This window comes from Colletes gigas, unplaced genomic scaffold (assembly GCF_013123115.1).
Source record: "Colletes gigas isolate AHSC1104 unplaced genomic scaffold, ASM1312311v1 Colletes_gigas_Sc00064, whole genome shotgun sequence".
Classification (NCBI taxonomy): Eukaryota; Metazoa; Arthropoda; class Insecta; order Hymenoptera; family Colletidae; genus Colletes; species Colletes gigas.
In genome coordinates, this window is record NW_025106693.1 from 62,436 (window position 1) to 350,793 (window position 288,358).

Here is a 288,358-nt window from a genome sequence, read left to right on the forward strand (position 1 = left end):
AACGATTTGCAATTTTTTAATTTTCTCGAATAATTTCACACCTTCTCTATTTTTTTTCTCGAAAGTGGGCAGGATTTCGTGGGTATGTCTAATGACAAAAACTGATTGTAATTGACCCCCGCAACCGAAAATAATTTTTCCACAACGATTTGCAATTTTTTTTCTCCGTTGAAAAATTTAGGCACCTAATTGGATTTTCAGTAAGGAATTTTTTTCTCGAAAGTGCGTACGATTTCGGAGGTATGTGTAATGATAAAAAATGATTGTAATTGATCCCCGCAACCGAAAATAATTTTTTTAAAACGATTTGAAAAATTTTTTTTCGCCGAAAAATTTCAGCACCTACTCGATTTATTTTCTCGAAAGTAGATAGGATTTCGGAGGTATGTGTACTCACCGAAAATGATTGTAGTTGACCCCCGCAACCGAAAATAATTTTTCCAGAACGATTTGAAATTTTTGAATTTAATTGTTAATAACTTTTTAACGAAGCTTCCATCAACAAATTAGTATTCTTGATTTTCGTCTTATTTTGGCCTCTACTATCGCTCATTAAAATTTTTGCTAGAGGTGGCCGAACACCCTGTATATATTAGGTCGTCCCATAAGTTCGTGCCGTTCAATATTCTGAAATTGATGAGGATAAAATTTGTAATCTAATAAAAAACAAAGAAAAAATGTTGCATGTAAATGGTATTATTAGGTCGTCCCATATGTTCGTGCCGAGTTTTCTACTGCAACTTGAAGTAATATTTTAAACATGTAAGGAAGGCATCCTTAGTCTGTTTGAATGTGGCGCGTGAGTAGTATGTCGCGATCTCCATACGTGGCTCTAGAGTGACGAGTCGAGGGAGATGTGCCACGAGGGTAAATGCGACATTTATTTGAAAGAGTGATTAGTGTACAAGAAGGGTGTGAATAAGAACATTGAATGTTGTTTTATAATGTATTATTTATCGGTAGGTTGGTGGTGTAAAATAAGTAGAAGTGTTCTCTGTAAAAACAAAGACTTTTATTAAATTCAACGCAATGCAATATGGCTACTTAATGAATTGACAGTCAATTCTACCTGTAAAAACAAAGAAACAACATTCAATGTTCTTATTCACACCCTTCTTGTACACTAATCACTCTTTCAAATAAATGTCGCATTTACCCTCGTGGCACATCTCCCTCGATTCGCCACTCTAGCGCCACGTATGGAGATCGCGACATACTACTCACGCGCCACATTCAAACAGACTAAGGATGCCTTCCTTACAAACATATGATGGAATTTTATGAAAAATAGTAAATCTCTTCTCGTTCAACAACTCCTTCCCCTTCTTTTGGCAAAGCTATTGTATCGTCGCTCCAAAACTTGCTGGATATTTTATTCAAATTTAGTTTAACGCTTTTCATTAAAACGTTGACATTTTCAAATTGTTCATCCACTAATAAGCCTGGAGATTGTTATATATTATATCTTATAAGATTCGGTTTTATTATATGCTAACAGAAATATTTACGCAATCATTCTCTACCATAATTAAAAGAATTTTGTTCCATAAGCTAGTGTGGATTCCAAACTTCGGACTTTGACACAATATCTATTTGTTTCAAATTTCTATGAATTGTTGATGTTACTATGTTTGAAATTTCAGAAATCACCTCAACTGACAAATTTTCTTTGTTTTTTATTAGATTACAAATTTTATCCTCATCAATTTCAGAATATTGAACGGCACGAACTTATGGGACGACCTAATATGTATGTATGGTGAAAAGTGTGGTAGTTGAGGAGCTGAAAGAGGCGTAAAATGTAGAAAGGAACGTGGAAGTAAAAAGTGTTAAAGAGTACTAGAAGAATTCAAACAGAAAGGAGAATATTACTTAAAATTGTTTATGTATTAATCAAGTTTATTGAATTTAATAAAGTATTATTTATGTTAAAAGATAATTCCGGGATCTGAAACTTATTTGAACCACGTGCTAACGCAACACTCGCAACTACAATTCCATCACGTGACGAAGACAAAAACGAAACATAGAGGAACAGAGTAGAATAGAACAAGACTGAGAGGCATTGGCATAACCGTACACACAAAATACTAGCCATGAATAGAACAAAAGTGTATCTCTCTCGTGGTTATGGAGGCCCTACTACTATGTAGCATGACGTCAGAGCGGGCCTCTATGGTGGGAATAAGGCCGCGCGTAGACCTTCTCCCCTTGCCCTTGCGCCGTTTAGTTTGTTGGTGCCCAGCCAACAAAGTCATCTCTGGATAGTAGTTAATTATGTGGCGCTGCTCGCTTTGTTGCAGTTAGGAATGAGAATCGTAGGAGGACAGAAAAGGAAATGAGGGGTCGCGTTTCGTCCGGGCCTGATAGTGGACTCATCAGTAAGGCTTTCCAGCAGGCCCTGAAAAAATGTTTATGCATTTATGGGAAATTTTAATCCTCAAAAAACTACAGAATGCATTTAATATGCAAAGATATAAGAAATACTTAAAGTAAGATACGAATTATTATATTTAGGGGTTGAAACAGCCCTCTGCGAAGCTTCCGTTTCATTAATTTTATTAATAAAAATGTGAATCTGCATAAAGATCCGCGGTCTACTAATTACGACTAAAATGCTGAATAATTATGTTTATTAAACAATATTTTTTCAATAAGTATGTTAAATGTATTCTCCAAAGTTTACAAAACGACAATAACAAATAAACAAAAAAAATATTCATATTGTTTATGTAAATATCAAGAAAAATCAACATAATGACAGAAATGAACGTATAATAAGTATTCGTACAGTTCTGTTGCCATTATCAAGTATATAAGTCATTTAAACATCTGTAACAAAAGCAACAAATAATTGTAAAATTAATATTTATAATTAGTATTTTGTAGGGATTCTCTTTGATTTTTATTATTGCGGCTAATCTTCTAGGTATTAAATTGTGGCGTTGCTTCCCATGCTAGCCACCAGAGGGACCGCGCTCTCACAAGCGCTCGACCGATCTCTCGGTTGGTATATACAGGGTGTCCCGTAATGAGTGTAAGAACCGGAAATGGGAGGTAGCTGACACGATTCTGAATAACAATTTCCTTTGTAAAAATGTCGGATGGTGCTTCGTTTTTGAATTATTTGTGCGTACCGAAACATTCCTCGAATGCGAAGTGTTAATAGAGAAATAATTGAAATTCGACTTACCCATTCACCTGCACGTTGACCTGCTGCGCTGACAATAGGGCCCGGTCAGTGCACCGCTGTCGATCGCGGCAAGGTCGAAGACTCCGACGAAAATCAGCTGATGGAATGGCCCGGTCACTGCACTCACTTCTCACCCCGAAAAACATTTCACAGCACTGTCACTGGCACTTTTCACCTTCACAGGTATGTGCGTTCCGTTGCACCATTCTTCGATTGTTGTTCCTTCCTGGGTTGATGACGGTGCCTGGATGTTGCTCCCTCCTGAATTGTTACTCCTTCCTGAATTGTTGTTCCTCCCTGAATTGTTGCTTCTTCGATCGTTACTCCCTCCAGGATTGCTGCTCCTACTAAAAAGAAAAAAAAACGTCCTGAAAGAGGCCTGTTGCAGCGTAACAGTAAATTCATAAAGCCAGCGGATATAGAGTCACGCCTTTCATGAACAATCAAGGTTTTTGCTTATAACCTAGTGTCCCTAAGGCGGCTATTTAATTAGTAAATTCACTTAAAACCTGCATGGCCCTCCAAATCCAGTCGCTCTATGACTTTACTACCTGCAATAATATCGATGACCGGTGCCAGATGTTTTATGACCAGACTCAGGTACCGCGCGAAACATCTGGGCACCAAACGTTGACCCGGGTCCGTAGCTTCCTCGCGGAAAAACCAGGGCCCGCAAAAATGATTAAAAATCACCGTTACATGCCGCCTCCCACCGACCAACTTCGCCGCCAAACAGATTGGCCGGCGTATTTGCAACGGAAAACCAATCAGCGACTGATACTTCCTCCCATGGTCTTGGGTACGCCCATGGCGAGGTTAGCTCTTTAGGCGACCATGGCCCAGAGGGCAGATTGAGTCAAAAAATCAAACATGCAACACCGTGATGGACACCGAACACGAACCAGCAGACCGAAGACTTCATCTGCCGGATATCTATTATAATATTGGAGCCTCCAAGCGTATCCCCCTAAACAGTCTCACAAAATTAAGTTGGCGTGGGACATTGTGCTACTGCACAAAACAGGGCCGATAGGAAGTTAAAATTATTTTAGTAATATTTACTTTGTATTTGTTATTACATACTTCATGTTACATAATTATTAATTCTTTAGCTTCTTGATTTAAATTTCTAATTCTCTTTGTACGTGATTTTATCCGTATATTAGATATACAGGGTGTCCTCGCTAAAGTGTGACAGTCGCGATACTTCAATAACTATTGATGATACGAAAAAATTGTTTATACGAAAATTGCAGGATAAAATAGGATCTTTATTTTTGCATAAACAAAAATTTTATTTATGTTATTAATTTCTAAGATACGATGGTGAAGTTTCGTTTTTTAAATGGAACTATATATTTTTTTTTGGATCATGCGATAGTGTTTTTCAAGGCGAATTCATTAACCTGCAATTTATTTACCCGATTTTTATTAGTTTTCAAGATATAACGCTTGGAAATTTACTGATTTTCGGCGGAGACTTCTCAGTTTGAGTGGCAAGTCATAAAAGCGGTCCTATTGTTACGCTAATTGATTCCGCCTGTTGAAACCGATAGCGAGGGTCTACGCTCGGAACGGTAGGCCCGAAGAGTCAGTAACATGGAAAGTATTGACCATCCAAATTATTAACGACTCCATCCTCGATGCGGAAAACTTGGACCGTGATGGACAATACTTTCCATGTTTCTTACTTTTCGGGCCCGCCGTTCGGAACTAGACCCTTGCTATCGATTTCAACAGGCGGAGTCGAACAGCGCAACAATAGAACCGCCTTTATGACTTGCCACTCAAGCCGAGACGTCTCCACCAAAAATCAGTAAATTTCCAAGTGTTATATCTTGAAAACTAATAAAAATCGGGTGAATAAATTGCAGGTTAATGAATTTGTCTTGAAAAACACTATAGCATGATCAAAAAAAAATATATAGTTCCATTTAAAAAACGAAACTTCACCATCGTATCTTTGAAATTAATAACATAAATAAAATTTTCATTTACGCCATAATAAAGATCCTATTTTATCCTGCATTTGTCATATAAACGATTTTTTTGTATCATCAATAGTTATTGAAGTATCGCGACTGTCACACTTTAGCGGGGACACCCTGTATAAGGATCGGACGTTAAGAGTAGTCTAAGCAATATGTATATCTTCATTTGCTAACGTTCGTGAACATTTTCGGGTATTTTTATATCTAAGTGCTTTAAAATCTTTATGTCGGGCTTCTTGAGCTTCCGCAGAAAGCTGCCCAATTGGCAATAGTGCCCTTTGTATTATTTCTGCCCCATTTATTAATAATTTATGTACCGAAGCCGGCATATAATACCAACCATAACATTGTATATAATGTTTTGCTGTATCTTTTGCGTATTGTTCGAATTTTTCAATGTGTATTTTGTAAGGAGATGAAATGACCTGTAGTAAAGAATGGAATTTTTTTAAATTTGCTTACAATAATTGTGGCTTTTTAAAATTTATTTGATACTAAAGGCAAGTATATACTTGCAGAATACGTCATATAATTAGCTATAAAGTTTCAATATCTATTTATTAGAAAGAGTATTACCTGTAATATAATGTGACATTTTTTAATTAATTCTACGTCAATTCCTGTAATTTCAGCTTTAACTTGAGAATTTGAAAAAAAACGACGAGCTGCGTTGCCATCGTTTGTTGAACCCCAGCCTTGCTTCACATAACCTATATACAAACCCATCCTTTCTTTAAATTGGTTTTGTACATACTGCTTCTTTTTTGCCCTTTCTATTTTCATGTCTGCATTCAATGCGGTCCATTTTTTAAATGAAAACAAAAAATGAATACAAAAAAAATGCTCCTAATATCTCACTACGCACGCTTAGGGGTCATTCCATGCGAAGTCGGACACCTTTCGGAGTACTATGTCGGATTTTGTTCTAATTTGAATATGTTGTAGTCTTTAGTGATATATAAACGTATCTCGAAGGATTTTTAAAAATTTTAAAAATTGTTGATTTTACATCTGTTTGAAATATAGAGCTCACTTTTTTCAATAAATAATAGCTGCTAAAGTAAAGAAGTTATAAAAATGAAATTTTAGGTACTTGTAGCAGACCCATGGGAGTATCAAATAAAAATTATTTCAATTAAAAAAAAATTTTTTTAACTATTTATTTTGCAATTGTTTACAACAAATGTCATTTTTTTATAGCGGGGAAATATTTAAAAATTTGAAAAAAATTGGGCATATAGTCCTGTTTGTTCCCTTCACGGACCAAGTTTTAAAAATACGGACACTGTAAAATTGGCCTTATAAAAATTAATTGAATGGAACGCTGCGTCGCGCCGTGGCACGCTGGCTCGACCGGCCAAGTCACGCGTGCCTGCAACAGCCAAGCGGCTATACCTGCTATTGTTACACATAGAGTGTCAGACTGCTGGAAGGTGTAACAGTTATTGGACACTCATTCTTTGTAAATGACACTTACAAGGAACCATCGCGAACGGTCCGGCTTCGATTTTGATGAAACTTTGTACACTTATAAAGCAGCCAAAAATAATCGACACGTATTTTTTTTTAGCTGCGGTAACTCGAGTTTAAGGGGTGAAACCACCCCTTGAAGTTTTGGCTCGAAACGGCTATCTCGAAAACGGAAAGACATACAAAGAAATTGTTAATGGGCGAGGTTGATGGTTTCTTATGTACAATAACATGGTGTTAAAAAATTTAAAAAAATACAATTTGTTTATAATAAAAAAAAATTTATTAACTTAATTTTTCATTCTATTGAAATTTTCATAATGACAAAAAATGACGAGCATTTTATTCCAAATCCATTGGTATGCGATTTTTTAAAATTGCCTCCTACAGTTTTGCAGATTTTGATGATTTACATCTTGCGCGCACATCCATTATGGTAGTAGCCGTTCTAACTTTGATTTTAATGAAGCACTGTAGGCTTGCACTACTTCTAGAGGACAAAATCGGGAAAAATACAAGAATACCAATTTGTTGATTGAGCCTTCGTTAAAAAGTTATTAATAAATTAAATTAAAAAATTTCAAATCCTCCAGGAAAAAATTATTTTCGGTTGCGGGGGCCAATTACAATCATTTTTGGTCAATACATATACCCACGAAATCCTACGCACTTTCGAGAAAAAAATTCCTAATCGAAAATGTAATTTATGGCCAGAAATGTTGTCCGAAAATTTCATCCGGATCTTTAAAATGTCATAACTTCTGAACGGATTGAAGTATTTTAATTTTCAAAAATGCAAACGACGCGTATTTTAATCAAGAATACGTAGAAATCGCAAAAATATGCAAAAAGTGTGAGTAAAATTGACAAAAATGTATTTATTCAAACAACGACGACACTATACAAAAGATACGAACGATAAAACCCACTGATAAAATCGAGTACGATTTTTCCTCTTTGTTCTCTCGGTTAGACACGTGTTCCAGCTCACATTTGTTTTGACACTCTCTCTCTCTCGATCCTTGATTCGTACTGCCTGTTAGGCACAACGTTCGGTCGCTCACGCTCTCGACCATGAAACACATATTCTCTAGATACATCGCCATGCTCACTTACAAAAATAAACACTAGGCCACGACATACAAATAAAGTTCACTTTCTTATCTATGATAACCATATTACCACAAAAAGTTGATCCTTGACCCCGCAAAATGAGAAAAACCCCATAAAAATGGTCCAATCTTCAAACAGCCATAATTCCTACAATAGTGAATATATTTCAATGAAACTTTTTTCTGAAGTAGAGCTCATAGCTACCTACAAAAAAGTATTGGCCAACTTTTTTGTAGGGCGTCAAACAAAATTATTAAAAATGAAAAACGAATTTTTAAGAAAAATCGACAGGTGCCTAAATTTTTCAGCGAAAAAAAAATTTCAAATCGTTCTAAAAAAATTATTTTCAGTTGCGGGAGTCAATTTCAATCATTTTTGGTCAATATACTCGTATATACCCCCGAAATCCTACGCACTTTTGAGAAAAAAATTCGAGAATGTGTGAAATTTTTCAACAAAATTAAAAAATTTCAAACCATTCTGAAAAAATTATTTTCGGTTGCAGGTGTCGATTACAATGATTTTTGGTCATTACACATTCCCCCGAAATCTTGGGAATTTCGGAGAAAAAAATTCAGTACGGGCGGAACTTTAAACGTTAATAATTTCTTAACGAAGCCTCCATCAACAAATTGGTATTCTTGTATTTTTCCCGATTTTGTCCTCTAGAAGTAGTGCAAGCCTACAGTGCTTCATTAAAATCAAAGTTAGAACGGCTACTACCATAATGGATGTGCGCGCAAGATGTAAATCATCAAAATCTGCAAAACTGTAGGAGGCAATTTTAAAAAATCGCATACCAATGGATTTGGAATAAAATGCTCGTCATTTTTTGTCATTATGAAAATTTCAATAGAATGAAAAATTAAGTTAATAAATTTTTTTTTATTATAAACAAATTGTATTTTTTTAAATTTTTTAACACCATGTTATTGTACATAAGAAACCATCAACCTCGCCCATTAACAATTTTTTTGTATGTCTTTCCGTTTTCGAGATAGCCGTTTCGAGCCAAAACTTCAAGGGGTGGTTTCACCCCTTAAACTCGAGTTACCGCAGCTAAAAAAGAATACGTGTCGATTATTTTTGGCTGCTTTATAAGTGTACAAGGTTTCATCAAAATCGAAGCCGGACCGTTCGCGATGGTTCCTTGTTAGCATTATACACATTTAAGTTGTCAATGTTCAAAGGAAACCACGAGAAGGTGATGAGTATTCTTCCATCGGGAGGCGTTATAGGATATGATGGGATCTAATGGGATTTGGTTCGGTTAAGGAATAATGGTTAGATTGTACCAATAATCATCTACCGGATTAAATTGTTTGTTATAAAATTACTTACCACATACAGCTACAACTGTTGATTTTTCACTGTCTGAATACATTCGGGCAGTTAAATGCGTTACTTCTTTAGTTGGTGTAATTGAGAGAAAATTGCGTGTTCCACAGATTGTTGTAGCCAGTCCACGCCTTTCCCGCAAGAATTCCGAATGTTTCTTATATTCTTCTGTTGAGCTGAATTCCAAATGTATATTTTTAATATTGGCAGTTGCCCAATCAAATAATTTTTGTGGTGTCGTTATCTGGTCTTCCAACGGTCTCTGTAAACTAGCTCGAGCAGCTAGGCGTTTTAAAGAACCACCAATACCATCGCATGCATTTTTGCCATGCGATGTTGCAAAGTAATGCCATTCGGCGTTGATTCCAAAGTCTTCAAAATGGAAATTGATATTTAATAAATTATATTTATTTTTGTACTGTGATGATGCTCCGTCAGAAAAATATTTGATTTTCTTGATAGTTGTGCCATGTGTTTCCTTCAAAAATTCCACTAATTTCTTCTGGTATAAATGGACTGCAGTGCTGTCATGTTGGAGACAATCCGAAATAATTACAAAGTTTTCATGGTTTAAACAAATGTCCACCTGATAATATGCAATGAATGTGTGTATTGTCGCCTGTTTGTTGGACCAATGATAATTTTGGATTTCGTCTTGGATAACGAAGGAATAATTTTCCGCAAAATCGCCGACGACAACAAATTCATCAGGTCCTACATTTTCTTTAGAATATTTAAAAAAGCTGCTTTGACTTCTTGCAATAAAATCGTGAATTCGCAACTTTGGTAATCGGATTTCTAATTCATCTACAAACTGTGTTGCTGTTAAAAATATACATTTTGAATTCAACTCAAAAGAAGAATATAAGGAACATTCGGAATTCTTGCTGGAAAGACGTGGACTGGCTACAACAATCTGTGGAACACGCAATTTTCACTCAATTACACCAACTAAAGAAGTAACGCATTTAACTGCCCGAATGTATTCAGACAGTGAAAAATCAACAGTTGTAGCTGTTATGAGGTAAATAATTTTATAACAAACAATTTAATCCGGTAGATAATCATTGGTACAATCTAACCATTATTTCTTAACCAGAACCTAATCTCATCACATCCCATCATATCCTATCCCACTAGAACATTGAACATCCTATCCCATTGAATATTGACAACTTAAATGTGTATAATGCTAAGTGTCATTGACAAAGAGTGAGTGTCCAATAACTGTTACATTTTCCAGCAGTCCAACACCCTATGTATAACAATAGCAGGTATAGTCGCTTGGCGGTTACAGGCACCGCGCGACTTGGCCGGTCGAGCCAGCGTGCCACGACGCGACGCAGCGTTCCATTTAATTAATTTTTATAAGGCCAATTTTAAAGTGTCCGTATTTTTAAAACTTGGTCCGTGAAGGGAACAAACAGGACTATATGCCCAATTTTTTTCAGATTTTTAAATATTTCCCCGCTATAAAAAATGACATTTGTTGTAAACAATTGCAAAATAAATAGTCAAAAAATTTTTTTTTAATTCAAACAATTTTTATTTGATATTCCCATGGGTCTGCTACAAGTACCTAAAATTTCATTTTTATAACTTCTTTACTTTAGCAGCTATTATTTATTGAAAAAAGTGAGCTCTATATTTCAAACAGATGTAAAATCAACAATTTTAAAAATTTTTTAAAATCCTTCGAGATACGTTTATATATCACTAAAGACTACAACATATTCAAAGTAGAACAAAATCCGACGTGGTACTCCGAAAGGTGTCCGACTCCGCATGGAGTGACCCTTAGACGATTCTCTTTCAACTGAATGCTAGAGAACCGTCGAATATATCGTGACATTCGAATGTGTATCGTAACGTAATCATTGTATACAAAGTATTGCAGATTACGGCGATAGATTCGAACCGCAGCTACATGGGAGTATACGAGGGCGGTCCGATAAGTACTTAGCCTACAAAAGAAAAACAAAAATTTTGGAAAAGTGGCGATTTATTTTTCTACATAGTCTCCTTTCAGCTCGATACACTTGACCCAGCGATGCTCCAACTTCTTTAACCCGTCTGAAAAATACGTTTTCTGGAGGTCTGCAAAGTAGGCCTCCGTGGCGGCGATAACCTCCTCATTCGACTCAAATTTCTGCCCGGCAAGTCACTTTTTCAAGTTTGGAAACAAAAAGAAGTCGCACGGGGCCAAATCTGGAGAATACGGCGGATGAGGCAGCAGTTCGTAGCCTAATTCGACCAATTTGGCCTTGGCGACAGCGGAGGTGTGAGCCAGTGCGTTGTCATGGTGGAAGAGCACTTTTTTCTTCACCAAATGGGGCCGTTTTTCCTGCAATTCGGCGTCAAATCGGCCCAATAATCCGGCATAGTAGAGCCCTGTGATCGTTTTGCCCTTGTCCAGGTAGTCGATGTAGATCACACCTTTTGAATCCCAAAAAACGGTGGCCATTACCTTTCCGGCCGATAGGACAATCTTCGCCTTCTTCGGAGCACGTTCGCCGGGTGAAGTCCACTGTTTCGACTGTTCCTTGGTCTCTGGTGTGTACCACTGGATCCATGTTTCATCGACGGTCACGAAACGACGCAGAAACTCCTTCGGATTGCGCCTAAACAGCATCAAACACTGCTCTGAAGTGGTCTCACGGTTGCGCTTGTTGTCCGGAGTAAGCAAACGCGGCACCCAACGCGCCGACAGCTTTCTCATGCCCAATATTTCATGCAGGATATGACCCACGCGGTCTTTTGAGATGCCTACTGTCTCAGCTATCTCGCGCACCTTCAATCGTCGGTCTGCCAATACGAGATCGTGAATTTTTTTCACGTTATCCTCCGTTGTAGCCGTTTTCGGGGCACCTGGACGTGGCTCTTCAAAAACTGACGTGCGACCACGTTGAAACTCGTTAAACCAATTTTTGACGGTCGCCATCGAAGGAGAAGAGTCACCGTACACAGCATCCAAGCGCTCTTTGATTTCACTGCGCGATTTCCCTTCCAAAAACAAGAATCGAATCACCGACCGATATTGCTCTTTTTCCATTTTTCTAAAATACGCGGACACACGCGGTCAAAACAAAACTACGAGTCCGATTCGGCTGAAATTTTGACAGTAACTGTCTACATGAATGTACTATACGATAGTAAATTTCTCTTGCCATCGTGGCGACCATCGGGTGGTGAGGCTAAGTACTTATCGGACCGCCCTCCTACGTAGAACTATACGAACGGACTGAACATTGACAACTTTAGATGTCAATAATTTGAGAAGTGGGACAAGGGGGGAAATAATTCTTATGTAATTATATAAAAGAAGATATACTAAAAATATTGTAATTTGTTTTAAAGCGGAATTCTGTGGAATTAAAAAGATATGCTCTATTAATGTAGAAAATTTTGTAAACTTTTCATACTATATTCAACATTATTTCTTTAATAGAATACGTGCATGAATTGCTATTAAAAAACAAGACTTCTCAACACGAAAGACTGCTTTTTAATTTAAAAAAAAAGGAAAGTGATAATACTAAGAATCATTGGAACATTTTGAAGAAAAAAACAAGATTCTTTAGGTAGAAGAGGTTATCTTAAACGTACACAAGTTTAAGTGATTGTTTTAGTGAAAATATGTATTAAATTTTATTAATTATTTCATTTTTAAGGCGAAGATCTAAGAAGTGAAATACATGCAGTAGATATCGATAGTGTTAAGTTGATGTTTTGGCAAAATGTCACTAAATCTTCCAATCCGGACCACTGTGCGTCGTGGCACGCAGCTATTAGACCGTCGCTCGCCAAAGTAATTTTGAGCGACTAGTTTTGTTTGACCTTTCGGCGATGAGATTTTACTGTGATTTTCCCGAAATGATGTTCGAACAACGAGTGGTTCACAAACGATTGAACCTTTCGATTTTTGCGTTATGATAATCGAACAACGAATGGTTCACGAGACGATTGAACTTTCTAAGCTGCGATTTCTTCGGAGATCGAATGACGTGTGTTTCCGAAACGATGGAACTGCAGATTTTGAAACGTTGACTTCGATCTTTCAGCGACGAGTGTCGAAGTGTCCGGAGCCCGTTTCCTCCTCGGCTCGAACCCCCTCTGAAACGCAATTGCGGGGGGTTTGTCAACCGATTCGAGTTGACTTTTTCCGTTTATCGATTAGCCATCGACTTGGGGGAGGAGGATCGATTTTCCTGCCCCGTTGGCCAGGAAACTCCTCCCTCACCCGATCGTGGTGGAGGAAGAGTCCCAGATCACCCTGGACGAGGGCGACCGAGGTTTCCTCCCCAAGTCGAAGGCCCCGTTAATTTTGCCGAGGAAAAAAACGGGACTCAGGATTACGCGTAGCTGCACGTGCGTTGCAGCCGTTTTGTGGCTGCATTGTTCTACGAGTTGGCGATGGTCGTTGTAGAGGACAATACAGCCCTTTGTCGGTCAACTCGGACCTTGAGCTTTCGAATTGCTAAAGAGCTTTAACGATTTACGATGAAATTTGCCAGATGCGGAATGTTCGAAGACTTTTTCGACAAAGTCAAGTTTCCGCATCTGGCACCATAAACGAGCGGGAAAAAACTCGAGCTGACCGGACGGAACACAGGCATACGATCCGTTGACATATACTGTAAACTCAAGCTTTCGTTTCGCAAAGCATCTCTTATAAAATGAAACTTAATATCGATGTGCTTTGTCCTCGCATTCCTTGACAACAATTGCACTCCCTTATTATCGGTGTAAATTACAATAGTATCCAAACGACTTACATTTAATTCTTCGAGAAACTTAGATATATACAATGCATGTTTAACAGCTTCCGCGATTGCCACATGTTCCGCTTCCGTGGAGGACATGGCAACTATTCGTTGCTTCTGTGATTTCCGGCTGATTGGGCCCATCGACATATTAAATATTAGGTCGTCCCATAAGTTCGTGCCGTTCAATATTCTGAAATTGATGAGGATAAAATTTGTAATTTAATAAAAAACAAAGAAAATTTGTCAGTTGAGGTGATTTCTGAAATTTCAAACATACCCTAGTAGCACAAAATATTGTATACACATTCATATAATATTAAAAAGAGATTCAATCTTTTTTTAATATTCAAATATACATACAATATTTATTTTATATTAAGTAACAAATATTTTTTTTTAAATATGCAGGAAATATCTATTTCATGTTACGAGAAAAATATGTTTTTCTGAATATTAAATGAATCTTTATTCCATATTAGAAATAGAATATTTTTTCCTAATATACAGATAATATTTATTTCATATTGATACAATCGATAACCGGTCAATACCGGAATCGCGAGCCGCGAGCCGTCGGTGGGGAGAGCCCCCTCCTCTGAGGTGTGAGTCCACGAACAACGCGGAATTCGGCAGTCGCGATTAGAAAGATTAACGAGTGTGATCTCGATCCATAATTGTCTTGTATTCCTTTAATTTACAATAAACTAATTTGTAATATTGTAACAATATCAGAAGTGGGATATACATAAGCCCGTGTGCCCGATCTGAAATATAAGACTTGATGAGAAAGAAATCGCTAAGAATATTATTGAGAACACGTGGTTTCAAAAACGCGATCGAGTGCCGGTGAAGGAAGGCTGAGGACATTGATGGAAAATTGCGACTCGTGTGTGTCGACGGAGCACAAATGTGAGAATTAGTTGTTGAGGGAGCAACTAATTAAGGAATCGAAGAAAAATTGTTGGTCGTGCGCCATTATCGTACGTATGAATACCAGGAGCAAGGTAACGGAAGATTCGACTTTCGAACGGTTAGAGGTAAGCGGCAGAAAGAAGGAGAGACAAGGACGGAAGGAAACACAAAATTGGAGCGAAAAAGAACGTGAACAAACAATTGAAGGTGAGAGCACAAGTGGTTTCAGTGAAAGAGAAACTACTTCCGACAACGAAACAAGCGTTACAAGTAACGAAAGCCGAAGTACAACTGTGAGTATTACAAATCGAATTGCCAATATGAATGATCAAAACGACGCGCGTAATCTGAAAGATGTGCATGAGATTTTACCTACCTTTGATCCCGTGAACTCCGCGATAGATATAAATGCATGGATTAATAAAATAGAAGAATATGCGTTACTATATGGATGGAATGATGTATCGAAGCGTCATTGGGCATTATCAAAATTGACCGGGGTTGCGAAGAAATGGAGGGATAGTCTACCTGCACAAGGTGACACACCGCGTACGTGGGATCAATGGAAGGAATTGTTAAGAGAAGCATTTCCATGCGATGAAAGTTGTGTGAAGAAGCGGTTAGAAGCGCAAAATTATACCAGAAAATCGAATCAGGATATCACCGAATATTATTATGAAAAATTGGCAAAATGCAACCAAGCGGGAATGACTAACGCTGAATCGGTGGAATGGATAGTCCACGGGTTAAATGACCTGCGATTCCGTGATTATTTGGGACAATTGTACCAATACGACAAACCGAGTAAATTATTGCCTACTTTAAAAGGTGCTACGCATTTGTTACAGGACCAAATAGCACACTTTAAAGGCGAAAGGAGACGATATAACAACACAGGCACACCGACAAGGACAACATGCTTTAACTGTAGAAGAGAAGGACATGCAGCCAAACAGTGTGACAAGCCGAAAGGAAATCGCTGTTTTCGTTGTAACGAGGTAGGACATTATGCCAAATATTGCAAGACTCTCCCAATTTCTAGACCGTACGTAAACAAAGAGCAATCACCGAAAGAAAAGGATAGTGTTTTACATATACAGCCAGGTCAGAAACACGCCAAATATTTTAAAGACGCATACGTTAATGGTAACCACATAAGATGTTATGTCGATTTGGGTAGCTCCTGTATCGCCCTGCGCGAAGACGTTGCGAGGAAGATTGGTTTGACTTATCTAGAAGGCAGTTTTGGCCAACTTACAGGTTATGGTGATGGAACAGTTACCCCAGTTGGGACGGTAACAGCTAAACTTTCAATTGATAACGTGGAAGCGAAGGTTCAAATTCATGTGGTGCCAGAAAAATGTCAGGCGATTCCACTGATTGTAGGTCATCCATTTACGGAGCAAGAACATGTGGAAATTATTAGTAGACCGAACAATTTGATTATTAAAGAGGTAGACAACGCAATGAAAGATATTGAGGTAGAGGGAAAGAGTAAAACCCCATTGTGGACGTCTGAGGCGATGGTTATTCCAAACAACTATTTGGGTTATATTGCGGCGCACACAGAAATACATAGCCAGGATATTTGCGTAGAAGGGGGCGTGAGAAGTGATGGACAACTGATTCCAAGATGCTTGATATCGACAGATTCGAATGGAAAATCAATTGTTCCTGTATTAAATATTTCGGGAGTCGATCTACATATCGACAAGGGAACGACACTTTCGCGCGCAGAATTGGTGGACAAATATAAGTCAACGAACCGAGATATTAATTCTGAACCAATCAAACGGGAGGAAATCAACACTGAATTGTCCAAGGAAGATACTGAAAATGTCGTGAGTATATTGAACGATTTTAAAGACCTAATTGCACGAAACATTCGACAGGTTGGCTGTACAGATATGGCAGAAATGAAAATTTCGCTTATGGATACTACTCCGATAGCCCATCGACCATATAGAGTCTCACTGTATGAGCGACGACAAATAAACGACATTGTGGATGGATTGAAACAAGCAGACGTCATCGAGGACAGTGATTCGCCATTCTCGAGTCCGGTATTGTTAGTACGAAAGAAGACCGGCGACGTGAGGATGTGTGTTGATTATCGAGCATTGAATCGTCAGACTGTTAAACAACTACATCCGATTCCCCATATTGACGATAATTTAGACGGTTTGCAAGGTATGAATTATTTTACAAGCTTGGATCTTAGTACTGGATATTATCAAGTTCCAATGGCAGAAGACTCTAAAAAGTACACTGCGTTTAGTACTATGGACGGGCATTACCAATTTAAGCGAATGCCATTTGGTTTGTGTAATGCTCCAGCGGTATTTCAACGTCTGATAAATTCTTTAATTAGTAAATTAGGTTATGCGATCGCGATGGCATATTTGGATGACATTATAATATCATCAAAAACCATTGAAGATGGTATGTCTAAATTAATAGTAGTGCTAAAGGCTCTACGTCAGGCCAATCTAACCTTAAGACTAGACAAATGTTATTTCCTGATGAAAAAAATCGAGTATTTAGGTTTTGAAATTAGTAGAGAAGGTATTTCACCCGGAAAAAGAAAGTTACAAAGCGTATTACAGTATCCAGTCCCTCGCGATGCTAAGGGCGTTAGGAGCTTTATTGGATTGGCGAGTTATTTTAGGAGATTTGTGAGGCGTTTTGCTATAATTGCTAAACCGCTTACTGAGTTGTTGAGGAAGGATGTTATGTTTAGTTGGGGAAGGGCACAAGAAGATGCGATACGCGAATTAAAGGCACGATTATGTAGTTCACCGATTCTAAAGATGTATAATCCGAAGGCCCGTACAGAAGTGCATACGGATGCGTGCACTGATGGCGTAGGAGGCGTGTTGTTGCAGGAAGATGAGGAGAAACTCTTGCATCCAGTTTCATATCTTAGTAGAAAAACAACGAAAGAAGAGTCTAATTATCACTCTTACGAACTAGAAGCGCTAGCGATTGTAACTACTCTTGAACGATTTCGTGTATATCTCCTAGGAATTCACTTTACTATTAAGACAGATTGTAATAGTTTGAAATTGTTAGCGTCAAAAAAACATATGTCTCCGAGAGTAGGTAGATGGTTTGTGAGACTAAGCGAATACAACTACACGATAGAATATCATCGCAGTGAGAGTAACCATGTAGCGGACGCATTGAGTCGGAATCCGGTCGAGAATGCGAAAGAAACCGATTTGATAGGCTTACCAGTCTTGGGTATAAATATAATAACGGATTGGGTTGCAGCAATGCAGCGAGCGGATAAAGAAATAATGGAAATTCGCGACAAATTAGAACAAGGAGACCAGAAAACACACGAAAAGTATACTATGCGTAACGGTAGGGTCTATCGAATCACGAAGGGGAGATGGAGGTTGTACGTACCAGACGAATTGTGCTATGAAATTGTATCAGAGGCACACAAAAACCTATGTCACGTCGGTGTCGATAAGACGTTAGCAGCGGTAAAAGAGACATATTATTTTCCGCGGATGAGGGAATTCGTTACCAAATATATTAATCGTTGTATAAACTGTCTATACTATAAAACGACGACTGGGAAACCACCGGGTTTATTACACCCCTTGGACAAGGGCAACGAACCATTTGACGTAGTTCATGTTGATCACTTGGGGCCATTTATTGTGACAGAAAGGGGTAATAGATATATAATTGCGATTGTCTGTGGATTTTGTAAATATAGTATGCTTAAGGCAGTGTGTGATACTAGTACGGAGGAGACACTAATTTTTCTTAAAGAATTTGTGTCGCATTATGGGAAACCTAGGCGCATCATTACAGATAGGGGTACTGCCTTCACGTCAGGCGAATTTGAGCAATTTTGTCAAAACTCTGACATAAATCACGTGAAAATAGCTACCGCAACACCACGAGCGAACGGGCAAATAGAACGTTTAAACAGATTTATACTTACCTGTATAGCAACGACATGTAACGCCGACGGGAACGATTGGGATGTATATATAGCGAAAGTGCAGTGGTCTATTAACAACGTCGAACATAGTGTTACAAAGCAAACGCCGTACGAAATTGTTTTTAATAAAAAGGGTGTAGGTATAGATACTTGTCCGTTAACGCGCGAATTACTGGAATTAAACAAAACCGTCGATAGCGAAGAAAATCGAGAACCAGTACACGAGTTACTAAATACGAATCGCGAACGAATGAAGTTACGCTACGACAAACATCGCAAAGAAGCCCGAATATACGAAGTAGGCGAATTGGTGATGGTTAAAAGCGATACACCATCCACAGGACAAAGTAGGAAACTCGAACCAAAGTATAAAGGTCCATATGAGGTTGTAAAGGCATTAGGGAACGATAGATATTTAATTCAAGACATAGAGGGCGAACAGCAAAGCAATCGAATGTATAAGGCAATCATTGCCGTAGATAGATTAAAGGCAATTAATAGTTCATAAACCATGTTAGAAGTAAGCGAAAAGTAAAATTAAGATCACATAATTAATTATTATTATTCGTCGCCGAGGACGGCGTCGATGTCAGGAAGGGCCGAGTTGATACAATCGATAACCGGTCAATACCGGAATCGCGAGCCGCGAGCCGTCGGTGGGGAGAGCCCCCTCCTCTGAGGTGTGAGTCCACGAACAACGCGGAATTCGGCAGTCGCGATTAGAAAGATTAACGAGTGTGATCTCGATCCATAATTGTCTTGTATTCCTTTAATTTACAATAAACTAATTTGTAATATTGTAACAATATTATGAAAAAAATATTTTTTTCTTGTTATAAAATGAATCTTTATGTAATATTAGAAATAGAATATTTTTTCCTAATATACAGATAATATTTATTTCATATCATGGAAAATATATTTTTTCTCATTATAAAATGAATCTTTATGTAATATTTGAAGTAGAATATTTATTTTTAAATATTTAGGAAATATTTTATGTTTATCATGGATGAATATTTTGTTCCAGAATATGATGCGAAGTAAAATGTTTACTTTTAATTTACATTAATTCGTGTATGTCACTTAATCGACATGTGTTTATATTATAAGAACATTTAATGCAACAAATAAAGTTGTGTATGAAAAATAATCGTGTAGCTCTTACGTCTTACGTAATATGATTGAACTGTAAGATTAAACATTCTTTTAATTATTATTAAATTTTTGTATGTGTTAATAAAATAAATGAATTAACAAATAATCAAATATTATTTTGTTAATTGGATAAAATTTATTGTAGTATTATAAAATAAATTTAAATTATTAGAAAATGGTGAACTTGGATCTTGGAAAGAAAATTGTATTCGCAATTGTAGTACAGTTAACAAATATATTGTATGTGTTTCGATGCTTACCTACGATGGAACTACTTGAGGAAATATATATCTGTATGTCGTTAACATACTATTAATAATATGCGTCATTAAAAAAAAGTAGTTTGATTTTTAACTAAACAATTTTTTTAACAGAAGTTTATCTCTTCTAATAATTATATGATTTGATACGATATATACAGGGTGTTCGGCCACCTCTAGCAAAAATTTTAATGAGCGATAGTAGAGGCCAAAATAAGACGAAAATCAAGAATACCAATTTGTTGATGGAAGCTTCGTTAAAAAGTTATTAACGTTTAAAGTGCCGCCCTTATTGAATTTTTTTCTCGAAAATGCGCAAGATTTCGGGGGTATGTCTATTCACCAAAAATGACTGTAATTGAACCCTACAACCGAAAATAATTTTTCCACAACGATTTGCAATTTTTTAATTTTCTCGAATAATTTCACACCTTCTCTATTTTTTTTCTCGAAAGTGGGCAGGATTTCGTGGGCGTGTCTAATGACAAAAACTGATTGTAATTGACCCCCGCAACCGAAAATAATTTTTCCACAACGATTTGCAATTTTTTTTCTTCGTTGAAAAATTTAGGCACCCCTAATTGGATTTTCAGTAAGGAATTTTTTTCTCGAAAGTGCGTACAATTTCGGAGGCATGTGTAATGATAAAAAATGATTGTAATTGATCCCCGCAACCGAAAATAATTTTTTTAGAACGATTTGAAAAATTTTTTTTCGCCGAAAAATTTCAGCACCTACTCGATTTTTTTTCTCGGAAGTAGATAGGATTTCGGAGGTATGTGTACTCACCAAAAATGATTGTAGTTGACCCCCGCAACCGAAAATAATTTTTCCAGAACGATTTGAAATTTTTGAATTTAATTGTTAATAACTTTTTAACGAAGCTTCCATCAACAAATTAGTATTCTTGATTTTCATCTTATTTTGGCCTCTACTATCGCTCATTAAAATTTTTGCTAGAGGTGGCCGAACACCCTGTATATTTGAGCCTTTATAAGTCTAAAAAGTAATGAATGTAACAACGTAGGTTCGCATGGCTCAGCGAGGAAGCACATCACACAGTAAACGGTAGGTCCCGAGTTCTCAAATCTCGGCCCCAGCAGTATAAAAATTTCTGAATGTAACAAGGTTTTTTCGAAGACAAAGTACAATATTTCCTGAAGCAGTGTACAGAAAGTAGTTGATATGTATATAGAGATTAATTTTTTGTATAACTTTTTCTTAAATTTAAAGATTTTATTGAATGTTATTTAAATATCTATTTTATATTCTCCGAATATTTAGCTTATATGTTCTAAACATTCAATTTATATTTCTTGAACATGTATACAATATTACATCTAATATTTATCTAATATAAAAAAGTGTGGCTCAAAAAATATTATTCCAATATTCGAAAAAAATATATATCCAATATTTTTGTGCTACTAGGGTAGTAACATCAACAATTCATAGAAATTTGAAACAAATAGATATTGTGTCAAAATTCGAAGTTTGGAATCCACACTAGCTTATGGAACAAAATTCTCTTAATCGTGGAAGAGCCTGATTGCGTAAATATTTCTGTTAGCATATAATAAAACCGAATCTTATAAGATATAATATGTAACAATCTCCAGGCTTATTAGTGGATGAACAATTTGAAAATGTCAACGTTTTAATGAAAAGCGTTAAACTAAAATTGAATAAAATACTACTACCCTTAACCTAACCTCGACTCTTCCTACCAAGGTGACGAAAACTAACTGGTGGGAGGATTGGTCAAGCCAATCCTCAACGTCATCACCTTGGTAGGGCGTGTGGCGTCGCCTCCCATGCACGCCACCAGAGGGCTCGCGCTCTCACAAGCGCTCGACCGACTCCTCGGTTGCTATATATTAGGTTGGGGAAAAAGAAATCCATTATTTTGTCGGTAGATGTCTGTAGTGATCGATATCTCGTAAAGTATCGATCAAACAATTTTAGATTTATGCTCTTTGCAAGGTGACATTTCACACTAAAAAATTTCTTTTGTTGTTTTTTATTTGGTCTATCCAGTTGTGAGTTACAGGGTGTTAAAAATGGAAGTCAAGAAAAAGAAAATTCGGTACATTTTATAGTTTTTCGTTGATAAAGGCGAAAATGCAAGCCAGGCGGCTGAAATTGTAAATAGTGTTTATGGTCCCTATACTGTAACGGCTAATTACGTGCAATTTTGGTTTCGTCGATTCCGTTCAGGTATTTTTGATGCTAAAGATGCACCTCGCACAGGCAGGTCCGTCGTCGAAAATGTCGATAAAATTACAGAAATAATCGAAGTTGACTGACATGTTAGTAGTTGTAGCATCGCCCAGGAGCTAAAGATCGACCATAAAACAGTTTTAAACCATTTGCACAAAGCTGGATTCAAAATGAAGCTCGATGTTTGGGTGCTACACCAATTAACACCAAAAAACATGATGGATTGAATTTCCATCTGCGAAGCCTTAGTCAAACGGAATGAAATCGACCCATTTCTTAAACGGATGGTGACTGGGGATGAGAAATGGGTCACATACGACAATATTGTGCTAAAACGATCGTGGTCAAAGCGCGGTGAAGCAGCTCAAACGGTAGCCAAACCAGGACTAACGGCCAGGAAGGTTCTGCTATGCATTTGGTGGGACTGGAAAGGAATCATTTATTATGAGTTCCTTCCATATGGCCCAACACTAAATTCGAATCTCTACTGTCAACAACTGGACCGTTTGAAGCTAGCGATTGACCAGAAACGGCCAGAATTGGCCAACAGAAGAGGTGTTGTGTTCCAGCAGTACAACGCTAGGCCACACGCGTCTGTAGTGACTCGCCAGAAACTCCGGGTGCTTGGTTGAGAAGTTTTAATGCATCCACCATATAGTCCGGACCTGGCACCAAGTGATTACCATCTTTTTCTCGCATTGCAAAACTACCTGAGTGATAAGAAATTGGCATCAAGAGAATATTGTGAAAATCGGTTACTAGAGTTTTTCGCCAATAAGGACCAAGATTTCTATGAGAGAGGCATTATAAAGCTACCTTTAAAATGGCAATAAATTATAGAACAAAACGGCGCATATTTGACCCAAATCGGAAAATCCGAAACATGTTAAATAAAGTCTTGAAGTTCACGCAAAAAGAATGGATTTCTTTTTCCCCAACCTAATATATTACATATCCGGTGTACGATTTCATGTCAAGCTTACACCTTCCCCAATCAGCATCCACATGTGCCACTATCTTGGCGTCTGATTTCCTAAAAACAATACCACAATTTAGTGTTCTCTTAAGGTATCGTAATACTCTCTTAGCTGCCTGTCAGTGAGCCTCCGTACTAGAATCATTGAATTGGGCCAGGACGCTCATTGCTTGAGCAATATAAGGCCTGATGGCTACAGCCAAATACATTAGTGAACCAACCAATTCACGATAAGGCCTCCTCTGGGTTTCCACACCCTTATTGTTTTCCAATGTTGCTTCTTTATCCATTGGTGTTGTTGAGGGGTTGAGCAAAATGATTTGTTGAAAGACGGTTTCTAATATACTCAACTTCACACGTCAACGTTAATGACGAGTGAATTGTTGTGGGATACGGAAGGTAAACTTTAATCACAACCAGTGGAATTGGTAACAAGCAATAACTATTTCTTCTAAGTCGGATAGCCGAAATGTTTACAGTCTTGTGGTGTAGTGTTAAGTCTGATCTACATCCTCTTCTTTATGAATTTACTGTTACGCTGCAACACAGAATACAGTGTAATGGTTTTCTCGTCGGAACAGGTGTATATACTGGATTACAACCATTCATTTTAAATCTTTGTAACAAATCGGTAACATATTTTTCTTGCATCATGCTTATTCAATCGGCATCTTGTTTAATATTAATACCCAAGCAACACCCTATTTTTCCCAGATCTTTTATAAATCCTTGGCCAATTTAGTTTTTACGTTCTTGATCCACTTATAACCATCAGACACAATTATAATGTCATCTACATACACGGCTATATACAACATAGTATTTCCTCTTTGGCCACTGTATACGCATGGATCAGAAACCGTAGGACTTAATCCTAAATTCTTCAATTTTTCGGCTTGTTTGAGGCCACATAAAGCTTTATTCAAATAACATACAGGACGATTCCGAGACTTTATTTGCTCTAATATGCCTTTCGCCTTTTTCTGTATTATTTTCTCTTCTCTCGTATCCTCTGCTATTTCAGCTAGTCTCTCTACAAATTCTTCAGGTACGTCCACATAAATGTCTTCTTTTATTACATCTACTTCTTCCACTCTCATGTTTAATTTAACCGCCAAGGCTAAGAGTAACCTGATAGAATCCGGCCTCGCAACCGGTGCGAACGTATCTCCAAAATCAATTTCTACTACCTTTCTGACCTCCAGCTTCTTCGTAATGTCAAAGTATCATTTTTAATTAAACATCTTACCTCTGTTTTTATGGCTCTTCTCCATTGTTCTGGAGCATCTCCTTGCAGTGCATCTTTTACCGATATGTCAGCCATGTTAGCAGCTAACATAACCAAGTTGGCCTCTGCAATCTGACTACTTCCATCCTCTTCAGCCATTTCATCATTTTACATCGAATCTTGTGTATAATCTTCATTTTTTGTGTTCTTGTAATGAAATAGTTTTCTAGGACGACCGCTCATACCTGTCCTCACAATTTTTGGCCTCCCAGGTGCCCTTTGCAATCTATTGGTTACATTTCCTTCCTCTATACTTTCACCTATAGCCTTTACAACACTCGTCATGTCAGGGTCGACATTAGTATGTAAGATAAGGAATGTAAAATCTAATCTTTTATTAAGAATACACGAACAAAGGAATAAACATATAACCGTAACAATAATAAGAAACACACTGCAACATAAAACGCAACTTAACGTATAACTTTCTGTAACACAACGTATTCTATTCGTATCGTACGTTCTCCGTAAAGGTATGATTCCACTGAGGCAACACTATGCGACTTGTAACATGCCACATGTCGTTCGGTAACACTATGCGACCTGTAGCATGCTACTTGTCATTCAGTGCCATCTTATCATGCAGCTTCATATTTGGTAATAGTCTCAAGTAATCAAAAAAAGTAGAGAAAAAAACCAAGATGGTGGAGAAGGGAATTATTTGTTGGAGGTGAAGAATCTCAAAAAGAATTTTTCCGTAAGCTGGTTGCTGACGATGAAGGTTTATTTAAAAACTTTACACGAATGAGTAGAGAAGATTTTGAATATTTGCTGAAAAAAATCACGCCTTTTATAAAAAAGTCAGACACGAATTTTCGTAATGCAATACCAGCAGTTGTGAGATTGCTATTAACATTAAGATATTTAGCTACCGGTGACAGCTATACTTCACTTATGTATTTGTTCCGGATCTCTGAACCAAGTATATAAAAAATCATTCCGGAAGTATGTAAAGCATTGATCAATATTCTACAGGATTTTGTAAAGGTAAGTGCTAAAAATGATATTATTATATATAGAACAGTACCATTTTATTGTTTTGGCTTCATTTTATTATGTTTACATACAAAACGACGTAAGGGAATAATATATATAGTTATATATAATAATAGTACAGTATAATTTACTCATTATGAATATTATCCATATTTAAAATGCCTGAAAATGTTCGCGAAACCATATCTCCTTCTTGCTGTGTACTGTCGGCAAAGCTGCAAGCTAGCTGTGTATAACTATCTTTAGATAGCGTTTCAGAGTGTAGCGAAGAGGTAGAGGGTGACTGATATCTATTGTCATTGTCGTAATATGAATTTGGTGTATCATATTTTCCCAAAGCTGCATCGAATAATATATTATTGATAAAATGTTTTGCAACTATTTGTGCTTTCGACGTGATTTTTCGTAATTCATTTCTTACATATTCTCCATATGTTGCGCAATCATCCGTCAGAACAGCACGTTTTAAAATAGCGTATGCTTTTTTTTCGCGACTAGAGGGTGATACAAAGCATTCTTCTTTCTTTTTACTTTTTTTAAATGTTTTCTTTTTTTCATCGTCATTGTGTACTGTGCTCCCAGTAAAGTGTGATTCATCAAGTGTTCTTTTTGTACTTAAGGGGCCATTCTACCTTGTAGGCATGACAAATACGTGTTTCTTTGTGATTTTTTTTTGCGGGTTATTAAAGAGCGATTAATTCCGGATTTTGTAGATACATTTATTATATATTTAGCTATATTTACGAATTTTTGCAACGCATAATATCTATTGATTACGCTGTTTTTGTTGATCATCAAACAACAGTTTTTACGTGATATCTTGCGAACAAGTTATTCGAAATCCTAAAACCAACGATATTCTTAATATAGATGAGTGTGGTTATAGCATGAACTAGGATCTTTTCAAAAAAACAAAAAATGGCAAAATGGCAGCTATTTTACGAAAAAATACTGAATATTTTCATATATTTGGTTGCTTTTTTGTTAATAAAAGAAAAACTATTGCATATATCGCAATTATCCTAGTTCATGCTATAGGGAGACCAGTTCTGAAGATACTGTATAAATTTGATGTTGATATCTTGAATAGTTTTTTAGTTATCACGCACGCAGTGCCGAAAAATGTAGTTTCGAGAAAAACAGCTTTAAAGTTTCACGTCCAGTTGTTATACCTGCGCGCGGTACATTTCAGCAGGTTATAACTTCGTTAGTTTTTCAAATTTCAATTTAATATTTGGTAGATATATTTTCGAGACAACATACTAAAGGAAAATGCAAAAAAAAATATCGATTTTTTTAATCCCACAAGGTAGAAAGGCCCCTTAAATTATCTTCTACCTGCAAAAAAAGCTAAAGGAGTTTGAAAACTCTTAGAATTATCCACACTGTATTGGAGCTTGTGACGGAAAACACATAGTAATTCAAAGCCCAAAAACAGTGGCAGCATGTTTTTTAATTACAAAGGAACATTCAGCATTGTCCTGATGGCTATTGCAGACTCCAATTATTCCTTTCTATATGCTGATATTGGTTGCCAAGGCAGGATTTCAGACGGAGGAGTATTTCGAAATACGTAATTTTACCAAAAAACTAGCGACAAACAATTTAACCATTCCACCTGCTGAATCACTTCCAGATAGTGATAAATTATTGCCCTATGTAATAGTGACGGATGACGCATTCCCCTTGCAAGTTCATATATTATGAAACCTTTTTCTGGTTATTAGGAGAGAAGCTCTTCGAGAAGAATATACAATTACAGACATTCTCGTGCTCGTAGAGTAGTGGAAAACGCTTTTGGCTTATTAGCATCAGTGTTTCGTATTTTTAGAATACCACTTATGTTAAATGTGGAAAATGTCGAGATAATTACAAAAATGTGCATTTATCTCCACAATTTTTTAAGAAGAAACTCGACATCCAGATCTTTATATTCACCTCCAGGAAGTTTTGATATAGACAAGCAAGATGGACACGTCATTCCGGGATTATGGAGATCAGTAGTTCATGGTGATACTACTATGCAAGATTTGCAACATAGAGCACGGAGATCGACTGCAGACGCAAAAGAAGTGAGGGATGAATTCATGAAGTATTTTACATCAGATTAAGGACGTGTTCCGTGGCAAAATATTTATTGATATTGTAGGAATGGATGCATCGTGTGAATGTTTATTGATTGGTATGGTTGAGGAATGTTTCCAGTGAATTTATGCAGAGCGAACGCAGCGTGTTTTTGAAAAATTGGCCGAGGTGTGAAAGAAGAGTGTCTGGGACATGGCATTTGAGATTACCATGTGAACGGGAGCGTGTGGCCACACAGGGTTCGAGGCAAATTTGATCGAATGCGTGAGGTTCGTGAGTTTTCGTGAGAGTATACCGTGAGTTAGAGTTAAGTAGTTTTTGTTATATAATAAACAGTTATTGTTTTAAAAAAGCCTCCTATTCATTCATTCGTACCTCGATTCCCAACTACGAGGAATTTATTACAAATAATTCCTGCAGTTATATTCTTAAAAATATTAAATAAGATATACCTCAGAGTCTTCTCTATCACTAGAGGTTGACGTGGTTTGCCGTGGCACATCAATATCTAATAAAAACGTCAATGGTTCATACGCAAACCATTTTCCTTTTTTTTAATGATGAGCCACTCTTCTTTTCTTGCTGTAGCTTTTTTCTTTCACGGTGAAAAGCTGAACGTAAATTTTTAATTTTTTTTTCAATTCAAGTACACTGCACTCATACTTGCTCGCAAGTTGTCTAAGTTTATCATTCTTGACAATATTATCTTTATATAATTTGCTTTTGTTATTCCATAATTCCTCAGAATTATGATAATCTTCAATAAAGCAGTTGGTTTTTTCCATATTCCACTCCATGTCGTATGCTACAAGTCGCACCGATCGACTGGCTATTGGCATGTTCAATCTTGTCGATTGAAACAAAACAATATCAAGTAATCCCCGATTTTTCTTTATTTCGGAAAGGAAACAAATGAATGTGTAGCAAATACACATGTCAAGTGTCTACATAACGTTGATTTCATGTTGCATGCGTCGTAATCGCATGCGAAATGTTGCTTAAATGTTGCCTTAATAAAATTGTGTTTCGTCGCATGCGTCATTGCCTCATGCTACATGTTGCCTCAGTGGAATCACGCCTTAAGAGACTTAGCCGAAAAGATCGCTCTCTTCTCCCGGACGCGTGCTTTTATTCTCTCAATTCTCGAACACTTGCCGGTTACACTTCCGGTAAAGTTTCGAGAACGTTCTCGACGATTCATATCAATAACTCGTTACTATAGTACACGCACTCAAACATCCAATCATGCAATCATTCACGGTCGACACATTCATGTAATTCAATCATTCCAGAACGTTCTTGACGTTACGCATTTAATCCTTGTCAGTTCCTCATCCGGTGTCGTTTCCCGAATGTTCCTAACATTTGTAAACATACCGTCATTATGGCCATTGCACTCATACATTCAATTATTCAATCATTCAATCAGAGTCCACTCATTCAATTCACTCAGCTGTTCAATGCAATCGATACGAAGAACGCTCGTCTCCTACATAGTATGACTACTTTCACCCTGCATTTGTATTACATTTTTAATTTCCTCTTGCTTCCTCTTCTCATGAAGGGCTCGCTTTCCGTATTCCTCTTCTGTGCGTTCGATTACTCTGATATCCCTCGATACTATTACTTTCCTTTCTGCTGGTAGCCATACTCTGTATGCTTCGATCGTTCGCAGTAGCCTATAAAAATCCCTATTTTTGTCCTATCTTCAAACTTCTTCTTTCTTGGATCTTTATTTAAAACGTATGCCTTCGTTCCAAATATTCGTAAATGTGATAAAATCGGTAATCTTCCTGTCCATAGTTCGAATGGAGTTTTACCATTCAATGCTCTGGTCGGGCATCTATTTCTAATATAATTGGCAGTTGAAACTTCAGCTAAACCATTTTGTTGCGACGTATGCGGTACTGTTAGCCGCCTTTGAATTCCGTTTTCTTTTAGGAACTCGTCGTATCTTATATTCCAATACTCTCGACCGTTATCTGTTTGCAAGTACTTTATTTTCCTCTCGATCAACGTCTCGGCATATTTCTTAAATTCCTGGAACATCTGTAAAACTTCATCCTTTGAATTTAAAAAATATACTTGACACCATCTTGAATAATCGTCAATAAATGTTAATATGTATTTTGATCCACCTATTGATTCTGTTTTCACAGGTCCACATAAATCAGAATGTACTATTTCCAATAATCTTGTACTTCTTTTCGATTCTCTTGGAAAAGGTGTTGAAGTCAGCTTACCTTGTATGCATTTTTCACACGATGGCATAGTATTTTTCCCCTGAATTTTAATTCCTATTACCTTCTCCGTCCTTACCATATATGTTAAATCCTTTAAATTCAAATGTCCAAAACGTTCATGCCACAGTTTTAGGTTTGCATTTCCTTCCTGATATCTCACACTTCTAGCATGCTCTGTACATTCTTGTATGTAATATAAATTACCAACTCTATTTGCTTTGGCTTTTATTCTTCCATCTCTTCCCTTTACAACAGCTCCATGCTTGGTAAAGATTACTACATTATCCCTTTCTGTAATCTGTGCTACTGATGCTAAATTTACTCTTAAATCAGGCACATATAAGGCATCCTGAAATTCAATATCTTTAATATTATTATCTAGATATATTTGAATTTGTACATTTCCTTTGGCTTCAACATTTGCTGACATGTGACTAGCTAAATTCAATTTTTTATGCTTTGATGGGTGCAACGCAACAAATTTTCCTTTATCCTTGCACAAATGTTTGGTACAACCACTATCCAAACACCACTTATTGTGTTCTGGATCCATTGCAATTGCACATGCTTGTTCCATCTCTACATGGTTTACATAAAACATCTCTTGTATCGAACTTGCACTTGGTCTATTGGTAGCACCCCTTCTCGCACAACAGTTGATCGCTTTGTGCCCCAACTTACCACATTGAAAACATTTCATGGGCAATCTACTATTATTTATATTTCTGTCATACGTGCTATTGTTGGACTTATTGTACTTCCACCTTGTTCCCTTTCCTTGTTCTTGCTGGTTAGCTGCCATTGCACCAGGTTCATCATCGTGTCTCTGTTTTCTGGTTTCGAATTCCTCTAAAATCTTTATTTTTAATGTCTCCAGATCTGGCAGCTCATCACGCGATTCAATCGCTCATCTGAAGTTTTCATATGTCTCTGATAGGCTACTCAGCAACATTGCACTTTGCAGATCTTTATGAATCTCAATATTCATATCCCCAAGCTTATCTACCCCCCATTTCCGGTTCTTACACTCTTTACGGGACACCCTGTATATACCAACCGAGAGATCGGTCGAGCGCTTGTGAGAGCGAAGTCCCTCTAGTGGCGAGCATAGGAGGCGACGCCACAATTCAATACCTAGAAGATTAGTCGCAATAATTAAATTCAAAGAGAATCCCTACTAAATACTAATTATAAATATTAATTTTACAATTATTTATTGCTTTTATTACAGATGTTTAAATTACTTGTATACTTGATAATGGCAACAGAACTGTACGAATACTTATTACACGTTCATTTCTGTCATTATGTTGATTCTTCTTGATATTTACATAAACAATATGAATATTTTTTTTGTTTATTTGTTATTGTCGTTTTGTAGACTTTGGAGAATACATTTAACATACTTATTGAAAAAATATTGTCTAATAAACGTTATTATTCAGCATTTTAGTCGTAATTAGTAGACTGCGGATCTTTATGCAAATTCACATTTTTATTAATAAAATTAATGAAACGGAAGCTTCGCAGAGGGCTGTCTCAACCCCTAAATATAATAATTCGTATCATACTTTAAGTATTTCTTATATTTTTGCATATTAACACTAGAAAGACTGAAACTTAGTATATACCTATATTGCCCAAAAGCAGTCAAAATGACTGCATTGTGAAAGACTAACTAATGTGTAAAGAAATTTGTTTAAAATTAATTTTTAATATTATGTTATAATATTATGAATTTAGGGCGCAGAAATAAAATAAACAACTTGTTAGAATAAGTATCACTGCATAAAGATTCGAATAACAAGTACTACTTTAGCTTATTGAGAAACTGCAATTTATCAATAGGTCTGGGTTAGGTCTGGGTTAGGTCTCCGCCGCCTCTACGTGGAGGTGGTGCGGTCAATTGCCCTCTACGGGGCCCCAGTATGGGCCCCAGACCTGGATGCCAGCCGGCGCAGTACGGAGATGCCAGCCGGCGCAGTACGGAGATGCTGCGCCGCGTCAACCGTCGGCTGGCCATCCGGGTGATTAGAGGGTATCGCACCATCTCCCACGAGGCGGCGACTACCCTGGCGTGTCTTCCGCCCCTGGAGCTCCTCGCTTGGAGAAACCGGCAAGTGTACCGTCACTCCAGGGAGCTCCAGGAGGCTGGGAGACCGCCAGAGGAAAGGAGGCAAGCGGTCGAGGAGACGAGGCGCCATGCCCAACGGACCGTTGTATTTATGTGGTTCCAGCAAATGATTCCGGCTGGAGCCACGCAACGGTCCGTTGGTGCAGTCCTGCCACATTGGCAAGAGTGGCAGGATAAACCGGGTAGGCTGTCCTACAGGATGACACAGGTACTCACCGGGCATGGTTGCTTTGGTGAGTACCTGTGTCGAATCGGGAAGGAGGCGACGGCGGTGTGCCACCATTGTGGAGGACCCCAGGACACGGCGCAGCACACGCTGGAAGTCTGCCCAGCGTGGGTAGATGAGCGCCGTGTTCTGGAGCAGGAAGTGGGAAGAAATCTCTCGCTGGCTACCATAGTGGGAAAGATGGTGGCCAGCGAGAAAACCTGGCAAATGACGGCCTCCTTCTGTGAAGTTGTTATGTCACAGAAGGAGGCCGCCGAGCGGGAGCGCGAGCGGACCGCGCATCCCGCTCGGAGAGGGAGGGCTCGGAGAGGGGCCAGAGCGAGGCATCCTTCGCCTCCTGGCCCCCTCCGACGCCCTTGAGGTCTAGTGGGACCTCCAGAAGTGGGGCGGCCCGCCAGCACTCTCCTCCGACCACCACGTCGGTGGTCAGGAGATTGGCAGGCCGCCCCTGGGGGTTGCAGGTGCTCGGTGCAAGGGGCCCGAGCACCGAAGGCAGCCCCGGGGCTGCGGGCGTCGGGTGACCTGGCGTCCGTGGCGGAGAAATCAGGGGGGGAAGGACATGTCGTCCTTCCCCCCGGGATGAGCCTCGACAGGCAAGGCGCGGCGGGGGACTCTGTGATGTCTCACTAGAGTTCCCGGTCCCTCGCCGCAGCGCCGGAGGACGGTCACCGTGGGGTTTTAGCCGGTAAGAGTCCGGCACTACCCCGAGGCCCCCCCTACTTAGGGCCTCGGGGTGTCCATGAGGATTTCCCCACGTACAAAAAAAAAGGTTTATGTCTGGGTTAGGTCTGGGTTAGGTACGCCCAAATCGACAATTTATCATGTGTTGGTAATCGAAAAAAAATGAAAACTGTTATTTCAATACAGAGTCGAACTGGTCATATAAGAAATTTACTCGATTCAATAATAAGAGTCATTTGATTATTTAAAATTGCCCAAGCAGTCAAAATGACTGCTTTTGGGCGATATAGGTATAACACATATATATATACCGGAAATGAAGGAGGGGGGAGGTAACTACAATTATTAATAAACGCATTTATATGTTGTGCAGAAAGTCACAAAATTCTAAGAAATTGTGTCATTATATACATAATTGTTTTTCTAATTGAAATTAAAAAGCAGTCAAAATGACTTCCTTGGGCAATCTAGTGTTAAATGCATTCTGTAGTTTTTTGAGGATTAAAATTTCCCATAAATGCATAAACATCCGCAGTCTAGTAATTAGTCACTGTAGGAATACTTTTCACACTCACTGTATATCACGCACCTTTGCCTATAAACATACGATTAGTCGAAGTCAGCCAACATTTGTCCCTTTTGTGATAACATTATTCCAGTGAGGACGTGTTACGTAATGTGCGCGTCGATGAGATTTAGAATTAATCACCTGCGATGTTGGGGTCTTGAAAGCATCATGGACCGTAACTACATTCGTGTGTCAGTTAGTAGAGCACACTTTCTCGTTTAACAAATAATTGATACGTTTTCACATCTGAGTGAACTTTTACAAATTGTTCAGACTATACATTTGCACGATTGTATTATGATTCATCGTATATCTATAAATAATGTTTTTAAACAAAATGTTGTGATATGAATTGTATCAGTGCTGATTAGCTCTAGGGGCAGGTCAAGTTTAAAGATTTGTTGAATTTCTAAGTTCCAAAATTTCCTTTGTTAGTGACGAGCTGAGAATATATTGACAATTTTATAAGGACAGTTTTTATTATACAACATTGGACTGTTAATTTCATTTTCAACGATCAACATCCCCTACGATCTCATTTTAATTAAATTTAACTTTTATGTGGGAAAAAGATGTATAAAAATGTTTAAGTAGAATTGAAATAATCATATAGAGACATATATATCAGTGCTCTTTGTTAGACTTTTACGCGTGAATGAGGTATGAATGTTCTTAATCATCCTTTGAAAGTCGTTTTAATTTCTTTTTAACGACCAATGTGCTGGTCTTGATTGCATTTCTGCAGCATTTTATTTAATTATTGCACGTTTTTAAATTTAATATTTATTTTACAATTGTTAATTAAAATCAAGTAATAGCGGCTAATTAAAACTGCTTTTTAAGGACAAGACGAACAACGAATGTTGAACATTCTGCAATAAAAATATTATATAAAATAGGAATGCAAAAGTTCATATAGAATGACTACAATAGATTTCCGTTTGTGTTATTAAATGGAATAAAATATAACAGAAGATGATTCATTACTATATTATACTTGAAATTTTAAATGAAGTAAGGATCGTAATAAATTACATTTTGATCATTATTTCAGATCGTTATGAAATATACCTTGTGTTTTAAAAATGAAATTTATTAACCGTCCAGGTACTAAATGTTTCCAAATTTTTAGAAACAAAATGTTTCAAAATTGTGAAATTGAGTTGTTTTAATATGTATATCGTACACTTTACGGTTGCTTATTACCTAAAAGAAGATCAGAAACATATTCTAGCTGAAATCACACCTGCTTTGTTATTGCATTTTTCAAGTAACAAAGTTTTGCCACAATTAAGATTTTGTATTAGGCGAACATGACCACGGAACAGACTAGTCGAAGTCAAACATTGGTTTTATTTGTCGAGAAATCCTTGTTGCGGGTGTCGCGAAGTTTCGAGCGTAAAAAATTTCCACCAAAATCGAGATTTAGTACTGCGTGAACATGGTAATAAAAAGGGCGACATGAAATTTTCGGTTTTCACGGATTTCTGCCATTCGACCCTGTTACTACGAAAAAACACAGAATTTCCAGAGATTTTAAAGACGAGCTTGAAATTGTCTTGTATTTATTAATGTAAATTTAAACACATGTGCATTCGTGATTTATTTATAACTCTTAGTATATTCGTTTAGTCTAGATGACATTTTATTTAATCGTTCTTTATGTTTTGATGGAAAGTGTAGGCTATTTAATTTCTAAAAATATTAGCTATAATAATTATTTATTAATACAAAATTATCAATTATCGTGACGATAAAAAACCATGTTTCTAATGAAATAAATCTGATTCTTTATCAAATTTACTACAGTGAATAATAAAATAGAGAAAAAAAACGTATAATGGGTCGTTTAACAAAAAGTATGAGAATCACTGCTATACAAGGTGATTCTAAAAACTGATACAAGTCGTATTTCTTTTTTATACAACTAGCAGAAAATGGTGGAGAAAAAAGTTGAATGATTTAATGTCCAACTTTTTGTGACCCAGTTTTTTCCACAAGTGTGACAATGCACATTTTCTTACTTGAAACCGCACATTTTTTTCGTAGATAAATCGATTCTCTTTATCATTCTGCATTCTTGCGGGAGAAGTTGGGTCACAGAAAGTTAGACCTCCTTTAATCATTCAACTTTTTCCGCTACCATGTTCTTTCTGCAATCAAAATGGAGGCACGACGCCTCTGGAATACCAGTTTCTAGAAACAGCATACGAATTTATAAAAATGTATGTTGCAAGTTAGAAAACTCGGAATAGTTGAAATGTAAGTATTGAATTCAATATCAAGCAGATAATTATTTATTAGAAGTATTTATATACAATATATCAAATTTAAAAAATGATTGTAATAAAATATCGATTTGCTGTGTTATCTGATGATTTTTACTTATTTTTTGACAAATGCAAAAATTTTTCATTTTATTTCAAATAAGATGATTAGCTTCAATTATATCCAAACGATGGTTACGTAAATCCACTTTGAACATTGATTGTTGAAGGAAACTTCATGTTTACAGTGAGTGTAAAAAGTATTCGTACACTAGTCAATTTGAACAAAAACTTTGCAGAACTTTGTTCATGTTAGAGCACTCAGGGGCTCTAACTTGGTGGTTCCGGGCGAGGAAGAAGATAGGGTAGAGAGAATTGGTACAAGTTTTCAATTAACTTTTTTATTACAATATAAATCAAAAATGTCAATTACAAAAAAAACCTTAAACTAAAAGAAGATATATGAGACGACGGCTCTCCTTTCGGCCGCGTCTCCTCCTTCCTTTTCCTTTCTAAGGTCTTCTGTAACAAAAATTATATAAGAAGTATAATTATTTTGCGGACAAGTCACCGATTACGCGCTCGTCAGCTGATTGTCTCGCGCTCCAGCGACAGTCTGGTGTGCTTGGAGGGGAGAGCTAACTGGCAATTCAGCGCAATAGCTAGTGGACTGTATTACAGTATTTTCTCTATATAAGCTCGGAACTCGTCCACGATATAGGCAAATATCATATCCCCTCTACTTATCCCCACTGCGTACCGTTAGAACTAAGCACTCGCTGTATCGGCGAGTATGCCTTCCTATGGGCGGTTCCCCAAGATAGCGGCGCGTTTGACAGTCGGTCGTCGAACATTGTCATACGATACGGGCTCAAATTACTAAGGCAACACTAGTGCAATAATACAAATTTTTTATTTTTCGTTTTCTTGTTTTGAAACTTTTAACATGTCTGTGACAGTTTTCTGATTTAACTAAGATCAAGTACAACATAATTTTTATTATTGTTTTTCATAAATTATAATATACATTTGACCTTTCTTTAAAGTGTATCCTCATCTGAAAAAAGGAATTGTAATTTAATTGACCTATCATTTATTTGCCGAAATCGTGAGACAACTCAGAGTAAAATAAGTTGGTTAAACAGTTTAAATTCGCAAGTTATGTATATCTTTTCGGGTTATATCACTATTGCAGTAAACGATCGATACATACATATATGTACTGAAGTTATGACACGATTTAACTAGTACATATACAATATTAAATCAACAACGAAATTCATCTTTATTTTTGTTCTTCCTTTTTTCAAACTTCATCAACATATTCGTGACACTTTTCTGATTAAAATGACACCAAATACGATATACAATTTAGGTCCTATTTACTAACGCAATAAGAAATCAAAGGCATGCATCGCTCAAGTGACTCCACGTCGGCTGTATCGAAACACAGGCGATGTTTACTCGAGCCTATACAGAATCAGTATTTCATTCTGCGACCTCTACCAAGAGAGGTAGAAGTCAGAATTAGAACACCGATTTCGTATAGGCTCGCATAAACATCGCCTGTGTTTCGTTACAGCCGACCCGAAGCGAAGGAAGCGATAGCAAATTCGGCGATGCTCGGCCGCTCAGTCCCTCTTTGTCATATGCTCGCTGTTCTTTTCTATACTCGCCGCCTCCAGTAGGCGTCAACAAAGTATCAAGAATCGTTTCTCGTCCACGATATAGCCGAGCGTTGAGCCCCGAGAGCGTCGCTTCTATAGAGACAATACTGTATTTTGCTTTGGTCGGTGATAGTCGTTTTTTACGATATCACCGACGCGCACAACCGGGTAGACGAGGTTTTCCTCCGATCTACCGGGTTCGCTTCGCAATGCCACGGACGGGAAACCAAATGGAGGTTGTAAGGCTCCAAATGGCTATATCCCGCGAGCACGCTCACCGTGAGGGTGACGTTCGAACGCCACCCACGCAAGAGGACGTCTCGTCCAGGTACGGGTACCTCGTCGGCGGCTCCTCAGGAGCGACCTGCGGCCTGACCACGCAGCTACCTCGATAACGGTTCCTATCAATAGGAACCGCCCGGAAGCCTGCCGTGACTACCTCGACAGTGGCTCCTATGCAACGAGGAGCCTGGCCTGCGGCTCGCCGAATTAGGACGACGTCCTTTGCAATTCCTAACCACCCTACGGTCACAGCCCAGTGTGGTCGACTCACATCTGGTAGTGGGTGTAGCGGTGGAAGGCCGGTGCTTCGAACCCCTTTGCTCCAGTGGTCGCTTGTGCTCAACCTTGTCACCTCACGACTGGTTCACTGGAGCGGGTTCTCTAAAGCCCGGTGCACGGTGAGCACCGCGAAGTGATACCAATATCTGGGTATCCACCTTCCGGTTGCTCCTACGCCGTATAGCTCACACGGGTCGATGAAACCACAACTCCACCGGTCGATGCACTCTATGTGGTACACCAGACGGGCGATTCGAGTGGGTTCCTCGATCCCTTCGAACGGCGAACCACCACCAGGCGATAACCAGTATGTCGGTATCTCCGTTACAGTGGCTCAACCCGTATTCAATAGGAAGAGACTCAAAGTGATTAACACCGAATCCCTAACGTCGCAGTCGCGGCAACGAACTGCAACGTTCAATCACAATCCTGCGTCTACGATCGTGTCACGCGCGGCGTGCACAGCGATCGCTTCAACAACAGGCAGATTGTCCTTTTATTCGAGAAAATCTCAAGTCGCTATGACGAGATTTTCCTGAATAAATGAATGTCCGCAAACTTGATTCGATTACGAGGAGAGAGATCGTCTCATTCTCCTCGGAGCTTCGTACGAAAATGGGAGAGATCGTCACAGGATCTGCTCCTGATCGCCGACGGCTCACGAATGATCCGTAACGATCTGCAAGCATCGACGGCCACGGCTGGGCTCCGTCGCGCAAGCGCAGAGTCGCGTAGCGACGCATCGCGCTGCTGGGCCCGGGCGGCTACGCGCCGCATAGCCACGACGCGGCGCTGCCGCGTTTCGGCTGTCGATCTCGATTCGATAAATCGATTCTTCTCTCTCTCTCGGCGCTAACAACACGATTTCTGGAATTTGTTCTCAGAATCGAGAATTCCAGTGAAGCTAGCCAGCAAAAACACGAAAATGGCCGCGGTATACTAATCTGACGAAGAAAAAATTCTCCGTCAGCAGAACCTTCTAGAATTACGCGAATTCATGATAGATACGGGCATCGCGGCCGAGTTTTTACGTCTCGGACTCACACGATATTTAAACAGTTTATTACAAAAGAATGTTAACAAAAACGTGCATACATATTCTTAGAAATCTCTGGAACAAATGCCATTGACAACAAATTATTTATTTATATTTATTATGAAAATATTAACAAATTTCCAGAAATTGGCGTGAAATATACGTGTAATAAGTATTCGTACACTTCTAATTTTACAACAAAAACTATAAATTTTAGTACATAAACGTAACAAAAATCAGTCTATTTGCTATTTTAGTATCTAGTGGGATTTCCTTTAGATTGTATAATCGCTTTAAGCCTTTGCGGCATTGAATTTACTAAATTTTTGGTTATAGTACTAGAAATTTTGTTCCACTCCTCTAAAAGTGCATTTTTTTATCTCGTTCTGATCATTTCTGTGGACGACCACTTCGCGGAAGATTTTTTACATTTTGATCGTCAGGAAACCGTTTAACGATATTTGTTACGGTGAAACGACTTCTATTTACTATTTTAGCTATTGTAGAATATGAATTTCCCTCTTTTGATAATTTTAATACAATTTTTGTCTCTGAAATTGTTGTTTCTCGTGTTTTTCGATACATTGTTGTGATATTCACTTTATTACAGGCAAACTTAGTAAGAAATAACAAATGAATATCAAATTGAATCTAGGGACTTCCCTGGATACAACAGTCATGCCAATATCATAAATATTTACATAAGTGTTTCATGGAAATATTAAATTTAAAAGTGTGCCAATACTTTTGTTTCGTCGAAAACTGTCCTCTGTGTATTTGTTACTATTTTTTTATTATTGCAGGTCTACTTAATCGCTTTATTTCGCTAGATACTTAAAGTTCAAACCCCAAACTTATATTTTATACCAAAAATAAAGAAGACATTGTGCTTTATTCACAGCTACATAACATTTTATTTGAAAATACAGTCTGTGCCAATACTTTTGTTCGGCACTGTACATACAGTGAGTGTAAAAAGTATTCGTACACTAGTCAATTTGAACAAAAACTTTGCAGAACTTTGTTTATTACAAAAGAATGTTAACAAAAACGTGCATACATATTCTTAGAAATCTCTGGAACAAATGCCATTAACAACAAATTATTTATTTATATTTATCATGAAAATATTGTAGGGTGTGAACGATTTGTGGTGCGTGCGAACGATCGGTGTCATCCCGCGACGGGATGGCACCAGTATGTTTGTGGATTTGAGTGCCTGGGTCTTGAAAACTTTCGTGAGGTATGAATTGGTCATTGTTGCGTGCGTGCGGTCGGTGTCGTCTTGCGTCTGGACGGCGCCGGGATGTTTGGGAAATAGGGTGACTGCGTTTAGAAAATGTCGAGTGGCTGAAAGAATGCGAGGAAGAGTGTTTGGAACTGAGCGACTGAACCGTGAGAATGAAACGATTAGCAAGGCTTGTACGTGACTGCGTGAACCTGGACCATGGATGCGAGGATTTTGGGTGTGAGTAAAAAGGGATGATTGCGTGAGAAAGATAGAGCGACTGAGGGTGAATGCTATAAGTGCGTGAATGTTCGGCGGCGCGGCAGTTGATAGGCGACATTGGTTAAGCGAGAGACATAAGCGAGAGTGCGTTATAGCGAGAGTAGCGATTTGCGTATTGTTATTGTTCTGTTATTCTATTTTTAATAAATTGTTGTTATTTGTTTGACGAATCCTCGTCCAAACTTTATTTGCGAACGACCTCTCCCAGCCAACACACTGGTTTCCTACAATATTAACAAATTTCCAGAAATTGACCTAAAATATACGTGTAATAAGTATTCGTACAGTCTTTGATTCGTAACATTCCACATAGAACGATTACAAGATAATCCATGATATGTAAACATACTTAGCATCGGTATGTCTGGAGACGCTGTCGGTATAGGTAGTATCTTGAATTCAAACATTATCAACGAAATTATCAGTAAAATGGGACGAAAACGCAAGGAAACCTCTGAAGAAGAAAGGAAAATTGTTATAAATTTACATAATAAGTGTAAAACACTGAGTGAAATTTCTAAAGTTTTAAATAGACCGAGGTCCACGATTCAAGGAATCATTGACAGTTGTGGCGATCGAAAAACTGTAAAAAATAATCCAAGAAACGGACGTAAACGAATAATAAATGAGTATACCGGCCGATGGATAATTTGAAAAATAAAGATAATCGAAAATCCAAAGATAAGTGCGGTGAAAATCAAAGCTGAACTTAAAAATGATCTGGACATTAATGTATGCAGTAGCACAGTGAGTAATTTTTTACGGGATAGAGGATATCACGGCAGAGTAGCTCGTAAGAAATATTTCGTAAATGAAATTAATAGAAAGAAACGCGTGCAATTCGCGAAAGAGTACGTTAATGTTCCTATGGAGCACTGGAACCGTATTATATTTACCGATGAGAGTAAATTTAACATATTTGGGTCAGTTGGACGATGTACAGTATGGCGGAAAAAAAAATACCGAGTACGAATAAAGAAATTTGAAGGCGACCGTAAAGCATGGAGGAGGATCAGTCACAGTTTGGCAGTTAGGCTCTATGAGTGCGAGCGGGGTTGGATCCCTCCATTTTATCGATGGTATCATGGATCACAAAATGTACATCGATATTCTAAAAGAGCATCTTTAGGTTAGTGCAAATAAAATGCAGTCACAGGGCAATTATATATTTTTGCAAGATAATGATCCAAAGCATAATGCTTATAATACACGTCAGTGGATCCTATATAATATGCCGCAGCAATTAAAAATCCCTCCACAGTCTTCAGACGTAAATGTGATAGAGCACTTATGGAGTCATCTTGGAGAAAAAATTCGAGACCATCACATTTCTTCGAAACAAGATTGAAAAAATGCACTTTTAGAGGAATGGAACAAAATTTCTAGTACTATAACCAAAAATTTAGTAAATTCAGTGGCGCAAAGGCTTAAAGCGATTATACAATCTAAAGGAAATCCCAATAGATACTAAAATAGCAAATAGACTGATTTTTGTTACGTTTATGTACTAAAATTTATAGTTTTTGTTGTAAAATTAGAAGTGTACGAATACTTATTACACGTATATTTCACGCCAATTTCTGGAAATTTGTTAATATTTTCATAATAAATATAAATAAATAATTTGTTGTCAATGACATTTGTTCCAGAGATTTCTAAGAATATGTATGCACTAGTCAAATTGACTAGTGTACGAATACTTTTTACACTCACTGTATGTAAAATAACAGCAGCAGTTCCTAATGCCTCAAGCTGACGTTGGTTTAACGAAAACAATATTTTCTTTTTACCTGAACTTTATGTTGCGTCGCGAAACATGTCGTTTCATTCATAATGGCAATTTAGCGTTTGCATTGATGCTACAAGCCATTAGCTAAATGACTTTAGTGTCAATGCAAACCAAAGTATATAATAACCGCCATAAAGGGCCCGCTCCAGCGGCCTCGCGACCTGGTCCTGACCGTTGGGCCAGGGTATTTCCCAATACAGTATTGTCTCTATAGAAGCGACGCTCTCGGGGCTCAACGCTCGGCTATATCGTGGACGAGAAACGATTCTTGATACTTTGTTGACGCCTACTGGAGGCGGCGAGTATAGAAAAGAACAGCGAGCATATGACAAAGAGGGACTGAGCGGCCGAGCATCGCCGAATTTGCTATCGCTTCCTTCGCTTCGGGTCGGCTGTAACGAAACACAGGCGATGTTTATGCGAGCCTATACGAAATCGGTGTTCTAATTCTGACTTCTACCTCTCTTGGTAGAGGTCGCAGAATGAAATACTGATTCTGTATAGGCTCGCGTAAACATCGCCTGTGTTTCGATACAGCCGACGTGGAGTCACTTGAGCGATGCATGCCTTTGATTTCTTATTGCGTTAGTAAATAGGACCTAAATTGTATATCGTATTTGGTGTCATTTTAATCAGAAAAGTGTCACGAATATGTTGATGAAGTTTGAAAAAAGGAAGAACAAAAATAAAGATGAATTTCGTTGTTGATTTAATATTGTATATGTACTAGTTAAATCGTGTCATAACTTCAGTACATATATGTATGTATCGATCGTTTACTGCAATAGTGATATAACCCGAAAAGATATACATAACTTGCGAATTTAAACTGTTTAACCAACTTATTTTACTCTGAGTTGTCTCACGATTTCGGCAAATAAATGATAGGCCAATTAAATTACAATTCCTTTTTTCAGATGAGGATACACTTTAAAGAAAGGTCAAATGTATATTATAATTTATGAAAAACAATAATAAAAATTATGTTGTACTTGATCTTAGTTAAATCAGAAAACTGTCACAGACATGTTAAAAGTTTCAAAACAAGAAAACGAAAAATAAAAAATTTGTATTATTGCACTAGTGTTGCCTTAGTAATTTGAGCCCGTATCGTATGACAATGTTCGACGACCGACTGTCAAACGCGCCGCTATCTTGGGGAACCGCCCATAGGAAGGCATACTCGCCGATACAGCGAGTGCTTAGTTCTAACGGTACGCAGTGGGGATAAGTAGAGGGGATATGATATTTGCCTATATCGTGGACGAGTTCCGAGCTTATATAGAGAAAATACTGTACCTGGGACGCGCGGTCCACCCTCGCGTCACGAAATGCAAGAAGTACCAGCGCATCAATCCTGAACGAAAAAGGTTCTGATTGGATGCGGCTGACTTCTTGCATTAGGATATAAGGCGCGAAATGTAACATCATGAGAGAGAAGGTTACAAAATCGTCTAACATCATACACGCCGTACGAACGAGAGAGGGTCCACGTCCAACAGAAATACAGTCCACTACACAACCAACGCCTTGCATATCAACAGACGTGCAAGAAGAGCTCTGGACGTGCAACACATTGTACGAGCTCTCAACACTTTATTTAGAATTTCGATGAATTTTTGCCAATATGAAAACGTGTAAGAATTGCAAATTCAAACGTTTCATCTTAATAAATGATATTGAATATGTTATTTTTGCTAGAACAACGAGAAACTATAACCATAAATGTCTGGGTATTGTTTTAGTTTAAAACTTATTCTCATTGCTGCGATGAGACAATAGCAATTGGAGCGCAAGGATTTAACTCCTAACTGCGTGAAATCCAGAATCTTAATGAGCCCGGTATCCATGTTTCTTTCACCCGTGATTATTGTGCATTTGTACAAAAGCATAAAATTCTTTTGTTAGCGTTATAAAAGACAAAATTACAATTGAAATGGAGTAATACAGAATAAAATATATGTAGAAATTCTCGGGATTCGCATCGTCGAATCTTTAAATCCGAAATATAATTAAATTTAAGGGTCATTTAAATTGTTGGCAATATACAGGATGGGGCAGAAATTTTGTTGATTTTGAAATATTTTCGTTATTTTTAAAAACAGAAAAAATGATATGTAGATGCATAGAAGAGATGTCAAAGTTAAAACTTGTACATACATACATTGCAAACAAAGAAAATTGGTATATATTTACTTTAGTAGTTTTGTCTTAAATCTGTTTATTTTTTGGGGGGTTCTTTTAAAAAAGCGTGTACTTCAGTATTGAAAAGAATTATATTTTTATTCAATGATGAAATTTGTTGAAAGAACCCCCCCCAAAATAAACAAATTTGAGGCAAAACTACTAAAGTAAATATTTTAAACTTTATTCGTTCCAAAATGTACTTTCGAATACAATCATTGATAATTGGAGAGAAAAAGAATTTTTGTTATTTATTTCCTGAGCAACTAAGAAAGTTATGAGAGTTAAATTGTTTTGTGGAAAAGCAACAAGTTGGAATGTCATTAAATTGATATTATTAACGCGGAAAATCGAGTCAAAGCATAATTTATTTCGTATATAAAGTACATATGTACTTTGGTTTTTGAACGTTTTTTACTGGACGCGGCGGTATCAGCTGACATTATTAACTGCGAATATATCGATAATGTAACTTTCTCTCGTAAATATTTATAGCGTGTCACATGATAATTTTAGTCCGCCAGTTAATGAAATCATTTTAATTGGCAAATTAATTTACCCGTACCTAATAACATATTTATTATCGTTGAAATTATCCTAATTTCAGTATTTATGAACGCGTTCGAGGATATTCATTCCTATTTAGTGAAGTTACTTGTATTATTTAAAAATTCAATTTACATGTAAATTTTTAACTAAAAATATTGACAATTTTAATTACAGAAAATTAATCAAGTGTATTTGTCTACGATTATTCTATAACATAAAAATATTTAATAATTTTCGACATTTAAAGAAGTGGAAGAGTAGAAAAACTTTTTTATAAGTAATTTAATATTTTAAATATTTTCAGATTTTTTAATTTCATAGGTACGTTTAATATGATTAAAAACAAAGTTTCTAAAGTGATCTGAAGTATATTTGATTTAAAGTATATTTAAAATTTCTTTTATTTATATAATTTCAAATATAAATTTGTATAGATTATCTTTGATTATATTTTTGCTCTTAAATGTTGTTTCTATTGAAATATTCAGAGTCGCGTATTATTTTCTTTTCAGGATCAAGTTTATTTTTCTTCCTCGCTCGTTTTCCATTTTACCTTGGTAATCGATATTTTCCTACGATCAACAATGGCTTCGAAATTCCTGCATTATCCCATATTTCATATCAGTCAACGGTTTGTAGTCTTCTTTAATATGTATTACGCAACTCCGCATATATTATGAAGGTACTCCGAGTAAAGCGAGGAGCTTCGTTCGTAGCGACAGACAAAAATGAATTATTAATAAACACGTAAACCCTCAAAAGAATTTTTAAGGAATGAGACGACTTGTTGCATAATATTTATTTATATTTACCGAGTGCTTGTAGTCATAAATCTGTCGGAAAATTTTCAGGATCTTGAAGCAGCTCTCTTTTCAAAATCATTTCCATAAAGATATTACTTCACGCAACTCGCAATAAGACGTACACAAACTAATAAAGTGATAGAATTAATGTCAGAAAAGACACTAATTAGAAACGGTTTGAATACTTTAAGATTTCAAGAAATTAAAAAATAATTAATGAGAAATCAGCAACTTCATCTGTATACATAAAGTGGTTAATGAAATTAAATAATCGTGAGTGTCGCATTTATTCATAAAAAAAATTTGTTTTTGTATCTTGACACTTCTTATTAATAACTATTTTATTCTAAAGGTTTTTCATGGTAGCAATTTATAATGTAATTTTAGTTACGAAATGTACTTCATTATACTTTAAACGTAACAGTTTTTAATAATTTGTTACGCAATGGTTTCGAACCAATTATAATAAATTGTACCTTTTACAAGTTTAGATAATGTTAATTATTTAACTAGAAAAACAGCAATCGATCAAGGATTTTTGACAAAGATGATTAAGTTCTTTCGTAGAAAAAGCAATATTTTTAGCTTTCGTTTCAATAAATATGTACGTGGCAGTTGCAATGAGTAGAAAACTCGGTGATGTATAAAAATAAACGGTACATGACTCGAAAGAAAATTCTTAAATGGGGATAAACGTAGCATAAAAATGGGCCCTTAGGAACCGCATCAGGACATAAAAATAGAAAATACGACGAGAACATTGAGAGTTCGTTACAACGGTGGTCGGCTAAATGAATGGTTTAATCATCGTTCAGATATTGATTGGTAGTTGTAGGAGGAATGTAATGAAAAAAAGTTCCGAGAAAGCTAAATGATAAATTAAAGAATCTCTGGTTGGGGAATATCTTCGTTAACAATATACAGTGTGAGTAAAAAGTATTCGTACACTAGTCAATTTGAACAAAAACTTTGCAGAACTTTGTTTATTACAAAAGTATGTCAACAAAAACATGCATACATATTCTTAGAAATCTCTGGAACAAATGTCATTAACAACATATTATTTATTTATATTTATTATGAAAATATTAACAAATTTCCAGAAATTGAGGTGAAATATAAGTGTAATAAGTATTCGTACACTTCTAATTTTACAACAAAAACTATAAATTTTAGTACATAAATGTAACAAAAATCAGTCTATTTGCTATTTTAGTATCTAGTGGGATTTCCTTTAGATTCTATAATCGCTTTAAGCCTTTGCGGCATTGAATTTACTAAATTTTTGGTTATAGTACTAGAAATTTTGTTCCATTCCTCTAAAAGTGCATTTTTTCAATCTTGTTTCGAAGAAATGTGATGGTCTCGAATTTTTTCTTCACGATGACTCCATAAGTGCTCTATCACATTTACGTCTGAAGACTGTGGAGGGATTTTTAATTGCTGCGGCATATTATATAGGATCCACTGACGTGTATTATAAGCATTATGCTTTGGATCATTATCATGCAAAAATATATAATTGCCCTGTGACTGCATTTTATTTGCACTAACCTAAAGATGCTCTTTTAGAATATCGATGTACATTTTGTGATCCATGATACCATCGATAAAATGGAGGGATCCAACCCCGCTCGCACTCATAGAGCCTAACTGCCAAACTGTGACTGATCCTCCTCCATGCTTTACGGTCGCCTTCTAATTTCTTTTTTCGTACTCTGTATTTTTTTTCCGCCATACTGTACATCGTCCATCTGACCCAAATATGTTAAATTTACTCTCATCGGTAAATATAATACGGTTCCAGTGCTCCATAGGAACATTAACGTACTCTTTCGCGAATTGCACGCGTTTCTTTCTATTAATTTCATTTACGAAATATTTCTTACGAGCTACTCTACCGTGATATCCTCTATCCCGTAAAAAATTACGCACTGTGCTACTGCATACATTAATATTCAGATCATTATTAAGTTCAGCTGTGATTTTCACCGCACTTATCTTTGGATTTTCGATTATCTTTATTTTTCAAATTATCCATCGGCCGGTATACTCATTTATTATTCGTTTACGTCCGTTTCTTGGATTATTTTTTACAGTTTTTCGATCGCCACAACTGTCAATGATTCCTTGAATCGTGGACCTCGCTCTATTTAAAACTTTAGAAATTTCACTCAGTGTTTTACACTTATTATGTAAATTTATAACAATTTTCCTTTCTTCTTCAGAGGTTTCCTTGCGTTTTCGTCCCATTTTACTGATAATTTCGTTGATAATGTTTGAATTCAGGATACTACCTATACCGACAGCGTCTCCAGGCATACTGATGCTAAGTATGTTTACATATCATGGATTATCTTGTAATCGTTTTATGTGGAATGTTACGAATCAAAGACTGTACGAATACTTATTACGCGTATATTTTAGGTCAATTTCTGGAAATTTGTTAATATTTTTATAATAAATATAAATAAATAATTTGAATTTTTTGAATAATGAATAATTCGAGTTAGTTAGTTAGTTTGCAGTAAATTAGTTAGTTTGTCAGTTAGTTGGTGGGTTTGCAGTTAGTTAGTTAATTTGCAGTTAGTTTGTTACTTTGTCAGTTAGTTAGTTAATTTGCAGTTAGTTTGTTACTTTGTCAGTGAGTTAGATAGTCTGTAGTTAGTTAGTTCCCTTATCAGTTAGTTAGTTAGTTTGCTGTTAGTTAGTTAGTTTGTCAGTTAGTTAGTTAGTTTGACAGTTAGTTAGTTAGTTTGCAGTTAGTTAGTTGGTTTGCACTTAGTTAGTTAGTTTGTCAGTTAGTTAGTTAGTTTGCAGTTAGTTAGTTAGTTTGGCAGATAGTTAGTTAGTTTGTCAGTTAGTCAGTGAGTTTGTCAGTTAGTTAGAGAGTTTGCATTAAATCAGTCAGGTTGTCAGTTAGTTAGTTAGTTTGCAGGTAGTTTGTTAGTTGTTAATGACATTTGTTCCAGAGATTTCTAAGAATATGTATGTATGTTTTTGTTAACATACTTTTGTAATAAACAAAGTTCTGCAAAGTTTTTGTTCAAATTGACTAGTGTACGAATACTTTTTACACTCACTGTAATTACAAAATTACTGATAATTTATATTATTACTATTTAAGAAGAAACTGGAATCAAATGATAAGAACACGTAAGAATGTACTGTCCTCCGCTCACTTGAAGTCCCGCGAGACGGCACAGGGGCAAGGGGAGTCGGACCGCCCATTTATCTGTCTTGCTCACTTGCTCTCAGGCTGTCCACATGTGTGCGTAACTGCCGCGACGAATAGCGAGCTAGAGACCGATGTGTGCGTGGGAATACGTGTGCCCCTTCTACTTCTCCCGCATTCCTTCCGCGGGACTTCAAGTGAGCGGAGGACAGTACTACATAAATGGTTTAAAAAATCTTTGAGAAAAATCTCCTTTTAAAAAGAGTATAGAATTTGAGAGCTTAAAATTTACACTATGATTTTGACTAAATATTCACAATTAAAATTTCCAATAGTGAAACTTATAATTGAGGTTAAAATCGATGTGTCAACACAAGTAAATATTTAAGTTATCTAAAGGGCCTGGCGGGATATGCATATGAAAAATGCCCCCAAACAGATTAGTTTGATTTTTAGCTAGATATTACTTCTAGATATGTATATAACTTTCCTTAATTTTGAACCCGAAATATGCATTAATTTTTAAGTTATTTAACGATAAAGAATTTTACAAAATATTTTTTAATTGAAAAACTACCTGTCCAAAAATTCTGAAAAAATATATGTTGTACATACATCTGCCGCCCATCTAAAAAAAAATTGTTTTCTTTAATTTGTTTATTGCAAATGTTATAAAAAAGGTAATATTTATTTTAATCATTTTTTTAAGTGCTTTATCGTTTTGGTACCACAAACATATTTTGTACATATATGTATTAGACATTTCTGTGTAACATATATTTTTTTCAAGTCGATTGGTGTAGTAGAATGTATTCAAATATACTAAAAATGGGTGTAGCACGCGGAGCGCAAGGAGGCTGCATAGTCGCGCGGCGCGGCGTAACTCAGACTCGATCGCTACATAGCAATTAATTATGATATTAAGCAGAATAATAATATGCAATGTTATGAATCTCAAGTTGCGCTATGATCGTATGCGCATTACGCCAACACTGGCTGCGGATATCGTACATTAAACAATAGACAACAGCCTTCCATTCTTGCATTTGTTTGCCCAAACAAAAGTGAAAGCTATTTGATACGTAGTAGATGCTATTGAGCTGTACGTTTATTTTTATTAGTTATATATAATCTTGTTATATCTTGTTAGAAATATGTCAAACGCTGAGAAATGTGCTTCCTGCAATAAATATGTCATCAAAGTATCGCCGCGCAAAACGATCGTGACATCCCAAAAAATGGCGGAATTCTTGACGCAATATCTAAAATCTCAAATTGTGTTACATGATGTTTTATGCAACAATTGCCGAATAAAAGCATATAAAAATAAGAAAACCGACAGTGCTTGTGATAATAATAATGAAAATGATGTGATTGTGGAAAGCTCAGTCTCATCTTCATTTGATGATCCAGATTTTAATATTTCACTTATGGAATCAGCTAAAGATGACGTTATAAAGATTGAAGTCCCCATAAAAAGAACTGTTGCAACACACAAATATTGTTTTATTTGTAATGATACAAAAAATATTCATGTTATTCCGTTTGAAGCAAGATTACAAATATATATTAAGATAAAAATCTATGTTCCTAAAGGGAATCGATGTTGTCGAAAACATTTAATTAAAAATAAATTGTATAATGACGAATTGAAACATATATCCATTTATTCTCATTTTAGTTCCATTGAGCCTGTAGAATTACAACAATTATTAAATAGTTTAGCAATTACTTGTGATTCAACATTGTTTGACAAAATTGGTGATTTTAATATGCCAGAAGAACAATTATTCATATTTACTGGCTTAACGTGGGAGAATATTATAGAATTGAAGACAATGTTAATATCAATGAAGAATTCAGCATCTCGAAATGTTACACAGGCTATTATTATTTTTTTATTTAAATTACGAAGTGGTAACGCAAATGAAACAATTGCTTCTATTTTTCAGTTAGAACATAAACAATTAGTTTCAGATTATTCAAATGCAGTCATGAATGCGTTTGATAAAGATGTTCTTCCCTTAAAGTTTGGTTTAAAATCTGCGACTAGGGAATATCTAATTAATAATCACACTAGTAATGTAGCTAAATCGTTGTACGACATTGATAACAAATTACTATTAATTTGTGATGGCACTTACATACGACACCAAAAAAGTTCTAATAACGAGTATCAACGAAAGTCATTTTCTGGACAAAAAAAAGTGCCTCTGTGTAAACCATTTACCATATGTACAACAGATGGTTATATTGTAGACATTCTAGGCCCATATTACGCTACTCAAAATGATGCGTCAATAATGAAAGAAATAATGACCGAATCAAATGGATTATGTAATTTAATGAAAAAGGGGGATATTTTTATACTCGACCGTGGTTTCAGAGACGTTAAAAATATGTTAACTGAACAAGGTTATGGTGTACTAATGCCAGCTTTAAAAGGGAAACGACCTCAGTTGTCAACTATTGAATCAAATGATTCACGATTTGTAACAAAACTACGATGGGTGGTTGAAGCCATCCATGGAATACTTAAACAAAAATATCGCCTTCTGGACAGAAAATTAGACAATAAAATGTTACCTAAAATTGGGATTTATTGTAAAATTGCATCATTTTTACAAAATCGTTATGGCAAACGTTTAAACTCCGATGCGGGACGATTGGATATTATTGCCCAAATGAAAGAAAAAAAGAATCAAGAAAACTCATTGTCGGAAGAAATAGAAAAGCACGGATGGAGCAGAAAAAAATTAATATTTAGCGATATATCTACTTCAGATATTTTCGATTTTCCGGAAATGACGGAAAATGATTTACATATTTTATTCACAGGCTCATACCAATTCTCCCAAGCTATCTCGTATTTGGCAGAAATATTGAACGCGGATGGTTCAATTACTGCAAAATATGTCAAAGAAAGAAGTAATATTTTAAAATTATCTGTAAAATCTCGACATATAAACAAAAAAACATATCGCTGTTGTATAGAATATTTGCCAAATACTATAGGACATTCAGGAGTGACACGATATGCTTGCGAATGTGCAAGTGGCAAAAGAACAGTTGGTTGCTGTTCGCATGTAGCTGCATTAATTTATTATTTAGCTCATGGCAGATATTTATCAAAAATTCTCAAACCAGCTGAAATTTTGACGAATTTATTTACTAAAAATGAAATACATCCAATAATAAATGAAAATAGTGATATTGACGATTAAGTATTTTGTACTAATAAATAATAAAATTATTGCTTGCAACAATTAATTTTACTACGTGTGCTACTGCTTCTTACTACCATTCGTACAATTATTATTCTGCTTAATATCTTCATTAATTGCTAGTGTAGCGATCGAGTTTGAGTTACGCCGCGCCGCGCGACTATGGCAGCCTCCTTGCGCTCCGCGTGCTACACCCATTTTTAGTATACTTGAATACCTTCTACTACACAATCGACTTGAAAAAAATATATCTTACACAGAAATGTCTAATACATATATGTACAAAATATGTTTGTGGTACCAAAACGATAAAGCACTTAAAAAAATGATTAAAATAAATATTACCTTTTTTATAACATTTGCAATAAACAAATTAAAGAAAACAATTTTTTTTAGATGGGCGGCAGATGTATGTACAACATATATTTTTTTCAGAATTTTTGAACAGATAGTTTTTCAATTAAAAAATATTTTGTAAAATTCTTTATCGTTAAATAACTTAAAAATTAATGCATATTTCGGGTTCAAAATTAAGGAAAGTTATATACATATCTAGAAGTAATATCTAGCCAAAAATCAAACTAATCCGTTTGGGGGCATTTTTCATATGCATATCCCGCCAGGCCCTTTATTTCGTTTTTCTGCTTTGAAAACACTGTACGATGTATTAGGTCGTCCCATATGTTCGTGCCGAGTTTTCTACTGCAACTTGAAGTAATATTTTAAACATGTAAGGAAGGCATTCTTAGTCTGTTTGAATGTGGCGCGTGAGTAGTATGTCGCGATCTCCACACGTGGCGCTAGAGTGACGAGTCGAGGGAGATGTGCCACGAGGGTAAATGCGACATTTATTTGAAAGAGTGATTAGTGTACAAGAAGGGTGTGAATAAGAACATTGAATGTTGTTTTATAATGTATTATTTATCGGTAGGTTGGTGGTGTAAAATAAGTAGAAGTGTTCTCTGTAAAAACAAAGCCTTTTATTAAATTCAACGCAATGCAATATGACTACTTAATGAATTGACAGTCAATTCTACCTGTAAAAACAAAGAAACAACATTCAATGTTCTTATTCACACCCTTCTTGTACACTAATCACTCTTTCAAATAAATGTCGCATTTACCCTCGTGGCACATCTCCCTCGACTCGTCACTCTAGCGCCACGTATGGAGATCGCGACATACTACTCACGCGCCACATTCAAACAGATTAAGGATGCCTTCCTTACAAACATATGATGGAATTTTATGAAATATAGTAAACCTCTGCTCGTTCAACAACTCCTTCCCCTTCTTTTGGCAAAGCTATTGTATCGTCGCTCCAAAACTTGCTGGATATTTTATTCAAATTTAGTTTAACGCTTTTCATTAAAACGTTGACATTTTCAAATTGTTTATCCACTAATAAGCCTGGAGATTGTTATATATTATATCTTATAAGATTCGGTTTTATTATATGCTAATAGAAATATTTACGCAACCAGGCTCTACCACGATTAAGAAAATTTTGTTTCATAAGCTAGTGTGGATTCCAAACTTCGAACTTTGACACAATATCTATTTGTTTCAAATTTCTATGAATTGTTGATGTTACTATGTTTGAAATTTCAGAAATCACCTAAACTGACAAATTTTCTTTATTTTTTATTAGATTACAAATTTTATCCTCATCAATTTCAGAATATTGAACGGCACTAACTTATGGGACGACCTAATAGTTGCTTTTTGTACACAGATTTATCAACACTTTCTTCATTTCCTCCATCTTTGTTACTTTGCTTTCTACCGTACGACTAGAGCTACATTGTGTTTTACAGAAATAAATCTCAATTAGGAAACTTTGAAGATTTTATGTTATATAGAAAGAAGTATAACGAGGGGAGGAAAGTTAAAAGACTAATGATTCCGTCGAAGCCTTAACAAGAAAGAGTGCATCCAACATTTGAAGATATCGTAGATATCTCGTGACCATAAAAGCAAAAGAATAGAATAAACAAATTATTCCATTTTCTAGAAGAAATCACTTTTCGTTGATAATAACATTCAGGATAAAAACGGTTCTTCAAACATTTAATAACAGCTACACAAATCATAAGCAGCTGTTGCCGTTTCATTACTCATGCGATACTCAAAATATACAGTGTCTAAAGTACAGTTTGCCATGTAATCCTCACTTTGTAGAATTTCATGAAAAAGTGTTTCGTTTCGTAAGAAATTACAAGTTATGTACATAAACCATGGACGACCCTGTATCGATTCGAGAACAGAACTTTCTCACGGACTGTTTCCAGACAATGTCCCTTGCAGATGCTCAAAACTTTTTATAAAATTAAACAGTCTCTTAGAAAATTAATCCTTCGAACATCATAAAGTAAAGAATAAAGTCATAAGGCAAATCAAATTCATTTTTTCTTCTTTTAATTAGTTTCATGCTAAGTTCCAACATTTTTCTTTCTGCTTTTTAGTATATCTTTGGTTTCGAAAATACAACTTTGTACGTATTAAAATTCTGACATTACTAAGAACAGCAAAGAAATGGACATTTTCATTTTTAATGTTGATTAGATTAATCATCAGATAGTGTTCAGCCATTCTCGTAACATATGGTTACAAACCCGATTTGACATCACAATTAGGAACTTTTACAAACATAAATTAGTCAATCAAGAGAACGTGGATATCGATTTTATCCATTTATTCAATTTATTTAACGTCTTTAGTGGATAAAGTTTGTAATGTTGTACATGAAAGGTAAACATTCGTTTGCAGAAATTAGCATATAAATTGTTGACTTTAAACTTAACGTCAATCAACAGACCACATTCCTCTTCCTCTAACACAAGTTTTATTTTTATTTTGTACGAATTCCATTCAATGAAAAACTTTTATTTTCATAAGTCATTGTTTGTTTGTTTTTTCGAAACTTATAATGTTAGAACTGTTATTAAAAACGTGCATAAATGTTTCGACCGTAAGAATTATTACTGGAAATTAAATTTGTATAAAGATAATATAGCGAAGCCAGATTTTAACGAATAAAAAGCAGTAATGATAATGAAATTGTGCGGATTCGTATAGAATGACTAATTTTCATAACGAGCGTACCATACGTAATATGTACATACCGCATATTGACGAAATTGAAGAATTATCAAGTGAAATCGTTAAAGTAAATATTAATTACGATATTCATAAATAGAAAGTGTACCTAATTCAAATTGTGATTATTATTGTATAATATAGCGTTCAATAACAGAGAAAAATATTAAATATAATTAATCTTATAATTTAAAAACCATACATTCGATGTTAAACGTAATTTATATTTTAATGGAAGTTGGTACAAAATAATCATTTGAATAACTATTAACAAACTGCCTAACATTTACTTCAACCATATTTTTAAAATTATGCATAGTTAAATAGTTAAATGACAAAGAATTTTTTCCCAAGAGAAATGAAAGAGAAACAAGAAGAAGTCGAAATAAATAAAAAATATCATAATATGCAGTGTTATTTTATTAAATGTTAAAAATGATGTTTTTGGGTCTTTAAAGCTTAATTTATAATTTAAAAACCATACATTCGATGTTAAAAGTAATTTATATTTTAATGGAAGTTGGTACAAAATAATCATTTGAATAACTATTAACAAACTGCCTAACATTTACTTCAACCATTTTTTTTAAATTATGCATAGTTAAATAGTTATGACAAAGAATTTTTCTGAAGGGAAATGAAAGAAACAAGAAGAAGTCGAAATAAATAAAAAATATCATAATATGCAGTGTTATTTTATTAAATGTTCGAAATGCTGTTTCTGGGTCTTTAAAGCTTAATTTATAATTTAAAAACCATACATTCGATGTTAAACGTAATTTATATTTTAATGGAAGTTGGTACAAAATAATCATTTGAATAACTATTAACAAACTGCCTAACATTTACTTCAACCATATTTTTAAAATTATGCATAGTTAAATAGTTATGACAAAGAATTTTTTCTGAAGGGAAATGAAAGAGAAACAAGAAGAAGTCGAAATAAATAAAAAATATCATAATATGCAGTGTTACTTCATTAAATGTTAAAAATGATGTTTTTGGGTCTTTAAAGCTTAATTTAATTAAAAAGAAGAAAAGTGATGTTTCGGTTCTCTGGTTATATTGAATTTCATTGCAAATTATATTTGATAAAATGATGTAAACGTCGAAAAGTTGTGGGTAGCATCGAATGTAATAACGAATAACGAGAACGGGGCGACAAAAATTGCCGCAATTGACCAAATTGGATCGTTAGATCATTTATTACAGCACCCTTGTTTAGTTAATTTTGTACGAAAAAGGATTCATAGGGTTTCGTAGCGAGCTCTCATCGTTGAGGCTGCGCAGGTCAAATTAATCTTTTACTCGCAGCCCACATGCTGTTTCATGGTTCGTTAAACAAAAGAGACGTCGAAAAACTGAAGTTCCATATTACGCAAAATTTCCTTCTCGAAGGAAGAACATTTTCCTACTTTTTATTAATCTCAGTTGTTAGGAACACAATATTTTCGTAAGAATACAATGTAAAATTCTTTGCCTTTCACTGACAAGGGGCATTATCAGTATAGAACTCAGAAAAAATTAAATACTTGAGTATTTGTCTCGATAGATGCTTTGTTCGAAGAAAACACAAAGAAATTAAATAAATAGCTGAACCTTGTGACTAACAAGGAACCATCGCGAACGGTCCGGCTTCGATTTTGATGAAACTTTGTACACTTATAAAGCAGCCAAAAATAATCGACACGTATTTTTTTTTAGCTGCGGTAACTCGAGTTTAAGGGGTGAAACCACCCCTTGAAGTTTTGGCTCGAAACGGCTATCTCGAAAACGGAAAGACATACAAAAAAATTGTTAACAGGCGAGGTTGATGGTTTCTTATGTACAATAACATGGTGTTAAAAAATTTAAAAAAATACAATTTGTTTGTAACAAAAAAAATTTATTAACTTAATTTTCATTTTATTGAAATTTTCATAATGACAAAAAATGACGAGCATTTTATTCCAAATCCACTGGTATGCGATTTTTTAAAATTGCCTCCTACAGTTTTGCAGATTTTGATGATTTACATCTTGCGCGCACATCCATTATGGTAGTAGCCGTTCTAACTTTGATTTTAATGAAGCACTGTAGGCTTGCACTACTTCTAGAGGACAAAATCGGGAAAAATACAAGAATACCAATTTGTTGATTGAGCCTTCGTTAAAAAGTTATTAAAAAATTAAATTAAAAAATTTCAAATCCTCCAGGAAAAAATTATTTTCGGTTGCGGGGGCTAATTACAATCATTTTTGGTCAATACATATACCCACGAAATCCTACGCACTTTCGAGAAAAAAATTCCTAATCGAAAATGTAATTTATGGCCCGAAATGTTGTCCGAAAATTTCATGCGGATCTTTAAAATGTCATAACTTCTGAACGGATTGAAGTATTTTAATTTTCAAAAATGCAAACGACGCGTATTTTAATCAAGAATACGTAGAAATCGCAAAAATATGCAAAAAGTGTGAGTAAAATTGACAAAAATGTATTTATTCAAACAACGACGACACTATACAAAAGATACGAACGATAAAACCCACTGATAAAATCGAGTACGATTTTTCCTCTTTGTTCTCTCGGTTAGACACGTGTTCCTGCTCACATTTGTTTTGACACTCTCTCTCTCTCGATCCTTGATTCGTACTGCCTGTTAGGCACAACGTTCGGTCGCTCACGCTCTCGACCATGAAACACATATTCTCTAGATACATCGCCATGCTCACTTACAAAAATAAACACTAGGCCACGACATACAAATAAAGTTCACTTTCTTATCTATGATAACCATATTACCACAAAAAGTTGATCCTTGACCCCGCAAAATGAGAAAAAACCCCATAGAAATGGTCCAATCTTCAAACAGCCATAATTCCTACAATAGTGAATATATTTCAATGAAACTTTTTTCTGAAGTAGAGCTCATAGCTACCTACAAAAAAGTATTGGCCATCTTTTTGTAAGGCGTCAAACAAAATTATTAAAAATGAAAAACGAATTTTTAAGAAAAATCGACAGGCGAAAAAAAGAATTTTTCAGCGAAAAAAAGAAATTTCAAATCGTTCTAAAAAAATTATTTTCAGTTGCGGGAGTCAATTTCAATCATTTTTAGTCAATATATATACCCCCGAAATCCTACGCGCTTTTGAGAAAAAAATTCGAGAATGTGTGAAATTTTTCAACAAAATTAAAAAATTTCAAACCATTCTGAAAAAATTATTTTCAGTTGCAGGGGTCGATTACAATCATTTTTGGTCATTACACATTCCCCCGAAATCTTGGGCATTTCGGAGAAAAAAATTCAGTTCGGGCGGAACTTTAAACGTTAATAATTTCTTAACGAAGCCTCCATCAACAAATTGGTATTCTTGTATTTTTCTCGATTTTGTCTTCTAGAAGTAGTGCAAGCCTACAGTGCTTCATTAAAATCAAAGTTAGAACGGCTACTACCATAATGGATGTGCGCGCAAGATGTAAATCATCAAAATCTGCAAAACTGTAGGAGACAATTTTAAAAAATCGCATACCAATGGATTTGGAATAAAATGCTCGTCATTTTTCGTCATTATGAAAATTTCAATAAAATGAAAAATTATGTTAATAAATTTTGTTTGTTATAAACAAATTGTATTTTTTTAAATTTTTTAACACCATGTTATTGTACATAAGAAACCATCAACCTCGCCCATTAACAATTTTTTGTATGTCTTTCCGTTTTCGAGATAGCCGTTTCGAGCCAAAACTTCAAGGGGTGGTTTCACCCCTTAAACTCGAGTTACCGCAGCTAAAAAAAAATACGTGTCGATTATTTTTGACTGCTTTATAAGTGTACAAAGTTTCATCAAAATCGAAGCCGGACCGTTCGCGATGGTTCCTTGTAAGAAAAAAGAATTAACAAAGGATAACAAAGTAATGGGTTTTTCAGTAGCTATGTCCGAACTTTGACAGCATATTGCTGTGACGTTTCAAGTGGCAGCACTATCATTCTTTGACGCTTGTATTTTGTCATAGTTACCATTTTGCCATGGAGCGCTACACGATTGAGCAACGCGTCGAAATTGTTAAAATTTATTATAAAAATTCGTGTTCTGTTCGCCAAACTTTTCGCGAGCTACGAGATATTTACGGCCCAAATGATCGTCCAACCGAGCGATCAATTCAACGAATTATCGCGAAATTCCAGCAAAGCGGTTCGGTTGCTGATCGAGGAGTCCCTGTACGACGGAGAAACGCGCGGTCAAAGGAAAATATTGATGCTGTTGCTGAAAGTGTGGCTGAAGAACCAAATCTCTCGATTCCTCGTCGTGCACAAACAATTGCTCTTTCTGCGACCTCAACTAGGCGAATTTTACGAAAAGACTTGGGCATGCATCCGTATAAAATCCAATTAACAGAAGAATTGAAGCCCCAAGACCACCATGCTCGTCGTACGTTCGCTGATTGGGCTCTGGAGCAGTTGCAAACGGATCCAAAGTTTGGCGAAAAAATCATCTTCAGTGATGAAGCACATTTTTGGTTAAACGGCTTCGTGAACAAACAAAATTGCCGCATTTGGGGAGAGAGTAATCCACAGCAGTATCAAGAGTATCCATTGCATCCGGAAAAGCTTACTGTTTGGTGTGGATTTTGGTCAGGCGGCGTCATTGGGCCGTACATCTTCCGAAACGAGAATGGCCATACGGTGACTGTCAATGGCGAACTGTATCGTGCCATGATAACAGACTTTTTGTGGCCTCAATTAGATGACATGGGCCTGAACGACATGTGGTTCCAACAAGACGGCGCAACGTGTCACACATCGGGCGTTACATTAGATTTGTTGCAAGAAAAGTTTCCAGAACGCGTTATTTCCAGAAGAGGCGATGTGGAATGGCCGCCAAGATCATGCGATTTAACGCCCCTAGACTTTTTTCTTTGGGACTACGTTAAGTCGTTGATTTATGGTAATAAACCAACAACAATTGACCAACTGGAGAACAACGTCATTCAAACCATTGGTGAAATCCAGCCCGACTTATGCAACAGAGTCATACAAAATTGGATCTCTCGGCTCGAGTCCTGTAAACGAAGCCACGAAAGCCATTTGAATGATATCATTTTTAAAACATAATGGTATTGAATGTACTTTAATCCGCAATAAAGGTTTCCGTCATATGTCGTACACAACTCTTTTTATTCAATTTTAAAGTTCAGACACGCTTAATGAAAAACCCCTTACTAGTTTATATAGTAATAACTGTGGGAGGAATTAGGTTGACTAACGAATAAGCCCCTTTCTTATTTAACAATATAACGTATATATTTTAATACAATTCTCACCACGTGCGCATCACGCTCTCTACCATACAAGGGACTTCACGCGTCGCCCCTCTCGCGCACCAGCGCTGCCAACACCCATTCTCCTTCATACCACACTCACTCACCAGGCATACCACTCAATAAAAATAACCCCACAATAACTACACTGCGGATCTTTATGAAAATTCATATTTTTGTTAATAGAATTAATGAAATGGGATCTTTGTAGAGTGTTGTATCAAACCCTAAATATAATTCGTATCTTACATTAAGTATTTCCTATATTTTTGCATATTAACACTTTACCGACCGGTAGCGGTTGATTAATCGGCTATCGGTCGGTAAGCGTTGGTCGGTAAAGAAGTTGATTAATACGCTATCGGTCGGTAAGTGTTGGTCGGTAAAAAAGTCGATTATTAGGCTATCGGTCGGTAATGTGTTAAGTGCAAAATTCATTCTATAAAAATAGATAAAATCATATATAAATATAATCTTAATAAATTCATATTTTTATTAATAGAATTAATAAATAGGGATCTTTGTAGAGAGTTAAATCAATCCCTTAATATAATAATTCTTACATTAAGTATTTTTTATATTTTTGCATATTAAGTGCAAAATTCATTCTATGCAAATAGATAAAATCGTATATAAATATAATCTTAATAAATTCATATTTTTGTTAATAGAATTAATGAAATGGGATCTTTGTAGAGGGTTGTATCAACCCCTAAATATAATAATTCGTATCTTACATTAAGTATCTCTTATATTTTTGCATATTAAGTGCAAAATTCATTCTATGCAAATAGATAAAATCATATATAAATATAATCTTAATAAATTCATATTTTTGTTAGTAGAATTAATTAAATGGGAGCTTTGTAGAGGGTTGTCTCAATCCCTAAATATAATTCGTATCTTACATTAAGTATTTCCTATATTTTTGCATATTAACACTTTACCGACCGGTAGCGGTTGATTAATCGGCTATCGGTCGGTAAGCGTTGGTCGGTAAAAAAGTTGATTAATACGCTATCGGTCGGTAAGTGTTGGTCGGTAAAAAAGTCGATTAATAGGCTATCGGTCGGTAATGTGTTAAGTGCAAAATTCATTCTATAAAAATAGATAAAATTATATATAAATATAATCTTAATAAATTCATATTTTTGTTAATAGAATTAATTAAATGGAATCTTTGTAGAGGGTTATATCAATCCCTAAATATAATAATTAGTATCTTACATTAAGTATTTCTTATATTTTTGCATATTAAGGGCAAAATTCATTCCATGCAAATAGCTAAAATCATATATAAATATAATCTTAATAAATTCATATTTTTGTTAGTAGAATTAATTAAATGGGATCTTTGTAGAGTGTTGTATCAATCCCTAAATATAATTCGTATCTTACATTAAATATCTCTTATATTTTAGCATATTAAGTGCATTCTGCAGTTTTTTGAGGACTAAAATTTTCCATAAACGTATAAACATCCACAGTCTGGTGTGAACTTATGAGTTTCTGCGTGCAAATCAAACATAGAAATATTGCAAAGATTCTCAGTCCAAAGTCCTGAAATCAATTAAGGAGCATAGTGGAAATCATTATCATCAGTTTATTCGTTTAATTTTTATTTCAACTTTTTAATTATGTTTCAAGTTCTCAGTAACGGTTTGCAGACTACAACTCGTTTGTCTAATACTATTGTAAATAAATTACGTGTTATTGTGGTTATAAATATTCGATTCTCTCTCCGTGTATTTAAATTTGCACTTTTTACCACCGTAATGCCTTCGATCCATCTTCGACGTAGCTCGAATTCGCGAACCTTTCGAATTGCTATACACTTTTAGGCGTACAAATCGTTTTTTATTTTTTTGCCTGCAAACTGACGGTACTTTCGCGTCGTTCCACGACAACATCGGAATGGTACATTGCGACAATTTCAATTTCATCGCAATTTATCGAATCGACGTTTCCTCCTTTCAAAACGTGACAACGGCACTTCTACTTTCTACAGTTGGCTCCTTGCCTGCAGCCATTTCTTGCTCGCGATACTTGTGAATTGTACTCTTGCGGATTTCACACAAGACTGATGAATATTTATTCTACTTGGTAACTTGTATACTCGAGAATGCGTGCCAGATGCTTCGACGCTAAATTTACCGACGATTCATGTATATCCTACCATAAGCAGTCTTTAAAAAAACGTATGTTTCGCAATGTAGAATGCAGACAATAGCCAGTTTGATGGGTGACAAAAAATATATAATAGTTTCTTTTATTTAGAAATAAATATATTTTATTCCTTGTCGCTGCGTTTGTTACCAATTACTTACATTATTCGAAGAACAAGCTCCGTATGAAAACACGTCACTCCACATTTTAGGCTTATTTTTGTAGATTCACCCACTTTAATTTGTATAATTGGAGTAATACGCTGTGGCCGCACGATGGCGCTTTTTTTTTATCATTTTTAACCATTTTTTACCTTTTTAGCGTTTTTTTATTTTGACTCGTGAAGGGGAGTCTGAGGGTCAGGGGGTCAAGAGGTACAGTCGCCGCGGAATGTATGTTGACAGGGTTTGCTCGTCATCAAAGGCATGCCAAATATTCGGATGGCACTCTTCTAAATACGACCAGAGATGCCGCTAATAGAGGACATCAGGATAATATGAATGTTGAAATTCTTATGGCCGAATAGAGAGAACCATAAAAACGGCCCTTTTCAGGGCCACATGGTGTGCAAAATCCGATCGAGCAACCTTTTCGTGGTGCACACTGGGTAATGCTAATGTCGACGGTGTATCATGTTTGTACATTGAAAAAGAGAACCATTTTGTACCTTTTTGGCGTTTTTTTATTTTGACTCCTGAAGGGGAGTCTGAGGGTCAGGGAGTCAAGAGGTACAGTCGCCGCGAAATGTATGTTGACATGTTTCGGAAGTATGTATTTCTGACGAAAGGCCAAGTGTTTACATTTTTTTTCCAGGCTCTGAAGTTAATTATCACTTATTGTTTACTTCTACTAGCTCACTGTTCAGTTTAGTTTAGGAAACTGTAAATAACGGACGTATAGTTTTAAGTTTGCATAAAAGGCTCACGCGGAAAGTAAGTTGACACGCAATTTTGAGCTTATTTTGTTATAATATATTTGTACAATAGGTGTTAATTAATGATTTATTTGTTGTTTTCTCAATGTTGAACAATATCCTACATATAATACCACTATAAATTATAAACATTGCTTTATAGTGCCTAAAACTAGACAACTCACACCTGCAGAAAGGTCAGAAATATTTAACAGGAGAATAAGAGGAGATTCTTTAAGAAAAATTGCTGTTGATTTCAACATTTCTGCGGAAGGTGTAAGGAAAATAGTACATAGATTAGAACAGAATGGAACTACAGAAAATCAACCAAAATCTGGACGTCCTCGTACAAGAAGTGAAGAAAACCCCATTTATTTCGGCCAAACAGTTGAAATTTGATTTAAATCTACCGATTCAAGAAACACAAATTCGTGCATGCATAAAAGAAGCAGGATTCGCAGGACGAATATCAAGAAAACGACCATTCGTATCTAAAATTAATGCTAAAAAACGTTTAGCGTTCGCGAAACAGTTTAAAAATAAATCACCAGATTTCTGGAAGAAGGTTATATTCAGTGACGAATCAAAATTTGACTTTGATGTTGTAGTAGAAGCAAATATGTGTGGAGAAAGCAAGGTGAATGCTTTAAATCAACAGTGACAGGGGATAAGTATGCGTTTGGGGTTGTTTTTCTGCAAATGGTGTTGGCAATTTACACTTTATAGACGGGATATTAACAGGAGCAGGATATGTAAATGTTTTGCAACAGAATTTACAAGATTCGATACTAAAAATGAACATTCACGGTGATTATATCGTCCAGCAAGATAACGATCCCAAACATAAATGTAAACTAGCGACGAAATATTTCAATGAAAATGATATTCAATTGTTACCATAGCCTGCTCAAAGTCCCGATTTGAATTTAATGGAACATCCGTGGGATCACTTAGATCGAAATGTATGTGAGAAATTTCGGAATAATAAATCAGTTTTTAAACAAGCACTACCGAGTGCTTGGAACAGTATCGATGAAAATGTTATAAATAAATTGTTTGAAAGTATGCCTAGAAGACTTAAAGACGTCGTAAGAAACAAAGGGTATCAAACTTCATATTAATTATGTTGTTTTATTGTTAAGTATACACTCAATTACGAATCTTTCAATGCTGTCAACATACTTTCCGCAATCGATAAAAAAGTTATTTAATTTTTTCTGTCATTATTATAAACTTTATGTCCTCTTTGGTGCTACACATACTAGTTAGTATTATATTAAATAACATACCTAATATATATTTTCGATTAATTCCTAAATTATTGATTTGAAATAGAATATACAGGGTGTTCGGCCACCTCTAGCAAAAATTTTGATGAGCGATAGTAGAGGCCAAAATAAGAAGAAAATCAAGAATACTAATTTGTTGATGGAAGCTTCGTTAAAAAGTTATTAACAATTAAATTCAAAAATTTCAAATCGTTCTGGAGAAATTATTTTCGGTTGCGGGGGTCAACTACAATCATTTTGGTGAGTACACATACCTCCGAAATCCTATCTACTTTCGAGAAAAAAAATCGAGTAGGTGCTGAAATTTTTCGGCGAAAAAAAATTTTTCAAATCGTTTTAAAAAAATTATTTTCGGTTGCGGGGATCAATTATAATCATTTTTTATCATTACACATACCTCCGAAATCGTACGCACTTTCGAGAAAAAAATTCCTTACTGAAAATCCAATTAGGTGCCTAAATTTTTCAACGGAGAAAAAAAATTGCAAATCGTTGTGGAAAAATTATTTTCGGTTGCGGGGGTCAATTACAATCAGTTTTTGTCATTAGACATACCCACGAATTCCTGCCCACTTTCGAGAAAAAAAATAGAGAAGGTGTGAAATTATTCGAGAAAATTAAAAAATTGCAAATCGTTGTGGAAAAATTATTTTCGGTTGTAGGGTTCAATTACAGTCATTTTTGGCGAATAGACATACCCCCGAAATCTTGCGCATTTTCGAGAAAAAAATTCAGTAAGAGCGGCACTTTAAACGTTAATAACTTTTTAACGAAGCTTCCACCAACAAATTAGTATTCTTGATTTTTGTCTTATTTTGGCCTCTACTATCGCTCATTAAAATTTTTGCTAGAGGTGGCCGAACACCCTGTATACACTTTTGAGACGTGTCAACATACATTCCGCGGCGACTGTAATAATTAAGGGCCTACAGTACTACTATTGAGTTTTAAGGGGTCAAATAAATGGACAGTGTACAGCAGTGCTTCTTACACTCAAATATGCTGAAATGTGGTAGTCTAGAATAAGGCACACTATTATTGACTTTTGATCCCCCGTATCTCGGAAACTGTTCAATTTACGAGCTTGGGCCCATTGGAACTTTTCATCAAGACATAATGAACTACATCATATCAAAAGTTCAGCTAATTTAACCCGGGGTCCATTTTCCATAAGATCTGTGCGGGGTCCTTTATGCGTTACTAAAGATATTAAATTTTACGTAAAAGAAACTAAATCTTTAATTGTGGCGCGCATATGGCCGCACGATGGCGCTTTAAGTTGGAGTATTGGTCGACCGTAGTGGAACTCCCAAGTAAAAGCTCGCCACGCGGTCGCGGGGAATTCCCGTGCTTGAGTATTACTATCGAAACAGTTTTATCAATTTCGCTGTACACACATACACCGAAGTAATTTAGGCAATAAGAGTCCAGCAGAAAATTTCGTTTGAACAATCGGTGCATTTGCCACCAATTATGTGCTTCCTGATTGCACATATTACACTTTATTTGAAAAAGAAGCTCAGTACGAAAACACGTTACTCCATACTTTAGACTAATTTTTATAGATTCACCCTAATTCACCTTAAGATTCACCTTAATTTGTATAATTGGAAGAAGTAATTTAGAAAATGAGAGTCCAGCAGAAAATTTCGTTTGAATAAACGGAGTTCTACTGTACGTTGAAGACAAAGTAAGGAGCCAGAGATAGAAAGGGGGCAAGCAACGCACAGAAACGATGACTTTTTTAGGGGGGGTTACTTCGACCGAGAAACTCTATTCCGGTGTATAAAACGCGGCCACCAGCACTGTACCGAAGAAGTCTCAGTGAAGATGCGTGGAGAGGCAATCGGGATATTAAATAAACGACCACCGTTTTATTATCCGGCGCAAGAAAGTCAGATGAAGGAAGGGCGAGAAGGGGAAGATTGCTCGTTCCGCGTCTACATTGTCATCAGTTTCGTGTCCCATTTCATGGCCAGTGCACGAGGAAGACGGCCAGTGGGAAAAGCGGAACAATAAGCACGAGTGGCAGACGAAGACCTAGCGACTTATTAATCAACCTTTAGAGATCGCCCGCTGAAAGAACAAGACCCGGACGGGGTTGGGGGAAGGGTAAAGAGTGCTCCGTAAGATCGTCCAACTTCCTACGATATTTCTGTAGCTTATTAATGATCTTTCGGTCGAAGAAAGGGAATCAGAAGCAAACGTGCCCTTTATTTTTCCTTTTCATTAAATGGTAGTTAATAATTTAACCGTGATAAGGCCATGGAATCTTCATGTTCATATAATAGGTAGAAATGTGCTAAATATATGTACAAAAGTTTATTTATTCTGCAGTAAGTTACAATACTTTTTTTCAAATTTTCAATTCTAAAACTGTGTCTTCGATTGAAGTTTTTAAAAGGTCGTTGTAAAGAAGAGACTTTAACCTTCAAATTCATATAGTTTCAGACGGGTCCAATATTTTTTAAACTTTTGGAGATCGGTTGAGTTTTAAATATATTTTAGATGGTAAAATCATTTTCACTTTTTTACTCGCTTCTTACAAGGAACCATCGCGAACGGTCCGGCTTCGATTTTGATGAAACTTTGTACACTTATAAAGCAGCCAAAAATAATCGACACGTATTTTTTTTAGCTGCGGTAACTCGAGTTTAAGGGGTGAAACCACCCCTTGAAGTTTTGGCTCGAAACGGCTATCTCGAAAACGGAGACATACAAAAAAATTGTTAATGGGCGAGGTTGATGGTTTCTTATGTACAATAACATGGTGTTAAAAAATTTAAAAAAATACAATTTGTTTATAACAAAAAAAAATTTATTAACTTAATTTTTCATTTTATTGAAATTTTCATAATAACAAAAAATGACGAGCATTTTATTCCAAATCCATTGGTATGCGATTTTTTAAAATTGCCTCCTACAGTTTTGCAGATTTTGATGATTTACATCTTGAGCGCACATCCATTATGGTAGTAGCCGTTCTAACTTTGATTTTAATGAAGCACTGTAGGCTTGCACTACTTCTAGAAGACAAAATCGAGAAAAATACAAGAATACCAATTTGTTGATGGAGGCTTCGTTAAGAAATTATTAACGTTTAAAGTTCCGCCCGAACTGAATTTTTTTCTCCGAAATGCCGAAGATTTCGGGGGAATGTGTAATGACCAAAAATGATTGTAATCGACCCCTGCAACTGAAAATAATTTTTTCAGAATGGTTTGAAATTTTTTAATTTTGTTGAAAAATTTCACACATTCTCGAATTTTTTTCTCAAAAGTGCGTAGGATTTCGGGGGTATATATATTGACTAAAAATGATTGAAATTGACTCCCGCAACTGAAAATAATTTTTTTAGAACGATTTGAAATTTCTTTTTTCGCTGAAAAATTCTTTTTTTCGCCTGTCGATTTTTCTTAAAAATTCGTTTTTCATTTTTAATAATTTTGTTTGACGCCTTACAAAAAAGATGGCCAATACTTTTTTGTAGGTAGCTATGGGCTCTACTTCAGAAAAAAGTTTCATTGAAATATATTCACTATTGTAGGAATTATGGCTGTTTGAAGATTGGACCATTTCTATGGGGTTTTTTCTCATTTTGCGGGGTCAAGGATCAACTTTTTGTGGTAATATGGTTATCATAGATAAGAAAGTGAACTTTATTTGTATGTCGTGGCCTAGTGTTTATTTTTGTAAGTGAGCATGGCGATGTATCTAGAGAATATGTGTTTCATGGTCGAGAGCGTGAGCGACCGAACGTTGTGCCTAACAGGCAGTACGAATCAAGGATCGAGAGAGAGAGAGTGTCAAAACAAATGTGAGCAGGAACACGTGTCTAACCGAGAGAACAAAGAGGAAAAATCGTACTCGATTTTATCAGTGGGTTTTATCGTTCGTATCTTTTGTATAGTGTCGTCGTTGTTTGAATAAATACATTTTTGTCAATTTTACTCACACTTTTTGCATATTTTTGCGATTTCTACGTATTCTTGATTAAAATACGCGTCGTTTGCATTTTTGAAAATTAAAATCCTTCAATCCGTTCAGAAGTTATGACATTTTAAAGATCCGCATGAAATTTTCGGACAACATTTCTGGCCATAAATTACATTTTCGATTAGGAATTTTTTTCTCGAAAGTGCGTAGGATTTCGTGGGTATATGTATTGACCAAAAATGATTGTAATTGGCCCCCGCAACCGAAAATAATTTTTTCCTGGAGGATTTGAAATTTTTTAATTTAATTTTTTAATAACTTTTTAACGAAGGCTCAATCAACAAATTGGTATTCTTGTATTTTTCCCGATTTTGTCCTCTAGAAGTAGTGCAAGCCTCCAGTGCTTCATTAAAATCAAAGTTAGAACTGCTACTACCATAATGGATGTGCGCGCAAGATGTAAATCATCAAAATCTGCAAAACTGTAGGAGGCAATTTTAAAAAATCGCATACCAATGGATTTGGAATACAATGCTCGTCATTTTTTGTCATTATGAAAATTTCAATAAAATGAAAAATTAAGTTAATAAATTTTTTTTGTTATAAACAAATTGTATTTTTTTAAATTTTTTAACACCATGTTATTGTACATAAGAAACCATCAACCTCGCCCATTAACAATTTTTTTGTATCTCTTTCCGTTTTCGAGATAGCCGTTTCGAGCCAAAACTTCAAGGGGTGGTTTCACCCCTTAAACTCGAGTTACCGCAGCTAAAAAAAAATACGTGTCGATTATTTTTGGTTGCTTTATAAGTGTACAAAGTTTCATCAAAATCGAAGCCGGACCGTTCGCGATGGTTCCTTGTTAGTGTAAAAGAATCGCCTGAAAAATATAACTTAGGAACGCGAAAGTAGAAAGTTCAACTCTCGATACAACCCTAGGAATATTATTGAGTAGCTGCTTTTCTTGGATCTACTTGGATTTGTAGCACAGTGTAACCTGCATCCCTTTACGTTACTCTGATAAAAATGGTATGGTAATGGAACTCATAGCAACTGATTAGGTTACCGTGCAACTAGTTTGCTGCACGTAGTGCGATGAAATTTTTTGAAATCACCATCGCGACGCTCGTTGGCGACTGTCCACGCGCGGGTCGAAGGAGATAGAAGGAAGTTAGTAGAAAGTGTAATGAGATTCCGCGAAATCCACCCTTCTGACACGTCTCTATCGTCCATTTCGCGTGCCGTTTCACGGTCGGTGTAATACGAAAACGGCCAGCCCGCCGGCGCGAGAAGAAACGAGACGGCATGCCAATTTACCGCACGACCCGCAGTTATAATCGAACGCGATGGAAATTTTATTCGCAATAAAATTTTATAATGCGAGTGCAGCGTGGTCGTCGTTTCGGTGGGAGGTACAATGACATCCTAAAGGAATCGTTCGAGAAATCCATAAACGTGTTGATAACGCTTCAAAGAAAATTGCCTTTCCTCTCGATAATTAAAGCTCTTTGCCTCTGAATAATTAGTGTCGTTCTTTTTGAAAATTGTGTGAGCCAGGTTGAAAAAGTTTGCGTTTCAATCAACTTAAAGATATTGGCGTAAAATTTTATTGTTCAATAATAATTAATAAATATTAATAAACGATTTTTATATTACTTTTAACAATAATACATTTTGAAAAATTCAGAGAATAGCAATTTTGAATTTATATTTTAAGTTGGCTTTTTTGTGATGTATTGTTTAATGTAAAGAATAATAATTAAAATAAAGACTTATAAAAGAATTTATGAATAAAGAAATATGAGAAGTAAGTTACTTTGTTAAGATAATTAATAAGAACAAACTTATTTATATTGTAATCCTATTTCTTCTTTACTCAGTAAACTCATATCACTATATCTTCTGTTATAGGTAAGTCTTGAAGATGTAATTTTAATAATTTGCTAAAATTCCTAGATCATTCCTAAACAAATAAAAAAATTCAAATTCTTTTATTCCAAACTTTTTTTCAAAGAGGTTTTGTAGAAAGTTTCGTGTGACTCATCCCTCTTAAACCTCAACCAGCATATTTTGAGTCAATTTATAATTTCTCTGTTTAATATTGTCTCTTCTATATTTGATGTTGCTCATTCTAGGGATTTGGTTGAGACAAAATCTTCTCGTTTCGTTTCATATAAAAGGAAGCCATTTTTTCCAGTAATTCCTTATTACGTTATAATAGTCTTGAGCAGTATATAAACGGTCCTTTTTCCTTAGTGTTGTTTCCACAAATTTTTAAATATTTTAATTATTATTATTTTGTTATTTTTTAATAACATTACAAAAAAAAATGGAAGAAATGAATTCGGCAACAGAAATTCGTGGATAATATCTTTTATGTTATAATCAGCTGATTGATCAATTCTTAGCCACATCCATGCAATATTTTGAATGTGTTTCAGGCAACAAGATGCTAGTTTCCTTTCACTCATACATGTAAACTTCGTCGTCATGAAAAGTATGAAAACCTTCGTTAAGAACATACATATTTCGCTTATTGTATCCAACAGAAACTGAAAACTTGAGATTTTCAATGGATTTAATCCATTTTTTCGAAAAAAAACATTCTTGCCATAACATTTTAGTTAAACTTCTTTTGATTAATTTATGAGGATATCGTATACCATTGAGAGTGTAACTATAAATATAAAAAGAGGATATCTATGTCTCACTAAAACTACCATCAACACATATTGAAAAGGATATCTATGTCTCACTAAAACTACCATCAATTCATATTATAAACTGTTTTCGTTGTTTCGATTTTCACAATTTGATTTCTTTTGAGTAATTTATGAGGATATCGTATACCATTGAGAGTGTAACTATAAATATAAAAAGAGGATATCTATGTCTCACTAAAACTACCATCAACACATATTGAAAAGGATATCTATGTCTCACTAAAACTACCATCAATTCATATTATAAACTGTTTTCGTTGTTTCGATTTTCACAATTTTAGTTCTTTTGATTAATTTATGAGGATATCGTATACCATTGAGTGTGTAACTATAAATATAAAAAGAGGATATCTATGTCTCGCTAAAACTATCATCAACTCATATTATAAACAATTTTCGTCGTTTCGATTTTCACAATTTGATTTCTTTTGAGTAATTTATGAGGATATCGTATACCATTGAGTGTGTAACTATAAATATAAAAAGAAGATATCTATGTCTCACTAAAACTACCATCAACACATATTGAAAAGGATATCTATGTCTCACTAAAACTACCATCAATTCATATTATAAACTGTTTTCGTTGTTTCGATTTTCACAATTTTAGTTCTTTTGATTAATTTATGAGGATATCGTATACCATTGAGTGTGTAACTATAAATATAAAAAGAGGATATCTATGTCTCGCTAAAACTATCATCAACTCATATTATAAACTATTTTCGTCGTTTCGATTTTCACAATTTGATTTCTTTTGAGTAATTTATGAGGATATCGTATACCATTGAGTGTGTAACTATAAATATAAAAAGAAGATATCTATGTCTCACTAAAACTACCATCAACACATATTGAAAAGGATATCTATGTCTCACTAAAACTACCATCAATTCATATTATAAACTGTTTTCGTTGTTTCGATTTTCACAATTTTAGTTCTTTTGATTAATTTATGAGGATATCGTATACCATTGAGTGTGTAACTATAAATATAAAAAGAGGATATCTATGTCTCGCTAAAACTATCATCAACTCATATTATAAACTATTTTCGTCGTTTCGATTTTCACAATTTGATTTCTTTTGAGTAATTTATGAGGATATCGTATACCATTGAGTGTGTAACTATAAATATAAAAAGAGGATATCTATGTCTCACTAAAACTACCATCAACACATATTGAAAAGGATATCTATGTCTCACTAAAACTACCATCAATTCATATTATAAACTGTTTTCGTTGTTTCGATTTTCACAATTTGATTTCTTTTGAGTAATTTATGAGGATATCGTATACCATTGAGAGTGTAACTATAAATATAAAAAGAGGATATCTATGTCTCACTAAAACTACCATCAACACATATTGAAAAGGATATCTATGTCTCACTAAAACTACCATCAATTCATATTATAAACTGTTTTCGTTGTTTCGATTTTCACAATTTTAGTTCTTTTGAGTAATTTATGAGGATATCGTATACCATTGAGTGTGTAACTATAAATATAAAAAGAGGATATCTATGTCTCGCTAAAACTATCATCAACTCATATTATAAACTATTTTCGTCGTTTCGATTTTCACAATTTGATTTCTTTTGAGTAATTTATGAGGATATCGTATACCATTGAGTGTGTAACTATAAATATAAAAAGAAGATATCTGTGTCTCACTAAAACTACCATCAACACATATTGAAAAGGATATCTATGTCTCACTAAAACTACCATCAATTCATATTATAAACTGTTTTCGTTGTTTCGATTTTCACAATTTTAGTTCTTTTGAGTAATTTATGAGGATATCGTATACCATTGAGTGTGTAACTATAAATATAAAAAGAGGATATCTATGTCTCGCTAAAACTATCATCAACTCATATTATAAACTATTTTCGTCGTTTCGATTTTCACAATTTGATTTCTTTTCATTAATTTATGAGGATATCGTATACCATTGAGTGTGTAACTATAAATATAAAAAGAGGATATCTATGTCTCACTAAAACTACCATCAACTCATATTGAAAAGGATATCTATGTCTCACTAAAACTACCATCAATTCATATTATAAACTGTTTTCGTTGTTTCGATTTTCACAATTTTAGTTCTTTTGAGTAATTTATGAGGATATCGTATACCATTGAGTGTGTAACTATAAATATAAAAAGAGGATATCTATGTCTCACTAAAACTACCATCAACTCATATTATAAACTGTTTTCGTCGTTTCGATTTTCACAATTTGATTTCTTTTGCTTAATTTATGAGGATATCGTACATCATTGAATATGTAACTATAAATATCAAAAGAGGATATCTATGTCTCACTAAAACTACCATCAACACATATTGAAAAGGATATCTATGTCTCACTAAAACTACCATCAATTCATATTATAAACTGTTTTCGTTGTTTCGATTTTCACAATTTTAGTTCTTTTGAGTAATTTATGAGGATATCGTATACCATTGAGTGTGTAACTATAAATATAAAAAGAGGATATCTATGTCTCGCTAAAACTATCATCAACTCATATTATAAACTATTTTCGTCGTTTCGATTTTCACAATTTGATTTCTTTTCATTAATTTATGAGGATATCGTACATCATTGAATATGTAACTATAAATATCAAAAGAGGATATCTATGTCTCACTAAAACTACCATCAACACATATTGAAAAGGATATCTATGTCTCGCTAAAACTACCATCAATTCATATTATAAACTGTTTTCGTTGTTTCGATTTTCACAATTTTAGTTCTTTTGATTAATTTATGAGGATATCGTATACCATTGAGTGTGTAACTATAAATATAAAAAGAGGATATCTATGTCTCGCTAAAACTACCATCAACTCATATTATAAACTATTTTCGACGTTTCGATTTTCACAATTTGATTTCTTTTGAGTAATTTATGAGGATATCGTATACCATTGAGTGTGTAACTATAAATATAAAAAGAGGATATCTATGTCTCACTAAAACTACCATCAACTCATATTGAAAAGGATATCTATGTCTCGCTAAAACTATCATCAACTCATATTATAAACTATTTTCGACGTTTCGATTTTCACAATTTGATTTCTTTTCATTAATTTATGAGGATATCGTACATCATTGAATATGTAACTATAAATATAAAAAGAGGATATCTCTATCCCACTAAAACTACCATTAACTCATATTATAAACTGTTTTCGTTGTTTAAATTTTCACACTTTGATTTCACTTACATAGAATATGGAAACACTTATAAATTTGAAAGAGTAAGTGTAAAATTGTGATTAAAACTTTACAATAATGTATCAAAGTATCTTTTTCGATTCGAATTGAGAGTACCAAATTTTCAGAATCGAAACGAATCTCTAGACTTTTCCGTCGACAATAACGAATATAAAGAATGAAAACGAATTTTATATGTGTTAACACTTTACCGACCGGTAGCGGTTGATTAATCGGCTGTCGGTCGGTAAACGTCGACCGATAAAACAGTTGATTAATAGGCTATCGGTCGGTAAACGTCGACCGATAAAACAGTCGATTAATAGGCTATCGGTCGGTAAAGTGTTAAATAAAGATGCGGTGGTGAAAAGGTTCTACTGATCTACGAACTGGTTTATTATAAATTGTTTTAACATTTGTACTTGGGTTTTCGCTCTAGGCTCACGTAAATTCTTCTTCTTTGCTACTGCACACATACATACACTAGATGGCGTTGTCTCACTCATGATCTTGTTCTCATGAAACGTGTTGAATGTAAATGTACCTTAATACTCAACAATATGGCAGGTGAATTACGGAAACCTGATAAAGTTATCGAAAAGTTTGAAATTCTGTGTCGTGCACGAGCGAAGGTTGGAAGAAAATTCTCTTCGCTTTAGTGGAAATTTATCTATTGCAGACGAATTTTGGATACGGTATCGCAAAACGAATTTTCGTTTATCTACGGCATTCGTGCGGAATCATGTGGACACAGTTACGAAGAAAATGCAACGTGATATCCGAGCGAATTTCGTGGAAATTTTGTCACGTCTCTATCGTCCGTTTCAGTTGTCGTATCGCGACTGAATGGCGGGGTTGACTACGGTCGTAACAATGAAACACCACGTGGAAGGACGAGATGGAAAATAATTCTAGGATCCCGGAATTAACGTGTCACAAACTATTCAAACGAGTATCGTCGGTCCCGCGCGCGAAAGTTTCTAATTAAACGTTAACAAATTTGACGAGTGTAGAATTTCTGGCTACGTTCGTTTCGTAGCAATGAAATATAGCTGAACGTCAATTATTGGAAATAACAGACACAACATTCTCGATTAATAAATTTTCTGGCTATCGAGCTACTGAAATGAGAACAGGGCAATAGGAGAATATGGAAATTAGTCTTACAATGTTTATTTAACGATGTTCATTTATTATGTAAAAAATACTCAATCTTATCTTATCAACCATCAATATTGTATACATTTATAATCAATTAATGTCTACTTTTAAAAATTGATTAATTTAATATACGAAACTGAGCTTACTTTTTATAGAAATCCTTTTCATTTACATTCGTGTGGAAATCGATTTTAACCCCTTCACTTACGTTTTAATTCCAAATAATGTTTTCAAACACATACTATTTAATTTTGTTTAAATTTGTTCGTACAAGGAATGGTCACCAAAAATAGATCTTTTTTACGAATACCTCGTGATTGTAAAAATGTGTTGATTTTAATTTAGAACACTTGATGACGAGTGACTGGCCTCGTAATTGTGAAACTCGACATCAAAAACTTGTAACAAGTCAGACAGGTTATTATATCGCAAGGAGTTAAATATAGATTCGGGGAGAAAGTATAGCCACGAAAAAGTCAAAATTAATGTGGTCTGATAGTAATATAAAATTTAATTTATTCAGGTTTAATACACCATAGAGCGAAATTACAGAGGTAGCGAAGAAGAGATGTTTTATAAAATTATTTCGAATAGTAACACAACAAGCGACCGACTGGCGAGCTTTTCTTGGGGGTTCCCCTACGGTCGACCAGTACTCCAACGTGCAGCGCCATCGTGCGGCCATATGCGCGCCACAATTAAAGATTTAGTTTCCTTTACGTAAAATTTAATATTTTTAGTAACGCATAAAGGATCCCACACAGATTTTATGGAGAATGGCCCCCGGGTTAAATTAGCTGAACTTTTGATATGATGTAGTTCATTATGTCTTGATGAAAAGTTCCAATGGGCCCAAGTTCGTAAATTGAACAGTTTCCGAGATACGGGGGATCAAAAGTCAATAATAACTGCGCCTTATTCTAGACTACCACGTTTGAGCATATTTGAGTGTAAGAAGCACTGCTGTACACTGTCCATTTATTTGACCCCTTAAAACTCAATAGTAGTACTGTGGGCCCTTAAATATTACAGTCGCCGCGGAATGTTGACACGTCACAAAAGCGTATATTTTCTATTTCAAATCAATAATTTAGGAATTAATCGAAAATATATATTAGGTATGTTATTTAATATAATACTAACTAGTATGTGTAGCACCAAAGAGGATATAAATTTTATAATAATGACAGAAAAAATTAAATAACTTCTTTATCGATCGCGGAAAGTATGTTGACAGCATTGAAAGATTCGTAATTGAGTGTATACTTAACAATAAAGCAACGTAATTAATATGAAGTTTGATGCCCTTTGTTTCTTACGACCTCTTTAAGTCTTCTAGGCATACTTTCAAACAATTTATTTATAACATTTTCATCGATACTGTTCCAAGCACTCGATAGTGCTTGTTTAAAAACTGATTTATTATTCCGAAATTTCTCACTTACATTTCGATCTAAGTGATCCCACGGATGTTCAATTAAATTCAAATCGGGGCTTTGAGCAGGCTATGGTAACAATAGAATATCATTTTCATTGAAATATTTCGTCGCTAGTTTACATTTATGTTTGGGATTGTTATCTTGCTGGACGATATAATCACCGTGAATGTTCATTTTTAGTATCGAATCTTGTAAATTCTGTTGCTAAACATTTACATATACTGCTCCTGTTAATATCCCGTCTATAAAGTGTAAATTGCCAACACCATTTGCAGAAAAAACAACCCCAAACGCATACTGATCCTCTGTCACTGTTGATTTAAAGCATTCACCTTGCTTTCTCCACACATATTTGCTTATACTACACATCGAAGTTCAAATTTTGATTCGTCACTGAATATAACCTTCTTCCAGAAATCTGGTGATTTATTTTTAAACTGTTTCGCGAACGCTAAACGTTTTTTAGCATTAATTTTAGATACGAATGGTCGTTTTCTTGATATTCGTCCTGCGAATCCTGCTTCTTTTATGCGTGCACGAATTTGTGTTTCTTGAATCGGTAGATTTAAATCAAATTTCAACTGTTTGGCCGAAATAAAGGGGTTTTTCTTCACTTTTCGTACGAGGACGTCCAGATTTTGGTTGATTTTCTGTAGTTCCATTCTGTTCTAATCTATGTACTATTTTCCTTACACCTTCCGCAGAAATGTTGAAATCAACCGCAATTTTTCTTAAAGAATCTCCTCTTATTCTCCTGTTAAATATTTGTGACCTTTCTGCAGGTGTGATTTGTGTAGTTTTAGGCGCTATAAAGCAATGTTTATAATTTAAAGTGGTATTATATGTAGGATATTGTTCATCATTGAGAAAACAACAAATAAATCATTAATTAACACCTATTGTACAAATATATTATAACAAAATAAGCTCAAAATTGCGTGTCAACTTACTTTCCGCGTGAGCCTTTTATGCAAACTTAAAACTATACGTCCGTTATTTACAGTTTCCTGAACTAAACTGAACAGTGAGCTAGTAGAAGTAAACAATAAGTGATAATTAACTTCAGAGCCTGGAAAAAAAATGTTAACACTTGGCCTTTCATCAAAAATACATACTTCCGAAACATGTCAACATACATTCCGCGGCGACTGTACCTCTTGACCCCCTGACTCTCAGTCTCCCTTTCAGGAGTCAAAATAAAAAAACGCCAAAAAGGTAAAGAATGGTTCTCTTTTTCAATGTACAAACATGAAGCACCGTCGACATTAGCATTACCCAGTGTGCACCACGAAGAGGTTACTCGATCGGATTTTGCACACCAAGTGGCCCTGAAAAGGGCCGTTTTTATGGTTCTCTCTATTCGACCATAAGAATTTCAACATTCATATTATCCTGATACCCTCTATTAGCGTCATCTCTGGTCGTATTTAGAAGAGTGCCTTCCGAATATTTGGCATGCCTTTGATGACGAGCAAATCCTAAAAACCTTAAAACACTTGCAATATGTGCTCATGTACCCAATGTTTTGACACCAGATTGACAGGTGCAGTAATAACCATTTATTACTTCCTCTTCCAGTTCCAGTTCATTTTTGGGAATGTGAGAAATAAGAACTTGATGTTTGGTACAATTCCGAAATTGTGAATAAACTTTTAGTCTTCTAAGGCTGTTATCTACCAACCAAGTGTCAATCTGTAATTCATCGTCATAATCTTTTTGCAGGAGAGGGTCAGGGGGTCAATGGATAATATTTAAGGGCCCACAGTACTAGTATTGAGTTTTAAGGGGCCAAATAAAAGGACAGTTTAAAAATCGCAAAAACAGTTTAAAAATAAATCACCAGATTTCTGGAAGAAGGTTATATTCAGTGACGAATCAAAATTTGAACATCGTTGTTGTAGTAGAAGCAAATATGTGTGGAGAAAGCAAGGTGAATGCTTCAAATCAACAGTGACAGGGGATCAGTATGCGTTTGGGGTTGTTTTTCTGCAAATGGTGTTGGCAATTTACACTTTATAGACGGGATATTAACAGGAGCAGTATATGTAAATGTTTTGCAACAGAATTTACAAGATTCGATACTAAAAATGAACATTCACGGTGATTATATCGTCCAGCAAGATAACGATCCCAAATATAAATGTAAACCAGCGACGAAATATTTCAATGAAAATGATATTCAATTGTTACCATAGCCTGCTCAAAGTCCCGATTTGAATTTAATTGAACATCCGTGGGATCACTTAGATCGAAATGTAAGTGAGAAATTTCGGAATAATAAATCAGTTTTTAAACAAGCACTATCGAGTGCTTGGAACAGTATCGATGAAAATGTTATAAATAAATTGTTTGAAAGTATGCCTAGAAGACTTAAAGAGGTCGTAAAAAACGAAGGGTATCAAACTTCATATTAATTACGTTGTTTTATTGTTAAGTATACACTCAATTACGAATCTTTCAATGCTGTCAATATACTTTCCGCAATCGATAAAAAAGTTATTTAATTTTTTCTGTCATTATTATAAACTTTATGTCCTCTTTGGTGCTACACATACTAGTTAGTATTATATTAAATAACATACCTAATATATATTTTCGATTAATTCCTAAATTATTGATTTGAAATAGAAAATATACACTTTTGAGACGTGCCAACATACATTCCGCGGCGACTGTAATATTTAAGGGCCCACAGTACTACTATTGAGTTTTAAGGGGTCAAATAAATGGACAGTGTGCAACAGTGCTTTTTACACTCAGATATGCTCAAACGTAGTAGTCTAGAATAATGCATACTATTATTGACTTTTGATTCCCCCGTATCTCGGAAACTGTTCAATTTACGAGCTTGGGTCCATTGGAACTTTTCATCAAGACATAATGAACTACATCATATCAAAAGTTCAGCTAATTTAACCCGGAGGCCATTTTCCATAAGATCTGTGCGGGGTCTTTTCGAAAGAGGCAACGTGAAAGCAATTTTCAAAACAGTCTTGTACACCGCAATAGAACGGATTAGTTGAAACGTGGGAGGCTATTGCGTTCCAAGCGACGTATACTTTTGATGTTTGTAGCCTTATTGCAGTCAGTAGTATCACAGGGAATGCGTCTTTATGCGTCGAGCAGAGAAACGTTGTTAATAAGCATACCATAAATTTCGATGCAGTTTGCACTCGAGAAAATTACCGGGTAGTTGGCATCGATATTGTTGAGACAAACCATCGAATGAAGTTATGCGCGTCGAATGAAAATTTCGCTGCAAGACATGTCATCCGTTGCAAACGCAAAAGTGCCATTTTGCACCGTATAGTGCTTTTACTGAGTTATGTAGTTGCATTTCTTAATTTGTGCAGTTAAAATTCTTTTAAAGATATTTTTTTATGTTTCTAACCGTTTTAGATCTGAGAATTTAACTGTTTCTTGCGAGCTCAAATACTCGGAGCTATTTAGCCAGTTCATCTAATTTCATCAATGTTCATCTAATTTAAGCGAGGCCAATTTCCATAAGATCTGTGCGGGGTCCTTTATGCGTTACTAAAGATATTAAATTTTACGTAAAAGAAACTAAATCTTTAAGTGTGGCGCGCATATGGCCGCACGATGGCGCTTTACATTAGAGTACTGGTCGACCGTAGGGAAACCCCCAAGAAAAGCTCGCCAGTCGGTCGCGGGGAATTCTCTTGCTTGTTGTGTTATTATTCGAAACAATTTTATAAAACATCTCTTCTTCGCTACCTCTGTAATTTCGCTCTATGGTGTATTAGACCTGAATAAATTACATTTTATATTACTATCGGACCACATTAATTTTGATTTTTTCGTGGCTATACTTTATCTCTGAATCCATATTTAACCCCTTGCCATATAATAAGGTGTCTGACTTGAAAAACACTACTTTACGATTGTGTTTGACACTTTTGAATTACTTTATATAATGTATACTTCAAATATATAGGAAATAAAGTGTACTAAATTACAGAAAAGGCAATGAAAATGTAATGTTAAATTTAAAAAATAAACAAGCGGTCTATTAAGTTTTCTTTTTAAAGAATAACAGAAGAGGTTTAAAAATTACCCCTAAAATCCCGGTGTTTTAAGAGGTTGCACCCTCTATTTTGAAAAACACTGTTTTACGATTGTGTTTGACACTTTTGAATTACTTTATATAATGTATACTTCAAGCATACAAGAAATAAAATGAACTAAATTACAAAAAAAGGCAATGAAAATGTAATGTTAAATTTAAAAAATAAACAAGCGTACTATTAGGTTTTCTTTTTTAAAAATAACAAAAGAGGTCTAAAAATTACCCCTTAAAAACTCTGCTCTAAACGATTGCACCCTCTACTTTGGAAAACATTCTTTTACAATTGTCCTTCAAGCATCCTAACTTATCGGTACAATAAATCATTACGTTTGTGACTTCTATTACCAATTCCATCTTGCCAGTAATTCGTTTCTTTTCATCCATCCTCATAAAAAGTGACGTTCAATTGAAACGTAATTCTTTTGAAGTAGGATACAAATTAATTTCCGCTGCCAACGTCGTATTTACCACTCTGATTAATCACCTTCGTCGCGGGAACATTGTCGTTTTCCTCCCTTCGCCCTCCACCCCCCCCTCCCCGAATTCACCGTGTCCGTTTATCTTGCGCGAAACAATTTTTTAAACTCACAGCCTCATTTGTTAGTCGCGGCGGCAACGATACGCCTCGAGAAACGAGGATAAAACTTAATTCATAGCCAGTACATAACCTCTTAGTCAGGATGAGCGCGAGGCTTCTAATTAATTTTCAAAAGATCTTCATCCCGCGCGGCCCTCCCCACCGTAAAATATTACGCAAATGTTTCATTTCGGACACGAGCCTCGGCTATAAACGTCAGACTCTCGTTGCAACTATTTCCCTCCCCCCTTTTCATTTTCAACGCGGTTCTTCTTTCGTACCTTCTCCGTCTTCTTCGTCCGCGGCAGCTCGATCCGTTGCTCTTATTTCCGCTTTCTGTGATCTTCTTTTTTATCGTTCGCGCCCAGCCTTCGTCTCTTCTTGTTACTTCCTTCCGTGCCTCGGGTTTCTTTACCCTGACACGTCTAACCTTTTTTGCGCCGGTGTTTTCGCTCCCTACGAAAATTATGAATCTTTTTAAGGCACTTTTCTTCTGGATTTTCGCGAAATCATAACACTGGCGTTTCTTTTCTCCTTTCTTTGCCCCGGGCCTGCGAATCCCCTGCTCGTCCGATATTTCTTAATCTTCCTTCATCCTCGCGAGCACATTCTTTCCGATCGTCTTATACACTTTCTCCGATTCCTTCCAGTCCGCTTGAGTGCATTTTCCTCGATTCTCTCCCTCGAAATAGCCGAATTATTTTATCTTCTCGCATATAAATCGAGGGATTTGCAGCAATATGATGGCAGCTCACTTTTCTCATATGTGTATATTTACTTTATTAAAATAAACGTGAACTTTTTGCGGTAGATAGCGTTCAGTTTAAACAGTGCTTGATTTTTAATTAAGTTTTGTTGATTTATTCAAATTATCCGTGAAACTGCCTCCACTTTTGAAACCCCCTCAATTGTTTTATTAAAACTTAATATGACTGATCTTCGTTCATTTCAATTTCAAATTAAGCGTCTGGCTAAATAGCTCCGAGTATTTGAGCTCGTAAGAAACAGTTAAATTCTCAGATCTAAAACGGTTAGAAACATAAAAAAATATCTTTAAAAGAATTTTAACTGCACAAATTAAGAAATGCAACTACATAACTCAGTAAAAGCACTATACGGTGCAAAATGGCACTTTTGCGTTTGCAACGGATGACACGTCTTGCAGCGAAATTTTCATTCGACGCGCATAACTTCATTCGATGGTTTGTCTCAACAATATCGATGCCAACTACCCGGTAATTTTCTCGAGTGCAAACTGCATCGAAATTTATGGTATGCTTATTAACAACGTTTCTCTGCTCGACGCATAAAGACGCATTCCCTGTGATACTACTGACTGCAATAAGGCTACAAACATCAAAAGTATACGTCGCTTGGAACGCAATAGCCTCCCACGTTTCAACTAATCCGTTCTATTGCGGTGTACAAGACTGTTTTGAAAATTGCTTTCACATTGCCTCTTTCGAAAAGACCCCGCACAGATCTTATGGAAAATGGCCTCCGGGTTAAATTAGCTGAACTTTTGATATGATGTAGTTCATTATGTCTTGATGAAAAGTACTAATGGCCACAAGCTCGTAAATTGAACAGTTTTCGAGATACGAGGGGATCAAAAGTCAATAATAACTGCGCCTTATTTTAGACAACCAAGTTTGAACATATTTGAATGCAAGAAGCACTGTTGTACACTGTCCATTTATTTGACCCCTTAAAACTCAATAGTAGTATTGTGGGTCCTTAAATATTACAGTCGCCGCGGAATGTATGTTGACACGTCTCAAAACTGTATATTTTCTATTTCAAATCAATAATTTAGGAATTAATCGAAAATATATACTAGGTATGTTATTTAATATAATACTAACTAGTATGTGTAGCACCAAAGAGGACATAAAGTTTATAATAATGACAGAAAAAATTAAATAACTTTTTTATCGATTGCGAAAAGTATGTTGACAGCATTGAATGATTCGTAATTGAGTGTATACTTAACAATAAAACAACATAATTAATATGAAGTTTGATACCCTTCGTTTTTTACGACTTCTTTAAGTCTTCTAGGCATACTTTCAAACAATTTATTTATAACATTTTCATCGATACTGTTCCAAGCACTCGGTAGTGCTTGTTTAAAAACTGATTTATTATTCCGAAATTTCTCACTTACATTTCGATCTAAGTGATCCCACGGATGTTCAATTAAATTCAAATCGGGTCTCTGAGCAGGCTATGGTAACAATTGAATATCATTTTCATTGATATATTTCATCGCTGGTTTACATTTATGTCTGGGATCGTTATCTTGCTGGACGATATAATCAGCGTGAATGTTCATTTTTAGTATCGAATCTTGTAAATTCTGTTGCAAAACATTTACATATTCTGCTCCTGTTAATATCCCGTCTATAAAGTGTAAATTGCCAACACCATTTGCAGAAAAACAACCCCAAACGCATACTGATCTCCTGTCACTGTTGATTTAAAGCATTCACCTTGCTTTCTCCACACATATTTGCTTCTACTACAACATCGAAGTTCAAATTTTGATTCGTCACTGAATATAACCTTCTGTTATTCTTTAAAAAGAAAACTTAATAGACCGCTTGTTTATTTTTTAAATTTAACATTACATTTTCATTGCCTCTTTTGTAATTTAGTTCACTTTATTTCCTATATGCTTAAAGTATACGTTATATTATATAAAGTAATTCAGAATTCATGAAATTCAGTATCCAAAAACGTATAATAATCATCGAAGCAAATGTCAAAACGACAAAATACTAGAGTTACTATAAGTCAAAATAATATGTTGGAGACATCTGCTTTGAACAGTCCACAAGAAAAATAAGTAATTTCAAAACATTGAATTATTACTGTATATTCGTAAAATATTGAATTTTTTGTCAGGAAGACGTTTACAAAAATTTATTCCATTTTTGAAAACGTGCTATTTCGTTTACACCATTTTATATGTTTTTTACTAAATACACCAACTTACAATAAACAATGACTTTTGTAATTAAGTATTATATTATTAAATGGAAATGATTATGAGTCAAATTTTGTCGTACATGTTGGTATTTATGTTGACACCTTAAAATTTTAGGTATTCTTACTTCTTAATACATCTGTCGTGTATTTCTCTTTTGTTTAAAATTTGGCTTTGCCTTTTGTTGTTTATTGACATCGACAATGCATCAGTATCGAAGCAGAGTTTGAATTGTTAACATTGCTCTAGATTTTCAAATCTAAGCCAGTTGACATGTATTCATTTTTAAATTTTGATTAGAATATTAGGTTTATAGTTAAGTTATTTTTATGGTTTTATATCTAAAGATGTTTATTATTATTATGATGTAAACTCGGCAAAACGGCAATTTCTCACAAAATGCCAAAAGTTAGAGGATCGAGTGCAACAGAATGGATTTAAAATTGTCGAGCAAATGGCGAATCTTCGAAAAAAATTGCTATGTACTTCAACATCTCAAGGGAAGATGTAAAAAAGATATTTAAAAAAATAAATATTACTGGAAGATCAGAAAATTGAACTAGAACTGGAAGAAGGAGAAAAACAACCATACGTCAAGATAAACAAATAGTTCGAGAAGTTAAAAAAAATCCATTTCTTAAGTGCCAGAGAATTAATAGAAAGTGTATGTTTGCCCATTAGAATTGCGCAAATAAAATCTCGTATAAATTGCTCAGAAATATTATAAAAAGCCAATTTCATTTTGGGAAACTGTTATTTTGAACGATGAATTTAAATTTGAAACGAAGTCAAGTAAAAGAGGACGATATGTATGAAGGAAAGTAGGAGATGCGTTTAAACCAATTCTTGCGACTTCAACCGTGAAACATGGAGGTTGCTTCATTATAATATGGAGCTGTTTTAATAACAATCGAATTGGAAATTTAGCAATAATTGAAACGATACTGACTGGCTTGAAGTGTGTTGAATTAGTACAGGAGAATTTGTATTCTTCCATGTATTTTGAAAGAAATAGGATAGAAAGAATTTTTTGAAACCAACAATGCTCCACTATGCTGACAAAATTAATTAGAAGTATACCAAGTGGCGTTTTATAAGTATATCAAACTTCATACTAAAAAAATTATAATTACATAAGATGTGCATTAAATTACAATGTTAATATACTTTCCGTCCTCAGTTATATTAAAAATTCTGCTTTTTTACATAATTTTGTATCTCTATAAGAATTAGTTTGCATTTTATGTATTTTCTTCTTTTTGTTAAACTTCAATAAACACATCTACACGATAAATAAGCGCTTACACTTATATCATTAACCTTATTTTTGATCATTTATAATAGAACGAACCTTATTTGTGAACATAAATTCCAACGCGAGTGTAGGTTTTTGTCCATCGTGACTCGATACCATAAAAAAATGTAGCGTTGGGAATTGGTTGGGTTGGGAAAAAAGTCTAACCCAAACCTTACTTAAACCTAACTATTCTACCTAGTAACTTGTAGACTCCCACTATGTTCGTGGAGCCGTTTTATTTAGTAAATAGAAAGTTCAATACTATTTACAAATACTTGAATTTATTTACAATTATATACATATGTGTTAACAGTTTAATTTTCAGTGTTCTTGTTTCGATTCTTATGGAGTTCTTGAGATGTTCTAACTGTTCGTGAAATGTTCTAACTTGGAGAGTCCTGTGCCCCACGAATATATACAGATTCCAAAATAGGTGGAGACATTGTGTATCCAATCAAGGCCCTGTCTATCCCTCGTGGGCCAGTTCTCAGGTATTCGAAATCCCGCCCACTAAGGGTGGTATAGGGACGGGTGTCCGCAGTCCCAAGAGGCAGGTATGGTCCCAAAGAACGGTGCTTAACGGGTTTATAATACGGCAATTTTCTTTGTACCATGAGGTACATGCCAAATAGCTAATTCAGTAATTTAAAATAACATTAACTAAGTGAGGGGTATGCTAATAACTGTTGGAATTCTCAATATAACTAATGGTGTAAATATTATGATGGAAATTTTACATGGCACTATGTTTGTAAGCAGTTACTGATACGGTATTTCACGAATCTGTTCAGTATTTACAGTCGCATTTTGATTATTACCTTGGCATCAGTGATTATTGAATACCTTATTACAAGTCCTTAAAATGAAGTTATATGAATTTTTGAACATATGCAATGATTATAACAAATTAGTCAATTTCTTAATTACACGAAAAGTGATCCGTGGTGCTATCAATTGCATTAAGTGTGGGAAAGAAATGAAACTTGATATTTTCATGTTATTCAAAATCTTATATTAAAAACCGAAATAAAAAACGTCTTAAAATACAGTGCAAATTAAAGATCAGTGCATACAAAAATTCTTGGTTTGAACAATCGCACCTTCCTGTTCAAAATGTCCGCCGTTATATTGGATACCATCTGATGCTAAGACCGCCGCGACAAGTTTTTCTTGAAAATGAACTTGATCTATCATCAAAAACAGTTGTCGACTGGGCAAGTTTTTGCCGAGAGTTATGCGATTTATGGATGGAAAAAGCCTCAGTCCAAGTCGGAGGTGAAAATGTAATAGTTGAAATTGACGAGGCAAAAATCGGAAAACGTAAATATAACAAAGGACGTCTTCTTACTGGACAGTGGATTTTTGGTGGCTTCGAACGAACGACCAAACGTTTATTTATCGAGTCAGTTCCAAATAGATCGTCCGAGACTTTACTTTGGGTAATTAAAAAATGGATTAAACCAGGTTCAATAATTATGTCAAATCGATGGAAAGTTTATAATTGCCTCAGTGAGGAAGGATATAAACGTTTAATTGTAAAGCACAAGATGAATTTCATCGATCCACATAATGGTGCACATACTCAGAACATTGAACGTTGTTGGCGTAAAACAGGAGCAAATATTCCACGATATGGGACCCGGAAAGAGCATTATGTCGGTTACATAGCTGAGTTTTTGTTTCGACGACCATATGATTTTAATACAAGAATACCTGCATTTTTTTATATAATGGCAGACATTTTTCCAATTTCTGTTAATAATAACGATAATAATAAAAAATAGTAAAGAATAAAGTTTAATATTTTATCTCCAACTCAACCAGAGGCTAATTCAGACATAAAATTATTTTTGCAAATATCTCAAAAACAAAGGGCGAGCGGCGGTAACATGTATAAAGGAAAAATCTTCATAACAGTGACCTTGACAACATATTTGAAGGTCATCGAAATTGGTGAGGAATCGCTAAAGTAAATGATTACCCAGAATTCTTCAAAAATATTAGAATTTTTCCGAAATATTATTTCAACGTTTCAAATTTCGCGCCAAGATTTTCACGAGAGTTTGAATCCCATGAAAGTTATCGACTATTTAATTTCGTTTAAATTTATTCGTACGTGCGATTTCGACGGAGAAGAACAGATTCGTTTTACGAATAACTCGCGTATGTGAAAACGTGTTGATTTTAATACACGAGACTTCGTAGACGAGCCATGCACACTATTGTAAATCTACATAAAGTTCTTTTATGCCAAATTTCGTAAATTGTAGATTTACAATAGTGTGCATGGGTATATAAAGTTCTTTATGCCTTTCGCTCGGTTACGAAATCTCGTATATTAAAATCAACACATAGATAGATTTACAATAGTGTGCATGAGAACGTTTACCTTTAAAGTACAATGAAAATGAAACACTGAATACGAAGAAATATTTGTTTCACTCAATTTTTTTTTAATATACTTCTGTTAAAAAAAAATTGCCAAGACAACTGCCAGCGAATTGCTACTATAATAAACAGGGTGTCCAAAAGGGTTGGAATCGAACTTATACAAACGTGTTACTAAGGTCAATTAGATTGAAAAATATTTATGATTTACTGTGGCAATTATAAGAAATGTTCCACAATTCCCTTTACAAGAATACAGGTTCACGTTCGTCGAATTAGTGATTGTCTAACTATTTCAAATATTCCATCTAGATTGGAAATGATAATAAATGTATTTTGAATACATTTCCAAAGTTAATCTTGTGTTTCTACCGTGTTTATATAAACTAACTCAAAATGGAAATGTATATTGCACGACGAAGTGTTTATTAGACATTAGAAAGACTAATAGTAGAGGTCTTGAGACCGTAGGTCAGGTCATGTAAATAATAATACTATTGAGAATTTATAGTACGTATACGATTCCATAAAACGAATTGAATTTTACTCGTAAATGTTTAAACGCTTATATCTTTTCAATAAAGCATTTTCGGACATAAATTTATATAAACTTTTTTCATTCATTTCACCTCCTATATAATCTATACTTCAAGCTTAGATATGTGTCGGTTATTATGAAAGTGGCTCAAGTCAGACATATCTCATTTCGAGATATTTAAATGTTAGTTTGATCATATTAAACAATTTTTTCCCATCCTAATAGAGATTGTATAAAAAATTAAATGTTCTGCTAAAGTGAAATTTATATAAGGTCAATAAATGTCATGAATAACTTATATGAAAATACGTGTTTTGAACAGTGAAATAACATACGCCACTTCCAAAATTAATAATACATCCTAGTTGTTGACCCACGATAACACATAATTAGAAACATTAAGAACTATTTTAAAAGACATTTATTTTTAGAATTGTATCTTTTATTTTATGACTGCAACTTTATAATTATTATTTCAGTGAATATTTATGTACTGCCTGCTTCAACTACAAAATTTTCTGTATTGCACACTGCAATAGCTTTAAAATATTCGTGATGAATTGGAGGAATGTGAAAGTATACTTTTTCTTTGTAAGTCTCGAAGTAACGAACAATGAAGCCAATTATAGATTATAAAATAATTTTGATCCTCTCCTTCTTAGCAAATGATTTAAAGCATGAAAGACTTCGTAAACGATCCATGCACACTATTGTAAATCTACATAAAGTTCTTTTATGCCAAATTTCGTAAATTGTAGATTTACAATAGTGTGCATGGGTACATAAAGTTCTTTATGCCAAATTTCGCTCGTTTACGAAATCTCGTATATTAAAATCAACACATAGATAGATTTACAATAGTGTGCATGAGAACGTTTACCTTTAAAGTACAATGAAATTGAAACACTGAATACGAAGAAATATTTGTTTCGCTCATTAGGATTTTAACATACTTCTGTTAAAAAAAATTGTATAACATGTATAAAGGAATAATCTTCATAACAGTAACCTTGACAATATATTTGAAGGTCATCGAAATTGGTGAGGAATCGCTAAAGTAAATAATTACCATAGAATTTCCACCTATTTTGAAATAAGTATGTAATCTCGGGGCAGAACATTGAACAGTTAGTTAGAATACGCACAATCAAACAAGGACATTTAAAGTAACATTAGAGCACTTCAAGTTACATCAGAACACTTGAGAGAACAGAACGCAGTTAACGCACGTGTATATATTTGTTAATAAGTTTAAAGTATTCGTAATTAGATATTGGACTTATCTATTACTAAATAACGTGCCTCCACGAATCTTGTGGGAGCCTACCTGTAGAGAAAATTGAATTTTTTGAAACCCTCGTGGCGAGTCCTCCCAGGACTCATCCTCCTTTCTCGTTCTCGTCTCGCGAGTGCACGCGATGGAACGTTAATCAGCCGATTAAACGCCAGGAGGTATTGCGAAACGAAGAAAGAAAAAACCGATGATAGTCCCGTGAGAGGGGAATCCTGGCCAGGAGAGGGAGACTAGGCGCCAGCGGAATGAGACGCGTGTTGGTTTTCTTGTCGTTCTCGCGGCAAGCCTAGTCGAATTTCTGTCCGTTCGTGCGAGCGAACAGTCGCGCTTCTGCGTTCGCATTCGTCGCGTCGTTATGTGTCTTCGTTATGTTGTATCGTTCGGGCAAACTTAATCGGAGATAAACGATAAGGGGGTGGAAATCACGATTCCCACGAATATCCTCTAACGTAGAACTCAATTTCTTTCTCAAATTCCGACGAATATTCGTACGAACAAGCTGTAATTGTTCCGTTGTAAAACGCGAAACGATTCGTTTTCATCGTAATTTCTCGTCCCGAGCGTGAATCGATGAGTCCGTAGCTTCGAAACGAGGCGTCCGGAATTCCCATTGTTGCCGCCAGAATTCGAAGCGCGACGTGCACGCGCGAAAGAGTGCTTCATCGACGTAAGTGAATGCAAAACGGGCGTTCCGCGCCGAGGGGGAGATCGGGAGGGAAGACGAAGTACGTAAACGTAAATCGAAGACTCGACCTTAGCCGTTGAACTCGGATGCGATTGGGCGCCAGAGAAGGATTGATTTTTCCCAATAGGGCGAATGAAACGAACGAGGAACTTTGGCGAGCGACGAGTTCCTTCATCGATCCTCGCGAGAAGAGAGTGATTGATTCCTAAAGACCAAATCAGGAAATAGTAATTAGAATTATCCAGGGATCTTGGGAATCGACAGAGGGGATAAATATAATTTTACGTTGTTTCATAGCTTCAGTCGTCGAGACAATTGCAACCCCTAAGATGCTATAGATTCTCGTTAAGTCGCTCGGCAGCGGAATCATAACTCAGGGGGAGGGAAAGTGCGCAAAGGGGTAATAAATTCGTGACGAGGGAAATCGTTCGAACGAGAATTACGTCCACAGGAAGAGAACTTGGATCTTGGATCAAGGAATTACGTAGGAGCAGCCGAGGGAGGAGACGATCGAGGAAAATCGAGCAGAAAAGCGCGAAGAAGTAATAAGTTAGGCGTTAATAGCAAATTGGAGGAAACGAATAGTTTTTTCCCGGGCGATTTTAATTGGCATTTGATCGATCAGCGTCTCGTTAATAAGCGATGGATGGAGAAAGGCAGGGGGGAGAAAAAAATATAACTGTCTTTGAAATGAATCGAGAGGATGATAATAATTTAGTGGACCGTTTGAAGGCGACAGAGTCGATCGAAGGAGAGGACGTAAGGTTTCCCTGAATCTCGCGGTCCTCCCACCGATAAGATTACTTTTCACGAAACGTGCCAGCTAATTTCGAGTAATAGCTCCTTTGTAATTGCCCAGACCCTCTCTAGAGATTATTGCCTGGATGCGGCTGCGTGCGTGCCCCGCGTTGCATTATGCAACGGAAGCAACGATTTAATCGACCAGAGACTGCTCGCTCTGAATCACTACAAGATTACCGCAGGGACCCGGTTAGACCCAACAAAGAAGCTTGGCAAACGTTGAAACGTTGTATAAACGATCGAAACACCCAATTCGAACCGAAAAGTTAGACTGTAGATCGCTAACTTGTGTTTAGACACGATCTCTTAGGATACGGAGAATCATCGTATGTCTCGATGCAATTGCGAGCGTACACCGTCGATGGAATGGGGGATATTTTGGTTGAGTTCTAATGAAACGATATAAAAATAGAAAAAGTAGAGCAGTTTCCGATCTCGCGTGGACCGGGAAGACAATTTTAGTTGCCGGTTCCTGGAGTGTTCGTGCGTCGAGGGAGATCGAATGAGTCAAGTTTAAACAACCGCTGAAGAATCCTCCAGCTGTCGTGCCGACGCCGTGCTCGTAGGTTCGTTGCCGTGATTCGTATCGATACTCGACCATTTTATCACGCTTCTAGTCGGGTGTCTGGCGCTCCTATACGAGAACAAACCTCGCGGCAAAAAATGGTGCAGTGAAAACCGCGAAAAGGAACCGAGATCCGTGTGCAATAACCTTGTACAAATATTTGAAGTTGTGGTCGGCGTGGTTTAGCGGGGAAAAATTGAAGTATCTATCGAGCGGTAAGTCCCCGTTTACGCGAAAGAGGAATATTTTTCATTCGGGAAGCTACGAGTATCAATTAGCTACTCCGATACAGCGGCGTGTGAAAGTTTCCAAACAGTTGACTTCACAGCTCTGCTTTCGAGGCGGAAATGTGTATTTTAAATTTTCACGTGCGATTCGAGCGTGGCGGGAAGGAAAGGAAAACGTTGTTTATTTGAACTAGTATTTACTTTATACGTTTCTATGTACGATTAACTATACTGTCACTACAACACGAGAAATAGATTTTTTATAAAAAGAGCAGTGGAAGAAAGATTTATCAATTTTTATGATTCACAGTAATTGAGACAATTTGGATAGAGAAGGCATCTAGAATCATTATGTAGGGCATCTAAATTCATTTTCAGCGTTTAGGTTTAACAGGTTGCTTGAAGGACACTTGTAAAAGAGTACTTCGTAAAATCGGGGGTAAAATAAAGGGTTATTTTTAAATATGCAATTTTTTAGACTTTTCTTGTTATTTTCTAAAACGAAAACCGTAAACTGCTCGTTTATTTTTTAAGATTACATTTTCATTGTCTCCATTATGTTGTATAATATTTTTCTAATTTAGTTCAGTTATTTCTTACGTGAGCCGGTTATTATGAAAGTAATGTCATGAAACCAACAAAATCGAGATTTTAATTTAATATTATGTCTTATCAACTATATTTAATTTTTATGAAAGAATTTTGGTCAAATTGCAATGAAATAAGCAATTATTATTATCTGCTACATTTTTATGTTTATTGTAACAGTGACGTAAGTCATTTTTTCCCTTATGAGCAGCAAAAGAAGTAAAATTGATGTAAAGACATAATTATCTCTACGAAACCAAAGAATATTATAAATTAATGGAAAAGTGCTATAAATCGTATGATACAATAAAATTTGTTATAAAACTTTAATGGATTTTAAGGAGAAATTTCATGCTTTAAATCATTTGCTAAGAAGGAGGGGACCAAATTATTTTATAACCTATAATTGGCTCCATTATTACTTCGAGACTTACAAAGGAAAGTATACTTTCACATTCCTCCAATTCATCACGAATATTTTGAAGCTATTGAAGTGTGCAATACAGAAAATTTTGTAGTTGAAGCAGACAGTACGTAAATATTCATTGAAATAATAATTATAAAGTTGCAGTCATAAAATAAAAAATACAATTTTAAAAATAAATTTTTTTTTCAAGTAGTTCTTAATGTTTCTAATTATGTGTTATCGTGGATCAACAACTAGGATGTATTATTAATTTTGGAAGTGGCGTATGTTATTTCACTTTTCAAAACACGTATTTTCATATAAGTTATTCATGAAATTTATTGACCTTATATAAATTTCACATTAGTAGAACATTTAATTTTTTATGCAATCTCCATTAGGATGGGGAAAAATTGTTTAATATGATCAAACTAACATTTAAATATCTCGAAATGAGATATGTCTAACTTGAGCCACTTTCATAATAACCGACACATATCTAAGCTTGAAGTATAGATTATATAGGAGGTCAAATGGATGAAAAAAGTTTATATAAATTTATGTTCGAAAATGCTTTATTGAAAAGATATAAAAATTTAAACATTTACGAGTAAAATTCAATTCGTTTTATAGAATCGTATACGTATTATAAATTCTCAATAGTATTATTATTTACATGTCCTTACCTACGGTCTCAAGACCTCTACTATTAATCTTTCTAATGTCTAATAAACACTTCGTCCTGCAACATACATTTCCATTTCGAGTTAGTTTATATAAACACGGTAGAAACACAAGATTAACTTTGGAAATGTATTCAAAATACATTTATTATCATTTCCAATCTAGATGGAATATTTGAAATAGTTAGACAATCACTGATTCGACGAACGTGAACCTGCATTCTTGTAAAGGGAATTTTGGAACATTTCTTATAATTGCCACAGTAAATCATAAATATTTTTCAATCTAATTGACCTTAGTAACACGTTTGTATAAGTTTGACTCCAACTCTTTTGGACACCCTGTTTACTATAGTAGCAATTCGCTGTCAGTTGTCTTGGCAATTTTTTTTAACAGAAGTATGTTAAAAAAAAATTGAGTGACACAAATATTTCTTCGTATTCAGTGTTTCATTTTCATTGTACTTTAAAGGTAAACGTTCTCATGCACACTATTGTAAATATATCTATGTGTTGATTTTAATATACGAGATTTCGAAAACGAGCGAAATTTGGCATAAAGAACTTTATGTAACCATGCACACTATTGTAAATCTACAATTTACGAAATTTGGCATAAAAGAACTTTATGTAGATTTACAATAGTGTGCATGACTCGTTTACGAAGTCTCGTATATAAAAATCAACACATTTTCACATACACGAGTTATTCGTAAAACGAATCTGTTCTTCTCCGTCGACATCGCACGTACGAATGAATTTAAACGAAATTAAATAGTACATAACTTTCATCGGATTGAAACTCTCGTGAAAATCTTGGCGCGAAATTTGAAACGTTGAAATAATATTTCGGAAAAATTCTAATATTTTTGAAGAATTCTGGGTAATCATTTACTTTAGCGATTCCTCATCAATTTCGATGACCTTGAAATATGTTGTCAAGGTTACTATTATGAAGATTTTTCCTTTATACGTGTTACCGCCGCTCGGCCTTAGTTTTCGAGATATTTGCAAAAATAATTTTATGTCTGAATTAGCCTCTGGTTGAGTTGGAGATAAAATATTAAACTTTATTCTTTACTATTATTATTATTATCGTTATTATTATCAGAAATTGGAAAAATGTCTGCCATTATATAAAAAAATGCAGGTATTCTTGTATTAAAATCATATTGTCGTCGAAACAAAAACTCAGCTATGTAACCGACATAATGCTCTTTCCGGGTCCCATATCGTGGAATATTTGCTCTTGTTTCACGCCAAAAACGTTCGATGTTCTGAGTATGTGCACCATTATATGGATCGATGAAATTCATCTTGTGGTTTACAATTAAATGTTTATATCCTTCCTCACTGAGGCAATTAAAAAGCTTTCCATCAATTTGACATAATTGTTGAACCTGGTTTAATCCATTTTTTAATTATCCAAAGTAAAGTCTCGGACGATCTATTTGGAACTGATTCAATAAATAAACGTTTCGTCGTTTGTTCGAAGCCACCAAAAATCCGCTGTCCAGTACGATGACGTCCTCTGTTGTATTTACGTTTTCCGATTTTTGCCTCGTCAATTTCAACTATTACATTTTCACCTCCGACTTGAACTGAGGTTTTATCCATCCATAAAACGCATAACTCTCGGCAAAAACTTGTCCAGTCGACAACTGTTTTTGATGATAGATCAAGTTCATTTTCAAGAAAAACTTGTCGCGGCGGTCTAAGCATCAGATGGTATCCAATATAACGGCAGACATTTTGAACAGGAACATGCGATTGTTCAAACCAAGAATTTTGTTATGCACTGATCTTTAAATTGCACTGTATTTTAAGACATATTTTATTTCGGTTTTTAATATAAGATGTTGAATCACATGAAAATATCAAGTTTTCTCGGTCAAGTTTCATTTCTTTCCCACACTAAATGCAATTGATAGCACCGCGGATCACATTTCGTGTAATTAAGAAATCGACTAATTTGTTATAATCATTGCATATGTTCTAAAATTCATATAACTTCATTTTAAGGACTTGTAATAAGGTACTCAATAATTACTGATGCCAAGGTAATAATCAAAATGCGACTGTAAATACTGAACAGATTCGTGAAATACCGTATCTGTAACTTCTTACAAACATAGTCTCATGTAAAATTTCAATCATAATATTTACACCATATCAACTTTGTACAAACCAATATTCAAATAACAGTATACAAATAATGTACACTGTGTCAAGCTAATATCGGATAATATAAATAAAGAAAATTGAAATAGAAAATGAATGCATGACCGACCGCCTTACGGCGGCCAGTATAAGAAAATCTAACCCAGATCTAATCCATTATATTAGTTACTAGGTAGAATAGTTAGGTTTAAGTAAGGTTTGGGTTAGACTTCTTTATGCTACTCAAATCGAGTTTTTAAGCATATCCGTTATACGCATCCATTGTCGGTTGCCTCGATGTACAGTTATCGAAGAAAGTATCCATACACCGCAACACGTTCTGTTTAAACAATACAAAGTTTGATTATAAAAGGCTAGTTAACTATAGAAGGCACACATGCAGTTAGGGAATTAACTCAGCTTTCAGATAATATGAATTTTATTGTGACTTGAATAAAAATACAACAAACAAATCTCAAATGCCTAATGAAGTAAGAAAATCAGCGAGAAAAAAGTATTCATACAGAATTTTGTTTGTTTATGAATCAGTCATATTTATAGTAATTAATATTATGTAGGATACCCGTTATTATCAATGATAGCTTGTAATTGCCTGGGCATAGATTCAATTATGTTATTTGTTACATTTCCCTCCATTTTTTACCATTCCTCTTGCAAAGCATTTTTTAATCATTTTTATTTGTAATTTTATATTTTTGCAAACGATGTTTCAATTTTCGCCATATATGCTCGATTGGATTTATGTCCGGTTATTGCGGAGGAGTTTCCAAAACGTGAGGCCTATTGTATAACAGCCATTCCCTAATTAAATGAGTCTTGTGGATGGGAACGTTATCTTGCTGAAAATAATAATTGTCAGAAAGACCTAATTACTGTGCGCTGTCTTTCAACCTTGATTTTAAAATACTTAAATATTTATATTGGTCTACTATTCCATCAATGAAATGCAAGTTTCCGAGACCATTTGCGGCCATACAGCCATAAGCCATACCATAAGGCTACTTCCACCATGTTTGACTGTAGGTTTAATGTTTTTGGGCCTTAAGGATTCTCCCTTTTTTCTGTATACTAATTTTCGTCCATGTGAACCCCAAGTATTAAACTTGCTCTCGTCTGAGAAAATAACTTGTTTCCAAAAATCTAATAATTTATTCTTGTAAATTTTGCGAAATTAAGTCTTTTTTCTCTATTCACCTCATTGACGTAAGGTTTTTTCCTCGCTACTCGTGCGAAATACTTTGATTCTTTAAGTTTGTTTGATATCGTTTTGGGACAAATTTTGTTACCGCTTTTTGCTTCTAATTCTGCTGCGATTTTAGGTGCACTTTCAAATGGATTTTCTTTTATTTTCTTTGTAATAAATCTTTCATCCCTTTCATTTAACTTACTCGGTCTCCCGGAACGACGCATATTTTCAATTAATCCTGTACTTTTGTACTTATTAACTATATATTGTACATTAGCATGACTCCTTTTTACCATTTCACCAATCTCGCGAAGTGATTTCCCACTTGTCCATAATTCAATTACAATTTTTCTTTCCTCTATTGTAGCTTCCTTATTTTTAGCACTCATTGTGATACAAATTATGAATACAAATGATGTCACGTATGAATACTTTTTTCTCGCTGATTTTCTTACTTCATTCGGTATTTGAGATTTGTCTTTTGTATTTTTTTTTAAATCATAACCAAATTCATACTATCTGACAGCTGAATTAATTTCTCAACTGCATATGTGCCTTTCATAGCTAAGTAGCCTTCTATAATCAAAGTTATTATTGTTTAAACTGAACGTATTGCGGTGTATGGATACTTATTTCTGTAACTGTATCTATAGAAACAATAAACAATCGGCGTTTCAACGCTTACACACACGCTGCCACAGTCACGTACGTATGGACAGAATTAATTGTAGTAGCAGCGATCTTTTTAACGCAAAATTTCGGAAACTAAGGCCGAGCGGCTATAATGTATACAGAAAAAAATCTTCATAACAGTGACCTTGACAACATATTTCAAGGTCATCAAAATTGGTGAGGAATCGCTAAAGTTAATTACCGAATTCTGACCAATCTATTCGAATTCCATCCACCAATCTCTTCGACTTTGTACACTAAAGCGTAGCCGTTTGGAAACTTTTGTGCGCCACTGTATTTCGTCATCGAGCTACGAGGACCAATTAATTTGTAGCTACAATCGTGAACGAGGACTCTGTGGAAAACGACGTTCGCTGGAACCGGAGTGAAGTGAAATCGCTCAAGGCCACATTCCTCCTTTCGAGGCCATTCAAGTGCAATTTGACTGCCACGAAACGGGTCCCGCGATGACGATGAGAAGCCTGATCCCCTTGGCGCTCGTCTGGGTGTCAGCGGTTCTATCAACGGCGGAGACGACGTTCAACAAATGTTGTCCAACCGGGGAGATTTTCTCCGATGAAAAGGGGAAGGCGTGCGTCCCGGCGCCATCGAGCGCGATGGAACTTTACAGCATCGGTGACGACACGTCGTTTCCGAATTGCACGGTGGTGGACGACATCAGGATCACCCTCCTCTCCTCGATGCAGGCCACCAGTTACCTGCGGGTACGGAAACCGTACGGGATCCCCCGTTTTCCTATTAAATCCAGTCGTATATTTTCCAGCGAACGAAACGTGACGAATTGATTTGATTCATCCTCGCTTCTTCTCTCTATAATTTCCGTGGCTGATTATTTATCACCGATCCACTATATCTTTGTTCTCCCGCGATCCATTGTACTTAGATTCTTGAAATTATTCGCGGGAACCGTGAATTTTTATCGAGAATAAACGCCTGGAAAATTTGGCGCGCAAGACTTTGATTCAAATCAATTTTCACGCAATTATAATTTTCTCTTATTTTCTTCAGTCAATTTTTAAATTAATCGTGTTAGTTTTTTTGGAAAAATCCTGCCGTACAGTGTTTTTGAAATAATCTTATTTATCAGCTTTATTCGGTCACGCTCCACAAATGGTTTTCTAACCTCAAAAATTGATTCCATCGACGGCCAAGAAACACGTGGACAATTTTTACGAAAGGACACGATCACGATTGGGAACCCAGCCAAAACCTCGTTGCTGGTATAATTATTACTGTATTGTGTTCCTTGATCGATTTCAACGTGTTCAGAATTTTACCACGTTTATTCATTGTTAATCTTAAAAAGAATTTAGTCGTCATTGTAGAAGTTGAAAGATATGCAAACAATTTGAAATATTCAATCACTGTCATCAATTGGGTCGTAATCTTAAAATGCATTTAATTGGAAGCTAAAAAGCTCGTCGACAATGTTCCAACTTTCAAAGCTGGAATGCAATCAATGGACGTTTTTGGAATTGTTATAATTCGAATTTGATTGCTTTCATTGGCAGATTTAAATGGATCGATTACGGATTTTAACAGAGTGGTTAAACAATTTAGATTGAAAGGCGCGGGGGAAGTTAAAATAAATGAGAGAAAAATGACTATTCTGCGAGAAGATCGCGGAAGATTATGGCGGGATTCCCATTGATCTCATCGGTGCCTTTGTACGCTAAAAGTCCTTCGACTATAATTTTCTTGAGAGCATTATAAAGGTTTCCCCAATTGCTAAGGTCGTAAAAATGGGGGGAAGAAAGTTTTCGATCGAAAAAGTGCTTTCAACGTGATTTAATAGTAAAATATGTCCATCGAGTCGAACATGTATTTATTTCGAAAATCGTGAATTTTTACCGTGTCCACGTAGCCTGCAGTGTTTCAAAATCGCTTCCAATATTTTAATGGAACTGAATAATTTATTCTGCAACGGTGCTTGTAAATAATATCATTGAAGTAGCGACAGTATCAAACAGTATCGATTTTTAAACGACCTTCGTGTCATGTATTGCATTCTGCATTAAATCGCTGCATTAACTTTTATCTGTGAATAACAATTAGTGAATATCGTTTGCTATATTATAAATATGGTAAAGATCTTCGCATTTTTCTTTATAAATTTTTTACATACATAATAATTTACATAAATAGCAATATAAACGATGGATAATTATAAATGATTGATAGCAGTGATTGGCTGCTTTAGGCGCAACAAATAATAATTCATGTTTTAGTAGCTATGACTTAAGATTTATTTAATTGTTTATTTTTATATTTCACACTATACAGGGTGGCTCATGCAATTGTTACAAGTCATAACTCCGTTATTATTGCATTTACGAAAAAATGCCAAAAGAGAAAGATAAATGGTTCGAAGAACACTATATCTGTAGGCCTTTAAAATTTTTTTTAGATGCAGCAGTGCATGTGCAATTAACAATTGCATCATTTCTTTAAATAGAAATGCATATTTTTTTTTACACAGATCGATTCTTCTGTTCATTCTACGTATAAAATGATTAGGGTACCATGGCAAAAAAATTATTAGATTTCGAGATATTTAAAAAAAATGTCTTCATTGAAGAAGATGCTCAAACGCTTCTCCGTTACATTCTAAACATTTCTGATAACGTTTTTTTATTGTTTGCATAACTGCGTTTAAATTATCTGCAGTTATTGCTGCACATTCCAGTATGATTCTTTCTCTCAGATTCTCTACAGAATCTATGGGATTTGAATAAATTCTATCTTTCAAATAACCCCACAGAAAAATGTCAAGGGGACTTGAATCAGGTGAACGGGTTGGCCAACGTATTGATGTATTTGTTGCGATAACGTTATTGCAAAACTTATTTTTTAGAAACCGCACTTTTTCAAATTCTTAGTTTTCGAACTCGAGTTACGATACGTGAATTACTACTGAATGATGAAATGCTTACTCGTACAAATCAGTTTCTGTTATGATAACAATGTCGAAAGGGTGTTTACCTTTACAACATAGTCATGAAGTGTTTGAGCATCTTCTTCGATAAAGACATTTTTTGAAAATATCTTGAGATCTAATAATTTTTATGCCATAGTACCCTAATCATTTTATACGTAGAATGAACAGAAGAATCGATCTGTGTAAAAAAAAATATGCATTTCTATTTAAAGAAATGATGCAATTGTTAATTGCACATGCACTGCTGCATCTAAAAAAAATTTAAAGGCCTACAGATGTAGTGCTCTTCGAACCATTTATCTTTCTCCTTTGACATTTTTGCGTAAATGCAATAATAACGGAGTTATGACTTGTAACAATTGCGTGGACCACCCTGTATACATGCACGATACATTTATCGTAATACTAAAGAAGATTTGATATACCTTCAGAGGGTTTAGAAACCTAAAAATGATACAAATATTTAAAGTTGCATTACACAGTTTTTCTTTTATTAATTATGCCATGAACCAACATGCTTACTGCTCCAATTAAGAAATTAAAACATTCGAGAAGCGAAGATTTGCATCAGGTTGCATAGTGTATTTACCATAATCATTCACAGAGAAGATATTACTATACTATATACAGAGTGTTCGACCACCCTTGGGAATAATTTTAATGAGAGGCTTCGTTAAAAAGTTATTAACAAAATTATTAATAAAATTTGTCCACCTGCACGAATTTTTTTCTCGAAAGTGAGTAGGATTTCAGGGGTATGTCTATTGACCAAAAATGATTGTAATTGGCCCGTGAAACCAAAAATAATTTTTTCTAAATGATTTGAAATTTTTTAATTTCGCCGAAAAATTTCTACATTTGTCGATTTTTCTTAAAAATTCGTTTCTTATTTTTAATAAATTTGTTTCACCCGCTACGGAAAGAATGTCTAATACTTTTTGGTAGGTAGCCATGAACTCTATTTCCTCCAAAAATTTCAATGAAATATATTCACTATTGTAGGAGTTACAAAATAAAATTAAGTTAAGAAATAACGATATACAGAGTATTCGGCCACCCTTGGAAAAAATTTTAATGGGAAATTCTAGAGGCCAAAATAAGACGACAATCAAGAATATCAATTCGTTGACTGAGGCTCCGTTGAAAAGTTATTAACAAAAATATTCTTAAAAATTATTAATAAAATTTGTCCAAATACACGAATTTTTTTCTCGAAAGTCATTAAGATTTCGGAGGTACGTCTATTCACCAAAAATTATTGTAGCTCACCCCTCTAGCTAAAAATAATTTTTTCACAACAATTTGAAATATTTTTTCGCTGAAAAATTTTAGAAGCTACCCCCTGTCGATTTAACATTCACTTTTGATTTTTAATAATTTTATTTGACGCCGTACAAAAAAGTTGTATAATACTTTTTTATAGGTACCCATAAGCTCTACATCAGATAAAAGTTTCATTGAAATATATTCACTACTGTAGGAGTTATGGCTGCTTGAAAATTGGACCATTTTTATGGGGTCTTTCTCATTTCACGGGGTTAAGGATCGACTTTTTGAATATTCTTCAAACTTCTACATATACTACATCAAAATACGCATTGTTTGCATTTTGAAACATTAAAATCCTTCAATCCATTCAAAAGTTATAACGTTTTAAAGATTCGCATGAAATTTTGGAGTGACATTCCTGGCCTGAAATCATATTTTCGGTAATGAATTTTTTTCTCGAAAGTGAGTAGGATATCAGGGGTATGTCTTTTGACCAAAAATGCTTGTAATTGACTCCTACACCTGAAAATATTTTTTCCATAACGATTTGAAATTTTTTAATTTCACCGAAAAATTTCTACATTTGTCGATTTTTCTTAAAAATTCGTTTCTCATTTTTAATAAATTTGTTTTACCCGCCACAGAAAGGTTGCCTAATACTTTTTTGTAGGTATCCATGAACTCCATTTCCTCCCAAAATTTTAATCAAATACATTCACTATTGTAGGAGTTATGGGCGTTTGAAAATTGGACCATTTTTATGGGGTCTTTCTCATTTCACGGGTTTAAGGATCGACTTTTTGAATATTCTTCAAACTTCTACATATACTTCATCAAAATACGCATTGTTTGCATTTTGAATCATTAAAATCCTTCAATCCGTTTGAAAGTTATAACGTTTTAAAGATTCGCATGAAATTTTGGAGTGACATTTCTGGCCTGAAATCATATTTTCGGTAATGAATTTTTTTCTCGAAAGTGAGTAGGATATCAGGGGTATGTCTTTTGACCAAAAATGCTTGTAATTGACTCCTACACCTGAAAATATTTTTTCCATAACGATTTGAAATTTTTTAATTTCACCGAAAAATTTCTACATTTGTCGATTTTTCTTAAAAATTCGTTTCTCATTTTTAATAAATTTGTTTTACCCGCCACAGAAAGGTTGCCTAATACTTTTTTGTAGGTATCCATGAACTCCATTTCCTCCCAAAATTTTAATCAAATACATTCACTATTGTAGGAGTTATGGGCGTTTGAAAATTGGACCATTTTTATGGGGTCTTTCTCATTTCACGGGTTTAAGGATCGACTTTTTGAATATTCTTCAAACTTCTACATATACTTCATCAAAATACGCATTGTTTGCATTTTGAAACATTAAAATCCTTCAATCCGTTCAAAAGTTATAACGTTTTAAAGATTCGCATGAAATTTTGGAGTGACAGTTCTGGCCAGAAATCATATTTTCGGTAATGAATTTTTTTCTCGAAAGTGAGTAGGATATCAGGAGTATGTCTTTTGACCAAAAATGCTTGTAATTGACTCCTACACCTGAAAATATTTTTTCCATAACGATTTGAAATTTTTTAATTTCACCGAAAAATTTCTACATTTGTCGATTTTTCTTAAAAATTCGTTTCTCATTTTTAATAAATTTGTTTTACCCGCCACAGAAAGGTTGCCTAATACTTTTTTGTAGGTATCCATGAACTTCATTTCCTCCCAAAATTTTAATCAAATACATTCACTATTGTAGGAGTTATGGGCGTTTGAAAATTGGACCATTTTTATGGGGTCTTTCTCATTTCACGATGTTAAGGATCGACTTTTTGAATATTCTTCAAACTTCTACATATACTTCATCAAAATACGCATTGTTTGCATTTTGAAACTTTAAAATCCTTCAATCCGTTCAAAAGTTATAACGTTTTAAAGATTCGCATGAAATTTTGGAGTGACATTTCTGGCCAGAAATCATATTTTCGGTAATGAATTTTTTTCTCAAAACTGCGTAGGATTTCAGGGGTATGTCTGTTGACCAAAAATGCTTGTAATTGACTCCTACAACTGAAAATATTTTTTCGATAACGATTTGAAATTTTTTAATTTCGCCGAAAAATTTCAACACCTACTCGAATTTTTTTCTCGAAACCCAGTAGGATTTCGGGACTATGTCTATTCACAAGAAATGATTGTAATTGACCCCCGCAGACAAAAATATTTTTTCCATGACGATTTGAAATTTTTTAATTTCACCGAAAAATTTCAACACCTACTCGAATTTTTTTCTCGAAACCCAGTAGGATTTCGGGACTATGTCTATTCACAAGAAATGATTGTAATTGACCCCCGCAGACAAAAATATTTTTTCCATGACGATTTGAAATTTTTTAATTTCACCGAAAAATTTCAACACCTACTCGAATTTTTTTCTCGAAACCCAGTAGGATTTCGGGACTATGTCTATTCACAAGAAATGATTGTAATTGACCCCCGCAGACAAAAATATTTTTTCCATGACGATTTGAAATTTTTTAATTTCACCGAAAAATTTCAGCACTTACTCGAATTTTTTTCTCGAAACTGCGTAGGATTTCGGGGCTATGTCTATTCACAAAAAATGATTGCAATTGACCCCTGTAACTAAATATAATTTTCTTAGTGTAATTTTAAATATTTTAATTTCATCTAAAAAGTTCAGTACCTACTCGAATTTTTTTCTCGAAACCCAGTAGGATTTCGGGGTTATGTCTATTCACAAAAAATGATTGTAATTGACCCCCGCATACAAAAATATTTTTTCCAGAACGATTTGAAATTTTTAATTTCACCGAAAAATTTCAACACCTACTCGAATTTTTTTCTCGAAACCCAGTAGGATTTCGGGACTATGTCTATTCACAAGAAATGATTGTAATTGACCCCCGCAGACAAAAATATTTTTTCCATGACGATTTGAAATTTTTTAATTTCACCGAAAAATTTCAGCACTAACTCGAATTTTTTTCTCGAAACTGCGTAGGATTTCGGGGCTATGTCTATTCACAAAAAATGATTGCAATTGACCCCTGTAACTAAATATAATTTTTTTAGTGTAATTTTAAATATTTTAATTTCACCGAAAAATTTCAACACCTACTCGAATTTTTTTCTCGAAACCCAGTAGGATTTCGGGACTATGTCTATTCACAAGAAATGATTGTAATTGACCCCCGCATACAAAAATATTTTTTCCAGAACGATTTGAAATTTTTAATTTCACCGAAAAATTTCAACACCTACTCGAATTTTTTTCTCGAAACCCAGTAGGATTTCGGGACTATGTCTATTCACAAGAAATGATTGTAATTGACCCCCGCAGACAAAAATATTTTTTCCATGACGATTTGAAATTTTTTAATTTCACCGAAAAATTTCAGCACTTACTCGAATTTTTTTCTCGAAACTGCGTAGGATTTCGGGGCTATGTCTATTCACAAAAAATGATTGCAATTGACCCCTGTAACTAAATATAATTTTCTTAGTGTAATTTTAAATATTTTAATTTCATCTAAAAAGTTCAGTACCTACTCGAATTTTTTTCTCGAAACCCAGTAGGATTTCGGGGTTATGTCTATTCACAAAAAATGATTGCAATTGACCCCTGTAACTAAATATAATTTTTTTAGTGTAATTTTAAATATTTTAATTTCATCTAAAAAGTTCAGTACCTACTTGAATTTTTTTCTCGAAACCCAGTAGGATTTCGTGGCTATGTCTATTCACAAAAAATGATTGTAATTGACCCCCGCAGACAAAAATATTTTTTCCAGAACGATTTGAAATTTTTTTTTCGTCGAAAAATGTTGCGGTGAGTATGGAACTTTAAACGTTAATATCTTTTTAACGAAGCCTCGATCAACAAATTGGTATTCTTGATTTTCGCCTTATTTTCACCTCTAGAATCTCCCATTAAAATTTTTCCCATAGGTGGCCGAACACCCTGTACATAGTTGAGATAGAATCATGGATAATCACTTTGATATTTAGTGTCAGGAGCCAAATTAAGTTCGTATGAAGTCTCAGCCAATTGAAAATGCCTAACCATGGCCTGATGTTATTGCGATACATCTCAACAAATTTTGTACCCTTATAATCCACTCGTTTTCTGAATTCGCGAGGGAAATCGATGCAGTCGATCGAATCAATTTTCGCCAAGATAAATATTTATGGAGTATCGAAGCTATCCTATTAATCACGTGTTTTGCTCTTGAATTAAGAGACGTAAAAGCGGTAATTTGAATAAAATCAACATTTATTTATTTTAATTCACAGAAGCCATGCCTCGAAATTCTGTACCAACGAGCCACGCGTAAGAGCGACCCGATAGTCGTGGATTGTCGATCGAACGAAGATAGTCCCAAAGAGCATACATCGGGCGTGTCATCGCCACGATTGCTGAGCGTCAGGAGGTGCTGTCAAAAAAATACAGTTTTCGACGTGGCCACGAAAAGCTGCGTACCGTTGGTCGACGCTATCGGCGACGGGAATTATTCGAACGTGGACGAGTTTATATCGTTGCTGCCAGAAGTGTCGAACGCGGTGGATTTTTTCAACGTCTTCAAAGGCCCGCCCGATTGTGGAAGAGAAGCGATGTTCACCTACGAAGTCGACACTGAAGACGTTATGTTCGAGAATGGACTAATAAAGGTGAGTAGATGTTCTTATTTAACGACCTTACGAATAACTCAATGTCACGGATACACCTAAACGATCGAGTAGTTTCAATTGAGTGTGGTAGCAATTGGTCAATTGTGCATCAATTTTCGTCTGGAACATTTTTTACAGGATATGTTTCTAGGGTGTTTCAAGAATCCGCAATACATAATTGTTTACGAAAACTTAAGGGGGGAACCTCATGTAAATGGCCTGTTTTTCAAGAATTTTTTTTGAAAAATGCAATGCACAGATTCATTTAAAATTTGAAGTATCATTTATTAACGTTATAATGTAAAGAAAAATATTTTTTATACATTTTAATTGTTAATAACAATGGTGCAATGGTGGCTTGAATATGGCATCCTGTAAATTCGCCGTGCAGCATACAATGCACAAAAATGATCTGAAACAAAAAACTCAAAATAGAATAGTTAGTTTATGCAAAAACGCTCAGCATGACATTCTCCTTTTGTCAAAATTTTCAAAATTGCAAAAATGGCGAACGTTTGAAAAAATAACCGGATTTTTGATTATGAACAATTGTTAATAACAAGATTTTAAGTAAAAAATAAAAAAATCGGAGCTCGTCATGCTGAGGCCAATTATTTATAGAATATATATGCCAAGTTTCATAAAGATCGAGTAAAGTTTGAGTAGCAGAAAAATCGTGAAAAAATCGTAATTCATTTTGTTGTTGATAATAAAAATGATATAATCGATTAACAAAATAATTTTTTATGAAATCAGTTAATGCTTCGTGCGTCGATGATTTTAGAGAGTTTTGGGGAGATTTCTATTCCATGAATTTTGACAGTTGCTCTAAGTCTCTGAAGATTCTAAACTTAGAAATTGTTTAAGATCGTCTAGAACTTCCAGTAACAGGAATATCTTGCAGCTGCATACAATTTCTAAGCGTGGAAGTGACGTAGATATTATAATGTTAGGGGCTCACCTATTATGTAACAATGATGTTTATTTCCCACAAGTTACACTTTTATAACAATTTTATTTTTTTATGAGAGACTTATTCTTATTTGTTATTATTCATTTAACCAGTTAAAACGAATGCATGATGAGCGATTTAATTCGAGGGATTGATTTGTATGTTTCATTTCGTTCCTAAAAATATGAAGTATAATCGATTAGTATCTTGAATTTCATGGCATTTTATAGTTCAATCATATCTTATGTCTATACAAATGTAGGAAATTGGGGGTTAATTTATCTGCAAAAGAGTAACTGAGAACAACGAGACAACTCTTCGTTAGAAAATATTACAAATTTGTGTCCAGTATAATTTAATTTTCTTTGTTAATCCAACGTAAGATTTTAAAAAAATTCGTGATACGACCCTTGCAAAAATAAGTAAAAAATGTATGAAAATATATGTATAGGGTGTCTACTTCATCCATTCGATATTTTCTTGACAGAAGAACCATTTCGTATCATGTATTTTGATATACCTTGAATTTTACCATATAAAAAACGCACAGTTAACGAGGTTTATCAATTTACCTTGAAGGTTGCATACACTTATCTGAACTTGTGATATATTGCACCACGCCTACGCCACGTGGGACTAGTTTCCGACGAATGTCATTGTAGGTGTCGCAGAAAAACCATCCATTATCCAGAAAAAGTTTTTCCATCTAACTAGCGAACTTGATGCGACTATTCTTGTAAACAGAAAGAAAAATTGTTTCTTCGTGAAAAGGGAAACAAATTCTAACGATAAGAAGGTAATTTATGAAGTGGTCGTATATTTGTCGGACGCACCCTTTAAATTTATGTCAGTTTTCTTCATTCGTGATAGACGATGTTGTTATCATTTGTGGGCGTGTTCGCGCTCATCAGTGTTATTAAACATTATTCGATAATATCATAATTCCCACTTAACGGTTTTTATTTACATTCTCCTACCAGCCTCCCATTCATTCGAAATTATATCAATTTTAGCGTTCTCTTATACATACAGTGTGTTTAAAAAGTATTCGTACACTAGTCAATTTGAGCAAAAACTTTGCAGAACTTTGTTTATTACAAAAGTATGTTAACAAAAACATGCATACATATTCTTAGAAATCTCTGGAACAAATGTCATTAACAACAAATTATTTATTTATATTTATTATGAAAATATTAACAAATTTCCAGAAATTGGCGTGAAATATACGTGTAATAAGTATTCGTACGCTTCTAATTTTACAACAAAAACTATAAATTTTAGTAAGCTTCCGTTTCATTAATTCTATTAATAAAAATGTGAATTTGCATAAAGATCCGCAGTCTAATTATTACGGATTAGAATTCACGACTGTACAGAGAAACTGTAATAGAAAATAAGTGTTTATACATTTTTATGCCACTTGTATTCGTGCATTGTAATGGTGATTCACTATAAATGAAAAGAAACTTGTTTTCCTAGGAATTCTTTGCATTTATTTTTACGAAATGTTGTTTAGTCCGAATGTATTACTTTAAAAATTTTTTTTAATATTAACAAGCTAGTCTTATTAATAAACTAATAGAGGTATAAATAATATAAACAGTAGGTAAATTAACTTAACCTCGATGATCAAACAAGAATCGGTATTTTCGACGTCGCCAAGTTGATAAACCCTAAAATATCTCAATGTAAACGGGTCAATTCATAAGAAACAAATTTTATAATATATAAATTATTAATATAAATTAATATAAATTATATAATACGAGTGAAAGTAACTGTACATAAAATTATAAGATACTACAGTGAGTGTAAAAAGTATTCGTACACTAGTCAATTTGAGCAAAAACTTTGCAGAACTTTGTTTATTACAAAAGTATGTTAACAAAAACATACATAAGTATTCTTAGAAATCTCTGGAACAAATGTCATTAACAACAAATTATTTATTTATATTTATTATGAAAATATTAACAAATTTCCAGAAATTGGCGTGAAATATACGTGTAATAAGTATTCGTTCACTTCTAATTTTACAACAAAAACTATAAATTTTAGTACATAAACGTAACAAAAATCAGTCTATTTGTTATTTTAGTATCTAGTGGGATTTCCTTTAGATTCTATAATCGCTTTAAGCCTTTGTGGCATTGAATTTACTAAATTTTTGGTTATAGTACTAGAAATTTTGTTCCATTCCTCTAAAGGTGCATTTTTTAAATCTTGTTTCGAAGAAATGTGATGGTCTCGAATTTTTTCTTCAAAATGACTCCATAAGTGCTCTATCACATTTACGTTTGGAGACTGTGAAGGGATTTTTAATTGCTGCGGCACATTATATAGGATCCACTGACGTGTATTAGAAGCATTATGCTTTGGATCATTATCTTGCAAAAATATATAATTGCCCTGTAACTGCATTTTATTTGCACTACCCTGAAGATGCTCTTTTGGAATATCGATGTACATTTTGTGATCCATGATACTGTTACGAGCGGGAGCGCGAGATCCTAGATTCGGTCGAGGGGCAGTACTCGACCGGTGGTTTTGGGTATGGTTAGGAAAAGAAAGGAGGTCCGGACGAACCAGGGGCTCTATACCCTGGGAGCCACGGGGTTAGATTTATAGGGAAAATGAATGGTTTCACGGACGAACCAGGGGCTCTATACCCTGGGAGCCGCTAGTAGGAGTGGACGAACCAGGGGCTTTATACCCTGGGAGCCACGTAGGTTTTTAGGATGTTTTAGGATCTTGCTCTCTGTCGTGATGGTACACCTCGAGCGGTAAAGGTGTACCGGGTTCGTGAGATACCCCTAGCCTTACGGTTAATATGGTTCAGGGTTGCTTTGAGTGAATAACACACGTAAGGAATAATAACTTGAATATATATTTTTGACGATGCTCAAGTACAGCTATGGATTTACAAGAAGTTGTACAATTGCTAAATTGCCTCGAAGGCGAAAGATTTGTTATCGGCTTTTACGCGGCGCGTTCGCGGGAGCTCGCACTCGATTACTGGATACTCACTGATAAACCGCTAAGGTAGATAGTCGTAGATAGTTGCTTGAAGGGGATTATAGCCCGATCTTGCCCTGAGTGTCACAGTAACGTCGTGCCAAGAGTTTAGGTAAAACTGAGCTCCCCGAGTAAGAAACCGCGGCCCTTATATAGTTGAAAATGCTCAGTACTAAGGCGGGGCATTACCATAAAAGGCAATGAAAATTGGGCCGGGTGTGCGCATACGGCATGAGTCAACCCCGTTCAAAGGGTTGCTCGCTAGATGCTCGAGCCAACGCCCAAGTCACCAAACGTTTCAGCCCCATGCATGAATGATATGTAACAATACCATCGATAAAATGGAGGGATCCAAGCCCGCTCGCACTCATAGAGCCTAACTGCCAAACTGTGACTGATCCTCCTCCATGCTTTACGGTCGCCTTCAAATTTCTTTTTTCGTACTCGGTATTTTTTTTCCGCCATACTGTACATCGTCCATTTGACCCAAATATGTTAAATTTACTCTCATCGGTAAATATAAAACGGTTCCAGTGCTCCATAGGAACATTAACGTACTCTTTCGCGAATTGCAATCGTTTCTTTCTATTAATTTCATTTACGAAATATTTCTTACGAGCTACTCGGCCGTGATATCCTCTACCCGTAAAAAATTACGCACTGTGCTACTGCATACATTAATATTCAGATCATTTTTAAGTTCAGCTGTGATTTTCACCGCACTTATCTTTGGATTTTCGATTATCTTTATTTTCCGAATTATCCATCGGCCGGTATACTCATTTATTATTCGTTTACGTCCGTTTCTTGGATTATTTTTTACAGTTTTTCGATCGCCATATCTGTGAATGATTCCTTGAATCGTGGACCTCGGTCTATTTAAAACTTTAGAAATTTCACTCAGTGTTTTACACTTATTATGTAAATTTATAACAATTTTCCTTTCTTCTTCAGAGGTTCCCTTGCGTTTTCGTCCCATTTTACTGATAATTTCGTTGATAATGTTTGAATTCAGGATACTACCTATACCGACAGCGTCTCCAGACATACTGATGCTAAGTATGTTTACATATCATGGATTATCTTGTAATCGTTCTATGTGGAATGTTACGAATCAAAGACTGTACGAATACTTATTACGCGTATATTTTAGGTCAATTTCTGGAAATTTGTTAATATTTTCATAATAAATATAAATAAATAATTTGAATTTTTTGAATAATGAATAATTTGAGTTAGTTTGTTAGTTTGCTGTAAATTAGTTAGTTTGTCAGTTAGTTAGTTGGTTTGCAGTTAGTTTAGTTAGTTTGTCAGTTAGTTAGTCAGTATGCAATTAGTTAGTTAGTTTGTCAGTTAGTTAGTTAGTTTGTCAGTTAGTTAGTTAGTTTGCAGTTAGTTAGTTAGTTTGCAGTTAGTTAGTTAGTTAGTTTGCAGTTGGTTAGTTAGTTTGTCAGTTAGTTAGTCAGTTTGCATTAAATCAGTCAGTTTGTCAGTTATTTAGTTAGTTTGCAGTTAGTTTGTTAGTTGTTAATGACATTTGTTCCAGAGATTTCTAAGAATATGTATGCATGTTTTTGTTAACATACTTTTGTAATAAACAAAGTTCTGCAAAGTTTTTGTTCAAATTGACTAGTGTACGAATACTTTTTACACTCACTGTATACATCACTGACACATATTTTAATTTATTTATTGGATTATCTAACGAGTTTGTCCAAAATTTTTCTTCGACAACAATTTATTTTTTACTTGCACAACTGTGTTGTGAGTTTGTATTTTTTGTAACTTTTTAATTCGTTCGTCCATTGGCGTAAAAGTTTTCGTTACTGTCATTGTTCATATTTTTAAATGAATTTTGAAAACTCGAAGAATATTGTTGTCTGACGTTATTATGATAAAACACGATTTTATTCCTTGGAAGTTGCATCATTTGTAACTAATTCAGGAGCAGTGGATCCATTAATTAAATTGTTAATGTACATTCCGAATTTATTGTTATTGTACGTTTCCCTTCCTGAATAGACAATATTCATCAACTTCATGAATATAAAAAATAAAAATGCATGTAATGTTAATATTCCGAGGAACTTGACTGTTGCAAGTAAAAAATCTTGAAAATTATGGTTTAATAACAAGTTTAATAATTCCTGTTTCAATGTATGACAGCTATTTTCTTAAAAATAATGCACATTGATAGGAAAATTTATCCCCACGTGCCGTTCTTCTCTAATGTGGTATTAATGCTTAGTTATAGCATTCCAAGGCTTCGATAATTTTCTGCTCTATGAAGTATAGCGGCTTAACTAATAACCCATTTATTACAATGGTTTCCTTGCACGAAGGGTCAATAGGTAACCCACTTTGGTTTCTTCCCTAAATGTAGGAGTTTCTGTAAAGTGACATAACCTACATAAAAATAAAATTTAAAATACCATACTGCAGGAAACATGCAATTATTCGTGTAATAACGAAGATAATAATAAAAGAATTTAACTGTGTTATCTAAAAACACGGCCAAATACGTGTGCAAATTTTCAGAACTATTGATCTATAATCATCAAAAATACATTATACAAAAGATCACTTCAAAAACGACCATTTCGAATGAGAATACTTCTATTATATTATTAATATTATTGGATTTCGAGACTCTCAAGATTGCTATTTCGTTGAAAAGTAAAAAGTATTTTTAGATATTCAAGTTGAAAAATTGGATTTTGAATTTTCACGTATGTAGGTACCATATGGACACTCTTACTAGATTTATTATTTATTTACCATATTTTTTGACACATCAATTGTTCATGTACATAAGATTGTTTGTTAAGGTATATGAACTGATACAAAAATATTATGCCTTTGGTATTTCGTTTTTTTTTTTTTTTTTTTTTGAGCGTTTTAGGTCACATGCACCTTGTTGGTTATTAGTGACCACAATTGAGTTACCTAGAACTGATCATATTTAGAGCAATTGGTATACTTTAATGTCTTTTAATAAGTTTGAAACTTTTTGCATGGCATTTCGTTTGTTTTGGAGAAGAAATATGGTTATTCCGAGTATTTTTCCGAATATGCTGACGATGAAACACACGTGTTTCCACGCGACAAGACACGTGTACGTAACAGTGGACAAGAAAATGCGGTTTTCACAGAGAGCGTTGTAAATTGTCCGGTATAAAGGAAATATTTTCATTAACATGACACATTAATTTTGTATCATGGACGGTTCCGGAGGATTGTTTTCAGTAAAAACTCTGGTAAATTTTGCTCGAAGCACGGCAAACGCAACCTGCAACAAGGGTTGTTATTTATGATTCTGCGCAAACATCATATTATTCCCGTCGTATTCATTGTAACATTTCTATTACGAATGCAACTTTAAATATGGTGTTCGTTTTTAACAATGGATCTGGCATTTTACGTTTCAATTATTGTTACTGGGACTTCAACAGTTTGGTCGAATATTAGCTACAAAATGTTGTTTTATACTGATTTTTTATTTCTACTGGGATGTTCTGTGTTACAAAAGGTGATAATAAATGTTATAAATGCTTCTAAAGTAAATTTATTTTTAAACTTTTTGAGAACAAGCGAAATGTTAATTCCTCTTATCTGAAACATATTTTGTAGGATTAGAGTTCTTGATTATCAATAGACCCTTGTATAATACATACAGTGGCTTACGAAAGTATTCGAACGCTTACATATGCAAACTTGAATGGCCGAAATAATGTACATTAAAGCAATTTGCTGAAACAAGTAGATGTCGATAGGAAGATGGAAGTCTTAGGATTATGCCAGTAAAATTTGAAAAAGATTCAACAACGTAAGAAGGAGTTATGATACATTTATTAGAAATGGAATGTCTTTGCAGCCAGCAACTTATACCGCTACTTTACCCACATTTTTCTATCAGTGTTCAGAATTTTCTACGAGAGAGAACTAATTTCTAAACATTTTATGCCCCTTTAAGGGGGCCATTCTTCCTTGTAGGCAGGAAAAAAAGATGTTTCTTTATAATTTTTTCTTGCGGGCTATCAAAGTGCGATTAATTCCAGGCTTTGTGGATATATTTATTATATATTTAACTATATTTACGAATTTTTGCAACGCTTAATATCCATTCATTACGCAGTTTTTGTTGATTAACGAAAAACAGTTTTTACGTAGACTGCGTAGGTAATATTTTGCGAACAATCCAAAAACCAGAGACATTCTTAACACGTTGACTGCCACACCAAAACCGTACAATTTTCTACGAGATCAAAGCTTCGATTTTAAATAATTGTAAACTGCATAACTTAAAATTTGTCTTTGGTACTTATTTTCGTAACTACGTTGAACTTCGTCCTATACAAATTTATCTAACATTTCAATTTTTATTTTAGAGTATAAATTGTTTTAGTTCCATAGTGAGAAAGTCTTGTCACCCATATATGGGTGACGTGGCAGCCAAAGTGTTAATATAGATAAGTTTCGTTATATCATGAACTAAGATCTATTCAAATTGTTGAAAATCCTATAAATACAATACAAAGTTGAAACGACTAATGTAAAATAGGCGTTATTGTACCTGTGGATGTGTAAAAGAATTCACAAAATTTTATGTTTATTTAATTTTATAAATTCAAAGAATCTAGATACGTACAGTGGCTCACGAAAGTATTCGAACGCTTACATATGCAAACTTGAATGGCCGAAATAATGTACATTAAAGCAATTTGCTGAAACAAGTAGATGTCAATAGGAAGTTGGAAGACTTAGGATTATTATAGTAAAATTTGAAAAAGATTCAACAACGTAAGTAGGAGTTATGATACATTTATTAGAAACACGCATGGTAAGTGACTTACGAAAGTATTCGAACGCTACATGTATTATTAAATTATTTAATATTAATACTTTGTTGGACCATCTTTAGCAGCTATAATGTCTCTTAGCCGACGTTCCATACTATAAACCAATGATTTTGTAAAACTACACTCAACGGAGTTCCATATTTCTATAATTTCATTTTTCAGTGTTTGCTTTAATGTTATTTCAAATTTATTTAATCTTTTTCCGATTTCATAAATTTTCAATCGGATTTACGTCTGAACTTTGCGCTGGAGTAATTAACATGTGTGGTGTGTTATATACGATCCATTCTTTTACAATTTTAGCAGTATGCTTCATTATCTTGTTGGTAGTGGAAATCTTCCAATAATCCTAGTTTACTGGCACTTTCTTTAAGATTATTTTTTAAAATATTTAAATATTTATATTTATCAAGTATGCCGTCAATAAATATTACATTTCCGGTGCCACCATACCATGACCGATCCACCTCCGCGTTTCATTGTTCGATGTAAATGTCGAATTTCCAATTCTGTATTTGGTTTTCTCCACACATAATTTTGACCATCCGAGCCAAAAATATTAAACTTTGACTCGTCCGAAAAGATGACTTTATCCCAACAAGAATTATCTTTATCAATGTAGGTTTTCGCAAAAGTCAATCATTTTTTACGATTTACTGCATTAATATATTCTTTCGCGGTACTCTGCCATGAAAATCATTGTTTCCTAAGATTCGTCGACATAATTGAACTTCTTTATGAAACATATCAGCTAGCATATTTGCGAGTCGAGGAGCGGATATAGTAGGATTCTTTTTTAATTCGCGAACGATAACTTTCTCCTCTCTTCCAGTCAATTTCTTTGGTCGACCTGATCGAGCTTCGTTTGCAAGTGTTCCCTCATTCTTTGACTTTTTTATGATGTAATGTATCGTAGACTTACTTCTGTTCACAATCCCGGTAATCTCGTTATACGATTTGCCGTCTTCATGCAATCGTAATATTATTTCTCTTTCACACTTTTTGGTTTCAGACTTTTTGGTGTTCATTTTTAATACTATTGTGCACACTTTTACGTTACTGTTACTGAAACGATATCCTAACGTCAAGTGAACGTACCAATATTTTCATTTAGCAATGACGTTTGCATTCGGTGCAAAGGAAGATGGAAAACTATCAACAGTGTTACAGAGTTCGAATACTTTTGTGAGTCGCTTACCATGCCTGTTTCTAATAAATGTATCATAACTTCTCTTTACGTCGTTGAATCCTTTTCAAATTTTACTGGCATAATCTTGAGACTTCCATCTTCCTATCGACATCTACTTGTTTCAGCAAATTGCTTTAATGTACATTATTTCGGGCATTCAAGTTTGCATATGTAAGCGTTCGAATACTTTCGTGAGCCACTCGTGATTGCTAATAAATGTTTGTCGTTATACGAATGTCGTATTGAATATATCCCATAATATCCAATACAAATAAACGAAAAATGGCACAATGGTAGTTATTTTACGACAATGTACTGAATATTTTCATATATTCGGGTGCTTTTTGTATTGCATATATCGCAATATAGAGAAACCAGTTCTTAAAGGATGTTTGTCGCTCATTTGAGATGAGATCAATCATCAATCAAGATCATCATCATTTTTCCAAGTAGGTATGTAGTATTACTTTTTGTTCGATCTCTATGGTATAAGTATTTTGTATCATGTTGTAGTTAATAAATATATTTAGTTTTTATAAATTAACAATTCTAAAGGTACTGCATAAATTTGATATTGATATCTGCAATAGTTTCCATATCATTGTCTACGCAGCTATATACTCGATGGGAACAATTATACCGATCTTGTAGAAACTATAGCGTTGCTAAGATGATAGTGTTTGGAATTCCAAACATTTTAAATTGTAGGACGTAAATCCGATTGAATGTTTATGGGCTGAAATCGGAAAAAGATTAAATAAATTTGAAATAACATCAAAGCAAACACTGAAAAATAAAATTATAGAAATTTGGAACTCCATTGAGTGTACTTTTACAAATTCATTGGTTTATAGTATGGAACGTCGGCTAAGAGACATTATAACTGCTAAAGATGGCCCAACAAAGTATTAATATTAAATAATTTAATAATACATGTAGCGTTCGAATACTTTTGTGAGTCGCTCACCATGCGTGTTTCTAATAAATGTATCATAACTTCTCTTTACGTTGTCGAATCCTTTTCAAATTTTACTGGCATAATCTTGAGACTTCCAGCTTCCTATCGACATCTACTTGTTTCAGCAAATTGCTTTAGTGTACATTATTTCGGCCATTCTGGTTTGCATATGTAATCGTTCGAATACGTAAGCCGCTGTATAATGCTCACATATTTTCGTTAATGTACGCTTAAACAATTAAAATAATATTATTTGGTAATAAATATTGATGTTCAAGAATAACATTTGTAGGACAACGTAATAAAATAAACTATCTGGAAACTTATTAACAGGAGTGTACTATTTATCATATAAATGCAGAATGAAGAATATTCAATGTGTATAATTAAATAGTATGCATAATAGCATAGTAAAATTGAATAGATCGGGTATTCATGCTTCTACTGTTAACACGACTATACACGAGGATCGGTTAATCTCGTCTCATCAACAACACGACGTACTCGTGACAAGTTTATCCTACAAATGCTTGGGATTTCCTCTTTGCAGGCGATGAAGTCATGCTACGCGGTGTCCCACGCGTTTGTTTATAATAAACAAAGCTGTCGCAAATGCGTTAATCTCCTCCGCCACGTGACGAGACAGGAACTAGTTCATCCTTGTCTTTTATCTCTTCAACACGCTATTGCGTAGGGCGTTTCCTTACATGTCCGCACGCACGATGACGACTCATCTGGAACAGCAGAGTTTAATTTTTATAAAACGTTCGTGCGTGGATGCGATTTTTCTTTTTCTCGTTTTCCTCTATGACAGATATGAATTACAGAATTATTATATACGGAACATCCTTGACAATGAAGTTTACGTCATCAGTTCTTGCAAGTTTTTTCTTATTACCTGCATCCACACGATTTTAATCCTTCGGTAGTTAAAGTAATATTACAAACATATCATGGAATTTTATGAAAAACAATTCTTCGATTTTTTATTAAAATGTTTTAATGCTGTTCCTTAAAACGTTTTCAAATTATTTACCTCCTAATGATAGCCTGGAGATTGCTGTGCACGCTCCATTTCTTATTTCCCCTTAAGATTTTGAGTGGTTTAAGGAAGATTCAGTTTTATTATACGCTAAAAAAAATATTGACTTTGAATTTTGTCTTTTACTAAACTGCAAATTTTATCCTCGTCAATTTGAGATCGTCGAACGACAAAAGCATGTGGGATGATCTAATACAATAATGCACAGCTAACTTTCCACAGATTTAGGTTATTTTTTGTAGAACTGAATCCAAACATTGCTTGACACAGAAAGAGAATTATAACAAGCAGAAGTAAAGTGGACATAGTAGAAACTAGCTTGACGATTTAAGACAATAACAATGAAAAATATTCGCAACAATTTGTTCCTCTTACTTTACACCAAGGTTATAGTCTTTTTTGTAAAGAGTGTTCATAATGGCTGCGTCTGCAATACAAGCAAACTTATTATACAGTTTTTAAATCTTTCAAACACTTCAGATATTACATTTCAACACTAGTGATGAATGTTGAATAAACATACACTGGCTCACGAAAGTATTCGAACGCTTACATATGCAATCTTGAATGATTGAACCGAAATAATGTACCTTAAAGCAATTTGCTGAAACAAGTAGATGTCGATAGGAAGCTGGAAGTCTCAAGATTATGCCAGTAAAATTTGAAAAGGATTCAACAACGTAAAGAGAAGTTATGATACATTTATTAGAAACACGCATGGTGAGCGACTCACAAAAATATTCGAACGCTACATGTATTATTAAATTATTTAATATTAATACTTTGTTGGACCATCTTTAGCAGCTATAATGTCTCTTAGCCGACGTTCCGTATTATAAACCAATGATTTTGTAAAACTACACTCAATGGAGTTCCATATTTCTATAATTTTATTTTTCAGTGTTTGCTTTGATGTTATTTCAAATTTATTTAATCTTTTTCCGATTTCATCCCATAAACTTTCAATTGGATTTACGTCCTGCGATATAAAATGTTTGAAATTCCAAACACTATCATCTTAGCAACGCTATAGTTTCTACAAGATCGGTATAATTGTTCCCATCGAGTATATAGCTACGTAGACAATGATATGGAAACTATTGCAGATATCAATATCAAATTTATGCAGTACCTTTAGAATTGTTAATTTATAAAAACTAAATATATTTATTAACTACGACATGATACAAAATCCTTATACCATAAAGATCGAACAAAAAGTAATACTACATAACTACTTGGAAAAATGATGATGATCTTGATTCATGATTGATATCATCTCAAATGAGCGACAAACATCCTTTAAGAACTGGTTTCTCTATATTGCGATATATGCAATACAAAAAGCACCCGAATATATGAAAATATTCAGTACATTGTCGTAAAATAACTACCATTGTGCCATTTTTCGTTTATTTGTATTGGATATTATGGGATATATTCAATACGTCATTCGTATAACGACAAACATTTATTAGCAATCACGAGTGGCTCACGAAAGTATTCGAACGCTTACGTATGCAAATTTGAATGGCCGAAATAATGTACATTAAAGCAATTTGCTGAAACAAGTAGATGTCGATAGGAAAATGGAAGTCTCAAGATTATGCCAGTAAAATTTGAAAAGGATTCAACGACGTAAAGAGAAGTTATGATACATTTATTAGAAACAGGCATGGTAAGCGACTCACAAAAGTATTCGAACTCTGTAACACTGTTGATAATTTTTCATCTTCCTTTACACCAAATGCAAACATCATTGCTAAATGAAAATATTGGTACGTTCACTTGACGTTACGATATCGTTTCAGTAACAGTAACGTAAAAGTGTGCACAATAGTATTTAAAATGAACACCAAAAAGTCTGAAACCAAAAAGTGTGAAAGAGAAATAATATTACGATTGCATGAGGACGGCAAATCGTATAACGAGATTACCGGGATTGTGAACAGAAGTAAGTCTACGATACATTACATCATAAAAAAGTCAAAGAATGAGGGAACACTTGCAAACGAAGCTCGATCAGGTCGGCCAAAGAAATTGACTGGAAGAGAGGAGAAAGTTATCGTTCGCGAATTAAAAAAGTATCCTACTATATCCGCTCCTCGACTCGCAAATATGCTAGCTGATATGTTTCATAAAGAAGTTCAATTATGTCGACGAATCTTAGGAAACAATGATTTTCATGGCAGAGTACCGCGAAAGAATATATTAATGCAGTAAATCGTAAAAAATGATTGACTTTTGCGAAAACCTACATTGATAAAGATAATTCTTGTTGGGATAAAGTCATCTTTTCGGACGAGTCAAAGTTTAATATTTTTGGCTCGGATGGTCAAAATTATGTGTGGAGAAAACCAAATACAGAATTGGAAATTCGACATTTACATCGAACAATGAAACGCGGAGGTGGATCGGTCATGGTATGGTGGCACCGGAAATGTAATATTTATTGACGGCATACTTGATAAATATAAATATTTAAATATTTTAAAAATAATCTTAAAGAAAGTGCCAGTAAACTAGGATTATTGGAAGATTTCCACTACCAACAAGATAATGAAGCATACTGCTAAAATTGTAAAAGAATGGATCGTATATAACACACCACACATGTTAATTACTCCAGCGCAAAGTTCAGACGTAAATCCGATTGAAAATTTATGAAATCGGAAAAAGATTAAATAAATTTGATATAACATCAAAGCAAACACTGAAAAATAATATTATAGAAATATGGAACTCCATTGAGTGTAGTTTTACAAAATCATTGGTTTATAGTATGGAACGTCGGCTAAGAGACATTATAGCTGCTAAAGATGGCCCAACAAAGTATTAATATTAAATAATTTAATAATACATGTAGCGTTCGAATACTTTCGTAAGTCACTTACCATGCGTGTTTCTAATAAATGTATCATAACTCCTACTTACGTTGTTGAATCTTTTTCAAATTTTACTATAATAATCCTAAGTCTTCCAACTTCCTATTGACATCTACTTGTTTCAGCAAATTGCTTTAATGTACATTATTTCGGTTCAATCATTCAAGTTTGCATATGTAAGCGTTCGAATACTTTCGTGAGCCACTGTACGTATCTAGATTCTTTGAATTTATAAAATTAAATAAACATAAAATTTTGTGAATTCTTTTATACATCCACAGGTACAATAACGCCTATTTTACATTAGTCGTTTCAACTTTGTATTGTATTTATAGGATTTTCAACAATTTGAATAGATCTTAGTTCATGATATAACGAAACTTATCTATATTAACACTTTGGCTGCCGCGTCACCCATATATGGGTGACAAGACTTTCTCACTATGGAACTAAAACAATTTATACTCTAATATTAAAATTGAAAAGTTAAATAAATTTGTATAGGACGAAGTTCAACGTAGTTACGAAAATAAGTACCAAAGACAAATTTTAAGTTATACAGTTTACAATTATTTAAAATCGAAGCTTTGATCTCGTAGAAAATTGTACGGTTTTGGTGTGGCAGTCAACGTGTTAAGAATGTATCTGGTTTTTGGATTGTTCGCAAAATATTACCTACGCAGTGTACGTAAAAACTGTTTTTCGTTAATCAACAAAAACTGCGTAATCAATGGATATTAAGCGTTGCAAAAATTCGTAAATATAGTTAAATATATAATAAATATATCCACAAAGCCTGGAATTAATCGCACTTTGATAGCCCGCAAGAAAAAGTTATAAAGAAACATCTTTTTTTCCTGCCTTCAAGGAAGAATGGCCCCCTTAAAGGGGCATAAAATGTTTAGAAATTAGTTCTCTCTCGTAGAAAATTCTGAACACTGATAGAAAAATGTGGGTAAAGTAGCGGTATAAGTTGCTGGCTGCAAAGACATTCCATTTCTAATAAATGTATCATAACTCCTACTTACGTTGTTGAATCTTTTTCAAATTTTACTGGCATAATCCTAAGACTTCCATCCTCCTATTGACATCTACTTGTTTCAGCAAATTACTTTAATATACATTATTTCGGCCATTCAAGTTTGCATATGTAAGCGTTCGAATACTTTCGTGAGCCACTGTAGGTCCTTAAATCGCTCTGAAAACACACAAACTTAGCAGATTTAAATTTAGGGAACAGACCAGACAATAGGTCTCGCAGGACCTATCCATCTGTTAGAATATCGTTCGTTCAAAAACTGTCAGGCTCCTCAGGCGAAATGGGACGGCGAGAGTCATGCATAAATTACACGCGACGTGCGACATCTAATAAAACTTATTTCGGTAATTTATTCTATTGATAATTCAAAAAATTTTCGTAAGAATGATCTCCTAACGTCTTACTAGGAAAAATAGTTATTTAACACTGTAGACGTACAGTTTTGTCAGACATACTCAATTTATGAGATTTCGTATAAAGAAATACAAATTAATCAATTTTCTATCCATTATTGAATTATAGAGCGAAACGATTCACAGTAAGTAAATAGAAAATTCATTGGTTTAGCGTTTGACTACACAATCGTTGCAATTCATTAACGGAATCAAATATAGCGCATGTTTATACGGTTTTGTATCTCTTGCTCACCGCTGAAGTTGGTCGCGCGTGCAGGATGCATCTATCGAGTTAGGATCACTCAAAATTCCATCGCTTCCACGTTTGTTTTGTCGTCGATAAAATTATAAATCGATTTGGACGTTCAGATTTTCACGGTGATTGCATATCATTTTGATAATGTAGTTTTAATCTGTTCGTCCCGTCGCGATTCTAATAGGGTTTTAACGATTCTTTTCTTTGTTAAAGACCTGAAACGTCACAGGATATTTAATGGCACGACTGTTAGATTTGTTCATCTTTCACATACTTTGATCATTAACATTATACATTATGTGTTATACAGTATATCATTATACATTAATCATTAACGATTTTAAAGTCTCGACTGTATAGCTTTAATTATGCCTCTTCATCTTCCTCCACAATAGTTTCTAATCGATCGAATCCTCAAGAAATTAGCGATTATTACATGCTTTCTGTTTCCCAAGAGTGATATTCAAAAAACAAACTAGCCCTCTGTGTACGTTGTTTCGACATGGATGCGTGCTTAACAAACCATTACGTAAATTAGTTGCGTGGTATGACGCGCGGTTCTGTTAACTTCTAGAAAGCTGTGTCTGCAATCTGTTTCCTCGCTTACGGGCGAAACGAAAGCAATCGTAAATTTTATATTTTTCAAATAATACTTAATTCTCTACTTACGTTTTCGAAATACACGGTAACGTGTTTCTAGGCTTATTTTTGCCGATTCGTCAGACATTTTCTCTTTTCGAAACTTTCGGTGAAGTTCGACCGCAGTTACGCACGAAGAGACTTCGTTGATTTGGGGTATTTCACAATTCGATACGTGCATTTTTTCCGTTGCAAACGGGGCTGCACTTAATCGACGAGTACTTTATACACTCATTAATTATCTGTATATATCATGGTATTTTAATAGAGCGATCAATCAAGTTCCTCAGGATCAATGTTCGCTGTAAAATTTCATTTTCATTTATCATTTTCGTGCAACGAGATGGGAGAAACTGCCTGAAAAAGCATTTTCAATTCTTGCTCTTTAATTCGTTGGTACTAGACTCAAATTCATTCTTTTTGTAAGCTATAAAATTGAATTTAGTGGCACTTTTGACCCTTTTACTTATATTATTTCTAATCGAGATAAAAATACATATAACGTTTATTTTGTCATATTCTTCAGTATTTTTAACAGTAAAATGCAAAACATGTGGTTATTGGTTCAGTTACGTTTCTTACTGTTTAATAAATGGAATTCTTTAGTATTTTTAATAATAAATTTATGCAACACGTGTGGTTATTAATTCAGTTACGTTCCTTGCTGTATAATAAATAAATTTCTTTAGTATTTTTAACAATAAAATGAAACGCATGTAGTTAGTGGTTCAGTTACGTTCCTTTCTGTAAAATAAATGAAATTCTTTAGTATTTTTAACAATAAAATGCAAAACATGTGGTTATTGGTTCAGTTACGTTTCGTACTGTATAATAAATAAAATTTTTCAGTATTTTTAACAATAAAATGCAAAACGCGTGGTTAGTGGTTCAACTATGTTTCTTACTGTATAATAAATAAAAGTCTTCAGTATTTTTAACAATAAATTTATGCAAAACGTGTGGTTATTAATTCAGTTACGTTTTTTACTGTATAATAAATAAAATTCTTCGGTATTTTTAACAATAAAATGCAAAACGTGTGGTTTAGTGGTTCAGATATGCTTCTTACTGTATAATAAATGGAATTCTTCAGTATTTTTAATAATAAATTTATGCAAAACGTGTGGTTATTAATTCAGTTACGTTCCTTGCTGTATAACAAATAAAATTCTTCAGTATTTTTAACAATAAAATGCAAAACATGTGGTTATTGGTTCAGTTACGTTTCTTACTGTATAATAAATGGAATTCTTTAGTATTTCTAAAAATAAATTTATGCAAAACGTGTAGTTATTCGTTCAGTTACGTTTTTTACTGTATAATAAATGAAATTATTCAGTATTTTTAACAATAAAATGCAAAACGTGTGGTTATTAATTCAGTTACATTCCTTACTGTATAATAAATAAAAGTCTTCAGTATTTTTAACAATAAATTTATGCAAAATGTAAGGTTATTAATTCAGTTACGTTCCTTGCTGTATAATAAATAAAATTCTTCAGTATTTTTAACAATAAAATGCAAAACGTATGGTTAATGGTTCAGATATGCTTCTTACTGTATAATAAATGGAATTCTTCAGTATTTTTAATAATAAATTTATGCAAAACATGTGGTTATTAATTCAGTTACGTTCCTTGCTGTATAACAAATAAAATTCTTCAGTATTTTTAACAATAAAATGCAAAACATGTGGTTATTGGTTCAGTTACGTTTCTTACTGTATAATAAATGGAATTCTTTAGTATTTCTAAAAATAAATTTATGCAAAACGTGTGGTTATTAATTCAGTTACGTTCCTTGCTGTATAACAAATAAAATTCTTCAGTATTTTTAACAATAAAATGCAAAACATGTGGTTATTGGTTCAGTTACGTTTCTTACTGTATAATAATTGGAATTCTTTAGTATTTCTAAAAATAAATTTATGCAAAACGTGTGGTTATTCGTTCAGTTACGTTTTTTACTGTATAATAAATGAAATTATTCAGTATTTTTAACAATAAAATGCAAAACGTGTGGTTATTAATTCAGTTACATTCCTTGCTGTATAATAAATAAAATTCTTCAGTATCTTTAACAATAAAATGCAAATCGTGTGGTTAGTGGTTCAGCTATGTTTCTTGCTGTATAATAATTGGAATTCTTTAGTATTTCTAAAAATAAATTTATGCAAAACGTGTGCTTATTAATTCAGTTACGTTCCTTGCTGTATAATAAATAAAATTCTTCAGTATTTTTAATAATAAATTTATTGCAAAACGTATGGTTATCAATTCAGTTACATTCTTTACTGTATAATAAATAAAATTCTTCAGTATTATTAACAATAAAATGCAAAATGTGTGGTTATTCGTTCAATTACGTTTCGTACTGTATAATAAATAAAATTTTTCAGTATTTTTAACAATAAAATGCAAAACGTGTGGCTATTCGTTCAGTTACGATTTTTACTGTATAACAAATAAAATTCTTCAGTATTTTTTACAATAAATTTATGCATAATGTAAGGTTATTAATTCAGTTACGTTCCTTGCTGTATAATAAATAAAATTCTTCAGTATTTTTAACAATAAAAAGCAAAACGTGTGGTTAATGGTTCAGATATGCTTCTTACTGTATAATAAATGGAATTCTTCAGTATTTTTAATAATAAATTTATGCAAAACATGTGGTTATTAATTCAGTTACGTTCCTTGCTGTATAATAAATAAAATTCTTCAGTATTTTAACAATAAAATGCAAAACGTGTGGTTATTAATTCAGTTACATTCCTTTTTGTATAATAAATAAAATTCTTCAGTATTTTTAACAGTAAAATGTAAAACGTGTGGTTAGTGGTTCAGTTACATTCATTACTGTATAATAAATAAAATTCTTCAGTATTTTTAACAATAAAATGCAAAACGTGTGGTTATTAATTCAGTTACATTCCTTGCTGTATAATAAATAAAATTCTTCAGTATCTTTAACAATAAAATGCAAATCGTGTGGTTAGTGGTTCAGCTATGTTTCTTGCTGTATAATAATTGGAATTCTTTAGTATTTCTAAAAATAAATTTATGCAAAACGTGTGCTTATTAATTCAGTTACGTTCCTTGCTGTATAATAAATAAAATTCTTCAGTATTTTTAATAATAAATTTATTGCAAAACGTGTGGTTATCAATTCAGTTACTTTCTTTACTGTATAATAAATAAAATTCTTCAGTATTATTAACAATAAAATGCAAAATGTGTGGTTATTCGTTCAGTTACGTTTCGTACTGTATAATAAATAAAATTTTTCAGTATTTTTAACAATAAAATGCAAAACGTGTGGCTATTCGTTCAGTTACGTTTTTTACTGTATAACAAATAAGATTCTTCAGTATTTTTTACAATAAATTTATGCAAAATGTAAGGTTATTAATTCAGTTATGTTCCTTGCTGTATAATAAATAAAATTCTTCAGTATTTTTAACAATAAAATGCAAAACATGTGGTTATTGGTTCAGTTACGTTTCTTACTGTATAATAAATCGAATTCTTTAGTATTTCTAAAAATAAATTTATGCAAAACGTGTGGTTATTCGTTCAGTTACGTTTTTTACTGTATAATAAATTAAATTATTCAGTATTTTTAACAATAAATTTATGCAAAACGTGTGGTTATTAATTCTGTTACGTTCCTTACTATATAATAAATAAAATTCTTCAGTATTTTTAACACTAAATTTATGCAAAACGTGTCATTATTAATTCAGTTAGGTTCCTTCTTGTATAACAATATAAAATTTAAGTTTACGTCGAGCATAATTGAACGATAACCATTTCTGCCATTTGTTCGCTTGATGTCGTCATTGTTTGTGACTGATAATGTATGGGAAAAGTCCGCATTGAGCATTTGGAAGGGATGCATGCGGCCTTTGGGTTGCAGATTTCTCATCCTTTCTTTAGGCTCTCGTCCGGACTTCTTTTGCTCCTAAAATAAAATTCTGGCGACGTGCCTGATCACCGCTCACCCCATGGCGTCGAACGTGTTGAAGTGCCTGCACCTTTTCAGTTGAGTTGCTCTTATTCGCTGCTTCGCGATCGCGCGAAACGCCACGCGATTTGCAATTGAAGTAACTCATAAACAAGCTCTGCAAAGCTCCCGAAAATAATTCTTTTAAAAATTCTGATCGAAATTGTTACAAAGACCTTCTATTTTAACACTAGATTGCCCAAGGAAGTCATTTTGACTGCTTTTTAATTTCAATTAGAAAAATAATTATGTACATAATGACACAATTTCTTAGAATTTTGTGACTTTTTGTACAACATATAAATGCGTTTATTAATAATTGTAGTCACCTCCTCCCTCCTTCATTTCCGGTATATGTGTTATACCTATATCGCCCAAAAGCAGTCATTTTGACTACTTGGGAAATTTTAAATAATCAAATGATTCTTATTGAGTCGAGTAAATTTCTTCTATGACCAGTTCAGCTCTGTATTCAAATAACAGTTTTCATTTTTTTTCGATTACCGACACATAATAACATACAAATACATGATAAATTGTCGATTTGGGCGTATACTTGATAAGTTGCAGTTTCTCAATAAGCTAAAGTAGTACTTGTTAGTCGAATCTTTATGCAGTGATACTTGTTCCAACAAGTTGTTTATTTAATTTCTTTTGCGCCTAAATACATAATATTAAAGCCAAATATTAAAAATTAATTTTATACAAATTTCTTTACACATTAGTGATTCTTTCACAATGCAGTCATTTTGACTGCTTTTAGGCAATATAGGTATATACTAGGTTTCAGTCTTTCTAGTGTTAAATAACTGTTACAGAAAAAATTCGACCTATATCGGTTTAAATTAGAGTTCTTCTTAAGTTTTGAAACGATTTTGAATCTCTATACTGAAAATAGTAATCGTCTCTATCACAATTGTGTTATTCTGTTTCAGGAATTAATTTTTAAATGTTAACAAACATTTCAGGAAATTACAAAACTCTTTTAGACGTGATTTAGATGCAAATTATTGATCAGTGTAAGCTGTCTGGATAACTAAGTGCTGTTAAATTGTATTTTCGTAAATATTTGAATCGGTCTTACTGTAACAATTCGATATTCAACGGTCGTAGTCTGTGGATTGTATTAGTGCAAATCGTAGTTTTCAATTTGTCACGTAAAGTGAAATGTCAGACGAAGGCAATTCATATCCTTTAGAAGGCGAATCGACTAAGATTCTGAGTGAAATGAAAATAAAATATCATTTATTGACCTACAGTGAGTGTAAAAAGTATTCGTACACCAGTCAATTTGAACAAAAACTTTGCAGAACTTTGTTTATTACAAAAGTATGTTAACAAAAACATGCATACATATTCTTAGAAATCTCTGGAACAAATGTCATTAACAACAAATTATTTATTTATATTTATTATGAAAATATTAACAAATTTACAGAAATTGGCCTAAAATATACGCGTAATAAGTATTCGTACAGTCTTTGATTCGTAACATTCCACATAGAACGATTACAAGATAATCCATGATATGTAAACATACTTAGCATCAGTATGTCTGGAGACGCTGTCGGTATAGGTAGTATCCTGAATTCAAACATTATCAACGAAATTATCAGTAAAATGGGACGAAAACGCAAGGAAACCTCTGAAGAAGAAAGGAAAATTGTTATAAATTTACATAATAAGTGTAAAACACTGAGTGAAATTTCTAAAGTTTTAAATAGACCGAGGTCCACGATTCAAGGAATCATTGACAGATATGGCGATCGAAAAACTGTAAAAAATAATCCAAGAAACGGACGTAAACGAATAATAAATGAGTATACCGGCCGATGGATAATTCGAAAAATAAAGATAATTGAAAATCCAAAGATAAGTGCGCTGAAAATCACAGCTGAACTTAAAAATGATCTGAATATTAATGTATGCAGTAGCACAGTGCGTAATTTTTTACGGGATAGAGGATATCACGGCAGAGTAGCTCGTAAGAAATATTTCGTAAATGAAATTAATAGAAAGAAACGCGTGCAATTCGCGAAAGAGTACGTTAATGTTCCTATGGAGCACTGGACCCGTATTATATTTACCGATGAGAGTAAATTTAACATATTTGGGTCAGATGGACGATGTACAGTATGGCGGGAAAAAAATACCGAGTACGAAAAAAGAAATTTGAAGCCGACCTTAAAGCATGGAGGAGGATCAGTCACAGTTTGGCAGTTAGGCTCTATGAGTGCGAGCGGGGTTGGATCCCTCCATTTTATCGATGGTATCATGGATCACAAAATGTACATCGATATTCTAAAAGAGCATGTTCAGGTTAGTGCAAATAAAATGCAGTTACAGGGCAATTATATATTTTTGCAAGATAATGATCCAAAGCATAATGCTTCTAATACACGTCAGTGGATCCTATACAGGGTGTTCGGCCACCTCTAGCAAAAATTTTAATGAGCGATAGTAGAGGCCAAAATAAGACGAAAATCAAGAATACTAATTTGTTGGTGGAAGCTTCGTTAAAAAGTTATTAACGTTTAAAGTGCCGCTCTTACTGAATTTTTTTCTCGAAAATGCGCAAGATTTCGGGGGTATGTCTATTCACCAAAAATGACTGTAATTGAACCCTACAACCGAAAATAATTTTTCCACAACGATTTGCAATTTTTTAATTTTCTCGAATAATTTCACACCTTCTCTATTTTTTTTCTCGAAAGTGGGCAGGATTTCGTGGGTATGTCTAATGACAAAAACTGATTGTAATTGACCCCCACAACCGAAAATAATTTTTCCACAACGATTTGCAATTTTTTTTCTCCGTTGAAAAATTTAGGCACCTAATTGGATTTTCAGTAAGGAATTTTTTTCTCGAAAGTGCGTACGATTTCGGAGGTATGTGTAATGATAAAAAATGATTGTAATTGATCCCCGCAACCGAAAATAATTTTTTTAAAACGATTTGAAAAATTTTTTTTCGCCGAAAAATTTCAGCATCTACTCGATTTTTTTTCTCGAAAGTAGATAGGATTTCGGAGGTATGTGTACTCACCAAAAATGATTGTAGTTGACCCCCGCAACGGAAAATAATTTTTCCAGCACGATTTGAAATTTTTGAATTTAATTGTTAATAACTTTTTAACGAAGCTTCCATCAACAAATTAGTATTCTTGATTTTCGTCTTATTTTGGCCTCTACTATCGCTCATTAAAATTTTTGCTAGAGGTGGCCGAACACCCTGTATAATGTGCCGCAGCAATTAAAAATCCCTCCACAGTCTCCAGACGTAAATGTGATAGAGCACTTATGGAGTCATCTTGAAGAAAAAATTCGAGACCATCACATTTCTTCGAAACAAGATTTAAAAAATGCACTTTTAGAGGAATGGAACAAAATTTCTAGTACTATAACCAAAAATTTAGTAAATTCAATGCCGCAAAGGCTTAAAGCGATTATACAATCTAAAGAAAATCCCACTAGATACTAAAATAGCAAATAGAATGATTTTTGTTACATTTACGTACTAAAATTTATGGTTTTTGTTGTAAAATTAGAAGTGTACGAATACTTATTACACGTATATTTCACGCCAATTTCTGGAAATTTGTTAATATTTTCATAATAAATATAAATAAATAATTTGTTGTTAATGACATTTGTTCCAGAGATTTCTAAGAATATGTATGCATGTTTTTGTTAACATACTTTTGTAATAAACAAAGTTCTGCAATGTTTTTGTTCAAATTGACTAGTGTACGAATACTTTTTACACTTGTATACAACCACTGTCTGTATAAAGTACACAGATAAGGAAACAAAGCTAAAAGAATGTTTATAATAGTATTTCACAACCTTTTTTGATGACATGACACAATGCCTGTTAGCATAAAATTACAATGGTGATTACTATATCAGTGTTAAATAGGATTCTTTGTTGTTATTTACATATAAAATGAATACAAATTTTTTGAGTAAATGTTTATTTCTTATTGAAATGAAATAACAATAATAATTGGAACGTGTACTTTCAAAAACGAAATAACTAAGAAATAAAATACTTGATACTTGAAATAATATTTAGGATAACGTTATATGAATAATGCCTAGGCCTATTAATAGTGATTCGAATATCTCAAAGTCAGAGAAAAATTTTTTGACGTAAAAACACCAATAAATAAACACCATGACGTAACATGCAATATACGAGTTATTAGAAAACATTAACAATCCACGATTTCATCATAGTACATTCGACGTATTAAATCGTTCGAATTAACTTCATAAAGAGTCAATGGAAAGATTTGTGCCCGGAAAAGGAAAATGACACGATGCTTAGTCAGCTATTTTGTAATATACGCTTTGCTATTTTTGCTCGATATCTAGAATAGGGGTGAAAACGATTCAGGATTTGATTTTCGAACTTTATGGTTCGTCCTTCATAACTTCGATATTTGGCAGCGAGTTCTGAACACGATAAAGAAATCCTTCCGTTGGGTGTTTTAATTCGTGCGTTAGTTTCAGCTGAAAAATCGGGTATTTACTTCTGTGACGGTTTTACGATAGAAAAGTGTGCAAATGCTACGATCGAATTTAGTTTATTAGCAGAAACAGATTCGACACAAATTTTTTTATTGGAAAGTTTATTCTTAAAAAGGCTAGATAAAGGATTTTTCCTTGGCTAAACGTCTCATACTCTCGTTGTAATCTGAGCGTTACCAGTTGGTGCTACATTTCTTGATAATACTTTAACCCCTTAACGCTCATATTTTTCGGGTTAACCAACAATGATCAGTTTTCTTTATTGAATTTGTTTCTACAAATACGGTTTTTGTTAATTACAATATTGTATCTAACGTATAATTTGAAAGAAAATAAATATTATCATCCCTTGAACCGTTGGATTAAACAAATATTGTTTTTCATAGCAGTCAGACTCGAGCATGAACGTTAAGGAATTAAACGTCAGTAGACTTTAAAAATACCAGTTTCGTTCGTAATTAAATGCATTAAAGGGGAATTATTATTAAATAAATAATTATTAATTAAAGGGTTGATAAGACACGTATTGAAAATTCTACACCACACATTTATGTTATACCTTAACCCTTTATAATCTCATGTGTCCCTTAAATCACTAACCCATTATCTGAGCATATTCCCGTTATCTAGGTATAGGTACTCAGTTACAGTTATAAATTTTAATCTAATCCTATTATAAATTTTGACAAATTTGATGCAAAAGGTAGTATGGCCTACAAATTGTCTGCAACAAATAGTTTACAATTTCTTATACTTTGAAGTTTTTATTAAAATTCACTTTTCAATTGATATTACATTTATAGAATTAGATTAGATACATATAGATTAGAAGTTTAAGTGGAACTCCATCAAAAGAATAATACTACAGAAATATTGTATTAATTCTACAATTTCTTACACTTTACAGTTTTTATTAAAATTCACCTTTCAATTTATATCCTATTTCTAGAATCAGATTAGACACATTTGATTAGAAGTTCAAGTGGAATTCCTTCGAAAGAATAATACTACAGAAATGTTGTATTTATTCTACAATTTCTTACACTTTGAACTTTTGATTAAAATTCACCTTTCATTTTATTTCCTATTTCTAGAATCAGATTAGATACATTTGATTAGAAGTTCAAGTGGAACTCCATCAGAAGCATAATACTATAGAGATGTTGTATTTATTCTGCAATTTCTTACACTTTGAAGTTTGTTTTTATTCAAATTCACTTTTCAATTGATATTACATTTATAGAATTGGATTAGATATACAGGGTGTTCGGCCACCTCTAGCAAAAATTTTAATGAGCGATAGTAGAGGCCAAAATAAGACGAAAATCAAGAATACTAATTTGTTGATGGAAGCTTCGTTAAAAAGTTATTAACAATTAAATTCAAAAATTTCAAATCGTTCTGGAAAAATTATTTTCGGTTGTGGAGGTCAACTACAATCATTTTTGGTGAGTACACATACCTCCGAAATCCTATCTACTTTCGAGAAAAAAAATCGAGTAGGTGCTGAAATTTTTCGGCGAAAAAAAATTTTTCAAATCGTTTCAAAAAAATTATGTTCGGTTGCGGGGATCAATTACAATCATTTTTTATCATTACACATACCTCCGAAATCGTACGCACTTTCGAGAAAAAAATTCCTTACTGAAAATCCAATTAGGTGCCTAAATTTTTCAACGGAGAAAAAAAATTGCAAATCGTTGTGGAAAAATTATTTTCGGGTGCGGGGGTCAATTACAATCAGTTTTTGTCATTAGACATACCCACGAAATCCTGCCCACTTTCGAGAAAAAAAATAGAGAAGGTGTGAAATTATTCGAGAAAATTAAAAAATTGCAAATCGTTGTGGAAAAATTATTTTCGGTTGTAGGGTTCAATTACAGTCATTTTTGGTGAATAGACATACCCCCGAAATCTTGCGCATTTTCGAGAAAAAAATTCAGTAAGAGCGGCACTTTAAACGTTAATAACTTTTTAACGAAGCTTCCACCAACAAATTAGTATTCTTGATTTTCGTCTTATTTTGGCCTCTACTATCGCTCATTAAAATTTTTGCTAGAGGTGGCCGAACACCCTGTATATAGATTAGAAGTTTATGTGGAACTCCATCGAAAGAAGTATTTATTTTACAATTTCTTACACTTTGAAGTTTGTTTTTATTAAAATTCACTTTTCAATTTCTATCCCATTTCTAGAATCAGATTAGATACATTTGATTAGAAATTCAAGTGGAATTCCATCGAAAGAATAATACCAAACGAATGTGTTTATTTTGTGTTTTAATGTGTTCCATAAATTAGTACATGTAAAATCATTATAGTATTGGAATAATGCTACTGAAAAATGTATTTCTTTGAGAAGAAATAAAAAATTTGTTTTCCAATTTGTTGTCAATTTCGTCGTTGTGATATTTTCATGTAAACTACGTAGCTACTAAGATGTTAGTTAACGTTCAGAGATTTGTTATCGCTTGCAAGGCAAATGGAGTAGCAATTAGTCGGTCACTTAGTAGCAAGAGTACTTACGCTTTAAGTAGCTAATCAAGGAATCTGTCAGTTGAGCAAATAGCTAATTCAGAGTGTAAATAGAGTCGATTGTGTATTGTAATCAGTATTATCGCCTCGTTGTGATTTAATATTGTTGTAATAAACGTTTCAATGGTATTCGGGTCCCAAATTATTTGCGTTTAGTTTAAGCTGAGAGATCTGGAGTGATTCAAGCGACGCTAAGTGCAATAAAAAAAATTGCCATATAACGTAATTGATGCAAAAATACGTCGTCGTTAGTAAAGTTCCAGTTAGGGTGTAGTAATGAACATATATGTACTCAGTACATAAAAGCAATTAAGCTCCCAGTTAATGGATTCAGGCAATCAATTAACTCTAGAGCTGTTTTGACTTTCTCAGGACAGTATAGCTTCATTAATTCACCAATTAGGCTCGAATTACACTGTTCAAACCAACTTTTATCATCGACTGTTTGTTTTTTATTATTGGTAAAATAAAAATACAAAAATCAATAAAGTAATTGTTTCACGTAGACCCTTTCAGTTCTTATATCAATTTGTTTATTATTACTACAAGATCTATTACTAATTTTCACGTTAATATTATTTGTATCAATGTTTCACATGGAATTTTTAACCCTTTGTCAAGTTTGAGCATCTTCTTCAATAAAGACATTTTTTGAAAATATCTCGAGATCTAATAATTTTTTTGCCATGGTACCCTAATCATTTTATACGTAGAATGAACAGAAGAATCGATCTGTGCAAAAAAAATATGCATTTCTATTTAAAGAAATGATGCAATTGTTAATTGCACATGCACTGCTGCATCTAAAAAAAAATTTAAAGTCCTACAGATATAGTGCTCTTCGAACCATTTATCTTTCTCCTTTGGCATTTTTGCGTAAATGCAATAATAACGGAGTTATGGTTTGGAACAATTGCGTGGACCACCCTGTATACGTCTTACTATAATTATTCATGAGTAACTCTAAGACACTATCAAAAGCCACTACCTGATTGGCAATAAACTATAATTGATAACACTTTCATGCTGATGAAATTTGCCTAGTCGCGAATTACAATGAATTATTTTCAACTCTACCGAATCGATCAAACTTGTAACGTAGAGCTAAACTGCCAACCTAAAAAGACTGAAACTCTACTTTTAAAGTGTACCGTGAGCTCGAGAATAATTGCCCACGAAAATGAAAAATATATCGATAACAACTCTATACCTCGACTTGCTGATTAATCAAAAACTAAAATTAATCTCATTTTAAAAAATATTAGAAAAAGTCAAAAGCATTTCAATTGCCGAGAAACATATTGCAAAAAATTGCCCAGATGTTTCAATTTAAAATCAAGTTATACAACATGAAATATGCAAAAAAAAATGCTAAAAAATGTTGATTTTTTAACGAAGCTATCGCAAAGCTTGATTTGTATTTGTACGGTAACTAGATATTATTATTACCTTCAGTCCTCAATTTTGTCAGGCCTTTTTTACCTTGAAACCACGTAATCAAAAAACATGATAAGCAATTTTTTCATCGTTTTTAGCGCGTCATTGTAACTTCGATACACCCAATGCCATGGTATTCCACGGTCGTTCACCACGGTAAAAAGTAGCACACCAATCAACCTCCCCCTCCCTCTCTACTATAATATCATCCACCCCGTGTGTTCTCCTCTGTAATCCACAAGCGGTTAAACACTCGTGGTGTCCTTTTTCTATCGATAGTACGAGGTACTGCGGCAACAATACGCGCGATATCGGTCGTATTCATCGTACTTTCCTACGCCGCAGTATTTTATCGACGCTCTTCTAATAAATATCAGCAATTTCTTTCCGTTGTGGTGCGTACAGAATCTGTAACGTCCGTGGATTCGAAATATTTAAAAGTTTTTCACAGAGAAATCGTTTCGATTAGAAATTACGTCGGAAAAATCATTGCCACCATTTTTTTTTCATTATTATTTAGCTTCGTGAAACTCTTGTGAGAGTTATATAGCTATACATGAATATAACAGTTTACAAGAGTGATTATGAGTGGTGTGAATATCTTAAATTTGTAAGTTACATTTTTTAAGAAAACGATATACAGAGTGGTCCACGCAATTGTTCCAAGTCATAACTCCGTTATTATTGCATTTACGAAAAAATGCCAAAGGAGAAAGATAAATGGTTCAAAGAGCACTATATCTGTAGGCCTTTAAATTTTTTTTTAGATGCAGAAGTGCATGTGCAATTAACAATTGCTTCGTTTCTTTAAATAGAAATGCATATTTTTTTTTGCACAGATCGATTCTTCTGTTCATTCTACGTATATAATGATTAGGGTACCATGGCAAAAAAATTATTAGATCTCGAGATATTTTCAAAAAATGTCTTTATTGAAGAAGATGCTCAAACGCTTCTCCGTTACATTCTAAACATTTCTGATAACGTTTTTTTATTGTTTGCATAACTGCGTTTAAATTATCTGCAGTTATTGCTGCACATTCCAGTATGATTCTTTCTCTCAGATTCTCTACAGAATCTATGGGATTTGAATAAATTCTATCTTTCAAATAACCCCACAGAAAAAAGTCAACGGGACTTGAATCAGGTGAACGGGCTGGCCAATGTATTGATGTATTTGTTGCGATAACGTTATTGCAGAACTTATTTTTTAGAAACCGCACTTTTTCAAATTCTTAGTTTTCGTACTCGAGTTACGATACGTGAATTGCTACTGAATGATGAAATGCTTATTCGTACAAATCAGTTTCTGTTATGATAACAATGTCGAAAGGGTGTTTACCTTTACAACATAGTCATGAAGTGTTTAAGTATCTTCTTCGATAAAGACATTTTTTGAAAATATCTCGAGATCTAATAATTTTTTTGCCATGGTACCCTAATCATTTTATACGTAGAATGAACAGAATAATCGATCTGTGTAAAAAAAAATATGCATTTCTATTTAAAGAAATGATGCGATTGTTAATTGCACATGCACTGCTGCATCTAAAAAAAATTTAAAGGCCTACAGATGTAGTGCACTTCGAACCATTTATCTTTCTCCTTTGGCATTTTTGCGTAAATGCAATAATAACAGAATTATGACTTGTAACAATTGCGTGGACCACCCTGTATAATACTTGGTGTACGCGCTGAATAAAAGAACTTTAGTCCGAAACAAGCATCTGTTTAAATATAAATGTATTTTAAACGTCTCAAGCGTGTATTATTTGTTTGTGTCTACGGTAAAACACAATAAAAAATATTCTATTCTTCGTATGTTTGGAGATTAGAACATTTTTGACTGGTACAGTAACCCATATTTTCATTTAAATTCCAATATTTTTCAAGTATGATCAAAAAATTACTTACTTAACTTCGACCATTGATATATGTCAAAATCTCAAAAAAGATTCCCAGGCTTTACTATGGAGACCAAAACTGCAAAATTTTTTATTAGACAAAAATTTTGATTTTAAAAAATGGATACCTACATAAACTAAAACTTAGTGATTATGTACTGTATTTTTGTAACCACATTAAAATACATGAATTCCATTAAAATTTATTTCTTTTAATATTTCAGGATGAGAATTTTTAGTTCCAAAGCGAAAAGTCTTGTCACTCAGAAAACAGTACAAACGAAGTTAATCTTAATTAGTGTCTTTTACTTACCTTTGGAACTTTAGTTTTACAAAAACAGACGGCGATTTCTGCTCACCGGTGACTCAAAAAGTTAACAAACATTAAATCCTTCAAGAATTCATTTTAATAGAAGCAACTTTCTACTTAAATAAGTATTGTGATTTTAAAGAATATTAAAATGGTCCTTTCTCCTAGAGAAATTTAGAAATGTTTTTGGCATGCTTCATTCGTTTCTTTAATTAGCCTTGTGTTACTATGCATAAATCTTAAATCGTAGCGACGGTATTGCAGTGCAAAAAGGGTTACGTCTAATTAGATTAGATACATTTAGATCAGAAATTTAAGTGGAATTCCATCGAAAGAATAATACTACAGAAATGTTGTATTTATTTTACAGTTTCTTACACTTTGAAGTTAGTTTTTATAAAAATTCACTTTTCAATTTATATCCTATTTCTAGAATTAGGTTAGATACATTTGATTAGAAGTTTAAATGGAATTCCATCGAAAGAATAATACTACAGAAATGTTGGATTTATTTTACAATTTTTTGCACTTTGAAGTTAGTTTTTACTAAAATTCACTTTTCAAAAGATGAGCCGTTTATTTTGAAAGTGGCCTAAGTCCATTTATCTTCAAATCGAGATATTTAAGGGTTTGCGTTTCAATGAATTTAAAAATATACGTATAGGATACTAATGTGTCATACTGCTTAAGTGTGTCTAAGGGTGTTAAATTTATAGTTCCTATTAAAATACTGGCAATAATTAATAATATGCGTTTTCTTATCAAGAATGGAGTTAGGCCACTTTCAAAATTAACAACCAGATTCATTATAAAATTTGAAGGTGCCCAAGTCCATTCAACATAATTTAAGATGCTTCAAATTGAAAAAAACAATACTGAATTTATTTTACATATCTTTAAAATTCCAATTTCTTGGCGAACCTTTTCCGTTTGTTGGACGTCTTCGTTCCACAATTTTGCGCTCGACAGCTTCGTAAAGCAATACATTTTGTTTGATAAAATCTCCCAAACCTCAAAACTTCTAAAAAATATTCTTTCTTTCTTCTTCATCGTAATTTTTTGTGCAAGCATTCCGACAACGGCAATCTTTGTTTTCGAAAATTTTTTCAACTACAATGTTTCCGGTTTGAGTACAATATCTTTTTCCTGAATTCCGTTTAATCTTTCGCACTTTTTGGATGTATGATTCATCAATCTTTTCTCCATTGTAATTCGTATCTTCATCCCCTGAAGACGAATATTGTTCTATAATTCTGTTTCTTTTTCGATTTTTTTTTAAATCATTAGTTACTATTTCTTCTTCACTATCTGAACTAAATAGTCTTGTTCTGTTCTTCCCCATGGGTGAAATAATTTCTAAAATTTAATATTAAATTTTAAGTTTTATATTAATTAAACGTACTGGTTATTCAACTAACGCAATTGTCCAAAAACTGAGGTTAACTTGTAAATACTAATTAATTAAAATTACCTTCATCACTGCTTTCCGACATTATCAATAGTAAATATCTTGATTTAAGTATAAATGGAGTTAGGCCACTTTCAAACTACACGGTTCAATTATTGAACTAACTCTGAAAACTTATGTGTCAAGAATTATCGTATTTGCCCGGAATATAAGCAACCTGAAATGCTTTACTGATAAATAACATGAAGTTGTACATGTAACCATGGTAACCGGAAAAAATTGAAAAATGGAGTTAGGCCACTTTCAAAATAAACGGCTCAGATATCCCATTTCTAGAATTAGATTAGATACATTTAATTAGGAGTTTAAATGGAATTCCATCGAAAGAATAATACTACAGAAATGTTGTATTTATTTCACAATTTCTTACACTTCGAACTTTTTATTAAAATTCATCTTTCAATTGATATTCCATTTCTAGAATCAGATTAGATACATATAGATTGGAAGTTAACAAATATTAAATCCTTTACGCTTCAAGAATTCATTTTAATCGAAGTTACCAGCTACTTGAATAACAATTTCGTGATTTTAAAGGATATTAAAATGGTCCTTTCTTCTAGAGAAATTTAGAAAGAAAGAGAAACTTAGTTTTTAACATGAAATTTCTTCATTCGTTTCGTTAGTTAGGCTTCTGTTACTATGCATACATCTTAAATCGTAGCGACGGTATTGCAGTGCAACAAGGGGTTAGACCTAATTAGATTAGATACATTTAGATCAGAAATTCAAGTGGAACTCCATTGAAAGAATAATACTACAGAAATGTTCTATTTATTTTACAATTTCTTACACTTTGAACTTTATATTAAAATTCACCTTTCAATTTATATCCTATTTCTAAAATCAGATTAGATACATATAGATTAGAAGTTAACAGATATTAAATACTTCACGCTCCAAGAATTCATTTTGATAGAAGTAACTGGCTACTGGAATAACAATTTTGTGATGCCATTTGGGAGAATATTAAAATTGCCTATTCTTCCAGAGAAATTTAGAAATGTTTTTAACATAAAATTTCTTCATTCGTTTCATTAATTAGACTTGCGTTACTGTGCATAAATCTTAAATCGTAACGGCAGCATTGCAGTGCGAAGGGTTGGATTTAATTAGATTAGATACATTTAAATTAGAAGCTTATTTAGAATTTCATCAAAAGAATAATGTTACAGAGATGTTGTATTTATTTTATAGTTTTTTACACTCTGAAGTTTGTTTTTATTAAAATTCACTTTTCAGTTTATATCCCATTTCTAGAATTAGATTAGAAGTTTAAATGGAATTCCATCGAAAGAATAATACTACAGAAATGTTGTATCTATTTCACAATTTCTTACACTTCGAACTTTTTATTAAAATTCATCTTTCAATTGATATTCCATTTCTAGAATCAGATTAGATACATATAGATTGGAAGTTAACAAATATTAAATCCTTTACGCTCCAAGAATTCATTTTAATCGAAGTTACCAGCTACTTGAATAACAATTTCGTGATTTTAAAGGATATTAAAACGGTCCTTTCTTCTAGAGAAATTTAGAAAGAAAGAGAAACTTAGTTTTTAACATGAAATTTCTTCATTCGTTTCGTTAGTTAGGCTTCTGTTACTATGCATACATCTTAAATCGTAGCGACGGTATTGCAGTGCAACAAGGGGTTAGACCTAATTAGATTAGATACATTTAGATCAGAAATTCAAGTGGAACCCCATTGAAAGAATAATACTACAGAAATGTTCTATTTATTTTACAATTTCTTACACTTTGAACTTTATATTAAAATTCACCTTTCAATTTATATCCTATTTCTAAAATCAGATTAGATACATATAGATTAGAAGTTAACAGATATTAAATACTTCACGCTCCAAGAATTCATTTTGATAGAAGTAACTGGCTACTGGAATAACAATTTTGTGATGCCATTTGGGAGAATATTAAAATTGCCTATTCTTCCAGAGAAATTTAGAAATGTTTTTAACATAAAATTTCTTCATTCGTTTCATTAATTAGACTTGCGTTACTGTGCATAAATCTTAAATCGTAACGGCAGCATTGCAGTGCAAAGGGTTGGATCTAATTAGATTAGATACATTTAAATTAGAAGGTTATTTAGAATATCATCAAAAGAATAATGTTACAGAGATGTTGTATTTATTTTATAGTTTTTTACACTCTGAAGTTTGTTTTTATTAAAATTCACTTTTCAGTTTATATCCCATTTCTAGAATTAGATTAGAAGTTTAAATGGAATTCCATCGAAAGAATAATACTACAGAAATGTTGTATTTATTTCACAATTTCTTACACTTCGAACTTTTTATTAAAATTCATCTTTCAATTGATATTCCATTTCTAGAATCAGATTAGATACATATAGATTAGAAGTTAACAAATATTAAATCCTTTACGCTCCAAGAATTCATTTTAATCAAAGTAACCGGCTACTTGTTTAACAATTTTGTGATTTTAAAGGATATTAAAATGGTCCTTTCTTCTAGAGAAATTTAGAAAGAAAGAGAAACTTAGTTTTTAACATGAAATTTTTTCATTCGTTTCGTTAGTTAGGCTTCTGTTAATATGCATACATCTTAAATCGTAGCGACGGTATTGCAGTGCAACAAGGGGTTAGACCTAATTAGATTAGATACATTTAGATCAGAAATTCAAGTGGAACTCCATTGAAAGAATAATACTACAGAAATGTTCTATTTATTTTACAATTTCTTACACTTTGAACTTTATATTAAAATTCACCTTTCAATTTATATCCTATTTCTAAAATCAGATTAGATACATATAGATTAGAAGTTAACAGATATTAAATACTTCACGCTCCAAGAATTCATTTTGATAGAAGTAACTGGCTACTGGAATAACAATTTTGTGATGCCATTTGGGAGAATATTAAAATTGCCTATTCTTCCAGAGAAATTTAGAAATGTTTTTAACATAAAATTTCTTCATTCGTTTCATTAATTAGACTTGCGTTACTGTGCATAAATCTTAAATCGTAACGGCAGCATTGCAGTGCAAAGGGTTGGATCTAATTAGATTAGATACATTTAAATTAGAAGCTTATTTAGAATATCATCAAAAGAATAATGTTACAGAGATGTTGTATTTATTTTATAGTTTTTTACACTCTGAAGTTTGTTTTTATTAAAATTCACTTTTCAGTTTATATCCCATTTCTAGAATTAGATTAGAAGTTTAAATGGAATTCCATCGAAAGAATAATACTACAGAAATATTGTATTTATTTTACAATTTCTTACACTGAACTTTTTATTAAAATTCACCTTTCAATTTATATCCTATTTCTAGAATTAGATTAGATACATATAGATTAGAAGTGAACAAATATTAAATCCTTTACGCTCCAAGAATTCATTTTAATCAAAGTAACCGGCTACTTGATTAACAATTTTGTGATTTTAAAGAATATAAAAATGGTCCTTTCTTCTAGAGAAATTTAGAAAGAAAGAGAAACTTAGTTTTTAACATGGAATTTCTTCATTCGTTTCGTTAGTTAGGCTTCTGCTACTATGCATACATCTTAAATCGTAGCGACGGTATTGCAGTGCAACAAGGGGTTAGACCTAATTAGATTAGATACATTTAGATCAGAAATTCAACTGGAACTCCATTGAAAGAATAATACTACAGAAATGTTCTATTTATTTTACAATTTCTTACACTTTGAACTTTATATTAAAATTCACCTTTCAATTTATATCCTATTTCTAAAATCAGATTAGATACATATAGATTAGAAGTTAACAGATATTAAATACTTCACGCTCCAAGAATTCATTTTGATAGAAGTAACTGGCTACTGGAATAACAATTTTGTGATGCCATTTGGGAGAATATTAAAATTGCCTATTCTTCCAGAGAAATTTAGAAATGTTTTTAACATAAAATTTCTTCATTCGTTTCATTAATTAGACTTGCGTTACTGTGCATAAATCTTAAATCGTAACGGCAGCATTGCAGTGCAAAGGGTTGGATCTAATTAGATTAGATACATTTAAATTAGAAGCTTATTTAGAATATCATCAAAAGAATAATGTTACAGAGATGTTGTATTTATTTTATAGTTTTTTACACTCTGAAGTTTGTTTTTATTAAAATTCACTTTTCAGTTTATATCCCATTTCTAGAATTAGATTAGAAGTTTAAATGGAATTCCATCGAAAGAATAATACTACAGAAATGTTGTATCTATTTCACAATTTCTTACACTTCGAACTTTTTATTAAAATTCATCTTTCAATTGATATTCCATTTCTAGAATCAGATTAGATACATATAGATTAGAAGTTAACAAATATTAAATCCTTTACGCTTCAAGAATTCATTTTAATCGAAGTTACCAGCTACTTGAACAACAATTTCGTGATTTTAAAGAATATTGAAATGGTCCTTTCTTCTAGAGAAATTTAGAAATGTTTTTAACATGAAATTTCTTTAATCTTTTCGTTAATTAGGCTTGCGTTACTATACATAAATCTTAAATCGAGTTCTGGTACATACACAATTATGCAGTGCAAAGGGTCGAATTAACGATTAATGAACAAAATTGTTGAAATTTTCAGTCGAAACTTAAATCTGTACCGTGTCACCCCGTTTCGCGGCAATGATATTTTTCTGAAATGCATAACGCGTCCGTTTTACTACGTCGACGTGACTCATGCGGGATTAAACATTCACAGCGTCCCTCGGTTGTCGATATTACGAGATATCGCAGCAACAATACGCACGATACAGCTCGTATTCGTCGCGTTTCCCTGTACCGCGTTGTTTTATCGGCCCGCTCGTAATAAATATCGTCGATTCCTTTTTTGGTGCGCGTGTGCGCACGCGCACTCCACCGTACGAGGGTGGTTCGAGGCGGTGCGGGCTTTATTCCGGCCAGCAAAAGGATGCAGCACGGTAAATAAATCCGACTCATCGCCAGAGAATCTACGGGGCGTGGTGGTAGCACACCGGTGTGCAATGGAGTACGAACGGTGCGCCGCTGGTGAAATTAAGGACCGCATTGCGGAGGGTGTCGGTTAGAAACGGTCTTTGGTTTCAATCGTGCCCGCACTTGCAGTCGATAGCTGCAACGCACCGTTCTAATACCGCCTCTCGCTGTTTCGTCAATCAACTCTTCGTTCGGGGATGAAATTTCTCTTTTTCGTCATCGTACGAGCACGCGAACCGTGATAACTGAATATTAAAATAAAGATATTCGCGACTAAACGTGACTACTATTATTTATAACGACGTTGGAATACTCAAATTCTTTTATTGTAGTTTTTGGGGGCACACAAACCCACAAAAATGCGATTGTTGTCACTTGTAATCACCTACTGTGCGTTTGTGAGAAGTTGGCTAGCGAAAGGAATGCGGATCTGATTGGTTCCCCACTCTAGAGTTTGGCGAGCCCGCAGTCTTATTGGCCAAAACGACAATGGGCGGAGCAATCGAAATATTCTCCTGTTCTCTGTGCCATCCCACTAGCCAACTTCTCGCGAATGCACAGTACAAACACAGTTAGAATGCTATTATTGTCTCTGATAATTGCGTATCAAACACAGTTAAATGGTATTATTGTTTGTTGGTGACATGATTGTTAACTGTTGAGTTAGCACGTGGTTCAAATAAATTTCAGATCCCTGAATTATCTTTTAACATAAATAATACTTTATTAAATTCAATAAACTTGATTAATACATAAATAATTTTAAGTAATATTCTCCTTTCTGTTTGAATTCTTCTAGTACTCTTTAACACTTTTTTACTTCCACGTTCCTATCTACATTTTACGCCTCTTTTAGCTCCTCAACTACCACACTTTTCACCATACATACATACACATCATTGCCAACTTACAGGAAGATTATTCCCTAACATTAACTATGGAACTGAAACAATTACTTCTTAAGTTGAAATGTTAAAGGAAATAAATTTTTTTAAACAAGTCTTAAGTTATCTAGTTTACAACTGTCTAAAATCAAAGTTTTAGACTGTCAACGTGTTAACCATTGGTGTCGTTTTATAAATGACAGGACAAGTATGTTTTCTGCATCGTGTTTACCAGCACATAAATCAAAGCTTTTCACGTTGAATTCTGGAATCCATTTAACTCCTTAACGCTCATATTTTTCAGCTTAACCAAGAGTGATCAATTTTCTTTTTTAGAGCTATATAGAAACGCGGTTTTTCTTTATCATAATGTTGCATTTAACGTATAATTTGAAGGAAAACGTCATCCTTTAAACTGTTATATTAAACATACAGTGAGTGTAAAAAGTACTCGTACATTAGTCAATTTGAACAAAACCTTTGCAGAACTTTGTTTATTACAAAAGTATGTTAACAAAAACATGCATACATATTCTTAGAAATCTCTGGAACAAATGTCATTAACAACAAATTATTTATTTATATTTATTATGAAAATATTAACAAATTTCCAGAAATTGGCGTGAAATATACGTGTAATAAGTATTCGTACACTTCTAATTTTACAACAAAAACTATAAATTTTAGAACATAAACGTAACAAAAATCAGTCTATTTGCTATTTTAGTATATAGTGGGATTTCCTTTAGATTCTATAATCGCTTTAAAGCCTTTGCGGCATTGAATTTACTAAATTTTTGGTTATAGTACTAGAAATTTTGTTCCATTCGTCTAAAAGTGCATTTTTTCAATCTTGTTTCGTAGAAATGTGATGGTCTCGAATTTTTCCTTCAAGATGACTCCATAAGTGCTCCATCACATTTACGTCTGGAGACTGTGGAGGGATTTTTAATTACTGCGGCACATTATATAGGATCCACTGACGTGTATTAGAAGCATTATGCTTTGAATCATTATCTTGCAAAAATATATAATTGCCCTGTAACTGCATTTTATTTGCACTAACCTGAAGATGCTCTTTTAGAATATCGATGTACATTTTGTGATCCATGATACCATCGATAAAATGGAGGGATCCAACCCCGCTCGCACTCATAGAGCCTAACTGCTAAACTGTGACTGTTCCTCCTCCATGCTTTACGGTCGCCTTCAAATTTCTTTTTTCGTACTCGGTATTTTTTTTCCGCCATAGTGTACATCGTCCATCTGACCCAAATATGTTAAATTTACTCTCATCGGTAAATATAATACGGTTCCAGTGCTCCATAGGAACATTAACGTACTCTTTCGCGAATTGCACGCGTTTCTTTCTATTAATTTCATTTACGAAATATTTCTTACGAGCTACTCTGCCGTGATATCCTCTATCCCGTAAAAAATTACGCACTGTGCTACTGCATACATTAATATTCAGATCATTATTAAGTTCAGCTGTGATTTTCACCGCACTTATCTTTGGATTTTCGATTATCTTTATTTTTCGAATTATCCATCGGCCGGTATACTCATTTATTATTCGTTTACGTCCGTTTCTTGGATTATTTTTTACAGTTTTTCGATCGCCATATCTGTGAATGATTCCTTGAATCGTGGACCTCGGTCTATTTAAAACTTTAGAAATTTCACTCAGTGTTTTACACTTATTATGTAAATTTATAACAATTTTCCTTTCTTCTTCAGAGGTTTCCTTGCATTTTCGTTCCATTTTACTGATAATTTCGTTGATAATGTTTGAATTCAGGATACTACCTATACCGATAGCGTCTCCAGACATACTGATGCTAAGTATGTTTATGTATCATGGATTATCTTGTAATCATTCTATGTGGAATGTTACGAATCAAAGACTGTACGAATACTTATTACGCGTATATTTTAGGTCAATTTCTGGAAATTTGTTAATATTTTCATAATAAATATAAATAAATAATTTGTTGTTAATGACATTTGTTCCAGAGATTTCTAAGAATATGTATGCATGTTTTTGTTAACATACTTTTGTAATAAACAAAGTTCTGCAAGTTTTTGTGTTCAAATTGACTAGTGTACGAATACTTTTTACACTCACTGTATATCGTTTCTCAAAGCATTCAGATTCGGACATGAGCGTTAAAGGGTTAAATAAAAGATTATACTAATCTCCATCTGCAAAAGTACCATCATGTCACAATTTTTTCCCCAAAAATACAGTGCATTCCTAACTCTAAAATTTAATATTGCTTATTTCGACATTTCTTCGTTATTCAAGCCTTTCTACCTTGTGGGATTAAAAAAATCGATATTTTTTTTTACATTTTCCTTTAGTATGTAGTCTCGAAAATATGTCTACCAAATATTAAATTGAAATTCGGAAAACTAACGAAGTTATAGCCTGTTGAAATGTACCGCGCGCAGGTATAACAACTGGACATGAAACTTTAAAGCTGTTTTTCTCGAAACTACATTTTTCGGCACTGCGTGCGTGATAACTTAAAAACTATTCAAGATATCAACATCAAATTTATACAGTATCTTCAGAACTGGTCTCCCTATAGCATGAACTAGGATAATTGCGATATATGCAATACTTTTTCTTTTATTAACAAAAAAGCAACCAAATATATGAAAATATTCAGTATTTTTTCGTAAGATAGCTGCCATTTTGCCATTTTTTTGTTTTTTTGAAAAGATTCTAGTTCATGCTATAACCACACTCATCTATATTAAGAATATCGTTGGTTTTAGGATTTCGAATAACTTGCTCGCAAGATATCACGTACGCAGTCGGGTGCCGTTCGTAAAAACTGTTGTTTGATGATCAACAAAAACAGCGTAATCAATAGATATTATGCGTTGCAAAAATTCGTAAATATAGCTAAATATATAATAAATGTATCTACAAAATCCGGAATTAATCGCTCTTTAATAACCCGCAAAAAAAAATCACAAAGAAACACCTATTTTTCATGCCTACAAGGTAGAATGGCCCCTTACGGGGTCTGGTACCTCTAGCGGTATGGAAAACGAGGCATTTTTTTAAGCAACACTGAAGATAAAGTATTCATTCAATTATCCTGAAACTTTGCACTGTATTTAGGTATAACAAATGTTGAAAAAAACCCTTGGCTATGTTTAAAAAATATTTATAATTAAGCCTACACAGCGCCATGTTCCCGAGCCACTTCTTGTTTTGATGCTCAGCTGGTGTGCAGGACTGTGGTAAAATGGTTGTTATGTACAACAAAAACCGAAATATTCCATTAACTATGATAAATGTCCTAGGCATTGACGATGAAACATTTCAATTTATATAAAAATGAACAATGTGGCAGATATTTGAAACTTAAAATCGAATTTAAACACAAAAACGAGTTCTTATTACGAATATTTTGCAGAATTATTTGACAATTTTGAAAAAAACGGATCGTCAATGCCTAATAAATATAATAGTAAAGATAACTGTAAATTTTCAAAGCAATTGATTAATTAGAACTGGAGTAATGCTGCACACCGTTTTGTAAAACATAGTTCCGAGGAAAATGCATCTAACGCGCTACGGGACGCAGATACACGTCATCGTTTGGGGCTCGAAATTTTCAGCAAAAACATTGTTCCGACACTGAGACCTTTCGCATAATGTTTTAAGGCTTCAAACTATTATTTAAGCCAAAAAAAAAAAAATCGAATTTTTCAATATTCTAGAGTTACCAGACCCCTTAAACAGCACTGCAACCTAATCTTGCTTCTTCGTTAATTATCTTTCGCCTGTACGAACAGACACGAAGTTACACAAGGACAGACTATAAGTTAAACGAAGTATTTAATGTACTTCGGTCCGTATTGACTTTAGAATCGCACAAGAGCAGTCTATTTTTAAGTTTCCCCGCGAAATTAGTAAAGATCCTCAATTTTTTGTTTGAAATAGTTACGCTCGAATATGATCTTTTCGTGTCAGTCTTTCGTCTAACATCTATGTAGATAGTTCACTGTTTCTTTTTCAGAAATAGAGGTGCTGTGTAGTCTCACAGGAAGGCACGCTGCCTTTCGTAAAACGAATATGACACGAATAGATTTGTTTTCGTTTATGTGAATATATTTTCTCAGCCCAGCTTGAATATTGTTGAGGTATTCTTAGCGGATTTTTTAGCTGTTTTTAGACCGTCGGATATTGTGATTTTACTGTTTCCAAATGTGGTTGTGGACATGTGTGTGTGTGTGGTATGTACATTGTCAGCGTAGATTAGGTATAAAATTAATTCACGGAAGGTTAAAGAAGTTATTAAATTTTTATTTCATTATTAGAAATATGTATCTCGACATTGTTAGAAACAATTGATATCGTTTAACAAGCTAATATATTTAAATAATAATCACACATATGCATTGAAAACTTCGTAATTTTTCTAAATATGTATAGTTGTATATCCTAAAAAGGAAATTGTTTATTAGACGTCTGCGAACATCGTCTAAATTCTTGGTCCTTGACGTTTTTGTATCCAATCTGCTTGGACTTTTGTCATTACCATTTTTACCTTTTTCAGTCGAGCACGCCGCAGAAAGGAGAGATTTTAATGTAATAAATATTCATCAACATGTCAAAAAAATTTGTTGAATATTTCAGGCGCTGTGATACATATTAAAAGTCATGGAAATTTAATTTGAATCTGTCCACACGAAGTAGAAAAAAGTTTAATGCAAATTTTAAATGTCTTCCGCAAACCAATATAAAACCTCCCGCGCCCGAAGACCAATTATTTCCGTGCGGCGTGATACGAACTAGAAATAACACAATATTTGGATAATTGGGAAGTCTCCACTGTCTGTACGATCTTAGAAGGGGGAATAAAAAAATAAAAATTGAAATTACGTTACGAAGTTCGGCGAAGAAAAGAATGTTAAAGGGAACGGCCGACAACGAGCATTCCACGCAAGAGAAAAGAAAAATAAATGTCAGAAATGGTAAACTTGTTGTGGGGATTTTCGCGAAAAGAAATAAAAGAGATCTGCCAGTGATTTACGAGGCTATTCTGTCAGTATTTGACAAATCTGATAACCCTGGTGACATTTGCACTGTGTCGCGTTCTCTCGTCTCTCTATCTTTTGTACCGTTAACAGGTAAATCCTATTTCCGCGGGATATGGTGTTCCGCTCGTTATCTCGACATCAATAGACGCCATCTCCGGGACTTCGTTTTTCGATCATTCACCTTCGACGTTTGCGAAATAATGACATAGACGACGAACTATGTGTAGACAGGTTAGGTGGAATGGCCCCGATAATGGGCTTCGGAGCCGGGCTCGTCCTCAGGTAAACGCTAAAGAAATTTCACGGTCACTTGGACGTTTTTGTAGACATAATGCCGGTACCGTTCCACGATACACGAATCTTCGAGTATTCTTTACAAAAAACCTCTATTCTGGAGAACGATGGCGAGATCGACGAATAACATCTTTCTTAGATAAGTTTCTTTCTTACATAAGAAAGATCTTCGTAAAAGAATAGTTTGAAAATAACAAATTTTTATTTACTTACAGGGCTGTGGAAAAATAGTAAATAGAATGTAAATATTTTTATTTTCTCATGTGTTGCAGTCACATGTGGAAATAGTATTATGAAATGAGCATTTCATAAAAATATAGGAAAATAATATTTCATCAAATAGTAATATTTCATAAGATAGTATTTAAGACAATGTTATTGCAATTAATAGTATTGCAAATGAGAGGTTCATGTCCTTTAACTTTCTATAGTACCATGTACTTTTATCGATAACATAAGACGTCTGCGTTTAGAAATATTTATTCGAATAGAAGATAGCAAGTGAAGTTTTAAAATTTGTATATCTTATTTTCAGTTCACTATTTTCTATATTTGAATTCGATTGCAAGTAGTAAATAATATTTTTTCATGATTTAACCATTAAATGAAATAGTATTTTCAAATAGTATTAATATACTGTTTATGCAAATATTTCAATATAGTAATAATATTTATGCAAATATTTCAATGTTTACTATCTTATATCAAATTATTTCAAATTTTCCTCAGCTCTGTTTATGTAACATATATTGGAAATATCAGCATCGATTTCAATTATCCTGAAATATATTATCAATAATACTTTTTAGTTTACAAGATATAGTATTCTCCCGACAAATGTGAACATTTTGAGATCGATATTCTAATTTATGGTGTACCAGACACTAAATTTTATACCTCCATTGACACTTTTAGCGTCAACTTGTACATAGTGTTGTTCCTCAAGAAAAAGTTTGATTTATCTATGTATATATAATCATTTTCATTTCTTATTTCTCGAGAAATTTAGTTGAAAACAAATAATAATGGAATTAATTTATTTGGTAATAAACTGTCTCAAGTAAGTTTTCAATTAACAATTTTACCGTAGAAATTGTTGAGATCGTAAATATTTAATTGCGACCAATTATTAAAAATGTAAATGTGTTTAAAGATTCGCCTGCAAAAGGAATAGAAAAAACCACAACTATTTCGCTACAATTTTCGGAATATGTTTACTAATAATTTCAGAATTAATTTCATACACTTCTATTACTTAACGTCGAATGAATTTGACTTGAATGCCAAAGTCTGATGCAGGATTAATTCTTTTCAATATTCGATTTTACGGAAGCTCGCGGCATATCGAGAGAGCAGATCTTTCGAAGAATTCGTAGACTTTATGGGGCCTGAGCTATTCCTTGAGACGTCAAAACAATTCAAAGTTCTCAAGACATCGAACTTCTCGCAGTCTCGAAGGAATGTTCGAATTCGTTCCAGATCTTTAACCGTAAATATTCGACGATTCGGTTCCATTTAACAATGCGGAATGTTCTCGAATAATTGTTCCAGTCAATACTGTCAATTTACTAATCGAAATACGTTTTTTTTTTTTTTATTTAATGGTTTAACGTCGCATCAACTACATGGTTATTAGCGACATCGGCACAATTAACAATACTTATAATAGCTTATTAAAAAGTCTAGTTTCTCTAAGAAATGAGAGTACGCTCCGCATTTTATGACCGACGAAGTTGTCTTCGAGCTCAGGTTCCAAACTATGTTGCATACGGGTCCTGTTGTATTTGGAACAGCTTATTATGAGGTGTTCAACTGTCATTCTCTCAGAGCACTCATCACATATAGGTGCAGGGTCTCCTGACAATAAGTAAGAGTGAGTCATTCTAGAATGTCCAATCCTTATGCGCGTAATTATCACTTGTTCCCTTCTTGGTGTCATTAATTTCCTTTTTTCAGTAGAGTGATCAAAAAAACTCACAGTAAATCTTTTCATATGAGAAGGAGCTTTACATATCCATTCCTCTTTCCATTTCATTTCTAGGTTCATTTTAATTTCTTTTAGAAGGTCATCCAGGATAAAAAGATTTTGGATTTCTGCTGTTGAACTGGTGGCCACCTCCTTAGCTGCAGCATCAGCTGAGTCGTTACCTTGTATTCCAACATGTGATGGAATCCATACGAATACCATTTCTTTGCTCTGTTTGACTGTTTCGGCATAGGTTTCTATTACATACACCACGTTATCATCCGTGTGTGACCAGTTTTGAATCGCGCTTAAGACACTTTTTGAACCTGTAAAGATGGCTATTTTTTTATTCGGTGCCTCATAAGCGAATTGGACTGCTCTCCCGATTGCTAACAATTCTGCTGTGTATCCTGATGCGAAAGTTGGTAGTTTGATCTTGAGGGTGGAAGAAGAAGTGAAAATTGCATAACCCGTTCCTGAATTAAATTTTGATCCGTCGGTATATATATGTAGGTAGCCATCATACTCATTAATAAGCTCGTTGGCTAGAGATAAAAAGATATCTGGGTTGGTTTCCGACTTTTTGTACATCTCTAGGTCATTACGAATTTTGAGAGGAGGCAAGGTCCAAGGAGGATATTTAGGTAATCTTCTAAGGTTTGGGTGGGTTAACTTGATATTTAATTCATTCTCATAAGTCCGGATTTTGTGATAGAGAGCACCTACTTTAGGAGCACTTACACGCAGTAAAAATTTGGCATAATTTCGATTTGAGAAGACATTCTGATAAACCGGCTTGGTAGGAGAGGCAGCAGATTTTATGGCATAAGAAATGCTAAGTAATTTTCTTCTGAAACTGAGAGAAGGTTCATTTGCTTCCTTTAATATACTTAGGATAGGGCTCGTTATGTACGCTCCAACAGATATTCTTAGTGCTGCATGGTGAATTGCATCAAGTTTCTTAAGAACAGATTGTTTTGCCGAGCAATATATAATTGCGCCATAATCTAATTTTGATCTAATGGTAGCTTTGTATGTCTTCATTAGAATTTCTTCGTCAGCACCCCAATTATTGGCTGCAAGAACCTTCAGAAAGTTTAAACGTTTGGTGCAGTCATTTTTGAGGTTCATTATGTGAGCTTTCCATGTTATTCTGGTGTCAAAGGTTAACCCGAGGATTTTAGTAGTGTTAACTTGTTGAATTTCAGTGTTTCCTAGATAGAGTTTAATTTCTGGCGGATCACGCTGTTTGGAGAAGGTTATTACTGCTGTTTTGGAATTTGAGAATTTAAAACCGGACACTTTCGACCACTCATACAGTTTATTTAGCGTCGTTTGTAGTGTGCGCTGGATTGTTTCAGGATGTCTTCCTTTGCATAGAATTGAAAGATCGTCAACATAGAGAAACGCTTTAACCGGCAGATCTACGAAATACGTTCTTAGATTTACAGTGACTCGAACAACTAGCTCGTTAATGTAATGTATATTGTGTACTAATTTATCGTACATAAAAACAACATGTTTGCTTAGATATTTTATGAATTTATCATTCGAAAATAATCATTTCTACATTCCTAATGCTACAATGGCATAGATATATATATAAATAGACTTTAATACTATTTGTTGTTAATTCGCAGTTTGTGTTTGGAAATCAAAGAGAAATCATGGCTTTTAAAAGTGATGAAATATCAGTGCTCGTTCGAGACAGAATTGTTATTAAAAATATAGAAAAATTAATGAATAGATATTAATAAAATGCGAAAAATGTAATAAAAAGTAAGTGATCTAAAAAATTGAAAATCAGACAGCAACAACATACCATTTGTAAGTGCCCAGAGTTCATTATTAAAGTAAATTATACAAATCTGAAATCTAGTGAACAATCTTAACAAATACTATTTACAAAAAAAAAGAATTCTTTATATAAATTGATTTTGAAGGTAGATTCGAATTCTTTGCATTTTTAAATTATTGCACGTTATAAAAGGCTCCAGTTTCTAGGAAATGCTTTCGACCAGCACTCGCTTGGTCACCGGAACCGAATCTTCCAGGCCAGAGGTTGGCAAGTTTATAGTGATACGGGCCACGTTGGGATAATAAAGTTTACAAGGCGGTCGCATGAAGGGTTATCGCCTTTAGTTACGCCGAAATAGACTATGAAAAGAAAAAGCTACTGCAAAGATTGAAAATAAATGAAGTTCCTTCGCATTCAAACTTTTATTTAGAACAACGATGCTTTATACAGGGTGGGGCATTTTAAAAACAGGTCACCTGAATAACTCGCTTGTTTTTGAAGATTGGAGAAAATGCATTAGATCAAACTTACTTGGTATCGGGGGGCTCATAGTCTGGTGTTACCAATTTTTCTGTAGTTAAAGGCGTCAAGGAGATATGAAGGTCAACTCTGTTTTTTTAAATGGAATAGTATGGTTTTTTACTTACATTCTGATAGAGTGTTTCAAGGCGAATACAATGACCTATTATCGAGGTCACTCAAGGTCAACTGCAATAGAAAATAAATTGTCTCAAAGCACTCTTCGAACACTTGGATACTTCGATACTGCTTCTACAAGTGTTCAAAATGGCGACCTTGAATCGAGAGGTGTCAGGTCGATCGGGAAGTAACAAATGGCGGGCACGACCCCCAGACCTGACACTTCTCGATTTTTATTTGTGGGGAAAATTAAAGGCAAATGTGTACCGCGAAAAACCAACGACCAAACTTGACATGCAAGAACGTATAAGAAGAGCTTGCTCTGTAATAGATACAAATGAAATTTGCCAGGTAGAGTCATCAGTATTGCAACGATTTAGACTATGTATCCATGTTCAAGGTCGCCATTTTGAACCCTGTTGTATAATAGAAAGTTAATATAACAGAAATGAATTCTCTTTTCTCAATGCACAGGCACAAAAGTAAATTTTAAATAAGAGAATTTACTAAAGTGTTATTTAAACTGAAAATAATTCTAAAAAATCAATATCAATGTTAGTAGAACCGATTCAATGCAAACACAGTTATCATTTCGGCTACTGATTTTTTTAAAAAGAGAAACCTTGTATATTGGGAGAGGCTAGCATAGATCTTTTCTTTATCGATAGAAAAGAATTGTTCAATAATATCATTTGTTTGTGAATTAATTAATTCAAATTGTAAATTGTTATCTTGGAAAAGTTTCATTTCTTTCAAATTCCCCTTGCAAGTCTGAAACTCATTTCGTAACGATACGATTGTTTTCTCTAAATTTTTGCTAAAGAGTCTTCCTTTTTAAATATCAGTTTGCAAAAGCGACAAATCTTGTACTTTCTTCTCTATTATGTTAGTTTTTAATAACTTGATTTTCGTTTCAATTGCTTTGATCTGTGAGAAAGCCTTATGTATTACTTTATCCTTGCTTTGGAGTTTCAAATTCAATTCATTTAATTGAGATGTAATATCTACTATAGAAGATGCTGACTCTAAAAGCCATGACGAATTTATCGATTCGCCTCTTTACTTTCTCAACCGTAAATATTTCACTTTTTAATACAAAAATCTCTCTTTATTAAACTATTTAACACCTATACGAGAAATTACATTTCTGAAAGTAATTCTTGAAATTGGCTGTTTACAGCATTTACAGCATTGTGTTTATCGATGTTTATTGTTGTTTATTGTCTCGTTCACGAGCAGTACTAAGATTACTATAAGCATCAGGAGTCCTGCTTTAGGACATTTCCTCGAAACGTTGTCAATCTTTGGACTATTGTAACTACGTGAAAATAAATGTTTTCGTTATAGAATCACTCTAAAAAGTAAGGAATCATTTCCTCATCGAGTGTCATAATTCTTGGAAGATGTGTAAAGAAGAAAATTGAAAAATAAGGACCATCTTTTTAATAATTAGGATACTATATAAATTTACTAAGATTTTGTCTGCGAAAGATATTCGACATACAGTGAATGTAAAAAGTATTCGTACACTGGTCAATTTGAACAAAACCTTTGCAGAACTTTGTTTATTACAAAAGTATGTTAACAAAAACATGCATACATATTCTTAGAAATCTCTGGAACAAATGTCATTAATAACAAATTATTTATTTATATTTATCATGAAAATATTAACAAATTTCCAGAAATTGACCTAAAATATACGCGTAATAAGTATTCGTACAGTCTTTGATTCGTAACATTCCACATGGAACGATTACAAGATAATCCATGATACGAGGGCGGTCCGATAAGTACTTAGCCTCACCACCCGATGGTCGCCACGATGGCAAGAGAAATTTACTATCGTATAGTACATTCTTGTAGACAGTTACTGTCAAAATTTCAGCCGAATCGGACTCGTAGTTTTGTTTTGACCGCGTGTGGAAGCGGGTGTGTCCGTGTATATTAGAAAAATGGAAAAAGAGCAATATCGGTCGGTGATTCGATTCTTGTTTTTGGAAGGGAAATCGCGCAGCGAAATCAAAGAGCGCTTGGATGCTGTGTACGGTGACTCTTCTCCTTCGATGGCGATCGTCAAAAATTGGTTTGACGAGTTTCAACGTGGTCGCACGTCAGTTTTTGAAGAGCCACGTCCAGGTGCCCCGAAAACGGCTACCACGGAGGATAACGTGAAAAAAATTCACGATCTCGTATTGGCAGACCGACGATTGAAGGTGCGCGAGATAGCTGAGACAGTAGGCATCTCAAAAGACCGCGTGGGTCATATCCTGCATGAAATATTGGGCATGAGAAAGCTGTCGGCGCGATGGGTGCCGCGTTTGCTTACTCCGGACAACAAGCGCAACCGTGAGACCACTTCAGAGCAGTGTTTGATGCTGTTTAGGCGCAATCCGAAGGAGTTCCTGCGTCGTTTCGTGACCGTCGATGAAACATGGATCCAGTGGTACACACCAGAGACCAAGGAACAGTCGAAACAGTGGACTTCACCCGGCGAACGTGCTCCGAAGAAGGCGAAGACTGTCCTATCGGCCGGAAAGGTAATGGCCACCGTTTTTTGGGATTCAAAAGGTGTGATCTACATCGACTACCTGGACAAGGGCAAAACGATCACAGGGCTCTACTATGCCGGATTATTGGGCCGATTCGACGCCGAATTGCAGGAAAAACGGCCCCATTTGGTGAAGAAAAAAGTGCTCTTCCACCATGACAACGCACTGGCTCACACCTCCGCTGTCGCCAAGGCCAAATTGGTCGAATTAGGCTACGAACTGCTGCCTCATCCGCCGTATTCTCCAGATTTGGCCCTGTGCGACTTCTTTTTGTTTCCAAACTTGAAAAAGTGACTTGCCGGGCAGAAATTTGAGTCGAATGAGGAGGTTATCGCCGCCACGGAGGCCTACTTTGCAGACCTCCAGAAAACGTATTTTTCAGACGGGTTAAAGAAGTTGGAGCATCGCTGGGTCAAGTGTATCGAGCTGATAGGAGACTATGTAGAAAAATAAATCGCCACTTTTCCAAAATTTTTGTTTTTCTTTTGTAGGCTAAGTACTTATCGGACCGCCCTCGTATGTAAACATACTTAGCATCAGTATGTCTGGAGACGCTGTCGGTATAGGTAGTATCCTGAATTCAAATATTATCAACGAAATTATCAGTAAAATGGGACGAAAACGCAAGGAAACCTCTGAAGAAGAAAGGAAAATTGTTATAAATTTACATAATAAGTGTAAAACACTGAGTGAAATTTCTAAAGTTTTAAATAGACCGAGGTCCACGATTCAAGGAATCATTCACAGATATGGCGATCGAAAAACTGTAAAAAATAATCCAAGAAACGGACGTAAACGAATAATAAATGAGTATACCGGCCGATGGATAATTCGAAAAATAAAGATAATCGAAAATCCAAAGATAAGTGCGGTGAAAATCACAGCTGAACTTAATAATGATCTGAATATTAATGTATGCAGTAGCACAGTGCGTAATTTTTTACGGGATAGAGGATATCACGGCAGAGTAGCTCGTAAGAAATATTTCGTAAATGAAATTAATAGAAAGAAACGCGTGCAATTCGCGAAAGAGTACGTTAATGTTCCTATGGAGCACTGGAACCGTATTATATTTACCGATGAGAGTAAATTTAACATATTTGGGTCAGATGGACGATGTACACTATGGCGGAAAAAAAATACCGAGTACGAAAAAAGAAATTTGAAGGCGACCGTAAAGCATGGAGGAGGAACAGTCACAGTTTAGCAGTTAGGCTCTATGAGTGCGAGCGGGGTTGGATCCCTCCATTTTATCGATGGTATCATGGATCACAAAATGTACATCGATATTCTAAAAGAGCATCTTCAGGTTAGTGCAAATAAAATGCAGTTACAGGGCAATTATATATTTTTGCAAGATAATGATTCAAAGCATAATGCTTCTAATACACGTCAGTGGATCCTATATAATGTGCCGCAGCAATTAAAAATCCCTCCACAGTCTCCAGACGTAAATGTGATAGAGCACTTATGGTGTCATCTTGAAGAAAAAATTCGAGCCCATCACATTTCTTCGAAACAAGATTTAAAAAATGCACTTTTAGAGGAATGGAACAAAATTTCTAGTACTGTAACCAAAAATTTAGTAAATTCAATGCCGCAAAGGCTTGTAGCGATTATACAATCTAAAGGAAATCCCACTAGATACTAAAATAGCAAATAGACTGATTTTTGTTACGTTTATGTACTAAAATTTACAGTTTTTGTTGTAAAATTAGAAGTGTACGAATACTTATTACACGTATATTTCACGCCAATTTCTGGAAATTTGTTAATATTTTCATAATAAATATAAATAAATAATTTGTTGTTAATGACATTTGTTCCAGAGATTTCTAAAAATATGTATGCATGTTTTTGTTAACATACTTTTGTAATAAACAAAGTTCTGCAAAGTTTTTGTTCAAATTGACTAGTGTACTGTTATGCCGTAAGCTGCAGTCTCGTTCAAATATTTGCGGCGTCACAATATTAGGTTGATTTTAGATTGGGAAAGGTTCAAGCACTCGGACAAAGGTATCAGGATATACTCTAAGGTTTATTCGGAGACTGAACACTGATGCACTCTTTACAAGATGAAACGTGAAAATGAGCCCGGAGGGCCAGGAGCGGTACGCTTTTATAATTTTTGGTTTAGGTACAGCCGGGTTAGTTCTGGGTGTATGACGCATTTGTTTTTACACCGTAAAGGAGTCAACAAGTTCGTCATCTTCTTAGAGTATCGCTTATGACTAACCTTATCACTATGAGTAATACTTATTTTCTATGGGGGCCTACGGCATGACAGTACGAATACTTTTTACACTCACTGTAGTATCTTATAATTTTATATACAGTTACTTCCACTCGTATTATATAATTTATATTATTTTATATTAATAATTTATATATTATAAAATTTGTTTCTTATGAATTGAGCCATTTACATTGAGATATTTTAGGGTTTATCAACTTGGCGACGTCGAAAATATCGATTCTTGTTTGATCATCGAGGTTAAGTTAATTTACCTACTGTTTATATTATTTATACCTCTATTAGTTTATTAATAAGACTAGCTTGTTAATATTAAAAAAAAATTTTTAAATCTCTTTGGTAAATAAAAGTAATGCAGTCGAAATAAACAATATTTCGTAAAAATAAATGCAAAGAATTCCTAGGAAAACAAGTTTCTTTTCATTTATAGCGAATCACCATTATAGTGCAATACAAGTGGCATGAAAATGTATAAACACTTATTTTCTAATACAGTTTCTCTGTACAGTCGTGAATTCTAATCCGTAATAATTAGACTGCGGATCTTTATGGAAATTCACATTTTTATTAATAGAATTAATGAAACGGAAGCTTCGCGGAGGGCTGTCTCAACCTTTAAATATAATAATTCGTATCTTACTTTAAGTATTTCTTACATTTTTGCATATTAAATGCATTCTGTAGTTTTTTGAGGATTCAAATTTCACAAAAATGCATAAACATCCGCAGTCTAGTAATAATTTATCCGTAAATTCTCAAACTCAATGGAGCAAATTTGCAGGTGAAATTGCCGTCGTTGGACGACAAATCCAACGAGTGGTTCAATATAACCGCTGAGAATAGCTGCGTGGATTTGACGAAGAATTCAAGGAGGAAACGGCAACTCGTGGTTCGCGTTTGCAGAAGCTCGAGAGCGTGCCAGAGCCATTCATGCGTGAAGAAGTGTTGTCCAGAGAACGAAGGATTCACCAAAACTTTGACGAATTGTTCCAAAATCGCCGCGTCCGATTCCCCGTCAATTTTTTACCAGACAGTTTCGAGACTCACGAACGAGACATGGAACGACACAGGTTAGTTTCATGATAAGAAATTCGATTTTATCGCGACTAGGTAAACGTAACTTTTCCAAATTGAATTGTATTGCCGATAAATTTTTTAATTTAATCAATGAATACAATTAGCGACTTGAATTTTTTCGTGGCAATTTTTTAATGTTCGTTGTAAATAGTTATACTGCGATATGGGGTGGACCTTAGTTATGGTTGGAGAAAATTTTGTTTTGCTTTTTTTGGGATGCCCCCTAAAACTGTGCTACAGTATGAAAAAAAAGTTCATTGTATGAAGAAAATACGTTTTTTTCCGTTTTAATCCAGTTTCTATACAGTTTTTTATATTGATAAATTTTCGCCTTTTTACGCTCCATGAGAATATAGAAAAAAAATATTATTGGACGATTTTAATGGAAGATTCTAGAGGCCAAAACAAGACGAAAATCAAGAATATCAATTTCTTGATTGAGGCTTCGTTAAAAAGTTATTAAAAAATTAAATTAAAAAGTTTCAAATCATTCTGGAAAAATAATTTTCTGTTGCAGGGGTCAATTACAAACATTTTTGGTCGATAGACATACCCTCAAAATCCTAACCATTTACGAGAAAAAAAATTCATTATCGAAAATATGATTTCTGGTCAGAAATGTCACTCCAAAATTTCATGCGAATCTTTAAAACGTCATAACTTTTGAACGGATTGAAGGATTGTAATTTTTCAAAATGGAAACAACGCGTATTTTAGTCAAGAATATGTAGAAATTCTAAGAATATTGGAAAAGTTGTTCCTCAACACCGTAAAGTTAGAAAAACCCCATGAAAGTAGTCTAATTTTCAATTAGCTATAACTCCTACAATAGTGAATATATTTCAACGAAACTTTTTTCTGAATTAGAGCTCATGAGTATCTACAAAAAAGTGTTAGACAACTTTTCTATAGGGTGTCAAACAAAATTACTAAAAATTAAAAACGAATTTTTCAGAAAAATCGACTGCTGAAATTTTTCGGCGAAAAAAATTTCAAATTGTTCTGGAAAAATTATTTTTAGCTGGAGGGATCATTTACAATAATTTTTGGTGAATAGACGTACCCCCGAAATCTTAATCACTTTCGAGGAAAAAATTCGTGTAGGTGGACAAATTTTATTAATAATTTTTAACAATAATTTTGTTAATAACTTTTCAACGAAACCTCGATCAACAAATTGGTATTCTTGATTTTCGTCTTATTCTGGCCTCTAGAATCTCACATTAAAATTTTTCTCTGGGGTGACCGAACACCCTGTATACTTTTCTTGTCAGCCATCGATAAAAGAATTCAGTATATTTTCCGGTGTGTTGTAGGAATTCAGCTGTGAAATAAAACAGGTTGAAAATCGCTAATCCTGATTATTTATCTATCGGATTAACCACCGAGGAGGCAATATTTCAAAATTTATAAAAATAATAATGAAACGGTGAATAGACATACCCCCGAATTCCTACGCACTTTCGAGAAAAAAATTCTTTACCGAAAATACAATGTCTGATCATTAATGAAATTTCACACCAAATCCTCTTAAGTTTCATGCGTATGTTTAAAAAGTCATAACTCCTGAATGGATTGGACGATTTTAATTTTTCAAAATGCAAACAACGCGTATTTTAGTCAAGATCATGTAGAAATTCTGAGAATATTGGAAAAGTTGTTCCTTAACACCGTAAAGTTAGAAAAACTGCATAAAAGTGGACCAATTTTGAAACTGCCATAACTCCTACAATAGTCAATGGATTTAATTAAGATTTAGTGGTGAGGTAGAGCTCATGGATACCTATAAAAAAGTATTAAACAACATTTCTGTACAGCGTCAAACAAACCTATTCAAAATGAAAAACAAATTTTTAAGAAAAATTCATAGGGGGTAGATGCCTAAATTCGGCAAAAAAAAATTTTAAATCATTCTAAAAACAAAAATATTTTTAGTTGCATGGGTCAATTACAAACATTTTTGGTCAAAAGACATACCCCCGAAATCCTACGTAGTTTCGAGAAAAAAATTCGAGTAATTGCTGAAAATTTTTGATAAAAAAAAGAATTTCGAATCGTCTTTGAAAAATTATTTTTAGTTGCAGGGGTCAATTACAAGCATTTTTGATAGAGAGACATATCCTCAAAATCCTACGCACTTGTGAGAAAGAAATTCGTGTAGGTGGACAAATTTTATTAATAATTTTGTTAATAACTTTTTAACGAAGTCTCAATCGACAAATTGATAATCTTGATTTTCGTCTTATTTTGGACTCTAGAATCTCCCATTGTGCCCCAAGATGAATCATCTTTTCCCAGTGTCCAATTTGTACTAAATATTTGCACACACCATTTTTTTCATACAGTGGCACAATTGTAGGTTGCATAAAACACTCGATGATTGAAAAATAAGGTCCATCCAACGGTGAAATTAAATTTCATTTCAAAAATATATTACAATCCATTATCGTGCTTTGAATTCGTTGAATTTATCACGTTTGACTACCTTACGTTTCCTTTTCTTCGTTTTTAATAATATACGTCCTCGTGTTCGCGTTTTTGTTTACAAGGAACCGGAATATGGTCCGCGTTGAAGTGCGAGTTTGGGATGTACAAGATCGATGGCATCGAAATACTCGGTCTGACACCAAAAGGATACTTGGTATGGTCTAAACTATCTTCGATAGCTTTCCACGACGAGTACTGCTTAGAAGTGTTCCACAACGAGACCAGCTTGAACGAAACTACACATATACTGGCTAAAATATGCTTCCCGGGGCCAACAAAAGAACCTGCGATCAGGTAAGAGCACATTTTTCTATTAGACCATCTCATAAGTAACTCAAGTATATTTTCAAAATCATCGTTTTCTATGACTTTCTCCCGTCTTCCAATTACTGATTCAATATTCAAAACATTTCATGGATTTTGAATTAAAAAACGCTGGTTCGTTATTGTCGAAATTTTTGCCCGTTAATTGACTTGACCTACGATTTAATTCCAAATAATTTTTCAAACGTATACTGTACAATTTTATTTAAATTTATTCGTGCAAGGAATGGCCATGGAAAAGTTTGGATTTGTTTTACGAATACCTCGCGAATATAATAGTGTATTGATTTTAATATGTAAGACTTGATGACCAGTGAGCAGCCTCATGATTGTGTATGTTGGATATTATACAGGGTGTTCGGCCACCTCTAGCAAAAATTTTAATGAGCGATAGTAGAGGCCAAAATAAGACGAAAATCAAGAATACTAATTTGTTGGTGGAAGCTTCGTTAAAAAGTTATTAACGTTTAAAGTGCCGCTCTTACTGAATTTTTTTCTCGAAAATGCGCAAGATTTCGGGGGTATGTCTATTCACCAAAAATGACTGTAATTGAACCCTACGACCGAAAATAATTTTTCCTCAACGATTTGCAATTTTTTAATTTTCTCGAATAATTTCACACCTTCTCTATTTTTTTTCTCGAAAGTGGGCAGGATTTCGTGGGTATGTCTAATGACAAAAACTGATTGTAATTGACCCCCGCAACCGAAAATAATTTTTCCACAACGATTTGCAATTTTTTTTCTCCGTTGAAAAATTTAGGCACCTAATTGGATTTTCAGTAAGGAATTTTTTTCTCGAAAGTGCGTACGATTTCGGAGGTATGTGTAATGATAAAAAATGATTGTAATTGATCCCCGCAACCGAAAATAATTTTTTTAAAACGATTTGAAAAATTTTTTTTCGCCGAAAAATTTCAGCACCTACTCGATTTTTTTTCTCGAAAGTAGATAGGATTTCGGAGGTATGTGTACTCACCAAAAATGATTGTAGTTGACCCCCGCAACCGAAAATAATTTCTCCAGAACGATTTGAAATTTTTGAATTTAATTGTTAATAACTTTTTAACGAAGCTTCCATCAACAAATTAGTATTCTTGATTTTCGTCTTATTTTGGCCTCTACTAGCGCTCATTAAAATTTTTGCTAGAGGTGGCCGAACACCCTGTATAGAAAACAAGTTTATCGATGAATTAGCACCGAAATCGCGACATCTCACGTCGGAATGTACGTATGTTTTATTTGTTTTGTATTCCGACGGAGGCATGTATGGGCGAGGCCCACTCTGTCTTTAACTACACGCGTGTAAAGACCGCCATTAGTCGAGTATTATTAGCCAAGTGTGTCGATATTGTATTCGAAATATAGACAATTATTTGTGGCATAGATTCCTGTGCACTAAATACTCCAACAGTGTAAAGTTGACATCAGGAATTTGTAACGAGTCAGACTCGTCATTCTATGGCAAGGAGTTCAAAAATCTTGCAACAATCAGAATAAGTGTTAATTATTCGATACAGGGGAAAGTGGTGGTACAAGTCCCTAATTAAAATTTTTCATTTCCTCGACTATTGTTCCTCCTGTGTGCGGCCTAGCATTATCGCGAAGGAATACAATTTCTTTGAAATTCGCTCAGAATTTTCTTTTTCTCGCTAAAGCTGCTCGTAGACTCCAAAAAAAACCCTCGAAAAACATTCAAAATTTCATGGGACCCCTTACAGATCTTATGGAAAATGGCCCCCGGTTAAATTAGCTGAAATTTTGATATGATGTAGTTCATTATGTCTTGATGAAAAGTTCCAATAGGCCCAAGCTCATAACTTGAACAGTTTCCGAAATACAGGGGATCAAAAGTCAATAATAGTGTGTCTTATTCTAGACTACCACGTTTGAGCATATCTGAGTGTAAGAAGCACTGTTGTACACTGTCCATTTATTTGACCCCTTAAAACTCAATAGTAGTACTGTGGACCCTTAAATACTACCCCTAGACCACCAAAGAGGACATAAAGTTTATAATAATGACAGAAAAAATTAAATAACTTTTTTATCGATTGCGGAAAGTATATTGACAGCATTGAAAGATTCGTAATTGAGTGTATACTTAACAATAAAACAACATAATTAATATGAAGTTTGATACCCTTTGTTTCTTACGACCTCTTTAAGTCTTCTAGGCATACTTGCAAACAATTTATTTATAACATTTTCATCGATACTGTTCCAAGCACTCGGTAGTGCTTGTTTAAAAACTGATTTATTATTCCGAAATTTCTCACTTACATTTCGATATAAGTGATCCCACAGATGTTCAATTAAATTCAAATCGGGACTTTGAGCAGGCTATGGTAACAATTGAATAACATTTTCATTGAAATATTTCGTCGCTAGTTTACATTTATGTTTGGGATCGTTATCTTGCTGGACGATATAATCACCGTGAATGTTCATTTTTAGTATCGAATCTTGTAAATTCTGTTGCAAAACATTTACATATCCTGCTCCTGTTAATATCCCGTCTATAAAGTGTAAATTGCTATCACCATTTGCAGAAAAACAACCCCAAACGCATACTCATCCCCTGTCACTGTTGATTTAAAGCATTCACCTTGCTTTCTCCACACATATTTGCTTCTACTACAACATCGAAGTTCAAATTTTGATTCGTCACTGAATATAACCTTCTTCCAGAATTCTGGTGATTTATTTTTAAACTGTTTCGCGATTTTAAAACTGTCCTTTTATTTGACCCCTTAAAACTCAATAGTAGTACTGTGGGCCCTTAAGTATTACCCCTTGACCCCCTGACCCTCTGCTGCAAAAAGATGATGACGATGAATTATAGATTGACACTTCGTTAGTAGATAACAGCCTCAGAAGACTAAAAGTTTATTCACAATTTCGGAATTGTACCAAACATCAAGTTCTTATTTCTCACATTCGCGAAAATGAACTGGAACTGGAAGAGGAAGTAATAAATGGTTACTACTGCACCTATCAATCTGGTGTCAAAACATTGGGTACATGCGCACATATTGCAAGTGTTTTAAGGTTTTTAGGATTTGCTCGTCATCAAAGGCATGCCAAATATTCGGATGGCAATCTTCTAAATACGACAAGAGATGCCGCTAATAGAGGGCATCAAGACAATATGAATGTTGAAATTCTTATGGCCGAATAGAGAGAACCATAAAAACGGCCCTTTTCAGGGTCACATGGTGTGCACAATCCGATCGAGCAACCTCTTCGTGGTGCACACTGGGTAATGCTAATGTCGACGGTGCTTCATGTTTGTACATTGAAAAAGAGAACCATTTTGTACCTTTTTGGCGTTTTTTTATTTTGACTCCTGAAGGGGAGTCTGAGGGTCAGGGAGTCAAGAGGTACAGTCGCCGCGGAATGTATGTTGACATGTTTCGGAAGTATGTATTTCTGACGAAAGGCCAAGTGTTTACATTTTTTTCCCAGGCACTGAAGTTAATTATCACTTATTGTTTACTTCTACTAGCTCACTGTTCAGTTTAGTTCAGGAAACTGTAAATAACGGACGTATAGTTTTAAGTTTGCATAAAAGGCTCACGCGGAAAGTAAGTTGACACGCAATTTCGCGCTTATTTTGTTATAATATATTTGTACAATAGGTGTCAATTAATGATTTATTTGTTGCTTTCTCAATGTTGAACAATATCCTACATATAATACCACTTTAAATTATAAACATTGCTTTATAGTGCCTAAAACTAGACAACTCACACCTGCAGAAATGTCACAAATATTTAACAGGAGAATAAGAGGAGATTCTTTAAGAAAAATTGCTGTTGATTTCAACATTTCTGCGGAAGGTGTAAGGAAAATAGTACATAGATTAGAACAGAATGGAACTGCAGAAAATCAATCAAAATCTGGACGTCCTCGTACGAGAAGTGAAGAAAAACCCCTTTATTTCGACCAAACAGTTGAAATTTGATTTAAATCTACCGATTCAAGAAACACAAATTCGTGCACGCATAAAAGAAGCAGGATTCGCAGGACGAATATCAAGAAAACGACCATTCGTATCTAAAATTAATGCTAAAAAACGTTTAGCGTTCGCGAAACAGTTTAAAAATAAATCACCAGATTTCTGGAAGAAGGTTATATTCAGTGACGAATCAAAATTTGAACTTCGATGTTGTAGTAGAAGCAAATATGTGTGGAGAAAGCAAGGTGAATGCTTTAAATCAACAGTGACAGGGGATCAGTATGCGTTTGGGGTTGTTTTCCTGCAAATGGTCTTGGCAATTTACACTTTATAGACGGGATATTAACAGGAGCAGGATATGTAAATGTTTTGCAACAGAATTTACAAGATTCGATACTAAAAATGAACATTCACGGTGATTATATCGTCCAGCAAGATAACGATCCCAAACATAAATGTAAACTAGCGACGAAATATTTCAATGAAAATGATATTCAATTGCTACCATAGCCTGCTCAAAGTCCCGATTTGAATTTAATTGAACATCCGTGGGATCACTTAGATCGAAATGTAAGTGAGAAAGGAATAATAAATCAGTTTTTAAACAAGCACTACCGAGTGCTTGGAACAGTATCGATGAAAATGTTATAAATAAATTGTTTGAAAGTATGCCTAGAAGACTTATAGAGGTCGGAAGAAACAAAGGGTATCGAACTTCATATTAATTATGTTGTTTTATTGTTAAGTATACACTCAATTACGAATCTTTCGATGCTGTCAACATACTTTCCGCAATCGATAAATAAGTTATTTAATTTTTTCTGTCATTATTATAAACTTTATGTCCTCTTTGGTGCTACACATACTATTTGGTATTATATTAAATAACATGCCTAATATATATTTTCGATTAATTCCTAAATTATTGATTTGAAATAGAAAATATACACTTTTGAGACGTGTCAACATACATTCCGCGGCGACTGTAATATTTAAGGGCCTACAGTACTGCTATTGAGTTTTAGGGGGTTAAATAAATGGACAGTGTACAACAGTGCTTTTTACACTCAGATATGTTCAAACGTGGTAGTCTGGAATAAGGCGCAATTATTATTGACATTTGATCCCCTGTATCTCGGAAACTGTTCAATTTACGAGCTTGGGCCCATTGGAACTTTTCATCAAGACATAATGAAGTACATCATACCAAAAGTTCAGCTAATTTAACCAGGGTGCCATTTTTCATAAGATCTGTGCTGGGTCCTTTCATGGATTCGTGAATAGCACCTCTATTGTTGCGTCGCAGACCCTCGAGCGCCCCGTCGTGACATAATATACCACTTAGGGTAGGCCCAACCATTTGACCGCCTCTTTATTAGGCATTTTTCTGCGTCTGAGCAAGTGGTATTCTTAAGGCCAGACGTCGGCTAGGTCATTGGAGGCGCCGCTCGACCAACCATATTTCCAATATGTTTTCATTCACCCTGGTGTCCTCTTAACCGACTGTCCTTTTCCAAAACAGCATTATGCACGCCTCCACTCCTTTTCCTAGGTCCCAGCCTACATTTTTCCCAACTAGCCAATGCCTGATAAACCACTTTTCCATTCCGATTCCGGCGTCTCCACCCATTAAAATTAGATATATAAGGTAGACTGCGAGCTACAAATAGGGGACTCTAAAATCCGAATGAGGTTACTCCAAAATTCCGAGCAGACGTTTTGTAAAGGAACTCGCCGTGGATTTCAATCGCGCTTCACAATAAATAAATTATTAAACTAACCAGCATTTTATACTTCGTCGTGAGCCAACAATTTCCACCGTTGTCGCGACGTACACGACATCTATAATCATGAAAATAGAAATATTCAATGGTTCAACGTTCCTCGAGAGAGAAAGAAGTCCAGTTTGTCCATTTTTTTGAATCTCTAGACGTTTCATGGAATAACCTGTACGCGTAATCTTGACGAAGTTCGAACTCCTCGAGACGACAAAAAATTCTGTCGATTATTAGCCGTGCATTCTATCAGAACGTCGATGGAGAGAAACTAAAAAAAGAACTGTATCCAATTTGAAGTCGTTCGCTTTGCCGCGTCTTCCGCGCGCATCAATCAGTGTGTTTGAAACTTTTAAGCCAATGAATGGCTGCCATTTATTGCCTCCCGAACCAGTTTGTTTGACTTCGCAAAGTTTAAACAAGTAAAGCCAGTTGAGATTCGAGAGATTCAATAGAGGCTCTGGCTGAAACTTTCGTATTCGTCGGTCTCTGTTCGACGGAATGTGTGTGGTCCGAGCGAACGTCAGCGTGTGAATGAATCATTCTGGATAAAATTCTACATTTCGTTTCTAACCCGGCGTATTTATCGATAGACTCGAGGCTTCTATCGAATCGAACTGCTCGGATTCCCAGAAACTTTTCCCCGGCTTTAATTTCAATCGTGGGCGCGGAGAATAAAATTAGTTATCTTTTACTACGATGTTCTCTCCTCAGGCATGTTTGATTTTTCTTTTATAGGGAATAAAACAGAAGGTTAAGAGTAAAAAAAAATTATATACAGGGGGTTCGATTAACACTGGGAAAAATTTTAATGGGAGATTCTAGAGGCCAAAATAAGATGAAAATCAAGATTATCAATTTATTAATTGGGGCTTCGTTAAAAAGTTATTAATTAATAAAATTTGTCCACCTACACGAATTTCTTTCTCACAAGTGCGTAGGATTTTGGGGATATGTCTGTTTATCAAAAATGCTTGTAATTGACCCCTGCAACTAAAAATAATTTTTCGAAGACGATTCGAAATTCTTTTTTTATCCAAAATTTTCAGCATTTACAGGAATTTTTTTTCTCGAAATTGCGTAGGATTTTTGAGGTTTGTCTGTTCACCAAAAATTCTTGTAATTGACCCCTGCAACTGAAAATATTTTTTTTATTGTATTTCATTTATGGCCAGCCATTGTATTTTCGGTAAAGAATTTTTTTCTCGAACATGAGTGAGAATTCGGGAGTACGTCTATTCACCAAAAATTATTGTAAATTACCCCTCTAGCTAAAAATAATTTTTCCAGAACAATTTGAAATTTTATTTTTTGCCGAAAAATTTCAGCAAGTCGATTTTTCTTAAAAATTCGTTTTTCATTTTTAATAAGTTTGTTTGACGCTGTACGGAAAAGTTGTTTAATACTTTTTTGTAGGTGTCCATGAGCTCTAATTCAGAAAAAAGTTTCATTGAAATACATTCACTATTGTAGGAGTTATGGCTGTTTGAAAATTGGACCATTTTTATGGGGTTTTTCTCATTTTACGGGGTCAAGGAACAACTTTTTCAATATTGTTAAAATTTCTACATATTCTCCACCAAAATACGCGTCGTTTGCCTTTTGAAACATTAAAATCCTTCGATCCGTTCAGAAGTTATGACGTTTTAAAGATACGCATGAAATTTCATTTATGGTCAGACATTATATTTTCGGTGAAGAATTTTTTTCTCGAAAGTGCGTAGAAATTCGGTGTTATGTTTATTCACCAAAAATGATTGCAATTATCCCACGCAACTGAAAATAATTTTTTTAGAATGATTTCAAAAAATTTCTGATCGGTAAGGAACTTTAAACGTTAATAACTTTTTAACGAAGCCTCAATTAAAAAATTGGTGTTCTTGATTTTCGTCTTATTTTAGCCTCTAGAATCTTCCATTTCAAATTAATTTCAGTGTAAGAAATGTTAAATAATAATCGTGGATGACAAAAAAAAATAAAGACGCAAAAATGCTCAAAAATTATATTTATACATATTACAGGTTAAAATATTTGTAAAATACTTTTAGAACATATAAATAAATATAAAACATTGTTATATAGTTAGAATTTGAAAAAAAAATAATGAAGAAAAAAAAATACTAAGTCCAGAAGAGAGACTCGAACTTATGGTAAAAAAAACTTCCAGTAGTTCCTCAGTCGAACACTCCAACGCTGCGCCATCGACGCCATTATAAAAATCGGTGATTTTTTAGGTTATATGCACCCAATAGTTGGCTTTATTTTATTTATTTCAATTGTTATGTAATTCTGCTTAGTGTAGAAACGTTAAACAATCTACAAAACACTCATATATTGAAGAATGCATAAAAATTCAACGTGTAAGTTACTCTAATAAGCAGAAAATGAGGAAAAAATCGGTTTTTATTTTTTTTCACTGCGGCGCACCAAAATGAAAAATCTGAAAAAAATTGAGAATAATAGTAATAGCAATACCTGTTTACTGTAAAAATATAAAAGTAGTTCCGGACCTCCTTCAATACCTAATCGACATTTTTCGGTATTTTTTGTGGTTTTTTATTTTTTACTATCTGGTTCTACAATCAAAAAATCTGAAAATCTCCCAAAATATGTTCCCCGGTACCCAAAATATCTCTGAATTTTTTTACATTTTTTTACTCGATAGGTCAAGAGAAATTGTACAAAAACATGATTTTCGTTTTCACCCCATTACTACCCCCACGGTCGAGATTTCAAGTTAAAAATTGGCACAGAGGGTTTTTTTTGGATAAGCTATCGAATGACCCATCGTTCGTTCAATTCGGTTTGGGGTCACATTTGACCCCCTTATTCGACCCCCTTTTTCCTAGGGATGACCGAACACCCTGTATAATCGTCATAATCGTATAATTGTCCCGAAGATTTATCAATATTCACAGCAAAAGCTGGAATAATGGGGAACTATCAACGTTTTAATACAAATGGCGAATTTACATCAGTAAATAAATGGAATATTCGCAATATCGCCTCGATTACAGCCGGACAATATTTCAGTTGTAATTAAATAGTGCTGAATACCGTTGCCATTTGAAACCTATCGCAGACTATTCACAATTTATCGTCGACCAGTTACAGTGGATCAATTCGATGTTGGTTATACAGGGTGTTCGGCCACCTCTAGCAAAAATTTTAATGAGCTATAGTAGAGGCCAAAATAAGACAAAAATCAAGAATACTAATTTGTTGGTGGAAGCTTCGTTAAAAAGTTATTAACGTTTAAAGTGCCGCTCTTACAGAATTTTTTTCTCGAAAATGCGCAAGATTTCGGGGGTATGTCTATTCACCAAAAATGACTGTAATTGAACCCTACAACCGAAAATAATTTTTTCACAACGATTTGCAATTTTTTAATTTTCTCGAATAATTTCACACCTTCTCTATTTTTTTTCTCGAAAGTGGACAGGATTTCGTGGGTATGTCTAATTACAAAAACTGATTGTAATTGACCCTCGCAACCGAAAATAATTTTTCCACAACGATTTGCAATTTTTTTTCTCCGTTGAAAAATTTAGGCACCTAATTGGATTTTCAGTAAGAAATTTTTTTCTCGAAAGTGCGTACAATTTCGGAGTTATGTGTAATGATAAAAAATGATTGTAATTGATCCCCGCAACCGAAAATAATTTTTTTAAAACGATTTGAAAAATTTTTTTCGCCGAAAAATTTCAGCACCTACTCGATTTTTTTCTCGAAAGTAGATAGGATTTCGGAGGTATGTGTACTCACCAAAAATGATTGTAGTTGACCCCCGCAACCGAAAATAATTTTTCCAGAACGATTTGAAATTTTTGAATTTAATTGTTAATAACTTTTTAACGAAGCTTACATCAACAAATTAGTATTCTTGATTTTCGTCTTATTTTGGCCTCTACTATCGCTCTTAAAATTTTTGCTAGAGGTGGCCGAACACCCTGTATACAATACCAGGCTATAAATATTAGAACTCTTGCCCAAAAGGATGTTAATATTTTAATTACAATCATTCGAAGCAAATCTTCTGATTATTTTAAAGGTTATATCTATTTTCATATTCCTAAGCTGACTTTTTGTACTCATCCAAACTCACTATGAATTCGAAGATTAAAGTGTCTCCTTTGCTACGATCTTTTCAAAAGTTTATACGTAATTTTTATTGATCACTTTATTCCACTTTGTGTGTTTGTGTTTTTTGGCGACAGAAATAATATTTTCTTTCTTGCTAATTACCGACTCAAGTTATTTGAAGATGAATGTTAAAAACTAATGTGTGCATTCGTATCGAAAATGTGATGGTTTCGTTTCTCAGCACGTGGAATCGTTGGAATAATTATAGACGGTATGCAGTGCCTGTAACAATGCCAAATGGCCAAGTTGTGTGCCAGTGATACGGACATTGTGCACACTCTTGTATTCCCAAGCCGAAGAATAAATAACAATGGCGCAAGTCCATCTGTCTGATGAATGTAAAATGGCCATTGACCAGGACAAGTCGTAACGAAACGGCTCCCATATTCGTTTGAATATTCATCTTTTCTAGCGTGCATCTTTTCCGATTATTTGCTGCGATTTTTCATGCTGCGCGCATCTGTTCCCGACGCAATTGGTTATTCCGATTTCACGATTCGAAACCATCGATGCTGGTTCTTGAAGCTGGCAAATGGAATATTTCGTTTCTAATAAAGCTCCATATTCGATGCCCTCTTCCATCTCCGTTACTTTCAGAAACTTTTAACAAAATATTATATTTCTTTTAAAATGTTTAGGGTAGTTTTCATCACCTGAAACACGAATATCGAAATATTTTTTTTTGTTTTTTTTCTTTCACGAGTTTAGAGTCGCATCAACAACAAGATTTATCTGTCTATGGTAGTTATTTGGTTGGAAACTTGTGGAGGAAAATTTATAGGATTAACGAGGGTGGTGTAGTAGTCTTCATAGATTGCCCAGAATTTCGATGGTTTTGCAGAATAATAGTAGTATGTTCTGGAACAAGGGTGAAGTGGCTGCTTCGGTGATGTTGTCTATGATTTTCAGGCCTCTTCTGACTTAATCGTTATATATATATATTTAATTTTTAAGGTTGCATCAACCCAAATGGGTCATTAGCAACCACGCAAAGTACACAAGTACAGACACAAGATGCCATAAGGAAACCGTCAAACTAAATTATACCACATTGGACCAAAATTAAATTAAATGGAAAAGGTTTACATGTTTCAAAAATTTAAGCAGTTTTCCACATGAATTGAAAGTTCTAGTAAGCTCTTTGGAGTCTTCATTCACTTCAAAATGTCTTCTTTCACTCTCATACACCGGGCACGACGAGATGATGTGGTGAATCGAGTTCCTTAAATTACAATTGATGCACATTGGACAGTCCTCTTTTTTTATCAGATGCACATGGGAAAAATTGGTATGGCCAATTCGTATTCTTGTTAATACGCTTTGCTGCTTCCTATTGAACAAAAAAGCGGGGCTTCTTTCAAAGATATCATTCCTAACACAATGCATATAAGTAGCGATAAGATGATGTTTATTCGCAAAAGCTTCACAAATGCTGAATTCCAAGGTGACAAGGCTGTCCAATGTACTACGACGATGCCTAAACCCACTTTGGTGGATAGATAGAAGTTTGTTTCTTTCCAGAAACCATCTGAGTCGCTTATTTATAATTCTTTCCATTAATTTGCATAAACAACACGTTAAAGCGATAGGTCTATAGCTTCCAATGTGGTTTCTATTTTTGTCTGGCTTGGGAATTGGCACTACAATCGCTTCACTCCATTGCTTTGGAAAGACGTTATTACACCATATGCAGTTAAATAGGTCTAATAGGTAATTTAGTGCTTTTATGGAGAGTTTCTTAATGAAAATATTCGGTAACATATCAGGTCCGGGACTGGAGTTTTTGCACTTGTGCAGAGATTCCTGTAGTTCTCCGATGCTAATTTTTACATTTATCTCAGGTACCGAATCAGACATTTCGTGTCGTGTATCATTAGATACCTCTTCCAGGAAAGTCTGTTTGAAACTACGAAAATCTTGATTAAAATTGCTGTCACTTGAATTATTAGCAAAGGTTCTGGCGAAGCAGCTTGCTATGTCAACCGGATTGGAAATTAGTAAGTTATCCGATGTGATGACAGTCCTGATATCAAGGTGCTTCAAATTCCCGTTGATATGTTTTAGCTTTTTCCAAACTTCGGAAGAAGGGGCATTGTGATTCAGTTTGGAAACATAATTAATCCACGATTGTTTTTTGCTCTGCCTAATGATTTTTCTTGCGATAGCCCGATGTCTCCGGTAGTTAATTTTATTTAATTCGGTATTATGACGTCTGTAAACATTAAGAGAGTGTTTGTATTCCTTGATAGCTGCTTCACAATCATTATTCCATCAAGGAACGTTTTTCTTCTGTTTATTATTTCTTGTTTGGGGTATAGATCGAGAAGCTGCTTGTGAGATTACGTCGGTAAAATTTTGGACTAGCATGCTGATGTGACAAGCATTTGATTCGTTTGGTGTTTCAAGCCCATCGATACTGTTATCAATTAATGATTGAAACATAGCCCAGTCAGCTTTGCGAAATTTCCATCTGGGGGAGTTGATATTCCCAACGATAGTATTGCATTCTATATTTAAGAAAATCGGAAAGTGATCACTATCCAGAAGCTCAGAGGAGACTTGCCAGTCAAGTAGATCCGCAATGCCAGGAGAGGCAATAGAAAGATCAATGCAGCTCAACTTGCCCGATGCCACGTTGAAGTGTGTGGGGTCCTTTTTATTAAGAAGGAGCAGATCATTATCATCAAGAAACTTCTCAATAAGTTTACCTCTTTGGTCGGTTTTATCTGATCCCCAGAGGCTATTGTGACAATTAAAATCACCTATGATAATGCAAGGTTTGGGAAGCTGATTTAGTAGTTCAGATAGTTCTTTAGATTGTAAGTGATGACTGACTGGAATGTAGACATTGCAAATTGTAATTAATCTGTTTGCTAAAAAAAGGGTGGCTGCCACTGCTTCTAAATTGGTATCGACAGAGATATTGGTTTTGAATAAGTAGTCTTTGATGTAAATGGCCACTCCACCACTTGCAGAGAGACAATGTCTTCTGTTTCTGTACAAAATATCAAAGTTTTTTATTTTGGTGCAGCTAGACTCCTTGAAATTAGTTTCTTGAATGCAAACGATATCAGCATCATTATCAGCTATGAGTTTCTGGAGATATTCATAATGTGTCCTTAAGCCGTTTATGTTCCACTGGATAATTTTAGTAGTCATTCGTTAAGTTTGTCTAATCAATATTTGTTGGTTGAAAATTGTCATCTTCTTCAGACGAGGTGGGGTATGGTGACGAGGGTTCAGTCGACAACGGCTTCCTTAACCTATTCATGATGCGGGAGAATCTATGTTTTATGCACCTCTCTTTAAGAAGAGGATATAATTTCTCCATAAGAGATATCAGTTCATCTATGTTGTTAGTATACTCATCAGCAATTTCTCTCGCAGCGGCCGATCCATGAGCTTTCTCCATAAAACTTTTAAATTCTATGTAATTTATCGAAGAATCGGGATTATCAAGAACATCTTTGAGAGGACACAGCATTTCTTCGAGTGATTTTACTGGGACGTCTGCAACTTTGGCTTTCTTCAGTTTCTTTGGTTTTTTGGATGGCATTTCCATCGGTTCTTTCATATTTGGTTGGTCTGCGATCGGTTCAATCGATTTCTCTGAAACAGTCGTGCTTACCTCAGATCTGGTTCGCTTGACTGCGATGGTTTTAGGTTCTTCAACTGTATATTCCATAAGATACCCAGCTGGGGAGACCTTGTTCGAAATAGCATTTGGCGTAGAAACTTCTACAGTGCTTATTGTTTCAGTCAGATTTTGAGTTGTGTTATTTTCGATGTCAGCAGTTTTATTTTTATTGTCTTCATTAGTTGGACAGTCTTTAGCACGATGTCCATCTTGTTTGCATATAAAGCATTTCAAATTATCGGCAGATGGATAGATCCAATAAGTAGTATTTTCGTGATTTATTTGGATAGAATCAGGAATTTTGTTAACATCATCCGGATGGATGAAGACTTGTCGCCGGAAACTAAGAATGTGGGTATAACCTTGATCAGACAAACCAGCCCTTAAGAAAGATACAGAGGATTCTCGTCTAACTTTGAGTTTGTCGAGCACTTCTTCAATCAGGACATGTGGTATCGTAGGATAAACGTTTGAGAAGATAATTCTTCTATGTTTGACTAATAGAGGTCGAAGTTCTATATGTTGATTTGCTATAATAATCTTTGTATACTTGTTAGTCAGTTGGTCGGCTATGTCCTTGGTGGCCAGAAAGATGCAAATTCTGTTGTTTGAAATTCTAGATGCGAACCGAATATTTGCCGGACTTGTTAGATTTCCAACAGCTTTGATATAATCTTTGAGTTCAATTCCGTTTTAGGCTTCCATAATGATCGCTTGTTCCTTTTTGGGAAACATATTAATCTGCGTGACTGATGCGTAACTAGCTGGTTTAGAACTTTCCGTACTGGAACATTGGGTTGCAGGTTTGACAGAATGACTCCTGTAGTCAGAGGTCATTCTAATGTCGTTGTTGCGAGAGCAACAACTATTCATGTATTCACTGATCTAATTTCCACAATTTGCAACACTTTACTAACTGAAAAATTTTATATCCGAACAAGAGAACGCGACAGGCTACTCGAGGTCAGTAGTGTTTACTCTAGCACGATAACCGCGTCCGCACTTGACGACAGTCGACGGAGAACTCCGACTTAATCGTTGTTGGGAATCCCAACAGTTATTAGCATACCTCTCATTTAATTAATGTTATTTTAAATTACTGAATTAGCTATTTGGCAAGGACCTCATAGTACAAAGAAAATTGCCGTATCATAAACCCATTAAGCACCGTACTTTGGGACCATACCTGCCCCTTGGGACCGCGGACACTCACCCCTGTACCACCCTTAGTGGGCGGGATTTTGAATATCTGAGGACTGGCCCACGAGGGATGAATAGGGATTTAATTGAATACACAATGTCTCCACCTATTTTGGAATCTGTATATATTTGTGGGGCATAGGACTCTCCAGATTAGAACATTTCAAGAACAGTTAGAACATCTTAAGAACTCCGTAAGAATCCAAACAAGAACACTGAACATTATTTGATAACAATGTTATTCAATCATGAAATTAAGTCCACTTCTGGTCACCAGGGGCATATTTATCTTCTCTTCTGGTAATATCCACGTTCTTTAAACGTTTCAAACGTTTAAAGTTGTGTGACATTTGTAAGTATTCTTCAGTCGATTGTATTCCAGGATAAAGATAAACAAACTTTTACGATACATTCGTAACAAACGATTTTATTAAAAAAATTAGTCAGGTCGATCGAGTTGCGCGAAGGAAATCACGACGAGATTATAAAATTTCCTTAATTTCGGACGTAAATAAAGATCAACCAACGTTAATGAAGTTGTTAATGCCGAGAAGACAAGGCAATAGTCGGAATGAGTCAATTTATATTCGGAGCTCGTGATAATGAGAATACTTACGTGCAGACACGATTCCCTTTGTAGCGAGGACGTTTCTTAGTACCAGACTCTGCTTAGGAACGACGAGATAAAGTTCATTTTACCAGGGGAAATTTCGCGTTCCTAACGTTCTCCGAGGAAGTCGAAGTAATTCGTTTTATCAGGGTTGCTATTCCCTCAAAACCACGTGCACTCGGCGCACGGAATCGAGATTTATTAAAGAAACATGAAATAATGGCGAAATCAGCCTTGATTAGCACTTTGACTGCCACGTCACCCATATGTGGATGACAAGATTTACAATTATGATACTAGAAAAATTAATTCTCAAGTTAAGACGATGAGGGAAATAAATTTGGATAGAATTTGTGAATTTTAACAAGGTTACAAAAATAAGTAGCGAAACAAAGGACAATGTTAAGTCCTAGAGGGGTTTACTGACCCAAGAGCGTACAGCATATGCTATACACCGTTGGAAAGGTCTCGCCAAGGCGAATCGACTGATACCATTTTTAACTTCGATATCAGATGGGATAATGTCGAAAAATGGCCTCAAAGTTCGAGATTTTGCGGTTTTGAACAAAAGAAACCGGTAGTAAAAGCCCATCCGACCCGAGGGACCTCGAGTAGGCACCTGAGGAAAAACCGAGGGGTGTAAGCGATACTCTAGCAGATTGGGACGGCAAATGTGCCCCGCCATCTTCATTTCAGTGCCGTGTTGGGCCTGCGTTTGCCGCATGGGCCCCGTTCCAAATGCCCAGGGCGAAATCGTCAACGGATCAGTTGGTTTTCATGAACATAGTATATTCATGATAGACGATTCGCAGGTATGAGTTGGGAATGTGCAGGTTAGTATTCAGACTAATGCGTCACTTACAATAGTGAATGGAGTGACATTTTATTGATTGAACGAAACATAATGATGTGAATACTGAATCCTACTGATATGATATCGAAGTTAAAAATGGTATCAGTCGATTCGCCTTGGCGAGACCTTTCCAACGGTGTATAGCATATGCTGTACGCTCTTGGGTCAGTAAACTCCTCTAGGACTTAACATTGTCGTTTAGGTTATGTAGCTTACAATGGTCTGAAATTAAAATTTTACTTTTGCAGAATATTGTACGGTTTTGATCTGGCAGTGAACGTGTTAGAGAACCTCGACGAATTACGCGTTAAACGAAACTGTTTCAACATCTATCGAAACATTTGTTCCATTGTTATTTTTATAATTAAATCCATTGACTATTGTAGGAGTTATGACCGTTTCAAAATTGGTCTACTTTTATGGGATTTTCCTAACTTTATGGTGTTAAGGAACACCTTTTCCAATATTCTCAGAATTTCTACATATTCTTGACTAAAATACGCGTTGTTTGCATTTTGAAAAATTAAAATCGTCCAATTCATTTAGGAGTTATGACGTCTTAAACATACGCATGAAATTTAAAGTGATTAGACATGAAATTTCATTTATGATCAGAGAATGTATTTTCGGTAAAGAATTTTTTTCTCGAAAGTGCGTAGGAATTCGAGGGTACGTCTATTCACCAAAAATTATTGTAAATGACCCCTCTAGCTAAACATAATTTTTCCAGAACAATTTGAAATTTTTTTTAAGCCGAAAAATTTCAGCAAACCCCCTTCATTTTCCCACCAGTTTTTATTAACTACATAGGTGTACGCTCAATTTTGTGAGTAATTGTATATGTTTAATGCATCGCGTATTAAATGAAATGTCATAAAGCATCATCGAATGTTGTTCTTCTGGTTAGTGATTTCAGATTCAAAGTTAATAGCATCCTGGAGATGATAAGTTGCTTTTTTCTGCTGTTGACGTTGTTGGTGTACATTTGTTTGCCCGCACTTCAAAATCTGCATGGAAAAACCTTGATGTGCCACGCTGCGAGCCTCCTAATGTCTTACGTTTGTCTTGCCATAATGCCTTGGTTGACACCGACGCGGACTCCTCATAATACAAATGGAGGCTCTAAATATTGTACAATACTGGGTATGTTATTGCACCATTACTATCTACTATGTGCATGTATTAGGTCGTCCCATAAGTTCGTGCCGTTCAATATTCTGAAATTGATGAGGATAAAATTTGTAATCGAATAAAAAACAAAGAAAATTTGTCAGTTTAGGTGATTTCTGAAATTTCAAACATAGCAACATCAACAATTCATAGAAATTTGAAACAAATAGATATTGTGTCAAAGTTCGAAGTTTGGAATCCACACTAGCTTATGGAACAAAATTCTCTTAATCGTGGTAGAGCCTGATTGCGTAAATATTTCTGTTAGCATATAATAAAACCGAATCTTATAAGATATAATATATAACAATCTCCAGGCTTATTAGTGGATGAACAATTTGAAAATGTCAACGTTTTAATGGAAAGCGTTAAACTAAATTTGAATAAAATACTACTACCCTTAACCTAACCTCGACTCTTCCTACCAAGGTGACGAAAACTAACTGATGGGAGGATTGGTCAAGCCAATCCTCAACGTCATCACCTTGGTAGGGCGTGTGGCGTCGCCTCCCATGCACGCCACCAGAGGGGTCGCGCTCTCACAAGCGCTCGACCGACTCCTCGGTTGCTATATATATTAGGTCGTCCCATAAGTACGTGCCGTTCAATATTCTGAAATTGATGAGGATAAAATTTGTAATCGAATAAAAAACAAAGAAAATTTGTCAGTTTAGGTGATTTCTGAAATTTCAAACATAGTAACATCAACAATTCATAGAAATTTGACACAAATAGATATTGTGTCAAAGTTCGAAGTTTGGAATCCACACTAGCTTATGGAACAAAATTCTCTTAATCGTGGTAGAGCCTGATTGCGTAAATATTTCTGTTAGGATATGATAAAACCGAATCTTATAAGATATAAAATATAACAATCTCTAGGATTATTAGTGGATAAACAATTTGAAAATGTCAACGTTTTAATGAAAAGCGTTAAACTAAATTTGAATAAAATATCCAGCAAGTTTTGGAGCGACGATACAATGGCTTTGCCAAAAGAAGGGGAAGGAGTTGTTGAACGAGAAGGGGGTTACTATTTTTCATAAAATTCCATCATATGTTTGTAAGGAAGGCATCCTTAGTCTGTTTGAATGTGGCGCGTGAGTAGTATGTCGCGATCTCCATACGTGGCGCTAGAGTAACGAGTCGAGGGAGATGTGCCACGAGGGTAAATGCGACATTTATTTGAAAGAGTGATTAGTGTACAAGAAGGGTGTAAATAAGAACATTGAATGTTGTTTCTTTGTTTTTACAGGTAGAATTGACTGTCAATTCATTAAGTAGTCATATTGCATTGCGTTGAATTTAATAAAAGTCTTTGTTTTTACAGAGAACACTTCTACTTATTTTACACCACCAACCTACCGATAAATAGTACATTATACAACAACATTCAATGTTCTTATTCACACCCTTCTTGTACACTAATCACTCTTTCAAATAAATGTCGCATTTACCCTCGTGGCACATCTCCCTCGACTCGTCACTCTAGCGCCACGTATGGAGATCGCGACATACTACTCACGCGCCACATTCAAACAGACTAAGGATGCCTTCCTTACATGTTTAAAATATTACTTCAAGTTGCAGTAGAAAAATCGGTACGAACATATGGGACGACCTAATACTTATAATTATAACTAATCATGATGATCTACCGTGCAATTTCCAATTACTCTTGGTCCATCGAACAGAAATCATATTTAATGTTTGAACACTTCAGTCGCGTTATGACATTACTGAAACGAAAATGAAACATCGTTGGCGTAAATCAGTAGTTGGACGTCATTTCCCACACCGGGTTATTTATGTTTTATAACTGTAAATATACAACGTGGACGGTGCATCGTTTCAGCCTGCGTACGATTACGTTCAAACGAATCATCTTCACGAGTTATTCTCAGACTTCTCTTGTTTTATACGTACAGTCACACGAACGTAGATTCCAAGTTTGGTTTATTAAAAACGAATTTCTTGAAATATTTTGGTCATAGAACTTCTTGGAAAAACCCCCCTTATTATTCGAGAATAAATTCGGTAATTCACATTACAGAAGAAATAAATAATTACTTTTTCTCAGTATTAGTTCCTGATTTTTTTTAAACATCTTATCTTTCAGTCACATGAATTTTAGCAAGTACACACTTTTCTGTAATTTTTCTATTAGTAATTATTTCATCTGTCAGGAAGTTTATTATGTATCTTGCAATATGATAGATCTGATGCAATTTGATGAACACGATTGCTTTGTGCTAAGCAAGTACACATTTTCCTGTAGATTTTCTATTTTGTCCATATTTTTTTAAAATTTGTAACGTATCTTGAAATATGATAGACTATGAAAGGTTCGATACAATTTGACGAACATAACTCTTTCGTGCTAAGAAACAATTTAAAAATCCAACAAAATTGCATTTGATTAATTACACATCACTAATTCAGAATCCAAAAACAATATACGAAACCATTTTTTGATTTCAGGAATCGTCATGTATTTCTCATTCCTGTCGACTTTCTCTTGGCTGAACATCATGTGCTTCGACATATGGCGGACGTTCGGGTAAGCTACTTCAAACGATTTAAATTTCCATCCCAGGGGGGAGAAAAAAATTCGACCTTTTTGTCCGACTCCGCTTCCGCTCTTTCTATCTCGCGAACTTAAACTGCTAAATTATCGCGGAGGAAAGTTTGTCGAAAAGCGATCCGACGCGGAGCGAGCCCCGCTCGATTTTAATTCGCGCGAAATAGAAAAGAAATTGGATGTAAAGTGACTTGAGCACGCGGTGACTAATGCGAGAAAAATCGACCCTATCAATGAGGGACGAGATCAACGAAGGATCTTTATCTAAAAGTTTTCAAGAATTATAAGGAAAGTACTTTGCGCGTTGCAATTTTTCAAGTGTCCTCGGCGTAATAGATTACCCAGATGATAGAGCTTCTAAGAATATGTATTTACAAACGTAATTTATTCTTCTAGACAATCTTGCGAGTTTCATCGTGTCTTTTCTTTACATTTTTCAAGTCGAATATACAGGGTGTTCGGCCACCTCTAGCAAAAATTTTAATGAGCGATAGTAGAGGCCAAAATAAGACGAAAATCAAGAATACTAATTTGTTGATGGAAGCTTCGTTAAAAAGTTATTAACAATTAAATTCAAAAAATTCAAATCGTTCTGGAAAAATTATTTTCGGTTGCGGGGGTCAACTACAATCATTTTTGGTGAGTACACATACCTCCGAAATCCTATCTACTTTCGAGAAAAAAAATCGAGTAGGTGCTGAAATTTTTCGGCGAAAAAAATTTTTCAAATCGTTTTAAAAAAATTATTTTCGGTTGCGGGGATCAATTACAATCATTTTTTATCATTACACATACCTCCGAAATTGTACGCACTTTCGAGAAAAAAATTCCTTACTGAAAATCCAATTAGGTGCCTAAATTTTTCAACGGAGAAAAAAAATTGCAAATCGTTGTGGAAAAATTATTTTCGGTTGCGGGGGTCAATTACAATCAGTTTTTGTCATTAGACATACCCACGAAATCCTGCCCACTTTCGAGAAAAAAAATAGAGAAGGTGTGAAATTATTCGAGAAAATTAAAAAATTGCAAATCGTTGTGGAAAAATTATTTTCGGTTGTAGGGTTCAATTACAGTCATTTTTGGCGAATAGACATACCCCCGAAATCTTGCGCATTTTCGAGAAAAAAATTCAGTAAGAGCGGCACTTTAAACGTTAATAACTTTTTAACGAAGCTTCCACCAACAAATTAGTATTCTTGTTTTTCGTCTTATTTTGGCCTCTACTATCGCTCATTAAAATTTTTGCTAGAGGTGGCCGAACACCCTGTATAGGGTGTTTCCAGGTTAAACCACAAAACTTCAGCTATGAATTCAGGATCGGATAAATAAATTTTTCCTGTGGTAATATGCTCGAAAATGGTTATATAAATATATCAAATTGATTAGAATTAGATTTGCATACGATTCAAGTATTTATATGTTTGCAACCCTGTTAATGAAAGTAAAACGTTTTTAAATAATGTATATAACATGGTTAAATAATATAGATATATATACGTTTTGTTTACTTTATAAACGGTTGCAAAAACACGCAATAATTAATTTGCAAATGCTTCACGTCATAAAAATCTGTTGAATTTCTGCCAATTTTTCCCGATGTTCCGCACTTTGCAGTGTTTGTTTTTTAGTTCCCCCGTAAAATGCATACGATTTTTTTTTACTCGATTCTTTTATTTTACACAGACCTATTCTTGCATGTTTTTTTTTCCACTGCACGCATCCAACGTGTGGGAAACCCAGGTGTACACAGTTACCAGTTACGTGTGAAGTTACGTAATACCCGCTTCCAACCATCCATCATTCGAAACTAAGCATTTCGACGAAGTTCAAAATATAAATTTATCGAAAAGTAACGAAAAAACAATTATTTACATTTCTAATAATATTTACGTTTCTTGACGAAATAGATTTATTAATTAATGATTTATTAATAATTTTCCATAACTAGATTACTGAAGTATCAAACTACGCGTCGCGTGAACTATAATCGCAGTATAATCGCGTTACACCTATTGATTACGCACCAATTAATCACAGTATGAGCTATTTTACTACGATATTCCTCTTAACACGTTCACTGCTAGATAAAAGCCATATAATATTCAACAAAAGTAAAAATTTTTATTTTAGACCATTGCAAGTTACATAACCTGAAATTTGTTTCGGTATTTATTTTCGTAACCTTGTTAAAATTCACAAATTCTATCCAAATTTATTTCCCTCACAGTCTTGACTTGAGAATTAATTTTTCTAGCATCATAATGGTAAATTGTTAAAGTATTAATAGTGAAAATTGCAAACTCGATATAAAGAAAACGCCATTGTGGGCCACCGCCATCCCACGTGACACGAAACGCGTAATGGAAACCGGGAAACCGAACCGCAGTCTCCCAGTTCCCTGTTTAAACTTTAACGTTGTATAGTCAGATCAAAATCAACTGGCTGTTCAAGGCCACCGCGATTCACAATCGCGTAAACGGTCTTGATTTTAATCGCGGAAACGAACTTCTCGTTTCCAATGCCTTTCATTTCTTCGTCGCGTCAATATCCACTGAATCTTTCAATCTTAATTCTATAAATTTACATACCTCCACCTTTTATCTTGGGTTTATTTGTTACAAATATATAAAATTACTTGCTTTAAATTAGTATGTTTTTTTTCTTGCTCTCGTGATTATATTAATATTCAAGGAATTTGATTTTTCTTTTCTCGTTACACATACAGGGTGTTCGACCAACCCTGGGAAAAATTTTAATGGGGTATTCTACAGGTCAAAATACGACGAAAATCAAGAATACTAATTTGTTCATGGAGGCTACGTTAAAAAGTTATTAACATTTAAAGTTCCGCCCTTACTGAATTTTTTTCTCGAAAATGCGCAGGATTTCGGGGATATGTCTATTCACCAAAAATGATTGTAATTTACCCCCGCAACTGAAAATAATTTTTCCAGAACGATTTGAAATTTATTTTTCGTCGTAAAATTTAGGCACTCTGTCGATGTTTCTTGAAAATTCATTTTTCATTTTTAATAAATTTGGTTTTCGTTGTACAGGAAAGTTGTTTAACACTTTTTTGTAGGTATCCATGAACTCTAGTTCCCCCCAAAATTTCAATGAAATATATTCAGTATTGTAGGAGTTATGACTGTTTGAAAATTGGACCATTTTTATGGGGTTTTTCTCATTTTACAGAGTCAAGCAATAACTTTTCGAATATTTTTGGAATTTCCACATATTCTTTACCAAAATACGCGTTATTTGCCTTTTTAAATATTAAAATCCTTCAATCCGTTCAGAAGTTACGACGTTTTAAAGATTCGCGTGAAATTTCCGGTGGACATTTCTAGCCATACATTATATTTTCGTTTAGGAATTTTTTTCTCGAAAATGCGCAGGATTTCAGGGTTATGTCTATTTACCAAACATAATTGTAATTGACCCCCGCAACTGAAAATAATTTTTCCAGAACGATTTGAAATTTTTTTTTCGTCGTAAACTTTAGGCACGCACCCCCTGTCGATTTTTCTTAAAAATTCGTTTTGGTTTTTTAATAATTTTGTTTGACCCCCTACAGAAAAGTTGTCTAATACTTTTTTGTAGGTACCCATGGGCTTTACTTCAAAAAAAAGTTTCAATGAAATATATTCACTATTGTAGGCGTTATAAACATTTGATAATTGGACCATTTTTATGGGATTTTTCTTATTTTGCGTAGTGAAAGAATAACTTTTCGAATATTTTTGGAATTTTCACATATTCTTCCAATCTGTTCACAAGTTATGACATTTTAAAGATACGCATGAAATTACAGGGAAGCATTTCTGGCCTCACATTAGATTTTCGGTAAGGAATTTTTTTCTCGAAAGTGCCTAGGATTTCGAGGATATGTCTATTCACCAAAAATGATTGTAATTTACCCCTGTAACCGAAAATAATTTTTCCAGAACGATTTGAAAGTTGGTTTTCGTCGTAAAATTTAGGCACTGTCGATGTTTCTTAAAAATTTATTTTTCATTTTTAATAAATTTGGTTTTCGTTGTGCAGGAAAGTTGTTTAACACTTTTTCGTAGGTATCCATGAACTCTAGTTCCCCCCAAAATTTCAATGAAATATATTCACTATTGTAGGAGTTATGACTGTTTGAAAATTGGACCATTTTTATGGGGGTTTTCTCATTTTACAGAGTCAAGGAATAACTTTTCGAATATTTTTGGAATTTCCACATATTCTTTACCAAAATACGCGTTATTTGCCTTTTTAAATATTAAAATCCTTCAATCCGTTCAGAAGTTACGACGTTTTAAAGATTCGCGTGAAATTTCCGGGGGACATTTCTAGCCATACATTATGTTTTCGTATAGGAATTTTTTTCTCGAAAATGCGCAGGATTTCGGGGATATGTCTATTCACCAAAAATGATTGTAATTTACCCCCGCAACTGAAAATATTTTTTCCAGAACGATTTGAAATTTGTTTTTCGTCGTAAAAAGGCACCCATCCCCTGTCGATTTTTCTTAAAAATTCGTTTTTGGTTTTTAATAATTTTGTTTGACCCCCTACAGAAAAGTTGTCTAACACTTTTTTGTAGGTACCCATGGGCTTTACTTCAGAAAAAAGTTTGAATGAAATATATTCACTATTGTAAGCGTTATAAACATTTGAAAATTGGACCATTTTTATGGGGGTTTTCTTGTTTTGCGCAGTCAAAGATTAACTTTTCGAATATTTTTGGAATTTTCACATATTCTTCCAATCCGTTCAGAAGTTATGACATTTTAATGATACGCATGAAATTACAGGGAAACATTTCTGGCCTCACATTAGATTTTCTGTAAGGAATTTTTTTCTCGAAAGTGCCTAGGATTTCGGGGTCATGTGTAATGACCAAAAATGATTGTAATTGACCCCCGCAATCGAAAATAATTTTTTTTGGAACGATTTGACAAATTTTTTTTGTCGAAAAATTTCTGCATCGACCCGATTTTTTTTCTCGAAAGTGGGTAAGATTTCGGAGGTATGTGTATTCACCAAAAATAATTGTAATTGACCCCCGCTACTGAAAATAATTTTTCCAGAACGATTTGAAAATGATACGAACGATTTGTTAATAAACAAAGTTCTGCAAAGGTATTGTTCAAATTGACTAGTGTACGAATACTTTTTACACTCACTGTATGTAATTTGATAAAACCAAAATCGAGGAACGACCACATAGTAGAGTGAATCCAGGTCGTAATTGGTGTAACGCGAGTCGAAAAGTTCGTCAATGTGTTAGGAATACGCGGTCGTAATACTTGGCATGCGGCTTCACAACGAATTTCGAACGAATTCTATTCCACCTCGTGGGAATTAGCGGGTCCGGGTATGGTTCATAATTTCAGAGGTACGTAAACTTTCACCCCTCTGTTCGCTAATTCCGGCGTATCGTCGTTCTCCACACTAACAACAATAATCCTGGCCGTGTTCTCCACACGCGACGCTGATATGTTTACCGTGATTCAGTCTCAAAATTACGCCCACCGCTGTTAAAACTACGATAAAGTGTAAACGGGGGACGGGTTACACGATTCTAGCGTGACGTTGAACGTAAACTCAGTAATCGACATCGGCGAATTTCCGCTCCACGACGGTCGACCATTTTCGTTTTTTGTAAAGTAATTTTTCGCGCGCTTTTTACACAAAATTACTCTCTTTCGATCTTGTAGCACTTTTTATTGGACTCGTTTACTCACATAGAAATGAATAGATACTCGAATTTTGCACATATTTAAAGGGTATAGCCGAATAAGGGGGTCAAATGTGCCCTTGAACCAAATTTGACGTACGATGGATCCATCGATAGAGCATCAGAAAAAAACATTCTGTACCAAATTTGAACCCTCTATCATGTTCGGAAGGGTAGTTATTGGGAAAATTCGGATTAGCGAATTTGTGCCTATTTCCCCTATTTAATCGAGTATGAAAATTATGAAAAAAATCTGGTGCATTGCGACTATTGAGATACGTGTTTGAGAATTTTTTCCGATTTTTCGATTTCAAATCCTAGGTGTGAAAAATTAAAAACGCAAAAAAACGCAGAAAAATACCGATTTCGTGTTGAAGCTTTCGAGACACTAGATTTATATAATTACTGTAAATGCATATTGTCATTGGTTATGTCCCTGAATTTTTTCAGATTTTTTGGCAGGGTGCGCCGTAGTAGTTTCACACTTAATTAAAAATTTAATTCGGTACGATAAATTTTTAAATAATCGTTACAATGATATCTACTTTCTTTCTTTATTGTTTTATTTTTAACGTAATAGTTTTCTTATCCTTTGCAGGAATTTTCAAAATGTCAAAAAAATTTTTTTAAAATTTCGAAAAAGGCATTTTGGTTGTCAAGGTTTTTGAAGAGAAGAACTACGATAACTTATAATAATCGTTACAATAATATCTATTTTATATCAATAGTTTTCTTATCCTTTGCAGGCATTTTCAAAATGTCAAAAAAATATTTTTAAAATTTCGAAAAAGGCATTATTTTGGTTGTCAAGGTTTTACAAGAGAAGAACTACGATAACTTATAATAATCGTTACAATAATATCTACTTTATAGCAATAGTTTTCTTATCCTTTGCAGGCATTTTCAAAATGTCAAAAAAATATTTTTAAAATTTCGAAAAAGGCATTTTGGTTGTCAAGGTTTTACAAGAGAAGAACTACGGTAATCTTTAATATTCGTAGACTTTGCAATTCTCACTTCGTTGCTTCGTAATTTTATCGAATGTCAGAGTAATTGAGGTATATTTTACGATGCCCGAATTTAAATCCCAATGGAATTTTGCACGCGAGCTCACCAGAAGTCTGTAATATGTAGACTGCGGATCTTTATGCAAATTCATATTTTTATTAATAGAATTAATAAAATGGGAGCTTTGTAGATGATTGTCTCAACCCTTAAATATAATAATTCGTATCTTACTTTAAGTATTACTTATATTTTTGCATATTAAGTGCATTCTGTAGTTTCTTGAGAATTAAAATTCCCCATAAATGCATAAACATCCGCAGTCTAGTAATATGCAATACAGGGTGGCCCACGCAATTGTTTCAAGTCATAACTCCGTTATTATTGCATTTACGAACAAATGCCAAAGGAGAAAGATAAATGGTTCGAAGAGCACTATATCTGTAGGCCTTTAAATTTTTGTTAGATGCATCAGTGCATGTGCAATTAACAATTGCATCATTTCTTTAAATAGAAATGCATATTTTTTTTTACACAGATCGGTTCTTCTGTTCATTCTACGTAAAAAATGATTAGGGTACCATGGCAAAAAAATTATTAGATCTCGAGATATTTTCAAAAAATGTCTTTATCGAAGAAGATGCTCAAACGCTTCTCCGTTACATTCTAAACATTTCTGATAACGTTTTTTTATTGTTTGCATAACTGCGTTTAAATTATCTGCAGTTATTGCTGCACATTCCAGTATGATTCTTTCTCTCAGATTCTCTACAGAATCTATGGGATTTGAATAAATTCTATCTTTCAAATAACCCCACAGAAAAATGTCAAGGGGACTTGAATCAGGTGAACGGGCTGGCCAACGTATTGATGTATTTTTTGCGATAACGTTATTGCAAAACTTATTTTTTAGAAACCGCACTTTTTCAAATTCTTAGTTTTCGTACTCGAGTTACGATACGTGAATTGCTACTGAATGATGAAATGCTTACTCGTACAAATCAGTTTCTGTTATGATAACAATGTCGAAAGGGTGTTTACCTTTACAACATAGTCATGAAGTGTTTGAGTATCTTCTTCGATAAAGACATTTTTTGAAAATATCTCGAGATCTAATAATTTTTTTGCCATGGTACCCTAATCATTTTTTACGTAGAATGAACAGAAGAATCGATCTGTGTAAAAAAAATATGCATTTCTATTTAAAGAAATGATGCGATTGTTAATTGCACATGCACTGCTGCATCTAAAAAAAATTTAAGGGCCTACAGATGTAGTGCTCTTCGAACCATTTACCTTTCTCCTTTGGCATTTTTTCGTAAATGCAATAATAACGGAGTTATGACTTGAAACAATTGCGTGGACCACCCTGTATACTGGTAAGTGACGTTGAACTATTCCGCCATTGTATTTACCAGTTGTGCTGAAAATTGATCAAAGTTGATCTACGACTAAACCAATGAATAAATTTTACAAGCAAAATAGTTCCAATACGCCTCTTTAATGCTACTTTAATTAAGAATCATAATTGTACCAGAAAAATTATATTTTACTAGCATCCCCCGTCTCGGCTTCGCCCGACTTTGTGCAAAAGCAATTTATGACCAAACGATCCTCCTGACATGTATATCCGCGATAATGCAATTCTCTTGCGAGAAAGCGCTCGATAAGCTCCGCCACCTGGCGGTAACATCGCAGTACTGCTGCGGGCGAGGTATCGCGCATCATAAAAGTGCGCGTATAACGCATATTCGTAGAAATTTTTCGATGTTTTTTTTTATAAACCATCAGTGAAAGTAGACCTTTCCAACGCATGTACTCGTTTGAAAATCGGTTGAGTGGTTCTCGAGTTATAAAATCACGAACATAGGACAACTTATTTTTATATATATAGATTGGAGAATTTAGTCTCCTTTAAAATTGATTAAAAACATATTTTAGAATTTAAAAAAATGATTGTAATTGTCCATTTTGCATGTACTAAAACGTAATCATTCTATAAATTTGAAATGAGAAATGAAAGAAGATTCTTAATTAGGATGCATTTGGTTACAGCGGGTATTAAAATGAAAGGTAAAAGTCGATAATTAAAAAAATTATAACACTTTGAAGTTTAATTATCGATTTTTGGATGGTTTTTATCATTTATGCGGGCCAAAATAATATCAAAGGAACAGAATATTAAATTCTGGTATCATTCTAGCATGGGTTACAACGATGAGCCTGTACTGAAGATGTCCATCGAATTTTTTATGAATCGATCAGATTTTTATGAAAACCAGCTAAAAAATTGTTGAATGTAGAAAATAATAGTGCAGAAGAAAGCATCGTTATTAAAATTCTGTTAAAATTAAAAAATTTTTATGTTTTCACTAAGTTCAAAAAAGAAGTTTCGTTGATAAATAATAGTAAATGTAAAAAATTTTAAGTAGTTAAATCATCTGCAGAAGGAAGCTTCGTATTGAATGTAGAAAATTCTAATTGTAAGTACAGTAAAATTCAGAATAAAGTACAGAATAATTGGACTATACCTACGTATGAAGTGATAATAACGAGGAATTGGACCATTTTTATGGTGGTTTTATGGGGTTAAGGAACAATTTTTGCAACACTCTCAGAATTTCTAAATATTCTTCACCAAAATACGCGTTGTTTGCATTTTGAAACATTAAAGTCCTCCAATTCGTTCAGGAGTTATGATTTTTTATTACATCATGCATTATCTTCTCGGTAATGAATTTTTTTCTCAAAAGTGCGTAGGAATTCGGGGGTATATGTATTCACCAAAAATGATTGTAATTGACCCCTGCAACCAAAAATAATTTTTTCAGAACGATTTAAAATTTTTTAATTTTCCCGAAAAATTTGTCCACTTTCTGATTTTTTTCTCGAAACTGCGCAGAATTTCAGAGGTATATGTATTCACAAAAAATGATTGTAATTGCCCCCTGCAACCAAAAATAATTTTTTCAGAACGATTTTAAATTTTTTAATTTTCCCGAAAAATTTGTCCACTTTCTGAATTTTTTTCTCGAAACTGCGCAGAATTTCAGAGGTATATGTATTCACAAAAAATGATTGTAATTGCCCCCTGCAACCAAAAATAATTTTTTCAGAACGATTTTAAATTTTTTAATTTTCCCGAAAAATTTGTCCACTTTCTGAATTTTTTTCTCAAAACTGCGCAGAATTTCAGAGGTATATGTGTTCACCAAAAATGATTGTAATTGACCCCTGCAAACAAAAATAATTTTTTCAGAACGATTTTAAATTTTTTAATTTTCCCGAAAAAGTCCACTTTCTGAATTTTTTTCTCAAAACTGCGCAGAATTTCAGAGGTATATGTATTCACCAAAAATGATTGTAATTGACCCCTGCAATCAAAAATAATTTTTTCAGAATGATTTGTAACTTTTCAATTTCGCTGAATTTAGGCACCTAACCCCCGTCGATTTTTCTTAAAAATTTATTTTTTATTTTTAATAAACACAACCATGGGTAATGTAGTAATACAATTTATTAATAAACAATAAAATATATAAAATTCCTACACTTTATTCGTCAACTTTTTCTTTGTTTGTATGAAATATAAACATTCCGGATAACCGGGTTCCGGATAATCAGAACTCTACTATAGCATAATGATGAGGTCTCTTATGAAAGAAAGCCACTTGGATTAAATTTTGCACTCCTCGTGTGCAGTACAGAGTCCTATGTCTTCCATTCTTGCAATCATTCGAGCGCCATCGCTATTATTTTGTCCAATATAATTGATGACTCGCTCTTTCGATGGAAATACGTGTTTCAACGAGCTCATGCCCGTATCCCGCAGACGTCTGTGTATCCTTTCGAATGTTTTCCTATTTGGCAAACGTCTATCGGTGAAAAGTTCCGCGTGTAGATGTTTTATCAAAACAATCGTTGCAATCATCGAGACCACAATTTAAATGCGTATTTGTCGTTTCTGCGTTCGTATAAAACATTAACGCTTTAATGCAGAAAATAGACTTACACTCGCTGGTCGAGATTGAAACGAGAATTATTTAAACATGAGATCTCCAATAGGATGAATGATTACGCGAATATATTCTGAATTACAGAGTCACCCATTTTCTGATCCTGCTTATAGTGTTTTTGCCCATAGATAATAGAATTTTAACGCTTTAAAATAGAAAATAGACTTACACTCGCTGGTCGAGATTGAAACGAGAATTATTTAAACATGAGATCTCCAATACGATAAATGATTACGCGAATACATTCTGAATTATAGGGTCATCCATTTTCTGATCCTGTGTTGGCGTAGTGAGTAAAAACAAGCACACGAGGGTTAAAAGAGATAATCTATTTAGTATAAACACATAGTAGGAACAATATGTTAGTAATAATTAACATTAACAAGATCAAAGTATTATCATTATAACGCACGCGGCGCATACAGCGACCAAGCTGAGACGATAAGGGCGCCACCCAGCGGTGGGACTCAATAACACGCGTTTTTTTTTGTTTCCTTCACGGGCGCGAATTATAACTAGTCTACATCCTGCTTATAGTGTTTTTGCCCATAAATAATAGAATTCTAACGCTTTGAAATAGAAAATAGACTTACATTCGCTAGTCGAGATTGCAACGAGAATTATTTAACATGAGATCTCCAATACAATAAATGATTAGGCGAATACATTATGAATTACAGGGTCGTCCATTTTCTGATCCTGCTTATAGTGTTTTTGCCCATAAATAATAGAATTTTAACGCTTTTAAATAGAAAATAGAATTACATTGGTTAGTCGAGATTGGAATGAGAATTATTTAAACATGAAATCTCCAATACGATAAATGATTACGCGAATACATTCTGAATTATAGGGTCATCCATTTTCTGATCCTGCTTATAGTGTTTTTGTCCATAAATAATAGAATTTTAACGCTTTAAAATAGAAAATAGACTTACTAGTCGAGATTGCAACCATTTTTACTCATAAATAATCCTCGAAAGTCTTCGATTAAGCAACGCGTAATAAAAAAAAATAAAACGTAACGTTAGCATTTAAGGTTGATATTTAATTTGCGTACATAATTTTTGGTAAATATTTAAATTACTCTCATGTCGATGTAGGTCGCAGGTTCTTTCTCTGCTCTCTTTATGTCCTCAGCATTTGGCACTTAAAATATAGATGCATTTAATTTAATTATTGATTCGCCGGTCAGTGGTTGCTGCCTCTTGATTCGAACGAATTGAAATTCTGCATACAAAAACAGCAAACACGACGAAATTCACGGTTTACGCGAAATTTAAGGGCCAACCCGAGCGTTTCTTATATTGACATTTATACGTGCCGCCATTTATTTTGTCGAACAATACGCGCTCCGACCATTTACGTGTTTAATATTAAATACATATCGATCGTTCTGTTATCCCGTCAATATTTTACGAATAACCGGATTTATTCGGGGCGTGTCTTTTTTTGGCTCGTCCATTTAATGGCTTGTCGGCTTAAAAACCATTAGGGGCAACCGAAGGTTAAATTTTTAGCACCGGGGGGAAGTTCGTCTTTTATTATCAGGCGAAGATTAATCAAACTATTGTGTTCTATCCTCGACTGATTTGTTGGGGGTTGTCGTTTCAATCTTTTCTCGTGAAATGATAAATTGAGAAAGGTAGCGTTTCGTGCTACGAAACATTTATAATTCGTCGTTAAACTTCACAGTTTAAAAATAATTTTATTTCTTTCATCTCATTTCCTTCAATGTAAGGCGACAAGTTTTTGGTTTAACCATATTCTCTTTTTTTTTATTTATATGCATAACAATCTTCTAATTAAGCTCGAAACTTAACGAATCTTTCGATCGATTCTCGATCGTCTGGCGAACGATCAGATTCCATCGAAGGTTCCCGCGTAGTGCCTCTCATCCCCAACGTGGTAGTTTGTGTTTCTAAGGCGCTATTCTAACCGTTAGGTTTGTAAATATACGGAGAAAATAGATCTACGCGAATGGAGAATCGCCGCGGTAACGTTTTTGCTTCTCTTGTTGGCCTTGGAAAAATTGTTCCGTCAGATCGATCTGCGGGAAAATCTCGTTCATCCATAATTCTCTCTTATTCTTTTCATTTTACAACTAATTTCACAATGAAAGTATACGAGACGATGGATATGGTCTTCTTAGTTTCTTAGTTTCTTAGTTTCTTATTTTCCTAGTTTGTTAGTTTCTTAGTTTCTTAGATTCGTAGTTTGTTGGTATGTTAGTTTGTACATTTGTTAGTTTGTTAGGTTGATAGTTTGTTAGTTTGTTGGTTTGTTAGTTTGTTAGCTCGTTTTTTTTCTTAGTTTCTTAGTTTCATAGTATCTTAGTTTCATAGTTTCTTAGTTTCTTAGTTTCTTAGTTTCTTAGTTTCTTAGTTTCTTAGTTTCTTAGTTTCTTAGTTTCTTAGATTCGTAGTTTGTTGGTATGTTAGTTTGTACGTTTGTTAGTTTGTTAGTTTGATAGTTTGTTAGTTTGTTGGTTTGTTAGTTTGTTAGTTTCTTAGTTTCTTAGTTTCTTAGTTTCATAGTTTCTTAGTTTCATAGTTTCTTAGTTTCTTAGTTTCTTAGTTTCTTAGTTTCTTAGTTTCTTAGTTTCTTAGTTTCTTAGTTTCTTAGTTTCTTAGATTCGTAGTTTGTTAGTTTGTTAGTTTGTTAGTTTGTTAGTTTGTTAGTTTGTTAGTTTGTTAGTTTGTTAGTTTGTTAGTTTCTTAGTTTCTTAGTTTCTTAGTTTCTTAGTTTCTTAGTTTCTTAGTTTCTTAGTTTCTTAGTTTCTTAGTTTCTTAGTTTGTTAGTTTGTTAGTTTGTTAGTTTGTTAGTTTGTTAGTTTGTTAGTTTGTTAGTTTGTTAGTTTGTTAGTTTGTTAGTTTGTTAGTTTGTTAGTTTGTTAGTTCTTAGTTTGTTAGTTGTTAGTTTGTTAGTTTGTTAGTTTCTTAGTTTGTTAGTTTCTTAGTTTGTTAGTTTGTTAGTTTGTTAGTTTGTTAGTTTGTTAGTTTGTTAGTTTGTTAGTTTGTTAGTTTGTTAGTTTGTTAGTTTGTTAGTTTGTTAGTTTGTTAGTTTGTTAGTTTGTTAGTTTGTTAGTTTGTTAGTTTGTTAGTTTGTTAGTTTGTTAGTTTGTTAGTTTGTTAGTTTGTTAGTTTGTTAGTTTGTTAGTTTGTTAGTTTGTTAGTTTGTTAGTTTGTTAGTTTGTTAGTTTGTTAGTTTGTTAGTTGTTAGTTTGTTAGTTTGTTAGTTTGTTAGTTTGTTAGTTTGTTAGTTTGTTAGTTTGTTAGTTTGTTAGTTTGTTAGTTTGTTAGTTTGTTAGTTTGTTAGTTTGTTAGTTTGTTAGTTTGTTAGTTTGTTAGTTTGTTAGTTTGTTAGTTTGTTAGTTGTAGTTTGTTAGTTTGTTAGTTTGTTAGTTTGTTAGTTTGTTAGTTTGTTAGTTTGTTAGTTTGTTAGTTTGTTAGTTTGTTAGTTTGTTAGTTTGTTAGTTTGTTAGTTTGTTAGTTTGTTAGTTTGTTAGTTTGTTAGTTTGTTAGTTTGTTAGTTTGTTAGTTTGTTAGTTTGTTAGTTTGTTAGTTTGTTAGTTTGTTAGTTTGTTAGTTTGTTAGTTTGTTAGTTTGTTAGTTTGTTAGTTTGTTAGTTTGTTAGTTTGTTAGTTTGTTAGTTTGTTAGTTTGTTAGTTTGTTAGTTTGTTAGTTTGTTAGTTGTTAGTTTGTTAGTTTGTTAGTTTGTTAGTTTGTTAGTTTGTTAGTTTGTTGTTTGTTAGTTTGTTAGTTTGTTAGTTTGTTAGTTTGTTAGTTTGTTAGTTTGTTAGTTTGTTAGTTTCTTAGTTTGTTAGTTTGTTAGTTTGTTAGTTTGTTAGTTTGTTAGTTTGTTAGTTTGTTAGTTTGTTAGTTTGTTAGTTTGTTAGTTTGTTAGTTTGTTAGTTTGTTAGTTTGTAGTTGTTAGTTTGTTAGTTTGTTAGTTTGTTAGTTTGTTAGTTTGTTAGTTTCTTAGTTTGTTAGTTGTTAGTTTGTTAGTTTGTTAGTTTGTTAGTTTGTTAGTTTCTTAGTTTCTTAGTTTGTTAGTTTCTTAGTTTGTTAGTTTGTTAGTTTCTTAGTTTCTTAGTTTCTTAGTTTGTTAGTTCTTAGTTTCTTAGTTTGTTAGTTTGTTAGTTTGTTAGTTTGTTAGTTTGTTAGTTTGTTAGTTTGTTAGTTTGTTAGTTTGTTAGTTTGTTAGTTTGTTAGTTTGTTAGTTTGTTAGTTTCTTAGTTTCTTAGTTTCTTAGTTTCTTAGTTTCTTAGTTTCTTAGTTTCTTAGTTTCTTAGTTTCTTAGTTTCTTAGTTCGTAGTTTGTTGTTTGTTAGTTTGTAGTTTGTTAGTTTGTTAGTTTGTTAGTTTGTTAGTTTGTTGGTTTGTTAGTTTGTTAGTTTTTAGTTTTCTTAGTTTCTTAGTTTCTTAGTTTCTTAGTTTCTTAGTTCTTAGTTTCTTAGTTTCTTAGTTTCGTAGTTTGTTAGTTTGTTAGTTTGTTAGTTTGTTAGTTTGTTAGTTTGTTAGTTTGTTAGTTTGTTAGTTTGTTAGTTTGTTAGTTTTTAGTTTCTTAGTTTCTTAGTTTCTAGTTTCTTAGTTTCTTAGTTTCTTAGTTTCTTAGTTTCTTAGTTTCTTAGTTTCGTAGTTTGTTAGTTGTTAGTTTGTAGTTTGTTAGTTTGTTAGTTGTTAGTTTGTTAGTTTGTTAGCTCGTTTTTGTTTCTTAGTTTCTTAGTTTCTCAGTTTCTTAGTTTCTTAGTTTCTTAGTTTCCGAGTCTCTCAGTAGCCGTGAAACAGATGTTTTTATCAACTTTTTATTTATATTTGTTAGAGAATCGATGATGGCCGCTATCGATACGAACATATTGTTTTGTTATTCTGTTGTTGAGCAGTCCAAATATGTCTCCCTGAGAGTACGCATCGCCTTTGTATGCACACGTGATTAATTTACTTCTAAATATACGTTTATATTGAACAGTTATATCGAATGTGTCAGCTCATTTCAAAACCCCAACAATATTCTTATTCATTGTAATTAAATCGTCCAGTTTTAATCTATCCACAAGTATCATTTAAAGACATATCTCTGCAAAGGTTACACGAATAGGAGATTCAATAAATGTAATATTTCGAAGTTGCTGCTGAGACTCTTATATACAATCTTTCATTGGCACTTTGATTTATTTATTTTCTTATGCAGCCCATCTCACGCGTTACTCCTCCTTTTGCACAATCGCTATATTAGTCTCGTGAAACATTCTAAAATAGAGTGAATCACTAAATTGTTGGCCCATAATTCAACCTTGAAATCTCAGAAATTCTTACTAGAAGAAAGTTTCATTGTACTATTAAAATCCTATCAAATCATTGTATATAATGTTTCGAATTTTATAATAAGTTGCTTATGGACTACATTTTTGGGACATAATATCCCTACGTTAAATATTAAGAAACTTATATTGTTCTGACATAGTTACACCATCATCAAAAAATAATCGTAATGGTTTTCTCGATTTTTTAAATAATTAATAGACAACAAACAGATAGTTTTGTCGACTTTTTATTTATATTCTTATTCATTGTAATTACATTATACAGTTTGAATCTATTAAGAAACTTCTTATATCGTTCTGTCACAGTTACATCTGTGGGGTTATTTTTATTGAGTGGTATGCCTGGTGAGTGAGTGGGGTATGAATGAGAATGAGTGTTGGCAGCGCTGGTGCGCGAGAGTGACGTCGCGGAAGTCCCTTGTATGGAGGAGAGCGTGATGCACACGTGGGGAGAATTGTGTTAAAATATATTATACGTTATATTATTAAATAAAAAGGGGCTCATTTATTAGACAACCTAATTCCTCCCACAACATCATCATCAAATAATAATCGCAATGGTTCTCTGCTGTTTTCAAATAATTAATAGCCATCAAACAGATACATTTATCGACATTCTATTTATATTCTTCTTCATTGTAATAAAATTATACAGTTTTAATCTATTAAGAAACTTTTTATATTGTTCTTCAAAAAAGAATCGTAATGGTTCTCTGCTTTTTTCAAATAATTAATAGCCATCAAACAGATACTTTTATCGACATTTCATTTATATTCTTATTCATTGTAATTAAATTATACAGTTTTAATCTATCCACAAGTATTTTTTAAAGACATATCTGAAGCTATAAATTTAACGAAAAAGAATTTTTCAAGTGTATATCTCTTTGGTTTGGACTTGAAAAGGGAGTTTCTGAGATAAAAACTCATATCAAGTCAAATTCGACACAGAAGAGCAAATAGTTTGAAATTTTCTTGCAGCTGAATATAAATTTAACGAAAAAGAATTTTTCAAGTATATGTATACCTCTTTGGTTTGGATTTCAAAAAATGTCGAGTCAAATTCGACACTGGAGAGCAAAGGGATAAAATTTTCTTGCAGCTGAAGTTATAAATTTACCGAAAAAGAATTTTTCAAGTGTATATCTCTTTGGTTTGGTCTTGAAAAGGGAGTTTCTGAGATAAAAACTCATATCAAGTCAAATTCGACACAGAAGAGCAAATAGTTTGAAATTTTCTTGCAGCTGAATATAAATTTAACGAAAAAGAATTTTTCAAGTGTATGTATACCTCTTTGGTTTGGACTTGAAAAAATGTCGAGTCAAATTCGACACAGGAGAGCAAAGGGTTAAAATTTTCTTGCAGCTGAAGTTATAAATTGAACAAAAAAGAATTTTTCAAGTGTATATCTCTTTGGTTTGGAGTTGAAAAAGGAGTTTCTGAGATAAAAACTCATATCAAGTCAAATTCGGCACAGAAGAGCAAATAGTTTGAAATTTTCTTGCAGCTGAATATAAATTTAACGAAAAAGAATTTTTCAAGTGTATGTATACCTCTTTGGTTTGGACTTGAAAAAATGTCGAGTCAAATTCGACACAGGAGAGCAAAGGGTTAAAATTTTCTTGCAGCTGAAGTTATAAATTGAACAAAAAAGAATTTTTCAAGTGTATATCTCTTTGGTTTGGAGTTGAAAAAGGAGTTTCTGAGATAAAAACTCATATCAAGTCAAATTCGGCACAGAAGAGCAAATAGTTTGAAATTTTCTTGCAGCTGAATATAAATTTAACGAAAAAGAATTTTTCAAGTGTATGTATATCTCTTTGGTTTGGATTTGAAAAAATGTCGAGTCAAATTCGACACAGGAGAGCAAAGGGTTAAAATTTTCTTGCAGCTGAAGTTATAAATTTACCGAAAAAGAATTTTTCAAGTGTATATCTCTTTGGTTTGGACTTGAAAAGGGAGTTTCTGAGATAAAAACTCATATCAAGTCAAATTCGACACAGAAGAGCAAATAGTTTGAAATTTTCTTGCAGCTGAATATAAATTTAACGAAAAAGAATTTTTCAAGTATATGTATACCTCTTTGGTTTGGATTTCAAAAAATGTCGAGTCAAATTCGACACAGGAGAGCAAAGGGTTAAAATTTTCTTGCAGCTGAAGTTATAAATTTACCGAAAAAGAATTTTTCAAGTGTATATCTCTTTGGTTTGGACTTGAAAAGGGAGTTTCTGAGATAAAAACTCATATCAAGTCAAATTCGACACAGAAGAGCAAATAGTTTGAAATTTTCTTGCAGCTGAATATAAATTTAACGAAAAAGAATTTTTCAAGTATATGTATACCTCTTTGGTTTGGATTTGAAAAAATGTCGAGTCAAATTCGACACAGGAGAGCAAAGGGTTAAAATTTTCTTGCAGCTGAAGTTATAAATTTACCGAAAAAGAATTTTTCAAGTGTATATCTCTTTGGTTTGGTCTTGAAAAGGGAGTTTCTGAGATAAAAACTCATATCAAGTCAAATTCGACACAGAAGAGCAAATAGTTTGAAATTTTCTTGCAGCTGAATATAAATTTAACGAAAAAGAATTTTTCAAGTGTATGTATACCTCTTTGGTTTGGACTTGAAAAAATGTCGAGTCAAATTCGACACAGGAGAGCAAAGGGTTAAAATTTTCTTGCAGCTGAAGTTATAAATTGAACAAAAAAGAATTTTTCAAGTGTATATCTCTTTGGTTTGGAGTTGAAAAAGGAGTTTCTGAGATAAAAACTCATATCAAGTCAAATTCGGCACAGAAGAGCAAATAGTTTGAAATTTTCTTGCAGCTGAATATAAATTTAACGAAAAAGAATTTTTCAAGTGTATGTATACCTCTTTGGTTTGGACTTGAAAAAATGTCGAGTCAAATTCGACACAGGAGAGCAAAGGGTTAAAATTTTCTTGCAGCTGAAGTTATAAATTGAACAAAAAAGAATTTTTCAAGTGTATATCTCTTTGGTTTGGAGTTGAAAAAGGAGTTTCTGAGATAAAAACTCATATCAAGTCAAATTCGGCACAGAAGAGCAAATAGTTTGAAATTTTCTTGCAGCTGAATATAAATTTAACGAAAAAGAATTTTTCAAGTGTATGTATATCTCTTTGGTTTGGATTTGAAAAAATGTCGAGTCAAATTCGACACAGGAGAGCAAAGGGTTAAAATTTTCTTGCAGCTGAAGTTATAAATTTACCGAAAAAGAATTTTTCAAGTGTATATCTCTTTGGTTTGGACTTGAAAAGGGAGTTTCTGAGATAAAAACTCATATCAAGTCAAATTCGACACAGAAGAGCAAATAGTTTGAAATTTTCTTGCAGCTGAATATAAATTTAACGAAAAAGAATTTTTCAAGTATATGTATACCTCTTTGGTTTGGATTTCAAAAAATGTCGAGTCAAATTCGACACAGGAGAGCAAAGGGTTAAAATTTTCTTGCAGCTGAAGTTATAAATTTACCGAAAAAGAATTTTTCAAGTGTATATCTCTTTGGTTTGGACTTGAAAAGGGAGTTTCTGAGATAAAAACTCATATCAAGTCAAATTCGACACAGAAGAGCAAATAGTTTGAAATTTTCTTGCAGCTGAATATAAATTTAACGAAAAAGAATTTTTCAAGTATATGTATACCTCTTTGGTTTGGATTTGAAAAAATGTCGAGTCAAATTCGACACAGGAGAGCAAAGGGTTAAAATTTTCTTGCAGCTGAAGTTATAAATTTACCGAAAAAGAATTTTTCAAGTGTATATCTCTTTGGGTTGGTCTTGAAAAGGGAGTTTCTGAGATAAAAACTCATATCAAGTCAAATTCGACACAGAAGAGCAAATAGTTTGAAATTTTCTTGCAGCTGAATATAAATTTAACGAAAAAGAATTTTTCAAGTGTATGTATACCTCTTTGGTTTGGATTTGAAAAAATGTCGAGTCAAATTCAACACAGGAGAGCAGAGGGTTAAAATTTTCTTGCAGCTGAAGTTATAAATTTAACGAAAAAGAATTTTTCAAGTGTATATCTCTTTGGTTTGGACTTGAAAAAGGACTTTCTGAGATAAAAACTCATATCAAGTCAAATTCGACACAGAAGAGCAAATAGTTTGAAATTTTCTTGCAGCTGAATATAAATTTAACGAAAAAGAATTTTTCGAGTGTATGTATACCTCTTTGGATTGGACTTGAAAAAATGTCGAGTCAAATTCGACACAGGAGAGCAAAGGGTTAAAATTTTCTTGCAGCTGAAGTTATAAATTGAACAAAAAAGAATTTTTCAAGTGTATATCTCTTTGGTTTGGACTTGAAAAAGGAGTTTCTGAGATAAAAACTCATATCAAGTCAAATTCGACACAGAAGAGCAAATAGTTTGAAATTTTCTTGCAGCTGAATATAAATTTAACGAAAAAGAATTTTTCGAGTGTATGTATATCTCTTTGGTTTGGATTTGAAAAAATGTCGAGTCAAATTCGACACAGGAGAGCAGAGGGTTAAAATTTTCTTGCAGCTGAAGTTATAAATTTACCGAAAAAGAATTTTCAAGTGTATATCTCTTTGGTTTGGACTTGAAAAGGGAGTTTCTGAGATAAAAACTCATATCAAGTCAAATTCGACACAGAAGAGCAAATAGTTTGAAATTTTCTTGCAGCTGAATATAAATTTAACGAAAAAGAATTTTTCAAGTATATGTATACCTCTTTGGTTTGGATTTCAAAAAATGTCGAGTCAAATTCGACACAGGAGAGCAAAGGGTTAAAATTTTCTTGCAGCTGAAGTTATAAATTTACCGAAAAAGAATTTTTCAAGTGTATATCTCTTTGGTTTGGACTTGAAAAGGGAGTTTCTGAGATAAAAACTCATATCAAGTCAAATTCGACACAGAAGAGCAAATAGTTTGAAATTTTCTTGCAGCTGAATATAAATTTAACGAAAAAGAATTTTTCAAGTATATGTATACCTCTTTGGTTTGGATTTGAAAAAATGTCGAGTCAAATTCGACACAGGAGAGCAAAGGGTTAAAATTTTCTTGCAGCTGAAGTTATAAATTTACCGAAAAAGAATTTTTCAAGTGTATATCTCTTTGGGTTGGTCTTGAAAAGGGAGTTTCTGAGATAAAAACTCATATCAAGTCAAATTCGACACAGAAGAGCAAATAGTTTGAAATTTTCTTGCAGCTGAATATAAATTTAACGAAAAAGAATTTTTCAAGTATATGTATACCTCTTTGGTTTGGATTTGAAAAAATGTCGAGTCAAATTCAACACAGGAGAGCAGAGGGTTAAAATTTTCTTGCAGCTGAAGTTATAAATTTAACGAAAAAGAATTTTTCAAGTGTATATCTCTTTGGTTTGGACTTGAAAAAGGACTTTCTGAGATAAAAACTCATATCAAGTCAAATTCGACACAGAAGAGCAAATAGTTTGAAATTTTCTTGCAGCTGAATATAAATTTAACGAAAAAGAATTTTTCGAGTGTATGTATACCTCTTTGGATTGGACTTGAAAAAATGTCGAGTCAAATTCGACACAGGAGAGCAAAGGGTTAAAATTTTCTTGCAGCTGAAGTTATAAATTGAACAAAAAAGAATTTTTCAAGTGTATATCTCTTTGGTTTGGACTTGAAAAAGGAGTTTCTGAGATAAAAACTCATATCAAGTCAAATTCGACACAGAAGAGCAAATAGTTTGAAATTTTCTTGCAGCTGAATATAAATTTAACGAAAAAGAATTTTTCGAGTGTATGTATATCTCTTTGGTTTGGATTTGAAAAAATGTCGAGTCAAATTCGACACAGGAGAGCAGAGGGTTAAAATTTTCTTGCAGCTGAAGTTATAAATTGAATGAAAAAGAATTTTTCAAGTGTATTATCTTCTCAATCCTCGAGTTCTAACTTTTGGGCGTCCATAACCTCTCATTGTCTTCTCTAACATTGCAAGCAATTGTTCCTTTTTATATTATTTTCGGTCAGATGTCACGAAAAGCATAATTTAAGCGTTCTGGCGGAAACATTGCGAGTTCGTTCGAAATCTAAATCGCCATTGTTCGAAACGAATTCCTTTTTATCGCCAATCCAAAGCAGAATGACTATTGTTGTTGTGACAATTTGTTTAGTCAATTTAACCGGGTATTCGCAACGAGCGCATAAACGCAAATTGTTTTGGAATCAAAGCGTCACGAACGATTAATAATTAATTAAGCGTTTCACGATTAGTGAATAGGATGGTATACATAACAAATTGGTCTTTTTCTTTTTATTTGAAAACGTATTTCAATATGTTAGTGTTACTCGATCTATTTATCCATAAACGATTGGTTCACATTTGTACAACATTTTGCTTCAACTTTCTTAAGAAAAATGATAAAAAAGTACGTTTTCTACCTAATTAAAAGCAATAAATCTTTCTATTTCCTTTTTCTCTTATTTCGAGTAAAATAAAGCAGAAGTATGAAATTTTTCTGAAACATGGTTAGTAGTCTCAAAATACTATACAATTATTCAAGTTATTTGTCAATAAACATTTGCTCGTGAGATCAAATTTAAACGTGTATTAAAAAGCACAAACAAATAAAACAAGTAAAATAAAATAAATTTTTTATTGTGTAGTTTAATAATATATAAAAATTCATATATTTTAATTCTAAATTCATTTTAAGTTAATTCTAAGAACTCTCTAAGAACAGTGATTGATAGTTGTTCGATGAAAACAGTTTTGCAATACTGTATCTCGAAGAACAAACACAATGTCTCGACAATTACACTTTGCACCTGGATTCTTAGATATTCGTCGAAACGTTCGCATATTAATCAAACCTCTTCCTTGTAAATAAACATTCTCCCACCCCTGTTTCCGCGAAATGTTTATTAATTCGTCTCGTGCGTCAATTTTTTTTTATCCAAGCAGCGTCTCACGCGCGTCAAACACGTAGTTGAAAATAATTGAAGACCATCGGGAGCGGAGAATGAGTCAAATATCACAACCAAAAAAATACTGTATATTTGTGGAAGTTATTTTCGAGTAACACTCGCGTCAGCTGGGCTTTCGACCAGGACTGTAATATATAATAATATACAGCAGCTGAGGAAAGATTACGATGAAAAGAAATTATTTATTTTGCTTGAGAAACATATGTGATATCTCTGGTGATAAATGATTTCTTTGTTGATGATAAATTAATCTTTCTTTGCATATTTACCAATAAAATTTTTTTCTGGAACGTATAAATATGAAGGAAATATTGGATCGACGAGGATGAAATTCATAATTTGTTGTTAGTAGGATGAAAAACGAAATTTATTAGAGAATGCTCGATAGTTTTAAAATAAAGATTTGGGAAAAAATAGGAAAAAAGGAACTTTGTATTTAGTAACTGGAGTTGAGAAATTAATTTTATACGATTACTGGATTGTTAAATAAGAACCACTACAACGATATTCCAACTTAGGTTTACGTTCTCGTAAAATTTTTAAATGTTTTTGGTGGGATCATACATGTTCGATTGTTGGATACATATATATATAACGGGTTATTAATAATGAAGAATACAGAAGTGATACATGTTGGTGCACCACGACCACACAACGAACTCGGTGGAAAGCGACGCAACACGCATGCGCGCGTTCTCACTCGCGCACACTCCTCTGCGCATACTCACAGGCGCACGCTACGGGATGTGTGACAAACTTCCATCAATACAGACATTTTGAATTGAGACCAAATGTTGGAATTATTGCGTCTAATACAAATTTTGATTTTGAATTTTGACAAAATTTTAGGAAAATTGTTAGAATCGGAACGTGTAAAACTTTCAACATATACTAGACATCTTAATATTAGACAACACGTGGCAAGAAGTGATAAAAAAGTGTGTGAATTTGGTTAGAAAATTTTACCATACCTACTTTATCTTACAGATAGTGCCTAAATAATAAACAAATTTAAAAATACCAATATACTAACAACAGTATTGAATAATATTTTGATGAAAAATTAAAGATTTATAGTGACGATGTAATCTGTGGAAGTTATTGAACGAGAAAGGGATTACAGTATTTCTTAAAATTCAATAGTACGTTTGAAATATTGCTTTAAATATCTTTAGACTATACAGGGTGTTCGGCCACCTCTAGCAAAAATTTTAATGAGCGATAGTAGAGGCCAAAATAAGACAAAAATCAAGAATACTAATTTGTTGGTGGAAGCTTCGTTAAAAAGTTATTAACGTTTAAAGTGCCGCTCTTACTGAATTTTTTTCTCGAAAATGCGCAAGATTTCGGGGGTATGTCTATTCACCAAAAATGACTGTAATTGAACCCTACAACCGAAAATAATTTTTCCACAACGATTTGCAATTTTTTAATTTTCTCGAATAATTTCACACCTTCTCTATTTTTTTTCTCGAAAGTGGGCAGGATTTCGTGGGTATGTCTAATGACAAAAACTGATTGTAATTGACCCCCGCAACCGAAAATAATTTTTCCACAACGATTTGCAATTTTTTTTCTCCGTTGAAAAATTTAGGCACCTAATTGGATTTTCAGTAAGGAATTTTTTTCTCGAAAGTGCGTACGATTTCGGAGGTATGTGTAATGATAAAAAATGATTGTAATTGATCCCCGCAACCGAAAATAATTTTTTAGAACGATTTGAAAAATTTTTTTTCGCCGAAAAATTTCAGCACCTACTCGATTTTTTTTCTCGAAAGTAGATAGGATTTCGGAGGTATGTGTACTCACCAAAAATGATTGTAGTTGACCCCCGCAACCGAAAATAATTTTTCCAGAACGATTTGAAATTTTTGAATTTAATTGTTAATAACTTTTTAACGAAGCTTCCATCAACAAATTAGTATTCTTGATTTTCGTCTTATTTTGGCCTCTACTATCGCTCATTAAAATTTTTGCAAGAGGTGGCCGAACACCCTGTATATGCAATTATTTTTTTTATATTTTTATTCGTTAAACAATTTTTGTTCGTGGTTTGTGTATTTTTGTTTTATTATTTTATTTAGTTGTATTTGACATTAGGTTGAGAAGCAGCTGTTCGTATTTTTCTTTTGTGCAAATTACTCTTTTCTTTCATATTGCATAATATACCTATGTTGTATAAAATTAATACAGTATAGACGGTTAACAATAGTAATAATAATACTCGTTTTCAATAAATTGGAGGACGTAATGAAGCAAACTGATGGAAGTTTGTCACACATCCCGTAGCGTGCGCCTGTGAGTATGCGCAGAGGAGTGTGCGCGAGTGAGAACGCGCGCATGCGTGTTGCGTCGTTTTCCACCGAGTTCGTTGCGTGGTCGTCGTGCGTTGTTGCGTGCACCAACATGTATCACTTCTGTATTGTTCATTATTATTAAACCGTTATATATATATGTATCCAACAATCTAACACAAACTACAGTGGAAGAATGGAAATTACTATTGTAATTATGGAAAATCTCAATGCAAAATTATACAATTAATCGTATTTGAATAATCAAGGCGTGGATAAATACGCAATCAAAGGTAACGAATATGAATCGGAATCAAAAGGACACTGAATATACAATTTATATAATTTAGATAAAATATTATATTCTCAATATAAAAATATTGTAATTGAGGATATTTTTATAAATATTTTAATTGGAAATAATAAATTTCATTTAAATTATTAAGAATTATTTACCTCTATTTTTGGTTTCAATCAAAATATTAGATATTAATTTTATTAATTAAATTTTTAAATGCAATTTAAATGCTATATTTTTAACTAATATCTTTAAATAAATTTATATGAAGTTCTGCATAGTTACTCTATTATTATTTTTCTATTCTCTTGCTGTAATCTTATAATCTGAGATGTGTTAATTTACATTCAGATGGACATTTTTACTAGGAATAAATCAATTTATAATAATAGTATATATTATATATAAATATCGTTGTAATTTTAATCGAATAATAAGTTTTAAATTTATTGGACGTCAAATAACTTAAATCACGTGTGAAATATTTTTCTTTTTATTTAAACAAAAAGAATCAGGCCAATTACAAGTTAAATTAAGAATATAATATATAATAAATAATTAAGAATTCCAGCAAAATCTATTAATGTCTTCTTTTTCGACACGAAAGAAACTGTATATAAAATTTGTGTTGTGCAACCAATCACGATGATTTCAAGGTTATGTATAATAATCGACGCTACGCGGATGTAGAAGGGATAAAAGAATAGTTATAATTATTTGTTCAACTACGACAAGTGATATATTATTTAATATTAACATTTTTAGTGAACGTTCTTTCACTTTTCTGTTTTTATAACTTTTATGGTTAAGTTGCAAGTAAGTTTCTTGTTTTGTTTTAACTTTTGTTTTATAATTTATGATTTATGCCAAAATTGTGTCATAATGGATCGAGTCTCTGGTATCTATATTTTTAGTACTTAAGTAATCTTTTCATTTTCTCTTTTTACAAGAAATTGTTGGAAATCTTCTTAACAACAAAGCAAATTTCAGTATTTCAAGCATTATAGTCAATTTCTAGGAAGAATTTTTGTTTAAAATTTTAATCAATTGCTTTCTACAGCCCACTTTATTATTTTTTCCTAGAATAATAAATTTTCATTGCAATAAGTAACTAGTATCGTAATCAATAACGCTTTTAGCTAACATTTCGAACGTATTTTATTGAAAAGTTATTTTGCCTTAAGGTAAAATGGATTCTTAAAACATAATTCTCAACTTTTGCGATTGGATAAACTATTCCAAGCTGCGTTAATAATTGCATAAGAAGACTGAGTCACATGTGTATATTTACTACGATAGTATCGCGATCCACACCGGATATAGCATTATGTAGAAAATACATAATCATTTCCTTGCCTCTTCTGTTTCATATCGAAAGGTAATCTAGGAACTTGTTTCTCGAAAAAATGTTCGCTCTATTGGCCATTTTTTAAATCAAAATTCTGAAATACGAAATTCAAATTCGGTTTACCGTTGAAAATTAAAATTTTTGTATCTTTCAGTGAATCCTTAATTATTTTAATTTATATAATAATAATTATTCAATTTTATTTATATTAAGTGTAATAAGAATAAGAGTATTTCCTATAATAATTAGAGGATGATCTTCTAATTCTCATTATTCAATATTAGGTTCAATTCGATCTATTGCACAATCAATTGCATATGAAATTAGTTTATTTTTAATATTATTAATTTTAATAATTTTAACTGAAGGTTTTTCATTTTATAATTTTATAATATTTCAAAAATATATTAAATTTTTTATTTTTTTATTTCCTTTATATTATTTATTTATTTTAAGAATATTAGTTGAATTAAATCGAACTCCATTTGATTTAATTGAAGGTGAATCAGAATTAATCTCAGGATTTAATACTGAATACTTTAGAAGTCAATTTACAATAATTTTTATAGCTGAATATTTATCTATTAGATTTATAAGAATAATTTTATCTGTAATATTTTTTGGATATGATTTATATTCAATTAAATTTTTATTTATGTATTATTTTCATTTAATATTAATTATTTGATTACGAGGAGTATTACCTCGAATACGATATGATGAATTAATAATAATATGTTGAAAAATTTTTTTACCTATTACTTTATTTTATTTAAATTTTATTTTTTTATTTAAACAATTTTCTAATATAATATTATAATAAAAATAATTTTATTTAAATTTTATATATTTTCTATTCAATTTTTTATTAAATAAATTATGAGATAAAATTCCTATTAATACATTGATACTTTATTATTTTACAAACAAATATTCAGTTCTCTCATGCATACTAATTTCTATTCTCTTTCCAAACGTTCATTTATGCGTTGAAATTAAAATTTAATTTATAAAATATTCGATCGAGCGTCACAAATAATTTGCAAAACATTGACTTTATTCGTATTTATTAGAGGTCTGCAGATTTGAGTTGTCAAGGAATCGACGAATTTGTTTTGGCCGCGAAGCATTATGCCCACTATAGCACTGTGTTATGTATTGCGCGGACCATGTGTATTGCACAGCTCCTTACTTTGTTCCCTTTCCTTGTGCTCGAAGGATCACCTAAACTGGTGTTTGAGAAAATACCGATAACTGCAGCCCGTTGCTTCTGATTGAGACTATTCTATTAGTCTATTATTATATTTAATTTTTAAAGTTGCATCAACCCGACTGGATCACTAGCAACCACGAAAAGTACACAAGTACAGACACAAGATGACGTAAGAAAACCGTCAAGCTAAATTATACCACATTGGACCAAAATTAAATTAGAAGAAAAAGGTTTACATGTTTCAAAAAGTTTAGCAGTTTTTTACACGAGTTGAAAGTTCTAGTAAGCTCTTTGGTGTCTTCGTTCGCTTGAAAAAGTCTTCCATCGCTCTCATACACCCGGGCACGACGAGATGATGTGGTGGATCGAGTTCCTTAAATTGCAATCGTTACACATTGGACGGTCCTCTTTTTTGATCAGATGTACATGGGAAAAATTGCTATGGCCAATTCGTATTCTTGTTAATATGATTTGCTGCTTCCTATTGAACAAAAAAGCGGGGCTTCTTTCAAAAATATCATTCCTAATACAGTGCATGTGAGTAGCGCGCGAGTTTTTCCAGGCAATGTTCCAATTGTTCTTGATAGCTTTGAGGAGAGATAATAGAATTTCCTTATGGAAAGCTGGTATACTTAGATTTCGACACTGTTGATTGGCAGCCTCTTTAGCGATTTGGTCCGCTCTCTCGTTCCCTCTTATTCCTAGATGGGACGAGATCCATCCAAAAAGGATCTCTGCAGCTTTATTAGATAAAATTGCATTATATGTTTCAATAATTTGATTGATAATTGAATTTCCTGAGTTGAAAGTTCTTAAAGCTGCAAGAGTACTCATGGAATCTGTATAAATAACGTATTTGTTATCTTTGTTGTTAATTTCATCTATGTATTTCAATGCTTCCAATGCTGCATATGCCCCACAGGAGAAAATTGAGAAAACGTCTGGAAGTTTCCATTGCCTATCACCAACAGGTGTTACAATTCCACAACCAGTTCCATGCTTGGTGTTAGACCCATCAGTATAGATTTTTATGTTGCAGAGAGTCTAGTCGAGTTCGTAAGACTCGATCAAAAACGAATCTTTTCTCTGCCTGTGATCAACTCATTAATATACAAGCAAACATCTGTGATTCTCTATTAAATAACCAGCATATAACATTAATATCAATGGATATAGAAAAAACATATGATTTAACTTGCAGAAAAGGAATATTAGAGATCCTTAAGAATTATGGATTCTACGGCAATATATTTTCCTTTATTGAAAATTTTTTAAAAATGCGGCGTATTAGAGTTCGAATCAATAACTGTTTTTCACATCCAATAATGCTATAGAATGGGGTCCCTCAGGATCTGTTCTGAGTGTCACCTTATTCCTAATTGCAATCAACCAAGTTATATCTATAGTAGATCTGCCGGTTAAAGCGTTTCTCTGTGCTGACGATCTCTCAATTCTATGCAAAGGAAGAAATCCTGAAACAACCCAGCGCATACTACAAACGACGCTAAATAAACTGTATGAGTGGTCGAAAGTGTCCGGTTTTAAATTTTCAAATTCCAAAACAGCAGTAATAACCTTCTCCAAACAGCGTGATCCGCCAGAAATTAAACTCTACCTAGGAAACACTGAAATTCAACAAGTTACCACTATTAAAATCCTCGGGTTAACCTTTGACAGCAGAATAACATGAAAAGCTCACATAATGAACCTCATAAATGACTGCACCAAACGTTTAAACTTTCTGAAGGTTCTTGCAGCCAATAATTGGGGTGCTGACAAAGAAATTCTAATGAAGACATACAAAGCTACCATTAGATCAAAATTAGATTATGGCGCAATTATATATTGCTCGGTAAAACAATCTGTTCTTAAGAAACTTGATGCAATTCACCATGCAGCACTAAGAACATCTGTTGGAGCGTAGATAACGAGCCCTATCCTAAGTATATTAAAGGAAGCAAATGAACCTTCTCTCAGTTTCAGAAGAAAATTACTTAGCATTTCGTATGCCATAAAATCTGCTGCCTCTCCTACCAAGCCGGTTTATCAGAATGTCTTCTCAAATCGAAATTATGCCAAATTTTTACTGCGTGTAAGTGCTCCTAAAGACTTATGAAAATGAATTAAATATCAAGTTAGCCCACCCAAACCTTAGAAGATTACCTAAATATCCTCCTTGGACCTTGCCTCCTCTCAAAATTCGTAATGACCTAGAGATGTACAAAAAGTCGGAAACCAACCCAGATATCTTTTTATCTCTAGCCAACGAACTTATTAATGAGTATGATGGCTACCTACATATATATACCGACGGATCAAAATTTAATTCAGGAACGGGTTGTGCAATTTTCACCTCTTCTTTCACCCTCAAGATCAAACTACCAACTTTCGCATCAGGATACAAAGCAGAATTGTTAGCAATCGGGAGAGCAGTCCAATTCGCTTATGAGGCACCGAATAAAAAAGTAGCCATCTTTAAAGGTTCTAAAAGTGTCTTAACAGCGATTCAAAATTGGTCACACACGGATAATAACGTGTTGTATGTAATAGAAACCTATGCCAAAACAGTCAAACAGAACAAAGAAATAGTATTCGTATGGATTCCATCACATGTTGGAATACAAGGTAATGACTCAGCTGATGCTTCAGCTAAGGAGGTGGCCACCAGTTCAACAGCAGAAATCCAAAATCTTTTTATCCTGGATGACCTTCTAAAGAAAATTAAAATGAAACTAGAAATGAAATGGGAAGAGGAATGGATATGTAAAGCTCCTTCACATATGGAAAGATTTACTGTGAGTTTTCTTGATCACTCTACTGAAAAAAGGAAATTAATGACATCAAGAAGGGAACAAGTGATAATTACGCGCATAAGGATTGGACATTCTAGAATGGCTCACTCTTACTTATTGTCACGAGACCCTGCACCTATACATGTGATGAGTGTTCTGAGAGAATGACAATTGAACACGTCACGATAAGCTGTTCCAAATACAACAGGACCCGTATGCAACATAGTTTGGAACCTGAGCTCGAAGACAACCTCGTCGGTCATAAAATGCGGAGCGTACTTTCATTTCTTAGAGAAACTGACCTTTTCAATAAGCTATTATTAGTATTGTTAATTGTGCCGATGACGCTAATAACCATGTAGTTGATGCGTCGTTAAACCATTAAATAAAAAAAAACGTATTTCGATTAGTAAATTGACAGTATTAACTGGAACAATTATTCGAGGACATTCCGCATTGTTAATGGAACCGAATCGTCGAATATTTACGGTTACAGATCTGGAACGAATCCGAACATTCCTTCGAGACTGCGAGAAGTTCGATGTCTTGAGAACTTTGAATTGTTTTGACGTCTCAAGGAATAGCTCAGGCCCCATAAAGTCTACGAATTCTTAAAAAGATCTGCTCTCTCGATATGCCGCGAGCTTTCGTAAAATCGAATATTGAAAAAGAATTAACCCTGCATCAGAATTTGGCATTCAAGTCAAATTCATTCGACGTTAAGTAATAGGAGTCTATGAAATTAATTCTGAAATTATTAGTAAACATATTCCGAAAATTGTAGCGAAATAGTTGTGGTTTTTTCCATTCCTTGTACAGGCGAATCTTTAAACACATTTACATTTTTAATAATTGGTCGCAATTAAATATTTACGATCTCAACAATTTCTACGTTAAAATTGCTAATTGAAAACTTACTTGAGACAGTTTATTACCAAATAAATTAATTCCATTGTTATTTGTTTTCAGCTAAATTTCTCGAGAAATAAGAAATGAAAATGATTATACATACATAGATAAATCAAACTTTTTCTTGAGGAACAACACTATGTACAAGTTGACACTAAAAGTGTCAATGGAGGTATAAAATTTAGTGTCTGGTACACCATAAATTAGAATATCGATCTCAAAATGTTCACATTTGTCGGGAGAATACTATATCTTGTAAACTAAAAAGTATCCTTGACAATATATTTCAGGATAATTGAAATCGATGCTGATATATCCAATATATGTTACATAAACTGAGCTGAGGAAAATTTGAAATAATTTGATATAAGATAGTAAACATTGAAATATTTCCATAAATATTATTACTATATTGAAATATTTGCATAAACAGTATATTAATACTATTTGAAAATACTATTTCATTTAATGCTTAAATCATGAAAAAATATTATTTACTACTTACAATCGGATTCAAATATAGAAAATAGTGAACTGAAAATGAGATATACAAATTTTACAACTAAACATATTTCGCAACTGTCACTTGCTATCTTCTATTCGAATAAATATTTTTAAACGCAGACGTCTTATGTTATCGTTAAAAGTACATGGTACAATAGAAAATTAAAGGACAAGAACCTCTTATACTACTACCGAGGTGACGAAAACTCGCAGCGCTAACCAGTGAGAGGATTGGTCAAGCCAATCCTCAAAATCATCACCTTGGCAGAGCGTTTCCTGCTTTTAGCAACATTCCCGCCCACTCTGCTGTCCAGTGTCCAGGTGCACCATGCAAGAGTGAGCGAGAATGTTGCCTTTTTTATAAACATTTGGGGAAAGCCAAAGCTCCCAAGACCCCGGTGGTCTGCAGATGTGCGCTCCCGCGTGTTTACGATACGTCAATCGCTATTGAGAGAAGGAAGAGCTCCAAGGATTCCAAGCCTCATGTGGAGTTTGGAGTTTCCTTAATGATCGTAACGTAATTTATCAAGTAAAAATGTTTCGAAGGCCTGATTCTCATAAATAGCGGAGAAGTCACGTCCGTATCATAAACCCCGCGATGTGAAGGTTCCTTAAGAATCCTTAACAGTGGTCGTACCAGCTTGATGATGAGCGTTTGGGGCGTCTATAAACTGTGACCACCATCGATAGCATCGAAAATGTTCACAAAATGGTACGACGACAGTTGAATCACGGCTAGAGAGATAGCAGAAGCTATAGGCATATCAAAAGAAGGCGTTTTTCGTATATTGGCTAAAGAGTTGGACTTGCGTAAGCTATCACTTACATCTTAGCTAGAGCCAGGAAATGAACATGTGGAGTTTGGAGTTTCCCTAATGACCGTATCCTAATTTATCAAGTAATAATGTCTCGAAGGCCTGATCCTCAAAAATAGCGGAGAAGTCACGTCCGTATCATAAACCCCGCGATGTGAAGGTTCCTTTAGAATCCTTAACAGTGGTCGTACCAGCTTGGTCGATGATGAGCGTTTGGGGCGTCTATAAACTGTGACCACCATCGATAGCATCGAAAATGTTCACAAAATGGTACGACGACAGTTGAATCACGGCTAGAGAGATAGCAGAGGCTATAGGCATATCAAAAGAATGCGTTTTTCGTGTATTGACTAAAGAGTTGGACATGCGTAAGCTATCACTTAAATCTTAGCTAGAGCCAGGAAATGAACATGTGGAGTTTGGAGTTTCCCTAATGACCGTATCCTAATTTATCAAGTAAAAATGTCTCGAAGGCCTGATCCTCAAAAATAGCGGAGAAGTCACGTCCGTATCATAAACCCCGCGATGTGAAGGTTCCTTTAGAATCCTTAACAGTGGTCGTACCAGCTTGGTCGATGATGAGCGTTTGGGGCGTCTATAAACTGTGACCACCATCGATAGCATCGAAAATGTTCACAAAATGGTACGACGACAGTTAAATCACGGCTAGAGAGATAGCAGAGGCTATAGGCATATCAAAAGAATGCGTTTTTCGTGTATTGACTAAAGAGTTGGACATGCGTAAGCTATCACTTAAATCTTAGCTAGAGCCAGAAAATGAACATGTGGAGTTTGGAGTTTCCTTAATGACCGTATCCTAATTTATCAAGTAATAATGTCTCGAAGGCCTGATCCTCAAAAATAGCGGAGAAGTCACGTCCGTATTATAAACCCCGCGACATGAAGGTTCCTTAAGAATCCTTAATAGAATTGGAGCGGAGTCCGATATATCTCTGGCTTATGTCGAATGGTTCCAAAACAGTTTGGTCCAAATCTATCGTTTTTTGATGGTCAAAATTCGAATTTTATTATACGTATAAAAACTTTGCCCTAATTTGTGTAATACATTCTCTACAAAAGAAACACTCTTTTTCTCAGGAGGCTGCGTGGAAACGTAGGCAGGGGACGATCTCACGACAAGAAGTTCCTGCTCTACTGTCTGTACTCATGGGGCCTGGCGCTAACCATCACGTTATTCGCCATTCTGAGCGACAACGTCTATTTCCTACCGGAATATTTGAAACCGAATTTTGGTTCGCTGAATTGCTGGTTTTCAAGTAAGTTATCGAGCAGAAACAATAAGCTCTCGTTCGCCACGATACATCGCACGTTCTCATTGTTCGATATGTTTATTTGAAGAATCGGTTAAAAAAGAGCAAAAATTCCGCAAGCTTTCTATAGCACGACCAGCCCTGCTTCGATTTATTCGGACAGCTGCAGTCTGCGGTTTTTTATTCAACGTTGTACCGGATTTATTTTCAATACATTTCTTCTCGAACTTTAGTGACGGAGCTTTGGACAATCAGTTTTGTATTAGGCAATGCAAATTTGGGAACAAAGTATTTAAACGACTTTTGGATTCGATTTCAATGGCTTTTACGTGAAACTAAACTTCTAAAACGGTTAAATGCAAAATCTGTTATTTTACATTTGGATTAGTAAATTTTTGTAAAGTTATTTTATCCATCACAATTCACGTATATGTATATCGTTATTTTTTAACTGAATTGTATTTATCGAATCCCAAATAACTTGAGGAACGTATAGAATATTTATTTTGTTATATGAAACTGTATGTCTAAAATGGTTAAATGCAAAATCTGTTATAGAACAGAGACCTTCGATTCGTGATCTGGAATATGTTATCTTACGTTTAGATTAGTAAATTTTTGTCTAGAAGCAAGTCTATAAATGTAATTTTATAGATCACAATTAGCGTATAGAGGGTGTTCGGCATATTCTAGAAGCCAAAATAAGACGAAACTCAGGAATATCAATTTCTTGACTGAGGCTTCGTTAAAAAGTTATTAAAAAATTAAATTAAAAAATTCAAATCATTCTGAAAAAATTATTTTTGGTCACTGAGGTCGATTATAATCATTTTTTATGAATACACATACCCACGAATTCCTACCCACTTTCGAGAAAAAAATTCGAGTAAGTGCAAATTTTTTGGCGAAATTGAAAAGTTTAAAATCATTGTGGAAAAATTATTTTCGATTGCAAGGGTCAATTACTAACATTTTTTATGAATACACATACCCATGAATTCCTACCCACTTTCGAGAAAAAAATTCAGGTAGGTGCCCAAATTTTTTGGCGAAATTGAAAAGTTTAAAATCATTCTGGAAAAATTATTTTCGATTGCAGGGGTCAATTACAATTATTTTTGGTCGATAGACATACCCTCAAAATCCTAACCATTTTCGAGAAAAAAATTCCATACCGGAAATATAATTTCAGGCCAGAAATGTCACTCCAAAATTTCATGCGAATCTTTAAAACGTCATAACTTTTGAACGGATTGAAGGATTTTAATGTTTCAAGATGCAAATAACGCGTATTTTAGTAAAGAATATGTAGAAATTCTGAGAAGATTGAAAAACTTGTTCCTTGACCCCGTAAAGTGACCAAAAGCCCCATATAAATGGTCCAAATTTCAAACAGCTATAACTCCTACAATAGTGAATATCTTTCAATGAAACTTTTTTCTAAATTAGAGCTCATGAGTATCTACAAAAACGTGTTAGACAATTTTTCCATAGGGTGTCAAACAAAATTACTAAAAATTAAAAACGAATTTTTAAGAAAAATCGACTGCTGAAATTTTTCGGCGAAAAAAAAATTTCAAATTGTTCTGGAAAAATTATTTTTACCTAGAGGGGTCATTTACAATAATTTTTGGTGAATAGACGTACCTCCGAAATCTTAATGACTTTCGAGAAAAAAATTCGTGAAGATGGACAAATTTTATTAATAATTTTGTTAATAACTTTTCAACGGAGCCTCAATCAACAAATTGGTATTCTTGATTTTCGTCTTATTTTGGACTCTAGAATTTTCCAGGGGTGGTCGAATACCCTGTATATCGTTATTTTGTAACATAATTATATTTATCGAATCCCAAATAATATCAGGCACCAATAGAATATCTTTTTACTTTTAGAGGTTAAAAATTCAAGGTCACGACCGTTATTTTGATATTTAATATTTTTACTCGAACGTATAATAATCTACAAAGCATTTTTTTTTGTTCTTTTTGGATAAGTTAAGCATCTCGAAGGAACGAAATATAAGATTATTAGGTCGAGTCTACGAACTTTTTTGTCTGGCGATTTGCAAGATTTTACTCCCTGGTTCTTTTATCTTGGGTGTCTTTAAATTTCTCGAATTAAAGCGATATAATACGGGGATCCCGCTAAAAGAACAACCTGGAAGTTCCTCGAGGATTTCCGTCCGGCGGAAGCACAAATTGCGACCGCGGATTTTGCGCTTTTCCAGATCAAATATTGAATTAATGCGCGCACTTTTGCAGGATTTCCCTCGCATTACATTCACGGCTGTCACGAAAGCCATCCACCGAAGGAATTCCATTGTTTTGCGAGTAAAGAAGGTCATTGAAACACCGAGACAGTACTTCCAAGCGTGTAGCATTTTGTCTCCTTACTTACTTTTTCATTTTTGTAAATATTATCATAAATATGGGGTAATGATCAGAGCCCCAAGTGTCATTGTTTACTTCTACATTGATTTTGTAAGCTGCATATCCTGATGAGAATATAAGACCTAAATTGAACCTAATATCCTTATGATGTTGAGCATAGTAGAGTTTGAATTATGAAGAAATAAATCTGATTCGATATAATTATTGAGAAAACTGTCACAGACACGTTAAAAGTTTCAAAACAAGAAAAGGAAAAATACAAAATTTGTATTATTGCACTAGTGTTGCCTTAGTAATTTGAACCCATATCGTATGACAATGTTCGACAATCGACCGTCAAGCGCGCCGCCATCTTGGGGAATCGCCCATAGGAAGGCACACTCGCCGATATAGAGGGCGCTGAGTTCTAACGGTACGCAGTGGGGATACGATATTTGCCTATATCGTGGACGAGTTCCGAGCTTATACAGGGTGTTCGGCCACCTCTAGCAAAAATTTTAATGAGCGATAGTAGAGGCCAAAATAAGACGAAAATCAAGAATACTAATTTGTTGATGGAAGCTTCGTTAAAAAGTTATTAACAATTAAATTCAAAAATTTCAAATCGTTCTGGAAAAATTATTTTCGGTTGCGGGGGTCAACTACAATCATTTTTGGTGAGTACACATACCTCCGAAATCCTATCAACTTTCGAAAAAAAAATCGAGTAGGTGCTGAAATTTTTCGGCGAAAAAAAATTTTTCAAATCGTTTTAAAAAAATTATTTTCGGTTGCGGGGATTCAATTACAATCATTTTTTATCATTACATATACCTCCGAAATCGTACGCACTTTCGAGAAAAAAATTCCTTACTGAAAATCCAATTAGGTGCCTAAATTTTTCAACGGAGAAAAAAAATTGCAAATCGTTGTGGAAAAATTATTTTCGGTTGCGGGGGTCAATTACAATCAGTTTTTGTCATTAGACATACCCACGAAATCCTGCCCACTTTCGAGAAAAAAAATAGAGAAGGTGTGAAATTATTCGAGAAAATTAAAAAATTGCAAATCGTTGTGGAAAAATTATTTTCGGTCGTAGGGTTCAATTACAGTCATTTTTGGTGAATAGACATACCCCCGAAATCTTGCGCATTTTCGAGAAAAAAATTCAGTAAGAGCGGCACTTTAAACGTTAATAACTTTTTAACGAAGCTTCCACCAACAAATTAGTATTCTTGATTTTCGTCTTATTTTGGCCTCTACTATCGCTCATTAAAATTTTTGCTAGAGGTGGCCGAACACCCTGTATAGAGAAAACACTGTACTGGTCGACCGTAGGGGAACCCCGCAAGTGAAGCTCGCCACGCAGTCACGTGGAATCTAGTACATGTGTATTACTATCGAAACAGTTTTACAATTTCGCTCTATGATTTATTAAACTCGAATAAATTACATTCTACATTATTATCGAACCACAAAAATTACTAACGTAAACCCCCCAACCGATATATTCGTATGTTATAGAGCTCCCCATTTAACACTCTCACAATCTCACAAGTAACACTACCCAACTGATACTCACAGATTTGAATGAAATTTGACGTACTTATTAAACACCGAAAAATATTAAATACGTGTTTTTTTGTTTTGCGAGTAAAGAAGGTCATTGAAACACCGAGACAGTAGTTCCAAGCGTGTAGCATTTTGTCTCCTTGCTTACTTCTTGTTTTTCTAGATATTGTCATAAATATAGAGTAATGATCGGAGCCCCAAGTTTCATTGTTTGCTTCTACATTGATTTTGTAAGCTGCATATCCTGATGAGAATATAAGACCTAAATTGAACCTAATATCCTTATGATGTTGAGCATAGTAGAGTTTGAATTATGAAGAAATAAATCTGATTTGATATAACTATTGAGAAGTCTTTCGCCGATGGTATCATTGGTATTGAAATTCCAACTTGTATGATGGGCCTTCAAGGCGCCCATCAGTATTGCGTATTGGCTTTTATCGACCTGGCTGAAGATTTCGTCCCATTGACAAGTAACACTACCCAACTGATACTCACTGATTCGAATTTTAACGTACTTATTAAACACCGAAAAATATTAAATACGTGTTTTTTTGTTTCGGCTCAATACGCTTTTTAGGGGTGGAAAGCACCTCTCAACCTCTGGAGATGGAAACGTTTCTTGCTAATTATTTCTTAAAGGATTCAGTTTCTGAAAAAAAGTACTAGATCCAGAGTTGTACTGTTCAGAGTGATGCACTTGTGATGGCGTTCTTGAAATCGACCTTCATGTCGATTTTCAAGGTCAATTAAATTTGGAAATAATAACCGGACCGGCCGGATTTAGCAGTTGCCGGACCTTGAGCGCTTCCGGTATTTATAATCAGTAATTTTATGCGATGACTCTAATCTATCTTCAGAATTGATTTGTTGCGTTATTTTCCCAAAAAAGGAAAAATCAGACGTTATGGGAAAATAGGTTCAAAGAAGCAGAAAAAAGTTTTGTAAGTAACTTTGGAAAAATCTGCAATAACATTGCAGTAATAAAATGTGCATGGTGTACCAACTCTCTGTGTATGGAGCATTTTTTTGCGATAGAAGATAAAGCTATTCCTCATTATTGTCATGAATAAAAAGAATAATGCCAATTACAATGGAATTTATATTCATAGACATATGTGAAAAGAAATTATGAAATCTTGCCTTCACTGGCTGGATCTCGATCACACATCTCACCTTATTCGAATGAATAATTAACTTTTTATTTCTTTATTGATCGAATTACTGACTGATCTTGCCTTAATTGGTTGAATCAATAAACAATTTTAAATTGCAGAAGCTTGTTTCATTTACAAACCATCAACGCTCTGACAATGAATGTAAAATTTTACGCTCTATCGATTTTCGGGGTGAAAAGCAAAATACTCCCTTTGATAAACATGAAATGATTTTCAAATGACCTTGAAAATCGACCTCAAGGTCGATTTCAAGGACGCCATCAAGTGCATCACTCTGAACTGTACGACTCTGAATTTAGTACTTTTTTCAGAAACTGTAGCCTTTAAGAAACAATTAGCCACAAACGTTTCCATCTCCAGAGGTTGAGGGGTGCTTTCTACCCCTAAAAAGCGTATTGAGCCGAAACAAAAAAACACGTATTTAATATTTTTCGGTGTTTAATAAGTACGCTAAATTTCATTCGAATCAGTGAGTATCAGTTGGGTAGTGATACTTGTCAATGGGACGAAATCTTCAGCCAGGTCGATAAAAGCCAATACGCAATACTGATGGGCGATTTCAAGGCCCATCATACAAGTTGGAATTCCAATACCAATGATACTAACGGCGAAAGACTTCTCAATAGTTATATCAAATCAGATTTATTTCTTCATAATTCAAACTCTACTATGCTCAACATCATAAGGATATTAGGTTCAATTTAGGTCTTATATTCTCATCAGGATATGTAGTTTACAAAATCAATGTAGAAGTAAACAATGAAACTTGGGGCTCCGATCATTACTCCATATTTATGACAATATCTAGAAAAACAAAAAGTAAGCAAGGAGACAAAATGCTACACGCTTGGAACTACTGTCTCGGTGTTTCAATGACCTTCTTTACTCGCAAAACAAAAAAACACGTATTTAATATTTTTCGGTGTTTAATAAGTACGTTAAATTTCATTCAAATCAATGAGTATCAGTTGGGTAGTGTTACTTGTGAGATTGTGAGAGTGTTAAATGGGGAGCTCTATAACATACGAATATATCGGTTGGTGGGTTTACGTTAGTAATTTTTGTGGTTCGATAATAATGTAGAATGTAATTTATTCGAGTTTAATAAATCATAGAGCGAAATTGTAAAACTGTTTCGATAGTAATACACATGTACTAGATTCCACGTGACTGCGTGGCGAGCTTCACTTGGGGGTTCCTCTACAGTCGACCAGTACAGTATTTTCTCTATATAAGCTGGTAACTCGTCCACGATATAGGCAAATATCGTATCCCCACTGCGTACCGTTAGAACTCAGCGCCCCCTATATCGGCGAGTGTGCCTTCCTATAGGCGATTCTCCAAGATAGCGGCGCGTTTGAACATTGTCATACGATACGGGTTCAAATTACTAAGGCAACAATAGTGCAATAATACAAATTTTTTATTTTTCCTTTTCTTGTTTTGAAACTTTTAACGTGTCTGTGACAGTTTTCTGATTTAACTAAGATCAAGTACAACATAATTTTTATTATTTTTTTTCATAAATTATAATATACATTTGTCCTTTCTTTAAAGTGTATCCTCACCTGAAAAAAGGAATTGTAATTTAATTGACCTATCATTTATTTGCCGAAATCGTGAGACAACTCAGAGTAAAATAAGTTGGTTAAACAGTTCAAATTCGCAAGTTGTATCTTTTTGAGTCATATCACTGTTGCAGTAAACGAGCGATACATACATATATGTACTGAAGTTATGACACGATTTAACTAGTACATATACAATATTAAATCAACAACGAAATTCATCTTTATTTTTGTTCTTCCTTTTTTCAAATTTCATCAACATATTCGTGACACTTTTCTGATTAAAATGACACCAAATACGATATACAATTTAGATTCTATTTACTAACGCAATAAGCGATCAAAGGCATGCATCGGTCAAGTGACTTCACGTCGCCTGTATCGAAACACAGGCGATGTTGACGGGAGCCTATACAGAATCAGTATTTCATTCTGCGACCTCTACCAAGAGAGGTAGAGGTCGGAATTAGAACACCGATTTCGTATAGGCTCGCGTAAACATCGCCTGTGTTTTGCTACAGGCGACCCGAAGCGAAGAAAGCGATAGCAAATTCGGCGATGCTCGGGCGCTCAGTCCCTCTTTGTCATATGCTCACTGTTCTTTTCTACACTCGCCGCCTCCAGTAGGCGTCAACAAAGTATCAAGAATCGTTTCTCGTCCACGCTATAGGCGAGCGTTGAGCCCCGAGAGCGTCGCTTCTATAGAGACAATACTGTACATACTTCTTACCTGAAAGTTTTACTAATCGCTGTGAACTATAGCCAACTTTAAAGAAGGAAGTATGAATAATATCACAGACAGCCAGAAACGATTCACTGAACACAATTTGTATATCTACGTTACTGACAAATCAATATTCACCTTTACTATTTTAAAGTTGATCTATCATACGAGAATCTGTAGAATCGTTTCTCATCCACGCTATAGACGAAAGTTGTGCTCCGAGAGCGTCGCTTCTATAGAGGCAATACTGTATCAAGGATCGCTTCTCGTCCACGCTATAGGCGAGCGTTGAGCCCCGAGAGCGTCGCTTCTGTAGAGGCAATACTGTATCAAGGATCGCTTCTCATCCACGTTATAGGCGAACGTTGTGCTGCGAGAGCGTTGCTTCTATAGAGGCAATACTGTATCAAGAATCGTTTCTCGTCCACGCTATAGGCGAGCGTTGAGCCCCGAGAGCGTCGCTTCTATAGAGGCAATACTGTACTCTCATGTAAAGCGTCGTCGTGCGGCCATATGCATGCCACAATTTTTATGCCAGCTAGTTCTACAGATCTTGATGTAATCTGTAAAATACTAGACGTTTATGGCCAGCCATTTTTGAAAAAAATGACTTTAAAGTTTAAAATTTCGAAGTTGTCGAATCGAATTCGTTTTTTTTTAATTTCAGGTCTCGACGAGAGTGACACAAAAGTCCAATACATTTTTGGCGTACCATCAATAGTTTAGCCAAAGATTTGAGTTTTTTGTAACGGGATAGATAGAAATTTTAAACTTTAAAGTCATTTTTTTCAAAAATGGCTGGCCATAAACTAGTCTAGTATTTTACAGATTACATTTGGACATCAGCCCCTACAACTCTACTAAATTTGGTTCAAATCCCAGTTTGACAGGTCGTGACGTTCCCTTGTGAGATAATTCATTGTACATATGTATACTACAAGAAAAGTCGTGAAGTTAAATGGCGCTAAAATAACATTGTACGTTAGAAATTCTAATCGAAATTTTAAAATCGATCATTTGGCAGGTCATTGTAGGTTTAGTGTTAAAGCGAGATGCCGTTTTGGTGTTATCGATGGTTCACTTAAACGCGTTTATGTTACAGGCAAAGGTGAACTGATTTTCTTCAGAGGGCCAGTGGCGATTCAGCTGATATCCAACGTGGTGTTCTTCATTCTCACGGCAGATCACTGTAGCAAGGTGAAAGCCGAGATAAGAAGGGTTGCTGACCCCTCGGATCCTAGGAGTAAACGATTTCACGCCGACAAAACTAAGTGAGTCTATCGACTGTCCCTTAACACTAGAAAGACTGAAACTTAGTATATACCTATATTGGCCAAAAGCAGTCAAAATGACTGCATTGTGAAAGACTAACTAATGTGTAAAGAAATTTGTTTAAAATTAATTTTTAATATTATGTTATAATATTATGAATTTAGGGCGCAGAAATAAAATAAACAACTTGAGACTACAGGGGCAACAATTAGGGTGAATATCGATTCTGACCAGGTGGGTCCGATCGACCTCGTCTCGAGTCTCGACTCTTACATAAGAAAACAATCGAGTATTGTTCCAACTTCCTGTCTTCGGTGTTTTTATTCCTGTGGTTGCCTTTGGAATCAATTCTTTTCGCTCGATCATGATGCATTCAATCGATGATCGATAACCTTCTTCTTGCGCTTTCTACCGACGATGTGATATCAAAATGGAGAAAGAAACGTAGATGGATAGTGTGTACAAGGTGTTTTATAAAACGTGAAATTGAACATAATTTTCGATAATTAATAGTGATGTTGATCTAATCATTTAATACGTATTGCCAGACAGACCTAACCCAGACATAACACAGACCTAACCCAGACTTAATCCAGACTTAATCCAGACCTAACCCAGACCTAACCCAGACTTAATTCAGACTTATTCCAGACCTAACCCAGACTTAATTCAGACTTATTCTAGACCTAACCCAGACATAACCCAGACTTAATTCAAACTTATTCCAGACCTAACCCAGACCTAACCCAGACCTAACCCAGACTTAATCCAGACCTAACCCAGACCTAACCCAGATCTAATTCAGATCTAATCCAGACCTAACCCAGATCTAACTCAGATCTAATCCAGACCTAACCGAGACATAACCCAGACCTAACCCAGACCTAACCCAGACCTAACCCAGGTCTAATCCAGACCTAACCCAGACCTAACCCAGATTTAATCCAGACCTAACCCAGACCTAACCGAGACATAACCCAGACCTAACCCAGACCTAACCCAGGTCTAATCCAGACCTAACCCAGACCTAACCCAGACCTAACCCAGATCTAATCCAGACCTAACCCAGACCTAACCCAGGCCTAACCCAGACCTGACCCAGACCTAAGCCAGACCTAACCCAGTCCTAACCCAAACCTAGGTCTGGGTTAGGTCTGGGTTAGGTCTGGATTAAGTCTGGGTTAGGTCTGGGTTAGGTCTGGGTTAGGTCTGAATTAAGTCTGGGTTAGGTCTGGGTTAGGTCTGGAATAAGTCTGAATTAAGTCTGGGTTAGGTCTGGGTTAGGTCTGGGTTAGGTACGCCCAAATCGACAATTTATCATGTACTTGTATGTTATCATGTGTTGGTAATCGAAAAAAAATGAAAACTGTTATTTCAATACAGAGTCGAACTGGTCATATAAGAAATTTACTCAATTCAATAATAAGAGTCATTTGATTATTTAAAATTTCCCAAGCAGTCAGAATGACTGCTTTTGGGCGATATAGGTATAACACATATATATATACCGGAAATGGAGGAGGGGGGAGGTAACTATAATTATTAATAAACGCATTTATATGTTGTGCAAAAGTCACAAAATTCTAAGAAATTGTGTCATTATATACATAATTGTTTTTCTAATTGAAATTAAAAAGCAGTCAAAATGACTTCCTTGGGCAAACTAGTGTTAAATACCGAGGTTAAGTGAAACTCCACGAATTTGATACAGTCAGCCTAAAAAGTATTAGTATAACACTCCATTAGAAAAGAAGCATCGTACAGGGTGCCAGGCAATTACGTGTCACCATTTCAAGAAGATTCTACACTTTTGAATCGGTGGAGAACCTGAATTTAATCGTAGTTTCTTTTCTTAACTCCTTAACGTTCATGCCCGAGTCTGACTGCTTTGAAAAACGATATTTGTTTAATCTAATGGTTTAAAGGATGATAATATTTGTTTTCCTTCAAATTATACGTCGAATACAACATTGTAATTAACAAACACCACATTTTTAGAAACAAATCCAATAAAGAAAACTGATCATTCTTGGTTAACCCGAAAAATATGAGCGTTAAGGGGTTAAATTGTGTAATTCAATTCACGCATTCGAACATAGAATTTAAACGTTTCGTCTAAGCTTAACGATTCCTGAGTTATTGGACGGAGTACGTTTAATAAGATGGTTCTATTTAATATGAATATTTATTGATTTATACAGTATAAAATCGTTTATTAATTGATTGGGGGAAAATTTTAATAGCAGATTCTTGGGACCAAAATAAGACGAAAATCAAGAATACCAATTTGTTGATAGAGGCTTCGTTAACAAGTTATTAACCTTCAAAGTCTGTAGATAGCTGCGTGCGCAGATCGCCGTTCTACAAGCGGAACTTTAAACGTTAATAACTTTTTATCGAAGCCTCAATCAGAAAATTGGTATTCTTGATTTTCGTCTTATTTTGGCTTCTAGAATCTCCCATTAAAATTTTTTCAGGGGTGGTCCAACACTCTGTATATTTATTCGATAAACCCATAAATAATATATTAGATCATTAAACTCCTAGTATCACCTATTTAAAATAAAATTTGACGAATAAAAAAGCACACATAAAATATTTTCGATTGTAAATCTACTGAGTTTTATTAAGATGGGCAATTAACCATACCCATTGTACAAATTAATAAGAAATTTACTATAAATCATAAAATAAACTCGTGTCTGAACGAGATTAAAAATGGTAAAACCCCAACGAACGTTAAATAATAGATACTAATTTAAATTGTCTTTAATTCTTTTTTATCAATTTAGGTTGATCATGATCGTAAAACTGTTCGTGGTCATGGGGATATTTTGGATCTTAGAGATAGTGTCCTCCATCATGAATACGTACACCGATTTCTCCTGGAGACACGAAGCATTCTATCCGAGCGACGTGATAAACTGTCTTCAGGGTTTACTTATATTCATCCTGTTCGTGATGAAGCCACGAGTGTATCAGGCGCTGAGGAATCGATGCGGATTCAACGATAAGAAAAAAAAGTCCAACCAGGGGATCACCGTGCCCCAAGATCCCTTCAAAGTGAAGAAAAGCGCCAGCAGCAGCACCCTAACTTCTAGCTACGCTGTCAGCTCGACACCTTGACCGGAACAGGTCGATTCTCCGTTTCCGGAAACAGTTTCTTGAGGTCTTGAGTCAAGAACAAATACATTCTGTACCTTTTAATACATTATTTTCTTTTTGTTAGCCTTATCGTCGTTTCTTTTTGTATTTTGTACTTACACGACTTCGTTAAACGTTCGAAAATGGAATGAATGCACGAGTCCTTGATTTTGAGCTTTAATAATAAGAGAACTGTACTTACGTATGAATGTTTCTTTTCAAAACTCAGTTTTTTTAAGCGTGACTTTGGTTCGATACGAAACTTGATTGAATTCAATTTCTTTTTTTTTATACAATTTATTTTTGCTATATATGACTGGTAGAATAGATATGTATTAAACGTGAAATTAGTAGAATTTTTCAGAAAGTTATGGTACAAAATAGAAAGTTTGATACCACGGAACTGACTGTGTTAAAGATTATAATCTTACTCGGATGAAATATTTGTGATCAAGCTTATAGTCAAAACTATATTATTTTTAATTCCACGGAAGTATTTTATGCACTTGTTTAGAATTTTGTATTCGTGTACCTTATGGTTAATTCGTGTTTAAAAATAACATTTTGTGACAATTTTATCTTTATATACTATCTCATATGTAATAGTTTCTTAACACTTTACCGACCGGTAGCGGTTGATTAATCAGCTATCGGTCGGTAAGCGTTGGTCGGTAAAAAAGTTTATTAATACGCTATCGGTCGGTAAGTGTTGGCCGGTAAAAAAGTCGATTAATAGGCTATCGGTCGGTAATGTGTTAATTGGGATACTTATTATTCAAATTAAACTCCAGATGGGATATGTATTGTTATTAATTGTACGAACAAATTTGAAAAATAATCTTTTCTAAACGCACTATTTTCAACTTTATTGACAGATTCTAAATAGAATAGAATATATATTTGAATTTGATGTAAGAATTGCCATATTGTAAACTGTATGATTATTTTATTATAATAATCTTTCTTGAAAACTCTTGTCTTTATGTATTGCTGTAATATTGTCCAAATTTGATGTTTGAAAATAAACATTTCTGGAAATGCTTGTCTCGATGTATTGTATTATTAAAATATTATTAATAATAAATTTGCGATTCGCACTGTAATGAATTGTATTTCTTTTTCTGAAAACAATATTCTTTGAAATTTCTTTTCACAGTTTGTTAATTTGTTTGTTACAGAGTGCTACAATTTTGGTTTTACATTCATTTCGATAACATTTTTCAACCTTGACCTGCTACCCCCTCCATAAATAAAAAAATATTTCACATCTTTAGAATCAAATTATATTCTTATTTCGTAAGTATCAATTCAAAATCAATACTATTATACAGGGTGTTCGGCCACCTCTAGCAAAAATTTTAATGAGCGATAGTAGAGGCCAAAATAAGACGAAAATCAAGAATACTAATTTGTTGACGGAAGCTTCGTTAAAAAGTTATTAACAATTAAATTCAAAAATTTCAAATCGTTCTGGAAAAATTATTTTCGGTTGCGGGGGTCAACTACAATCATTTTTGGTGAGTACACATACCTCCGAAATCCTATCTACTTTCGAGAAAAAAAATCGAGTAGGTGTTGAAATTTTTCGGCGAAAAAAAATTTTTCAAATCGTTTAAAAAAAATTATTTTCGGTTGCGGGGATCAATTACAATCATTTTTTATCATTACACATACCTCCGAAATCGTACGCACTTTCGAGAAAAAAATTCCTTACTGAAAATCCAATTAGGTGCCTAAATTTTTCAACGGAGAAAAAAAATTGCAAATCGTTGTGGACAAATTATTTTCGGTTGCGGGGGTCAATTACAATCAGTTTTTGTCATTAGACATACCCACGATATCCTGCCCACTTTCGAGAAAAAAAATAGAGAAGGTGTGAAATTATTCGAGAAAATTAAGAAATTGCAAATCGTTGTGGAAAAATTATTTTCGGTTGTAGGGTTCAATTACAGTCATTTTTGGTGAATAGACATACCCCCGAAATCTTGCGCATTTTCGAGAAAAAAATTCAGTAAGAGCGGCACTTTAAACGTTAATAACTTTTTAACGAAGCTTCCACCAACAAATTAGTATTCTTGATTTTTGTCTTATTTTGGCCTCTACTATCGCTCATTAACATTTTTGCTAGAGGTGGCCGAACACCCTGTATAAAGAGAGAGCCGATTTTTATGTTAATTCAAAAATTTCAAATCGTTCTGGAAAAATTATTTTCGATTGCAGGGGTCAATTGCAATCATTTTTGGTCATTACACACACACCCGAAATCCTACGCACTTTCGAGAAAAAAATTCTTTACTGAAAATCTAATTAGATGCCTAAATTTATCGACGCAAAAAAATTTCAAATCATTCTAGAAAAATTATTTTCGGCTGCGGGGGTCAATTACAATCATTTTTGGTGAATAGACATACCCCCGAAATCTTACCCACTTTCTAGAAAAAAATTCAGTACGAGCGGAACTTTAAACGTTAATAACTTTTTAACAAAGGTCTTCCAATACATTTGAGAAACCTGAAAGTCAAACTTCCTGATATTTACAAAATCTGCGCTAGTAATAACAGTTTCAAATCCCTCTGTAGCTTCAAACCAAAAGATTTATTGGGAACGTCAACGTCATCATTTTTGTGGCAGCAATACTTATTCAAATTGCTGTTAAGCGCTTGGGTGCAATCTATAGTATTATATAAAGAGAGAGCCGATTTTTATGTTCGCGCAAAACTCAAGACCTATTGAACCGATCTTCCTCAAATTTTGACACGTTATTCCTGCAAACTCTAGGACAGACATAGGCTATGAAGCATGCCTCAGAAGCGCGTTATTAACATGAAATTTATATGCAAAGATTTCATGTGTACGACCGTTTGGCAGACCACGTGACCCCTGTATACGACAGTCTACTTGCGCGCGCATGCGCGTATTCGGCCCGCACTATACCTCGCCCGTAGCAGTACTACGATGTTACCGCCAGGTGGCGAAGCTTCTCGAGCGCTTTCTCGCGAGAGAATTGCATAATAGGGCATGCTAGTTAAATATAAAAAGTTTAAGATGACTAATTCGAATTCGAAACTTTACTAATACAAGTTTATTTTCTATTTGTATAGAGAACATGGAAGAATATAAAGACATAGAAGTTACTACAAAATTGTTTTTTCGGGACTAAAAATCTTAAATCATTTTATTAAATTAATTTCGAAGAATTGGAAAATTTGGAAAATTGTAACTTTGAAATAAATTATATAAAATGTGAAAAATTGATATTTCTATTGTAAGTGAAAAAACACTAACGAAAGTATTAATTAATATCTATAGCTAGAGATTAATTAAACGGAAACTAATGCAAAAAAAAGAACAATTATTATGGAAATTGAATGATCTATACAAAAGTCAGTTTTGAAATTTTATCTGAAAAAGAATAATAGATAATCGATGAAATGGGCGTGGAAAATTATTGAATACGAATTAGTTGTTAGTCAAATGGTCAAAAAACATAAAAAAAATAGACACAGTGAAATATTTCGATGAATTTACAGATAACTTAAACAGAAATATATTTAAATACTCTAATTACGACCGAAATGTGTCAGAAAATATTCAAAGTTCAAGATGACTAATTCGAATTCGAAACTTTACTAATACATGTTCGAACAAGTAATCATTTATTCGCTGGCAAAAAAGAATTATAATTTATTTGTATAGAGAACATGAAAGAATATAAAGACATGGGGGTACTACAAAATTGTTTTTTTCGGGACTAAAAGTCTTAATAAGGCATTTTATTAAATTAGTTTCGAAGAATTGGAAAAGCAGAGCTATTCATAAAAAATATGATGGGACAAATATACGAAAAGCAGATGAAATTTGGAAATTTGGAAATATTCGGCCCGCGCGATACCTCGCCCGTAGCAGTACTGCGATGTTACCGCCAGGTGGCGAAGCTTCTCGAGCGCTTTCTCGCGAGAGAATTGCATTATCGCGGATATATATGTCAGGACGATCGTCTGGCCATGAATTGCTTTTGCATAAGATCGGGCGAAGCCGTGACGGGGCATGCTAGTTACTTATAAAAGAAATACACTTATTTCTAACAGTTTTTACTCAATTTAAATAGTAACACATTTTTAATCTTCAATTGTTATACGATATTATTAGGTAAAATTACAAGAAAATTAAAAGTCTTCGTGCCATATACGAATCAAAAATAGAAGTAATCAATTTTAGTGAAATGCAATAATTGTTGAAAAAAAATTATTAATAAAATAATAAATGAAATAATAAATCACAGTGTAATACTGGTGTGTAGGAGTAATTGCTTTGAGTATTTTACATTTAAAGAAGTTTACTTTTTTCATCTCTGTTTCTCCGTCGGCAAGAACGCAATCTGCTTCGTTGCTATATTAGCTAAAAGTCAAAAAAATATTTGTGCAAAGTGAAAACAGTCGTTTAATAACGCTCGAAGCTCAAGATAGCGTTACGACGCAATTAAGAAGCTAAATATTTGACAATTTCTGTCCACTCATTTGCCCGTTTCGACACTAAATATTTAAAATTCGCAGCTGGCTGTTTCGTTTTCGTGAGACTGCTTCTGTCGTGGCTGCAGTTAATGACAAGCTTGTGAAACGTTCACGGGGTTATTTAAGCAACGAAAATTTTGCGTTTCGTTCGCCATCAGCGGCGGAAATTCGCGTGAATATTTCAGACGAGCGGTGTCGCACCAGAAACAACAAAAAAGTAGAACCACGGAAACGCTTTGCCGCTTACAGCCTTTATTCCCGAATTTCGCGAGCATTAAAATATTAAATGTGCCCGTTGCCATTCACGCAGAAATCCTCGGAACCAAACTCTGTTAAAAATCGATCAACAATTTGCAATTTGGATTTGACATTCCTGAACAGTGCAGTGAGCTTTAAGAAAATGCTGTCAGTTATCAATTTGAAATTTATAATAGTTCAAAAGGCAACGAACAATTTTGTAACGCCATTTCATCGAGCTTATTTTACAAATTTTACCGTTATATTGAAGTCAAGGATTGGAGGAGATTTCTAAAATTTTGTAATTACGTTTAAATACCTTGTAAACATGAGACAAAGTCGCTGAAAGATTGTACAATTAGTGACGAAGTTTTCTAAGTCCGCTCGACTCCGAGCGATCGCTCCGGCGGCAAAAATCGTCGTAGAACAAAAATTCGACACGCTATCCTGTTGGAAAAAAACAGGGGAGCATAATGTCGTCAACAAAAATATAGGTCGACGTGCTCGTTTTCAAGAAAAAAAAATTCTCAAAATTCGAGAAAAAAAAACGACACACATATCATATAAACGAAAATACGCGTTAACGTGCTCGTTTTCGAGTTATTAACGAACGAAGGTGTCAAAATTCGAGATAAAAAAAATACAACTCGCTTACTAGGTAGTCAATGTTAAGCTGGACAAGTATCGTATAAGCGAAAATCCGCGTTAATGCAAGGAAACGAAAAGAAAAGTTTGAATAAACATTGTTCAGGAGGCAACGAACAATTTTGTAACATCATTTTATCAAGCTTATTTTACCAATTTTACCGTTATATTGAAATCAACGATTGCAGGAGATTTCTAAAATTTTTTAATTACGTTTAAATACCTTGTAAACATGAGACAAAGTCGATGAAAAATTGTACAATTAGTGACGACGTCTTCCACGTCCGCTCGACTCCGAACGATCGCTCCGGCGGCAAAAATCGTCGTAGAACAAAAATTCGATACGCTATCTTGTTGGAAAAAAACAGGGGAGCACAATGCTGTCAAAAATATAGGTCATCGTGCTCGTTTTCGAGAAAAACAAAATTCTCAAAATTACGATTTGATACCTTATAAACATGAGACGAAGTCGCTGAAAAATTGTACAATTGGTGACGAAGTTCAGAAACGAAAATAAAAGATTCAAGAAACAAGTTCCAAACAAAAGTAATTATACTTTTGAAACGGTGCTGGAAATTTTTGAAAATATCGAGATTCATGCTTCGATCGAATAAGAAGGCTTGTTTATATGACACAGTAGTCTCTGGATATATGAAATTGAATCAGTTTCGCTCGGTTTCACATAACCGTGGGTGGTAGCGTTTCTGTTCTACGAATCGACCTTTTTATCTTCAAATCAAGCCTATCGTGTATCATTGGGATTACTGAGAGTGAGACAGAGAGAGAGAGAGAGAGAGTAACATGGAACGAGTGTCGAATTACCAACGTCCAGTGGCATGCAACCATGAACGATAAAGCAAATAAAATTTTAATATTTTTCAAAATATTTTTTGTATGCAAAAAATAATTGAGTATCAATTAACAATGTATTTGTTCAAAGAATCTGGACTTTTCAGAGCACGTAAATTAATTATGGAAGTAGGGGGATTCTAGATGCCAAAATAAGACGAAAATCAAGAATACCAATTTGTTGATGGAGGCTTCGTTAAAAAGTTATTAACAATTAAATTCAACAATTTTCAATCGTTTGGAAAATTTATTTTCGGTTACGGGGGTCAATTACAATAATTTTAGGTGAATACACATACCTCCGAAATCCTATCCAGTTTCGAGAAAAAAAAACGGGTAGGTGTTGAAATTTTTCGGCGAAAAAAAAATTTTTCAAACCGTTCTAAAAAAATTATTTTCGGTTGCGGGGGTCAATTGCAATCATTTTTGGTTATTACACATACCCCCGAAATCCTACGCACTTCCGAGAAAAAAATTCCATACTGAAAATCTACTTAGGTGCCTTTTTTCGACGAAAAAAAAAGAATTTCAAATCGGTCCGGAAAAATTATTTTCGGTTGCGGGGGTCAATTATAATCATTTTTGGTTATTACACATACCCCCGAAATTCTACCCACTTTCTAGAAAAAAATTCAAGAAGGAGTGAAATTTTTCGACGGAACAAAAAAATTTCAAATCGTTTTGGAAAAATTATTTTCGGTTGCGGGGGTCAATTGCAATAATTTTTGGTGAATAGACATATCCCCGAAATCCTGCGCATTTTCGAGGAAAAAATTCCTAAACGAAAATATAATGAATGGCTAGAAATGTCCCCTGGTCATTTCATGCGAATCTTTAAAATGTCATAACTTCTGAACAGATTGAAGGATTTTAATGTTTAAAAAGGCAAATAACGCGTATTTTGGTAAACAATATGTGAAAATTCCAAAAATATTCGAAAAGTTATTCTTTGATTCTGCAAAATGAGAAAAACCCCATAAAAATGGTCCAATTTTCAAACAGTCATAACTCCTACAATAGTGAATATATTTCGTTGAAATTTTCGGGGGAACTAGAGTTCATGGATACTTACAAAAAAGAGTAAAACAACTTTTCTGTACAACGCCAACCAAATTTATTAAAAATCAAAATAAATTTCTAAGAAAAATCGGCGGGGCAGGTGCCTTTTTTCGGGACATAAAAAAATTTCAAATCGCTCTAAAAAAATTTTTTCTAGCTAGGGGGGTTAATTATAATCATTTCTGGTGAATAGACATACCTTCAAAATCTTACCCACTTCCGAGAAAAAAATTCGAGAAGGTGTGAAATTTTTCGACAGAACAAAAAAATTTCAAATCTGTCCGGAGAAATTATTTTCGGTTGCGGGGGTCAATTGCAATCATTTTTGGTGAATAGACATACCCCCGAAATCTTGCACATTTTCGAGAAAAAAATTCAATACGGGCGGAACTTTAAACGTTAATAACTTTTTAACGAAGCCTCCATCAACAAATTGGTATTCTTGATTTTCGTCTTATTTTGGCCTCTAGAATCCCCCGTTAAAATTTTTCCCAGGGGTAGTAGAACACTCTGTATAAGTTTACAAATTGCATTTAGAATTAAACAGATTATTAAGATTGAAATCTGTTAGTGAGGACAATATAAACGAACGAGTAACAAATTTAGTATAACAAATAAATTAAGCGAATCAAATAAAAATTAAAGCACCGTTGGAAACTGTTGAGCCGTTCATAATCTCGCGGCCAAAGTGGCGCCACCTGTAATAAGGTTGAAGATCGTGCGGGGATTCCCGTGGCTTTTGTTCGGTTCTAGTCGTGTCGTGCAATGTACATTATGTTAAACCATGTAATATCTAAAGAATAATTAAAGTGGTTGCGTTTAATATTTAAATAGTGTCTATATATGAGCCGTTTATTTTGAAAGTGGCCTAACTCCATTTTTCAATTTTTTTCGGTTACCATGGTTACATGTACAACTTCATGTTATTTATCAGTAAAGCATTTCAGGTTGTTTATATTCCGAGCAAATACGATAATTCTTGACACATAAGTTTTCGGAGTTAGTTCAATAATTGAACCGTGTAGTTTGAAAATGGCCTAACTCCATTTATACTTAAATCAAGATATTTACTATTGATAATGTCGGAAAGCAGTGATGAAGGTAATTTTAATTAATTAGTATTTACAAGTTAACCTCAGTTTTTGGACAATTGCGTTAGTTGAATAACCAGTACGTTTAATTAATATAAAACTTAAAATTTAATATTAAATTTTAGAAATTATTTCACCCATGGGGAAGAACAGTTACAAGACTATTTAGTTCAGATAGAGAAGAAGAAATAGTAACTAATGATTTAAAATAAAATCGAAAAAGAAACAGAATTATAGAACAATATTTGTCTTCAGGGGATGAAGATACGAATAACAATGGAGAAAAGATTGATGAATCGTACATCCAAAAAGTGCGAAAGATTAAACGGAATTCAGGAAAAAGATATTGTACTCAAACCGGAAATATTGTACTTGAAAAAATTTTCGAAAACAAAGATTGCCGTTGTCGGAATGCTTGCACAAAAGATTACGATGAAGAAGATAGAAATAATATTTTTTAGAAGTTTTGAGGTTTGGGAGATTTTAACAAACAAAATGTATTGCTTTACGAAGCTGTCGAGCGCAAAATTGTGGAACGAAGACGTCCAACCAACGGAAAAGGTTCGACAAGAAATTGTAGTTTTAAAGATATGTAAAATAAATTCAGTATTGTTTTTTTCAATTTGAAGCATCTTAAATTATGTTGAATGGACTTGGCCACCTTCAAATTTTATAATGAATCTGGTTGTTAATTTTGAAAGTGGCCTAACTCCATTCTTGATAAGAAAACGCATATTATTCACTTAATAATTGCCAGTATTTTAATAGGAACTATAAATTTAACACCCTTAGATACACTTAAGCAGTATGACTCATTAATATCCTATACGTATATTTTTAAATTCATTGAAACGCAAACCCTTAAATATCTCGATTTGAAGATAAATGGCCTTAGGCCACTTTCAAAATAAACGGCTCATATATTTATTTAACACGTTCACTGCCAGATGAAAACTGTAGAATATTCTGCAAGATTAAAATTTTGATTTCACACCATTGTAAGTTACATAACCTACAATTTGTTTCAGTACTTATTTTCGTAACCTTGTTGAAATTTACAAATTCCATCCAAATTTATTTCCCTCGAAGCTTTAATTTGAAAATTAATTTATCTAGTATCATAGTGGTAAATCTTGTCACCCATAGTGTTAATCAGTTCCTATGAAAGGGGACCTGATATTTTTCAACAGAGATGAAGTTTAAAACAAAAATTTTGACGTAAATTATGGTCTGTGACGATCCCGTGTGTTTAACGTAACCATGGTTGAAATATTATAATTCAACATAAAATGATGTTACGCGATTATTGCTGCAACTTGCATTCTGTGTCTCGTTTTTATCGCGCCACTAATTGCAACACAGACGTGGAAAAAGCTTAAGTATTCACGTCCGAAGTTCAGAGCGCGAAACGTTCTTCTAAATCCCGAGAACAAAAGCAGCGCCCGGAAATCTGCTAGCAGTTTTAAAATCTGCCTTAAATCACGCGGAAGCGCGATAAACGGTTTTTCGAAAGCTTTATATCCGTCTCACGGCATCCGAGGAAACGTTGTGCCGATTATTTGTGCTCCGAGGGAAAATAATCGCGAAATACGAGACTCGACGTTCCACAAACGCCTCGTGAAGCTACCGAGAATAGCGAGTTTTCATGAAAATTCCACGTTTTCCTGTCGTACGCCACAACATTCCCCAACAAATTTCCGAAGTTTTGAAAAATACCTTTATGGTAATTTATTCTCTTCGTCATAGTTTACTTTGTTCCTTCGAGCAAGAGGATCTTGTTAATATTTATTAAACTCCGTTTTACACTATAAATTTATTATTTCTTGTCAGATCATCGGGATACACGATCAACAATAAATTAGAATAATAGAATAATACAAAGATTGCGATACATCACTTTTGATCATTTAATTTAATTTTTCTTTGAACAATTTATCTGTTCAAAATATGTTTCACTTAAAAAACAGTAATGTTTTTAATAGTCACTACCATTGAAAAGCTTGAAATATATTAACACATTACCGACCGATAGCGTATTCATCAACTTTTTTACCGACCAACGCTTACCGACCGATAGCCGATTAATTAACCGCTACCGGTCGGTAAAGTGTTAAGTTTCCCATGGAAATAATAAATGCAAAGTAACGAATGAAATTGATCGAAGACAATAAAATACTCTCGTACGCGAATACGAGAAACGCACGCAAAATGTAAGCAGAATTTATGCACTCGTGTAAACTGAACAATTTATTACCGTTATATTGATATATCAAATTTTTATCTACGTACGTTTTGCATTTATTTCTATTAGCATACGCGATAAACGCACAAGATCAGTAGTCCGCCGATAAATATTGAAATTTATTACGAGTGATATTTTCTAGAACGTGGACGGAAGATTAAATATAAATTTGGGACGTTACGTGAAAAATGACAATATTTTTAAATATAGCGCTAGATTTGGTTTATGAATATTAGATAACCGAGCGTTATTCGGGCATTTTTTAAAATTCACTGCCGCAGTTTCCTCCACTGCTATAAAATTTCCCTAGTTTCGTTTTGTTTTCGTAACTAAGGAGTTTCCCGGGAATATGAGAATTTATTTTAAGAGATCTTTTATGGAAGGAAAGTTGGAAAATGCTGATCTAAAATATAGGTCCGTCGTAAGAACTACTTATCCATAGATTCGCGACCTATATATATCTCCAGGATCCACTGTTTAATGAAGTGGACAGAAATTGTATAAATTCACTTTCTGCAAACAATGAAAAAGCGACTTTGGCTTCCAAGTTTAAATAATTCATACTTAACATAAAAAATAGGAAGTGTAATGTAACATATAACATTATTTGTATTTTATTTTAAATTGAATAAGAAATATAATATTTTGGAAAATTGTAATTATTGATGCAATACAAAAATCGTTAAGAATATTATTTTTTTTATTCGTATAATAGATGGGAAACGTTAAGATTGAATTTTTAAATAATAAAATGTCCCAAATAATACGAATTTTTTATTTTTCAGATTAACGTGTTCGTAGATTAATTTAATCGATGTTTAACGAGATCGAAACGGATCGTTTAGGAGCTTCAGTGTTCCAAGGCACGAATAGAGATGTATACACCCACACACACACACAGCCAAAGGCTTAAATCGCTGGAGTTTAATTGCTGAGAGGCGAAAATAAATATTGACGTTCGAGATATCGACGACGATGCCCCTGAGAATTAATATGCATTACTCCTAGTTTAATGCATTACTGATCAATCTTCCTTTAAGAGAATATTGACGTTTACCGAGAGATGCAACCGCAAAGGGCGTTATTCTTCAGTGTGTTTAATTTGTTACCGATAGCTTCTTGGAAAACGGCGACTCAAATGTCGTCGACTGGCATCGAGTACTTAAATTGCCTTTAATCAGCCATTCGTTAATGGAACACTCGGGAACCGTTGCAAACAAGGACGTAATTAATAAGGAGCAATAAAAGTACGGATAGTTTAAACAAAAATGAAATTCTGTTATCACAGATTACATTTTACTATCAGTAAAACAGAAAGGTTCCTCTGATCGTTAAAATAGAATAAAATCTGTCCTTTTTGCTATCGCTACGTGGACGAAAATATTCAAAACGAGGAATTAAATAAGGGTCGTCTAATCGTTTAAATATTAGGTCGTCCCATAAGTTCGTGCCGTTCAATATTCTGAAATTGATGACGATAAAATTTGTAATCTAATAAAAAACAAAGAAAATTAGTCAGTTTAGGTGACTTCTGAAATTTCAAACATAGCAACATCAACAATTCATAGAAATTTAAAACAAATAGATATTGTGTCAAAGTTCGAAGTTTGGAATCCACACTAGCTTATGGAACAAAATTCTCTTAATCGTGGTAGAGCCTGATTGCGTAAATATTTCTGTTAGCATATAATAAAACCGAATCTTATAAGATATAATATATAACAATCTCCAGGCTTATTAGTGGATGAACAATTTGAAAATGTCAACGTTTTAATGAAAAGCGTTAAACTAAATTTGAATAAAATACTACTACCCTTAACCTAACCTCGACTCTTCCTACCAAGGTGACGAAAACTAACTGGTGAGAGGATTGGTCAAGCCAATCCTCAACGTCATCACCTTGGTAGGGCGTGTGGCGTCGCCTCCCATGCACGCCACCAGAGGGGTTTCGCTCTCACAAGCGCTCGACCGACTCCTCGGTTGCTATATATATTAGGTCGTCCCATAAGTTCGTGCCGTTCAATATTCTGAAATTGATGAGGATAAAATTTGTAATCTAATAAAAAACAAAGAAAATTAGTCAGTTTAGGTGATTTCTGAAATTTCAAACATAGCAACATCAACAATTCATAGAAATTTGAAACAAATAGATATTGTGTCAAAGTTCGAAGTTTGGAATCCACACTAGCTTATGGAACAAAATTCTCTTAATCGTGGTAGAGCCTGATTGCGTAAATATTTCTGTTAGCATATAATAAAACCGAATCTTATAAGATAAAATATATAACAATCTCCAGGCTTATTAGTGGATGAACAATTTGAAAATGTCAACGTTTTAATGAAAAGCGTTAAACTAAATTTGAATAAAATACTACTACCCTTAACCTAACCTCGACTCTTCCTACCAAGGTGACGAAAACTAACTGGTGAGAGGATTGGTCAAGCCAATCCTCAACGTCATCACCTTGGTAGGGCGTGTGGCGTCGCCTCCCATGCACGCCACCAGAGGGGTTTCGCTCTCACAAGCGCTCGACCGACTCCTCGGTTGCTATATATATTAGGTCGTCCCATAAGTTCGTGCCGTTCAATATTCTGAAATTGATGAGGATAAAATTTGTAATCTAATAAAAAACAAAGAAAATTAGTCAGTTTAGGTGATTTCTGAAATTTCAAACATAGCAACATCAACAATTCATAGAAATTTGAAACAAATAGATATTGTGTCAAAGTTCGAAGTTTGGAATCCACACTAGCTTATGGAACAAAATTCTCTTAATCGTGGTAGAGCCTGATTGCGTAAATATTTCTGTTAGCATATAATAAAACCGAATCTTATAAGATAAAATATATAACAATCTCCAGGCTTATTAGTGGATGAACAATTTGAAAATGTCAACGTTTTAATGAAAAGCGTTAAACTAAATTTGAATAAAATACTACTACCCTTAACCTAACCTCGACTCTTCCTACCAAGGTGACGAAAACTAACTGGTTGGAGGATTGGTCAAGCCAATCCTCAACGTCATCACCTTGGTAGGGCGTGTGGCGTCGCCTCCCATGCACGCCACCAGAGGGGTCGCGCTCTCACAAGCGCTCGACCGACTCCTCGGTTGCTATATATATTAGGTCGTCCCATAAGTTCGTGCCGTTCAATATTCTGAAATTGATGACGATAAAATTTGTAATCTAATAAAAAACAAAGAAAATTAGTCAGTTTAGGTGACTTCTGAAATTTCAAACATAGCAACATCAACAATTCATAGAAATTTGAAACAAATAGATATTGTGTCAAAGTTCGAAGTTTGGAATCCACACTAGCTTATGGAACAAAATTCTCTTAATCGTGGTAGAGCCTGATTGCGTAAATATTTCTGTTAGCATATAATAAAACCGAATCTTATAAGATATAAAATATAACAATCTCCAGGCTTATTAGTGGATGAACAATTTGAAAATGTCAACGTTTTAATGAAAAGCGTTAAACTAAATTTGAATAAAATACTACTACCCTTAACCTAACCTCGACTCTTCCTACCAAGGTGACGAAAACTAACTGGTTGGAGGATTGGTCAAGCCAATCCTCAACGTCATCACCTTGGTAGGGCGTGTGGCGTCGCCTCCCATGCACGCCACCAGAGGGGTCGCGCTCTCACAAGCGCTCGACCGACTCCTCGGTTGCTATATATGTTTCGGCCGCGAAGCTACTATGCCCTCGTGCTCTGTAGTGCGCGGACCGTGCGTATTACACAGATTACTGTGTTCCCTTTCCGCCGTAGGCTCGAAGGACCACCCAAAATACCTTGGGAAAACCGATGATGGTAAAAGCCCGTTGCTTCTGACTAAGAGCCCGTTGCTCTTTGGATGACGCGTGAATTTTGGTATTCTCGCGGAGACTCTGCTCGAGGTTGTCAGGCTCGATCAAAAAACGAATCTAATCCTAGGACGTAAAAACTACCCTTAACCTATGCTCGGTTTCCCCTGCCAAGGTGACGACAACGCGCAGCGCGAACCGGTGGGAGGATTGGTCAAGCCAATCTTCAAAGTTGTCACCTTGGCAGGGCGTTTCCTGCATTTTGCAACATTCCCGCCCACCCTGCTGTCCAGTGTCCAGGTAGACCATGCAGGAGTGAGCGAGAACGCTGCATTATTATTAACATTGGGAATACCCAATGACCGCGAGACCCCGGTGGTCCGCAGCTGTGTGCCAGCGCGGGTTTACGATACGTCAATCGCTATTGAGGCAAGGAAGCTCCAAGGATTCCATGTCCCGTGTGGAGTTTGGAGTTTCCTTAATGGCCGTAACGTAATTTAGCAAGTAAAAATGTCTTGAAGGCCTAATCCTCAAAAATAGCGGAAAAGTCACGTCCGTATCATAAACCTCGCGATGTTAAGGTTTCTTTTGGATCCTTAACAATATATATTAGGTCGTCCCATAAGTTCGTGCCGTTCAATATTCTGAAATTGATGAAGATAAAATTTGTAATCTAATAAAAAACAAAGAAAATTTGTCAGTTGAGGTGATTTCTGAAATTTCAAACATAGCAACATCAACAATTCATAGAAATTTGAAACAAATAGATATTGTGTCAAAGTTCGAAGTTTGGAATCCACACTAGCTTATGGAACAAAATTCTCTTAATCGTGGTAGAGCCTGATTGCGTAAATATTTCTGTTAGCATATAATAAAACCGAATCTTATAAGATATAAAATATAACAATCTCTAGGCTTATTAGTGGATGAACAATTTGAAAATGTCAACGTTTTAATGAAAAGCGTTAAACTAAATTTGAATAAAATATCCAGCAAGTTTTGGAGCGACGATACAATGGCTTTGCCAAAAGAAGGGGAAGGAGTTGTTGAACGAGAAGAGGTTTACTATTTTTCAAAAAATTCCATCATATGTTTGTAAGGAAGGCATCCTTAGTCTGTTTGAATGTGGCGCGTGAGTAGTATGTCGCGATCTCCATACGTGGCGCTAGAGTGACGAGTCGACGGAGATGTGCCACGAGGGTAATTGCGAAATTTATTTGAAAGAGTGATTAGTGTACAAGAAGGGTGTGAATAAGAACATTGAATGTTGTTTCTTTGTTTTTACAGGTAGAATTGACTGTCAATTCATTAAGTAGTCATATTGCATTGCGTTGAATTTAATAAAAGTCTTTGTTTTTACAGAGAACACTTCTACTTATTTTACACCACCAACCTACCGATAAATAATACATTATAAAACAACATTCAATGTTCTTATTCACACCCTTCTTGTACACTAATCACTCTATCAAATAAATGTCGCATTTACCCTCGTGGCACATCTCCCTCGACTCGTCACTCTAGCGCCACGTATGGAGATCGCGACATACTACTCACGCGCCACATTCAAACAGACTAAGGATACCTTCCTTACATGTTTAAAATATTACTTCAGGTTGCAGTAGAAAACTCGGCACGAACATATGGGACGACCTAATAGAACGAAATCTGTCCTTTTTGCTATCACTACGTGGACGAAAACATTCAAAACGAGGAATTAAATAAGGATCCTCTGATCGTTTAAATAGAACAAAATCTGTCCTTTTTGCTATCACTACGTGGACGAAAATATTCTAAACGAGGAATTAAATAAGGGTCGTCTAATCGTTTAAATACAACAAAATCTGTCCATTTTGCTATCACTACGTTGACGAAAATATTCAAAGTGATTAAATTCGAAAAATTTATTACTAGTTTCTGGAATATTTGTTTCGCGAGGCGGAATCTACAAGTTTCTGGAAAGTGACATTCCTTTCGGATTCCGTGAAGACAAAATCGCGAGCTTGCAGGCTTCCGTTGGCGCGTGTAAGCCGATGATGCCGTTGGTAGGATCCGTAAGCTTATTACGTTGTTCATCGTCGGTGCACGGAACGGGGGAGTCTTTGTAATCGGTACGAAGAGACGTTCTTCATCGTAAAAGTTTACTGGGTGCGTATCCGGGGAGGGAACTTGTGCTGCTCGACGGAGTCGACTCAAAGAGGAGAGAGCCGCCAGTGTTTTTCGAGAGTGTCGAAAAGCTAGAGTTACCCCTTATTATTATAATCACGAGGGAATTAATTATTATCTCTTAAACTTCCCTCAGGATCCATCGAAAACCCCAATCGCATTATTTTGTTAATAACTCGTTGACTCGATTCGATTAATACTTGACAGCTTTCAATCCTCTTGTCAAATCTCTTCAGTTCTTTGTCGTTGTTAGATGTGTTTGAAACCAATATGGCGTAAAAAGAGAGAAACTCCTCTTCGTTGCAAGAGCAATTTCATGCTTATGGTGAAAATCTTCTTCCAAAAATAAAATATTCTATACATTATATTATATTATATTACATTACATATTATTATATTATATTACAGTATATTATGCTGGTGGTCAATCTTCTCGATTGCTCAAACTTTGTAAAATAAAACCTTGGTCTATTTGAGAATCAATCACTTGTATAAAATAGTTTCCTTAACACGTTCACTGCCAGATCAAAACCGTGTAATATTCTGCATAAATAAAATTTTGATTTTAAACCATTGTAAGCTACATAACCTAAAATTTGTTTCTTAACTTGAGAATTAATTTTTCTAGTATCATAATGGTGAATCCTGTCACCCATATATGGCTGACGTGACAGTTAAAGTGTTAAGGGATTTGTAAAAAGTGGTTAATCAGGTTTCCATTATAAATTGATAAAATTATGAAATTTTGCCAAAATAAATATAAGTATTTGCTAAAATAAAATATTAGATCGATAACGTTTTCTAACATTTCTAACGATCAACATCATTTCTTTAGTTTTCTATTTTAGAATTGAATCAAGAAGTTTCACATTATTAATTAATTTTAAACATTAATATTAAAGCACCTTGATATTCTTTACGAAAAAGTATTAGCCTATTTATGTTAAAAAATAATTAGTTTAGGAAATATTTTAATTCCCACTAACAGTAATATTGTAGTATATTATATCTCTGTTAGATTTCCAGACAAACAAAAATTTGTAAAATGCAGTCCAGATGGTCTAAAAAAATCTCTTTCTGTTCGAATATGTTTTCCTATAAATATATAGCTTTATTCTTTGAGTATCGATATCGAACCAAAACGAAACGAAACGTGTATCATAATATGACCTCGAACTGATCCCATTACAATTCAAGACACGAAACGTTGAGCGTGCAAAGTTAATTTTCAAGAACTCATAAGTTTTTTCATCGCGAAACTTTTTAATTAAAGTAAAGTACATAGAAGAAGCGCCCTCTTTGCACACACCGTTGGCAGATATAAAACTCGATTTTTCGTTGACTCTTAAAAAAAAATTAGTGATATATTTTATTACGATTTTTTATATACGCTAAACCGAGACAGCATATATTTTTATTTTAAAAACCGTGTAAAGATATACTCGAACGTTTCATAACTTTTGCTCGGTATGCCTCTTTTGAATAAACATGTGAAATCAGAGTTTTTAATTTACTAAAACTTAAGATGTAACTGTTTAAAATTAATTAATAATGTGAAACTTCCTGATTCGATTCTAAAATAGAAAACTAAAGAAATGATGTTGATCGTTACGAATGTTAGAAAACGTTATCGATCTAATATTTTATTTTAGCAAATACTTATATTCATTTTGGCAAAATTTCATAATTTTATCAATTTATAATGGAAACCTGATTAACTACTTTTTACAAATATCTTAACACTTTGACTGTCATGTCAGCCATATATGGGTGACAGGATTCACCATTATGATACTAGAAAAATTAATTCTCAAGTTAAGAAACAAATTTTAGGTTATGTAGCTTACAATGGTCTAAAATCAAAATTTTACTTGTGCAGAATATTATACGGTTTTGATCTTCAATTTACTGAAACTTAAGATGTAACTGTTTAAAATTAATTAATAATGTGAAACTTCTTGGTTCAATTCTAAAATAGAAAACTAAAGAAATGATGTTGATCGTTACGAATGTTAGAAATCGTTATCGATCTAATATTTTATTTTAGCAAATACTTATATTCATTTTGGCAAAATTTCATAATTTTATCAATTTATAATGGAAACCTGATTAACTACTTTTTACAAATCCCTTAACACTTTGACTGTCACGTCACCCATATATGGGTGACAGGATTCACCATTATGATACTAGAAAAATTAATTCTCAAGTTAAGAAACAAATTTTAGGTTATGTAGCTTACAATGGTCTAAAATCAAAATTTTACTTGTGCAGAATATTATACGGTTTTGATCTTCAATTTACTGAAACTTAAGATGTAACTGTTTAAAATTAATTAATAATGTGAAACTTCTTGGTTCAATTCTAAAATAGAAAACTAAAGAAATGATGTTGATCGTTACGAATGTTAGAAATCGTTATCGATCTAATATTTTATTTTAGCAAATACTTATATTCATTTTGGCAAAATTTCATAATTTTATCAATTTATAATGGAAACCTGATTAACTACTTTTTACAAATCCCTTAACACTTTGACTGTCACGTCACCCATATATGGGTGACAGGATTCACCATTATGATACTAGAAAAATTAATTCTCAAGTTAAGAAACAAATTTTAGGTTATGTAGCTTACAATGGTCTAAAATCAAAATTTTACTTGTGCAGAATATTATACGGTTTTGATCTTCAATTTACTGAAGCTTAAGATGTAACTGTTTAAAATTAATTAATAATGTGAAACTTCTTAGTTTAATTCTAAAATAGAAAACTAAAGAAATGATGTTGATCGTTACAAATGTTAGAAAACGTTATTGATCCTTTTGTTGAATCTAATATTTTAAACTCAAAGTTAATAGTTCAAGAGCGCGAAGGCAAATGTGAAGCTTCCTCTCTCGACTCCCACGAGACTGTCCGAAATTACTTCGGGCAACTTCGGAGAATCGAAAAGGAAGGCATGTGTCAGTTTGTCTTTGTCGACTCTCCGAAACTCTACGAGCTCACGTACGCGTGATCTGGCATAGTGTGAGAAAGTGGAATGAGGTGTCCCCGGTGTTCCTTCTGGCATCTCTGTCCAAAACGAAGAAATTTGCTTCGGTTCGATACGAAGAATCGATATTACTTTTTCTGTTGTTTTATTGCCTTCATTTTTTTCCATACCCAAAGACTTCCGTTCCAGTTACCGGTTCGAAGATTCCCAGTTTCGAAAAGTCCCTTTTCCCTCACTAATTTTCCTGTTTCTTTACGGCTGCTTCCTTCACCGTATTCGACGCTCGGCCATTTTACTTTCCATCCATCTTTTCCAAACAATGATATCATAAAAAATGAATACGAACTTCAACGTTTCTCCACTCCGCATCTTTCGTTTTCTTATTTCTTTAATAAACAAACTTTTCAGCAAACGAGACCGTGGAATAAAATTGTAAATTAATTTTCTACGAAGAAACTTTCCAGGGTAATCAAAGGGAACCTAACCTGTAAGTTATAATGTTCTTTCGAGGAGCAAAGGTAACTGGAAAATAAAAAGGACAATAGAATTAACAACTAATTATTATCTTTAATACTTATACAGTAGATATTAGTCTCTAACAGTAAAACTCTGTTCTTATACAGTCATCCTCTCCCCTCTGGCAAATTGATGCAAGAGCCCTTCGAAGCTAATTAATTAATCGATTAATTTACGCGCAGATGCTCTTTACACGAAGTATCGACCGATCGATTAATCAATTCGCTGGATCTTACACATTACTCTCTTACACTCGTAATCGAAGCTAATTATACAGGCACGAAATATGTACAAGTACTCGCACTCACTCCTTCATCGCGTTTCTAAATTACAGTAAAGGGCTTCAGAACAATTTTGCAAAATGTCTGCAATGTCTATAATAACGTAAAAACATGTATCGATTACGTTTGTCGCTAAAACGTTCCTCATCGACAACGACCATCGCCAAATTCTCTTAATTATTTCGTAATCATTTCCAACATTTCAAATTAACGGAGTTTTGTACTATAATTGATAAGTTTAATTCACACAAAGGAATCCTGATCGAATAGAACAGTTTTCGAATGAATTTTAATCGATGTTATAATTCATTCGCCTGTAAATATTATTTTATTAATTGTAGTCATTTTTTCTAGTTTTCAAAAGTCTCTTAATTAATTCACACGATCACTTTCCATCAACGCAATAAATTTACATAACGTTTTTCATAACGTCAACAGTTCACACGTATATAATAGTATGAATATCAAATAATGTCTATAAAACCAAGACCTGCCAAAAAGTTGGCGATTTTGTAAATATCTGCTACGAGTTTTCGAATTTATAAATGTTTCGTGAAAAGGCACATCGCGATAATATTGCTTAACACATTAAAGACCGATAGCCTATTAATCGACTGTTTTACCGACCAACGCTTACCGGCTGAGAGCCTATTAATCAACTGTTTTACCGACCAACGCTTACCGACCGATAGCCGATTAATCAACCGCTACCGGTCGGTAAAGTGTTAAAGTATAATTCAATTCTCATGTGTTCTGCCCCTTTCTTTATCGATTTATGTCAAGTGAACAAGTTTACATAGTAAGGAAATATAAAAAGTATTATAATTATAAAGAATTGAAAACCAATATCATCGTGGAAAACAATAAATTTTATATTCAGAAAAATCATAATTTGCTGAGAATTTTTTCACGATAAAAATATATTTAATTTGTTATATCTTCAAGCTCTATTTTGCACGATTTGAAATTCACTTAACACATTACCGACCGATAGCCTATTAATCGACTGTTTTACCGACCAACGCTTACCGGCTGAGAGCCTATTAATCAACTGTTTTACCGACCAACGTTTACCGACCGATAGCCGATTAATCAACCGCTACAGGTCGGTAAAGTGTTAAAATTTATTTATTAATATTATTTATTTACCTACTATGAGAAATTGTCCACATTTATTTTTGATTTTGATAAATTCGTGCAAAAGACGAAACACTAATTATTGTTTTAGAAGAGTGAACCTTGATTAATTTTGCAAAATTTTCAAAATCAGGTTTATTTTTGGTCCCCGAAAAATTTCAGGTCGAACCGTGACAGTCTTTTCATTTCCATATTCTCATCGTCGTTTATGCATCGTATCGTAAATAAAATTATTTACATCCAATAAATCTCACCACACTTTCGTCCAAGCAACAATTGTTGGATATGTATTTACAAACAAGCTTGGACTGTCAAACATAATCGACGCATGTGTTGCTTCGGTTCGTTATACAAGACGTTCATTTTCATACTCGCTATTAATAAAATAATATTTTATTGCGTGAACTTATACTGATAATTGCATTAAACACTAAAACGAAACCTAGACTTTCCATTCAAACACAACGCGACTTGTTTATACAAGATTTAGGTTTCAAATTCCACGAATTTTCTTCTTTAGTATTTTAGTCCATAAAGAAGTATAATTCTTTAGCATTTCATACGATATACTTAGTACTTTATACTAACAGGGCTAACCCATTTGTGTCTTCGCTTTTCCTTCTCACTCTGAGGAGAATCTGTTTAATTTTAATTAACGAAGATTGGATACCAAATGTATTGCAAGGAGAAAGAAAGACAAGTTCTGGTGGAAATTGTTAGTTCAGTCAGTCTTCGAAAGGTTTACGACTGATTACTTGCAAATAAAAATCACCCAAAATTGTCCTCATTTTCATTCTTAACCCAGAACTGATCTTTCTTGCTCCCTCTAATACAATAGTAATCGAAAAAAAAGAGGGCGTCTTTGTGGTTAAAATAGTATTGTTTGAAGATTGGATACCAAATGTATTGCAAGGAGATAGAAAGACAAGTTCTGGTGGAAATTGTTAGTTCAGTCAGTCTTCGAAAGGTTTACGACTGATCACTTGTAAATAAAAATCACCCAAAATTGTCCACATTTTTATTCTTAACCCACAACTGATCTTTCTTGCTCCCTCTAATACAATAGTAATCGCAAAAACAGGGCGTCTTTGTGGTTAAAATAGTATTGTTTGAAGATTTGATACCAAATGTATTGCAAGGAGAAAGAAAGACAAGTTCTGGTGGAAATTGTTAGTTCAGTCAGTCTTCGAAAGGTTTACGACTGATTACTTGCAAATAAAAATCACCCAAAATTGTCCACATTTTCATTCTTAACCCAGAACTGATCTTTCTTGCTCCCTCTAATACAATAGTAATCGCAAAAAGAGGGCGTCTTTGTGGTTAAAATAGTATTGTTTGAAGATTGGATACCAAATGTATTGCAAGGAGAAAGAAAGACAAGATCTGGTGGAAATTGTTAGTTCAGTCAGTCTTCGAAAGGTTTACGACTGATTACTTGTAAATAAAAATCACCCAAAATTGTCCACATTTTCATTCTTAACCCAGAACTGATCTTTCTTGCTCCCTCTAATACAATAGTAATCGCAAAAAGAGGGCGTCTTTGTGGTTAAAATAGTATTGTTTGAAGATTGGATACCAAATGTATTGCAAGGAGATAGAAAGACAAGTTCTGGTGGAAATTGTTAGTTCAGTCAGTTTTCGAAAGGTTTACGACTGATTACTTGCAAATAAAAATCACCCAAAATTGTCCACATTTTCATTCTTAACCCACAACTGATCTTTCTTGCTCCCTCTAATACAATAGTAATTGCAAAAAGAGGGCGTCTTTGTGGTTAAAATAGTATTGTTTGAAGATTGGATACCAAATGTATTGCAAGGAGATAGAAAGACAAGTTCTGGTGGAAATTGTTAGTTCAGTCAGTCTTCGAAAGGTTTACGACTGATCACTTGCAAATAAAAATCACCCAAAATTGTCCACATTTTAATTCTTAACCCACAACTGATCTTTCTTGCTCCCTCTAATACAATAGTAATCGCAAAAAGAGGGTGTCTTTGTGTATAAAATAGTATTGTTTGCATCCAAGTTGTCGTCAAACCTGTCCAAACATTGGAACCTGTACTTTATAAGATCCTGAATGTAAACTTGTAGTCACGAATGGGTTAGAAAGCGATACGTCGCTTTACCCCTTCTATTTTCTCATTCATCCATCCTTCAAACAGGACACAGCAGCTAACGAACCTCGAAAATAAACTCACGCCAACGCCATTGTTCTGAAATCTCTAACCGGGGCAAGATTTCCCATCTAGACAACGAAGCTCGCAGACAAATTGTTCAATTATCGCTCGAGGTTTCCAGACGTGGGTCGCCTGTCTATAGAACATTATGAAGACATTTTGCTAGCGTTTCGTGCCCAAAGACACACTCATACTCAATTGTACTTCATCCGTTTGAACAGAATGGAACATTTAAAAGAGCGTCATTTGGATAACTTGCTTTTTTTTTAACACTTTACCGACCGATAGCCTATTAATCGACTGTTTTACCGACCAACGCTTACCGACCGATAGCCGATTAATCAACCGCTACCGGTCGGTAAAGTGTTAAGATAGAAATGAACGCTGAACATCAAATATGTTTGATTTCATTGGAACATTTCAATGTCACTAAGTTTTATATATGTTTATTTATCTTCAAACAATGACTCATATAATAAAGAATCAGACCTAACAGCTCAGGAATTTGTATCTCCAAGTGTAAAATTTTAATGTAGGTTTCAAACAGTGATCTTGAACTGTTAGAAGTGAAACAAGACGTATTGTTATATTTAAGACAATGCAACCGCCGTGAAATGTACCGTGACGAAAAAAATGCCACCAAACTATGTCACCTATAAAATTGAACAATGTCTGCCCCAAATATTCCTTGTTACGTTTAAAAATAAACGAGTTATCCGGGTGACCTATTTCAAGTACCCCACCCTGTATACCTTCGTCTATCTTCCAGATCAATGATCATACTTTTCGTTTGATTTCCTGTTTTATAAAACAGAGACGATTAAATGAACCAATTTGGATCATTCGGAAATCGACGGATCGACGATCTGCAACGAAAGATCGGATCGAAGTGTCTTCAAACCTTGGGCAACGTCAGCAAAATAATTCTAGAGGCAAAAATAAGACGAAAATCAAGAATACTAATTTGTTAATGGAGGCTTCGTTAAAAAGTTATTAACGTTTAAAGTTTCAGCAGTACTGAATTTTTTTCTCGAAAATGCGCAAAATTTCGGGGGTATGCCTATTCACCAAAAATGATTGTAATTGACCACCCTAGCTAAAAATAATTTTTTCAGAACGATTTGAAAAAATTTTTTTTCGTTGAAAAATTTAGGCATTTCTGTATTGATTTCTCTTGGAAATACGTTTTTCATTTTTAATAATTTTTTTTGACGCCCTATAGAAAAATTGTCTAATACTTTCTGGTAGGTATCCATGAGCTCTACTTCCATGCTAAATTTCAATAAGATACGTTCACTATTGTAGGAGTTATGACAGTTTGAAAATTGGACTAGTTTTATGGGGGTTTTCTCATTTTACGAGGTCAAAGAACAAGTTTTGCAATATTTTTAGAATTTCTATATATTCCACATCAAAATACGCGTTATTTGCCTCTTTAAACATTAAAATCCGTCTATCCGTTCAGAAGTTATGACGTTTTAAATATTCGCATGAAATTTTCGTTTAGGAATTTTTTTCTCGAAAGTGCGTAGGATTTCGACGGTATATCCACTTATAAAATATTATTGTAATTGAACCCTGCAACCGAAAATAATTTTTTCAGAGCGATTTGAAATTTTTTAATTTTATCAAAAAATTTCACACTTCTCGAATTTTTTTCTCGAAAATGGGAAGGATTTCGAGGGTATGTCTATTCACCAAAAATGATTATAATCGACCCTCGAAACTCAAAATATTTTTTCCAGAATGATTTGAAACTTTTTAATTTAATTTTTTAATAACTTTTTAACGAAGCCTCAATCAAGAAATTGATATCCTTGATATTCGTCATAGAATCTTCTATTAAAATTTTTCCCATGGATAGCCGACCACCCTGTATACTCTATAAAGGTGTATTCTATTTTGAACGTTTTTATAATGGATATTCTACCGTGCTGGGTTAATTTTGTATGTTCGACGTGAAAGGATGCTCTGCATAAATCGATGAACCGAAATATTGTATACCATCTCTTAAACCATATTTATTTACCATGTTACGATACCATTAGTTTGGTTTAAGTTGTAGAATAGTTTCTTTGTATATTTTTACATTTTTGTTTCTACGTGGTGAATAAAGAAAATGGAAAGAAATACTGACACCGTACCAGCCGAGGATTAAAAATTTTAACTCACCACTCCATTGAATCGTACCAAAAAAAGAAAGAAATAAGTTGAACCAGAACTCTTTTTCGTGCCTGAATTCACAAGGTATCTATTGTCCCCTGTATTGTGCGCCCCTTAAAAGAACAAAACACATTTATATATTGGAATTCTTCCCCACTGTTCCGAATAACGGACATTTAAGGTGGAAAAAGCTGCCCTGTACTGGAACAATACCCCATAGAGAAACGGTGAGACTCTCCACTACTAGTAGGAACATTGGCCGTTAAAAACTTTCACGACACGAGATTAATTATTGAAGCGTATAATACTACAGCAGGAATGATTCGTACATTAAGGGCTCGCATGCCAACCATCCATCACCTCCATTTATATCGTTATGGTAATACAGACTGGATTATAGCAACGAATATTTGAGACAAAAGGGTAAAATATGAACGACAAAACCTTCGATGGAGTCGAAAAATATTTTTATTCGAAAGACGCTGTATGATATCGAGAGATATTAGGTGAAATCGAATCGATCGAAAATTTACTTAGATTCTTCAAATATTTTCTTTGAGCGCGTTTCAGTGAGCCATTCGTTCGTAGCGCAAGAACAACCGGTTCGAATCAGAACCATTTTAGAAAGAAACATTATTCCTAGAATGAAATGCGAGTTACCTCGAACCAGACGTTCTCAATTAGCCTTTGTAAGGTTCATGATTAAGTAAACATTATTGACTGTGGAGCTTTGCAGAGGGTTGCCCTCTAAATATAATAAATTCGTATCTTACGTGCATTTTGTAGGTTTTTGAAAATTAAAATTTCCCACAAACGCATAACTGTTCGCAGTCTAATTGTTACACACTGTTCTTATTCCCCTTACGACGGTTGATACGACCTGGAACGAGAAGGACTCGCGTTCAACTTCTGATCATCGATCACAGGTCTCTAATATTAATAATAACAGCAGAATGTTCGAAACAAGGAAATGAAATACAAACGACGGAGTCTTTGATAGAGATTCAGAAACTATTCTTTTATTGCTCACGTTGCACGATCGTGAAACAGGATGAAACGCTATAAGAACTTGAATTCAACTTTCCAAATCATCGATCACAGGCACCGCCATGACAACAGCGTCAGAACGTAGCAACGAATGTATTTGAATCGAGGGGATGAAACATAAACGACAGAACCTTGGATGGTGATTCAGAAACTATTCTCTTATTGCTCACGTTGCATGATCGTGAAACAGGACAAAACGCTATAAGAACTTGCATTCAACTTCCCGAATCATCGATCACAGGCACCGCCATGACAACAGCGTCAGAACGTAGCAACGAATGTATTTGAATCGAGGGAATGAAACATAAACGACAGAACCTTGGATGGAGTTTCAGAAACTATTCTCTTATTGCTCACGTTGCATTATCGTGAAACAGGATGAAACGCTATAAGAACTTGAATTCAACTTTCCAAATCATCGACCACAGGCACCGCCATGACAACAGCGTCAGAACGTAGCAACGAATATATTTGAATCGAGGGGATGAAACATAAACGACAGAACCTTGGATGGTGATTCAGAAACTATTCTCTTATTGTTCACGTTGCATGATCGTCAAACAGGATGAAACGCTATAAGAACTTGCTCTCAACTTTCCAATCATCGATCTCAGGCACCGCCATGACAACAGCGTCAGAACGTAGCAACGAATATATTTGAATCGAGGGGATGAAACATAAACGACAGAACCTTGGATGGTGATTCAGAAACTATTCTCTTATTGTTCACGTTGCATGATCGTCAAACAGGATGAAACGCTATAAGAACTTGCTCTCAACTTTCCAATCATCGATCTCAGGCACCGCCATCACAACAGCGTCAGAACGTAGCAACGAATATATTTGAATCGAGGGAATGAAACATAAACGACAAGAACCTTGGATGGAGATTCTGAAAATATTCTTTTATTGCTCACGTTGCATGATCGTGAAACAGGATGAAACGCTATAAGAACTTGCATTCAACTTTCCAATCATCGATCACAGGCACCGCCATGACAACAGCGTCAGAACGTAGCGACGAATATATTTGAATCGAGGGGATGAAACATAAACGACAGAACCTTGGATGGTGATTCAGAAACTATTCTCTTATTGCTCACGTTGCATGATCGTGAAACAGGATGAAACGCTATAAGAACTTGCATTCAACTTTCCAATCATCGATCACAGGCACCGCCATGACAACAGCGTCAGAACGTAGCAACGAATATATTTGAATCGAGGGGATGAAACATAAACGACAGAACCTTGGATGGTGATTCAGAAACTATTCTCTTATTGCTCACGTTGCATGATCGTGAAACAGGATGAAACGCTATAAGAACTTGCTCTCAACTTTCCAATCATCGAGCACAGGCACCGCCATGACAACAGCGTCAGAACGTAGCAACGAATGTATTTGAATCGAGGGGATGAAACATAAACGACAGAACCTTGGATGGAGTTTCAGAAACTATTCTCTTATTGCTCACGTTGCATTATCGTGAAACAGGATGAAACGCTATAAGAACTTGCATTCAACTTTCCAATCATCGATCACAGGCACCGCCATGACAACAGCGTCAGAACGTAGCAACGAATGTATTTGAATCGAGGGGATGAAACATAAACGACAGAACCTTGGATGGAGTTTCAGAAACTATTCTCTTATTGCTCACGTTGCATTATCGTGAAACAGGATGAAACGCTATAAGAACTTGAATTCAACTTTCCAAATCATCGACCACAGGCACCGCCATGACAACAGCGTCAGAACGTAGCAACGAATATATTTGAATCGAGGGGATGAAACATAAACGACAGAACCTTGGATGGTGATTCAGAAACTATTCTCTTATTGCTCACGTTGCATGATCGTGAAACAGGATGAAACGCTATAAGAACTTGCTCTCAACTTTCCAATCATCGATCTCAGGCACCGCCATGACAACAGCGTCAGAACGTAGCAACGAATGTATTTGAATCGAGGGGATGAAACATAAACGACAGAACCTTGGATGGTGATTCAGAAACTATTCTCTTATTGCTCACGTTGCATGATCGTGAAACAGGATGAAACGCTATAAGAACTTGCTCTCAACTTTCCAATCATCGATCTCAGGCACCGCCATAACAACAGCGTCAGAACGTAGCAACGAATGTATTTGAATCAAGGGGATGAAACATAAACGACAGAACCTTGGATGGTGATTCAGAAACTATTCTCTTATTGTTCACGTTGCATGATCGTCAAACAGGATGAAACGCTATAAGAACTTGCTCTCAACTTTCCAAATCATCGATCACAGGCACCGCCATGACAACAGCGTCAGAACGTAGCAACGAATATATTTGAATCGAGGGAATGAAACATAAACGACCGAAGCTTGGATGGAGATTTTGAAAATATTCTTTTGCTGAGCGTTGCATGACCTTAAGAAAATAGAACGTTCAACGTGAACACGGATCACGTTCGTCTCAGGGTTTCCTCTCGTTTGCGGTCTCCTCGAGATCGGGGTCCTCGTTGATGATGGAAATGTCACGAATGGATGGTCTGCGCGCTTTCCAAGCTTCCGGCGGAGCGACCGGCGTTGTGGTCTTTGTGAGGAGTTTCGGTCCTGAGAGTGTGATAATGATGGCTCCCGCCGGGGCTGTGAGCAAGATCGAGAGCACGCATATCATCACCACCGTCTCTGCGTACATCACCTGTTGCGGGTCGTTAGGGTCGACCTTGTCGAGGGTGGCGGAGCCCAGGGCCGCCTGGACGGTGGCTTTCGCCATGCAGGCGAACGCGATGAAGATCTTCTCCTTCAGGTTCAGCTTCGAGCCGATTCCAACCAGAACCGTCGTCACGATTCGTATCACGATCGCCGTCAGCAGACACCCGATCCCGATGTAAACTGTTCTTCCATCGAGCTCGTCGATTTTTATCTGGGCGCCCGTCACGGCGAACAGGATCGGCTCGAAGATCATCCAGAAAATCTCGAAAGCTGTCGCCACTGGGTTCTGCAACAAAACATTCGCGGGATTAAATATAGGGTGTCTCGAATTTGTATCAAAATTCATTTTTTTTCGAGTCAATCTTTTTTAGGTCACATGCACCTTGTTGGTTATTAGTGACCACAATTGGGTTACCTAGAACTGATCATATTTAGAGCAATTGGTATACTTTAATGTCTTTTAATAAGTTTAAACCTTTTTTGCATGAGTCTATTTCTCGTAGGATCGTAAGTGAATTTTGTAGCTCATGTTGAATCCTCTTCATATTGTATTTAGGGCAAATTGTCAAGATGTGTTCAATAGTATTTTGTACGTTACAGTTGTCGCAGGAATTTGGATAGGTTTTTGTGATAAGGTATGAGTGTGTCCAGCTTGAGTGTCCTATTCTTAATCGGGTTGTTTTCACTTGATCTTTTCTATTTAGTGGTAGTGCCGGATTGAAGTCATACATATTGTTTCGAACTTTGTGTAGCTTAGTTGGTCTGCTATTTCTCCATTCTTTGTTGTATTTGAACTTTGAATATATATATATATATATACATACATTTATTTATGTTATTCAAATATACAGATAAATTAAAATAATATAAAAATCACTCGACCCAACAAACTTGACAAAATTTAATCCAGTCAAACGTTTAAATTGGTTAATTGCGTTCAAAATCAACAACTTCAATAGTTTCGAATTAAGTACACATAATGAAATATGAAAATACTGATAATATTTTGCACACATGATTATTGCATTATCAAAGACAAATATGGTGGTCATCGCTTTGATATTAATCGAGGAGTTCCACTAAAATCAGGTTCAACCATACATCACAAGTCCGGAAATTCGATGAAAAACAATTTTAATTCATTTCTGAATTGTAAAAAAAATTTATCATATTCAAATCTTGAACAGCCTGAACATTTAGATTTTCGATTTAATTCATGTTCTATGGAATAATTAATATTTTTGGTTGATAATTTAATTTTATAATGATGAAAATGTTCTGTTTCCCTAGAAAAAATGATTCTCTCCGTTATACATAGGTTGTTCGGAAATTGCAACGGGCGCGTGTGCTTTCATTTTATTATTTCACTACCGAACGAAGTATTTCGAACGCAGTGAAGTGGTCGTTGACTTCGAGTATGTCCGGTATTTACGATGTACAGTTTTCAAGTTTTCGGTGTTTGATCGACGGCGCTGCGCCATTTGCCGCCAGACGAATACATTGCACGAACACCCGGGGACTAATCCTCTTACGCGATACTGTTGCTGTTGTAACGATGACATGTTCTAAGCGTGCAATGATCGTATCGTGAAAAATAGCGGAAACAAAAGTTCGCGTAGAGTGACTACAGTTTATGCCCTACATCCTTTTTTTAGAATTACATCGTGTGCACGCGCGGAAGCTGTTTCCTGTTTTTCTTCTTCCTGCGGAACAATTATTCCATCGAGAAGAAAATTCAAATAAATAGTTTATTTATCGTCGAATTTCCAGATTGTTTGGACCAGAAAAAGGGAAATATATTTTAAGTGAAATACGAGGTGACTAACTAACAAAAAGGTCCTATTTAACAATGATATTATATATATAATTGGCACTAGTTTAATTATTTATTCATTGTTTATTCATTTAGAGGTCGCTTAAATATAATGTTGTATCATAGGTATGTCATTTTCACTGGTAGCATTATTTTGGTCCATAATAATTGTTGAGTCATTTAAGTGTCGCTTAAATATAATGTTGTATCATAGGTATATTGCTGGGCCCATAATCCTTTGTTGGAGTTTTGAATAATTCCACTTGCACACGTAAATCAATATATATTTAGTTATCACACATAATACAGATATATAATAAGCATAAAAAAACACAAACCCCCTTCATATATCATTTTCACTAGTTGAATTACTTTGGTCTATAATAATTATTGATTTATTTAAGGCCCGTTTAAATATAATCTTATATCATACGTATATCATTTCCACTAGTAGAATTACCTTGGTCTATAATAATTATTCGTTCATTTAAGGGTCGCTTAAATATAATGTTATATCGTGTACCTACATATCATTTCCACTAGTAGTCTTACTCTGGTCTATAACAATTTTTTATTCATTTAAGGGACGCTTAAATATAACGTTGTATCATACGTATATCATTTCCACTAGTAGAATTATTTTGGTCCATAATAATTGTTGAGTCATTTAAGGGACATTTAAATATAATATTGTATCATACGTATATCATTTCCACTAGTAGAATTATTTTGGTCCATAATAATTGTTGAGTCATTTAGGGCTGTGTAAATATAATATTGTATCATAGGTATACCATTTCCACTAGTAAAATTACTTTAGTCTATAATAATTATTCGTTCATTTAAGGGTCGCTTAAATATAATGTTGTATCGTGTACCTACATATCATTTCCACTAGTAGTCTTACTCTGGTCTATAACAATTTTTTATTCATTTAAGGGACGCTTAAATATAACGTTGTATCATACGTATATCATTTCCACTAGTAAAATTCTTTTGGTCCATAATAATTGTTGAGTCATTTAAGGGACATTTAAATATAATATTGTATCATACGTATATCATTTCCACTAGTAGAATTATTTTGGTCCATAATAATTATTGAGTCATTTAAGGGCTGTGTAAATATAATATTGTATCATAGGTATACCATTTCCACTAGTAGAATTACCTTGGTCTATAATAATTATTCGTTCATTTAAGGGTCGCCTAAATATAATGTTGTATCGTGTACATATCATTTCCACTAGTAGTCTTACTCTGGTCTATAACAATTTTTTATTCATTTAAGGGACGCTTAAATATAACGTTGTATCATACGTATATCATTTCCACTAGTAGAATTATTTTGGTCCATAATAATTGTTGAGTCATTTAAGGGACATTTAAATATAATATTGTATCATACGTATATCATTTCCACTAGTAGAATTATTTTGGTCCATAATAATTATTGAGTCATTTAAGGGCTGTGTAAATATAATATTGTATCATAGGTATACCATTTCCACTAGTAGAATTACCTTGGTCTATAATAATTATTCGTTCATTTAAGGGTCGCCTAAATATAATGTTGTATCGTGTACATATCATTTCCACTAGTAGATTTACTTTGGTCTATAACAATTTTTTATTCATTTAAGGGTCGCTTAAATATAACGTTGTATCATACGTATATCATTTCCACTAGTAGAATTATTTTGGTCCATAATAATTGTTGAGTCATTTAAGGGACATTTAAATATAATATTGTATCATACGTATATCATTTCCACTAGTAGAATTATTTTGGTCCATAATAATTATTGAGTCATTTAAGGGCTGTGTAAATATAATATTGTATCATAGGTATACCATTTCCACTAGTAGAATTACCTTGGTCTATAATAATTATTCGTTCATTTAAGGGTCGCCTAAATATAATGTTGTATCGTGTACATATCATTTCCACTAGTAGTCTTACTCTGGTCTATAACAATTTTTTATTCATTTAAGGGTCGCTTAAATATAACGTTGTATCATACGTATATCATTTCCACTAGTAGAATTATTTTGGTCCATAATAATTGTTGAGTCATTTAAGGGATATTTAAATATAATATTGTATCATACGTATATCATTTCTACTAGTAGAATTATTTTGGTCCATAATAATTATTGAGTCATTTAAGGGCTGTGTAAATATAATATTGTATCATAGGTATACCATTTCCACTAGTAGAATTACCTTGGTCTATAATAATTATTCGTTCATTTAAGGGTCGCCTAAATATAATGTTGTATCGTGTACATATCATTTCCACTAGTAGATTTACTTTGGTCTATAACAATTTTTTATTCATTTAAGGGTCGCTTAAATATAACGTTGTATCATACGTATATCATTTCCACTAGTAGAATTACTTTGGTCTATAATAATTATTGATTTATTTAAGGCCCGTTTAAATATAATCTTATATCATACGTATATCATTTCTACTAGTAGAATTATTTTGGTCCATAATAATTATTGAGTCATTTAAGGGCCCTATAAATATAATGTTGTATCATAGGTATATCATTTCCACTAGTAGAATTACCTTGGTCTATAATAATTATTCGTTCATTTAAGGGTCGCCTAAATATAATGTTGTATCGTGTACATATCATTTCCACTAGTAGACTTACTCTGGTCTATAACAATTTTTTATTCATTTAAGGGTCGCTTAAATATAACGTTGTATCATACGTATATCATTTCCACTAGTAGAATTATTTTGGTCCATAATAATTGTTGAGTCATTTAAGGGACATTTAAATATAATATTGTATCATACGTATATCATTTCCACTAGTAGAATTATTTTGGTCCATAATAATTATTGAGTCATTTAAGGGCTGTGTAAATATAATATTGTATCATAGGTATACCATTACCACTAGTAGAATTACCTTGGTCTATAATAATTATTCGTTCATTTAAGGGTCGCTTAAATATAATGTTGTATCGTGTACCTACATATCATTTCCACTAGTAGTCTTACTCTGGTCTATAACAATTTTTTATTCATTTAAGGGACGCTTAAATATAACGTTGTATCATACGTATATCATTTCCACTAGTAGAATTATTTTGGTCCATAATAATTGTTGAGTCATTTAAGGGACATTTAAATATAATATTGTATCATAGGTATATCATTTCCACTAGTAGAATTATTTTGGTCCATAATAATTATTGAGTCATTTAAGGGCTGTGTAAATATAATATTGTATCATAGGTATACCATTTCCACTAGTAGAATTACCTTGGTCTATAATAATTATTCGTTCATTTAAGGGCTGTGTAAATATAATGTTGTATCGTGTACATATCATTTCCACTAGTAGACTTACTTTGGTTTATAACAATTTTTTATTCATTTAAGGGACGCTTAAATATAACGTTGTATCATACGTATATCATTTCCACTAGTAGAATTATTTTGGTGCATAATAATTGTTGAGTCATTTAAGGGACATTTAAATATAATATTGTATCATACGTATATCATTTCCACTAGTAGAATTATTTTGGTCCATAATAATTGTTGAGTCATTTAGGGCTGTGTAAATATAATATTGTATCATAGGTATATCATTTCCACTAGTAGAATTACCTTGGTCTATAATAATTATTCGTTCATTTAAGGGTCGCCTAAATATAATGTTGTATCGTGTACATATCATTTCCACTAGTAGACTTACTTTGGTCTATAACAATTTTTTATTCATTTAAGGGTCGCTTAAATATAACGTTGTATCATACGTATATCATTTCCACTAGTAGAATTATTTTGGTCCATAATAATTGTTGAGTCATTTAAGGGACATTTAAATATAATATTGTATCTTACGTATATCATGTCCACTGGTAGAATTACTTTACTCCATAATAATAATTCATTTAATCAAGCATTCTCAATTTTCATCCGAATTTGTGTAACAACTAACATAGTTTTCATCGTAGTGAATAGTTTTCTTCTAAATCCAGTACGAACGATTTACTTCTCTTTCATTATTCGGTGAATAATTAACATCTTTTGCAGACATTTTCCGGGAGAAATCTCCGAGTGAAATGGGCTTCGAATCTGTCACGAGTCAAGTTTCCTGCTTAACCACGCCCACACAATTACCACTCAGGGTGGCGCGGCGTCGTTATTCTTCATCCCATGTCAGCAGACTCCCCTCAACTATGAGAGCCCGTCAATATCATTAATATTTCACTGTAGATATTGCCTTACTTAATAACCCCGACTTAACGACCACGCTTTTTCTTGTTGTAAATCAACACCATTAATATCGACACCAACATAATCGCTTGTCGTGTCTCCTCGAATCGTTAAAACAACTAAATAAGCCCTATAACAAGTAAATAAAAAAGATAATCAGAGAAAAATATTTTAAAATAAAAAAGAGAAAGTTTATACGCGAAAAAGAATCGAATTTATTTACGTTTCTTTAACACTAATCCTACTACTATTTCGTACTAAATTTTGGTTGACTTCCGATGTAAATAGGAAGTATATGTATAGCAAAGATGAAAGGAGAGAATTTTCAGTTTCCACTGTCTTAGAACAGACTAACAACGCGTATTAAAAATAGTTAAATTTTATACGCGTGCAGTTCCGAAACTAGTAGTGTTTTATTAATTATTGAGGCATTGATAGAAAGGACAAAGCCTCCCCTTTAAAATGGTTTTTGGTTGTTGTCGATCCGACTTTCCGTTTCGGAGATATCGTTGTCTAAATGAACTGTCTTCATTTTACTACATGAAAGTTCATTGACCTCGTGATGTCAACAATGGAATGTAAACAAACGATTCGAACCCTTATATCTCCGGAACTAATAAAGCTATCGACGTGTTCGAACGCTTGTTTTAAGGGGCATTTCATCCTCTACCTAATGATCATATCACCTACTATAATTTTTTCTATCTTCTATGTTTATTTTGACATTTACTTTGACGCTATATGTATACCCAATGAAGTTTCAGCAATTTTTATTGATCATATGACTGGTGAGCGATAAAATTGAATTGTCAATTGTTTATTTAATTGAAAATGAATTTAAATTTAAATACAGGATGTTTCCGTAATTACTAGCCAGCACTTTTTCTTAAATAGTTGTTTTCTGTAAAACTAATTGCGGTATCGACTTGGAACAAAATTCGTTTTCTTCTATCCGATGATAATTAAAAAACTTTTTAACATAAAAAAGAAGGATATTTTACGAATGAACATAAAAACACAAGTTTCTACATATATAATGCAAAAATTAGAAGTACATTTCCTCGTAAATGAGAAAAAGAAAGACTGGTGATATAGTTTAGTCAGGATTTTCACTGGTTGAAAAGCATTGATGTAACTAATATTTAAGAACGTTATTTTGAGGAACATTATATGAAAAGTCTGTGGAAAAATAAAGGTTAAGAGCCATTACAATAGAGTACGACTTTCAGTATAAGTATAAATGGTGGAGAAATGGACAGACAAGCAAAATGGTATTCAATTATCGTGGATACGAAGCGTCATACGAAAAAATTGAATCTAACTCGATATAACAGATGTATCACAGAATTAGTAATAATTCGGTCATTGTTTAGGAAAATCATATATCGAATGGATTGCATGGTTTATTATATTACATATTATTAACGAGCTACTGTTGAAACGAAGTGCATGGTGCAACAATCGATGGTCATCAATCTATTTAATATTGGGAAACAGGACAATAATGTCTTCATAAATAATGTTATGAAACCCTTCATAATTACTGTTCAATAATTACCGTTTAATTGTCTGCGCTCATACTGCATTTTCAGCCGAACAATTTGAACTTGTATCGACCACTATCATGCATGAATAAGTCGTATAATTACTCTGAAGAACAATGCAACTATTATAGTATATTACCATGTTATTATACACGCGTTTCAAATTCATCAATAGTATGTTTACAGTTGCCTTGGAGTAATGCAAATTACGTTTTAATGGGCATTAGGTTTGCAATGTGTTACAGACTGTGTACAATAAAATTCTAAAAAATTTAGTTAAATAAAGTACGTCCATTTAACATATGAACGCATTAATTTCATTTACCATATATATTTTATACATCATACATATATTAAAATGGCGAACAAAAATTTGTAAACGCAATATCGAGGTAATATATACATTTTCGTATCCTCAATAGATCAACATTTAAAAAATGTTGCATGTAAATGGTATTATTAGGTCGTCCCATATGTTCGTGCCGAGTTTTCTACTGCAACTTGAAGTAATATTTTAAACATGTAAGGAAGGCATCCTTAGTCTGTTTGAATGTGGCACGTGAGTAGTATGTCGCGATCTCCATACGTGGCGCTAGAGTGACGAGTCGAGGGAGATGTGCCACGAGGGTAATTGCGACATTTATTTGAAAGAGTGATTAGTGTACAAGAAGGGTGTGAATAAGAACATTGAATGTTGTTTTATAATGTATTATTTATCGGTAGGTTGGTGGTGTAAAATAAGTAGAAGTGTTCTCTGTAGAAACAAAGACTTTTATTAAATTCAACGCAATGCAATATGACTACTTAATGAATTGACAGTCAATTCTACCTGTAAAAACAAAGAAACAACATTCAATGTTCTTATTCACACCCTTCTTGTACACTAATCACTCTTTCAAATAAATGTCGCAATTCCCCTCGTGGCACATCTCCCTCGACTCGTCACTCTAGCGCCACGTATGGAGATCGCGACATACTACTCACGTGCCACATTCAAACAGACTAAGGATGCCTTCCTTACAAACATATGATGGAATTTTATGAAAAATAGTAAACCTCTTCTCGTTCAACAACTCCTTCCCTTTCTTTTGGCAAAGCCATTGTATCGACGCTCCAAAACTTGCTGGATATTTTATTCAAATTTAGTTTAACGCTTTTCATTAAAACGTTGACATTTTCAAATTGTTCATCCACTAATAAGCCTGGAGATTGTTATATATTATATCTTATAAGATTCGGTTTTATTATATGCTAACAGAAATATTTACTCAACCAGGCACTACCACGATTAAGAGAATTTTGTTCCATAAGCTAGTGTGGATTCCAAACTTCGAACTTTGACACAATATCTATTTGTTTCAAATTTCTATGAATTGTTGATGTTGCTATGTTTGAAATTTCAGAAGTCACCTAAACTGACTAATTTTCTTTGTTTTTTATTAGATTACAAATTTTATCCTCATCAATTTCAGAATATTGAACGGCACGAACTTATGGGACAACCTAATATATATAGCAACCGAGGAGTCGGTCGAGCGTTTGTGAGAGCGCGACTCCTCTGGTGGCGTGCATGGGAAGCGACGCCACACGCCCTACCAAGGTGATGACGTTGAGGATTGGCTTGACCAATCCTCCCACCAGTTAGTTTTCGTCACCTTGGTAGGAAGAGTCGAGGTTAGGTTAAGCGTAGTAGTATTTTATTCAAATTTAGTTTAACGCTTTTCATTAAAACGTTGACATTTACAAATTGTTCATCCTCTAATAAGCCTGGAGATTGTTATATATTATATCTTATAAGATTCGGTTTTATTATATGCTAACAGAAATATTTACGCAACTAGGCTCTACCACGATTAAGAGAATTTTGTTCCATAAGCTAGTGTGGATTCCAAACTTCGAACTTTGACACAATATCTATTTGTTTCAAATTTCTATGAATTGTTGATGTTACTGTGTTTGAAATTTCAGAAATCACCTAAACTGACAAACTTTCTTTGTTTTTTATTACATTACAAATTTTATCCTCATCAATTTCAGAATATTGAACGGCACGAACTTATGGGACGACCTAATACAATTGTCTTTACTGTTTTTGCAAATATCAATGTTGTATGAAGGCAAAATTTGAATTTTAAATAAAAAGATAAAACTCCATATTTTATTAAACTTAAGTGAAGCTATAATTCAAGAAATAGGGGAAAATGTGGATAGAATAAGAAAAAGTATTGTAGAGGGATGTTCATTAATTGATGGCCACTGTTAGGTACACGTGATTTTACTGTCATCTGGTCAACTTATTATGTTTGTTATGATTTTATATTATACTTTTTGGAAGACATAAGGAAGCTTGTGGAACGATGAACCAAGTCCATTGAGAAGTAAAGGGATCACGTTGAAAAATAACAACGTTAATGTCGACGTTCTAATTGTATTCAAATAAAATTGATAACAACATTGTGGATATTATTTCTAGAATTTCTCATAAAAGGGTGTCGATACAACGAGGAACAATTGAACCGTGTCGTAGAAGGATTGACCGTATAATTATTTTTCTGTCGCCATAGCTAGACTGGCAGCAGATTATTCGAGTAACACGAATATTTGATATTGTCGATCGACATTAATTGGATGCATTTTGCAATAATCTAGTTTAGAATAGCCTAACCCTCCTGTTATTCGCAGGAGGCTGGCTGGAAACGTGCTTAAACAGCTCCGGCGCTGTCAGAATCGCCCAGTTTCGAAATCGAAATATAATTCCGCCAAATTGTGGAGCAGTCCTCCGCAACATCGTGTGTCCGCAATAAGCCGAGATACAATTCCGAGGGACCCGGTTGATTTCACGTAATTGAATTGCATCGCTTCTACGGTCGACATGCATTAATTAACGCGACCCGATCGAATAAGTTAATTAGGGGTTCCCCGGTTCTTTCCGTTTCCGCCGAATCGCGGGGAGTTTCTTCTCTTTCTTTTTCCCCACCCCTCCTTCGTCTTACCAGGGAGGCATTTCCGCGAGTGCTTTCAGTGCGACCTGTAACCAGAGCAACCCTCGGTATTTCGCATAATTAATGAAATCGATCGTCGTTCGTGGAAGGCAAACTTCATTATATAACCTCCACTACTTAATTACGAACCGCTTCCATTCTCCGTCGATCGCGACGCTTTGCATCTCGTTTCACCTTTCTGCTCCCTGTCTTCGTCACCCTTTACACTTATACGCAGGCTGCATTATCGTGTAAAATCGTTTATTTACCGATCTTCGGAGAGAAAAGGGACCCCGGGTCTCGCCAGCTTCCCCTGTTAATTACTCCCTCGACGCTCGTGTCCACGTGAAACGGCGATGCGATTGGGTCTATGATTTATCCTCTCTATACTCTCTTCCCTGCACGTTTTGCGTATAGAAATTATCGCCGATTATTCCCTGCTCTATTTATTCTCCTTACATTTTGCTAACACCATGCTGACGTTAGTGGTGATTCCGACAATGTGCCTTACGAGGTTATTAACGAGCACCTGGCATTTGTAATACAACATATTATGAGGAGAAGAGAAGAGAAATTATTCGACTATATATGGAAAAAATGTCTCTCCAGAAGGCTGGAAGGATGCTATAGTTGTTTCTATTCTGAAGCCTTACGAGATTATTAACGAGCACCTGGCATTTGTAATACAACATATTATGAGGAGAAGAGAAGAGAAATTATTCGACTATATATGGAAAAAATGTCTCTCCAGAAGGCTGGAAGGATGCTATAGTTGTTTCTATTCTGAAGCCTTACGAGATTATTAACGAGCACCTGGCATTTGTAATACAACATATTATGAGGAGAAGAGAAGAGAAATTATTCGACTATATATGGAAAAAATGTCTCTCCAGAAGGCTGGAAGGATGCTATAGTTGTTTCTATTCTGAAGCCTGGAAAATCACCCACAGCACCGAGCAGTTATCGCCCTATATCTTTAACTAATACCTTATGCAAATTAATGAAGAAAGTCATCAATAATAGATTAAAGTGGATTCTCGAATCTAATAAATTAATATCGCCTTACCAAAGCGGATTTAGATCCTTTTTCTCTACCTATACTCATTAATATACAAGCAAACATCTGTGATTCTCTATTAAATAACCAGCATACAACATTAATATCAATGGATATAGAAAAAGCATATGATTTAACTTGCAGGAAAAGAATATTAGAGATCCTTAAGAATTATGGATTCTACGGCAATATATTTTCCTTTATTGAAAATTTTTTAGAAACGCACGTATTAGAGTTCGAATCAATAACTGCTTTTCACGTCCAATAATGCTACAGAATGGGGTCCCTCAAGGATCTGTTCTCAGTGTCACCTTATTCCTAATTGCAATCAACCAAGTTATATCTATAGTAGATCTGCCGGTTAAAGCGTTCCTCTATGCTGACGATCTTTCAATTCTATGCAAAGGAAGATATCCTGAAACAACCCAGTGCATACTACAAACGACGCTAAATTAACTGTATGAGTGGTCGAAGGTGTCCGGTTTTAAATTCTCAAATTCCAAAACAGCAGTAATAACCTTCTCCAAACAGCGTGATCCGCCAGAAATTAAACTCTATCTAGGAAACACTGAAATTCAACGAGTTAACACTATTAAAATCCTCGGGTTAACCTTTGACAGCAGAATAACATGGAAAGCTCACATAACGAACCTCAAAAATGACTGCACCAAACGTTTAAACTTTCTGAAGGTTCTTGCAGTCAATAATTGGGGCGCTGACAAAGAAATTCTAATGAAGACATACAAAGCTACCATTGGATCAAAATTAGATTATGGCGCAATTATATATTGCTCGGCAAAACAATCTGTTCTTAAGAAACTTGATGCAATTCACCATGCAGCACTAAGAATATCTGTTGGAGCGTACATAAAGAGCCCTATCCTAAGTATATTAAAGGAAGCAAATGAACCTTCTCTCAGTTTTAGAAGAAAATTACTTAGCATTTCATATGCCATAAAATCTGCTGCCTCTCCTACCAAGCCGGTTTATCAGAATGTCTTCTCAAATCGAAATTATGCCAAATTTTTACTGCGTGTAAGTGCTCCTAAAGTAAGTACTCTCTACCACAAAATCCGGACTTATGAAAATGAACTAAATATCAAATTAGCCCACCTAAACCTCAGAAGATTACCTAAATATCCTCCTTGGACCTTGCCTCCTCTCAAAATTCGTAATGACCTAGAGATGTACAAAAAGTTGGAAACCAACCCAGATATCTTTTTATCTCTAGCCAACGAGCTTATTAATGAGTATGATGGCTACCTACATATATATACCGACGGATCAAAATTTAATTCAGGAACGGGTTGTGCAATTTTCACCTCTTCTTCCACCCTCAAGATCAAACTACCAACTTTCGCATCAGGATACACAGCAGAATTGTTAGCAATCGGGAGAGCAGTCCAATTCGCGTATGAGGCACCGAATAAAAAAATAGCCATCTTTAAAGGTTCTAAAAGTGTCTTAACAGCGATTCAAAACTGGTCACACACGGATGATAACGTATTGTATATAATAGAAACCTATGATGAAACAGTCAAACAGAACAAAGAAATAGTATTCATATGGATTCCATCACATGTTGGAATACAAGGTAAGGACTCAGCTGATGCTGCAACTAAGAAGGTGGCCACCAGTTCATCAGCAGAAATCGAAAATCTTTTTATCCTGGATGACCTTCTAAAAGAAATTAAAATGAAACTAGAAATGAAATGGGAAGAGGAATGGATATGTAAAGCTCCTTCTCATATTAAAAGATTTACTGTAAGTTTTTTTGATCACTCTACTGAAAAAAGGAAATTAATGACACCAAGAAGGGAACAAGTGATAATTATGCGCATAAGGATTGGACATTCTAGAATGACTCACTCTTACTTATTGTTACGAGACCCTGCACCTATATGTGATGAGTGCTATGAGAGAATGACAATTGAACACCTCATGATAAGCTGTTCCAAATACAACAGGACTCGTATGCAACATAGTTTGGAACCTGAGCTCGAAGACAACCTCGTCGGTCATAAAATGCGGAGCGTACTCTCATTTCTTAGAGAATCTGGACTTTTCAATAAGCTATTATAAGTATTGTTAATTGTACCGATGTCGCTAATAACTATGTAGTTGATACGACGTTAAACCATTAAATAAAAAAAAAGAGAAAATCAACGGAGAAAAGTTGTAGGAAGAAGAGTAGCAGGCCTTGCCTTAGACGCTGGGACATTTAATGGTTGGTCGTGGAGTGTATATGTAGAAATAGGTGGTCGAGCGAGTACTTGTGAGAGAGACGAGAGAGTAGCCCTCTGCTGGCGAGTGCAGGAGGTGTTTCTACAGTATAGAATAATTATTACGTGTTAAATTTGGAACATTCTGTTAGTGTAGGAGATACAAATTTACAGATTATATAATTAATAATCGATTAGTTGATTCTTTCATTTTATAAGAATAAATACTAAAAAAATACTTAAGACAAGTTTAAATAATTGTTAAATTGTTTTCTCTGGAACTAACTACGGTATCGACTTTAAATAAAATTCATTTTAAAGGACTTTTCATCCTCTATCCGATGAATATATCATCTGTTATTATTTATTGTGAAATCTAGTTATTAAATAATTTCCAGTTAGATTTTATTTAATTTCATAACTAACTTTATTCTGTTATTCAAATTTTAATTTTTATTTAATGTTTCAGTCGCGTTTTATGTATCATGTTAAATTCAGGCTTTACAAAATATTATCGACTAAACTGACCAATAAATTATAATACAAAAGGTTTAATAAAACAATGCCCTGACGGCTTGTTGTATGGAGGAAGTGTATAGACGAGATACCAGAAGGAAAGGAGAGAAACGGTTGTGCCAAACTGTAATTATAAATATATACAGAGTGTTCAAAAAAAAACCATTCAATATTTATATGGTATATAGGATACACTGTACTGACAATGAGTAGAAAAGCTTTAGTAAACATAGGTCGAAAGGTCAAGTGTTTCTGAGATTTTTGTTTGCTAGTATCATGATTGACTAACTTGCTTCCATCGCAAGAGGAAGTTTCTTGCTGCAATCGACAATAAAAATGAAACCATATGGTGGATATAACTGAGACTTTGACAACTGTCTAGTGAGTCATGATGCCTACTAAAAACAAACCATTTTCGATGCTAAAAGCGCCAGGTCTTGGACTTTCTAATGACTAATTGAACGACCCCCGTAACTCCACAAGACTCTGTCATCGATTCAGAACAACTTAACCCTTTGCACTCCTATGTCGAGTGTGATTCGACGTCAATTTTGATCTCAGGAGCAAACCAAAGAGATATCGTACACTTGAAAATTACAAAACACAACAACAGTGTAAATAAACCAGATATTTTAACACGTAAATTTCAAACAAAACACTTAAAGGCGTTGGAAGCTGCTGGTAACAAAATTGAAATATAATTCGGAGTGCAAAGGGTTAAACAGTTGATTATTTATTTCAATAAAGGTCTCTCGTGCAGATTCTTGCAGGTTCCTCCGAACGTTTGATATTTTAATGCTCGATCCGGTTGAACCGAATTCCAAACAGAAAGGCTCCCCTACAAGAAACGTAAACAAAACGATGCAAATATCCGGGCAAAGCGTTTGTCGCGACGGTTCCTCCTTTCGCGAGTTCGGATGTCTACTTTCCAAACAAACCACCGCGTTAAACGCTCGACTCGTCGAAAGCAAACTCCAAAGAAATCCGAAGGTAAAACAGAGCTCGACGTCGTTGCCGCGGAAACGCAGAATCCGGTCTAGATCCGAGAGGATAAATCATCTATTTGCGTGGGAAAAATAGCGCGCGAGCACACGGGGCCAAGCTCGCAAAATGCCGGACGGGAAATGGCGGAGGAAGGACGTTTAGTCGTTGCAGTTACCGTTGCGTTACAAGTTACAACCGGGCCAGTACCCTTTTCCTTCCCTTATCTCAAACTCGACGAGCAACTACTACAAACTAAGTTTACCTCCGTTTATGTGGTCGCTAAAAGCACGGGGGAAGGTGGAGAGGGGTCATCGGTCCGTGCATCCATCGTCAACAACAAGGAACGCGGATAGACTGTATTCAAATGCGTCCCCTTTATGCAGCAAAGATCCGTTTTTGGAGTTTGACGAATTCCCTCGAACACGCTTCTACGGGAGCAACCACTCCAGGTTCCTGACAAATCACGCCCGGGTATGTTAATCTTGCGAACGTTCGTGTTGGAACTTTCAAGATATCCGATTTCGACGAAATATAGGGGAAACTCGAATAATTTTACGCCACTGCTAAGTCGCTGGTAATTTGAATAAAGTCCATTCATTAGATAATTCTGTTATCTTCGGGAACACTCTCGAAACAATTGGTCGACGGATATGTATAGTTGTTACCGTGAATGACCGAAATTGGAGAATGTCAACTTTCACCGGTGAATGTCAACAGATACCAAATACCTCGGTGAAAGATCGAATATTTCATTACATTGTTGTACATTCGGACCCTCTCCGGTGTGTGTCGACAATCACAGATATGCTCTGGTGGGGGTCCAAAACAGAAGAGTCAAAAAACAAGCGACTGGCTCTCTCCTGCCAAATCCTTTGTTCTGCTCGGAGTCAATCAGCTTTGTCAGTCTTATGCAAGCTTTGATAACGCGAGCAACGTTTTCTTAATTTTTTTTCCGATGCCCTAATTTATACTAAATAGATACTGCAGTAAATCGTGATCTTTTTCTAACCCAGACCTAACCCAGACCTAACCCAGACTTAATTCAGACTTATTCCAGACCTAACCCAGACCTAACCCAGACCTAACCCAAACCTAACCCAGACCTAACCCCCGTTATCAGCGATGAATTGGTCTGGGTTAGGTCTGGAATAAGTCTGAATTAAGTCTGGGTTAGGTCTGGGTTAGGTCTGAATTAAGTCTGGGTTAGGTCTGGGTTAGGTCTGGGTTAGGTCTGGGTTAGGTCTGGGTTAGGTCTGGGTTAGGTCTTCCAGCAAATGATTCCGGCTGGAGCCACGCAACGGTCCGTTGGTGCAGTCCTGCCACATTGGCAAGAGTGGCAGGACAAACCGGGTAGGCTGTCCTACAGGATAACACAGGTACTCACCGGGCATGGTTGCTTTGGTGAGTACCTGTGTCGAATCGGGAAGGAGGCGACGGCGGTGTGCCACCATTGTGGAGGACCCCAGGACACGGCGCAGCACACGCTGGAAGTCTGCCCAGCGTGGGTAGATGAGCGCCGTGTTCTGGAGGAGGAAGTGGGAAGAAATCTCTCGCTGGCTACCATAGTGGGAAAGATGGTGGCCAGCGAGAAAACCTGGCAAGTGGTGGCCTCCTTCTGTGAAGTTGTTATGTCACAGAAGGAGGCCGCCGAGCGGGAGCGCGAGCGGACCGCGCATCCCGCTCGGAGAGGGAGGGCTCGGAGAGGGGCCAGAGCGAGGCATCCTTCGCCTCCTGGCCCCCTCCGACGCCCTTGAGGTCTAGTGGGACCTCCAGAAGTGGGGCGGCCCGCCAGCACTCTCCTCCGACCACCACGTCGGTGGTCAGGAGATTGGCAGGCCGCCCCTGGGGGTTGCAGGTGCTCGGTGCAAGGGGCCCGAGCACCGAAGGCAGCCCCGGGGCTGCGGGCGTCGGGTGACCTGGCGTCCGTGGCGGAGAAATCAGGGGGGGGAAGGACATGTCGTCCTTCCCCCCGGGATGAGCCTCGACAGGCAAGGCGCGGCGGGGGACTCTGTGATGTCTCACTAGAGTTCCCGGTCCCTCGCCGCAGCGCCGGAGGACGGTCACCGTGGGGTTTTAGCCGGTAAGAGTCCGGCACTACCCCGAGGCCCCCCCTACTTAGGGCCTCGGGGTGTCCATGAGGATTTCCCCACGTACAGGTCTGGGTTAGATCCTTTCAGAAAGAGAGGCGAAAAAGTTACGTCACCCTTGTGACGTTTTATAGCGACTGAATTACGGGGAAGAAAATATAAATCTCCAACATGTTCAACACTCACCATTAGTGCATGGTGAATGTCAACATTTACCGGTGTAAGTCAGAAATAAGGGTGTTTAGCAAATATTTCGGACATACACTAAGCGACTATGTGAATGTTGACATTCACCGGTGAAAGTCGACATTCTCCAGATTTCGGTGTTTCACTGTAACATAGTTACAGTATTGAAGGAGGTTTGCTCGTCCCACCGCAGCGCCACCTTAGTATGCGCCATGTAGTCGCGCTTAGGCGTATGCCCATTTCAGTTTGTCCTTTTTATTACTTATTACTTATTATATATATCTGTATTATGTGTAATAACTAAATATATCGTGTTATGTGTGTAAGTGGAGTTATTCAAAACCCCAACATACAGTAACATTAATATTAATATAAATTGTAATTTTCTTTACGATGCACAGTGTGTCCAGAAATGGACAAAAGTCTATGTTTTATAAATTCTTACACCCCAAAATGTTAATAAAGCACTATCCATAACTTTTACTGAATTTATCAATTTATTGTTGAAAATGATGCTAGAAATGTATTGCAATTTTCGGTGCATTTTCTTAAACATGTGCCATTTACCGAAAATTTGTGTTCTTTGACTTAATTTTTGCAAGTTATGTACAGTATTATAGTACCTTCCAAACTTCCAATCTTTTTACAATATTAACAATTGGTCCCAATTTTTTATGTAAAAAAAATTTATCAACCTTGAATTGAATTTTAAAAAAATACCTCGATGATTTTTTGTATATTAATTTAGGGCATATTAAACTTCAATTATTGCAAGTACTGATACTTGCTGCGAATCAGAATCGAAATTAATAAAAAATTATTCCTGTATCTATTTTATATTTTCATTAAAAAGAAATAAAGGAAAAACATTACACTAAAACTGATTTCAGAAAATCATAACGTTACTTTCTTGAAATAAATATAAATTAAATTAAACCAAACTATTATGCACTTAAGTTTTATATATTATATATCTTTATTGTACTTAGATTATTTAGTGAATAATTGAAATTAATATTTACGTTTGCGTTAAAAGAAGATATATTTAACGAAAACGTTGCTTGATTGTGGAGGAACAAAAATAAGTGGTTGGTTGTGTTTGAAAAACATCCCCATAACATTAATGACCCTCTACTAGATTTAACAATTGACCTAATAATACAAAACGGCTGTTTGTATGTTTTATTTCTCTTTCTCCATACACGATGTTTCTTATTTAAATGCTACAGTTTAAATTTGTTTTCATTTGCTCGATATTATTTTTCTCTATAACGATACTGGTTATATTTATGTATTTTTTAGCAAACGCTCGTGTTGATGTTGTTAATACGCGCCTTACGTTTAGATTTATAGTGGCGTCGCCTCCCATGCTCGCCGCCAGAGGGGTCGCCCTCTCACAAGCGCTCTCACGATCCCTCGGTTGCTATATGTATATGAGCCGTTTATTTTGAAAGTGGCCTAAGGCCATTTATCTTCAAATCGAGATATTTAAGGGTTTGCGTTTCAATGAATTTAAAAATATACGGATACTAATGAGTCATACTGCTTAAGTGTATCTAAGGGTGTTAAATTTATAGTTCCTATTAAAATACTGGCAATTATTAAGTGAATAATATGCGTTTTCTTATCAAGAATGGAGTTAGGCCACTTTCAAAATTAACAACCAGATTCATTATAAAATTTGAAGGTGCCCAAGTCCATACAACATAATTTAAGATGCTTCAAATTGAAAAAAACAACACTGAATTTATTTTACATATCTTTAAAACTCCAATTTCTTGGCGAACCTTTTCCGTTTGTTGGACGTCTTCGTTCCACAATTTTGCGCTCGACAGCTTCGTAAAGCAATACATTTTGTTTGTTAAAATCTCCCAAACCCCAAAACTTCTAAAAAATATTCTTTCTTTCTTCTTCGTCGTAATTTTTTGTGCAAGCATTTCGACAACGGCAATCTTTGTTTTCGAAAATTTTTTCAGATACAATATTTCCGGTTTGAGTACAATATCGTTTTCCAGAATTCCGTTTAATCTTTCGCACTTTTTGGATGTATGATTCATCAATCTTTCCTCCATTGTTATTCGTATCTTCATCCCCTGAAGACGAATATTGTTCTATAATTCTGTTTCTTTTTCGATTTTTTTTTAAATCATCAGTTACTATTTCTTCTTCACTATCTGAACCAAATAGTCTTGTTCTGTTCTTCCCCATGGGTGAAATAATTTTTAAAATTTAATATTAAATTTTAAGTTTCATATTAATTAAACGTACTGGTTATTCAACTAACGCAATTGTCCAAAAACTGAGGTTAACTTGTAAATACTAATTAATTAAAATTACCTTCATCACTGCTTTCCGACATTATCAATAGTAACTATCTTGATTTAAGTATAAATGGAGTTAGGCCACTTTCAAACTACACGGTTCAATTATTGAACTAACTCTGAAAACTTATGTGTCAAGAATTATCGTATTTGCCCGGAATATAAGCAACCTGAAATGCTTTACTGATAAATTACATGAAGTTGTACATGTAACCATGGTAACCGAAAAAAATTGAAAAATGGAGTTGGGCCACTTTCAAAATAAACGGCTCATATACATTCCTTCACCGACTTCCCAATATTTCAGTCGTCTAAGGCAGGGCCTGTTAGAATTAGGGCCTTACTGATGAGTCCATTAGCAGGCCCAGACAAAACACGCCCCCTCCTTTCCTTTTCTGTCCTCCTACGATTCTCACGAGATCCTAACCCTCAGCCAGCAGCGCCACAGTATTTTAACACCGTTTCCAGCAACCTTCTACTATTTTCAATGACGTACACTTAATTTTAACGTTTCAACTGTGGCACTTGCTGCTACTGCTACAAGTAGGACTAGTGGACACGTCAGTAAGGCTTTCTAGCAGGCTCTGCCTTAGACGACTGGGATATTAGGAAGTCGGTGGAGCGCTTGTGAGAGCGCGCGTCCCTCTGGTGGCGAGCATGGGAGACTACGCCACAGAACAATGTTGTTTCGTGCTGAGATTCTTGGGTTTTGTCGACATTTGCAACGTTTACGTCCGCAGTCTCTTAAATTTTCAAGCAGTGCCATGTAGTAAATATTATTTTATAAACTTTGTCGATCGTTTTTAGAAAAAACTCTACTTTTTTGGTACTTTACCGTGACTTAATTCATTTCGACAGTTCGCTATAATCAAATTACTAATTTGATTTTAAAATTCTTTTCTTAGTGACATTCTGCTGTTTCTTTACAAATAGTCTGTTTTATGGAAACTTACATACCAAATAGTTCATTTGACATTACTGTGTGAGAGTGAAAAGGATACTTTCTTTACATTTTTCGCGTTGTAATAACGCCTTTAAGGAATGCCCACTTATTTTTGTCCCTCGATGATCAAGCAACGTTTTCGTTAAATATATCTTATTTCAACGCAAATGTAATTATTAGACTGCGGATGTTTATGCATTTATGGGAAATTTTAATCCTCAAAAAACTACAGAATGCATTTAATATGCAAAAATATAAGAAATGCTTAAAGTAGGATACGAATTGTTATACTTAGGGGTTGAGACAGTCCTCCGCGAAGCTTCCGTTTCATTAATTCTATTAATAAAAATGTGAATTTGCATAAATATCCGCAGTCTAGTAATTATTCACTAAATAATCTATGTATCATAAAGATATACATATAATATGTATATAAAACTTAATTGTATAATAATGATAATTTATACTTATTTCCTTTATCTGTCCACTTAATTTTGTGCGCAACTCTACCTCCGGAGGGGAAAACTGTATTTGCAAAATGGTCGGGGATGCATCAAATGTTACAAAGTAAAATGAAACGTCAATGTTTTTTTTATATGGACATGCACGTTCCAGCAAACAGAATATTGAATTCATGGATACGCGATACACAAAAATATTCGTTACGATATATAGTACACGAGGATATGATATTCATATTCCAAAAAGAAACAGTCAAGAGTTGTTTGTACCATATTTAAGAAACGTTTTTCGCATTATATCGAATATACTTAATTTTATTCATTGCATACCACTTTTCTATATTTATTTTATTTTTCAACGAAAGAATCTATTAACCCTTTTCACTCCGAATTATATTTCAATTTTGTTATTAGCAGCTCCCAACGCTTTTAAGTGTTTTATTTGAAATGTACATTAACTAAAATATAGGGGAATTTAAACAAACAGAGGAACAAATAAATTTGATTAAATACTGTTTTATTTCCACCATTGTTGTATTTTGTAATTTCCAAGTGTACGATATCTATTAGGTCGAGTCATAAGTAACTTCCGATGCAGCTAAGTAGAATCTATTGTTCGTATCTACCCGCTGTGAGTTACCATGACAACAAGTTTTTGTTTTCACTATATAGACGAGACTTCAGTTAGTCTTTTGTCAATTGTTTTGTGTGATACACGTTACCTTAAACTGTTTTTTTTAACCTCTGAAATGGAGAGTCAAAAAGTACATATTCGTCGTGTAATGCTTTGGGAATTTAAACAAGGCAATAGTGCTAAAGCGACAGCTGAAAAAATATGCAGTGTATATGGTTAAGGACTAATAACTGTTCGGACAGTTAGAATTTGGTTTATAAAATTCCGTTCTGGAGATACGACCTTAAAAGACGAACCGAGGGCGGGACGTCCTTCCGACTTTGACGACAACCTTTTAAAGGCGATATTGGAGCAAAATCCACGTCGATCAACAAGAAGTATATCAGAAAGGTTGAATACATCACAATCAACTGTTAACCGCCACCTGGAGAAATTAGGGAAAGTCAGCAAGTTAGGAGTATGGGTACCTCACAATCTCAATGAACGGAATAAAGAAAATCGCATGTTAATCGCCACAAGTCTACTCTCACGGGTAAAAATTGAGGCTTTTTTAAACAGGATTGTAACAGGCGATGAAAAATGGGTTTCCTATGACAATATAGTCCGCAAAAGACAGTGGCTTGATATGAATCAACCACCTCTACCAGATACGAAAGCAAACATCCATGGCAAAAAGATTTTATTGTGTGTATGGTGGGATTGTCAAGGAATAATTCACCACGAGTTGTTGAAGTCTAATTTAACGATCACTGCGGATAGATACGTTCAGCAGTTGCAAAGAGTGCAAGAGAAACCTCCATGAAAAGCGTCCTGCACTCGTAAATCGCAAAAGCGTCATTCTTTTACACGACAATGCGAGATCACATACAGCAAGGGTAATTCAAGAAAAAATTCTTGAGCTTGGATGGTCTGTTTTACCACATCCACCTTACTCCCCGGATCTTGCCCCGGCAGATTACCACCTTTTCTGTTCCTTACAAAACTTTTTTTATGGAAAAACCTTCAATTCTGAAGAGCAAGTCAGGCAGGCTGTCGAAGACTTCTTCCAGTCCAAACCAACCACATTTTACAAGGAAGGAATTGATAAACTGCCAGGAAGATGGGAGAAGGTGATAGATAATAGTGGTGAATACATAATAAATTAATATAATTTTGTTATTTAATGAGAGCAAAATAAATGTCTGATAAAAAAACGGAAGTTACTTATGACTCGACCTAATATTTGGTTTGGTTTTGACAAAATGTCGAGTCACACTCGACATAGGAGTGCAAAGGGTTAAAACTCTATTTCAATTACCCTTAGGACCCTTCATAATTCCCTAATTAAGCATCCATTTGAATCAATGATGAATTTTAAATCTCTAGTTTAGCAAATGTCATGCACCTTCGCCTAAGTTACTAGGATCCAATTCCTGGATATCCCCAGTTGAATCTCTAGTGGATCTCAAGTTCTTAGTTGCGCCTGGAGTATTTCTGAAATTTCTAATTCAACTTCTACATTGCTTTGCATGTTTATAAAGCCCTCCTAGAATTTTAATGTGTTTGTTTCTAATATCCGTAAACGATCTAAATTACCCTTCATTTAGCTTTTAAAAAGGTAATTTCTGACCTTTCATATTTATAAACCCCCTCCCTAGAATAAAAAATAACAGTTACCCTAACAAATTTAGGTCTGGGTTAGGTCTGGGTTAGGTCCTTATCCTGTTACCCTAACAAATTTTGAGAAAGATCACTTAAATTGGAGATAACAATTGCGAAGTCTAAAATAAATTCAAACAGGAATAATTAATTTCATTATATTCTAAGACCTCCCAGGAATAAAAAATAACAAATTTTGTGAAAGGTCTGTCACTTAAATTATTTAACAGTAATTGTGAAGTATAAAATAAATTCAAATAGGAATAATTAATTTCATAATATTATAAAACCTCCCAGAAATAGAAAATAACAGTTATCCTAACAAATTTTGTGAAAGGTCTGTCACTTAAATTATTTAATAGTAATTGTGAAGTCTAAAATAAATTCAAATAGGAATAATTAATTTCATTATATTACAAAACCTCCCAGGAATAAAAAATAACAGTTATCCTGACAAATTTTGTGAAAGATCTATCACTTAAATTGGGGATAATAATTGCTAAGTCTAAAATGTAATTGGGTTATAATTCCCGCGGCGAGTAATGTTAGGGCCCGCCGTGGCGCGTCGCTTCGCTCGCTGCTGTGGTTTTTTTGTTGCTTGTGGCACGTGTTAAAAGATGTAACCGCGTAAAAGTTTATTACTATTATATACTGCCATTTATATTACTCCATTTGTGTATTCTATAAATATGTAACCTATTTTTTATTGCCTATATCTCAAATAAACTGTGTTCATATAAACTACACGTTCACTCTAACCCTGCTGCGCCATCATAAAATAAATTCAAATAGAAATAACTAATTTCATTATATTACAAAACCTCCCAGGAATAAAAAATAACAGTTATCCTAACAAATTTTGTGAAAAATCCATCAGTTAAATTGGGAATAAAAATTGCGAAGTCTAAAATAAATTCAAATAGGAATAATTAATTTCATTATATTCTAAGTCCTCCCAGGAATAAAAAATAACAAATTTTGTGAAGGGTCTGTCACTTAAATTATTTAACAGTAATTGTAAAGTATAAAATAAATTCAAATAGGAATAATTAATTTCATTATATTCTAAGACCACCCAGGAATAAAAAATAACAGTTATCCTAACAAATTTTGTGAAAGGTCTGCCATTTAAATTATTTAATAGTAATTGTGAAGTATAAAATAAATTCAAATAGGAATAATTAATATCATTATATTACAAAACCTCCCAGGAATAAAAAATAACAGTTATCCTAACAAATTTTGTGAAAAATCCATCACTTAAATTGGGAATAAAAATTGCGAAGTCTAAAATAAATTCAAATAGGAAAAATTAATTTCATTATATTATAAAACCTCCCAGGAATAAAAAATCACAGTTATCCTAACAAATTTTGTGAAAGATCTATCACTTAAATTATTTAATAGTAATTGTGAAGTATAAAATAAATTCAAATAGCAATAATTAATTTCATTATATGTTCGTGTTGTGGGGTTATTTTTATTGTGTGGTATGCCTGGTGAGTGAGTGGGGAATGAATGAGTGTGGATGTTGGCAACGCTGGGGCGCGAGAGGGGGACGCGCAGAAGTCCCTTGTATCGAGAGAGTGTGAGGCACACGTGTAAAGAATATTGTGTGAAAATATATATACGTTATTTTATTAAACTAAAGAGGCTCATTTATTTGACAACCAAATTCCTGCCACACGTGTGAGTAAAATAAACAAAACAGAATACATTGTTATTGTGCGTTTGATTCGCGCGCCATGTTTTGTGTTGGCCACTCTGTAAGTTTTTTGTGTGTTTAAGATCGCGTCGTGGCTTGTGGGCGACACTTCGGTTTTTCCCCCTTGTATTCGTTAACGCGATCTACGATTCCACCTATGTATTAAACTTTGATATATCACTATGTATTAAATTCTAATATATCACTCTGGTATTAACTTTAACATACATTTTAACTGGTTGCAATATTCGCATTTTTGAGACTGCAGTTCTCATAAATAAGCAAAGTTGGTCCCGAGACCGTTTGAAATATAAATCAATCTCCCACAAACGTTGCAAATGAAATATTCCAACCAGACGCTTAAATCCACGCACGTACGTACCTCCGTATTAAAAATGGTAACGTTCACGATCGACTGTAAAAGCTCAAACACACGAATATTACGAACAGTAATTGGTCGTCTCATCAGAGTCTGTTAGTCTTCCTAACGAGGGAGTATTGAAACGAAACAGAGTCAACTTGCCTTCTGTGGTCTAATTAAAAGTTTCAGCTTCGCCAAGTTGCTTTATTTTTTTCGGACGTTTCGCGGAAATGAAATAAATCTCTTTAAAGGGGTCACCAAAATACATTCCTAGTTCTTTATTTTACCCAGCGTTGTTAAATTCTGTTCTGAGCGAACGAACCCTCTGTTGTGCAAATGTTTCCTTGGCGCAGGTGTTTGGCCTGGATGTGCCAGTAGGTACACCACCGAGTATTCAGGGCGCTGAATGCAACGAAGTTTATGATAGAAACGAGGCTGCGACGCTATTTTGAAGAATATACATATATCGTGCAAGATATTCTCAATTTATGGCTCGGAGATGTTCAAATATCGCTAAGGCTCCCCTAAAATTTAGCTTTTTGTCCCAACTACCGATCCACGCAGTTTCGTACAGTTTCCAATGAAGTTGGGCAAATTTTATTCGCAAATAACGAATAAAATTCTTAGATTTATTTATAAACTAGTTTTCTTTAGTTTCAACCTTTTGAGTGCTGAACATTCCTGGCCAAAGTGTTCGTTGAAGACTCTGTTGATTAATTCTACAAAGCGCAACTAAGTTATAAATGTAATTCTCTTAATGAATTATTTTTTTACGATAAAATTTAGAACATGCCTTGACATAAGTAATAACATTTATTTTTGAAATACTGATAACTGTGTTGCAGGAAGAGAGAAATTGCAAAACTGAGAAACGTATACAATGGGGGATTCTAGAGGCCAAAATAAGACGAAAATCAAGAATACCAATTTGTTGATGGAGGCTTCGTTAAAAAGTTATTAACAATTAAATTCAAAAATTTCAAATCGTTGTGGAAAAATTATTTTCGGTTGCGGGGGTCAATTACAATCAGTTTTTGTCATTAGACATATCCACGAAATCCTGCCCACTTTCGAGAAAAAAAATAGAGAAGGTGTGAAATTATTCGACAAAATTAAAAAATTGCAAATCGTTGTGGAAAAATTATTTTCGGTTGCGGGGGTCAATTACAATCAGTTTTTGTCATTAGACATATCCACGAAATCCTGCCCACTTTCGAGAAAAAAAATAGAGAATGTGTGAAATTATTCGACAAAATTAAAAAATTGCAAATCGTTGTGGAAAAATTATTTTCGGTTGTAGGGTTCAATTACAGTCATTTTTGGTGAATAGACATACCCCCCGAAATCTTGCGCATTTTCGAGAAAAAAATTCAGTAAGGA

General features: G+C 34.3%; 2 protein-coding genes and 1 pseudogene across 4 annotated transcripts in view; 2 read left to right on the top strand and 1 right to left on the bottom strand.

Annotated features, from left to right (window-relative positions):
- The first annotated feature begins 25,390 nt into the window (after positions 1–25,390).
- On the top strand, positions 25,391–27,267 carry LOC122403622 (annotated as a pseudogene).
- A 63,837-nt stretch (positions 27,268–91,104) lies between these two features.
- On the top strand, positions 91,105–232,314 carry LOC122403620 (G-protein coupled receptor Mth2). 3 transcript variants are annotated; one of them, XM_043407238.1, is made up of 11 exons: positions 91,105–91,699; positions 91,770–93,053; positions 99,116–99,506; positions 107,327–107,701; positions 162,331–162,619; positions 165,176–165,407; positions 182,524–182,759; positions 185,268–185,346; positions 219,650–219,828; positions 228,339–228,507; positions 231,301–232,314. In XM_043407238.1, exons 3-11 carry the CDS (start codon positions 99,249–99,251, stop codon positions 231,632–231,634), a joined length of 2,151 nt encoding a protein of 716 aa, XP_043263173.1. In that variant the 5' UTR covers positions 91,105–91,699; positions 91,770–93,053; positions 99,116–99,248; the 3' UTR covers positions 231,635–232,314. The 3 variants fall into 3 exon arrangements, with proteins under 3 accessions (XP_043263173.1, XP_043263171.1, XP_043263170.1); XM_043407236.1 differs by having other exon boundaries at positions 91,105–93,053; positions 99,045–99,506; XM_043407235.1 differs by having other exon boundaries at positions 91,105–93,053.
- A 28,580-nt stretch (positions 232,315–260,894) lies between these two features.
- The window catches only part of LOC122403624 (sodium/hydrogen exchanger 9B2), a 221,689-nt gene continuing 194,225 nt past the window's right edge, over positions 260,895–288,358 (bottom strand). Inside the window, exon 5 of the mRNA XM_043407241.1 lies at positions 260,895–261,561. Coding sequence (XP_043263176.1) covers positions 261,034–261,561 — 528 coding nt within the window. The 3' untranslated portion in view covers positions 260,895–261,033. The remainder of the gene's footprint in view (positions 261,562–288,358) is intronic.

What these genes read in the sequence shown, in the direction of transcription:
- LOC122403620 (XM_043407236.1), top strand. Translation starts at nt 99,249, where the DNA reads ATGACGATGAGAAGCCTGATCCCCTTGGCGCTCGTCTGGGTGTCAGCG. An exon ending in TCGAGAATGGACTAATAAAG is followed by an intron (nt 107,702 to 162,330) that starts GTGAGTAGATGT and finishes GCAAATTTGCAG; the next exon opens with GTGAAATTGCCGTCGTTGGA. An exon ending in ACAAAAGAACCTGCGATCAG is followed by an intron (nt 165,408 to 182,523) that starts GTAAGAGCACAT and finishes TCTTCTGGTTAG; the next exon opens with TGATTTCAGATTCAAAGTTA.